Source organism: Patagioenas fasciata, chromosome 4 (assembly GCF_037038585.1).
Source record: "Patagioenas fasciata isolate bPatFas1 chromosome 4, bPatFas1.hap1, whole genome shotgun sequence".
NCBI lineage: Eukaryota > Metazoa > Chordata > Aves > Columbiformes > Columbidae > Patagioenas > Patagioenas fasciata.
Window position 1 is genome coordinate 70,253,038 of NC_092523.1, and position 288,358 is coordinate 70,541,395.

The 288,358-nt window shown below is 38.6% G+C and overlaps 5 protein-coding genes, 2 long non-coding RNA genes and 1 other non-coding gene across 14 annotated transcripts in view; 2 read left to right on the forward strand and 6 right to left on the reverse strand.

Annotated features, from left to right (window-relative positions):
- SYNPO2 (synaptopodin 2) overlaps window positions 1–3,145 on the reverse strand; it is a 92,196-nt gene extending 89,051 nt beyond the window's left edge. For 3 of the 4 annotated variants that reach the window (XR_010651340.2, XM_065837607.2, XM_071808105.1), the window contains exon 1: window positions 2,913–3,145. Coding sequence is in view for 2 of the 4 variants with exons in the window: in XM_065837607.2 (XP_065693679.2) it covers window positions 2,913–3,041 (129 nt within the window). In the remaining 2 variants the exon portion in view is untranslated. The remainder of the gene's footprint in view (window positions 1–2,912) is intronic. The other variant, XM_071808104.1, reaches the window with a different exon arrangement.
- Window positions 3,146–3,156: 11 nt separating this feature from the next.
- SEC24D (SEC24 homolog D, COPII coat complex component) lies at window positions 3,157–71,387 on the forward strand. Of its 2 annotated transcripts, XM_065836591.2 has the most exons (24): window positions 3,157–3,260; window positions 14,078–14,254; window positions 18,664–18,858; window positions 20,796–20,922; window positions 23,003–23,151; window positions 25,066–25,323; window positions 26,126–26,247; window positions 29,788–29,899; window positions 31,233–31,360; window positions 51,057–51,195; window positions 52,923–53,038; window positions 55,863–55,987; window positions 59,884–60,075; window positions 60,290–60,383; window positions 62,037–62,153; window positions 62,628–62,798; window positions 63,443–63,539; window positions 64,184–64,329; window positions 65,498–65,636; window positions 66,103–66,221; window positions 67,800–67,979; window positions 68,510–68,701; window positions 69,206–69,295; window positions 69,691–71,387. In XM_065836591.2, exons 3-24 carry the CDS (start codon window positions 18,708–18,710, stop codon window positions 69,829–69,831), a joined length of 3,105 nt encoding a protein of 1,034 aa, XP_065692663.2. In that variant the 5' UTR covers window positions 3,157–3,260; window positions 14,078–14,254; window positions 18,664–18,707; the 3' UTR covers window positions 69,832–71,387. The 2 variants fall into 2 exon arrangements, with proteins under 2 accessions (XP_065692663.2, XP_065692662.2); XM_065836590.2 differs by lacking the exons at window positions 3,157–3,260; window positions 14,078–14,254 and adding an exon at window positions 15,768–15,956.
- Window positions 53,032–63,593, reverse strand: LOC139827843 (uncharacterized). The gene is made up of 3 exons (XR_011738907.1): window positions 60,135–63,593; window positions 57,146–57,207; window positions 53,032–54,245 (listed from the first exon to the last, which is right to left on the reverse strand). It is a non-coding gene; the product is annotated as an uncharacterized lncRNA (long non-coding RNA).
- Window positions 71,388–73,818: 2,431 nt separating the features above from the next.
- On the reverse strand, window positions 73,819–97,002 carry METTL14 (methyltransferase 14, N6-adenosine-methyltransferase non-catalytic subunit). Its single transcript, XM_065837696.2, has 11 exons — window positions 96,852–97,002; window positions 96,263–96,351; window positions 95,449–95,536; window positions 90,683–90,763; window positions 90,201–90,288; window positions 87,475–87,565; window positions 85,838–85,979; window positions 83,164–83,256; window positions 81,704–81,820; window positions 78,840–79,050; window positions 73,819–75,381 (listed from the first exon to the last, which is right to left on the reverse strand). Exons 1-11 carry the CDS (start codon window positions 96,915–96,917, stop codon window positions 75,068–75,070), a joined length of 1,380 nt encoding a protein of 459 aa, XP_065693768.1. The 5' UTR covers window positions 96,918–97,002; the 3' UTR covers window positions 73,819–75,067.
- A 13,096-nt stretch (window positions 97,003–110,098) lies between these two features.
- On the forward strand, window positions 110,099–155,745 carry PRSS12 (serine protease 12). 2 transcript variants are annotated; one of them, XM_065836841.2, is made up of 13 exons: window positions 110,099–110,665; window positions 119,242–119,380; window positions 121,912–122,099; window positions 124,162–124,312; window positions 128,321–128,499; window positions 129,156–129,297; window positions 130,273–130,469; window positions 133,557–133,698; window positions 139,809–140,014; window positions 140,680–140,758; window positions 142,548–142,670; window positions 150,575–150,855; window positions 152,800–155,745. In XM_065836841.2, exons 1-13 carry the CDS (start codon window positions 110,299–110,301, stop codon window positions 153,105–153,107), a joined length of 2,502 nt encoding a protein of 833 aa, XP_065692913.2. In that variant the 5' UTR covers window positions 110,099–110,298; the 3' UTR covers window positions 153,108–155,745. The 2 variants fall into 2 exon arrangements, with proteins under 2 accessions (XP_065692913.2, XP_065692914.2); XM_065836842.2 differs by having other exon boundaries at window positions 121,912–122,090.
- Window positions 155,746–160,570: 4,825 nt separating this feature from the next.
- On the reverse strand, window positions 160,571–162,262 carry LOC139827842 (uncharacterized). The gene is made up of 2 exons (XR_011738906.1): window positions 162,127–162,262; window positions 160,571–161,709 (listed from the first exon to the last, which is right to left on the reverse strand). It is a non-coding gene; the product is annotated as an uncharacterized lncRNA (long non-coding RNA).
- Window positions 161,848–161,978, reverse strand: LOC136101672 (small nucleolar RNA SNORA24). Its single transcript, XR_010651365.1, has one exon. It is a non-coding gene; the product is annotated as a small nucleolar RNA SNORA24 (small nucleolar RNA).
- A 3,028-nt stretch (window positions 162,263–165,290) lies between the features above and the next one.
- Window positions 165,291–242,265, reverse strand: LOC136101100 (bifunctional heparan sulfate N-deacetylase/N-sulfotransferase 3). 2 transcript variants are annotated; one of them, XR_011738908.1, is made up of 15 exons: window positions 242,051–242,265; window positions 232,848–233,965; window positions 209,048–209,135; window positions 205,178–205,332; window positions 201,481–201,666; window positions 198,787–198,915; window positions 185,292–185,474; window positions 183,168–183,264; window positions 182,207–182,330; window positions 179,048–179,222; window positions 177,855–178,025; window positions 173,112–173,221; window positions 171,001–171,103; window positions 169,047–169,464; window positions 165,291–166,124 (listed from the first exon to the last, which is right to left on the reverse strand). XR_011738908.1 is itself a non-coding variant. In XM_071808108.1 (14 exons), the coding sequence occupies exons 2-14, from the start codon at window positions 233,826–233,828 to the stop codon at window positions 169,345–169,347; spliced, it is 2,622 nt and encodes an 873-aa protein (XP_071664209.1). In that variant the 5' UTR covers window positions 233,829–233,965; window positions 242,051–242,265; the 3' UTR covers window positions 165,291–169,344. The 2 variants fall into 2 exon arrangements, 1 of the variants encoding a protein (XP_071664209.1); XM_071808108.1 differs by having other exon boundaries at window positions 165,291–169,464.
- Window positions 242,266–288,358: the final 46,093 nt, after the last annotated feature.

Genomic DNA, 288,358 nt, shown 5'->3' on the forward strand with positions numbered 1-288,358 from the left:
AGATACTGAGATATTTTTGGGGAAGGCAAAAGGTTTATTTCTGTTTCTCTGTTAACACGTTGCATGATAATGGAAGACAATACTTTATACTACAGGCAAAACTCTTACTGATTTTAGTGGGAATGCTACTTGCATATGTGCTTTAAGAGGCAGGTAACAGACAGTGGAGGGGGGTGTTATGTATATTGATTTATTTATATTTATAAATGTAATAATATTTTAAAAGACATAAACCAAACTAGTAAAAGTTACTTTGGGCAGTGAACTGCAGTAACTTCTTTCATTGGCTTTAAAAACAGTATGTTTCCTTTATCGAAAGGGTAGATAAGTGTGAATTGGGAATTTTGATATCCTGTTTTCATATATTATCTCATTTCCCTCCATTTCGCATCCCTCTCCCCTTTAGATCAGTACCACAACCACTGCCCTGCTCGTGCCCGGGACCGCGCTGTGCTCGAGCTGTGTTTGCAGCCAGACCAGCAGACCCTCCGCAGCTTTCCCAGCTCCTGCGAGCTGAGGCACCACCAGCACAAATACACACTTGTGATAAAGTCTCGGTTAGTGTAAATTGGCAATGACCCACTGGTTCCACGGAGCTACACTAATATGCACCAGTGGAGAAGCTAAAACAATTTTTTATTGTGTTTAAGGAAACACAACCTTTGGATTTTGGAGCCAGTAGGAAAATTACGCTGCACGAGTTGGGTAATTCTTTATTCATTTGCGTGTTCCTAGTTTTCGTTTTCAAGGATAACAGAATAAAAGCTGAAAAAATCACCTCTCCCCAGAAAGGGTCCCAGACGGTGGAGCTGCAGACCCCCTTACCTCGCTGAGCCTCAATCTGGTGGTGGTGCCTGAGCTGGAGCCCCACGGCCGTGCACCTCCCAGAGAGCCCAGGCTTCCCAGGGGGACAGCGGAGCCTGCACATGGTGAGTCCCAAAGGAACCCGTGGCCTGTCAACCCTGAATTTCAGCTTTTCAGCCAGGTACGAGTGTCAATTTTCAAATCTCACTGATCCTGACTAACTCATAAGCGTGGAGAAATGAATGATCTGGAACTCATAAAGCACCCAATTCACCACCACGTATATAACACATATATATGCTGATAGGCATGTACTCTTACAAAGGGTATTCTGAAGTATTGTATTACGTGGCCTTTTGGTTGGGTTCACTTGCAAGAAAACAAACTCATGCTCCTTGTTTTCTTTTTTTCTAAATATATATATGACTATTTTCTAAATTTATATATGCTTTAATGGTGGCTTTCCCATTAGAAGTGAGGCACAACTATTACTGCGTCTCTACATCTCAAAGCCCAAATTTTAGTGATAGAACAGAGCCTAAACTTAGGTGCCACTGTCTAGGATGTGAATATGGAGGGAAAAAAAAGAAGGTATAGCTCGTTTTTATCCAAAAAACCCTAAAGTTTAGTCAGAATCCTGTGTTCAAACTACCGTGCTTTGTACTTTTGGTTTTACATAAGCAAGGCTACTTGCCTTTTACCGTTACTTATAATTTTGTAAGTTCTAGCTACAAGTTTTCACTAGATGGCAGGATTCCACTGTCATCTATTATCAGAGGCTTTACTTGCAAAGCAACAGTTGCCTATCGGTAGGAAAAAACCATGTTCAAGTTTTGCAAAATATAAAAACAAACAAAAAACTTAACAGTAATGAGAAAAAATACACACATACTCAATAAATCATAGTTCTGTTACTGAATATTATTAATATTATGGGCTCAAAATCATTGAAAAGAATAGTGAAAGATGTTCTTTTCTTGACAGAGGAACTAAAAGAACCTTCTTTTGTAAAATGAGGTAGGCTCACTGTTTCTGCTTTTTGTGAAAAAGTTAACTGATCCAGTAAATTAAATTTAACTAATTAATAAATATATCAACAGCTTAAGAGAGAGCTTAAATAGCTAAACTACTCAGCTAAAATACTATCTCAAAGTACAAAAAAGTCAATACTCAATGTACTGGATTACCAAAATACTAAAGGTTGATAAGACATGTTTTAATCTCTCTCCCTGAATTTAGCAAGGCGGAATTCATTGTATGATGATCAGTTCCAGTATCATTTCAGCCAGTGGTATTTTGCTGAACTTGGAGCCCTGGACAAAGTTTGTCCCTTTGGTCTGGGAGAACAGAACGCAGCCCCATACAGTTACATAAGCCTTAATAACCATGACAAATCTTCATTGTTGCAATGGAGTGAACACTGATTTTTAACAAAACTACTTTAAAAACTATTATTTTTGCAACCTGGGGTTACCAGTTCTTGAGAGGCTTATTTTTTATTTATTCTGAATTTCTGCTGTTTCACTCTCATTTTATACATTCAGATATTTTATGAAGTGTTCTGTAATTTTCAGTGTTGCTCATGAAATATAAAGGGGAATGTCTGGCATCTATTAAAGCTGCTTCTAAGACTGGATAACTTTCCAAAACCAGAGATAACTCAGTGTAATGCTTTCCAGGATTCCCAAAATAGTAGGAACATTTTCTCATGATACGGCTGTATTTATTCTATGCCTAAAGTAGAAAAGGTATCATAAATAGACAACTGAAACAGTGTTCATAATATGAGACTCAACTTTGCCACATGGCGAGTGCATTCAAAAACATGCAGTGAATCAAACAGGAGCTGAAAGGCGCACATAATTTCACAGTTTCAACTCTTTAACATTCAAGAAAATGTTTGCAATATTTGTAAGCTACCAAAAAAGTAATCATTCCTTTGTATTCAAACAAACATAAGCAGCACCTGTAGAATCCCTGCAAAACATATTAGCAAATTCAAACAAGCATGACTGTAAGATCCACACCAAGCATTTCACTGGAAGCAGTATATATTTAAGCAAACTATTCTCTTCAACACCGATAACATCTTTCTCTCGTGATCCTACCTTGGCGATTTGCAAAGGCTGCTTTTGCTCCTTGCCACCTTGCAATCTAAAGCCCCAAGGCGCCCCTCCACTCATAGCAATGCAGAGATAATCCCCTGTGCCCATTTTCCTGGTGCAGTTAGGCAGCATTCACTGACAGAAGAACATGAAAAATTTGTCTTGCAGATGTTCGGAGAGGTTGAGATTTGTCTGCCAGGCAGAGCTGGAGACGCAGAGCACCACACTGTTGCCGCTGCTGTGTACTGCACTAGCGAATGTAGTCATTCAGAAGAATGTAAGCTCCCTCGGATCAAGGGCACAGCCCACTCTTTCGTCAGATTCCTACGCTCAGCCCACCTTCAAAGTAAAGTAAGTAACGTTGAGGAAATGCACACAAAGAGACTCAGCCATGAGGCAGAAAAGGTTGTATTTAAACATGACTCTCGTGACAGCTAAATCAAAACAACAGCAAAAAGAAGTGTACAATTCCCAGTGATAATTCAGGACGTAAGTTTACTTTAGTAAATGGTGCCAGACGTTTTAAACCCTAATTTACCCATTTCTTGCATTCATACTTCAAACAAAGAAGAAAGCAGAATCTCAAGTGAAAGATCGTGTACATCCTCCAAATAACTGATAACACTTAGATTGAAAGCTGAGTTTACAATGTTCTTGTCTACCCCCACATGCACTTTCTGCAGCTCTGTAGGTTTAAAAAAAAAAAAAAAAAAAAAAGTTTTATAATTTGCCTGCCTTGGAATTGCTTCTTTTGCTGGTGCTTTCTAGCCTTAATACAGTTTAGTGTGCAGTGTTATTTAGTAATGACCTGAACCGTTATTGGATCCTAATAATACCTGTTCTTATGCAGCCTGTTGCCTTTCCCACCAGAAAGGAATAAAGCATCAGATCTCTGTAGTGATGCTATCAACAGATGATTAGCACTATGTTAATAAAGGGGAACCTCACTATCAGCATCAGTGTCAGTGAGAAGTTAATTAGCCTTACAAGACCTGAATTCTATTCTGTTCCCCATTGCTGACTTGGGGTAATGCAGACTGTAAACAGCTGAGCTCCTGCAGGTGTAGTTGAAGTGTTTTAAAAGGCGACTGTTCTTCAGCAAGGTATGAATATTCCCCACGCTGAGTGTTAACAATTGACAGTGTAAATGCTTCTACTCGCCTCAGCAGAAAGTCAGTTAGTTTGGCTTAAATCATGTTGCATTCTGAACTAAGCTGGTTCTAAGGAAGTGTTGAGCAAGTGGGCAGAAACCTCTTTAATGGCTAGACCAGCTTCTGAAACACTTCTTGCTTTGAGACCCAGGTTGCTGGGGGTTCATGCCAGATTTCTACAGCCTAAATTCCAGCAAGGTCCCTGTACGAAGTGTTTTCAGTTTTTCAGAGATGTCAGGGCAACAGGAAGCGCTCAGCATTTGTGTTACATGACTTTGCATCTAAGTAGCTGGGAACTGTTGAGGCTTTGAACTTTTAAGCCTGTGTGTCTGTCAGTTCAGTATCCCTGGCATGATGCTTCCTTACACTACAGCAATGTTCTTTAAAGACAGGCAAAGTATCAAGATAGAGACAAGATCTTCTGTTAAATATTATGGCTGGAAAAAGTAGTCAAGCTTTTATGATTTTGGTATAAAGTTATAATCAAATCTGATCCCTGTTTCTGAACTTCATATGCTTATTGTGGAAAGAATGAAAATAGGGAAAAACACCTCTGCATTTGGATGGTCATTTATTTGATGAGAATTTGTACTAGATGTAGATGTTTTTAACTCCTTTGACCATATAACAGAACTGTGTAATATGATAAAACAGAACAATCTTGATTAATCCTTGCTCAGCTGAAAAGATAACCAGTCAGAAGACCAGGATCTGTTTGCTTTTGTTGTATGAAATTGATGAAACGTCTTCATACAACTGCTGAAGTATCAGTAGTTGGTGTTCCTTGAAGTTAATGCTCCACTATCTATTTGACATCCTAAAGAAAAAAAAAAAAAGCAGAGAAAAGCACTTTAAATTTGATCATGTCATAGCAAAAGACAGCAAAATCATGCCAATAGTTTGGGCTAAAATCACCGTGTAAAACATTAGAGAAATATATCTTAAATGCAAAATTAATAGTTGTCTACAACATTGTGAGCTAGTTTTTTGGATCCTTAAATTTGAATGCTTTAGTGTTTGCTTAATATTCTACTGGCTTCTAATCTGTGAAATCTACATGGTGCTCTAGAAGTTAAATCATCTTGTGGAGGTAATGGCAACAACAGAGAACATCATTGGTGCTGTAACATCTCTGCTCTCCAAGGAAAAATGCTCTTTATTCCTCTGAGTTTGTGTATATATTGTGTAGTACTAATTACTCCAGAACAAGTTGTGAAAATAATGTAATATTAAAAAAATACCCAAAACTTCAACTAACACTAACCCAGTATAATGAAAAAGCTTTGAGGACATTTAAACCTGATGCATTCAGGACTCTGCTTGAACTGGCAGGAATTGTGGTCCTGACAGGAGAACAAAGACAGGAAAGATAACCTTTTTCTAGTCAGTATGTTGAAGGGCTTCTATAACAACAATTCCAGACAAATTGCTGGGTTTTTTTCTTCTGAGAGAGAATTTGTTGCTTGCCCCTCAGTAAGAAAAACATTTGAAGTCTGTAACTAAACTATTCCCATCATGGAGAGATCCAAAGCTTCCTATGTTCTAATCTTTAACTAATAATGCTCCATAGGCATTAACAACTCCCATTTGCCATATGTGACTTAAATGCTTATGCCTCAGCATATCTTGCTTTTTAATGCTAGTCTTATCTTGTACATTCTCTGCATCCTTTGGGATTTCTAAATGCTGGTCAGAATCTGGACATCAAGATAAAAGTGGAGTCATTCATGGAGTTTATGACATTTTGGTCTCTAAATGGTCTCTATAGCATTAATAAATTGCAGTAATTCTGAGGTAATTTTTCAAGACCACTGAAAAATTTAAAGCTAATGGCAACCACAGCCACTTAACCACTGCCACCATCTCCTTCATTTCACTAAAACCTACAGATCCAATTCTAGGCAACAACTGATAAAATATTTGTGTCACAAAAAATAACTTTGTAAACTCAGCAAACGACAAATGCCAGAACTTACCCAACATCCATCTGTGCCCAAATACGGGTAAAGCTTTGGCTTGAAGCTGATCTTCTGTGATGAGATCTGTATGAAAAAAAAAATCCAGGTCAAACTCCCACCTCCTCCTCTGCTTTCAAGAACTGCCAGTCAAAAACTCTAGCACATTAGCCTTGATGAGCTGTGATAAACTAAGAATTGCCATACTCAAACCAAAATGAGGCCATCTACCTTAAAATGTTGTGTTCGATAGAGAGTGAAAAATGGTTGCTTAGGAAAAAGATGTCCACTACTTTCCTCAGGTGGCCTCCAGTGACTTCCACTCCAGTATTCCTCAGCTGGATGCAGTTCCTGTATACTTTGTTGTGAATTTCTCTTCCATTAATTTTCCCATGTGGTTTCCTCTTGAGCCCACAGAGTTTTCAGTGTCTATATCTTATTGTAGGAAGGCATCCCTAACTACATTGTGACACAAAGAACCACCTTTTCTTCTGGATCCTACCATTTCATTTGCTGTTTCCTGCTTTTTGCATCAGAGGAAACTGTGAACAAGCAATTCCCAGCCACACTTTCCATGTACTTATTTTATAGACCTCTTATATATCCATCTTAGTCATCTATTTTCAAGGAAAGAAGAACAGAATAATTAGTCATTCTTTATATGTCAGCTGTCTCATAGCTTTCATTATCCTTGTTGCCTTTCTCTACAGCCTCTATAGTTCTATATGCTTTTTGAGATGGGGGCCTGGAACGCCACAGTCTTCCAACTAAAAAGGTGGGATTTATATGATAATATTATAATATCATCTATTTTGTTCTATAGTTGCTAACCCAAACATTGCTAACACCTGATTTTCATTTTCAGATGCTGCTGAGTTTGTTTTCTTAGAACTATATTTCAAAATCTTAAAATCTTCTCTGATGATATTCAGTTCAAAGCTCATTTTTTGATATGTGAATTAATGTGTTGGGTTTTTTTTTCCCTGTGTATATCACCTTATACTTCTAAGCCACATTATGGTATGGCTGCTTAGTTTTCTTAAAAGCCTTTGGTGAAAGAATTTGTTGAAAGCCTTTTGTAAATCCAAGATCAATCAGAACACCCTTATCCACATGTTTTTTGATCCCCTCAAAGGACTATCTTATGTTTGTGAAGCAGGGCTTCCTTTTATGAAAACCTTTTTAAGTCTTCCCAGATAAATCATATTTATCCAGATGTCCACTGTTCCATATTATAGCTTCCACCTATTTATTTTGTATAGATATTGGGCTGACAGGCTTGTTGTTTTCTGAATCTCTGTTGGAACACTTCTGTTAAAAAATGACCCTCTCTAATCTCAGGTAACGGTTTTATGTAAGAGTCAGCTATTTCAGCCTTGAATTCCTTTAAAGGTCTTGGTCTTGGTGACTACTTTTTAATTTTGTTTGCCTCTTCTACTGTCATTTGTCCATGTATTTTCATTTCTCATTGTAACAACCATAAGGATTCTGAACAGTTTTACTATAAGTGGATTTATATAAAATCAAATTTAAATCAAGTTGTTCAGTAGCTGAGTTCAGAAGACATTCCACAAACGTGAGAATAAATAAGACATATGTTCTTATTTCATTCAACAATAAAAGAAAAGCTGTCATTTCACCTAAAGTTTCCTACAATCGTATTCTGTATCTGTGGATTTTTTTAATAATGAAAACCTTTCCACCCATCCGTTGGTAATGAGGAAAAGAGAGAAGGAAAGGAGATGTCATGATCTCTAAGTTATGAGCAGCATTTTACTGCTGTAAATACCCAGATGGTCTGATTTCCTCCTTTTTAGGCATTTCATTTTTTTTCCTATCCATTTTTTTTCACATGAAATTAACATAAGCTAGTTCCCCAAAAATGCCTGTTTAACAGCTTTCTAGTAGATTCTAACTATATAATCTGTGTCAACAATTTTATAAGCTACCCAATTTATTGTAGAATGTGATTTTAGCCAAATGGGAGAATCAGCAGGGAGAGAAAAAAGAAAGACACAAAAAAAAAAAAACACCAGACAGTGGTTTTTTTGTTTGTTTCTTTGTTAATTACTTGGAAGAAAACACCACACTTGTAAATGTATGGCTAGTTTAATGGAACAAAAGGTATAATAAGAGCCATGCCACTTAAGAAGACATAACATACAGTCTCTTCCAAATGAAGTGAAAATGGCTTCTTTGAATATATTCCTTCAAATTAGGTGTTTTTTACAAAGTAGCTTCTGCAAACTGGGTAATGTGAGGCAACGTAGGATATGTTATTATTGCAAATCATTGCCTAATAACATTCCTTGTGTCATAGTACTACAACTCAGTAATTGCAAAGCTAAACATCATTTTCCCCAAACCTTACAGAAGCAGAAAAATACATATATGCTTAATTCCTACCCCTGCTTTTTGTTCTCCTGACTTCAGAAGCAACAAGAAACAGCCACATGGAAAGGATTGAATTTACAAAAAAGGTATAAAATGACAGACAAAGCAAGTGAAATATATCAATGGAAGGTTCAAGTGCATGGCTTCAGCCAACATTCATTAAACCTGATTGTTCTTCATTTTTTTCCCATCTAATTTCTCTCGTCCTACAACAGAAATTAATATAATCCAGATGTTTTGATTGCATGAGGAACTCTGCATTGTGCTGCAATCTAAAGAGGGTTTTGCTGACTGAAAGCACAAACATGGAGTGGTAAAGGTACTATGAAACAGTAATACCAAGTTCTTAGTGAAAAGAAATGAAAAAACAAGTCATCTATAATTATTAGCTACCTCCAAGGGCAGACAGGAAAGCTCTGCCCACACTTGTAAGAGGCATGAGCAGTTCCTCACCAGTAAAGGTAAAGGCTTCAAAATCTAATCCCTAATGTGGATTCTTAGGCTAGATACTGCGTGATGGGTTGGAATTTTAGAACTAGTCACACTTTATTATTTTTTCCCAACTTCAAGAATGGCAAATAAAGCACAGTGTAACCTTGAGAAATCTGCTTGAAGTTCTGAAAATCTTGGTTTGTAGTTTGATAGTTGGAATGCACCCATGGTACCCTGTTCTTCCCTCTTTTCCTCTGTACCACAAAATAAGCTATAAATTTTGTAAAGCAGTTTCTACCATTCACTTTACAAATATAGTGAAGTGACTTCCCCAGTGAGTCTGATGTTAGTGGTTTGAACTACATCATTTAGCAAAAGGACCGCGCATAGAGCTGCTACGGCATCAAGTTACATCTGTCTAAGTCTAACAGCATTGCTGGCTCTTCACATCTGGATGGTTCTGTTTAGATTTTTACCAGAGAAACAGTAACAACAAAGATGATACAGCAAGGACCTCCCTGCATGAAATCTCACCTCCCATGCAAACAACTGCAATAAATTACAAAGCAACCCAAACGTCTGTTTCCTTGGCTATAGGAACAAGAATTCCAGCTCTGCTTCCATAGCTAATTGCTTTCCAAATGGAGCAGATTATAGTAGAAAAATCTGCCCTCCAAAAACACCTTGATGTTTAACCCCTGCTGATCCTACATCCTTTCCTGTTGTGCTGCATATTCCTGCCAGGAACGCGGTTCCAGGCTTCTTAGCTCCTCTGGCTTTGGTACAGGCCGGCTTCTGCCCTTGGTGATCATCTGCTGCCTAGCTGGTGTTGGCACGGATCCGCCAGTGTCTGCAAATCCCGAACAAGAGGGTTTTGTGCCTCCACAAAGCAAACCTAGAACACGTCCTTTGACATCAAGTGTAATATAGAATTTTGCTCCTATCCTTTGTGGTTTTTCTTCACGCCAGCTGCATCTCCTACCCCTTTGTTGCAGTAATGTGACATTAAGAAAAAAAAAACTGATTTTCTTTGATTTAAATCTGATGCTTGTTTTTGTTGATGGTGGAGAAGGCATCGAACAGTTGATACTAAAGGTATCCAAATAGTGCAAAAGCAGTATTTTGAAAAATAGCTTGTCATCAATACTGATATTTTTACAAATGACAGAAATGCTTTACTGGTATGTAGTACCTCTGTGATTTTTCCACACTCAGGTAGATTTTTTTCTCCCACATTATTGGTGGTGTATGCAGAAGCACAGTGAATGTGAGTGTGAATAAACATAAAAGTATTTGCATCTTACGTAATTTCTTAGAGGTTTTGAAGAGCTGGTTTTCTTATGTAACAGATTCATTCAATAGTTACGAGTATTTGTCAAGACTAACAAATAGAAAAGTTATTCTGCTTGCAATATCAACTGATCAAAGAAAGGAAATAATATCACATGAGTTGCAGTACACAACCTATTATATGGAACAAATATGACTTACTAACAGTAGGACTCAGAGTGTTGAATGGTCAGTAGAACAGGCTGAAATGCAACTGCGTTATTAACTGCATGAAAGGAAAAAAACAGACTGTAAATCCATCGTATGTTTTCCAAAACGGAGTAAGTCAGTCAAATAGCTAGTTTGCTGTTAAGGGTTTCCTACTTCTTACTCAACATTACTTTTTTTTTAATGAATAGTAAGCTTATTTGAGTACTTATCTATAGCAAGACTCCACAACACATCAGAAATTTTATACATGAACAGGAAATGTAAAACAGAAGACAATGAGAGTAAAGCTACTTCAGATGCTTTTGAATGGAAAAGTGAAATATATCTAAGTTTGAGAAATTCCATACATTCAGCAAGCAAGCATGGAAAGGATCACATAACTTTCTGCTGTCCTTTCTTAGTCTGGTGGCTTAATGTTTATTCACAATGCTTTGTATATTGTACATTATTCATCAGATTATAATGAGAAGTTCTCATCTTTGTTTTTATGCTACGTTTTGTTTTGTAGCAATTATGACAGGCTAATCAAGTCCTGGGTATTTCAAGAACTGGTAGTGCAATCTTCCCCTCTCATGCATCTTAAAGACAGTACTAAATTAATTAAAAAAAGATAATGAAATTCCCCAACTGAAACATCACAGCGGTTTTCTCAGAACACTGTATCTATCTCCTGTAAATGCTCCAGATCAAGTTGCCAGAATGTTGATTTCATTAGAAAGCCAAAATAGCAACAACCAGTGAGAGCAGGCAGAGGAGCCGCACAGTTTGCAGATACTGAAAAATCCAGAGGCTTGAACTACCCAGAAAGCCTTTTTTAAAGAAAGCAGCTACAGTTTTCTAAAGCAACTTTGCTTCTGTAATGTGTGACTTGCATAGAACTTATCACATGTGGAACACAGAGCATTTTATAATAATTTCTGTTTTACTGAGTTTCAGCAAAAGAAGTTATTTTAGCAAATAGGGACCAATCTAACAAGAAATCAGGAGCTTGGCTTTAAGGGAAGTGGCCTTTTCACAAAACCAAGTATCTCCTAGGCAAATAATAAGATGAAATACTATTTCACTTGCATACAATTTTTCTTTTGTAAATATAAATTTTTGTTTTGCAAATATGCCAGTAAACTTTACCAACACTCTCCAAGGTCGGCAATGAAAGTCCTCTTGTGGTGCTCTGTTTGGGGGAGTTAGGCAGGATGAAGACAAAAGGTTCTGTCATTGGGGACTTACTGGTTGCCAGTGATGTTCAAAGGGATTGGGGCAGGGAGGGAGGGATGCCCTCCTGGTCCTTCCTCTCCTCTGCAGAATACAACAAAATGCAACCCTTTCTAGGGTGGAAAAATGCAGCTGTTCAAAAGCTGCCAGCAACTGTACAAGTGCAACAAAATCACTCAGTTTACAGCAGGCAATGGAGAGTAATATTGGATCTAAATTAATTTGCAGATGAATTCAGACTGTAAGTTTATTAGTTGGATTTGGATTTACCCTCCTGCTCACCTAAAAATATTTTGGAAACTTTAATGCATGGATCTCTTTTAATGTCAGGATCTCTTTGTGTATGGTGTGACGGAAGCAGCCTGAGAGGTAGAACAGCCTTTACCAGCACTGTGGAGTGGGAGGTCAGTACTTGGCAGGAGGGAAAGAGAATCACCTGCAGGATCCATGTGCTCCACAATCCCTAAATGTGTCCCAGTGGTCCCCCTGGATGGCCAGACCTGATTTTGGTTCTGGGTGCTCTGACTCCCTACCTGCTTAATTAGTGTCTGCTCTTGAAAAATAAAAATTAAAAAAATGTATAAAAGTAAGGAATTAAATCTTCTATTGTGTCCCTGTGCTTGAGCTGAAACATGACTTGGTGACAGAGGATGGTCACTATAGCAATTTTCTATTATCACCAGTTACAGGATTTTAACATTACTGTATTATTAATATTTTCCCTGAATAACAGCATCTACATCAGTCTTATCTTCTGAGAAATCTTTGCTCTCTGTGTTTTCATTTTATATAGGGCAGTGTTTGAAGGGTGAACTCCAATATTTTCTAATTGCCATCAAAATTGCTTAATCAAAATGCCAGTATTCACTTCTGTTGTACCCCTATTTATGTTTCTATTGTGCTTAGTTTTTATATTAGAAGTGTGAGTCACAACACTGATGTGTTTCTTCTTACCGTAATGTTCTGTTTCTTGAAATATTACATCTCTCCTTTTTCTTCACGTAGCATTTTTAAATCTGACCTCACAGTCACACTATTTTTTTCAGGAAAAGCATAATTCATTCAAAATTTGATTGCTTCTTTTTTACTAAGGCATTTGCTTTCATTTTCAACTTTTATAAATATTAATCTGCATTTTGCTGGTAAAGCTTTTTACACTGAACTGTAAACTGTGTTCCATAGATCTTAACTAGACAGTAGACAAAACATTGAAGAATACTTTAGTGATTATATGTCAGCAAAAGAGGAAAAGAAAGTAATCTTTTTATGCAAACAGCTTTAAGGACCCTTCTATGTTGTGTGAAAGCAAACCTGTGGCTTTGTCTGCAGGACACGCACATCAAATAGAGAAAAAAGTGTCCGCAAAAAAAAAAGTCTTTTAAAATGTAGAATCTTTGGAGTTTTCTGAACTATTCCTTGTGATGAAATAGTCTTTTATTTAATGAATGTACCGAATATTGTCTGTGTCTTCCCCCAGAAAATGGTTTAGAATACATATATAGATTTTTTGAAAAATCCACACATCACTGAAGTGCTGATATTTGTCTTGTCACAGGTTTGTGTTAACACAATCAACATTAACTGTTACAAAAGCCTTACTAGACCTATCATAGTGAGAAAGACACGTCCGTATCTCAAATGCATCATTATGGTGTTCTGACTCTTCCTGGGAGCTTGTGCTGAGGCTTTATTTTAAAGACATCCTCTAAATGAAAAGGTTAGGTTAGGGTTTAGGTTTCCTTGAAGCACACATTGTCTTAATGCAATGTGCTATGAGACACAGACAAGAATTCTGCACAGTTTGTCCATGAAGGGCTTCTACAGGCCTCCAGCAGTAACTTCAGGGAACAGATCAATCCCAAATGATAAAAATAATGATTTTTTTAAAATGAGTATTTGCCTCTGAAAGATTTGAATTAGCCTTTTATAAAGCCTGTATTGGTTCCATAACCAATAACCACCCAAGCTGATGGAGGACTATTTGTTTTGTTTCAGAACTAATAGAAAAAAAATCTAATGAGAACTTGAAAAGCGAGATTTTAGAGGCAGGGGATTTGCTATTTTTTTAATATAGATGAAAAAAAGCATATAGACAAATTATTCAATTTACTTCACCAGTGCTAACTCCAGATTAAGTCTGAAATATATGAAATCACATTAGTTTTCAGCAGCACTGCATAGGTACAACTTCAGGATAAACTGATTGTTAAGAAAGGTAATTTAACCTACAAGATCTTCATTATTGATGATGATAGAGAAGAAGCCAGCCTGATGGTCAGATTTTTATTAATTAAAATTATATAATTAAAATGAGAACACCTTAGCAATCCTGCAGTCTCATTTTTATGAAATTCCTTTCCAGACCAGGAATGCACTTAAATCTTTAATGATGTTTCCACATTTCTGAAATGGAGAACCTTAAATTACTTTTAATGTTATAGGCAGAAACTGTAGATAAATACTACTTGTAGCTTCAAAACATCCTGGAGCATGACATGCTGTGTGCCTTTCCTCTGTGTTCCAGGGTAATTGACAATGGAAGCAAAGCTGCATCCTCAAAAAAAGAGGCATCCTGATCCATTTCCAGAGTGTTTCTGAAACAGGGGAAAAGCTGACACCCTCACAGCTTCTCCGTGCTATCTTCTGCTGATCTCATCTCTTGGTTTCACTAGAGCTGATTTCAGGGAGAAGAAATCTGATAGTAAGTATTCAGTGGCCAAGTAAGTGCACGGTTCCTCAGTGCTGAATTATCCACAGCTGCTTACTGTTAATAGCTACCAGCCAGACACAACAGGACTGGTGGGACAGTGACCTGCCTGTCTCCACAACAAAATAGGGAATGTCCAAACTTCAAGCCATTATTTTCTTCAGTGGCAAGGTATTTCAAAATAATTGTGCATAACTGAAGGTAATTGTATGTGTATTTTGCTCTGACATATCCAACAGCATCGGTTCCAATAAGATGTAGAAAAGCAGCTTATATTACTTGGTATTGAATCCAGCCCTGGACAGAAAACGTGAAGACAGGTCAAGACTTGTTCTTGCCCACTTTGATTTGCTTGCTTGAGCCTTCTTCCAAGTCTTCCATGTAAAGGACACCCCTGTGTACCTTCAACTTCACATCTGTTTCAAAGGCACTGGGATTTTTTTCAGAATTATTTTGTGTGGTAATGAATGCTTTTGACAATCTTGTCTGAGGCAACAGATACTGAGATTTAGCACCATTTAAAACTGTTTACTACTTTCAAAAGCTTTTTTAAGGTTGTAGAACACTCGAGGGATAAGAAAGCTTGTGAAGCCTGAATTCCAGATGCATATAAGTTATGATGCAGTCTTTAACTGAATAACTTTTTTCCCCCACTAATCCTCTGCCACTTTTTTTTTAATTATTATTTTTTACTTTAATATCACAGGAAATAGGGTCGGTTTTTTTGACTGGGAAGAACAGTCACTTTACCAATACATCTTTCTCACGTTACTCCTGTGTTTCTACTTTGTTAATTAGAAAAACATTGACTCTATCCAGTAACCAAGGCAGAATTTTTAAATGTACTTGAACAGTAACTAAACCCAGAGTATGCAAACAGGTTGTACCTGTATTGTATTTCACTCTAGACATTCACGTGGCATAATTTTACATACATATATAGCCACAGATAAAAAGGTGTTTTAAGGTACATATGAGAAAAGTATCATATTTTTAGGGCACTTCTATGTTTACAGAGGAATTTCATGCCCAACACAGAAGGGAAAATGAATTGATAATAACATCTATAAACGGTAGGTACCGTGCGTGTGGGTTTCTAGCCGATCTAATCGAGTTACTCGGTGTGTTTCTAGTTGGGAAGCCACGTCAGTCCTGCAGTCCGTGCCCCGAGCTGTTTTCTGAGCCGTTTCCCGTTCTGAACCCGCTCCCGGGGGCGCTCAGCGGGCACCGCCGCCAGCGCGGCTCTTCTCTTTGGCTGCAATGAGCCGGCTCTGCACCCGCTTGGCGGTGGTGCCCAAAACCAAAACGGCTCGGGAAGAATCAGGCTTTCCAACAACAACGCGGGCCCGGGAGCCGCCACCTCCCTGCCCGGCCGGCGGAGGGTCCAGGCACCGTCCCCGCTCCCCTCCCCCGCGGCTGCTGGTGCGGGCACGGCGTCACTGCGCGCACTGCGCATGCGCTGCCACGGGGCTGAGCGCGCTCCCGGCCCGGGGTGGGGGAGCGAGAGGCGGTGGCGCGCGGGCAGGCTTAGACGTGGCAGTTGGGCGAGCGCGTGTTCCCGAGCGGCGGCGCGCGCGAGCGGTTGGGGGGCTGCGCGCGGCCCCAGGTAACGGTCCCAACGGCACAGCCAGACCGGCGCCACAGCCCGCGGGGCGACTCCGGCCGCTGCCCTGCAGGTGCGGCGGGCACTGCCCAGGTGAGCAGCCCCGGGAGCGGCGGGGTCGCGACTGTGCCCCTCGCGGGGAGCGGTCCAGGGCGGGCGGGAGAGCGCCGGCAGAGGCAGCCCGAGGGGCGGTGGGAGAGGGCAGAGGCTTTGGGCGCACTGCGGCAGCCGGGGCAGTGTGCATCCTACCTGTGTGCATCCCACGTGCGTGCATCCCACCCGCGCAACTTGCGGCCCACCTGTTGCCCCTCGGCCGGCGCGGGGGGCAGCGCACAGGTACCCGCCCGCCGCTCTGCTGTGCCCGGGGGCTGGCACACGCGTTCTGCGCCCAGCAGGGCCATAGGGCCGACCGGATGGGGAGACCTGTTACACTGGTATAGGTATTTAAGATCGTTAGTTAACGGGGGTGAGCTGGGTGCAGATTTTTCACTGCATTGGAGTAAATTTAAGCTTATGCTTTCATAGCTTATTTCAAAATGTGTTTTTTTTAAAAAAAATGCATCTAGCTATATTCCATTCTGTGTATATATTGTGTGCAGATGAACACACACACACACACCCTGAAGAGGATTTTCCAAGTTGAGGTTGCAGCATGCCTTGGGAAGGGATAGCGCCTTTCCCTAGATGATGTGTTACCAAACACAGTGTATCTGAAGAAATGTAAAGTTAATAATTTTTCAGTTAACTGAGAATGTGGTGCTCAATTTTTTATTCTATTATCCTACTTCTGTATGCACATAGTGGAATTTTACCTCTTCCTAGAGATACCATTGCTGTAGAGCATTGCACAGATTCATCAATACTCTGAAAAAAAAATGACTACTTGTTCTGTAATAGTGGTAAATTAAATCATGGAGAAGTGTTTGTGTTAATGTTGTTCTTCAGGCTATGGGGTGTAAGGTAAACTAGTGTTGAGACAGGGAGAAGAATTTTTCACGTCCTTCTGTGTGGTGACACTTGTAGTAAACAAAACCAGGGCAAGATCTGGGTTTAGCAGATCCTCTGATCTTTCTCATGCGATTTCCACCATGAATCTATATGTCTCTTGTCAGAACCTGGTTGCTGAAACCACCTTAGGTGATCGATTTCTATTGATATTTTGGGTGTTGCCTCCAAACTAGGTTCATTGTGTGTTGGTATGTGTATATGAAGGGATTGAATATGCTCAATGTTAATTAGAATCTAGAACTGTGTTTATTAAATCTACACTATTTTGCCTGTGGTTCCTGTCCCTCTTCAGCACAACCTCTGTGTGTTTATACTGTCTGTGGGAAGTTTGACGTGGCAAGATTTTTTTTGTGTGAGGAAGTTGTGGAGGAAGTCATTTCCCCTGGATGCTGTCACAGCTAAAGGTATTGGCTGTTGCAGCTGCCTCAAAGTGGAAATTTCTTCCTTTATGTAGATATAAAAGGTATATGTGTTTATGCTAGTATGTAGGTAATTTAGTGCTGATTTACTGTCTTTTGGAGCAACTAAAGCTCGTACTGCCACGTCTTTTCCGATGGGAGCAGGGGAAGGAGGAAAGTATGAGTGGCAGCAAGAAGCCTCTCTTGTTTAAACTTTTTTTCTTCTTCCCACGTTTACCTTATTAACTAAGAAATAGAAGACAACTCTCTAAGTTTATCTGTCTGAAGCAGTTTAATGCTGCGACTGAGGAATTTTATGTGCGGCTTACAGGATTGTACGACTAATGCGTGAGGAGGGCTAGGCCCAGCTCAAAGTGATTTCATGTCTGACATGGAAGATAAGTAAAACTGTTGCTTGCTTTTTTTTTTTTTTCCCAGAAGTGTATGCTTAATTTGAGAAGTCTAGAGATATATTTTCTGATAGGGATAGCTTTTCTCTGCTGACATGTGCTAGTGCAGCATTAATTTGCCTGTTGTGATCTTGGCGCTGCGTGTAATTTTGAGATGCCTTTGTGCGTGCTTCTGCAGCACAACTCCCGATTTGCTTTAATCCAGTTTGCATACTCAAAGCTGAGTCCATGGCTCAGTCCTAAGAAGATGAAGTATAGATGGTTGGGAAACCTATTTCAAAGGAACACTTAACATCTAAAATCCTAGTTTATATCATGTGTCTTTAGTTCTTTGAGGATGCCTGACCTGTGTTCTTGGGACTCCAGAGATGTAGTAAGTACTTGTTCTATCTCTCTTGTACTTTATATACTGTTTTACCAGTATCATACACAGGGAATCTTCCCTCGTTTGCTTGTAATGGAGCTGATGAAGAAGGTTTGATTAAAAGCTGGTGCCATGTTCCATACTGCTCTAAAAACAGGCATACTAGCACAGGAGAAGGATTTCCTTAGAGGAGTTTCATATTCTAATCACTCAGCCTTTCCTGATTTTTCAGTATGTTCATTGAGATGTCTGTTATTTGGGTAGCAGGACTCACAGTGTCTTTTTCAAGTCTAGGTTTTCCCAGTAAAGGGAACAGTTTGAGACTTTCCTTTGAGTTTTTCTCTACCTACATATCTATCACTTACAGTTTCTCTCTCTGTGGGCCTGGGACAGGTGAATCCCATTTGGATTAATTCAGTGATTTGTTTAAATTCATGCAGTATGCAGTAGTACTGGGGAAACTAACCAAGGAAGCAAACAAAACCACTATTTTTGCCAGACTTCCAGGTGCTTTTTTTGCCATCAGTTGTGACTTTTGTCTTTTTAGGAACACAGTTCATAGCCTCTTATAATGCACAGAGAGTGAAGAGTAGTAGCATGTGTCACTTTCTCTTTTGCAGATTCTTAAAAAGGACCCAATTCTTGGAATGAGAATATTGCCGTCATGAGTCAACAAGGTTATGTTGCAGCTCCTCCATATTCCCAATCCCAGCCAGGGATAGGAGGCTTTTCCGCAGGTTTTGGACCACCTAGTCCTTCACTTCATTATGGGCATTACGGGGACCCTAACTCATCATACTCAGCACCTCAACCAGGTATGAAGTTGGCTTAACATGTGTTTTCAGAGTCTACTTTTCTACAAAGACATTTTGGATCTCCTCCTTACTTGTGTCAGTACAAAATGCTCGATTTTACACTGCTACTGCAACAGGACTATTGTTGGTGCATAGATGATGATGTAAGATGCCTGGTAGTGGGTATCTGAACTTCATATGTAATTTCCGTTATTCAGAAAGCTATAAGTACCAGTGCTTAATGCTGTATTATAAGTAATACCTAATACAGACAAATACAAAAGGAGCGATTTCTGGGAGTAGAGAAAGGTTTGTCAATTTATATGTGTTAATGGCAAGCAAGCTTTCTGAAAGGAGTTATGTTCTTCACAATAGGACCTCAGTCCTACTGAATTCTTGAGTTCAGACTTGCCTATGAGTATGAAGTTGGTGTTCTCCTACTTAATCTTGCTTACTGGGTGATGTATTTGGATAATGGATGATAAGTAGAGCCAATCTACGTTCTAACCACTCAGGCAACAATTACTTTCTATGAGGAAGTGCACCTTGGATATAAACAAATTACAAGCAAATGGGATATTTGCTCCAGATGATGTAGTTGATATCCAACAGAAAGCATGGCTGTCATTGTCTCTTCATTGATTTTCATTAATTTTAATTTCCTGTTGCGTGGCTTTAGATCTTTCAAGAAGAATAATGTTAGTATATGGTGGCTGAATCTTAAAAAAAAAAAAAAAAAAAGTAAAAATGAGAGCATGGAATTGAAGCCTGTTTTGTTGTAAGTCATGCTGGTCTAATTTTAGTAAAACCAAAGTGGACATGCTGGACTAGTGGATTGGGCCGCAGAAAATATCCAGAGAGTAAGATTTCTTTTTCCCTCTGTAAGTCTACTAATAGACATAGCCAAGACAGGGAGGCAGGAAGAGGGACCATCTCAATATTTTACCTGATGTCACAGAGGAAAATTAATTAAAACAGTGAAGATGTCTGAATTATTCTCTAAGGTGTCAAAAAAATGTATTTGTTAAATTTTTAAGTAACATTCAGCTCATGATAAGTTACATTAAATTTAGTATTTGAGATAGTGGAGGAGGATAATGACAGAACTAAGTATCTGAATATTTGAGTTTTGAAAAATCTTCTGTATGTCTTTGATTTTTTGAGGCATGTGAAAATAGGAAAAGAAGGTTTACCCAGTTTCTCTAAAACTTATAGACAGCAGGAGTTGTGTTACCATAATCCAATGCTGAACATAGGCAGAAGATAGAATTACTTTTGGTGATTGGCTTATTAGAATACTAGGGGAAAATACCGGTTTTAGTATCAAACATTTGATGTTAGAGTAATTTAAAGGAAAATAATTCAAGAAGTTGAGGTTGAAAAGTTGTTTATTCAGCACTGCTGTTTACATAAGTTATAGTCTTTTCACAGTCACTGTTCCAGTTCAGAATTAAGAACCGTTTTTACCACAGGTTTACAGATATGGAGACTTTTATTTTTTTTTTTTAAAGGGTTGTTTTTCCAAATTTTCTTTCTGATCATGGTCTCCAAAATCAAAGGGACCTCTTGCTTCTCCCTGTAAAGATAACCGGTTGACAGGGAATTTGCAGTATACCAAATTGAATTGCAGGGTCTGTTTGTCCATTCTTGCTTCTTTCTCACTATACCTCTTGGGTTCTTTTGTTGGAAAGTTACCAACTACTATTTGTTTCCTTTTTACTATCTGTTCTCTTTCATATCTGCTTCTATAGCTGACAAGAAATCTGTCCTTTCTTATGGAATCACAGAATGACTGAGATTGGAAGGGACATCTGGAGTTCATCTAGTCCAACCCGCCTGCTCAAGCAGGGCCACCTGCAGCCGGTATTCTTATTGCTAGAGCTGGGCCATACACTAGGATTGCTTGGTGTTCTTGTGCTTTCTTACAGGGTTCTTACATGAAAGTACTTCTTTTGCAGGTATTCCGAAATCAACTGCACCTTTAGGATCTTCGGCTCCTGTTGGGCCTCCACCACCTGGTACGCACCAGTTCAACCAGACCAACTTCCACAATGGGCCCAGTGTGCCAGGGCAACAGCCACATAGGTGACTTTCAAGAATTAATACATGAGACCTAAGCTGTTTGACCTCTGTTTCCTCTCTTTGGCTGCTTCACTGTCATTTAAGTATGGCATCCCTTTTATCTTCAGCAGTTCTGACTTATTCCAGTTCTGAACTGGATCTTTTAGTTTGGTTCCCTGTGATGTTAAACTGCCGGATGATACACTGTGATCTGTAATCCCATTAAGTTCCATTTTACAGCAAGTCAGGTCTTTACCACGGGCTGTTTGTTTTATTTTTAGTTATTCTTTCTGCTTGATCTTAGACCTATTGCTTCAAAGCAGCAGTGAAGTGTTGTAAGTGCTGTTTGATATTGAAGTCACATTATTTTTTTTGATCACTTTATGATATCTTAACTCTCCTTTGCTATGAGGTACCAAGTAGGTGTTATTTAAAAAATAATAGTTGCCAGTGAGTTTTGACTAGAAGCTGGTGCGTGCCTCTATATCTGTAGTTACTCCCCTCCCTCCATTGTTAGGATGTCTTTGCTTCATTGTTGTGGGATCACAGCCAAAGCTCCATAGGGTTCCTTAAAGCCATTTTTTACTGCAGGTTTGTTATACTCTCTCAGGTGGATGACTGCTACTCTTTTGCTTAGATCTGACATAAACTAATCATAGTCGATTTAAAGTGCTGCGGTCTTGCCTCCCAAGCTTACAGGAAGAAATGGAGGAGAGAGGATTGGGGAAGGGAGAAAATCGAGATGGGGGAAACTGTAAAAAGAAACATTGGAAAAATTATGGTACAAGGGAACAGACAAGCTTTATTATACAGTGGTTGTATTGCAGATAGTTTTAGGTGGGTAAATATGCTTAGCTCTTTTATTTAATTCTGTTAAATGTTAATTATTTTGCTCACCTACCAGATGTGACAGAGTTAGAATTTGGGTACTGATAGCCATTTTAGTTTTAGTGAACTTGATGCTGTCTAACAACATTCTCATTTTAGTTGGTTGAAATCTTAACCTGATTCTGTGCTTTTTAGTTGTTGTATAGTTGTGTTCAAATAAAGCCATGTATATGTTTTATTAGGCATCAAAATAGGGAAGCTAGTTTGTTGTCATTGTGTTATCACTGTGTAAAGACCCAAAGAGACTGGTGATCGATTCTAGAGGACAATGCAGAGGGAGAAGTGCTTGTCGTCCTGAAGATATAAAAACAAGCAAAGAAAAAACAAGGTGAACAGAGTCAAGCTGATGTGACCAACCCAGCAAAATACCGATTCTCTTTCTTAACTTCGAGTCATTGCCCTGACAGCTGTACATCTCCTGTTTTTTACCTGATTTATTTTATTCCCAAATTGCTGAGAACCTCTATATCTACATCAAAATTTCAAGGAAATGAATTCTACTTCTCTTGATATAACTAGTACCCTCCTCAGTGTTAGAAGTGGTTATGGGAAAATCAGTGTAGATCTTCTTTGGGAGGTAGCCTGAGATCTTATTTTTCTGGAGTAAAACAATCTGGTAGAAAATATCTTTATAAGCCACGTGTATGTTACCTCTTTGTTTTCTTTAGTTCTTTATCTTGCATGAATAGTTTTCCAGATCAGATAACCATAAAGCAGTTTTTCCCCACCTGCACCTTTTTTTCCACAACTACAGGGGACTCCTTAAGAGTTTCTCACTTCATTTTCCTCTCTTCACAGATTTTTCTCCTAATCTTATTCACTCATTCACGGTAGGGAATCTTCCTTTATAAGCATGAGAAGAGGATGAAGGGATGCAATATATTCAGAAACTTGTGTTCCTTGATCTTCAGACTTTCATATAGTTATTACCGCTCTCTCTCTTTGTCATGGCATGCTCTCTCTTCTTTGTTTCTAACTATGCAAACAAACATTTATTGTCTTTTTTTTTTTAACATTGTCATTGTACATTCTCTCTGTGCTTAGTGACTTTTAGTACAAGCATATGTTCTCTGAGCAGAACATGAGCAAACTCTCTTAAGAGTTTGACTATACTAATGAATTTTTTCCACACCACCCTTTAGAAGGTGTGAGACCTTCGAGAATTATGATTGGTTGATGTAATTTTTTGCATAACTGCACTAATTTTTCACTTTAGGTTTCAAGGCCCTCCACCTCCAAGCAATACTGGACCTTCCTATCCTCCCTACAGTCCTCAGTCACAACCAGCCTACTCAAATTCTGCATCCACGTCATCTACAACACAACTTGCTAACCAGCTCAACAGTATGCAGCTAAATAGCTATGGTAATCACTTCTATCTGATTGACTTTTTCTCAGTTAAAACTATTGAGACTATGGTAATTAGAAACTTAGTGAATTTCTATTGAAGCAGAAAATGAAATCTTTGATCACTATTACTTGCTGAAGTTTTTAGATTTTTAATCTCATCCTAAATCAATATTCTTAGGTTAATTCTGAAGCCATGTTTGATGAACCTTCCATAAAGGTCAGCTACCTTATCAGTCACTTCTCAAATTATTTGGTGATCCTGTCAGTCACAACCAAAGCATGAACAAAAACATGCAGACAGGGTTTCATTTTTTCTTCAACTTTTTAGAGTTTCTCTCTGTTTTGACACTATTTTATAATTTTTTTTATCCAAATCCTATAGTTTAGTTTTTCATCTAAATTTATGTGCATGAGGTAAAGCCGTGAGGTAAAATTCTTTCCATCACTTATTTTCTCTTTGATTATATCTGCTTTTCTTGAGTATTTCCTGGTGAAATTTACCATTTCATTGAAAATGAATGGAATTTACTTACCATCTTGTTCTGCTGAGGCCAGTGTGTTTAGGAAGATTAATTTTTTAAATGAAGATCACTTTGGTGGTGGATATCCTGGTAAGATATGTGTAAAGGTGAATTTTTCAGTTCAGACCGCACTGATGATATCACTCTTCCTACCCTGACTTTTCAAGTTGCTGATTTGTCTTGAATTAAACCTACATACCTACCATGGGGCTGACCCTCTGTTTGTACAACTGGTTGTGAAAACTTACACATTCTTCACCTGAGAAAAATTTATTTAGACTCTAATTCAACCCTGAGGTACTGAACTGCAAGTCTAGAATTAACTCAGGCCTTTTTATACAGGATAAAGTGTGGCTCAGCACTTCTACAGCACTTAATTTAGAGCAGCTTGTATTATTTAGAGCCTTTTTTTTTTCTGTTTCTGCCTTCATTATATGGCCTTCATCAATAATTATTTAAAATATAATCTTGCTTATCATGTTATATGCTAGAAGGCTGAGATACTCTTCACACCACCGAGGACATGGTTTCTTTACAACTCTACCTCTGTGTTGTTTTTTTTTCTTTCTGATTTTTCCTCAGCTGTAAGTCTGAGCTCATATAACCTGACAGAGTGCTGAAATTCCCAGCTACTTGTAAAGCTACTGGAGTGCTGTTTGCTTGTATCAGCTGAGAACCTGAGCTTGTGTTTTGCATGTGAATTTTTTTTTCAGTTAGCATGTCTGGCAGAGATCCATTTTCATATTTGTGTATTAGCACATTGGTCCTTTTACTCCAGACCTGACTTCGGTTATTTTTTTTAACTTAGTTGAAAATTATTTTCCTGAAATAATAGAAATTGGACAAAAAAAATGTAGGTTTTGTAAAGTAAAGTATTTACAGATTGTAAGTCTCAAAGCCCCCCTCCTATTTACAGAGTCCTCTTAATTCTAATTGGAATCCGTATCTTATAAACAAGCAGCTATTTCTCACCAGTGTATACCAAGTAATTCCCACATGCAAACTAATAAAAACATGCCACATAGGAGAAATTGATTTTTAAGCAAAAATAATGTTGTTTCACATTATGAAATGAAATATTATTTCAAAAGCAAATAGCAATTTATGTGTATTCTAAACAAGAATTGTCAAAGGCCAGCCTCCCTCTGTCTTTCCCCATCCACCCCAGCTGCACAGTTTCATTGAAAATAGAGCCAAAATAGAAAAAATTGGATGTCTGAGTCAGTTCAGACTTAAAACTATGAGGTCAGATTTGTTATGTGAACAGGCATTCAGAATCCCTGTGATGCAGTATTGCCAGTATGAGATACAATATGTTGTGAAAGTATTGATCAAAAATAGAACTCCTACGGCACGGAGTTAGTAGGTTATCATTTTTGACTCAACTGACATAGAGTTTCTTGCTCAGGTCCTGGCACTGCTCCGAGCTCTTGCATGTCTTCTGGGCATCCGACATCTTTTCAGGGTCCACAGTTACCACCACCGACCCAGCAGCAAATTGCTTTACCACCTGGATCGCAGGTTCCTCCACTAGCAAATAATGTTAATGGACTTGGTGCTCCACCATCATTGCCTCCTATGGCCAGACAGGATGGGATCACTGGATCACTCCCCCCAAATCCTAACTTAGGACAGTCTCCAGGGCCTGGATATCATCCTCAGCAAGGTAGGGAAAAATGTTTGTTATGTACTTGAAAACAAAATATGCATTGAGAATAACTGGCGGAACTGTGATTGTTCATAGCTGATGTTCTGCTCACTTGGCAAAATGAAAATTTAATCCTCTTTATGTAGACTGGAAAGATTCACATTGTCAGTCAGTGCATTTAAGGCAGGCTACGTTTTTGCTCATAAGTTCAGCACTCTGTTGAGAATGTAACCAAAGAAAAAAAAAAGGAGATTAATCTAGGTCAGGAACAGTATTATTCGGTTAGCAGTAGGTTAAAGTGCAACATGCTCCAGAAGGGAGTTTTTCTTACACTGTGTAAAGGTATAGGTTGCTCTCTATCTTACACTGTCTTTCATAAGCACCTTTCAAAAGTGCTTTACTATAGCAATAAAGAAATGTAATAGCGTGCAAAACACATACTTTATTTCACTTGACATAGTTGAGTCAAACAGTTATTTTGGCAACTAGAAAGCCAGCTAACCAGACCAGTTTACATTGACTGATGTTACAGGAGAGATTCTCAGTAATGTAATAGCCTGGTTTGAGAAGCTGTGGTAAACTCTGCTGACCCTCCTACTTGGCACATACCTGAAACCAGAGTTGTCACACCTCGTTTATGCTTACCTTTACAACACAGACTGCATGAGCCAAAATAATCAATTTCTTTTACTTGCTGAAAACAGAAGGGAAGGAGAAGTTGCATTTAGCTGTGCAAGAATGAACTGTATGGTAAAAGTTGATGTTAAATTGATAACACAACTTAAATACTTCAAATTAATTATCACTTGTAACTCTGCAGCAAACTATGGTACTCAGATGGCAGGATCTCAGCTGTCTTATCCTGGTGCTTTTCCTGGGGGTCCAGCACAGCTTTCGGGTCCACCACAGAAAAAACTTGATCCTGACTCTATTCCAAGCCCAGTAAGTAATATGGCAATGATATTTTTGTTTTAATGACAGAAAATTTCTGCTGCATTTAAGATACAGGAATGGCAATGCTAATATTGTATTTATTGTAGTAGTTGTTTGTGTTTGTTTTTGGTTATTGTTTGTGTTGCGGAGGAGAGCTGGAGGTTGTGACATTTGTAATCTGTGCTGTCAGTTTTGGAGAAATGAGTAGTGTGTGATCTTAGTTTTAGAACTGAAGAGGCTTTGTAACTTTAGCTAATGTGGGACATACCCATGACTTTGCATACTTTAATAGGAGTTCTTAACAGGGTTAGTATGACAGTAAGCAGTATTGAAGGATTACTTGCATTCACTCCAGCTAATCACTTTCCTTTTCACTCCAGAAAGTTTGTAGGCTTAAACTTAGTAACAGATAGACACCTGAAGTAGGATTTGTGCCGAATATAGGTATGTGACCTTTAAAACTGCAATCTGGGAAATGCTGAGAAGTCCCATGCTCAGAAGGCACCTCACTGTTTGATCACAGGAGTTTCTCAGGCAACTGGAATTATTTCCCTGAGCATCCCTCCCATTGCTGCAGCCTTGTAAGGATTTCAGTAGCTTGGAATATGCTTAATGTATAAGGTTCCTACAGGTTCTAGAGGCGCAGCTGTTGAAGCACGCCTGAACATGCACCAGTGGGACAGTGTCTGTTCTTCTCAGAATGGTTTTAGAGAAATGGAAAACAAGGTTATGGTTGTGTTCATCTTTCTTAAATAAAGTTATTGTTACCCAAAGGAATAGCTAGTCAGATGCAGGTTGCATTTAACTTCTTTTTTTATTGAAAACAACTGATTGAAATAGGGGGAGAAAACATGCTGAACTCATGGGGAAAACACATTCTGATGTACACACTTATACTGGTTCTGGCAATAGGCCAGACAGGTCAAAAGGTCCTTGAAGAGTCAGGATTCTTGAAGCAGGTGGTGTCCTGCAGATTTAACCTGGAAATTTCTACTTAGAAAAATGAATTAACCACCACACTGTAAGCTAATCTGGGTGAAAGAATCATCCACGGCTCTGCTGAAGACTGCCCAGGAAAGAGTTTCTGTTCCACTGAAATGAGGGAAAAGCATTTGTGTAAAAGCCTGTCACTGTCTACTAGGGGACAGCCCTGCCTCCTTAAATTGGGATATTACTTTATCCTTCTAGAAGAGATTATTTGTTTTATCCAGTAATGATTTTGACATAAAACCCCCAAAATTTTGGAAAAAATGTTTGTTGATAATCACTTAGAGATTAATGTAACAACTGTAATTGCTTCTGTTAAAGGCAATTTTTAAGTTAAATGTAATTGAAACCCATTGTGTAAAAAAAATGAAGTGTCTGAATAATTAGCAAGTGCCTTTATTAGATCAGTCATTTATAGTGTTTCAGTATGGTGCTTTTTACGTAAGAAGGATAAAGTGGTATTGTCTGATTAAAAAAAAAGGCGGGGGGAAGGGACGGAGAAGGAGGTCTGGCGTGAAAGCGTGGACTGATGTCTTGTTTCAATTACACACGTAGAATAAACAACTTTGACTATGACAGCGATGTTAAAATAGGTTAAAAGGTTTGTTTAAGCAGCACAAAGGGGATCAAAATGACATGTTTAAAAGAAACATGATCTGGGTCAATGTCTGTAAAGGGCAAAAAGCTAATTCAAAATGAGGAATAAGTATGACCATGTGTATTTTTCTTGTTATATTTACATTATATAGTTACAGTAGTGTTGCCAGATAAATTTACTTCTTATCTGTAGCCATTGTTGATTTATATTTTCTTACATGTGTTAGAGGTTGATACATGCTCTGACAACATCTATGAAAAATAGCATCTGGGCTTTGTCAACAATTATTTCCAAGAACAATGATATATTTAGGTCAGCTAGCTGCAGAATACCATGGTACATTGATCCTTTGCAGAGCTAAGTCTGAAAGTGGTTTGCTTTCTTCAGCCAGTGGACCTTTTAAGAGCAAACCCTTTTTCTTTCTAATGCAAGAGTTAGCAATAAGTATACAAGCCAAGGAGGCAGGGAAAAGTAATCAGGCAAAGATATAACAAGCTCTCTGAGGAATGTATTGTATATTTAAATTGCAATACAAAGACTTTATAGAGAATAAAAAAGTTACAGGCCCCAGATTACTTCCAGTGTGTTAGGAAATACCTCTTGGACAATGATCAGTAGAATCTCCGCAACTAATTTTGTTTTCCTTCTCTGTTTGCTTTCCAGCAGAGGCTTCTGAACTTCCCTAGCTATTATTAGAAATTCGTGTGCAGTGTAAAGATATAATTCCATGGGATACCAGCAGCAGTGGCAAAGCCAGTTTCAGAAATTTCCTGTCTCATTCCTCTTGCCTCTCATAACTGTTCAGCTACACTCCGAACCAGATTATGAAAAAGATAGCTTCTTGGAGGGAAAAGAAGGAGTAATGGTATCAACTTGGTCATCCAGTTTATGGTGTGGAACAAAATACAGCTTTGTGTAGCTTCAGTTATATCCTGAAAAGTAACAGACTTAAACAGGAACAAGGGACTGTGCAGAAGTGACAGGGGAAGTAGTATATGGGAAAGGAATGTGTTACATAGTAAAGCCAGCTTCCTGGGTGTTTCATGACATTACATTGTAAATTGCTATAAACAAGGCTTCAACTAGAGTAAATCTCCAATGTTGAGGAATCCACCACTTCCCTGGGGAGATTAGAACTGTCTCACATTAATAAAAGTTTTCTATGATTGCTCTCTTTTACTTGCTTTTTAGGAGGAAGCTCACAACATGGTAGTCTGACCTAGCGAATGAAAACCTTGAGCTCCAGTATTGAAAATACTACCTCATGGCCAGCAAGGCTTTTCTCAGGAGTTTAAATTTCTGCTTTCTAAATGGCAGTGCTGAAGTATAGCTCAGCTAGGAAGGTGATATACTATGTAGATTCTTGTTTATTTCTTAACCACCCTGTGCATGGAGCCTAGTCAGGAGGAATAAGGGCTAAACCCTCCCACCATTGCAGTCTGATCACCTGTGCATTCATTTATGAAGAACAGCAGCTGGCACAACTATGGTCATACAAAAGATAACCTGGTAGATACGACATCTTGGTAAGGTCATGCAGCCTTGCACTTCAGTTTGATCTGGGAGAATGTAAGGCCAGATTCAGTAGCAAGGACTTTTTCACACCACTACTCTCTTTGATTTGCTGGCTAGCCTCTCTTGAGAAGCTCTGTCCTTCTAGCAGTTAATATACTTACTGTAAACAACTCATTTGTTCACTGTATATAGGTCTTATCCACCCCAATGTGTAGTGTTAACCCTGATTTCCAACAGGCAACTGCAGTTGTAAATGAGTTATACTGCTCAGCTGTGTATATAGTTTTCTAGTTGTGTCCCTGAAGCCTGTATTGTGATTGATTTATAGCACCTGTGTATAAGGCAATGTCAATAGTGCTACTTGGTGTAGATGTTAGCAGAGCTGTTTATGATTGTAACTGAATGCATGGCTTACCGTTCTTACGCTGTTCTTGCTTCTAATTCATCAGATTCAAGTAATTGAAAATGATAAGGCTTCTAGGGGCGGACAGATCTATGCTACAAACATAAGAGGACAGGTTCCTCCTCTTGTCACCACAGACTGCATGATCCAAGACCAAGGTAACTGTCCTTGTTACTGCTTTGGGAGTCTTTCTAGGTGAAATCAAATATAATTATATAAAAAAAGAAAGACTAAATTCTCAAATTTCTCATCTGAAAATGATGCTGCTTATGTTAAAATCGACATAAAATAGGGAACTACCTTGAAAGAAGAAAAAGAAAGGGTGAGGTCAAGGGGAAGAAGTGGGAGTTGAATTCTTATACCTTGGGTTAATTCCAGTGAATGCTTTGAGACCACTGTGCCCTCACCTCTTCTGCCATTCCTGACCTTTAAAATAATATTAATAGTTGAGACAACTTTTCTTTTTAACTTAAAAATTTTCAAGGCTTTAAATTTCAAGTTAAATAATTTTTGTATTCTTTTGAGATTTTAAAAGCTGGATACTAGAAGACACAGTGAGAGTAGCAGAGGCAGAATACAAGCTGTCTAGTTGACTTAATTTTTTCCTTTGGCCAGTATATCTGCCTTTGCCTCTTCCCAGAGCTTGGAATTACCATATTCCGTGTGCTGCTCTTGACAGCAGACTTGATATTTTAATACAGCTTAAACCGATGGTATCATTCAGTCCAGCACATATTTATCTGTGTTTGGATAAACCGTAAAAAATGTACAAACACATCAAGATTTTTTGGCATTATCTGAGAATGGGGTCTTGCATTTCTGATGAACAAAGAAATTCCTTTCAAGAAAATGAGCAGAGCTGCAGCTTGATGGTTAAAAAAGGAGTATAAAGAAGCCAGTTTCTGAACTTATGTTGCCTTTCAGTGCTCTGGTCTGCAGTGCATGACAGTTTCTCATTGAGGGAACTGAGCTAAGTGTATTACAAGAAGTGGCGTAGTAATTTCAGCATGCTGTTTTGCAAGATAAATGAGCATGGTGATGTTAACACAGGTATTCTATTTTTTGAATCAGAGCTCGCTTGTTAGAGCAGTCTTGACAGTAGGTATCAGTCTGCAGCATTTCATTATATACAATTTCCGCTGGGGATTTCATTCATGTTATTTCCTTTTAAGATCTATGATATGTTTCAAACTAATCTCTATTGAGATTTGTGTTGCAAATAATTGTGGGTTTTTTTCTCAACATGTTTAAATCTTTGCTTTAAACTCAAACTGTAAGAAAATATTTACCCATAGGGACAGGGAATGGGCCGATATATAAAGAGGACAGATGGGCAGAAACTTGCATGGGAGGGGAAAAAAAAGCATGTATTTAACTTAGCATAACCACTTGTAGCTTTATGTTGTTGTTTTGATTTTTCTGGTTTGTATTTGGGACAGGCGGGTTCCTTTTAACAGCCTTTCATTCTGCATATTATGTTGGGTGTTTCAGGCCATGCCAGCCCTCGTTATATCCGATGTACTACCTACTGCTTCCCATCATCTTCAGATATGGCCAAACAGGCTCGCATTCCACTGGCAGCTGTCATCCAGCCTTTTGCTATTGTTCCAACAAATGAGGTAAGGGCTAACTGAATATGTAGTTTTGTCTCCTAAATATTACTGACTTGTTCTTCTCTGATTGGGTTGGTGGTGAAGGTGTTTTACCTCTGACTGTGAAGGAGTAAGAGAGTAGAGATGTGGCAGAAGACTATGAGATGCACTTGGGTCATGGTGCAGCTTTAAGGGCTAAAAATCTCTGTTTGGAAAAGGTACAAGAGTGACGACTGTGTAATCTGAACAACTGGGTTCCTGTTGTTCCCCCAGCTGCCTGTAGTTTACACCAGCTTTGTCAGTTGCTTGCTCTGCTGGAACTACTTAGGTATAGGCAAAGACGTTGAAAGAGGATGACCACAAAGTACATCAAGTTAGTTTTAAGACATGTACAGTTACATTCAAAGAATGGCATTTTTCCATTTAGTTCTTTACAAAATAATTTAATTTCACAACAGACCGAGAGGATGATGGTATTTTCTACTTGGATGAGCTGTCATAGAAGACAAATGTAACCACCCCTGTTTGGCACTTCTTCAGAGGCACTGACCTAATCAATTGCTTTTCTCACATTACTGTCTCTAATAGTCCTTCATATTCCAAACGTATCCCTAGTTTATCTGCAAAGTATTTCTGCAGACTGGCAGTATCCTATGGTCTTTGGATAGTTATCCATATTTCCTGGCATCCTCAAAGGATGGTATCAGTAGCAGGGAAAAAAAAGCAGTTTTCAAGTGCAGCATTTAACTGCATCATCTGTAGGATCATCTTTCTTGTTCTTCAACTCTGGCCTCCTCCATTGCACATCGTCTAAATTCTGCAACAAAGGTCTGCAGTATGCATTTCCTTTTAATGTGCTGTACTAACTTTCAGAGCACTCTTTGCTAGAAAAAAGACAGGGATTTCATGGAAATCGTGGTATGTGATTGTGTCTTCAAAAACTCATAAAATGCATGCACAGAAAAGCCTAATTAAAATTGCAAAGACTTTCAGGGCTTGGATTTGCAGTCTTTGATTTTTCTTTAACACTTTTTTATTACTTGTAAATTCTTAGGGTTTTTTAAAAAATATATTGGAAAAAACCAGATGTTGTTCTTCATCAAGCTGGATAACTTCCAATCCAACAGACCTCTGTAGTTTGAATTTAGAGTATTATTTTAGCCGGGTAGTGTGTAGTTATCTATTTTGTGGTCCCCAGGGAAACAGGATGTATTACTTACAGTTCTGCAGATACTGAGTCTCACCATTTGTCTGCTAGGCAGCAATTTTGGGTTTCATTCCAGTTATTTTGGGGAATGTGCAAACTTGGCTTGTTGCCCCCCCCACCCCGCCCCGCATATTCTCCTAGATGAAACTCCTGCTGTTACTGCTCCACCCCTTCACTTTATCAGCCAGCCTTTACTACCTTTTATCCCAGTTTCTTTGGCCAGATGGCGCTTACTGATCCTGCTTTAATGCTGGCTCTTCATTTGTGCGTCTTTCAGTCTGCACCTAGTCGTTTACATCCCCCATGCATGGCTTCCCTGTCTCCTGCATAGTGTTTAGATAGGGTGATCTAAATATCTTCTGTGCACATAAATTAGCAGTATGTACAAACACTTGCACTTGGCCAAGTTCAGGAGGGTTTTCCCAGTGTTGGCAAAAAGATGTACTCGGTGACCCACCAGTTCCGAAGTGCTAGTGCTCTCAGGCTGTTGGAAAGGTCAGTGGAATTCATTAATCTGTAAAGAGCAGCGTATTTTTCCCCAGCCTCTTACTTGGAAGAGCCTAAAAAAACTCTGCAAGATGTTTCAAAATTGGCACAAGTCCAGTGTGGAAAATTTTAGTCTGAACAATTATAGCTTGGTAAAGTTATGTGAACTGAGGAGATGGTGTTACAGTAGGACATGCTGGGCAATCTTAGCTGAGGCCGTTTTTCCGAGGCTTGTCTGTGCCCTTTGTTTTCACTGTTACTGCCAAAGTAAGATCTTACTCTTAACATCTTTTAATAAAAATGGTCTTCATATTGGATTTATAATGACTTGAATTCTAAAAAGTCACTTAATTTGAAAGAACTGGACTTTTAATAGAGGTAAAATACACTTAGGGGCTAATTTGTATTTCTGAATTTCCTAGTATGGTGCATTCTGCCTGGAACTAGTGACTACAAGGCACAGAATATTCTTTTCAGAATATCTAGGCTATTGTATAAATGCCTTTTAAGTGCCTTTTGACGATGCCCGCAGGTGATGCTCATTACATGTTACAGGGCTCAGTGCAAAGTGGGAATCTGTCTTATCTCTATCTTTTGATAAACAGCGTGTTGTACATAGTAACTGTTTAAAATAATGTTTTTCTAACCTTTTAATGAACAATTTGCCTTCATTCATCTTTGCTGCAGCTTCAGCTGCAGATACGTCACAGTTTCTAAAATACTCAGTGTTAGAACTGAAATTCTCTGGGTGCTGTTTCTTCTCAATGGAGGAGGAAGAAGAGTGATGGCTACAAGGGTTTAGTGTACCATGGATGTGAAATTGCCACAAATGGTTTGTGCAACTGGTAATGTGTTTAGGAACAGCTGAGAAACTGACCTATCTCACCTGAAGTGTAGGGAATTTAGCAACTCTACACAGTATACATAATCCATTATGATGAGTTTTGCAAAGACCATGCCTTTCTGTGTTAGGAAAGCTGTATTTAAACAGTTTTGGGCTATCAGGGTCATTCAAGTAACTAATGAACTTATGAGTGTTCCATAAATATAATTCTTAATTAATTAGTATTTTGCTTTGATCATCACTTATAGTCAAGAATTAATTTAAAATAGTATATAAAATATATTTCCATTTTCAGTGGTCTTTTGCCATAGAATTAATGTCCACCTTTTTTATTTTTTTCTGTGCTATTACTGTACTAAGACAGAAAAAAAGCAAAAACCTTACATTGCTCTCATTTCCAAATAATATGAGGGTTCAGTGCAGTCTTCAGATGGCTTGTTCTTCCTCTCTGGAAGCCAATCCGGAACATAGATTTTGATTCATTGAGAGGATTGTTTTTTGGATTGATGAACCATTATGTTCTGTCCAGGTAATCTAGATGATATCAAGAGACCTGCAGATATTTTATCATATCCATGCTTTGTTTGGCACTGTACAATCTAAACTGCAGCAAAAATTTGATAAAAGAGCAATGAAATAGTGAAGTATACTGACAATGGTAGAATTATAGATGTGTTTGAGAGAGAGAGCACAATTGTACAGACCTTGTTTTCTTTCTTAACATATTCATCGTTTTGGTGAATGACTTGTAAATGATGGTACCAGTTGGAGGGCTGTGCACTCTAATTACTGTGTCTTGCTAAGTTTACACTTTGACTAACAGAGCAAAGTGTGGCACTGTTCTTGGGTGTGCAGGCAGGAAGGAGTACCTGAGATATCCTTCATCTAAAGCAATTGGATAGGAGGGAGTAGGAAGAGGTAATTGGGGTCCTGGAGTTGGCCGAGGCATATGTGTAATGGAGATTATAGGCTTTGCTGTCAGATCTGTTTTGTTCCTGTCACTCATTGACAAGGAGTTCCTGTGAGAAAGTCTGTTTGGAGTTTACTGTAGCTTCTGCAGGTTAACAGCATTTTGTTCTGCCGATTAGGTATTTTTCACTTACGTCTCATTCAGATTTTACTTCAAAGAAACAATAGTGCCCCAGCTGACAGAGCCTGGAACACTCCCTGAAGTTTTGGAATTGATGTCTGTCATGAATTAAACCAAACCAAAACAACCTGTCAATTGCATTCATAGAAATAACAGTCAACTGGCAATTGAGCTTTGAGGGTTTGTTTCCTTTGACTACAAACACAGGATGATGGAGATAAAAGGTCCTGGGAGCTTTCAAATAAGAAGTTTAGGTTAATTGACTGAACAGTATTTTTCTCAGAAATACTCTTCCAGTTTGGAGGTCCAACCTAGAAAAAGAGAATTCAGAATTTCAGCACATCTGAAAGGCAGATACAAGTTCATTAGTCAGTAGAATGTTTACACACAGGGGCTGGCGTACCATCTCCAGAAGTGAAGTGGGAATGTTAGCATAGAAAGTGAGTTTATACCTATATTCCTTTCCCTTTTCCTTTCCTTTCCTTCTTCTTTCTTTCAACTAAGGTCCATGAAAAACCTGTCAGGAGCTGAGAAATATACCAACTTGATCAGGAGCATCTTTTGGATATGTGTACAACAGATATCTGTGTTTCCAGTAAAGAATGCAATGCAAATTATCCCTGTGGTAGAAAATAAAAACAAAAAGAAAAATCATGGTGCTAGATAGGACGTTAAATGAAAAGATGTCATGCATGTCTTTTGAATAAGCGTAATGTGTTTTGGATGGGGCGAGCCTGAAACAATCAGGGTTTTGCCCTGCACTGGGAAGGAACAAATTCAAAATCACAGAAATGCAGTGGAATGAAAAGATGAAGATGCTGTTGTCTTGTACCCTGCTAGAAACTGTCAATGCAGTTTAGACCTGATGGAGTAGTACTGTGTCTGAGAAGTTCCACAGCATCTCGACGTCTGGTAGGAATTCTAATTTGTGAGGACACAAGGCCAACATAAGTGAATACAAAGCAAGGCATAAAAAATATACCAGTAAACTGTAATATCAGTCTTCACATGAAGAGAGGAAAGTTCACCTCGGCATCAATTTATATTTGAAAGAGTAAGAAAGATCTAATGCAACTGAGATGCAGGATTTCAGGTGTTCACATGTAACCTGGTAAAACTACATGATGAAAACATTCTAGAGAAGCCGTTATTGAAATTCAAATGGTAAACCTGGCCACACTGAAGATTAGTGCACAAAGGAGGCTTTACTTCAGTAATGTTAAATCACAAGTGAGAGCTAATTTAAGACATAAATAAACTGTTCAGTAAAGGTGGCTGTAGGGTTGTGTTTGATGTCGCAAGAACAGTAAGTCAGCAACACTTGGCACATTAAGCACTGAGTTTCAGAACAGCCAAGCAAGTGAAATGGGTTTATTCATAAAAGCCCTCAAGTTGAAAGCTAGAGAGTCAGAATTCACGGAGGGCACGCAGTCTCTCGAAGCTGGCTACAAAAAACCTGTTAGACCCAGTCTAGAAAATTCTAAACTGGTGAATGTTACATGAGTGCTGTATATCATTTGAAACAAAGGTTGTTAAAACATTCATGCCTTCCACTCCTCCCCTACCCTGTGTCTTAACAGCTCTAGGCATTTCTGAATCTTATCTTTACCAAGTCCTTATTTATTATTTCTCAAAATTAACAGTTCATTTTCATTCTCCTGATTTGGATGATCTATGGAAAGTATTTGTTTGTTATAGATTGAGAATACAGTATCATTGTTTGACAGAACTTATTTTTAGTCCACCAGTGCTTTAGCAACGGTCTATAAAAATAAACTAGCTCTCACACTTATCATCGTAGTCCAAGCCCTACATGAATTTGTTTTGGAGATGTATGAATGTTTCCAGAGCCTGAATAAACCATGTGATCTTGATTTAACATTTAATACTAATTGCTAACAAAAGGTAGTTAAAAGAGTATTTCATATTTTAAAAGCAAATATAAACAACTGCAAATAATTATCTATAGCTTTTAATATCTAAATTACTTTGTCCATTGTTCCTTAGTAGATTTGTGTCATCATTCTCTACCATATTCTTTCCCATTTAGTTGACTTGGTTTTGGTAGAAATATTCATTGGTAGGATTTTAATATTTCACTTTTCATTTTCTCCACAGTTATTGAACTAGTTAAAAGATAAAATCGGCATGGAATTACTTCTCAGAAATGGTGATGTTCTTGAGTTATAAGACATTTAACCTTTTCAGAATAGCAAACTTCGAATATGACCAGTGCAGCCGAGCGGTTTGGAAAGGCATGGTTTTTAAAGGGATGATAGTTCAATATCCTAGGTAGAGCTGTAAGGTTAGCAGCAGCTAAAATTGAGTAAGGTGAATAACTAGCACATGATGCAATATTATAAATACTTTTTTGTTTCAAGAACAAAGCAAAGTACTAAAGTGCAAATTTTCTTTTAGACCCCAAGTCTGCTCCTTCTGGTTTTAAATACATCATTTAAATGTTAAATCTTGAGAATTAGGGAAAGCCCCGCACTCTTGTAGTGCACCCTGGGCTCAATGGGGACTCAGGTTCTGCTGTCCTTATTCTGCAGATAGTAAGAAGGGTGAGCGGGCTGTAGCTTTGATTTAAAATGTATTTTTATATAGACACATGCATTTATTAGTGGTTATGTGCTCATGCAGAACTCTGCTTTGAGGAAAGTGAGGAATGCTTACTTTGCAGGCAATACGAAATGATTCATACTGAACATTTTACTGATTGCTCCTTTCTGTTAGGGTTTTGTTAGATACCATAGACTGCAGAATAGTTCCTTGAGGTGCTTGTTGATAACATCTACCCACTTTTATTTTACCCTTTGGTTTCTGTCTTGTTACTTTTTCACAGGAGGTCCTTCCCCCATATTGCAGAGAGCCTAGCTAATTTAATACTTTTTGTTGAGGGATTCTACGGAAAGACTTTTTTCAGAAAGAATATGTTAAATCAGCTAGGTCATGCTTACCTGCATGGTGGCTGAGTCTTGGCAGAACTCATTAGATCTGTATGTCATGACATCCCTCCTCAAGAGCTGCATCAGATCTTCTTCTGTATATCCTGTTGTTCCATGTGTCTTTTTATGTTCTCCCCTGTAGTAGCTACCAGTTTGCTCTCTGTGGAAGTAAGACTTGCTAGTCTGTAGCTCTGGGATCATCCAGAAGTTCTTCGTAAAGTTTCTCTTTGTATTGCTGCCTTCTTCCTTTTGGGGGGTTAAGCCTATGTAAGCAATTAATTTTGTGTACAGTTCAATAATTTCGCACTGTGAGTCTTTTTAGACAGGAATTATGTGGTTAGACAGTAAGATTGTCCATACTACTAGTAAGCTACTTTTGAACTATCAAAATATTATTATTATTACTGTTCCTTTCTGAAGGAGAAGTTCTGAAAGAGAGATTGTCAACAGCCTTGCCCTGCTCTGTGTTCTGAAATGTCTCAGCATTCTCAGTGTTGGCTTGTAACGTTGTAATCCCCGTATGTACTGGGGACTTGATGTGAGATTCCTCTTCGTGGTCACAACTACTGGAAATGAAATGTCAGCACTTATTGAATGTTCAATGATCTTTTTCCTTTGTGTAGACTTCATATGGCACTTTATATCTAGGTTATTCAACATTGTTTCATGTCGGTTGATAAAACTGGACTTTACTCCAGTGTAGGTAACTCCGTAGAAAAGTCAGTAAGTGTTGACCAGTGAGGAGATAATATTTGCTATCTCTGAATCGTAAGTGGGACAGACTGCTTTGCGTGCTCAGCATTTCTGTTCTCTGGATTGTCCAAGATCCAGCAGAGAATTATTTTTGTCAATATCTTTGGGCTGCCCTGCCATAGTAATCTATGTTAGTTGTCATGTTTTTCTAAAACATAGTGGGAGTAAAAGCCCTACGCATGTGATATAACTTAACAGTTAGGACACTTAGTCTGACCGTGTTGATACCCTTGTTCACCCTCCAGGAAAGGGGGGCTGACCACCAAGCCATTTACCAGTTTATACGGAAGAGTTCATTGCCTCTGTTTAGACTTCCAGAGATGGAAGTCAGTGGACCAGAAAGAAAGCACGTGTACCAGTACCACACTGTAGATTACAACTGGACCAGTTAGCTTGGAGATAGGGCCATGCTACCAGATGTTGTTACTTGTTCTTAGGACTGCCTCAGTATTTTTACAACCAAACCATTGTCGAGCTATTTGGAGCAATCAATCCACGTGGAGATTGTCCAGGTAGAGTAAACTTGTATCCTGAACTGACTGCTGTATACCATACTGTTAAATGTGAGCCTAAGCACTGCTATTTCTTCAGTTTTCCAGATATTAAAATAGAACAAGTTCCAAAGCAGCCTTGTTGATGCCTTCATTTGGGAGAGCACTGTGAGACTGCAGTCTCAGTTCTGCGTCTGCCTGGACTATGGAGCAGGATGGGTGTTGGACAGTATTTGTTGCTCTGTCAATGCTTTTTAAAATTTTTTTCCTACTAACTAGGAGCAGGTTGGTGCCTGGGGTTTTTGCAGAGCTCTGGAGTGCCTGACTCTCCTGTGCATGGTATAGCGAGCCCAGAACTCTCAAGCATGTCCAGGTGCCTCACCCCAAAATTTTTGTATTGCTCCAGAGGTCAGTGCCTGTAAGCTAGGTTTGCAATGCCTAATTTAGAGGTGCATAAATCCTCTATTACATGAGGCGTTCTTTATGGAGTATGCCCTGTGCTAGTCTGCATTTGGTAGTAAAGTGTTTGGAATTGGATTGCTTCCCAAGACTTCATGTAGGAGAACGTTTTTGTTAGCCTGTTGGGCTGTAACTACACCCTGTAACTAGAATGGACTTTCAGAGCCAAATTTAGCAAAGGCTTTGGCATCAGAGCTTTCCCTGATTCAAGTAAATTGCCTGATTTAGTTTTTTATGCCTTCTTTTTTTTTTTTAGTGTACATTTTTAAATACTCTTTAAGTGTACTCTTTAAAATACTTCTGCAGTATATTATTCCATTCACCATCTTTATGGTAAGGAGGTGATTCCGAAAATGAAAGATACGATAACTTGAAAGTTTGACATTTATATAAACATTACTTATATTATAATATCAGAATTCCTGATTAGTTTTTTACAAATTCGATATTTAGACTGAAAAAATACCTTTCTGAAGATGTTGTAATTAGTTTTTGATAAGTTGGAGACTGTGTCTGTTCCTCAGAATGATGATGACAAAAGAAAAAACCTGACTAGCAACAGTAAATATAGAAGCAAAACAAAAAGTAACATTCATATCTACTTAATTAGCCAGCCAACGATATTGATAATTTGCTTTGCCAACAAAAATTACACTCAAGTAAAAATTACTTGCTAGATACCTCTAACTCTAAATAGCTGCTTGAATGACATCTGCCATTCTACATGTGTATTTTCCTCTATGGACTGCATGTTGCTGTCCTGACATGGTGTTTCTCTTCTCTTACGCACTGGCCAAAGTGGATCGTAGCCACAGCAGTAAATTAAACATAAGACACTGCAAGCTCTAACTTTAAGCCATCGAGGATGTTACTTAGTTACCTTGGAAACTTCACAGAGTCAGAACATGCTGGTATTTAGTAAGATCCAGAGGAAGAGTTTGTATTTTGCTTTTTAAACTGAAGTTGTTATTGCATTTTCAGTTTATATGTATTTTTTACTTATCTGTGTATATTAGTGCAGTATTGTATTTTGAATGCAACCATGTAAAGTGTGTAATTACGTAGAAAAATGTGTTTTAAAGTTTAATAAGAAGCTGATGTTGGGGGTCTGTGTTTGTGGTTGAGTGATTTGTTATTTGGTATCAAAAAAACACTGTACCAGGTTATATCTAGGGCCTAATCACAGCAGGCTATTAATGCCACCCTGTAGAAAAACAGGAGAGACCGAGTGTTCTTTCACAAAATGTCCCTTCATTGATTCTCTGGGGAGGGAAACTCCTTGTAGGACGGGGAATAGATGGAGGGGGCTGCCTTTTCATATGGTGTTTAACAGAATTAGGTAATCCGTGCTTGCTAAGCAGAGGCATAGATTACCCCTCAGCCCCAGAGTGAAGGAGCAATAGAACAGGTCTCTGCCTTTCCCAGGACTGCGTAGCTCATAACTCAGTTCTGCACAGCCCCCTGCTTGTGACATTCAGCCAAGGCTCAACATTGATAGAAGAGAAGGAGGTAGTTGCATACAAACACTATTAATGTTTGGAGGTTCTGGAGTCTGCTTGTAGCATCCTAGCTATTGTAGTAGCAGAAGTGTTTGGGGGAGAGAGACTCAGAGTATGAACATTCCTACCTGATGCAGTATTTTTAAAGTAACAGCTAGTTTTGCAACTGACCTTCAAAACTAACATTGTAGAAAAGACTTGACTTTTAAAAAGGATGTTAAACTCATCCCAAATATCCTTGCTTCAGAGATGAAGATATTCAGTACTGCCTTTTGTTCACGTGACAAAAATTCTCCTTATACTTTCTAAGTACTCCTGTGGCAATTGGCTAGCTATAGTTGGCCTTTGAATGCAGCATGACACTTAAAGTACTCCCAGTTCTTTCTGATTTCAATGTAAATAAATTAATTAGCCTTAGAGGTATGTTTACTTATAAACATTTTTTAAGAAGGCCTTCAAGTAAGCAGAACATTATCCCCCTCCAGTTAATACACTCTTAAACTTGTATATGCTTTTTTCTAATGAAAGTTTCTTTCTTTAATATGTTTGACGGCAGAGAAATAGGAGCAAGAGAATTCCTATTGTAGAAAGTTCTCAGCAATGCAAACATTAATAGCCAGTTGATTTAAAAAGTCACAGTAATGATGTTTAACATGTCCTGGTGCCCTGGTGACAGAAGATACAGAGAAGGCAGAGTTACTGAATGCCTTCTTTGTCTCTGTCTGCTCTGCCGGAGGCTGTCCTGAGGAGCCCCGTACCGCTGAGGCCCCAGAGCAAGGCAGGACAATGGAGGAATTTGCCTTGGTTGATGAAGACTGGGTTAGGGAGCAGTTAGGCAATCTGGACATCCATAAATCCATGGGTCCGGATGGGATGCACCCACGGGTGCTGAGGGAGCTGGCTGAGGTCATTGCTGGACCACTCTCCATCATCTTTGCCAAATCTTGGGAAACGGGAGAGGTGGTTGAGGACTGGAGGAAAAGCAAATGTCACTCCAGTCTTCAAAAAGGGCAAGAAGGAGGACCTGGGTAACTATAGACCGGTCAGCCTCACCTCCATCCCTGGCAAAGTGATGGAACAATTTATCCTTGGGGCCATCTCTAGGCATATCAGGGATAAGAGGGTCGTTAGGGGCAGTCAGCATGGCTTCACCAAGGGGAAGTCATGCTTGAGCAACCTCATTGACTTTTATGAGGACATAACAAGATGGATGGATGATGGCAGAGCAGTGGATGTGGTCTACTTTGACTTGAGTAAGGCACTTAACACAGTCTCCCACAGCATCGTCACAGCTAAACTGAGGGAGTGCGGTCTGGATGATTGGGTAGTGAGGTGGACTGCGAACTGGCTGAAGGGAAGAAGCCAGGGAGTTGTGGTCAATGGGGCAGAGTCTAATTGGAGGCCAGTATCTAGTGGAGTACCTCAGGGGTCAGTACTGGGGCCTATATTATTCAATATATTCATCAATGATTTGGATGACGGAATAGAGTGTACTGTCAGCACGTTTGCTGATGACACCAAGCTGGGAAGAGTGGCTGACACGTCAGAAGGCTGTGCTGCCATCCAGAGACCTCGACAGGCTGGAGAGTTGGGCAGGGAAAAATTTAATGAAATATAACAAGGGCAAGTGTAGAGTCTTGCATCTGGGCAGGAACAACCCCAGGTTCCAGTATAAGTTGGGGAATAACCTATTAGAGAGCAGCATAGGGGAAAGGGACCTGGGGGTCCTGGTGGACAGCAGGATGACCATGAGCCAGCACTGTGCCCTTGTGGCCAGGAAGGCCAATGGCATCCTGGGGTGTATTAGAAGGGGGGTGGTTAGTAGGTTGAGAGAGGTTCTCCTTCCTCTCTACTCTGCCCTGGTGAGACCACATCTGGAAAATTGTGTCCAGTTCTGGGCCTCTCAGTTCCAGAAGGACAGGGAACTGCTGGAGAGAGTCCAGTCCAGGGCAACAAAGATGATGAAGGGAGCGGAGCATCTCCCTTATGAGGAAAGGCTGAGGGAGCTGGATCTCTTTAGCTTGGAGAAGAGGAGACCAAGGGGTGACCTCATTAATGTTTACAAATATGTAAAGGGTGAGTGTCATGAGGATGGAGCCAGGCTCTTCTCGGTGACAACCAATGATAGGACAAGGGATAATGGGTTCGAACTGGAACACAAGAGATTCCACTTAAATTTGAGAAGAAACTTCTTCTCAGTGAGGGTGACAGACACTGGAACAGGCTGCCCAGGAAGGTTGTAGAGTCTCCTCCTCTGCAGACATTCAAACCCACCTGGACACCTTCCTGTGTAACCTCAGCTGGGTGTTCCTGCTCTGGCAGGGGGATTGGACTGGATGATCTTTGAAGGTCCCTTCCAACCTCTGACATTCTGTGATTCTGTGAAACAAAGAACAAATCCAAGTTCTGTAGGAGAAAATAAGCTCTCCGTTCTTCAGACTTTCATGTATGATTTTAAGTCAGTAGTTGCATTTCTCTCAAGTGCTAAAAAATGGTTTTTATATACGTATATGTAACTACATATATACACACATCTATCTATCCACCTGTGCTTATGTATATATAAAAAGAAAAAAAATCCCATGTGTTTTCTCTCTAAAATTCATGATAGCCTAGGAGACCAGAACGGTCCTGAAATCCAAAGTTAGGTTTTGGTTTGGTTTGTGCTACAAAGGGATGAAAAACATTAATAAAGTCCTTCTGCTGCAGAATTTAGTCTAGGAGAAGTGTGATCTCTAAAGTAACTATGTTACATTTGGATTTATTTACAAACTTCAATATTTGTTCCCGAAACCTAGAGCTTCGTGTTTCGTTAGTACTCTTTGGAGTGGTGCTTGATTGGCTGTCTTAAGGATATTTGAGTGCATGGTCACAGCTGTGTTTGTATTAAATGGTTTTGACAGAACTGATATGTCCATTTACCTGTTATCTTTGTATGTTACAGGCTGTGCATGTATTTTAAACTGTGGTGTTAGATTTGTCATCTGTTTAGCAGAAATGAAAAACTTTGTTTTAGAGTAAATTAACAATAATGGGACTATACAGCAGATGTAAGAGACCGGGCCTGTCAAGGAGAAGACAGTACTAATAGTATGTGAAGCCCAAATTCTGTCTGCTATTTTGAAGATCATCTAGAGCTCTCCTGTAGTGGTCTGCAAAAATAATGCCTTTAAGAGTTGTATTTACTTCTGTAAAATATATTTCTAAATATCTTTTGTTCAGTGCTGAATGAATTTCAAGACAGAGAATAAATCACTTAAAATCAAACTTCTGATTTTATTGTGGAACGCTTGTGATCAATAAACCTACACTACCTCCTTGTAATTATTACTTACTGTTTCTGTAGAGAAGCTTCCTAAAACTTGCCTGTCTTATTTTTTAGTGGTTTTACTGCTAGTGTGACAATCATACCTACTAATCTCAGGGAAGGACTGCAGTGGTGTACCATCTATGGTACTGATGTGTGGGAAGCAGAGCTGTGGATTAGCACAGGCATGAATCCAAGTTCTCTCATGATGTAACGTGTGTATGTCATCCTCAGGAGTGCTAACAGGAACCGGGGATGGGGGTGGGGGATGGAGAGAGGGACTGACACTGTCCTAGAGTAGTTTTGTCTGTCTCTTACACCTTTCTTTGCCCTCTCCTCGTATATGTGCCTCTGCACCAGCTCCCACTCTTGCTAGGATGAGTACAGACTGGGCTGAGGCAGGTTGAGACATGATTGTTTTGAAGTGCAAACATTTTAAAAGTCTGTTGTTCAGCACAGTTTCTTGATTATCCAATTTCACGCTCCTGCTTATATCATCAGTTAATCCTGGCTGCTGACCTTCACTTGAGATACAGCATGTCCGTACATCCAAATAACAGTCAGCACTTCACAGCTGAGAAGTGCTGGAGAGGGCTGACTTGTTAATGCGTGGGATTCCTGGCCCAGCATCGTCCCTGGGAGAACTGCTGGTGCCTCTCTTAAGCATGGGTAGTAAACTTTTTTGTTGTTGTTTGTTTTTCTTTCTGTCACCTGTATGATAAGGAAGTTCTAATGAGAAGCTAACTGATTTTGGTGTTTACATCAAAATTTTATCATTATTACATGAATTTTCCCCCCATCCTCATATTTTAAAAATCTCTTATTCTGCCGATTAGAATAGCCTGTATTTACACTCTTCAAGCTGCCAACTATTCAGTTAGTTGCAATACTCCCCTTAAAAGGTGAATGCTGAGTAAAAATTTCAAGGATAGCCTGAGGTATGATGCACTGAAATCAAGATCTAGCTTTCTGTTTGTAGTACACGCTGGATCATATCCCACGTGCAGTGTCAACTTGAAACTCACCTACTGTGCCACAGTATTTTTTGCACTGCCGTGTATGCAGGTGAATGTTCAGCCTCGATCTGCAGGGTTTCTGAGCAAGAAAGTTTGAACATGCTTTTTGCGTTTTTACGTGACCTGTAAAACTGAGGTTAAAGCCAAGAGACGATCACATGGTTGATGCTTTAGCTGTGCTGCAGTTATGCAAACAAGCAAGGAAATAGATGAAAAAGCACTGTTACGGAAAGTACTTTAACCTGCTCTGGGCCTTGCAGAGGAGATAGTCCAAATTGGCTTGAGTTGTCAACTGAGGATACTGATAGTGTTGAACGTGTACAAACCTAGAACAGGCAAAATCATTTCTGTCTTCAGAGGGAATGGCTTCTGATAAAAGACAGTAGGAACATCACAAAGGGAAATGCTTTCTTGACATTTTAATGTGAATCAGTAAAGCAACTCAAAACCAAGGGATTATTTTTAGACTGGTTAATCTTTCTCAAAAGCAATCTATGATGGTATAATAAAAGCAAACAAAACCCCTTCAACAGTCCTAGGAAACAGAGCCAGTTAGGTTCATGACCTAGTTTTTTGTTGTTGAGTGGTTTTTTTGTGTTGATTTCCCCCCCCCCCCCCCCCCCCAAGAACATCAGTGTTACATTTCAAAATTATCTTTGATTTACCATAATTGGCCAAAATCCCTCTTCTCTGTTCATTAGAAAGTTGCATTGTATAGTGTGTTTTAAAATTCTCATATGAACATTTTAATAATTAGATGTGCATCAATGTCAGTGTAAAAAGTAACTCTAGAAACACTGCCTTTATGAATTTGTTGTGCTGGCAAACTTCACAGTTTATATGTTTACTGAACTGGTTGAATTGAATAGCTGGCAGTTTTATGTCTGTTTTGTTAATCAGCCATGCAAATACAGTGTTTAATGTTCACTGTACATCAGAAATAGAAAATATTTTTTCTGCTGTAGTACTGCTGATCATATTGGGATGTCATCAGTAGTTGTGTATCTGTGCAGCTCTCTAAACCTGTGAGATGCTTTTCCGTTTTAAACAAATAGCCCTCATCTGGGCCATGCTTTCAGAATCATTTGCCCCTGAGATAATTTGTGGTTGAAAAGACAACTTGTCATGAGTAGTGTGCGATGTTAGATGGTGTAGAGTGACACTCTATGTTTGCCCAGTGGTAATGTTCTTCAAAAGTGTATAAAAAAACTGGTGGTAAATTCCACTTATTTTGGGGATGAATAAGCATGTGATAGAGGTACTGGTCTAATAGAAAACTACACTCATGGAAGGAGTTTTTGTGCTCTTCTTGGATGTAGGCAAACTGTTCAGTTGCGTGGGTCTCTTTTTGATAAGACATTGTTCCTGTTGTCTCACTGCTGGTGTGTTAAATGCACCCAACTGATGGCAGAGGCAAACTAAGGGCAAAACCACAACTCCTCATGCAGACTTGTCACTGTACTGATAGAGCATGTGTCAAGGAATGGATAGGAGTCCGCCGTGGCAGGTAGGAAAAGGCAAAGACAAGGTGTGTTGTCCATTGCATGTGAAGATTTGCCTTGCAGCACAGCTACAAAATGGTTTTGTACAGCCTAGTCTATAATGCAAGCCTGGCAATGAAAACAGCTGCTGTACATGTTTTATTTTGTTGTGTGATAAATGGCTAGCTTTCTTCAGTGTTTGCGGATGCCTCTTTTGTTCTCCAGAGACTCTCTCCTGGTTTTTCTCTTTAGGATGTCTTACCGAGATATGCCATGATGATCTTGAGTTTCATCACAGTTCTTACTCCTACGCTTATAATTTCCAGCTGTGGCTCAGATCCTGCAATATGGATATGGTGATACTTTGCAGGCATCACAGGAAACCCTCATGAGTGGGTCAGGACTTCATTTTTAAAGCAAGCAATAGTAATTCAGCTTTCTCAGCCTTTAAAGTGCAGGTTACAGTCCCTTTGGAAATTCTTATGGATGTATTTCATCTTGGAGCTGTGCCACCAATGTCTATCTATTGCTTTGTGGTGTTGTTCTGACTCCTGAGAGATGTTCTTGCTGAAATATTTCCAAAATAAAGCTTGCTATCCCAGCTATATTTGGTCTAATAGTGGGATAAGTTATGGTTTATCAGATCGGCTTTCACAACTCGTGCTCCAGTGGGGCCCTGAGGTTCCAGACAAGGGAAAGTTTCTGCAGGTCTGTTAGAGCATTTCCCATTTCTTTTGCCCAGTCTTCCTTTGTTTTAACCTAAAACTGTCATGTTCTGCCTCACAGTGCAACTGGTTCTTTCTGCCTCTTTACTCTTCTGGCTTACATAAAAGGCATATCTTTTATGTGTCCTCTTCTGATTTAGGCTGCCAAGTATTAGTTTAGTCCTGGGCTTTAATAAATATTTATATTTTGATAGCACTGCTACACCAACAACTAATAGCTAAGTGTTCCTTTTTGCGAGGCCCATCTCTGTTCTTGATTAGATAGGCAAGTTGAGCAAAGGTTTGTTGAAGAAATGAGAGGGAAGAGAGGCGTGAGGCCATAACAACTCCACAAGTATAGCAAATGTCCGAATAGTTATGGTAGGTATCTAACTTGATGCACTTATTATTGATAGGGAATTAAGGGAGGAGAGAAAGGAAATCTTTAGAGGTGGAAAGGCAAAAAAACAACAACCCCAACTATTTTTTAAAAGTTTATTTTATTTTATTCTCCTGCTTCTATGAGAGTTTGCCACTGACTTCCATGGGACCGAAAACAGATCTCTGCTTTATCTTCTGGTACACAGTGACATCTACAGAGAGTGGAGCACATCAAACAATACTTTCCTATTTCGTACCATGTATTTTTGTGACTCTTTTTCTTTTCAATATTCAGTAGTTTAAACTTATTACTGTGTTATGCTTTTTAATGCATGTACAGTATTATTTGTCTTTGTAAATTCCCAGAAGATCTAAGTTTGTTTTTTTTTTAAGTTACTTCGCCCTGGCAGAGGTTATTTTGACATTTGGAAATGCGATAGCAGTTTATGCAGCCAATCAGCAATTAATTTCTCTTGATGGGTAGAATGTCTCGTCTCATGGTGCAATGCCCTGGAAGTTTTCAGCTTTTTTGAGGGAAAGTTGTGTTGCTCCCATCAAGAAGTGGGTTTTTGATGCTTTTGGTCTGAGTGCTTATTCTGAAATTATCATACAAATATCTTTATTATCAGATAAGTTCGTTATTGAAGTAAAGTTTTAAATTATTTTAAGAAAGTACTAAAATGTAAATTCCGTTTAATTTTTTTAAAAATCCAAATGAATAAATCAGTAAAGGTACACATAGTGCTTTTTTATCAGGATTTGTTCTTTGTTAGACAAAATCCCGAGTTCTATTGCAGGCGTATTTTTTGCTTGGTTTTTCTTCATTGATTTTCCTTTTCTCCTTAATTTTTTATTTAAGTTTCTGCAATCTTATTAGGAAGAAAAAATAGCTAGGCTCTGCAGTATGATTTTATAGGTATTCGTCCTTTATTGCTCTGGGTAAGACAAACCAGAATCCAGCCTAGTGTACATTTACAGAGTATTGCCTGTGGATACTGTTTTCTGCAGACCTGGGCACATTCTAACCTCATGCACTGCACGTAGTCGCAGTAACTTCAAGACGACCATTTAATGCAGAAAGTTAAACGTGCGTGTAGATCTTTGCAAACATAGGCTACTGGGGCTCTAACTCCACTCTTTAAAAATGACTTTGTAATAGGTGATTTCTTTAAAGAAGCTTAAAGAGGGGAAAAAACTAAAATTTCCACTCAAAATATGAAAAGACAAGAAAAGAAATTCTTTCTGCTTCTGCTGTCTTTAAAAAGCTTATTTATTAAGTATGTGTAAGAACATAGACACTTAGGCTCTGAACTTCATGGCATTTATTTTTGTTTTGTTTTGCTTGTTCATGCTTTATATGTAAAGGTCTTAATTTTGGTAAGGTATTTGATCATTTGGGGGTATTTTTTCTTTGCTCTTGGATAACTAAATGTATCAAAATAAGGTTTAAAATGACTACATCAATATGCATACATGCATCAGGAGTTGTTTTAGTCTTTTTTTCCCCCTTACTAGGTCAGGTACTATAATAATATTAACTGCAAACCAGATCCAGGCCTTATTAAACTAATACAGCAGAATGATAATCAGCAAATTGCCAAGTCCTAAACAAAACCCAGAAGTTTTAAAACTTATTAAGCGATTGTGGCTGATGAGCAGGTTTGATAGCCAAGGCTTTCATATCTGAAAAATTACCCCGATAGTTTGCCAGATGACATTATAGTATAGTTTGTGGTAAGCTCAATTTTTGTAGAAGAAAGAGCACAAAGTGTAATAATATCCCAGGGGAGTAGGAGGGAGCACTGAAAACCCATGTAGTGAAAATCTCCTGTGTATAAAGTCCTTGGTAAAAAACATTAAACCCTTTGGAGAAATAAATGGGTAAAATACTCTGTAAAATATAAACAAGCAATAAAATATATGTAAGCAGTGAATGCTAGAAGGATATGTATGATTTTCTAGGTATTTAAAGACTATTATGCTACAATAAAAGATAAAATTTATAATAGATACAGTATGTCCATTCCATAAGAAGAAACCGAATAATTAAAAGCAAAAAAAGAAGTGAATATACTAGTAGAAATGTTTTAGCGTTCAAAGGCCATCAGCGTTTTTCCTCTTTTAGCGATCTGTTATGTGTCCAAACTCTGGATTTCCTTTCTTATTCTTACGGTCAGAGATTTTTAACTGGGATTGAAGGGAGTAAGAAAGAAAGAAAAATACAGAACATGTTTATGCTCCGTATAGTTGTACAAATAATGGAGCAAACTTCCATTTGTATAGTGGTTTCAAGTATGACTTTTCTAACATGAAGTATAATCACAGGAATCTTTCAGTTGCTGCACAGTTATTACTGCAGGAGCCATCTGGAAAATGTTTTCCATTATCTGTGGGTTTTGGCAGAGGCTATAAGCAAGCATGGTCAGTGTAATTAAACTGACAAGTGCTTGAGATACTGTATTTGTTTGCTCCATGTACTTTCCTTCAATAAATATTAGTATTTCTTCCAAATCTTCTACTTTAGCTGGTCACCCTGACAATATTTAAATGTTAGTACAGCATGTAACACAGCAGTGTTGGGGGGCAGCATTTATGATAAATTATTAGCAGCTTTCTAGTAAATACCTGTTTGAGAGACCATTTGCAATAGGTGAGAGCAACAGATTTCTTTAGGAAAAGCTCAGACTGACGGAAGGTGAAATACCTGACTCCAGCAGATTGCTCTTCATGAACTGTAAAAACTCTGTGCTGGAGAAAATCAGCCTGGAGGCCTAAACTTCCAATGCTTTCAAAACTTTGTAGGCTGTTGGTGTGAATCCTTACCTTCTTTCTGATAAATGTAGGAATATGGCCTGTGGACTTCTAAATTTAGCCCTTCAGGGGACCTATGGGTTGAGCTGCCTGTACTGCAGATTTTGGGTGAAATCTGAACAATTAATGATCTTTTAATCAGGTGATCTCTACCAGGAGTCAAGTCTGAGCAGTAGCTTTCTAGCTCATTTTATTTGGTTTCAAGTTTGCATTGCTTTTTATAACTTCATGTATCGCTTCATCTAGGCACCTCTTTATGTGGTAAACCATGGTGAGACTGGACCAATCCGATGCAACAGGTGCAAAGCTTATATGTGTCCCTTCATGCAGTTTATTGAAGGTGGAAGAAGATACCAATGTGGATTTTGCAATTGTATAAATGATGGTAAGTGGTGTTTCTCTGATCTGTGATGCATACAAATTCTGTAAAACTAAAAAGAAACCATATCCCTAAAATTATTTTCTTGACTTGCTGACTTGATGAAAAAATAGTTTAGTGAGATGCAATAACTAGGCCAATTTTACAATTAAAAAAAATACTACCCAAGAAAAATACTTAGAATTTGTTCAGTACAATTAAAAAAAAAAGTATGAAAAATAATGCTGACTCACAAACTCCAGTCTGATATGATCAAAACTTTATTTAAAAATATTATGTCATGATAGGATACAAAGCTGCTTGTACTGCTAAACTAAAAGCAACTTTTGTGTGGAGAATTAATATTTTCTTTAAGAAATCTAAATGTCCAGCAAGAACCAAATATTTAGAATCGTGTTAGCCTAGTCCTGTCCAGGACTGTGGATGCAACGGTTAAATAACCTATTAATCTTACTGTGACAAGTGTTGGTTTTCACAGAAGATACCATGCCATATTTGTTCAAGTGTGCTGCATGTGACTCATAACTGTTCTTGTGCTCTTGGCTAAATCCCAAAGCTTTGCCAGAACTAGCCTTTCTAGACATTTGTATCATGTTGGATTTCCTCAGCTGGATCACAGCAGTATGTGCTTTCCCTAATACAGTCATCTTTTCAAGTCTGAAATGTGAACCTTGACAGGCTCATTCCAGCTTCTTTTCTGCTTAACGCTCAAATGTTTGTGCAAGCATAGCAGATAACTCATTTCATGGTTTGTTCGCAATTTAAACTCTCATAAAGAGAAATTTAAATGCACAGTGAACATACCAAGAAAGACATTGAAGTTGCAGTGTCATTTTAAATCATGCTTTGTATTACTACAGTGTCTTCTATGCAAGTCAGAAGGCACTTAACCAAACCAAAACAAAACCACAAAACAGAACTTTAACAAGGACTAAAAATGGCCAACAAACTAGGTAGATATTCCTTCCCCTTCCCCAGCCCTCCCCCTCCTCCCCCTCCACACTTTTTACAAGCAAAAATGTGAAAAATAAGCATTCTAAATATATATTGATTAAGGAAAGAGGAACTAAAATCCAGAGGTGATTCCTCCTCAGTGTGACTCCAACCATGAGACTAGCTGCATATCAATTAATGGAGGAAAACCCACTTGATTTCTTAATGCTTTGAAGTTCTTCAGCTTTTATGTGTAGCTGCAGAAGGTTCCCAAATACAATGAGCACAGTGCTCTTTGCCGTACAGTGGGCCAGGGTTGTGAACCTGGTAGATCATTCCAGTGAAATGGTGGTTTTGGATAAAATGGTACAGGTTCTAGGAAGAGTGCTGGTTTTAGCCCTGTCCCCCTGCAAAACTCTGGTGATCTGAATTAACAGCCACTGTGAAGTCTGGATCCCGAGGGTGGCAGACTCCTGCCTGGCTCAGTTTTACCTACTCAAGTCTGGCAGTGGATGGGTGAGAGAAGAGGGTCATGTATAGGGGAATATACCCTATCCTCCAAATACAAAAGGAGCTGGCATTACTAGAATTTTGTGGGATTTTGTTTCGTTTGCTTTTTTAAACCAATGTGGGAAAAAAAACCCAAAACAGTGCAACCTGGCTAAGTCTTTAAACTCTTCCATTGATCTAGTAACAGAAGAGCCTACATTAGTACATTGTATCTGTTGAAATACCTTGTTGGCTTGTTCCCCTCCTCCCAAAAATATAAACAATTTTTTCTCCTCTGTGTTGGCTTTTAGTCCCTCCATTCTTCTTTCAACATCTGGACCACATTGGCCGACGGGTAGATCACTATGAAAGGCCTGAGCTGTCTCTGGGATCTTATGAATATGTTGCTACTTTGGATTATTGCCGAGTAAGTATTTCCAGGATGTAAACTAATTTACAATTTTATATCTTCAGTGGAGGAAATGCACGTGTAAGCTGAACATTGGAGTCCAGGAACATTCTAGAAAATATAGGTGGATTTGGAGAATTTAAGCTTGCAATATTATGTTTTGATCTTTTGTGCTGCATGATATGAGACTAGCAAGTAAGAATAACAAATAGTGCAGTAAAGTTGGGGATCACCAGTCTTTAACTGGGCCATTCGCTTGGCCCTAGCTAGCACATTGCACTGGTTAGAGGATATGGCTGAAACTCTGATGCAGTGTTGTATTTTAGCTGAATGTCTTTTATTAATTTTGAAAACACGCAGACGCCTAAATCGCCTTCTGAATGTTGAAAACCTTAGCAAGGGAATTTGACCTTGTAATCTTTTCCTGGCAAGATTAGTTTTAGTTTTCAGATCAGGAATAAGGTACAATGGAATGGGTTCTCTCTTATAACATTAGTTCACTGAAGAACTTAATCCAAAACCCACTCAAGTCACTGGAAATATTTGTAGGTGCTTTTATTAGAGAACTGTTATTGGATATTTCTAAAAGCATAAATTACTTAAACTGGCTAATTTTACAAAACTGCAAGTGTGATTTCATCTGTCCACAGCATGGACGTATTTTTCTGTTCTTGCTGAAATCAGGCATAATTTTCTTCCTGTCAGAGGAACTGAGGTCATGATAAGGTTAGGGAAGGCAATTGGATCCTATAAAGTCTCAAAGTAGATAGCAGTCACTTCCTCAGACAGTCAAATTATTACTGGTATATAGAAAATAAACAGGTTTAATTCTGTTTTCTCACTAGAGTGCTGTTCCACAATCCAGTGAAATCCCTGAGACCACCTTTATAGATTTTATTGAGATCTGGGTTAAACCTCAGAACAGGAGAGAACTGTAGTGAGGCATTACAGAAATACAGTGTGGGATCCTTAGTGTACATCCAGTGTAGCTTCAGCAAATTCAGTTAAGCTTTACTGATTTCTGGCACCTAGACCTTTGGAAGCTTATGTGTGGCTTTGTGCCATTTTCACAGTTCTTTTTCTCTACTCCAGAGTGTAACCCTGTGTGATGCAGCTTTCAGTGCAGTGGCTCTTGCCATAGAGCTTACTTAAATCAGAGAGTTTCCTTGACCAAGCCATCCAGTGTGGTCTGTCTTCTTGTTGCAAAGACCTTCCCATAGACTTCCTGGAATATTAGAAAAAAGAAAACTCTTACAAAATTAACATGCTGGAAATGCTAAGTCATTAAATTTTAGAGATGTTACTGTTATAATTCGTTTTTCATTTTGCTCCAAGTTACAAAAGTTTAATTCCTTTATAAATCCAGTTTAAGACCAGAACTGAAAAGTCATTTCCTTTTGTGCTTATCAAATGACAAGGATGAACAGCTACAAAAAATGTTAACAAATAACAGCTGTTTTGCATTATTGCGCTCCTGCTATAGCGGATGTGGCAAGAGCACAAGTCCTCAATTCTGCCATATATTTGTCAGAAATTATGCAGGGATTCTTTATAAATGATGATGCGATACGAGAGTTTAGAAGTAGTGTTTGATGTAATTTTTGAAACTAGAATCCAAATACAGTAAACAGAGCAGCTTTTAAAAATACTGCCTGGTTTTAGTTGACAGTGGTTAATCCTGATTTACATGATTCAAATGAAGTGAGATCAAAGGCTGTAATGTTTAGTTTCAAGCGTACCAGGGACTATGGATAAGTCATAGTTCGAGGCTTAGATGATTTTTTTTCTTAAATGGAGTTTTCTGAGGTTTAGTTAAAGAATAATTTGGTAGGTGGTCAGAACTCTATATATGAAGGCTATGAAACAGTATAATGGAAAATCTGTCCTGAATTTGACAAAAATTAATGGCCACTACTCATCTTAATGAGAATTCGGAAAGCTTTGCTTAGGGAGTACGATGATTACTGTTGCTGCGTTCACTTTAGATGATCTCCTTCCTGGGTACATCTCAAAGCATTACATTGCTTTATTTGAAAACAAAAGATCTTCATCATACTTTTTCTTCCTTAGAAAAACTTGTGTCAGTAGTCTATGTCACTATTGTGTGCCATTTACATTATGAATAATGACTATGCTAAGAAGTCATGCCCAAAGGAATCCATACCAGCCCAAGTCACTGCTGTTTATGCAGCAGTTACATACATTAAATGTTCCCCTCTCATGCTCTGATTATCTTACAGAAAGTCAGCTTATTCCTGAAAGTACAGGTCAGCTGTCCAGAATGCACTGCAGCATGAGACAGCAAGACAGAGAGGATGCAGATGATCAGCACTTAGTACTGCTAAGAACTGAGATACTTGAATTCTGGTTCAGTACCTAAGTTGTATTTTCTGTTTCCAGATGGGTTAGAAGTCACTTAACAGTTGGTAGAGGCAAATGCTAATAAAAACTGAATTTAAGCATTTCTGTTAAGAAGATGGCATTATATATTGATACAGGGAATGCAAAACCAGTATGGGTACAGAAAAAAGGCAAAAGGCAAATTTGTTTAAACACTTAAATTCCAGGAGAAAATGTTTGTGTTTGATTCTATCTAATAAACTTTTACCCTTTCCATATTTTATTCCATTATGATGCTGCTTTCTAGTAATAATGTTTTATTGCAGGGGTAGACTTTAGCCAATATGTGTCAGCTTTCTGCAATAATTTATGTTTCTGGTCCATAACAGTTTTCAAACAATTGAACACTGTATTTAGATGGCCTTATGGTACCACCTGTCAATTTTTTAAATGTAACAGTACACCGTCTAATTTTCCCTGTGAATGGTCATTTTTCCTGTAGAACAACAAGCCTCCAAATCCACCAGCTTATATCTTCATGATTGACGTATCACACAGAAACATAAACAGTGGCTTAGTCAAACTTATATGTGATGAACTGAAGACTCTGCTAGATAAGCTTCCAAGGTAAAGAAACATAAGTGTGCTTTGCTTAACTGACTGCGCTGCAGTTTTCATGCAGCTTTGCATGTTGGGAGGTTAAAAGAAGGTACAGAATATGTCAAAATTTACCATATAGGCATTTTTGGGGTGACAGTGACCATACGTTGATTTTAACTCTGCTGGCAGTTCTTAGACTTTGATATCTGGGCTTAGTACACAGATGGAAAGACACTGTCATACCAATGGCACATGCACCACGCCGCCTTTTCCTTTCTTGTAGTGAACCCTAGTGGTATTATCAGCTATGTCCAAGCTTGTAGTTTTCACTTTACTTGCTCTAATTCTGTTTATTGCAATGCTGTATTAAATTAAGCAGGGAAATAATCAAAACTAGAATTACTAAGAATGGCAAGTCTCTCTAAAGCCCTAGTGCTGGTGACTTGTGTCCTTTATTGATAATTAGCAAAACTTTTAAAGCTTCTTGCTGTGCTGTGAGACTTTTCTGTCCTGGTTTGTATCTGGAAGGAGAACAAATCTTGTAGGCAGCAAATATTTTATGAAATATAGCACATTTGTTTTGTGAGCCTGAAACATACAGTACTAGCATTACTGCTGATCAATATTAATAGCAATATATTATTTTAGTGTAGTTTTGAGTCTAGTACGTTAGTATACTTTTCATTAAGACATTTCTCAGCTAACGTGTGTAAAAGCATTGAAGCACATAAAGAAAGAAAATGCATTCCAAGAAACAATACTTGCAGAGGGAGGACAGACTTAAGAAACAGAGGGAGCAAAGTGAGGAAGGGTGGGAGACGAGATCCTTGAGATCATCTGGGATATGTTAAATATCTTTAATCATATGTCATTCTGGGATCTCTGTGCATGAAGGAAATTCCAGTCCAGGGTGGGGGGAATAGTTTGTCAGATGCCCATGTAAGGTGCCTCTCAAGTACTTTATCATTGAAGATTACACTGGAGACACAAGTGTTTGATATTATCCTGAACATATCTCAGAGCTTTCCATCAGGATTGGTCATGACTCTGAAGATATTATAATAAAAGGCATGAGTGTAGTAACAAAAAGCAGTTGGCAGTTCAGGAACACCTAGGCTTGGAAGTTGAGGAAGAATGAAAGCAAGTATATCTATATCACGAAAAAGATATATTAATTCTCCTCACCAGCACTCTGCAGAGATCTGCTGTTATATCATTTGTTTGCAGGGCCAAATTCTTCATGTCCACTGAAAAAAAAACAATAAAAAATGTAAAGACACTTCAGTTTACTCAGAGACTTGTCTGTTGTCTTTAAATGATATTAATTTAAAAAAAAAAAAAGGCATTCCAACAAAATTTGTGGTGAAACTTTTATTTTGGTGCTGAGACACAAAGGTTACTGTGTGTTCATTTTCTGTTGCTTGGAGAAAGACACCTGCAAAAATATTCTGCCGTTCTCATGTGAGATAAAAGCCCTGTGCTGGGAATTCACCCTGTGTTCAGATCCTGAAGAGGAAAGGCTTGGGATAGCAAAGCAATATTTGTGTAACAAAAAGGCCGTTGGTGTACAGGCCTGGGCCAGATAAGGCTGTGAAAGTGGCTGCAAAATTAGAAGTTAGAGGCAGCAAAGGAAGAATGAAGGTCGGTGGCTCAGGACCTGGTGTTTTGGTAGCACAGCAAACACAGTATTTAATTGCTTGAAATTTTAGAGCAGACATTTTCAGATTCAGGTGTTCCAAACCAGAAACCCCTTACTCTGTACTTAGAGAAATACAGATTAATGTGTTTAGAGAAATTGTGCTTATGAGCTTGGAAAATCAGGCTAACTAGTTCTGCAAGTATGATTTTTAGGTGCCTAATTTAAAAAATAAATCTTTTGAATGCATTTCTGTACACATGATCCAGACATCTCATTCCGAGATGTTAAAAAGAACTAAATAGCATGTGAGCTACGTAGGCAGTTGGCTGTGACATGTACAGCTAATCTTTAAAACTCTGATAGCAGCAATTGGATGAAGCGTGGCAGCACAGACTGCCACAGGGAAGAGCAGCATCTGAAAAAGTTGTCCCAAGTACCTGCTGTGTAACAACTTTGGGACTCGATGATGTGGGTGTTTCTCTTTCAGGTAGGAAAGTGCTGTATGTGCAGAAAGTTAATAATACGTTGTCTTTATCAAACTCCTGAATCACTACTAAGAGCGTAGTAGTGTCTGAGTGCTGGGAGTTATTAGACATTTACATCCAGAAATGCTTCTGTTTGAATGTCTTGGAGGAATTATTTAAAGTGCTTCTTCATTGAGTGTGTTCAATATAGAATATAGAATATAGAATATTATTTTAGAACAAAGTAGCCCCCTTCTCATCTAGCTGTGTTCCCATAAAGCAGAAATTGTGACATGAGAGACTGACATGAGAGTTAAAGATTGTAGACAAGAAAAATTATTTGCCTCCAAAGCTCAAGATTTTAGATGAAGCTTATGAAACTGCCAATGACAACTCCCTCCCTCTCCCCCCAGAGGACAAACAGATTTGATAGGAAAAACACTGACAGTTTTTTCTATTTACTGTAAGAAAAATATAAACAAGAATTGCAGAAGTGTTGCTGTGTTGTTCCTCCTCTTTAGTTTGACTTTTGATTTTGTTAGCATTTGTGAACTCATGAAATGCAAACTCTTGATTTCAGTGGAACGGAATGGAGGCCTTGCCATTGATTTTGATGGGGTCAAGGCTTTATGCTGCTTAGGAGGACATTTTCAGAGCCTGGCTGCTGTACTGTGCTGAAGGCTCAGGATGACTGTTAACACTCCCTGGATAAATAATAGTTTGTTGGGGGGGTTTTGCCATGAATACCTAGTAACTGGAAATACTATATGCCACAGCTCTCTTATTAAATTCCTTTGGTGTGATAGTAGCACTGAATATGAAACTCTTTGCTCTCAAACATGCAAAAGCATTAGACTACAGACTCAGTATTTGCTGGTTTTGTGACACCTCACTGTAAGTTATGTAGGCTTCTTAAATGTTTAATGTACATTGAATGTACAGAGCATATGGGCTGATGTGTACTAACTGCAGGTACCACAGACTTCTTGTCTGGCATTTTTCATACTAAAGGCTTGCTTTGTCATTTGTGAAAGGAACTCCTTCCTGCTATGAGAAGGTGCCGTTTTATTAGTAATTAAGACTGATTTTTTGAGTAGGATTGCCTTTTACAGAAAAAAAACCACTGAACTTGGAATGCAAGCCTGGTAAGGGTCTGACTAATACTATTAATAGTACTGCTACTCATGGCACAGTGGGCTGCTGCTTAGAGGAGTCACCAGGAGTGAGCCTGGCTTGAGCTGAGAACTTAGTGGCCATCATGAGCCATTTCTACAGTGTTTTCTGGGTGATACACAGCTATGGAGATCTAAGAGCTTGCGCTGATTAAAAGCAACCATGTGGAACCAGAAGATTGACCCACCAAAGTCAATAGACATAATTCAAACCTAGCTAGTGTTCTTACTAGGCATCAATCATCAGTGTAACTGAATTACAGTGTATTCTAAATAAAGATGATTTTCTGATTGTATCTTGTAAATAACTGTCCTGTTCTCTCTTTTCCGTGTTTTGAGGACAACATGGTTTATTCTTTATCTTAGGGACTTTGGACTTTCTTGGACGGGATGCACAACCTATAGGATTAACGTAAATATTTTCTTTTTCAAAAAATAAATAATAGAGCAGGTTTTTTTATCAGGGTGTTTTAATTTGACCTAAGGCAAAGATTGGGGTCATTACATCTGCCTGGTGGTTGGTTGCTTTGCTTTGTTGCTCCCAGTACCGATAATGATCTGAAAGCAGCCTTGCATTTCAAAGGAATGCTTGTATTGCAAGGGCAGAATTTCAGAATTCTAACCAGTTGGGTTTTGTTTTTCTTACAGAGAAGAGCAAGAAGAAACCTCAGCAATTCGAGTTGGGTTTGTCACTTATAACAAGGTCCTTCACTTCTTTAATGTAAAAAGCAGCTTAGCTCAACCTCAGATGATGGTGGTTTCAGATGTTGGAGAAGTTTTTGTTCCTTTGCTGGATGGCTTCCTTGTTAACTTTCAGGAATCACGATCTGTTATTATCAAGTAAAGTATAATTATTCCATATGTAAATAAGATCTGAATGCTTATGATATACATTATACCTTTTAGTCAATTGTGTTGGGTTTTAGAGGGTGCATGTATTTATTGAAATATTTCAGAAGCCAGCAGATGCTTCAGAGTGCTATATATACACCTCTGATGCAAAGAAAAAGTGGTATCAACAAGCCCCAGGCACTGATCCTTTTGTCTTTCATAGCTTGTTGGACCAGATTCCAGAGATGTTTGCAGACACCAACGAAAGTGAGACGATCTTTGCTCCTGTTATCCAGGCTGGCATGGAGGCGCTCAAGGTTAGAATGTTCCTCTCTGTAAGAGAAACAGCACTTTAATGAGAATAAGACTTGATAAGCTGCAGAAAGTTCCCTTTGCTAAAAGCCAGTACCAAGTGCTCCTACAAATCACAATGGGAAATGAGAAAAAATGTTGCTGATTGTTTCCAGGACTAATGTTCTGTTATTCTAACACTATGTTTCAACTGCTTTAGTCCGGATGAGAACACTGACAAGCATAACATCTGTTTCCAGATTCTACTTATTGAGAGAAACCAGTCTCTAGTGTCTATTCCACATAAAATCGATGTTTGGGAGAAGATGAGGAGCAGGAGTCAGTTTCTTGTTCAGCATTTGAAAGAAATAAAAGTGTTTAGTTACTGCAACAGAACTAAGAGATGCTCTGGATGTTTCCACAAACATCCAGTCCTTGCACATGCGATGGGCAGGAAGAGTGTCAGTATAAGATGCAGTTTTACCCTGTCTATTGTCCCACTTCTGACTTCCTATGCAAAACAATATATTTATGACTAAATTTGGTGGACAGTGGGTTCACCACAAGATTCGTAGGGGCAGAAAGCAGCCAGTGGTGGTTTAAAATAGTTGATTTATCTGTGAGCCGTGCATAAGTAAAGCATGAACGTTGAGGAGATAAATTTCTTGAATCAAAAATACACAATATTTGTCAAATCTGTTTCTTTAATATTTAATTATTACCTGTTTTGTTGTTACTTATTTATACTGCCAGAAGGTATGTGTGCAAAACATACGTTTGGTTACAACTTCTATCAGAATGCACGTCCCTAATACCTGACTTCTACAGAACAAACTTAAGGACCATAATTGTACGTTTCCTTCAGTGCTGACCTTAAAAGAAAGCAGCTCTTAATTAAGCTTTTTAGTTAGCTCAGTATTTTGCAGTTATAAATCGTAAGGATTTTCACTGTGAATTATTGTGCATATATGTGTGCTCAAGAAAACAATTATTGTCTAAAAATAATAAAATGGATTGGGTTCTTGAGATGAATTTTAATATATTCCTAGAAATAATATATATATTTTAGCAAATTTGTCAAAAGCACTGTTAGTAATTCCTGATGTGTACCATGACAAATAGATATTAAGTCTTTCAGACTTCAGCAGAATGCTTCTTAACAGAAATTCAAGAATTGGGCATTCATGATTAAAGGTAACTATGCTTGAAATAGTAGAGGTGAAATTTCAGCTCTGTTACAAGTAAGATACCTTCTTCAATTGCATTTCTGCCACAGCAAAGAGTTTTCCCAGAAAAGTGCCGTAGCTTATTCTAAAATGTGGAATGTTTATTTTGTGAAATCTTAAGATTTGAAGAGACAGTACCCAAGCTGATTGGTGTCTGTAGTTTTGGGTATTGCAGTTTTAACCTGCATGTGCGGTTAAGTTTGGAGCAGAAAAAGGACAAATGTCTCTTTCCTCCTTCCTTCACTTCACCCAACTTCTTCAATACTTGAAGACGTCAGAATTGCTTACCAGTTTTCATTTCCCTTTGCTGTAACTTCTGGTCAGCCCTGAAGTGCTCAGGCAGTTGGGCTAGATGAGCCTATACATTGTTCTTTGTGATACCACAATGTATGAAAAGTAGGCTTTTTTAATCTTAGCATTAATAAAAATGCCAATATGGTGTCTTTGCAACAGGCTGCAGAATGTGCTGGAAAACTGTATATCTTCCATTCCTCATTGCCAACTGCAGAAGCACCAGGGAAGCTGAGAAACAGAGATGACAAAAAACTACTCAATACAGATAAAGAAAAGGTATTTTCTACTCTGAGTTAACAAGGACTGCTGTTACATTGAGTTTCTCTAACAGAGCCTTGATATTTTTTAATGTATTTTCTTTTACAAAGATGTGTTAATTATATAATATTCCCATTCTCACTGTGCCCTGATTCCATAGGTCTATTGGTTTGGGCTCTACAGGAACACCAAAGTCAAAGTAGGGTAGAGCTGCCATTCCCATCCATAAAGGAAATCCGCCAGCTGCAAATAATTCCACCCGTCTAGAGCCTTTGCTGCCCACCTGTTTAGGTCTCCAAAACTGTACTGAGTTGGTTGCCTGCATACAAGTATCACTGGACTGTGTGGGCAGGGGCAACGTGCTTTTAATCCAATCCGTGCCTCACTTAAAACTTTCACTTCATGTTTTTTTCTTCACGTGGGCATTTGGATTGTGGTTGGCTGCCAACAGCATCTAATGTTATGCCACTTGTATTTTTCAATTCTGTGCAGACACTCTTCCAGCCCCAGGTAAACTCGTATGAGGCCTTAGCCCGGGATTGTGTTGTGAATGGCTGCTGCGTGAATCTGTTCCTCTTCCCAAATCAATATGTGGATGTAGCTTCCATGGGTCTTGTCACAATGTACACTGGAGGAACCTTGTACAAGTACAACAATTTCCAGGTAAGTGATGCAGGTTTCCAGCCTTTCAGATGGTAACACCTGGGGATTTGTTGTTTTTCCTTTCATTTCAAAGTGTGCTTCAACAAAAGAGAGTAACTCTAGAAAACTTAGTTATGAACTCCGGGGGATAAAGTTCAAACTTAAAAGTGACAGATCAGGCTCAAATATGTCCTGAAACAGTAATAAACTGGTCGGTGTCTTAAAATGAAATCCACTTAATTAAATATGCTGGCATCTGAGCAGGGAAGTCAGTTACTCCTGTGTATACCGATAAAAATGCTTATGATAAAGACCCCCAAAAAAGCAGTAACAACACCTGTTCATGTAAAATTTCATGGCAATCTCTATGGGGCGATAAAAGCCCAGCCAAGGCCGCAAGGTTAAGGGCAAGAACGGATGTTACTGGAGATAATTTGATCAAATAGAAATTCTGGATGTTCAAACCTAGTGATGAATTGGTGAATATTTGCATATATATGGTTCTGTTAAAAAAAAACAGTCAACATTTTTAATCTCTTTTTAACTGAAAAGAGAGATATTAAATGTTAACAGATCTATGTTGGGGTGGGAAGGAGGTGGGTTTCTGCTGTCTTGCTGCCACCCCGTGGTGAACTGCAGCTTTCGCTTTTGCTTTGCATTTCTAGCTCGGTTCTGACAGCCCACAGTTCTTAAGTGACCTCAGGAGGGACATAGTAAAAAAGACCGGATTTGATGCAATAATGAGAGTTCGGACAAGTACAGGTAATAGTACCCATTGGGAATAAAAATAAACGTGAATACATATGACAATATATCAATATATAATTTTAAATGATATATAGTGCTGTACAGATCACTTGTAACACCCAAGCTAACTGTTTTAAGTACTTGTTCAAAAGTAATTGGATAGACTGATAAAACGCTTGAATATATCCTTCCTGTATACGCCTCCTAATTTTCAAATATGAGTAAGGCCTCTGATCATTATAGATGCAGCTTGGATTGCAAGTTGTATAAAAAAAGTGTTGCAGCTGCCTTACATGTTCTTTCATTTTCTAAATACTTCAAATGAAATTACCGTGTCTACTTTTCCAGCATTCATTCTTAGCTCAAATGCAGGTAATTGAGAAACATACAAGTTCAACAAGCCAAGTGAACAGTGCAAAAGGTTCTGGGGGGTGTGTCCTGGAGCCACTGCGCAGCTTCGTGGCCCATCAGCTTTTTGCTCCCACTCAACTGTAAAAAAATGCCATTGGCAAGGACAGCCGGTGGGGCCCCCTGATGCTGCAAATCCCTCCTGTTTCAATAAGCAAAACTGACCATAAAAAGAAAGTCACAAAATAATGTCAAATGTATTTGCAGTTTTTACATAAAAGGATGTTTGTTTTGTTTTAATCTGGCCGTAGGTTTCAGGGCTACAGACTTCTTTGGTGCTGTTTACATGAACAATACCACAGATGTAGAGATGGCAGCAGTTGACTGTGACAAGGCAGTGACAGTGGAGTTCAAACATGATGACAAACTGAATGAAGACACTGGAGCCTTAATTCAGGTAAAAAGAAAAACTTAATTATATGTCATTTCATGACACTGTGAGAAGGAACTTCTGCAGCCATAACAGAAAACATTTATAGTGTAGGACTGATGGGAGCACGGCACAGACTCTCATGTCATAATGCCACTAATAAAATAAGGTTCTAATTAACCAGCCAAAGACTGCATCTTACCTCAAAAGCACAATCTTCTGGTTGGGAGTTAAGCATGAATACAGGAATGCCCCTTGTGACAATTAGTGTGTTCAACTACCTCTATATTGCATGTTCTCTATTTAGAGACCTTGTCGACTATTTTGCCATTTTACTAAACAAGTTTTGTTTTGAGTGCAAGATTCATTACTTCTTGTATGGAAACTGTTACTGCTGTGGCATTCCTTGTGACATAGTTAAGTCAAAAGCAGTTCTCACTAAACATCACAGCCAACCCTGTGGACTGTGCAAAACCCACCAGCACTGGTACCTGTGCAACGAAAGTTCTCGCTTGCAAACCAGCCGGCTGCCCTGCTCATTCAGGCTCTCAGCAGGTCGGCGCTAGAAGCCCCATGGCAGTAACTGGGAGTGTTTGCCCTGCAGGCTTTGGATCACACCTGAGATTGAAGTAGAATTGGAGTCATAAGCAAATTCTTGAATGACCCCCTCAATTTTTAATACCTAACCTCATGGTAGATGCAGGATATGGGGGTTAGCAGGACCTCTTGTGTCACTTCATAAGCATCTTATTCCTGTAAAAAGAAACCTCTCATTTTTCAAGATTAGAAAGTTTTTCTGTGTTGTTCTTTGCCAAGAGCAAAGGTGATCGGCACAGTACTTCCCAGCAAGCTTCCCTTCTCCTGTATGGCATCTTTTCAGATACATTTGTTTGAGCTGTTCAAACACTACACAATTACGAAGTGTGATTTACCAATTTATAATCAGCATGTAGCAAATGAGAGTAATAAGCCTTTCAATCAGTCATATTGTTTTTTGTAAGTTTAAGTTTAGTAACTTTGATAAAATGTTTAATACGCTTCCATTAAAAATACAGGTACGTCTGGCCTATAGATCACAACACTTAGGCTTTCTTCAGAAGTAAAGATATGCCTTTTATGCACAAAGTAGGTGGCTCTTGCATGCTGAGAGCTTTTTGTTTTAAAATAAAAATGGTAATTTGCTCTTCTGTTGCAGTGTGCTGTCCTCTACACATCAATAAGTGGGCAAAGACGACTTCGCATACACAATATAGGTTTAAATTGTAGCTCGCAGTTAGCTGATGTCTACAAGACTTGTGAGACTGATGCACTTATCAACTTCTTTGCTAAGTCAGGTAAGTTAGAACAGACTGATTTTGTTTCTTTTATTTCTTTGGAGTATAAGAAGGGGAAGGAAATGGAGTCGAAGTGATTACCCTAGTGGGAACTCATGTTTTGTAACTGGCTGCTCCAAGCCTGAGCAATTCCTGAAGTATAACAAGACAAATAGATAACATAATTTCGACGTCCTGCCATACAAGTAATACTTGGGAAGGCAGCTAGAAACAAGTAATGCACAAAACTGCATAGACACAGTAGTGGAAATGCACATACTATTGCGGTGGGGTTTTTTTGTTGTTTTGTTGGTGGGGTTTGTTAGTTTTGTTTTCAAAGAATGAATAGTCTCAAAGATGCAGTAAAAGAGACTAAAAAAGACTAAATAGAATGGAGTTCAGAAAAAAAAATAAAAGCTAGCAGCACATAGATGCTGTGTAAGTGTCCATCTTTAGCATGTTTTTTTTTGTTCTTCTGTGTTTGTAGCTTTTAAGGCCATTCTAAGCCAACCCCTGAAGACAGTCAGAGAGATCCTGGTGAATCAGACAGCTCACATGCTGGCGTGTTACAGGAAGAACTGTGCCAGCCCATCGGCAGTGAGCCAGGTAAAACACACCCAGCCTCACACCACCTTCAGCCAAACCTTGAAGCACATGAACCACCACCCCTGCAATATCAGCAGTGCCAGAAATTTGAAGACAAACTTTTCCTTTTCTTTCAATATGATTAATGACAGGTGGGATTCACAGGTAGCAGTTGCAAGACACAGAGGCTGTAGCTCTGGAACAAGTGGCAATACCATTAAAGGAGACTGATGACCACATTCACATGAAGGAGCTTAGACAGGCTTTTTCTTCCTGATGGAATTATATACTGATTCACAAAGCTTTCATTTTTTTATTCTTATGCTGTTAAAGATTTTAAGATCCTAATTTTTGAGAAATAAGACTGCTATTGTCAAAAAATGAAACTAACATTGTATCTTAGTAAACAATCTAAATTTGCACATAGGTCTCTAAAGTGTGCTGGAATGATACATACCTGATGTCTAGATGGGGTGAAACTCCTTGGGGGAAAAAAAATCCATGGTGATTAAGATAAGTCTACTAACTCTTTTATTTACCAAAGAAAGAAGCTCAAGGAACCTGATTACTTATATTCCACAGTACTTGAAAATTCTCTTAAGACAACTCTATTATTTTTCAGCCTATTCTTTTATATATTCAGGAGGTCTAACTGAACTAACAGGAAAGTGTTTTCAAGTCCTTTCAGCAATTATTGCTGACAAAAGTCTTTTTCCATTTCAAACAAACACCTGAAGACTAAATTCAAATCCTGCAAGCATTTGAATTTAACTTTTATTTTTCTTGCAACTCTCAAAATATTTCCCTATCAGATTTTAGGGCACTTCTAAGGATAGCAGGAATGGTTGGCTGAGACTTTTTTTGAATTACAATTAGCAATTTTGTACATGAATGCTGAAGTTAAAAGGCTAAAGGACTCTGAAAATGTTGGACACATTTGATTTAGATTAGTTCTTTTGATCTCCTTTAAACTATATTTTCCAATTATTTCTTCCTTCTTCTTGAATGTGAGGTTTATGATTATTAAATAGCACATCCTAATTATCTGACTTAAATTTAAATGCTCCAGTAAAATCAACAGTTGTTTCCTTTTGAATCATTCACCCTTATGTCCTGGCAATTCAACCCAGTGCAAGACCAAGGCCTTTTACATACCATGCAATGCTTCCACTAATCAAAAGCTTGGACAATCAATTGCTTAATGGTAGAGAGGACCAAATATGTAAGAACAGTACCAGAGAAACAATTACTGTGGACCTTCATTTCCCTCCTAAACTGTTCAGAGAGGAAACACCCACTTTTCCTATGTGACTCCTCTTTATTTTAGTACCTGAAAATGAGCTTGAGTTACAGGGAGATGAGAGCATCCAAGATGATTACCACAGTCCAGAGAGCAAATGCTTTCTGTTGGAGTGCTATTAAATATATTAACCACTCAGACCTGTCACATCTCATTTCAAACATTGTTTTTCTAGTTACTATTTTTTTCCTGTAATCAAAGAAGACAAGCAGCTGTCTATTTAAATGTTGGAAAGTCCAGCTCTCGTTCCCCCATCCATCATGGGCTATATTAAATAACAATCTTTCTCTGGCTCTCAGCTCATCCTCCCGGATGCGATGAAGGTGCTGCCTGTGTACCTGAACTCTCTGCTGAAGAGCTGCACACTAGTTGGCAGACCAGAAATTCCAACTGACGAGAGAACCTACCACCGACAGCTGGTCATGGCTATGGGGGTGGCCGACACACAACTCTATTTTTATCCCCATCTTCTGCCAATTGTAAGTATGTTGCTTGCACATCTTTTGATCTTCACTAACACTGTGTTTTCAGTATGCGGTGATTTTATAGTTGTGCAGATGCAGAAAAGATTGTGTCTGCTGGGCAAGTGTTGTACTACCAAGCTGGATTACATTTTTACTGTGTTGTAGTTGGTAGCTGAACTAAATTGAGGGAGGGTAGAACCACTAGTTAATGGAAAATGGGGAAGTAACATTATCAGTCATTGACATCAGCATCCTCTAAGAATCTCACTGTCCTTTTAACAAGGTTTTTGACCAGGCTAATGAAAGGCATCAGCTTTACTACAGATCAACACTGGTACGCAAGTGTCTTTCTGCTTGCAGCAGGTATTCCTTTGCACTCAGTGCACTAACTGGAAGAGATTTTTAATTTCAAATTACCTCTAATCTGGAAAGGAAGCACTAAGATGCACTAAACCTTTCTATTAGTTATTTTTCAGTGTCTAATTAAAGCTTTAGTCACTTTGTAGCTGCCAAGTCTGCAACTCTTGTGTATTTTTGCCCCACAGCACAGCCTGGATCTGAAGAGTGACACTGTCCCAGCTGCAGTCCGCTGCTCAGAGGAACGTCTCTCCGAAGGAGGGGCCTTTGTTCTGGCCAACGGGCTGAGTATGTTTCTATGGCTGGGAGTCAGCGCACCCCCAGAGCTCATCCAAGGGCTTTTCAACGTGCCGTCCTTCGCACACATCAGCACGGAGGCTGTGAGTACATGGAGACCAGTCACGTTTTCAGAATTTGTGATTTAGTATGAGCAGACCGCTAAGAGAAACAAGTGAGATGGATTTGCATCATTCAACTAAGAGCAGAAACCGATGACCAGGAGGTGTTAAGACATTAGAAGTAACACCTAAAACTTCAATGTAGTGAAAGTTTAAGAAGGTTTAAAAATGTTGTGAGAGCTTCTGTCCTGTAAGTGTCCAGAGTGTAAAAGTTTATTGAAATTCTATTTAATGCGTATTGCTAAAATGGGAACAAAACACTTTGCAATAGTTAAACTTCCTCATGATGATGAATTTTCATGTAGTGATTATGTTGAAGTGAAAAATGGCTTAGACAAATGCATGTATTTGTGATGGAGATGGCATTTCCCAGTTTAGAATGAAATCCACAATAACTCACATCATAAAGAGCAGCAGCTAGTCTTGTATGAATTCATATGTGATGTGACAGGACTAGAACAACCTGCCGTACTTTCATTCTAACAGCCAATACTGCCTGACCTGGACAACCCAGTTTCTAAGAAACTGAAGTCAATACTGGAGCGTATCCAGAGCCACAAGCCCTACACTATGAAGGTAAGACTTCTCTCTGCCTCAACTCGTTCCTCATGCCTGTTCAAAACACCACCACAGACTTTGACAAAACTCACTCTAGCTGTAAAAGGTTTTTTAAATATCAGGAATTTTTGTGTACAACAGCAAGTTCCAGCATGCATTGTAGGCACAAGCATCTCAAATGTGCTTAGTTCTCAGTCAGAGTGCTTAAATCTAAATGTTATCATTTTATTCTGCAAACCTTATTTCACACTAGTCTTTCTCTCCCGTGGTCATAAATACAGTAACTGAAAGGTGGAGATTGATTATGTTGTTGGTTCCCACCCCCCCCAACAGTATACAGTGACAGATACAGGAAAACAGTACTGCCGTTTGCTATGATTGTAGGCTAAAAACTATTTATCTCCTCTTTTCAGCTGATGATAGTGAAACAGCGGGAGCAGCCAGAGATGCTTTTCCGACAGTTCCTAGTAGAAGACAAGAGTATTTATGGAGGAGCTTCTTACGTGGATTTCTTATGCTGTGTTCACAAAGAGATCTGCCAGCTGCTCAGTTAAGACAAATTGAGTAAAAATTTGTCAGTTGCTTTTTGATTTTGCAAGAGGGAGAGTCATTGGTGCCTGAAGGCTGGCCCACAGCTCTACCATACCCAGGCATTCTCCTGTGCTTTAGTGAACCTTTTCTGTGCTCTTCTTGTACAGTTTCATTTCACACAATCTCACTATTTAGTTTACTTACCAAGCTGTAGACTAGGATATTCTGCACTCGGGTATTAATCTTCTGGGAGTCTCGAGTCTTTAAGCTGAATTGCCAGATTTCAAACTGTCAACGTTTAAGAGCATATGGTATACATTTTCAAATATCAAAATATAATTTAGAGAACTCTTTAATTATTCCTTGTGCTCGTCATAAGTTGTATGAGTGCCAGGAAAGATCTCACAATCTATACAGAAGAGGAAAAGAATATAAAACACAGCTTTTTCTAAGTGAGGGCACACAGCTGAATCACATTGGCAGTAATCATGTAGTTCAATCTGAGTACTTAAAAATCCTTAATGTAAAGCTAATCTCTAAAAGATAATTCCCTTTTTTCCTGGAAGGGACTTTCTACAGAAACAGAGCTCTGAGTAACCTTCTACACTGGGGGTTATCCAGGACACAGAAATGCCTCACTTTATAACTGGACTTAAGTTTAATGACAATGGACCACAGGAAGAGCAGTACTCAAACAGTCCTTATCCTAAGTTAGGCAGGTAGTGCCACACTAGTGCTGTACAAGTCACTGGTCTTAAGGCAGCAATTAATTTAGCATACTATTTAATTACATCTCCAAAACTGAACATGTTAGGTTTTATTTAGTATGCTTGCTAACTGGAATATTCCCAATACAACTTAGAGAAACATCTGTCCATCAAATTTTCAGTGGCAGGTCAACCATAAGACAGTTGACACATTAAGCAAATGTTATTTGTGGTGCTACAAAAAGAAAGCCTTTTGTTTAACACCAGTGCTATCTATTACATGACTGATTTATTCAACAGTCACTACTTTGAAAAACAAACCTCTGCTATTATCAATATTTAATGTAGAATTTAGAAGGGCGGAATCTTCAGAAGAGCTGTTTACCTCAGATACTTCATCAGTCTGTTTGTATCTTTAGGACCAACACCTCTGCAAAAGAGGTCTGAACTTCTCCAAACTTGAAAAGCTGTTGTTACAAAAATCAGTGTTTCAAGGAAAACAAAAACCCTCAAATGTAAGAATAAGACTTGGGCCTCATGGGAAGAAAAATAAAAAGTGCCTTTAAACATCAGTGTTGCTAATTAGTGCTAATCATTTTTATATCCAAGGTAAGCGGTCCAAATGCGTATCTTTTTTGGTTTGACTGCTTACCAAAACAATTGTATCCTTTTGCATTGACTGAGAACTCTTAAACTAAGTGGATATATTATAAAAGGATCATCAGACTAAATTCAGCTGCCAAGACAAGCACTTTTTAGTTGATGTTACCTTGTAAAAAGTACGTGTTGCCATTCCAAATCAGTGTACTTTGTAAAATGACACCAGCAACTATTTGTAAAGACATAACCAATTATTAAATATAATAATTATGTGTGTGTTTATTCTTTCATATACTAAGTTCTCTCAGTTTTTTATGCTGTTGGTCCCTGTTGAAAGCTGTCCAACACTTCATAAGCAGCTCATAACAGCAGGACAGTAGCTAGGCCTGGTTTTTATCCTTTTTAATTGCTGCAATAATTCTAGTCAAAATTACTTGTTTCACTACAAAACTTACCTGGTGTTTGCTTTTTTGCCCATGGGAATGGCTCTCTAATGGAAAGGATCAGTAAGCTTTCCTCCATGTTATTAAGTAAGTTGACCTTCATCACATCACACAGGCAAGATTTCTACTACAGCAGTTAAGCTGCCACCAACTATACCAATTTTGGAAGGAAAAATAATTTTTCAACTACATACAGAAACAAGAGGGCTCACTACCTCACCCTGTCAGTTAATGCATCCTTTAAAAGCCATATTCAAGAAACAAAGAGTTACAGTTTTTAATTTAATGGGCTTTACGTGTGTGTTTTTTTTTTTTTCTATAGTGTGTTCTGGTTATTTCTATCCCCTGCAAAGGATTTAAGAACATCTGAGTATTCTAAAATTAATCCCTTGACTTAATGCCATTTAACTTCCACTGTCAGATTAAAATTGTTCCTTAGTTTTTGCAGCCTAAATCCCATGCCGCAGAACAAAGCATTCAGTATCTATGACCGTGCACAGTGAGCCTGTGCTCATGATACTGTGTTAAGGAACAACATCAAAACCCCTGAGATCATTGCCCACTGACCTGCATGGCACACCCAGCATTTCCACCAACTTCTTATAGCCAGCAATATCAGAACGTGGGAAGAACTGTCAAGCCAAAGGCTGGATTTATACATGGTGGTTTACAGTTGACTGATGGTTTAAAATCCCTTTGGAGCTAAATGCTAATGCATCCCGAGTATCTCGTCAGTGTAATTGTCAAATCCTTCACTTGATTTATATGGGATGTAAGATACTCAAAGTACTATAAGCCTCTTCCAGAATGGAACGACAAGACCTAGACAGGCATCCCAAATCAGACTGGTGGCATTATGCATTTGATAAAATTGGAAAGAAAAACAACTTGTTAGGCTTTTTATCTTCAAGGACAACATGCTTCAGTTAAAAGTCACTTGTAGCAGATGAAATATTAATCAGTTCAGTGGTGATGAGTTTTACCCTTCTCCTTTTGTTAAAGTGTTATGTAATGAAATTAAAAGCTTTTCATCTCTAAACATCACTTTAGATATAGACCAGATCAAAAGTGTTTAAAATTAAAAAAAAAAAAAAAAAAGACCAGATGTTTTTACTGTATTGGGGGGGGGGAGGGGCAGGAATGCTGTCTCACTAGGGTATTTTCTAAGTATGATCTCCACAGCCACATGACACGAAGCCTTTGGGGACACGCACCCTGCGCTACTGCCTTACCTTTACAGCCCGTCTGTCACCGCTGAAACAGCACCTTCCGAGTATGACCAGCAGGTATCTTTCTTCACAGAGGACATGTAGAATGTTCTATTTCCTTCTCCATTAACCTCAATTTAAAGAGGTAGGTTGCTTGTTAATAACATCTGCATTACACTTCCCTGGTAAAGATGGCCCAGCCATATAGATCAAACACTCTGTGGAGCAGTGTTCTTTTTTTTCTTTAGACTACTTTTTAGCTACTTCAGCTTCTTTAAGGGAAAAACTGAGAAACCGAACTCTGAGTGCTCAGGAGGGATGAATTTGGTAGGTGGTTTTTTTTGTTGTTTTTTACAAGACCAGGTACAGTTAATTTCCCACGTCACTGAAGTCTTGAGCAGCATCCTGACTTCTGCAAACTGATACAGATCCACATCTTAAACAGTTATTTTTGACCACCTTCTTCAGTGTAGCCTAATATTCTATATTAAGAGAAGCCTAAGCATTGAACTATCAGCTATGAACATATAACTGAAAGAAGAAAATGGGAGTTAATATTTTCTACAAACTGAGAAAAAAAGGAATAAGACTTGTTGCTGGCACAAAACCAGCATTCCTAAGGTTGTCTCTGGTATTTACTTTTTGTGTAAGAACATGATTAGCACAAAAATCAAGGAGAAACGTCGTCTTAATGCAGCATGTAACTACCAGATGCTGTTCTAAGTAGTCTTTTGCAGTCAATGCATGCTACCCTGAGAACACCCTCTCCCCCAAACCCCATCACTCCTCAGATGTGCTAATATAACACCAAAAGAATCAAACTGTAAACAGGTGAGTTTCACCTACACCTCCACAGTCCCTTACCAACCACAACAGCAAGGCCCTGAAGTTGACGAGAACCTATAAAAAATTTCTGCGCTATTTCATGCACCAGAAGAACAGTTACTGCCTGCTCTTTTACAAACAGTAAGGAGGAAACCACAGTAAAACTTAGTCACCCCAAAACCTCAAGGAAAACAAACCCACAAAATATTAAGAAAAATATTTCAAAATTAGCTTTGATAAACAAGTTTAATAATCCACTAATTTACAGGACAGTCATTTAAAAGCCAGGCTTCAACAGAGAAACTTCATGAGACTTATAAGCCAATTTTCCCAAATCCACAACCAAGTATCTGGGACTTCACCAGCCAAGTTTGTTGAGTCTACCAAGTATTGACTGAAAAGTTGAGAGTTGTGGTTTTGCTAAAAACAAATATTGTAGGTACCAAAGTGAATTCCTTCCTGTTCACTCGATACTCCAGAGCTGATCACCAACAATCTATTTCCAATGCACATAACGGCCATGGGCAAAGCAAAACACTCAGTTCACCCTCATTCTCCAGGTGGTTATTTTCAGGAAGCTGTCACTCTTACAGCATTGCCTCACATTTTCAATATGACCTCCAGCGAGGCCTTTCTACTACTTATACTGCAACTACTCTGCAATAAAACTGTTTTCCCCACCAAAGAACAAAGCTATTTATGAACAGACACTGGGTGAAAATCCCAAAGCAATCCAGACCTATGTGGAAGTTCTGGACTGCGTATACACCCACAACTTCTTGCTTACCATGAAGCACAACACGCAACCGCACAGAATTAACACTCTCCCCACTACAAACATGAAAAGTGACGGCTTATACACCACAAATAAAAAAAGAACTTGTTCCCTATTCCCAGGAATAATTTGGGAAATTTAAACCAAATAAGAAAAAATAGAATTCTATTTATTCAATTTGCTCCTTGGTTTAAAGAAGTTAAAATAGGTGTCAATATAGACACAGCACTTTTTCTTCCATAAATACAAGAGTAAGTCTGCTATGGCCATGCAATTAAGAACTGCCCATTCCAACATATTATTCCAAGTCAGTCCAAACCTGGACCTACAAAGAAGGAAGAGGAATCTATGTTTTGGAGAAAATGACAGTTGTAAAAAAGCCTACAAGTTGCAAGTTTTGTAAGGGAAAAGCAAGTATCTTCACTTCAATCCTGTCCATGGTTTGAAGAGATGATGCTCTCTGCTTTGACAAACAGAAGCTGTCAGGAGGCTGAGTTTAGTGCTGTCAGGTCCAGGGTCCTGCCTGCCAGGTGAGGTGATGGTCACTGGAAGGCACACTACCTGTAACTGCTTGCACCAAAACCAATTTTAAAATTTATCTAGCTTGAGTCCCCAGGTAATTCACTTTATCAAAACAAGACTGAGAAAAAGATTCAGAGATGAGGCATGGGAACAGGGTAGGAAACAATACCTAACAGTCATCAGCGGGTGGGGAAGCCTCCTCTGTGGGTACCTCCACGTCCCCCTCTGAAGCCACCCCTCTCACCCCGAAAGTTAGTTCTGTTCCTCTCTCTGCCCCTTTCTCCTCGGCCAGCTGAAGTCCCGCCTCTTCCTCCTCCCCTTGGGGCACCACCTCCCCGGTCAGACTTGGACTTGGGTGGTGGTGACTTGGGCCGCAGTCTCTCAATCTCCTCGGTACAGCCGGTCAGGTGGGAATTTGGAGCCGTGAAGTATGAAGAATACGTTTCTGCATTGAAATTGCTGTTTGTGAGGGTGGGTCCTACAGTCAGCCAACCTAAGGAACAAAACCAGAGTCAACAAAAGCAGTAACAAGCTTCATGGCCATTATTGCCTTTCCCTAGCAAACAAACGCTCGGTTGATGGGGACAGACTCTTACATACCTATCACCCGTATTGAACTGAATGAAAAGGTCACCTCTAGGAAAGCCACAGTTTGACACTTTTAAGGTCGTCTTCTTTTCTGCCCCTCTTTTTAAAAAAAAAATATTACATCTGGCTATGGGAACATTGAACCTGTGGTTTCACAAGACCCTTTCCCGCTCCTTCCTACTTGCTCTTACACTACAACGTTTTCCAGTCCCTCTGTGGCCACATTGTAAACCAGATCAGTAAATTAATCTAGTTTAAAAGTAATATATCATCCTCCTCTTCCCTTTTTAGAAAGGCATTTAAACATGAATTAAGTAATTTTGTCTCCAGAAACCAGTTGTGACAGTGCATCCAAGAGCACAACATACTGAAAGCACACATCTGAAAACAATCAAATGGCAATGCTGTTGTCAAAGCCCACAAGATAAGAAAATAGAGCTTAAAGAGTTAAACTAACCTGTTTATGCACAAACATAACATACAGTGGACTCTTCAGCTTCACCAAATGAAGCATAGCAGGCACACATTTAAAACAAATATGTTCCTATTTCTCCATATTATGACCTAAGGTAGAATTTTGATCTAAAATAGGGCTCAGACCACTAAAAATGTCAATGGAAATTTAATTTTCAGTTGTATCATATATTAACAAAGAAAAATGTAGTTCAGTAGTCTCAACAACATGCTTATAAGGAAAACAAGAATAATAAAAAAATAACAAAACCAACAAGACCAGTTCTTTAACACTGTTTGCTTTACCCTGGGAGTTTACATAACATTTGCCTTGTTTACTGCACATTTAAAAAGAAAGAAAGAAAAAAAAGAGAGGGGGAGAAGGAAGGAGAGGGGGAGAAGGAAGGAGAGGGGGAGAAGGAAGGAGAGGGGGAGAAGGAAGGAGAGGGGGAGAAGGAAGGAGAGGGGGAGAAGGAAGGAGAGGGGGAGAAGGAAGGAGAGGGGGAGAAGGAAGGAGAGGGGGAGAAGGAAGGAGAGGGGGAGAAGGAAGGAGAGGGGGAGAAGGAAGGAGAGGGGGAGAAGGAAGGAGAGGGGGAGAAGGAAGGAGAGGGGGAGAAGGAAGGAGAGGGGGAGAAGGAAGGAGAGGGGGAGAAGGAAGGAGAGGGGGAGAAGGAAGGAGAGGGGGAGAAGGAAGGAGAGGGGGAGAAGGAAGGAGAGGGGGAGAAGGAAGGAGAGGGGGAGAAGGAAGGAGAGGGGGAGAAGGAAGGAGAGGGGGAGAAGGAAGGAGAGGGGGAGAAGGAAGGAGAGGGGGAGAAGGAAGGAGAGGGGGAGAAGGAAGGAGAGGGGGAGAAGGAAGGAGAGGGGGAGAAGGAAGGAGAGGGGGAGAAGGAAGGAGAGGGGGAGAAGGAAGGAGAGGGGGAGAAGGAAGGAGAGGGGGAGAAGGAAGGAGAGGGGGAGAAGGAAGGAGAGGGGGAGAAGGAAGGAGAGGGGGAGAAGGAAGGAGAGGGGGAGAAGGAAGGAGAGGGGGAGAAGGAAGGAGAGGGGGAGAAGGAAGGAGAGGGGGAGAAGGAAGGAGAGGGGGAGAAGGAAGGAGAGGGGGAGAAGGAAGGAGAGGGGGAGAAGGAAGGAGAGGGGGAGAAGGAAGGAGAGGGGGAGAAGGAAGGAGAGGGGGAGAAGGAAGGAGAGGGGGAGAAGGAAGGAGAGGGGGAGAAGGAAGGAGAGGGGGAGAAGGAAGGAGAGGGGGAGAAGGAAGGAGAGGGGGAGAAGGAAGGAGAGGGGGAGAAGGAAGGAGAGGGGGAGAAGGAAGGAGAGGGGGAGAAGGAAGGAGAGGGGGAGAAGGAAGGAGAGGGGGAGAAGGAAGGAGAGGGGGAGAAGGAAGGAGAGGGGGAGAAGGAAGGAGAGGGGGAGAAGGAAGGAGAGGGGGAGAAGGAAGGAGAGGGGGAGAAGGAAGGAGAGGGGGAGAAGGAAGGAGAGGGGGAGAAGGAAGGAGAGGGGGAGAAGGAAGGAGAGGGGGAGAAGGAAGGAGAGGGGGAGAAGGAAGGAGAGGGGGAGAAGGAAGGAGAGGGGGAGAAGGAAGGAGAGGGGGAGAAGGAAGGAGAGGGGGAGAAGGAAGGAGAGGGGGAGAAGGAAGGAGAGGGGGAGAAGGAAGGAGAGGGGGAGAAGGAAGGAGAGGGGGAGAAGGAAGGAGAGGGAGCTCATAGTGATTTAAAATCAGTTTAGAGAAAGAAATGGTGCTTCCAAGAAGTGTAAACACACCACACACAGGAAAAAAATAAAACTCAGTTTTGTTATACTGACACATGAACAGACAAAAATATTGGTTAACAAAAAAATTCTTCTGAAAAAAGTAATAGTTGTCTCAGATTTTCCAAACAATGCTGCTTTGTGACTGACACACAAACAAAAAACGGACCCCCTTGAAGTCTTTTTTCTGACCCATGACATCTCTCTAGAAACCTCTTCAGGACACTGATGGGAATTTTACAAGCAGAGAATTCTGCTACTCTTACACACAATATAGATATTTTAATTTTTAGAGCTAGTATAGAGTTTACTTCACTATTAAGTCCAAAAATAAAAGTTTCATAGAAAAGAAATATCCAGAATATTACCCTAAAAAGACAGAAATCATACATTTCAGTATTCCAGTAGAATACTGAATAATTTCAGCATTTATTTTCAATTAGAGAAAACAAAAGCCTGAATGTTTTCTTGTTTGAGCAAATATTTACTTCTAAAAATGAATACTTACAAACCAAAACTTAACAGTAAGCAGTGTTAAACTGGATTTGTGACTCGCTCTTGCTCCCAAACATAATAGTAAGAGCAGAAATTATAACCTAACTGTAATATCACTTAATAGGGTTCTATATGAGGTCCCTGCAACACAGGCCAAGGATTTATCCTAAACAGACATTCCTGCTAGGAAAATACACGTGTGAGAACCTCAGTTCTAGCAAAAGTTTCTTCTATTTCATCACGAGGGTCACAACATGAAGTAGAGCAAAAGCCACTTTGATACTGTCACGGTGTTGAACTCTGAAGTGATGCCACAATCCCTCTCTGCTGCTGAACATTAGGCTGTTTAGTTCTCTGAAGGGGAGGGCTGGAAACATGGGCAATATCTCCATTCAGTAGATTGTCTCACTCCTGACTAGATTTCCACGATGGAGAAGCCACCAAGAAAGTTCATCTGGCTTTCTGTTGTAGTGTAATCCCATAGTGGGAGAAATGGGGATAGATGCAGAAATACATAGTCATTCAGCTGGTGCAAGCGCTGGCAGAAGTATCATACATTTGGATTAACCGTTATTGGTTCAGTTTCCATCAGAACCCACCAAGTGGCCTCAGATGATGGAAGATGGTTATTAAAGTAAATTAACATTCGACAAAAATAAGCGTAAGAGCTACCTGGTCGAATTGTACTGTCCCTTCCAAAAAGATGAAGACGTCGTCGTCCAAGGCAGAAATGCTCAATGATGTGAAAGATCTCTACAGGTTTTTCTATGTTGCCAATTTCAGGCTCTTCTGTGATGATGAGGTCAATGTCAACATTAGCGTGGATGAAGTCACCATCTGTACTGCGACGCACAGTTCCTTTAATGCCCATGAGGCAGTGCTCCTATGTACAAGGAACACAGAAGAGGACCTGTCACATGCCACACATGCTACTACAGCATAGACATCTGTGGTTTGACCAAAATGGAAAGAAAAGGAAATTCTAGGCAGAGTAGATCCTACTCTTATACAGAAAAATATGTGAAGCATGAACTAGAACAAGCTGGAGCTACTAAAAAAACCCTTGGAAAACAAAGCAGAGAGTAGGGTGAGCTATATGGCTTGAAGAACTACACTACAAAGTGATAATACTCAGGGGCTGAAGTAAGATACTTGGACTTCTTCAATTACAGCAAAGGTAGAGCTTTAAGTTGGAAAGGCCGAGAAATCACCACAAGGAGAGTAGAAGTTGAAGGCAAGACTAAGGGAGTAGGTATTAATTAATACTTGTATTAGCATTCTGATCCTAACTTTATTTATACATATAACTTTCAAAGTTTCCAGTCATGAAACAGTCTGTCAGTGGAAATAAGATGTATTTTTTTCACATTGTACCTCTGCTACAAAAGTAGCCTTCAGCCTCAGATTCCCTACTAGAAGATAACACTGCATCCGAAAAGTAAAACCACTAGCAAACCGTGAATGCACTCTCAGTCAACTCCATCAGCATTCCAAATGTTCTTTAACGGTAACATGCATTGCTTTCCTTTCCTCTGAAACATTATAGATGAATGGAAATGACTAGCATGTACAATCTATGAATGAGGAATCACCATCATTGGTACAGCAGGAAATGAGGGGTTTACTTATTTATTTCAGAGTTCTGTTTCTGGGAATATTCAACTCAGATGAGCGATCTTCCCCTGTATCCTAAAACACTGATTCACTAACCACCACCAGATGGCTCTAAAAAAAGTTGCAGACAAGAGTATGTAATCCTTCCCAGATTTCTGGCAAGGGTTTTAAGAGTTAGTGAATAAATATGAAAAGTAGAATAGGTGACCTATCAAATCTTTGCAGTTGATCAACTGCACCTAACCTACAGGGTTTTCGGATCTTAAATTTAACTAAATAATAAGGCAGAACGCTGCTAAGCAAATTGGCCATCAAGTAAAGCCTCACAAATCTAGTCTTTAGAAGAACTACACAAACCATGTTCTTTAAAAAAATATACAGAATCTTAAGAGAATCTTAGTACCTTAGATTCTGTAAGAGGTGGCACAGCACAAAGCATCCATCAAGAGAGATGTCTAAACTAAATATAACAGGGTAGCACTTGCTGTTGTAATCATTGGTAAATACTTCTTGTACAACAGACTACTTTTTAGTCAGAATAAGCTAGCTCAATTTTCAATGTTTCTTATAAAGAGCGACCTCAACCCAACCCTTGTTCAATAAACAGAGAAATTCTCCGATACCAGAAATTATTCTTCTTTGCCAAACAAAGTCACCCCCAAATCGTCTTGTGTTAGTGTTAACCTCTCCCTCACAAGTGAGCTACACATACTTGCCATACTATATGCAATAAACATACAATATTTATACTTATAAATATTTATACCTACTACAACACACTTGCAAACAAACTTCAGATTAATCTAAACGCAAGTCGAAGAAAGACTCCAGATATCTTAAAGGGAACTTTATATTCCTAAAAAATGGCAAATATAAGACAGTTGAGGATGCTTAATACTAACAAATGCTTAATGAATGTGGGATGAGTCCTGAGATCAACGACACTTTAAATTATCAAATTGTCAGCCAATATTCTGTATTCAGTAGAACTGCCAGTTACACCCACACATACCCTAAACAGTTACTTATTAATCCTGTCTACATTTTTCTAAATTTTTGAATAACATACATTTAAGCCTCTTAAATCATCTTTTCTCTGCATCTTCTTCAATACACGTCCTCTACACCACATCCCTAAGAAACAGTTTAATTTAAACCAATTCTGTCACTTGTGCATTAGTCACCTTCAGGAAGTCAGGAGATTCTGGCTGAGCTCTGGTCCCTAACAGCCCTTTATCTGGTTCAAGCTCTGGGCACACACCTGTACGTGGGTATTTAGCCAGTCTTCCAGAGTTATTTTTTCTGACTACATCCATTTATAATCTACAGTTGTAAAGACTTCTTTCAGCATTAAATTTAGTCAAATTCTACAGCTTAGTTTAGTTCCATTCAAAAGCTGTTCCTCCACCTGCAAGTTTTCTCCTCTAATATGGAAGAGTTTGCATGTCATACAGTAGGTATTGCAAAAAGACTAACTGCTTATTTACCACTCACCCATAACTGAAACAATCCAGAAGTCAAAAACATTGCAATGTACAATAACATTTTCTATCCAGCTTCCATTTTTCCTCTCAGGATTTCATTCTTGTTGCATCCATCTATGAACCCTCAGCTACACGCATTTCAACAAGCCTTAAATGAGTATCACATTTAGAAGACTATAATAGAAATGTACCAAGCAGCGTTAAATGTTGATGAAACTTCTATACCTCACACTGACTACAGTCAAGAAGGGGACAGAAGTTCATCATTTGTCCTATGAATATGTTTATTTCTATATAATGTAATTTGCAGAAGAGAACTCTGAAGTCCTAGCATCTGCTTTCCTGAAAGCACGTCAACAACTGCTGTGGAACACCAGGTGTTTCATTAGCATGAAGAGACAGAATGGAAACAGAGGAGAAACTGAGCCAAAACTTTACCTTGGTTCTTTGGAAAACAGCCTTAGGGTCTAGAGTCTTGGTCTTTCCAGGATTGTTCTTATTCGTTTTAATCCAACAAATGTCCTCACATCTTCTGTAACCCCATTTACGTAGACACTAAATATTATAGACAGATAAAGCAGTTCACATTACACCAAAAGCTAAAGGAATCTAAACTGAACGCTCATAAAGGTTCTTGACTTTTCGTAAAGCATAGATGGATAAGGAATTTGTCATAGAGTAATAAAATACCTTGTTTACTGGCATGACTGTACTGTGTTTTGTCAAGCTGTCAATTTTTTTTAAAAAAAGAGGTTTATGTGCACATCAATTTGTCCACGTATCACTCTTATTTAAAAAAAAAATTATAAAATCTAACCACTGCACAGATCTCCTATGCAACTGTGCACTCATTTTCACCTACTGACATTTAATCAAAACCAGTCTTAACAACATAGTGATCAGCTGCCTTGTCCTTATCTCCACTAAGACCTGCACTCTAATAGTGCTTCATATCAACGCAAAGTTCTATAAACGAGAAGATAAACAACCAAATGCCTTCGCTACCACTTTGTGTTTTTTTTCCAATCCTTAACGCCTACAAGTGTAGTCTTGAGAAGGGAAGAAATTGGTCATTAAGGACTCAAGCTCATTTGGCTATTGCTGTATTCAAGAACTGTCCAGCTGCTATGAATATGTCTGTGACCAAAATCTATCTATCAAAAATAGCTACTTTAACTAACCTCAGAATGAAATGCAGATGATAAAGCAAACAGATTAGTAACCACATGTTGTCTGTTAACAAATGCCATCTTGTTTTAACAGAAAGGACTGCTCAAACTAAGGAAAGAATGTTTCAACATAGCAGAAGCCAACTGGAAATTCTGACCCCACCACCCCCACCACAAGCAGTGCTACTTCGGCAAGCAGAAAGATTACTCTGAAACTGAAAGATCTTATAGGGAAGTAAAACTTAGTAGAGCTCACTAAGAGTAAACCTATTTAAACTCCAGGTGTTTTCTGAAAACAAGCAGTGCTATGCATGCAATTTTATCTCACTTTATGCAACACTAGGACCTTTCTACTGGCATGAATATTTTTGGCATAAAACTATTAAGACACCTGTTAAAAAACAGTGATGTAAATGCACTCAACACGGTAACCTGCTCCTATGGCAACATGCATACATCAAGAACGAGACAGCAGTACAGCTTTCTAGTCACTTCAGAATTACACTTCCTCGCATAGTCACAGTGACTCATCTGGAATATAACAGTATCTAAACAGTTAAGGCCAGATACACTTAAATATATTTAATCTACTTTAAATTATATATCCTCTACCACAGTAACAAAACATCTCTCGGCATTTATAGTTGAGAATTCTATACAGAAAAAGTCAAGGATAAAAATAAACTCTTAAGCCCATCCCCGATGAATTAAATTAAAACATCATCTTACCACGCGGCCAAGGTCCAGACCCTCGCCTGAACCACACCACAGAAACACAAATGACCTTGGGGCTGCAATTTCTTCAATTTCCAATTTCATGATCTAATAATAACAAAAGTGTTTCTGAATTAAATATAAATTACCAATTATATCAGGAAGAATACTAAGTAAGGGTTGAAACCTTATCACAGATACCATCAGGAGCCACTTTTATTAAAGATGTTAGTCTGTATACCATTCACAGCCATCCTCTTAAACTTGTTTCCCAGACAATATGTTGTAAAAGTTACCATATCAGTACCAAGCGCATGTTTCCAACATAGCTGATGATCAGCTTAATTATTCAACAGAAGTTGTATCTGTATAGAAAATTCTAGACTTAAAAGACTAATACAACCCATATGATTATTTTTTCCCCCTAAACCTCTGCTTCGGTTCATTATTCCATTGGTAGTAAAAAGATTTAAAACAGAGCAATAGTGTTCTGTTTCTCTTCAGCCCTGGAACTACGTATGTGAAGCTTGTGAAGACACATTATGAAGAAAAAACAGCTTAATTCCTATTATCATATAGGAAAGACATCCTCTCCATTTCCACTCTCAGGAAAATTTTTAAAAAAGCAAGAATTTATCAGGACAGTGGTTCAACAATAACAGATGAGTAACATTCAGGATGAAATAACTTCAGATGCAAAGCATCTGTTACTCATTACAAGTTGAAAAGATTCATCTGTAACTTGCTAACACATCAAATCAAGCTTCATTCAGTGCCATTGTGGAGAAAAATAATGCAGCAGAAGCCATTCTAAGAGGATATAAATCCCAACTAAGAGGATGACTCCTGACTCCAACACTTCCAGTTTTTTTGTTAGGACAGAATGATTTTTACCCCGGTAACCCTGCCAGGCACCATTTTTGCCTGATTTAACAGAGTGGTGAACACAGACGCTACCTCTTCCTGGACATGCACATTACCCCGTGTCTTAATGGAGGCATGAATGCCTTTGTTTTCAAATTAATTCCTTACAGGTAGACTGAACTTTGATTTGTTCTCATGATCCTTTAGTTTGATTGATTCACTTCTGAAGTTACGCATGTGCAGCCCAGGGACACACTAAATCTACTTTAAGGTAGCACCACCACCTTGTTCCCCAGAAATGCATAGAATACAGTTAAAAAAAAATCTCAGCAACAACTGTTCCAATCTACTGATTCACTCATATTATGACAAATTTGCTGAAAATACAGACAGAGTCCTGCATACCTTTCAAACAGTGTTTCTAAATAACAGGTATTTATTAGTTGCATATTCCCACCTATGTGCCTGAACTTAAGAATTCCTAACGTGGTTAAGCAAACAGGTTCTTTTTTTTAATCAGCTATTGCTCTATATTACAGGTTGGCCACTTTGTTGTGAGGGTGGGTTTGTTCTTTGGTTTTGGTGGTTGGGTTTTTTAGGGAGGCTGATGGGGGCTTTTAGTGGTGGTGGCGGTATTTTTTGTGGTTTTTTTTTTGTTGTTCATTTGTGTTAGTTTGTTCTGTTGATTTTTTTTTTTAGTGAGTTGCATTGTTTGGGGGTTTTTTGTTGTTGTTTCTCTGTGGTTTTGCTATTTTGTTGTTGTTTTTTTATAAGTGTAGATCCATAGAGCAGACAGAGCCAATTCATTGCTATAAGCATTACAAGTTTTTTGTCGAATGTGAAGGAATACTCAGGTTCAATCTTGAAGAACAGGACAACTTGGAAGGAGGTTTTGTGTCATCAAATTGTTATGCTTGATGACACCCAGCACTTCAGAGCCTCCAGCCTTCACCTTGCTTTTCTAGAGCTGACTTTATTGAAAAGGAGTTACAGCATGGAGTCACCAATACATCTTCCATGTTTCCTTCTTTACAAGTATCTACATGTATTACTACAGAAAGAACTTAAAAATCTTTTCTTGTAAGTCAATCCTCTAAATGTTTACTAGAGCACAATAAAACAAAAGCACCAACAGTGATCTGGAAAAGGACCACATCTTGCACATTAAGACTGCTCTTTGTTCCCAAAAACGGGTCAGAAATCAAAACTGATTCAAAAATCTTCGATGTGACTAAACAGTAAAGGAACACATAAATACAAGAAAAAAATTCCACGAGTAAGGTTTATCCATTTTGTTAGGCTTCTCAGGATTACAATTGGTTTGACTCTTAACATTTCCTACCTAATCAATACTTGGGAGAAAGGAGGCATGCGAGTGAATCAAACACATCTATTCTTTCGACTAGAAGACTAGAGCATTAAAAAGCACACCTTAGAAGTTTCTTCAAGAATTTTGAGAAACAAGGGAATATTTAAATGGATATTCTGAATTTCAACAGCAAAAACCAAACAGAAAACTCATGGAATTTCGGGGTAGGGAGAAAATGCACTATTATTACATTTACGTTTTCAACCAGGCTCAGAGAGACCAAAAAGGTATATTTAATTCAATAAACTCCTCAAAAAAAGTCCTTTAACACAAATAATGCAGGCACGCATACAATAAGAAACAGGTTTTTTAAGAATCTAGACTTTTCTTACAAAAAAAAAAAGTTCCTTTTTCCTTAAAATATATCTCTCAAACATTTTGATACCAAGTTAAATCCTCAAAGTATTTGCTTATGTGCATGTATGAAATCTTTTTCATGTCAAGAAAAATACTTACGTCATCCCAGGTCCAGCATTTTTCATTGGCAGTGATGCCAGTCTCTCGGTAGTATTCTTCCAGTGGTGGTTCCAGGAGAATCACATCAAATTTGGATTTCAGTTCTCTAATATCAAAAGCTTCCAAGTCTGCTTGTAGGTACCTATTTAAACAAAGTTACCACAGTGGTTTGTAAACTACTCCATACAGCACTTCTGTGTAGCCAGTACAAGAAGGGTCTCCTGTGTAGCTCACATAGCTCAAATGCACAAATTTCAGATAAGATGCATAATGCATTCCCAGTTAACCTAGACTGGATGCTGTTGCATTAAGATTTGCTTTTTTAAAGTTGTCTTTCAATAAACAGTTTTTAGGATTCTACTGTGGCAAGCTGGAAACTACTACAGAATCACCAAGATTTCTGTATAGGACAACGCATCAACATTTAAGAAGCAAACACTCGCTGACTGGCTAACACACTTCTCTTTTCCCCTCACCTGGGGAAAGTGACATATTTTAGGAATTTCCATTTATTATAAGTTATGTTCAGGAGATTCTGAATACCAGAAGTGTGATTACTTTTCATACAGTAGAAAAGTATTTCTCTATCCCAATAACAAAAGTCATAATTCTCCCAACATTGATTTTCTTAAATACGTGCTCAAATACATCCCTATCTGCCCAGTCACTGTTGTATCACTATAAAAAATTATACGCCCCTCAATACATTTAACCTTGAAAAAGCTGATTATCAGACACACAGCCCGCTTCCTAAGAAAGTGTCTGGAAGGGATTATTGTACCATAAGCGTACTTGGTGTTATCAGAAGGCAGCTTTTGATTAGAATTTTTTCCCTTTTGTGCTTTCAGGCTAACAATGCCAAGACACATCTAACTTCAAAACAGCAAGTTGTAGTTTGCAGTTTGTATCTCAGTTGTTCAGACAACTATTTCAGAGCTTTTCATGTGACTACCATGAAATAATGCTATTTTACTGGATACAGATTAGGACTCCAGTATATTAAAAGCATTAGGGTCACAGTCAGATTGGTTCAAATTCCTGGGAGTAACGTGCTCCGCACTTACACTGTGTCAAAAGTTCAGCAAAAACTCAGAGGTAATCTGAAATTAATAGGACAAATCACTGCCAACCAGCCTGAACATTTTTTGGTCTTAAACTACAAAGTAACATCTGATTAATGGATACCAGATAATAACTGAATATTATTTAAAAAAAAAAAAACTGTTACAAGAACAACTAAGGTTATATTAAGAGGCACATTTTTTAAGTTTTTCTTGTTATTGTAAACTGCATCATATAATGAGATTCATGATCATATGACATTCCTTTAGTTCCCACACTAAAACTGGCAGCCCAATCAGCTGACAGTTGGGTCTTAAAAACCAAAGCTTTAGATACTATAAATAATCACACTCTGGAAAGGAAACCTAGTTTATACACTATATTAAACAGCTAGATTAAACTAACAAAACCAAACTGATTTTATTCTTCTGAAGTTTCAATTGATTAATTCGAATATACAAACAGAAACAGCAAATGTAAATTTTGAACAGGTGCTAAAGATAGAGATTTGCAAAGCAGACAGCTAACTTCAAACAGCTCTGGAGAAGAAAGGCATTTTCCACAAGAACACTTACATGGGAGGAGTGTTAGATTTAGATATCAGCTCATCCTTCAATCTGATGAGCTCTCTAAGTTTTGGATATTCTTCAAACCTATCTGCTAAGCCTAAGAAGAAGAAAACATGAAGTTAACAACTACTTAAAGAGTAAAACTGTGTCAATTAAGCATTGTCCAGTATTCTGAATAGGTCCAAATATTAATACTCAGCCTCATTTTAATTTTTGTTAGAACAAACTAAACCCTTTAAAGCAGTTTTTTAGTTCACTACTTGACCAAAGCCTCCTGCCTTCACCCAATTAATTATGGCTGTTACTGAACACAGTGTCTACGAACTGATCTTCTCCAGACCACTACAATGATTGGAAATTCACAGCTTCTTTTATCATCAGGAACCAATCTTTAATTTCAAGAGCCAGAATGATGAAAGTTATTTTGTTACTACCCCCATCCATAAGTTTATACTAAGATCTAATTAACACTCATTTACAGAATACTCTTATTTAACCTTTGAAGACTATTTCTAAGATGGCAGTTGGGTTGTTGCTGGTTCCCTAAAACAACCCTTTTGTTGAGATGTCGTACTTTAGCATCAGTCACAAAGATCTGAATTACATGTATATTTATTTATTGGGTTCCTAGACTTAGCTTTACATTCATTTTCAAACCTTTCATATATACAGAATACAAAAGGGAGAACCCTAATTAGGTTTGCTGCAGCAAACTTTTTTTTTTAAAAAAAAGAGAAAAACAAACAAACTTTTCAGTATGTTACATTCCCCCTTCAAAAAAGTAAGTAGAAACAGTGCGTTTTTGCTATGGCTAGCAATAGTCTCAGCACAAACCAAAAAGGTACCATTCCTGCCTCCCAGTTCAACTTCAGTAGGAGTTACAAAGCTTCATGTTCATTTAAATTTACAACATTAAATGGTCCTAATCCATGGAGTAAAAACAACCAACCAACCAACCAACGAACACAACCCAACAAAAAAACCCCACAAAACAACCAAAAAAGCCCCTCACAACAAAAAACAAACCCAAATCCACAAACCATGCAACCTTTCATCCCTCTCCTTATTTTAATGCAAACTTCTGAATTTCCAACCCTAGCATCACACCGGTAAATGCAAAGTTCTTAATATGTAACCTTATTATCTATTATTACATGTGCATAAAAACCCCAGAAGTTATTTTCATTCTTTTCCTTAAATATGTAACATCTTAAAAACACCATCATGTTCTTCTGATTTCCACTGCTGTGTTGCTTCCAGCCAGCACAAGTCAAATACTCCTGGACCGGCAGAAATGGAAGCCAGTTAGCAGCTAAGCAACAGATGTAAGAGAATTTTCAATCAAGATGACTTGTTTAAAACCAAAACAAAACCCCAAACCAATCAACCAAAAAACCCACAACAAACCACCAAGAAAACTAAAACCAAAATGAACCCACACAAACACACACAAAAACCCACAGGTCTCTCCTCCTCTTCCAACAGCAACATCAAAAAGGTATAACTGGGTACTCTGGAACTAATACTCCCCTACAGCGTTTTGTAGGGTCATGTCCAACTACAAAGTAGCACCTAAGCAGAAGTCTGATTGTCATGTAGAAAGTCTTTGCTAACCAACTTGACATACGTCATTTCTAATATAGGGTCTAGACTAACTGCTGCTGATACGTTCATTCCCATACTACCACTCGTATAACAATTTGTCCTGTTCATTCCCAATTCTTTATGCAGCACAGAGGTCAAGAGTCAATAACACAGGCTGCTATTTCTTCATTCTCATCTTATTTCAAAAAACAGTGTTGAACTACTTCAAGTACAAAATTGTTGAGGCACAGATGCTGTTCAGATAGAAACATAACTGAGTCAGGACAGGTTTTCATACTGAACATCCAGATGTCTTTCATAGAAGCATTCACAAAATACAGAGAGAAATAAATGGCCTCAGTGGACAAACAAAACCTCTTTGGGCTGGCAACTATAAACACAACACACTTAGCCTGACAATCTTAAACTTGATAAAATACAGGGAACTGTTGCAGAAAACTGCAGAGGGAGATGTCCTGCTTTTTGTTTTTCAATCAAATAACCACCAGGCACCCCTTCTAGGAAACAAGACCAAACAGTACCTTAGCTTTAGAAGGATTAAATTCATGCCTAATAAAGTAAGATTTCTATAACAAGTTCAGTGATGGCTGGATGAACATAAACCTAAAAAAAATAACATCCTCTAAGCTCAATAATATTTTGGGCCTTCTAGTGAGTTGCCAGCAGTTACATAATTGAGCTGGTAAATACTATCCATATTGCCTACTGCCATAAATCTAAGTATTTGCCATACTTTAAATGCTATATGCATTATTGGAGGCAGCACAATCCAGGAAAGAGCTGAACTGTAAGTCAGTTATTCAAATTTCCAAAAGTTTCAATATCTACTCACTAGACTCACCTACTCCCTGCAACAACAGCAGCTTAGTTAAAAAAAAAAAATTCCTGATTAAGTAGTTTCAAATAAAACCAAGAGTAAGACCAGCCTTGGTAATAATCATCTCCTAACTGATTAAAATAAAATAATTCATATAAATTTATATATTGAAATATGTGCACTCAGAGGGACAAAACTATGAAGTATATGTGTATCTACACTTCCCAGTAACTGTAAGGAATTAAAAAGGGGAAGAAAAAGAAGTGCTGTCAAATCAGTTATCTTCAAACAGTTACTGACAATGACATACCAACATCTCTGATGAAGTTCTGCGGTCTGTGTCCGGTATCCACGAAGTGTTGGCAGTAATCGTTGTGTGGATTTAAGCTCTGAGTACCCTGGAAATCAAAAGGGACTTCAGTAACAGAAATCAGGAGATAAATGAACGTACACACACACACACACACTACACGTATTAGTCTGATAAAAGAGAAACTAACAGATTTCTTTTTTGTAACATGCCTTTATAAGCTACAGTATTCAAGACTGTTGTGTTTTCAGTTCCAAATCAGCCCCACTGTTGCTCCAGCCTATTGTAGGTTGACCCAGGTGTTTAGTCAGATCAATGTAAGCACTACTTAGTCATATCTTTCACAGAAAACTTCCATACTTGCCAATTCCAGTCAATTACTTCAGCCTTTAAAGCTGTATTTCAAATACCATCAATTGCAGAAATAGTTTAACAAAACTATGTCAGCTTTGACTAGACTCCTAACTGCAAAAGCAGCTCACCTTAAGAAAAGTACTGGAATCTTTGTAAATCTCTTCTTCATAGGGCAGGTTCTCTTCATCTTGCTGCAGTTCTACTTCATCCTTTGGAAAGAAAGCAGATATTACAAATTTGCAAGATCATGATGTTTCTCTCCTCATTATGATTCTGCTTCTTAAGGAAAGCAGTGGGTTGTCTACAAACATAAGTGTCCTGAAACAGCAGATCATGAATGATTCCAAATTCAGTTTTGGACAGGGAAAAAAATACCTATTCCCCAAAAAGTCTACTTCTCATTCATGAGAAGAGTCTCTGGGAAAGACCTCTGAAAGAATAAAATAAGAAACCTTTCATTTCTAGACTCGGAGAGCGTAGGCAGTGCTTTACAACCTTGGACTAAAGCAAGTGATATCTTTTATTGATGTTTTTCTGTAGTAGAACCTTTGAACGTTTATATCCATGCAATCATCTCTTATGCTCCAGCCTTAGCAGCAGAAACCGTCTTTATATAATCTGTTCAAGTCCACACTTTGCAGAAACAGCACATGGTACAAACCTGTATTTCAATTTGGACTGTTCTTAAAAGCAACTTGAAAATTGCCATTTTGTAGTCTCAAAATTTACAGGAGACAGGAATCTTATTGCAATTTTTTCCCAGTTGTGTATCACCAACTGTTCACTCATCAGATTTCTGAGATTCAGAAATCTGTCACACTGACATACTCTGAACATCCAACATAGAACTCAGAGAGAAGAGAAACAAAAGGTAGACTTGCTTCTTCACGTCACTTTCTGTTTTCCCATTGATCCTGAAACAACCCAGTACATAAATGATACATAAATAAAACTGAAGAACCAATTAATAATATGATTTCCCATATTTTAGTAGGATGTATGTACTTTTCCATACATTACTCATAACAACAGAAATCTTAATCAGTTAGCACAGTGCTTCTCATGAGGAGGAAAGCTGTCTCAAGGCTGAGATATTTAAGAAAAAAAAAAAAAAGACATTTTAACACATGGAAGTAAAATGAAAGATGGAGAACAAGATTCCTCATAGAAAGGAACCAAACTTCTCTCTCATAAAACACATCTTCAGTCAAAAATGCAGGGAAGAGGCTATTATTAACTGCTGCATTTACCCTATGCTATATATGCTGTCCGAATGCAGAATGTTCTATCGAAATTGGAGCTTTGAACCAACTTCTGAAATGCCTGCTGTGACTGACAGGTCACAAATTCACCCTCTCCCCACTATTCAGGTAGAGAACTTGCAGAGATATAGTCTTTTGTTCATTTAACCAGATCAAAAAGAGAAAGATCACTCAATCAGAAACAGCAACAGTGTTTACAAGGAAAAGGAATGAACAGCAGATAAAGAGCAGCAAGTGTTATTCAGGCAAAAAGAGCTGAAAGCTTGAGTTTTACTAAAAACTGCTTATGTCATCATAAGCTTACACCTGTTTCCCCTCTCCCATCTTCCTCTAAATCTCAGCCTTCTGATGATAAACACTTGTTAGACACCTACTTCTGAGTCATCCCAGTTCTCTTTACGCCTTCGTAAGTGATTTAAAAAAAAAAAAAAAAAAAAAAGAAGTCTTGTGGTCGCAAACAAAAAAGCCAAACCATCAACTTTCAATGGGAAAAGGACACAGTCAAAGCAGTGGCACAATGAAATTAACCATAATACAAGATACCGGACTCTTGTACATTCATCACCCTTATTTCCCAAATCTGGTATATTGTTGCTGAGCTAGGGAAACAGAAACTAACCACAATATTCAAATTACAAAAGACACATTAAGCAAATATGATGATTCAACCCAGGAAGATTTTTTTCAGCCCCCAGTACAATGACATGGAAGCGTTACGAGCTTGCAGGCCGCTGCTTGCAGAAACAAAGTTAAAAACGGCTGTATCAAATTAGGCTGCCAGACAGCAAATTTGAATCACAGGGATTTTTGTACTTCATACAAACTTAAAACTCTGGAACGATTTCCCACAATACACTGTTGATACCAGATATTTATACAGGTTCAAACAATTGAGTAAATTCACACGGGGAAGAGGAGATGTGGAACAACAACCCCAGCTCTCAGGAGGCTATGAAGAGCCTGGGAGCCGCAGTAGATGGTCTGATCCCTTTACCTGACACTTCCAAATACAGAGCAGGAAGCTCAACTAACCCTAGCACAACCGTTACAGTTCCACAAGAACAAGAGTACTGCAGAAGTTCTTTAGAACTACAATTCAACTTTCTGCCCTTACAATATCCATTACTCATTCTTGCCAATAATGCTTCTCTCTTCCATCTCTCCCATCTCTGTGGTTTGCAATGCAGAGTCAAGCAGGAAGCTTAACAAGGACCCTTGTGATCCTTTATTTTCCTGTCAGCCTGATGCTTTTTAAGAACCATCACTGTAAGTTTACACTTATTCTACCAAAAAAACCCAAGTCCACAAAAGCAAAAAATACCAACTTTTTTTTAATCAGATAACACATTTCATCTTTCATTTGAAAAACAGCTCTCACACTTCTCCCATATAATAAAAAAGTCAATGTCACCGCTCAGTCTTCTCTCAAAACATCAAGTGTAAGGCACTAAGGTGTCATCAGCTCACTTCACTTTCCATCTGGAACACCAGAAACTGATAGAAATCCTCTAAAACACCCACCTGCATTTGTTAAAGGTTTCATGCCCACATCCACACACAGTGCCCCTGCAGACCTCCTGCCATCACCCTGCACCACAGTAATGTCACATCTTCCCAGTAACCCTCCTCCACTAGCAATTACAGCTCACTTCTCAGGTTCCAGCTAGAGCAGTTGAGGTTTGAGGACACATTCATTTCCACCAAATCTGAAGTCAGGGCACTTAAGAAGACTGTGAAACCACTTCAGAAGGATTAACTGATACCACCACATAGAACCCAACAAGATGGGTTTTAAAGACGCAAATCACTTAACATCAAAAATACCTCTGATTTTCCTAACAGAACTGACAAACTTGCAATATTTGTAACACTAGTAGTTAAGTGTTACTTTTGTCTAAAGAGTATTAAACACAACTCAATAGGGCTTGATATCACAAGAATCTAGATTCTTATATCAGTTCATATTACAAGGCTAAATTTGAACAGGCTTAGAGTACTAATGAAAAAGTTACATAAATATAGATGGGATCTTACTATGTTTTTATCTCTTTGCCAATAGGGAATTAGCGATGTCTGTAGAAAACAGCTGATGGCGCCACTACAGATGTTCTACTTGGGGGTTTCAAGTTTCTCAAATGTGTTCACTCGCTGACTGAAGTTGGTCAGAGGTAGTAGTATTAAAATATTCTTCAATTTCAACTATATAGTAAGAGCCTGGCCACTTGCAAGTGGTTACAGCCCGAATCAGGGTAAATCTTCTCCATGCTAATGGAGAAAATTATAAGATTCATATGCTTCACCAACTGAAGTGACTTATCCACTTATATTTCACAGGAAGAACAACTAGCTGTTTAAACACACACTTGGTGAAGGAGTAAAACTGATGTTAACCCATCACTAATGTGAGCACAAAAAGCCCACTTCACCAATAGTACATGTACTCCGTAAATCCTTTGAGGTGGTGACTTAATTGGTTTGCTAAACAAGATGCACAGACTAACACTTGCATGTGAAGAAAAAAGTCTGTCCATTTACAGATAGGGTGCAAAAACTAGTCATCAAGGAATGTTCTGTCATAAATCAACGTTTTGTTTTAGTAAGACAGGCATTATTACAGAAAGATTTATAAACCTGAACACAAATGTAACACTACCAAGCACTCACATCTCAAAAATTACTATTTTTAGGCATCCAAGAGAACAGCAGACACTGCATTATTTCATAAATGCACTGACCTTGATTCTACATAGCCACAGAAGCAAGGTTATGAGGACAGAGAAAAAGGGGGAGGGGAGGATATATGCTACAACAAAATCACAAAGCAAATCAGAAAGACAGCTGTATCATAACCATGCATTTGTTTAATGTCCTTTCTCTACGACTCAGCCAAAACATCACATTACATATCAAAGAAGAAAGCTATCAAATAGCTCCTGGATAAGCACTTGAAAAATGAAGGGCATACGAGTTTGACAACCACTAATCGTTCAGTGGCAATGCATGCGTTTTTCTTTGTTTTTTAAACTGACCTTTTCCTGGATATTTTGGATACTTAAAGCATACCCCAAACCAGGCATCTTGCTTCCATTCCCTTAGAATCCCTTATTTCTTCCATTCATCCAGAACCAAATTCCTTTGCAATTAACAGGCAGGTTTGGAAGATACCCTCAGTCTCCCCATATTTCATCCAATGGCCTGTGCTGTTTGCTAAAATGCAAGCTTTTCTTCTCAAAGAAATTCTGGTCAAGACTTCTTTTTTTGTGTGTACCCAAGCACACACACATTTTACCACTTCTTCCCGCAGAAGACAACGAGCCCTAGCACAGTGCTGTTTCCTGTGGGCACTATCACCTAAGCCTACCTCCTCCTAGGAGCAGTGCTAAATTAAGCCTCCAAATATTGGGTTCTGGTGAGTGCAGAGTTCAATGCACCTAAGCCACATCTGAAGAAAACCACTAAGCGTCCGTGCCCCCTCTCTTATATCATCAAGGGAGATGCCACTTACGGACACCTACTTTAAAGTATCTACACACATCACGTTTGTTTTTATTTATACACACATGTATTTTATATGTCCCCCCAGAGACACAGGAACACCGAATAAAAAAGACACTTCTTCCTTTTTTTCTTACCTTATATTCTTCAATCTCTTCCTCATCAGCTTCTCCCTCATCTGGATATTTGCGTTTTGCATTTGGGGCAGAAGTATCATAAGCAGCCCTATAAACATACAAAAAAATCATCATACAGAACAGTTTCTCTCTGGAGAGAGAACACTTCAGAAATCTCTGATCATCTGCCTTGACTACATATTTCTGTTAAAGTCTGAAATTATTTTGAAACTTTGCATATGAAAAGTTGTTCCTCTCTCAGTACATTTGAGACCGGCACAACTTCGTAAGGACAAGACTCCTGACAACAGGTACTTCATGGAATAATTTTCCTGCTCTAGAAGGTACAGCTTATTTTAACCAAAGCAGCACATAAACAAATTCAAGCCTGCACACACAAGGAAATTATTATTACACATGAGAATTAATAAGCACTAGCTATACTGTCCTAGACACGTCTTTTGTTCCATAAGAACTTTTGAACTAAGTTGCCCTGTAATTACTCTTAGCAGAAGCATAAAGGCTGGAGGGCAATGCAGGTGGCATACTCTCAATTCACACCTGTTTTGCTCCACAGCAACTTTTTAACATACAAAGCAAAAGTTAGCCTTGATTTCCAAACTGTTACTAGAAGTTAACAGGAAAAACCTACTCGCCTTATTTAAAGTTCAGATTTGAGTACATAAAGCATTTTTTTTTTCACTAAATTGTAGGTTTTAAAGTAAACTGTGGGATTTTATCTTGCTTTTTGGAAACCAATCTCATTGTATTTCAAAAACTTGTATTACTATTAAAAGAAACTAATTTCTAGCAGATACCATGCAACAATACTGACCGACATGTTTCTCTTGTTTCAGCGATTTCCCGCTGGTCATCTTTACTGTTCAGCACAGCACCAATGCTGTCTGCGTTTTCAGCTCCTAACTGAACAAGGGGCAACACAAATTCAAGCAAAAGTTACCTCTGATTGAAAAAGAAAAAAAACAAAAACGAACCCAAAACACTAACAATCACGAACTCAAAGGGCCGCTCTTTCAACCCGACACTCTCTCCCACGAGCCAGGCCCGGCTGGAGCCCCCGTCAGCGACCGCCTCTTCCTCACCGGGCCTGCGGGGCCGAACCGCGCGGCTCCCCGGGGGTCGCCGTTTCCCCTGCCCACCCACTGGACAGCCGGGGGCAGCGGCACGACCGATCTGTGGCGACTGGGACACACAGCCGCCCCGAGGGGGACCAAAGGCCAAACGGGCCCCGCGTTGCCATTAGGAAAACCGTTACACCTGAGGTGGCGCGCGCCCGCTTCCCCCTCCCGGCGGGGAAAGGGCGGGGCCTACGAGCTCGAGCGCCCGTCGGCGGGCCCTGCTAGGGGAACGGTCTCGCTGCCCGTTCAGCGCGGCGGCCGGCCCGGCCGGCCCCTGCCCGCTACCTGCTGCGCCAAGAGCTGCCGGCGGAGCTTCTGCCGCTCCCGGATCTCCTGCAGGCGGCTGTTCATCGCCGTTCGGCGGGCGTCCGCCACCGCGCTCCGCCAGGCTCCTGCCGGTACGTCACTTCCGTCCCCTCTGCCAATGGGTGCGGCGGGGCGGCCGCGTGACGCTGTGGCCGTAGGGGTTGCGGCAGAGGAGGCTGCGCCGCGCGGCGAGCGGGGCCGCCAATCGGCCCCCGGCGCCACCCGGCTGGAAAACGGGCGGCCCCAGCACTGAGACGGCGTCCGAGAGGCAGCTCTGTCCTTCGCAGCAGCGGGCTGCCGTGCTTGGGGAGCCGGCGTGGTCAAGCTAAAAGCGCCCGGAAACCCTTGAAGAAACTTGGGGTGATAAACCTGCTTCAGGGCCGCACCGCGCTCGGGAGCGGCCCGAGCGCAGAGGAGCCACCGCCTCGGCTGGGTCTGTCCCCTCCCGTTACACACCGGGAGTCTCGCCGGGGGCGTGGGGTAAATCTGAGCTGTGAACTCCTGCACAATGCCCGGCATGGCAGGGGCAGACTGGATACCGCTGTCGTACAGATAAACCGGGTCTGAAGTGTGACACGTTAGCCTCTAGATTGATGGAAATCCCATTTCCAGACTCTGCCGGAGTCACTGAGCACACCACTTACCTGGTTTAATGTAGTTTATGTGTTATTCAAATACAGATGTTAAATTCATTTTTACTCAACCATTGCAATAGAAGTTTCACCACTTCCTCCAGGCAACCAGCTGTGCAAAATCTTTGGAGAGGTTTTCTTCAGCGAGCTCTGTTCTTTGGGGTGTTTAACAGCTGTGACAGCTTACTGCAATTTGTTGCTTTTTGAGGGTCCAAATCTTAGTTTTACGTGCCGCGGTTTTTCTTTGTTCTCTCTTAAGGCCAGAACACTACTTCTTTCCTAACACCTCTCTCACCCTAGTACATCCTTTATATTCAATTTCAATATCCAATATAGTTATTTGTAGGTTAACCTTTACATTTTGCTTCCATCTTTCAGATTGTTTAAAAGGTTACAGTTTGAGGGAGTTTTGCAAAATCTTTAAAGCATTTTTCATCTAATTTTTGGTCTTTTTCCCCTCTCATATTTTATTCTCTGTATATAATTCATATTACATGCTGATTTTCATTGTGACAGCTATTCATATTACAAGAAGAATGAAGATTGAAATAAAGGCCCACAGTCTGAATTCAGAAGTTGTGTAATAAATAAACTTCAGTTTGTAGCATCTCACAAAAGGAAACTTAACAAAAGAATAATCATCACAAATTATCTCAGCAGTTACAATTCATGCTAATGTTTGGTGTCCTGAAATAGACCATTTTTTCCTGTAATTGCCAGACCCAAAAGAAGTGCTGAAAAGTGACATTCGGTGCTCTGTTGCATGGTGTTCCTCTCCTGTTAACTTACTGACAGATACCACCACAGGTTTGTGATACAAGCTGTTACTCTCTTTTTTTAATCTGGTATATATGGTATACATGTCAATAACATTATGCAGGTCAAACTTAAAGATACATGAAGAGATGGAAATGAGAGCAGTGCAGACTAATGCAGAAAGAAACAGTAATTCCAACTATTCACTTTTCTCAGTGATAGAACATCCTAGAAGAATGATGGAGTTTTACAGATTAAAAACCTAAAATACCAAGAGGTGGGGTTTTTAATCTCCTTAGGAGATACATTACTGTCCAATCTAAGGAGATGTTATGGAGAAAGAAATGCTATCTCGCACTACTGGACACTTCCTTGATGTTGTTGGCTGTAATGAATACAGTGGAAGTCCCTGCACAGTAACACAATCCCTTCCTCCTGGATATGGTATGATGAACTTTGTGCGAGCCTGCACTCTGTTTGTAGAACTGGTTGCTAAGATGAGCTAATCTTTACAAACACTAATGGCTGTGAAAGATGTTACACTATATACATGCACTGTTTCAAAATTAAAAGTCTGTATTTTTGCAGACTGCTCCTTGCCTTTCTTCTCTGTGTACAGTGTGGTTTTGGCTCTCTGAGCCTCGTATACAGTCTTACGTTTAGATTTTTTTTCCTAATCTCCAGTCTAAATATTTGTTGCTGGAATTTTTAATCTCTACTCCACATGGACAGCAACAGAAATGTGTTTTGTACTGTTTGCCATGAGTAGGCAGAAGTTTATTTGCGTTCCTGACAAACAGCCCTTACTCCCTAGGAATACTGCTGTTGCATTGCTTCTCACCTTGCCGTTACGTATTTCTGATCCTTCTGCATCCTGGACATTTACCTAATTAAGTGAACCCCTATTCCCCAAACTAAGCATTCAGTTCAGATGAAGCCTTGACCAATGCTGTATGAAATACAAACATGATGTACTATGTGCTGTAAGCTACCAACCTGTTCTGGGTTCTCTGTGCTGTTTTCCTGTTTTGCAACCGACTCCATTGAACTGCATTAAATCCTGATCCATTATCCAGATTTTTTCCTTCAGATTTATGAAGCCAATTGTTTTCCCATCCTGTTTTTATATAACGGATTATTTCTGAGTATATTACCTTCTCTTTAATGACCTGCATTAACTCTTTTAAAAATATTTCTATTGTTGCAATAATTTTGAATTAAACTCCTGTCCTCAGCATACTTGTATCTACTTCCAACCTCAAGTAGTCATCTCTGAATGTAATAAGCAGACATTCTATGACACTTTGTTTAACCATTTTTAGCATTGTAAAATTTTTATAAAACAAAACCAAATAATGGTATAATTTCACACCTACTTGGGAGCTGTGTTATACTGACATATATTCTAGTCTAGTCTACTTCATTTAGCAAAATGTGCGAGCTAATTTTGTGTCAACAGAAATGATCGTAGAAGTTACAGAGAATTAGGCTCATGCTGCTTAATTTATTGTTCTCTCACCTTAGTTGTTCTTCACATCACAAACCTCAAACTAAATTATGCCCAATAAATTAATAAATTAAAAGCACCAGATTGACCAAATAGATGAAATAAAAGAGAACTTCATCTCAACTCAAAATAGATGAATAGAAAGCAGCATAGACTACCATCACGCTCTTCTTACTGCATGTTTCTTTTCCCCATGCTTTTAGTCAAGTACCTAGATCTACCCCTTTAAAATATCTTTAAAAGTTGCTAATCTCAACTTTGGGGACGATTTTGAATAAGCGATGGTATCCCCAACACCCAGTGGTTGTGGCTGCATGTGTTTTTCTACCTCTGCCTTAGGCTGTATCCCTGTAAGATGGCAAGTCTGGCTTAATGAGCATATTGCAAAAACACTAAAACCATGAATCTGTATCAACTCACTGTAGCAGTTCAAATTTTGTTTAAAAATCTCATAGAAGTAACTTAGTACCAGCAGAGTTTTTATTAGGCCAGTACTGCTTGTCCTTAGCAAGCCAAAATACAGCCAAAAAAGAGCCTTCGTAAACACACCACCATATGCTCTGGGTCATTTGACAGACATGTTGCAATTTCACACTTCATCTAGATCAAATGTCACTGCCATTTGATCCAGTATTGTCCATGTCCTTTGTAACAGACATGAAGCCTTGATGTTGCATGTTGCTCACAGCATGAAAACCGCTGCCTCTGGCCCAGACTATTGAAAGGGATTTTGAAAGAGATTATGTAATTGCTTTGCTTTTGCATGGAATCGTGTTGCATTCTACTTTGTCAGCAAGAACAGATAACTTGCACACACATGTTTAAAAAATTATAAAAAATCTTTCTAATTCTCCTACATGGAGTAAACTCTCCTAGTTTCTTAAATGTTCTGAGCAAAACATTGTTCTGGTTTCTTAAGCAGAGTCCAACATTGCCCGAAGAAGAGCAATATTGGAGTGGTGCTACAGAACCTTGTTGAACTGAGCTATGTTTTGCTGAAAAACGTGGATGGGTCAAGAGAGCATATTAAGAATGTGCATTAAATTTGTTAAATTACTGGGAATTAAAATTATTCCCACTTAAAAAAAATATCAAATCAATAGGTTTTGTTCTAGAAATGTCACAGACCTCCTTTTGCAGTTACCTATTGCAGAAACTTACTTGCCACTTGCCTATATACTCCAAGGTAAACTATATGTAGCAATGGACCTCAGAACTGAGAATTTGCCCCATGATTCCCAGACAATCTGAGCATTCTAACTCCCCTGAGGACACAGACAGTTGTACTGCACCATCTCAGCTCACCTGAGTTCACATGAGCTCACATGTCCCAGATCACCCATCATTAAGAGTTCCACTGAAGTCACTGGGACTATTCACACAGGACAGACAACGCAATCCTATTAAATGTGAATAAGGTGGGCACAATATGAACCTACCTCATCTTCACCACTGCAGGATATTGTGTATTTTTTTCTGGAGCTATAATGACTTGTATTTTGATACCTCTCACTTTGAAGATTCAGATGATCAGCATATGTGATTTCAGAGATGCTACCTTGCATGCTACAGTCATCCATATAGCTTGCCAACAGTTACAGCCATATTGTAACAACTAGATCCACAGTCTTTCTTTTGAAAATTCAGTCAGGCGTGGCAATGAATTCACAGTCCTTCTAAAATAATAAAAAATGTAGTCAAAACAGTCCCCTGAGCCCCCAAGTCTCACTTTACTTAGAGATGAAGCATTACTGACTTCCCACCAGGTTCAGAGAGTGTGTTAAAATACAACTGGGTTTTTAACTGAAATGGCTATGTACATGCCTCAAAAACTGGAATGTGAAGAGGGGATGGAGCACAGCTTTATCTAGCCCTGCATTTACTCCTTTGCATTTTAACACTGCCCACAAATTGGCCCCTTTCTCATTTTAACACTGTGGCCTTAGTGTGGCAGGAGCAAGTCTCTAGTGACTATATGAACTTCAATGATATGATTTGTTCTAAGCTGAGCTGAATTTGATCCACTGCCCTCAAGGGCAGTACAAATCTAATTACATTACATCTGCTGGCTTTACTATTATTCTAATTCAAAGTGTTAAGTGTGAATTTGTTTTGCTTTGAAGAACAAAGAAACATACTTTCATACACCTCAGTGTTCATTGACTTATAGACTTAACTCTATAAGCACGGAAAAAATATTATGTATCACTTTCCTGCTTTCCCTCTGTTTCTCACAGAAGATATTACACTTATACTGCCAGATCATTTTACAGGCAGAAACTGCATCCTATTGTGCTTGCAAAACAACCTAGTACATGTTTATGGTTAAATACAGTACTTGTGCATATTTTATATTATTATAGTACCCTTACTTTGTCTCAGAGTTGGTTTGTTTGTACCAAACAGTGATAAAGGTGACTAGATAATGATACTATACAGAATACCACAGTATATGGTAGCTTTGTATACTGGAAACCTCATCTGTCTAAAGTCCTTGTATTCCAGAAAGCTCATCTATTACCTTATATTATCTGTACTTTTCAACTTTAAATTTGTTTTCAATATTATTTAATGTTTTCCTGGATACCTCCATAGCTGATTAGATGGAATATTTTGCATCAGCATGTTATTTGCACAGAACATTAAAAACATATCCTCAAATTTATTGTTTACCTTCTCTTCCTAGTCTCCCATTTACTTCCGTGTTTTCAAGAGCATTTACAGTGTTACCAGTTAACTGTGGCTTCTATGAATACTCCGTTTCTTGATATCTACATTTTCATGCTTTCTTGTGTAAGTTTATAGCATATTAAGTTAAACAACTCCTATATCTGCCACTTATTTCTACATTCACGCCAGTTCCCTAAAACTAAAACTAATAGATGTAAAACAAACTTTGGAAATATGTGACATTATTTACATTGTCAATTATTTCAGCACTTTGAGGTGGACAAAGACTTGAAACTAAATAACAGTCAGTTATAGGGGAATTATATTTTATTCTTCTGTGCCTCTCTACGAAAATATGTATTGAAACATATTAATATGTATTTGTAAAAAAATATAGCAGTATTTTTTATGTTAATAGCACATTTTACAGTCTTAAAAGTCATATTAGGTTATATTTTAAGAGTGCACTGCAGAAGCATATCAAGAAAATATAGATGTACTAAACATATATTTTCTTTAAAAGGGGTTTCCTCCAAAGTATTTTTAAGTCTATAAAACATATGGGCCATATTATAACTGTGTATATATTTATAGGAGGGGAAGGATGGAAAAAGGAACATGTTTTGCTTTGCATTTCAATTTGGAGACCAAATGCCCTGATGGTAAGTTTTGAGCTTGTCTGAAGCAGAAATTCAAAGTCTATAATGTGTTAAATATGGCTTCATGGACAAAACTATTCCTGCTCCAAGAAGTATTTATCTTAATTTCTCCCTTTTTAGGTTTATTTTACATATTTTAATAAGTTATATTTAAATAATAACTTATATTTAAATAATGGTGTAGTATGTGCTTACATTATGCATAATTGTAAAACCATAAAAATACAGCTGTAACTCGCTTTATCCTTTCTCATTCCCAGTAACAGGATCTTATGTTAATGAAGTTAAGTGAAGGGTCACTGCATGTATCTAAACTCTTAGCTCAGCACTAAAGTCATTCCGGCATCACTCGGAAACTCTGGAGAAAAAAAGACTTATTTCCACATTGTATGTATGCTGCTGGTGGATTTTGAGAAGGACACTGAGAAATATTAGAAATGACTCATTCCATTGCTGCTAATGGGAAGGTGACACTTGGGTTAGATGGACGATGAAAACACAAATCAACCCTGCTTGACTTTTCTTTCCATGGTGTGCACTTAAATTTCACAACAGGGAATTGCAATATTCTGAAATAGATGTTATTTAGCAATGTTTTCAGAAGATTAACTGTGAACAAAGAGAAAACACCTGCTACCACTCCAGACATAAAAATTAATAATTGGAAGAGAACTACTTGGATTATTTGTGAGAGAATTTATTTAAACAACTGCATTTATAAAGCATTGTTTACCCCAGGGAACATTCTATGCCACGAATGTCAGAGGAAATTGTAGAAGGTCATATATCTCAGCTTTATGAACCAGTTGTCCTCATTGACAGTGGATGTTTTGAATAAATAGGCTTCGTCCTGCTCTGTGGCAGGCTTACCTAATGTTGAGTGATTTGCAAAGAGTCCAGAATATATGTTTTATGTTTTATGATGAAGACTTTAATATTTTTTTCACCTTTTCTCTTAGATCTAAACCAAAATGTTAAACATTTCCGCCGATGTTAGCTATTTTTACAACATGTAGCCTACCCATTGATTTCTTTTTAGTAGATTGTCTCTTCAGCATGAGCACAGAATTAATCACATATGCAGAGCTTCCCTTAAAGGACAGACTCAGTGAATCAAATACCAAAAAATCACATATGCCCAGGGCAGTCAGATTAGGAACTGAAGTTCAATTTCTTAGCAAATCTGTGTTAAGACTGTTGGTTATGAAAACAATTTTCCATTTAATTTCTTCAAAGAATCCTTTTTGACATATACTTGCCTCTTTAAAGATGCTCATTTATAGACTAGCTACACAAACTCACCTTTCACCTACTTAACAGACTGCAACATACGTGTTACTGTATTTACTTCCTATTCTAAGCAACAGGAGCTAAACGGCACTTCTGCTGTATTTGCATGGCTGTGCTGGGGCACTCCTCTCTCACACCTGAGTCTGCCTCCCCGTTCGAGCACGGCGTCTGCACACGGCGTTGCACATTAGGGATCTGCTCAATGGTCCTTCTGGGAGAGGAATGTCAAGGAGCGCTTAGAGGTTGCTCATGGAAACAACATCAACCACAGCTCCAAACACCATCACATTGGAACTGCATGAACAAGACTGTACGTTGTACTAGTTGTACGTTCCCAGGTGTTGCTGAAATAGCAGCAACACTGTAAACAAATCGTGTCTCCTGTCATCCCAAGTTTGACACACAGTACTCATGTAACCTACTTTACACATAGAGACGTCACAGTTTGCAGATGTGTGCATACTATGAATGAACATACATATATGCAGAATTAGAGTCTTGACCGAATGCAGGGCTTTTTTTTGCTTTTAAAAAATATTTTTCAAACAAATAGCACCACACATTGTTATTCAAAAATCCTCTTTTTCCGTGCAAAACTGTGATGCTTTTAAAATGATGTATAGTTAATTTGGATGTGTCAAAACTATCACAGTTGAAATAGCATTTTTTCCATTTACTATATTAAAAAACAGTGTTCACCAGTTTTGCGTGATTCAGCTTACCTTTCAGTTTTAAATGCAATTATTTCATCATGCCTGCATAACTCAGTGTTAAGCACATATGCACCTGTGTATTGAATTGTTCCAGGAAATCAAGTTTCTTATTGCCTTGTTCCAGGAAATCAGGTTTCGTATTGCCTTATAATATGAACTCAGCTTGTTGTACAAGAAAGTACTTTACACTTCAAAAAAGGTTTTTCTATGATCTCATTACTGTGCGCACTGTGTTATGTGGTAATGGAAACCTCATCAATTACAGTCTGTTGAGTTACATCCTGTCTAATGCAGGGTCACCCTATGGAGCTTATACATAGTTACAGACAAAAGGCCTATTCTCTTCCATATAAGCACAAATTAATTTTGAGTCAGACTTGGCAGGATTTCAGATTTCTGCTGCTTGTGTTTGTTAAAAAGAATAAGATTAATGAATAAAATTATTTTATAAGAGCGCTGACTTATATCCTAAAAATGTCGACTCATTCTGACACCCATTCCATGGCTCATTTTGCACATGGAGATCTCCTTTGTGTGAAGCCTTGCTTCCTCTTCTTCTAATCCTGATTTCAGCCCCTCTCTGCTGTTGTTTATCTCACTCATTGCCTACTAGGTCATGTGCGTAAGTTTCTCCATTGATTCCAGCAGTTGACCTATTCGCCCCAGCATACTTGATTATATGAAGGAATAATACTAAGAAATTATTAGATGGATAGTCTGCAAATCATTTCAGTACAACGTGTTGTGCCTGGCTGTTTGGCTACATTCTTTCTGCTTTTACTTGTACTTTTTTCCTGGGGGAATTTCTCATATATTGCATTGCCTGAAGTCAACCCCTGCTCTGATCTTTCACATCTACATTGCTATTTGACTCTAACCTGGTCAGGAGGGAAAGCAGGAGAAAATAACCTGGTTTAGGGCTATCAATGGCAATAAAATGGGACTGACTCAGGTCTTCACTTGTCAATAGTATTTTAACTGAATTCCACCAGCAGCTGGAAGTGCTCAGATTTTCTGAAATCTGTGCTGAGAGGATACTGTGTGAGCTGCTTGAAAATAAAGGTAAAAGCAGCTTTACTGAACACAGGAAGAGGCTATTCAGTGCATTTCGGTAATGGAAGCAGAATTAGACTGATTCTTCAGCTCAATTTCAGATGCTTAGTATTAAATGTTTTCAAAATGCAGGACTACTGTTTTTGCATGTATAACCCCCACATCAGATACCTTCACCTATTCACAAGAACCACTTATTGAAAACTACTCCTCTGATAACTTGTAACCTCACACACTTCATGCAAAACCACAGTCAGCAACAGGGAAGAACTATCAAGTGCTTATAGAAAGCTCTTAGGATAAAGGAAGCTCTTGTGTAAGTTTCCTTTTAAGCCTTGCGTATATGAATAACCCATGCTGCTGCTGTATTACGCAAATATTTCTAATATTTCCATTTCTTGGGTAACCTGAGGAATCAGTGCACAGGAATACAGCGCAGGACAGGGACATTTGGAGTGGTCAGATCTGTTCATACCTATGAATTATTTATTATTCTTTGTTTTATCAACAGTTTAGTGTTGAGGCTGTACAATATCAGGAGAGAAAAAAGCAGCCAACCCAGTGGAATTGTACACAAATTAGGACCGGTTCTAGCAGATTATTTCCTACAACTGCTTTCATGGGAGTTGTCAGTTATCCAGCACAGATTTGGTAATTGTGGTCATGAGAGTTGTTCCATGGACTTCAACGGGACTGATGTCAATAGGTTCTGCTGCTGTGCATAAGAGGTACAAACTAAATACTGAGATCAAGTACTGAAAATGTTTTGCAAAAGGGAGGATTGCTATGTAGTTCAGATAGAGCCAGTACATCCACTGTGATTTCATCTTAATGGATTATTTTCTCCACCAATCTAGAAAGACCAAAACAAGCCTTTCTTTTCATGTAAAAAATGCAGGCCTTGTTAAACACAGATTACTAACTTTAGATCCTGCAGGGCTGCTGCAAGAGTATAACTAGTACAGTTTCCAAAGCTGTATTATTTCCTCAGCATTTTGTAACTATTTTTTTTTCTGAAAAGTTGGATACTCTAATTTCAGAACATAAATTATACATAATGCCCAGATCCATTGAAGCCTTTTGAGGTTTCCAAAGATCTACTTGCTTATTTTCCTAACTGAGCAAACATAATTTTTCCTTTCCATTTCTAATTCAATTTGTGAATGAGTTTTCATCAGTTTTGTACAGCAGAGACAAAACTTATTAAGGCAACCAAATGCACTAAGGACATCTCATATTTGGCATATTTTTGAAGGTATATCAGCTATATCAGAATAATAAGCCTTTGTTTCTTCTTTATAAACACATGAAGGTAAAACCTACCCTTAAAGCATAGGGCAGTTTCATTTTAGTCACATGTGTAGTCTTAGCGCTGTTTAAGTGTAATGTCTAAAAGAACCACAGTTCTCAAAATTGTGCTGTCTGTACATGTAACTATTGTTTTGTCTTTGCTCTTCCCAATAACTTTAGACCGATTGTGAGTGATGTGAGAGAGGTAGAAGTCACACAGATAATGAGCTTCCTATAAGTGTAATAAAAGTAGCCAAGCAGATGAGAGTGATTTTATGCACAGGACCTGTAAGTGTCACAGCCAAAGGAAAAAACTGCACCACGAGCTCATGCAGTTCGAACACAAGAGAAACACTATGGGGGAGACACTTGGAAATGGTCTGGCCAAGACAGAAGCTGCAACTGAAGTGCAAAGCATACATCCTATGAAAAAAAGCAAACCAACTGCACCAGTTCCAGTTGTTCTTAGAAAAAGGCCCCTCTTATTTACAGCAAAACTATTATCTATGTCTTGAATGGAAGCCAGATTAAGTCCCTAATTTCTAAATTCTAACAAAAGCATTATTTCCTATAGCATTAACAGGCCTCACATCATACTGAAAGCTAATTTAAAGCTATTAAAACAAATTAAGGCTTCTTCTCCTTACATGATTACATCAAAAATAACAATCATGATAAAAACTGAAATGTTCAAGTTTGAATCTGCACATGTGGCTCGTTTGATTAAATCTGAACCCTGTCTTGGGAAGGGAATCATGACAATTCTTCTTGATGCTTCTTATATAATGCTAGCTACTTCCAAACTTTTTTTCCTATATAGACTCCCTCTTTCCCCCCCACCTCCTGCATAGTGTCATTTTGCAGCCTCAAGCACAAACACCTCTACCCTACACAGGGAATGAAAGTTCACTGCATGTAAGATGCCTGCAGGCCCACACACCTAGAGCAGATAAATGAAGTCAGAACACATGAATATATACCAGACTCAAAGCCTTGCCTGAAACGTTTTGCAGGATTCATCATACTCATCTGTACTCCTCTTCCTGTGCTGATCAGCAGAACCCTTCCTCTTCCAGGCTAGAGGGAAAAAAAAAAAGAGCTTACATCAGGGAAAATGAAATATTGCTGTTGTTGTGATGCCAAAAAGCATTTACTAGGCAATGAAGGTAGACCTAACCAGCTAGGCTTAGCATGCTTTTAAACAGTCCTTATAAAGGATAAAAGCAACCAACTTGTCATGACAGCAACAAATTTTCAGATAATTTTTAAATGGCCATGATGAGTTGCTTTGAGGCTAATGTCTTGTATATATTTGCATATTTTGAAAACAAACTCTTGCCTGTCCTGACAGCATCTAAACTAATAAATATACATATTCCCAGGAGAAAACTCAGAAAGAAGGAACAACACGTGTGCTTATATCCTCAAAGAAGTGCAACAGATACATGTGATAGCACAATTATGTTGCAGTAGAAACACCAGCAGAGTAGTCTTGAACTTTGTGAGTGATTAAAATACTAACTGTAATGTTGCAATAATAAATTAATCACACATGAACAGAACTAAAATGAATACAGGTAATACAAAACACTGCAGGACCTGCTTTACTTAACACTGGAGATCTTCTGTTCTTACAAACAAAACCTTGAATTGGTAAAGTTGCATTTTGCACCTCTTGAGCACTTTGGAGGCTGCTAAAGGAAGGCCACAGTTTACTGGATATACATGGGATCCTGCATGGGAAGCAGAAAGCACCCTTTCTCCTTCTCTTTTAGACCCTAATCAAAATGCAAGGTTGTGGAAATACTGATGTACTCACACAGAAACCAGACTAACACTTCTCAGACAAAATATTAGAATGGAGAGGTGAATCTGTACAGACTCGCACTACAAATTGCCAAATAAAGGGTGCATGCTCTATCAGGCACAGTTGGACTTTACAAAATCTGAACATTACAGACTAAAACCAAAGGTAAATTAAAAAAAATAATAACTAACCCAAACTAATGAATGAACAGCGTGAGACAAAGAGGCAAAACTAACTGACAGCCATCCTGGTAGAAAAAGGAAATCAGAGCTGATCAGGTCGTGCAAAACTCCCCAGCAGTTGGTAATAAGCAGATTACTATTCAGAGCACATGGAGCTGGGATAAAGCTAAACCCTCGAAGACATTTCACGGCATTTGTTTGCAGCCTCTTTTGTTTCCCGCAGACACGTCTGAGGCTCTCCCCAGCCCTCTGCCTCTCCAGCCGCTGTGTGGGTCCTTTTTATCCCTCTCTACCCGAAGCTGCGCGCCCTCGCCCCGGGCCATGCTTTGCCCGGGTGCCTTCTGCTCTTTGTGAGGGTGTCGTAGGGGTCGGAACTCCTATAGCCGCGGGGCCGAGAGCAGAGGAGGTGGCTGGTAGAAGAACCCCAAGTGCGAGAGAGAAGCGGGGTGCAGGGCTGTAGCAGCACAGGGAGCGGCGATGAACCCCGCGGGGCGGCGGGGAAGGCGCAGGGAGGTAAGGGGGCGGCGGCGCCCGGGGCTGGCGGGGGAGCCGGAGGGAGCTCCCGAGGTTTGGCTCCTCCAATCCCCGCCGGGGCTGCCGGAGCGGCTGCTGCATGGGGCAGACACACCGCCCCCGCTCTCGGGAGGGCTGCGGCAGGTATCCGAAACACCGCTGCCGGCCGCACCGCGGGGCTGCGCGCCTCTCCGCGCCCCACTCGCCCTGCCCCCGCAGGCAGAGGATCCGGGGGAAGGGCGGCAAGGGTGTACTGCGTGGGGGATTAGTGGGACGCTGCGGCCCCGCCTTCCCTCTTCGCATCCCAGGCGCGATGAGAGGGGGAGATGGACCCGAGCCGGCGGGACTGGCACCATGACATTCGCCGGCTTCGTGGTGGCGCTGGTGATTGGGACGATCCCCGGAGCCCGCGGGCTGGGGCAGGTCTCCGTCAGCCTGCCGGCCGCCCGCCACCCGCAGCCGCACGCCCTGGCCCCGCCGCCGTCCCCCGCCGGCTGCCCCGCCGCGCTGTCCGGGGGCGGCTTCGCTACAGCCGAGCGCCCTTGGCCACCGGCGGCGCCCGCCCTCCCGCGGCGCGGACCGGCGCGCCGGGTGCCGCGGGGCCGCCGCAGCTCTTGTGCCCTGCCCGGCGCCGGTAGGCGGCCCGGCTGCGACCCCGGCAGCGGCCGGGGCCGGGCGGAGCGGGGCCGGGCGGAGCGGGGCCGCACTGACTGCGAGCGAGGTGAGCGAGGCGGGGGCGCTCGGCCGCCTCGGGAGCGGGGTGGCGGCGAAGCGCGCGGCGGGAGGATGCGCGGGTGGCGCTCAGGACAGAAAGACTTAGTGGGGCGGCGGCGGCTTCCCATCCCGTCCCCGCTTCCCCGGCGGCCGTCGCTGAAGGAAACGGGGACGGGCACCTTTCGCCAAAGTGAAAGCAAAGGGTTTTCTGAGAGGAGATTTTAAACTTTTGCATCAGCAGCTGCACGGGAAAGTCAAAGGTTCCACCTTGTTTTATTCCGACTCTATTTTAATACTAGGTAAATCGCGTTAAGCAGCTATGCCGTAAGCACTCAGTAGGCTCAGTTAGCCGATATTGGCATTCCCCTTTTTGTAATCGGGCGCACTTCTCTGGCACTTGCTCTATAGCAGTGAGTGGCACAAGTAAAGCAAAAGGATGCCTTGCTTTAAACGCGAACTGCTCATATAGCATTTCTTCCTTTTTTTCCTCCCATCTTGGGATAATGACGTTTCTAAGTTAGTGTCTGTGCTTGGGGACATCTGTGAGCACAGCCGAGAGACCTGTGCTTTCCCCCACACACTCCTGGCTAAACCCGAGTTGACTTCAGTGGAAGTTTTCACTGTGTAAAGACTGAACAGTAATTTCAGCATTTAGCCCTTGAGCAGCTGATCAGCTTTACATTTCATCAGTGCTGGCACCCCTCCACAGGGTTAAATATATGTATGTACAGTCTCGTTTTGAATGACTTCATATTTTCTTTGGCATTGCTCTGGTATTATCTCCTACCTAAATAAGAATTATGTCCTATCTATATCTATACTAAAAATGATCAATGATAATTGTTGCAACAAAAATAAAAATTCCCTTCCTTTTTGCCCTCCTTTTACTTATTTTATAATATCACAAGGTCAGCAAGGAAATTGATCATTAATATTAATTATTTTGTTCTTGTGGAAGTTGGTTTTGGGTAGGTTTTCTTTAATTTACTTTCAGATCTCTGAAGAGAATGGTTATCTTTCTCTTCCAACAATAGCCCTAGAAGATGTGTCAGATACGGAACTGAAAAAAACATGATAATTTGAACAATGAGATAATTACACACATTGGTATAAAATACCACATGAAGAGCCTATGGAACGCTCCAATGTCCACATTGATCTTTTATGCATTAAAAAAGGCAGCTTCCAAAGCTGTGTTCAAATGTTGTACTCCTTCAAGAAGATAAGATGATGCTATGCATTACAGATATTTCCCTGGAAAGAAAACCAGGCAGCTGATGCCATTAAGGAGAAAACAGATAACTAGACACAGATTTCAAAGAATCCAGAAGACTTCATGCCCTTTAACTGGTCTTGGTTTGGGAAAGGGTCCCACAGTTGCTTCCTTAATTTAGCCCATCATATTTAAAGCTATTTTCAGAATTCTTCAGTCTGGTTCCCAAAATACTTTGGGAGGATCTTGGACTAATATGTTACAGTGAATAAGAATGTGGCATTTTATTGCTAAAAATCCAGTCATGCACTTAATAAAGTAAATTCCAGAATCCCCTGTAAGTTCAGCATGAACTTCATTTAAGTAAAAAAAACCTCAAAACTCAAAATACTCCATGATTTGGGTTTAGCTGTGTTTCTCCAATCTCTTCAGAATGCTGCTTTTTTACCCCAGAAAAAGGAAATCCAGGTTAGCCCCCCTAAAGAGGGAGACCACAGCTACTAAGCAATAGCCAGTACTTTCTAATTGAAGGGTCATCTGCCTCTGTTGGACTCTGTGGTAAACTGTCAGTAACATGAACAGGCCAAATGTCTGTCCAGAAAGTTTTGTGGAGGTAATACAAAAGAATTAGAGTGTGTGTGAGATGGCTTAAGGTGGAACATGGAAATAAATTGAGCCATTTTCCCAGAAATAAACATTATTTGAACACTCATCCTAAAGAATACTTTCTTACAAGAAGCAAAGGGATGCAAGTGAGGCAACGTTATGATGCAGTTTATAGCTAGAGAAGGACAGACTATTCAGAGAGAAACTCAATGCAACTGTTGCGTTAGTACGTGTGCTAAGGAAGCCCGTGCTCAATTGTTACGCACCTGCAGTAACTAAATACAATACCATGTTCAAAGCCTAAACTGTAAATCTCCTGGCTTTTCTAGCTTAAATATTAAGAGTTAGCTGCAACATTAATTGGCTAAACTTGTGCATGTGTATATATTAAACTGGTTTATATTTAAACATTAACACTGAAAAATAATAATAAAAAAGCACCTTTGCAATTATACTATGTGGTACCCATCTAAATTCAGTTTTATAGTTTAGAATAATAGATTTTGGTGTTTCATTTCCCTCCTTCTAAAATGAGAGACCTCTGGGTAATATTATCTATACATGCCTTGAAAGCAAGGTTAACCAAGGAAATAGAAGCAAATAAATGAGTACAAGAGTATCCTATATCCTAAGTCCAGCAGAATTTAGTATTTTAGTTACTGGTAATAGCAACTTAACCTGTAATGTACTCATGCTTCAAAAGAGAGGCCTACTTCAGTGCCTAGAAGCAACTGTTGCCACGCAATGTTTACATGGCATGTAGTTACAGTATTCTGTATGATGTGTTGCTCATGCTGTGTTGCTACATATCTAATTTAAAGCTCTTTGAGTAACTGAGTTAGCTGTCTTTCTTTCTTTTACAAAGGGGAAACAAAACAAGAGAGGGTGTCTATGCCTGAAGTCACACTACCAGTCAGTGGCAGAACAGGAAATTAAATACACATCTCCAGAATCACCAGAGTGTAGAGTTTTTCCATTTAAATTGCTTTTATCATGGGGTATTTCCACTAATGCAAATCAAATAATTCTTCGCTAAACTTTTGTGAGAGAAGAATCAAGCCTCAGGCTCATAGTCCAAACACTAGATTATTGTCCCTCCCTGTTATACTATAGTCCAGGCAGTTGTTACAAAGTCTTTTGAGGTTTTGTTTTTAATAGCATAAAGAAAAAAATGTGATGAAAAATCAAACAGGAATGTCTATATTTTCCTTCTAAGAAGCAGCTCTTCTGAAACCATTCCTATTACATGAGACACCTCATTTTCTACAGCTCTGTACCACATAGGACAATTGCAGTCTTTTAGAGTCCATTACATTCCTAACACTTCAGTGTATTTTTTCAGAGCCTTAAACCGTTGATCATGGACATGATGAATCTCACTGCTGCAGAGGAACCAATTAAGGACATTACACACTCAATACATACAATATTTATGAAACCTCTAATATAAGGATCCTTGAGTATGCAATAGTGCTGTTTGCTGAAGTTCTTATGATAGTTCTTGAAAAGTAGTTCTGATGGATGCACCTTTTTTTTTCCAAGGTTAAAATACCAGGGGAAAATAGTTATAATTTTAGACTAACAGCAGTGCTGAGGAAAGTGATGGACAACAGCATTCACTGACCGCAGTGAGTGTCATCTATAGTTTTGCTGTGACTCAACAGGATGCATTTCTTTGATTTTAGCCAGGCCTGATCCTGGAAGAAAAGTTCATGTTGATTTGAATTAGTGTTAGATTGGTCCTATACTACAGGTAGATTTTTTACAAGTACCTCATGCAAATCGATGAATTAGTTTAATTCTGAAGCTGGGGTAGACTCTTTTATATGTATTGTGAAATATCCCCTAGTGTTCTGAAATACTGCGAGCTCATGTGGCTACATGAGATATACAGCATGTATCAAAGGGAGACCCCCACATTTTATGTTAATTTGGACTTAACTAATTGATTCCAAGGCAAGAGAGATTAATTATCAGTGCAGGGACTTCCTGTAGTGCTACCTCATGTTGGAACATGTTTTAAACAAAAACAGAAATAAAAATATCTGCTGTTTTTACATATTTCCACAATTCAAAATACTTTTGCTTTGCTTTAAACCTGTAATTTCAGAGCACCCACACCAGGGTGAAAGGCACAGGCAACTTCTATTTCTGATCCGTCATTACCAAATCAGTATTTAGAGCCAAATTACAAACCTTTGATGTTTATGAAGAAACTACTGGCACACCTTTAGCCAACACCATAAACCCCACTGCTGCAGCACTTACATGTATAGCAAAAGGGGAAGTGATTCCTATTCTATTTGCACACAGTAACAACAATAATTGTTCTCAGTGAAATGTAGAAAATAAAATAGCGTTTGAAGTTACCCAGCAATTCTGGACATGAGAATGGTATAGGAAAAGAGGCCAAGTGCACCACTCATCCTGTTGACAGCACAATTCCTTTGAAGCTCTTCTGCTTTTTGGAGTTAATTAAAAGTTGGCTGAGAGGTTTTCCTCTCCCTTTTTTCCTGTGTGTCTCATCTTGAGCCTATATGGCAGGTGTTGTGGAGCAAGTCCCAGCAGCACCCACTGGCTACCCTTACTTCATTGCATTTGCAAGTATAACTTAATCTCTTTTAAACAGTGATAGCAGATAGGAAAGACTCTGACTTGGGCAGATACCGAGGAAACTAAAATTACCAGACTGTATGTAAACAACATAAATTGACCGTCAGTAACCTTGGCTAGAACATAATTAGAAGAAATGCATACATTTTTTTTGAGTGTATATCAATGAAGGAGTTTCTGTCAAGGCAGTAGATTTGTATTCTTCAGTACAGGGCTGAATTAAGTCTGTCGTAAGACCACAGTATGTGTCCTAGAGCTGCTTAGTAGACCTGCCTTGTGCTCCTGTGCCCTTGTTTCTAATTCTTGTGGGGTCAATTCACCCGTTCTCATCCTGACCAGTGCTGAGGAGGGCATTGAGAGCTGTGGGCAGGATCCCTGAACTCATGTTCCCTGCTTTTGAGCTTAGTGTTGAGGCAGTGAAGGTTTGATAAGCACCTTAAGCAGGGGCTTCGCACCTTATTTATTTGGTGGAGTGGGGAAAGTGTGTTTCTTAGAGCATTCCATAAAAGCCAGAGCAGGTATTACTGCATTAGCTCTACTCCCAACATCTTTAGTTTTCTTCTGCAACTAAAAGAGCTGGAAACACATAGTTTCAAAAAGTTGAGATGCTACTATATCTACAAATCCAGAATCCTAGAGCCTCTAATACATATGCTTAAGCCTGATCTGTTTCCTAAAAAATAATCAGATGCTCTTCTCCAGAGCTTCTTGTGCCTTAGGGAGAGCACAGAAGGCACTTGGGCACACATGTTGAGATGCAGTATGGGCTAGGGGTGTTAAAAGTAGCAGTAGAAAACTTGACCAGTGAAATTAAGAATTAACCAGTATCCTTTTAATCATGCTAAATATTAGTTTTCTTGCTGTGAAGTGTTTCCTGGTCAATTGAACAACACAAATGCTGATTATCTTGCAATTAAGACAATAACACGTTCTAAAGAACAAGGTTGAATCATGAGTAATAAAGAGATACTTGGTAACACAGTATAAACATAAGTATAAACATACCTGATGGCAGATAATGTTGGTCATCTTGCAATTCGCTATGATCAACTTACACGACACACAGATCTGTGTTTCATTATGAAGTAAAATTATCTATTGGAAAGAAAAAATAAGCTGTTGAAGTGGAAGTCTATATTTTAAAGTTCTCTTTTATTATATGAGGTATCTGTTTTACTGTATCTCTTGATCCGGCAAAATAACTAGAAGGGGTCTGAATATCATAACATTTTGAGTAAACTATAGAGCAATAAAGTTCTCGTTAGTTTGCTCTTTGATTTTTTTGCCACATAATTATGACTCGTCATGTGATATAGGTTGACACATACTTCCAAGTGCATATGAAACATTTTACTCTTGTTGGATACAGTGCTGAAATACTGAGCTAGAAACACTGAGAATGGACTTAGAAAAATATAGTAGAGATAGCAACCTTTCAGAGGGTTTTGAATTCTGACTTTTCTTTTAAAAAATCATTTTACTTGTTGTTTTGTTTGAGGAGAGAATACTGGATTTTGCCCTGAATGCTTTAGATTAATCATAGCTGTAGAAATCCATATTGTCCTATGAGGAGAGTGGTGAGTCAATGCAAGCAGCATGTTAGAATAATTCAGTTACCTGTATTAAACAGCAGGCATAATAAAAGGTTTAATATCAGTTACATGTATCAACAGGCTTTATTTTTATTTCTTTCTAGATTAAATTGTCAGGTGAAAATCAGAAATATTTTAAATTTGTTAAAAATTACCTTTAACAATCATCCTCTGTGTTTTCTATCTGATAGAAGCTGGTTCTTCATCATATTTTCTTGTAAGATGAACAGAGGTCTGTTTTCAATGGTACTGTCTTTCATAAAACACTGGTGTTCCTATAAGCAGCTGTAAATCTACAGGAAAAAGGCAAACCAAAATATTTTGTTGTGACATTAGATGAATTTTTAAAAAATCCTTCATTTTTAGTTTTTATCTATGTCTTTTCCCACAGGCGCAACAACTTAAGGCACTGTCCTTTCCAGTCATTTTTCCCTTCCTTACTGACTGATACCAGTAGTGTCTTTTTCCACTTGAACAGGGACCACGTGTCACCCAGGGTTCTTTAGGCGAGTGAGTGGTCAGGGAAAGGCTGTTCTCCTTGCCTAACGGTACATATCCACAGTGAGAACTCTGTGCTTTCCAAACTCCTTTCCTGAGGCTTCTACTGGAGAGGCAAAGGACTTCAAATTTATTTCATTCTTAACTGTTGGTAAAAGAGTGTCTGATGTGCAAAAGTTATCTATCTCTTGTGCTATCTTCTGCTCTGTGTACATAAATTCTTCCACTGTTGTCATTGGGAATTCTGCAAATACAGAAAATGAGCCAAATTCTGCCATGGAAACCTTAGAGGAGAATCTTATTCTTCAAGTACTCCCTTATTCAAATAGTTGAATAGAAATATTGTGTAATGTGTACTCAGGAAACACTGTATTGATTTCAGTAGGTGTCATGCAAGACTGTAAGCAATCATGTACAAGAATAAACTTATTTTTGGAGATGACATCTTCAAATAGCTTTCTGCTATGTCAGGAATCATTTTGCTATGACTGCAGTTGGTGTTTCCAGTGAAAATAATAGTCTATACAAAAGTCTGGTGAATACCAGAAATAAACAAAATTCTAGACTGTCTGTATGTGACAGAAAAACACAAAGAGAAAAATTACAAAGACAGATAAACAATGTGCAACATGTCTACAGTATTGTTATAATTAACTCATTAATAATCCTCTGTTCTGGATGATAGTTCACTCTCTAACATGAGATGAATAAATTTTGTTTGTAATTTACTGCACAATAAGCTACTGCTGAGAAAGTAAACAGGAGGCAAAAAGGAACACAGAAAGTTTGAGGTTAATTAATTCCTCGAGTTATTTGGCAGTTGTTTGGCTTGGTGGTTTTATAAAATACACTGAACTAAATTAAAACCAGGACATAATCTGAGAAAAAGCTGAGAAGAAAAATGGATCTACTTATATTGTTATTATTATTTACAAATACACGAACACATATACAGTGAAGTACAGGCACAAACACTTGTTTTCTCCCATTGCAAAAAACTCTGGAAGCTGGATGATGGTATAGCTTCTAATTTTAAGTAGATCACCGAGCAGAGACAGATGGATTAACTGAGATTTCAGGCAATACTAAAGCATACAATTAGGCTGTGTTTGATAATTTAACATAAATGCATTCTTTCTTGTTGAATTACTACTCTGTTATGACTCCTTTTTCTGCTTCTGTAGCGTTATACCTATGACCAGCTTTTTCCCACCTTTAGCAGTGGCACTTGGCTGCCTTCAACAGCAGATGTGTCTGGCACCTCAAGTAAAACTACTGTAATACAAAAATGCAAAATCTATTATAAATTTATTGCATGTATGTGTTCTGTAGTTCTCAAGAAGCAGACTCTCTCCTACACACTCTTCTAGGTGATTTCTCAGGTTTTTAGCTTGTTTTGTCTGAGAATTTGGTAAAGACCACTCATTAATTAATAGAACTACATCCAATGTTTTTCTGTCTGAGAACAAGTATCAACAAATGCATTCCTTTGGCTAAAATAATCTGCTGAAATCTGTGACATGCATAATGTTACATGGGTCAGAGCAAAAGCTATGCAATCTGTGTGGTTGTTTTCTGCTTCCTTTAAATCAAATGGAATCATGTGGAAGATAAAAGTATAGCACTCATATCTATATATAGATATATATATATGTATGTATATATATATACACACACACTTTTTCCTCATTTAGGTAGAGGTAACCACATTTAAATAATTATGTGTAGTCTGTACATACTTTCTTTTGGGTTAGATCTTTAACTAAGTTGCAGCATCAGAAGGATCAGAAATGTGATATTATTTCAGTACAAAAAGCAAAATGTTTTCCTCTGGGAAAAATGAGGTTGTTGGCTTGTATGTCACTGTATCAGAATGTTAGGTGTGCCAGAGTGCTGCTTAGAAGCAGCTCACCCAAAGAGCACAAAGTAAAATGGTAATACATGAAATGGGAATTCTCTCTGCAGATGGGAAATCAGGTTCAGAGTCTTTTGTGTAGCATACATTACCTGAGCAATACAATATCTTGGAGGCTTAATTTTTTTATTTTTCTTTTTGAGCAGGGTCAGTGAGACTCCAGGGTGGCAAGAATGAGTTTGAAGGTATAGTGGAGGTTTATTTGAATGGAATCTGGGGAACAATCTGTGGGAGCCATTGGGACAATAATGATGCAACAGTCATATGTCGACAGCTTGCACTTGGGTAAGTTTCAGTCTGACTAAAAAGTCAACTTTTAAAAATGATGTTTCAGCATAAAGGACAGTATATTTTGCAAATCCCGAGGGCTTTTTGTGTTTTCTGATTGTTTTTTTGTTTGAAAGTTACTGAATGATGAAGTTGTTCTTCCCAGAATCCTTCCCTTGCCTCAGTTGTGTTATACTTCAAAGAGGCTGCTGTGAGAATTAGTAATTCATCTGGAGAAGAGCAGGCCCAGGGTAGATGCTACACTTTCAAAGTGAAAACTATGAACAGGTTAGAAAGGATTAGGACAAACAAAAAATGCTTTACTAGACCATCTGGGAGATGTCCATGAGGGCAGAAATATGAGGTCTGATCCTGATCTCACTTACGTAGTGTCAATTAAGAACAGCTCCAGTAAGGTTACTGGATCTATGTAAATGTAAATGTGGCCAGAACTGGGGTCCTAATCATAAGAAAATTCCCGGTTCTCAGGAGCATAATGTTAGTCTGATATTCATCTATTCCATCCAGACAAAAACATCTGGGACTCATCCTAGGTTTTTGGACAATGTGGTATTTTTGTTGTGTACATCTTCACATAACTAGATAATCTGTATGGTTTACTTGCAGAGCTGCACATGAGTAACAAAATCCAAAACCAGACAAGTTTTGCAGCTTTACATTTTCATGGAAACATTTTACAGAGTTATAGTAATATAGTAATGTTGAACAGCTTGAAAGTCATTGCATTGTACTAACAGGTCACTGTCCACATTGACCACTAATTCACACTGTTATCAGAATGGAGATAAGCATCAGGAGACCTTAACATAATTTGGTCATTCAACTCTAGATGAATGCCTACAGTGATACTGCAGTTGCAATAGTAAGATGAAACTGAGGTAAGGAAGAAAATGTTCATACCAAAAGAGAGTTTTAAAAATAAAATACAATTTCAGCTTCTAGAAAATCAATGCTGTTCAAGTTAGGCAACCAAATTACATTAACACCCTCCCTTAGTACTCTGTTCTGCTTGCACTTTCTCAATAAACCAGTATGGCTGACTTTATTGCCTTTCTAACACTGCTTTGAGGTACATATCAAAGTAGGGATTTTGTTTGCTACAACTAGTAGGGGACTTTTATAGCATATTTGCACTGTGACATTCCTAATGATTATTCCACTTTTTAAGACTGCTAGCCAGACCTAAATCTAAGCCGTTTTATAATGTTCAATACTAATCTGGACACACTGTGCCAATTTATAAAAATATGAGGATTAGATGAGATCAAACTTGAGCCATCTGGAGGCTGTGATTTTGCTTATGACTTCAGCTGTCTATGTGCAATGTCTCCTTTCCTCATTTTCATAGAATCATAGAATAGTTTGGGTTGGAAGGGAACTTCAAAGGTCACCTAATCCAACCCCTCTTCAACTAGATCAGGTTCCTCAGAGCCCCATCCAGCCTGACCTTGAATGCTTCCAGGGATGGGGCATCTACAGCCTCTCTGGGAACCCCATTCCAGTGTTTTACCACCCTTATAAGTAAAAAAAATTTCCCCTCTTATATCTAGTCTGAATCTACTTACTTTTATTTTAAGACTATTACCTCTTGCCCTATCCTAACAGGCCCTACCAAAAAGTCTGTCTGCAACAGACTTTACATTCTTTTTGCCTTCCATACCCTAAACATTTCAGTTGAACAGGAGACTTCTATTAGCAAAAGTAGTTCAGTGATATGGGTGAATGTTTTTGTCTTTTCAACAGAAATGGCTTAAATCTGAATTCAGGCCAACCCACCCTCCCCCAGGCAAACAGTCTTGGTTATCATGAGTGTTTGGCAGATATTTGTATCTATATATAATACCACAGGTGAATTTACTAGGTATTATTGGTGCTTTTTGGGTGTTTCCATCTACCTGTTCCTTTGATTTTACAATATTCCGACTTTGGTCTTAGTTTAATTTTGTTGGACATTATATGGAAGAAAAGATGGCTCAATAATTCTCTCTGTAGATTCAGTACAGGAAAGAAAGGAAGTTGTTTATAAATATTCTGGATGGATGGGAATGGCTGAAAAAATAATATTGGACACAGGTCTCGATCTAATGGAGTATGAGGTGGTTTCACTGCCCCATGGTCACAACTATATCATATGATATGTGTATGGGCAGAGCATCGATATGTTTTAATGAAGGAAAAGATAAGGGTGAAAGGCATCGCCTCTCCTGGAAGTATAACTGCAGTGGGATGATACTGTGGATTCACCTATGGATTGTGCTGATTTTTGTAATTAAGAACCATGAGAACAGGAATGTGGCTGGCCCGCAGTAATACATTGTACTAAAATATCCCACAACAAAGTGGTGAGAACTGGGTCACATCTGTTACTTTTCTTTGTGCAGAGGATAATGCTGAATTGTATGAAAATGTGATGGATTTATACTGTTGAAGAAAGCCCTTTCTTTTCTAGTCCAAGATTTATACATGAGAAAATGCTCCACTTCCCTTCTTCCCACTCTAATTTCCTTTCCTGATTATTCTTCTTACAGTGAAAAAGGTACAGCAAAATACATACCATTTTCTGCACTGGGACTTACTCCTGTTTACTGGAGTGAAGTGCGTTGTCGTGGTGACGAAGAAACTATACTGTTATGTGAAAAAGACGTCTGGCAGGATGGAACATGTCCACAAAAAATGGCAGCTGCTGTCACATGTAGCTCTTCCCTGGGTAAAAAAAGTACATATGGTTTGATTAACTCCTTACCTCATTTAAAGAGAAATAGTTATAATTACTCATTATTAAATCAGAAAAAAATATTAAGATTTCTTGGAACAGGAAATTAAACAGATTGAATCACTGCATCATTAACTGTTTCAAATCCCTTTATGCTGTGCAAGTAGCAACTAGCTGAACCACCTTTTATCTTTCCATAATCAACAAGCAAATTGTTACTTTGAGATGTAGGTTTTGAGAAAGGGAGAAGCAGCAAGAATCTCCAGCTGTAAAAGTAGGATTGTTCCCCCCACATTTTAAAAACATTTGTTTATTTACTCAATACTCAGAGGTTGTCTTTGGTAGCTATATATGCTAGATATCAAATTGTTAGCTTTTCTTGAACAATAGGAAAGAGCAGCAATTTCACAACCAGGCTATGCCTTCTCCTTTTGTACACAAGTTTTGGGATGACATTCTATACTGTAAATGTGGATGACATCCCACAAGGAACTGCAGAGTTTTTGTCCTGTTCTGCGTACATTTAAAACAGGTCCAGGGTCTTCCTAGCTGAAGATTTCTCCCTCAAACATCTCTCACACAAGTTAAAATGATATTTTAGAAAAAAAAATACTATTAACGCTTTTAAGATATTTCAGATTATTTTAATCAACATGATGAACAACAACTAAATGGGCAATTATGCCATCAGATTTAAGATATTGCTACCTGAAGGCAGGCCAGGCTGGCAGCACTGCTGAGCTGGCAATGGCAATCTCTTCAGCTGTAACCAAACCAGGTATGGCTGCAGCCAGCCCTGTGCTGCCTGCCCTTCCCCTCCTACTTACATTCCTATCCAAAGGCATATGCATTTTTGTCCTAAAGCTCCACTATGTATGAGGAATATTTTGATAAATTATTTTTAAAGAGTCATTTTGGTCTTAATTTAGAAAACAATAATATAGAGGGAAGGGAGATTCTTTTTAAGCTAGGAGTCAAGTTGAAGGACCAAAGCAAGAGAAATAGTCTTGCTTCTATCAGTAATTTAAAGTCCAGGATATCTGAAATCAATTAAGTTGATCCCAAGATTCATCAGACTAGATGAAGTGTTCAAATTTTACAGTTTCTACTGCAACTAGCCTTTTAAAATAATTACAAAAAAAAGATTCCATACCAGTGAAACAGTAAGCTGAACCTGGAAAAATACACTCTTTTGTTGTTGTTGTTGCTGTTTTTCTGTTTGTGTTTTTTTGTTGTTGTTTTTGATTTTTTTGTTGGTGGTGGTTTTTTTTTTTTTTTGTAAGCCAAGAAATAGACAAAATAGTAGCATTAATTGGTTGGAAGGTCTACACAAAAATTAATCACATCTTAAATCATTCAGATGTCAGATATGGTAAAACTTTAAAATAACCTTTTAAATATAGGAGTGATTATTTTTAATATGGTTTTAAGATCTTTCCATTATTATAGCTTTATGCAGAAATGATGCTTTAAAGACTATTGCTTGCTGGACCAGAAAATTACTAATTATTGGAAAAGACCAAAAATCAAACTGTATCTCAGAAATGGGAAGACAACAATATTTGCACAATAAAAGTGAGACTCTATAGTCTACTCTATTTCACTACTCTGACTAGAATTACCCAAGGAAATGAGAAAACACGAGGATGTATTTCTGCTTGTGTGGCAATGAAAGAATTTTTGCCTCTTATTTCGGATTTTACCCTCTGGGAACAAGTCTATACAGAGACAATTTTGCTTGTACTGGTAGAAATGCAACTCTACTGCCTGAGTGTAGTATTTGGCCTTACGGCCTTAAGTATCTGTGAACACTGTGACATTTAAGTAACTCAAGATCAGTGTGGTTACTTGTCTGTATAATATTCTTCAGATACTGAGAGCAGAGCTTAGGGGAACTGATTTCTAACAAGTTTAATTTCAGGTTTTACATCTGACTAGAAAAAAATCAAGTGTGGTTCTTGAGCAGTGTCAGAGAAACCATTAAGACATCTCTTTTTTTCCTTACTATCAGGATAACATTTTGGGAAAAAAATTATCTTTTCTTATATTCTGTGTTTGATCACAGCTTCTGTCTTTACTCCGATCCGTCTGGCTGGTGGGAACAACGCTTATGAAGGAAGAGTAGAAGTCTACCACGCTGGCCAGTGGGGAACTGTCTGCGATGATCAGTGGGATGACGCAGATGCTGAAGTTGTCTGTCGGCAGCTTGGCCTTGGGTTTGTTTTTCTACATATTTTCTACTCCAGTAACAAAGCAGAAGAGTTAGTCAGATACATAGCTTGGAGTTGTCAAAAGATGCTCCTTTAAAATCACACTACTACTTTGAAGCAGCAACTAAGTTTATTTATAGAAGCTTCAGGTACAGCGCCAATACTTTCAAGTTCCTGGAACTTTGATTTATAGGATCCAGTTTTCAGTGTCATATGATAAGGCCGATTTTGTCTGTAGGACAGACAAAGGATCTGTCACAGAATAAATTTTTGCCTTCTAGTGAAAACTCATTACAATGTCAGTGAAGTTTCAATCAAAAACCCTACATGAAGAAAGGGAAGTTGCTTTGACTGTTAAAATCCTTATATCCATTTTACTAAGGAGTCCAACAGCCTCCTTGCTTTGGGGTAAGAGCACAGCTTTGTCAGAAAGGGTATGTTTTTTGGCATGCCTGTGAGGATCTCTCAAGATTGAAGTCACAAATCTCTGTAGGTAGTCAGTTTGCATGTACTGAGTAGAGACCTGTTTGAAGTTTTGACAGTTAAGGTTGTCAGTGATTCTTTCTGAATTAAGCATGGTCCATAATATAGTCAAAGCAGCAGAACAGGATTTTCTTGCTCCTCTTCTGACCAGCCATGGGTGATCTTGATACCACACACAAGATAAGTATTCAATATTTGAGGAGAGATTCTGCAGAAGTGGGAGGCAAAGAGCAGAACTGCTGGATCAGAAAGGAAGGAGATGGTAACAACTGGAATGGAAGGCGGTGGGTTGGAGAGGGAAAGAACTAAGAGGATGATTCAGAGAAGATACTAAGATGTAAACTCAAGGAGGAGAAGGGGATTATGTCTGAGACAGACTGGATGAGAACTAAGCAGGTCAGTGCAGAGGAGACTGGAACAGAACTCGCCTGTTCAACCTTGCTGGGATTACAATGAATTAAAAGAAGTGGCATTGAAGGTAGCAAGCTCTGTGGCGTTAATGGGTGGCCGCCAGAATGTACTTATTTGGAAACTGAAACTGAGGGTTTGGACTCCCGGTTCCTTCCAGGTTAGCTCAAAAGGCTGAGAACTATGGAGTACTTACAAAACTTGTAGATCTCCTGGTGAGCCATATGAGAATCAACATGCTCCTGACATCAGATTTTCATTTTTTCCCAGTTTATTTTATGCTATATAAGTATTTCTATATTCCTGTACATAGTCTATTGGGAATGCCTAGTAGAAAGTCTTGTCTTCTTGTAGGATTGTTCAGCTTTTGAATTGGGCCACAATTAATAAGTTTGGGGAGTTACTAAGATATGCTTTACATTTCTCTATACTAATGACAAATATCATCCTCTTAACATGCTTACAGTAAAACATTTGATTACTCATATTTAATGTTCGGAAACTGCAGTTCTGAGATGCTTCTAATTTGATTTGTTTTTCTGAGTAAATAAATTATATTAAGATGGTGCTAAGTCTTTTTGAAATATGCCTAGAGATTTACAGAATTTCTCAAGTAATCAAGAAGTCTTGACAAATGTGCTCATTGCTATGAAGTGAAATGTTACCAACAGTGGCAGTAAAGCAATTATGAAGCAATAATCTAAACTTGCATACTGTTAATCAATCTAGAAATGTGCCACAAATTGTAAAAGTAAAGCATCTTAATAAGTAGCTTCCCACACCCTTTCAGCTTTTCTGTAGCACTCCTGTAACATTTCAGAATATTTATCTACCATTAATAGATGAAAAATAATGATAATTTATTTTATTATTTAGTTTCATGAATACTTTTTGCTTGATACAAATCGCCCTTGTTATAGTGATGAGATGTGTGGCCTCTGCTTTATTAGAACTCCAGAGAATATTACTAATTATGGTATAATTTGTTTTCAACATTCAGAGTAGTCAAGTATTATCTCTTTGATTTCTGCCAGCTTCTGAATGAATAAGGATTTTTTTCTAACACTTTCTGTACATTCGTACCAGTGTCAGTATTAAAAAAAATATATAAGAAATGGAGGGCTTGGGCTCTTTTTCTCATTACAAACATTGCAAAATACAAGTGTTCAGTGAATTAATGCTACATATAAAAATGCATGGTTACTTAAACTAAATGAAAGAACAGTAATGGCAATCAGGAAATGCTTGCAAAGCTCAGGGAAAAATATAATTTCCAGTCTATTGAAATTCTTCTCGGCACTGCTAAAGGAAAAAAATTAGAGCAAGATATCTGTTAATATGTTATTTGGAATTAGGTAGGTCCTTCAGAAGAAAAGATATTATCTAATTAAAAATCTTTCTTAAAAATAAGGTACTATCTTCAGACTGAAGCGTTTTGCTAAAATGTTGCTTGCTGAGTGAGGATATTTTTGGTTTGCTTACCTGCTTCTCTGAAGCAATCACAGATTATAACTCTTCCCCCTGCTGAGTAAATACGACATTCTTTTTGATACTTTCCATGTTCTCCACCACTTGAATGAGGCATCTGGTCATCAAAGAAACAGTCTGAAAATTAACAGTTTTTTCAAGATTAATGAAGCACATAAGGTTGAAAATATTTAAAAAAAATATGTTAAAATGAAAATGCAAACCAGGTTATTTAATTTTGCTTTCTTGTGTGTGCTTTTATTTCCTGAGCACTATCATCTACACAGGGTCCACTATTAATTTCCACATCCTTCCTTTTTATAGAACTTGATACTGATCCTAATTTAATTTTTATAAGCCTCTTATTGGTGTTATTTTTCCCATATGCCTTTGCTGTTTATCAAGAATTTATATGGTTACTAACTAAATTTAGTATTATTTTCCTTTTAAAAAAAGAGAGAACAGAGGTGGTTACATATTTATACAAAGCATTAGAGGAGAAATCCCCATCTATGTAAATCCATACATGGATTAATGACTCAGTGCCTTAAAAATACGAACAACTGCAATTTACATTAAAAAAAAAAATCACAGCAAAGTACTTCTAACAAACAGTTGCAAAAGCCAGTTAAGAGTTCTAATGGTTACATACTGAAACAAAATAGTCAAGACCTGTCTTGTTTTCAGTATAAACGGAAGGTACTGTTCCTGTTCTCTCTTTAAAGCAAATTCATAATTAGTATAGAGCCCCACACCCAAACTGTATGTTAATTAACTAATAGGTAATTCATTATAGTAAAAAAAAAAAAGAGATAGACATTTCAATTTTACGAGCTGGAAAAGATGACAGATATTGACAATAATCAATAAAAACTAGATGATATATGACAGAAAACTGTTCAGTGGAAACCAAGCCATGAAAAACATTTACATAGGAAAGACATGGTACCTTAAATAGAATAGGAAAAATTCTGATAGAACATCAAGTGATAAGCACTGCATAATTTCGTAACGCTGAAACAAGACTCTGGCATAAGAGTATAAAACACACAAGGCTAGTCATTGATCTGCTTTCTGTTCTTATTTCTACCACTGATTGGTGGGCTGATGTTGTCAAGTCACTTAAGGTTTCTTTGCCATGTATTTTCCATGTCTAAATGGGGAACAATGACTTTTATCTGCCTCATTTGGATATTTGAGATTTGATTAATGTGCTTTGAGGACAACAGATGAAAGTCTCTGTAGAAATATATAGGATTATTTTTTCTACATATAAACATTAGAATCCTTATACCCAACCTGTACATTTATAATCTCTTAGAGGGAAGTTATGTTTAAAAATCAAATGGGCCAGAAAAGGAGCATCTCATAGATACAAAACAATAGAAATTTTATAAGTATATTCCAACCATGCAAGTGTGGAAACAGTACATATAAGCTGCTCTGCAGCCTCAGCTGAGACTGAAGTTGACTGCAGAACCACATCATCTTACATGATGCGATGTGGGCTGCATTGTCAGTACCAGTGCAGTGGCTATTTAGACCGTCCCGCCTGCTATTTTAGAAACTGAATATGCAACATTTCAGGTCTTCCCCCTGAGTCAGAGACTCTTCAGCTTGCTTGTGCTTGACTGGCTGTTTGTTGCGTTTCCACAGGGGTGTTGCCAAGGCATGGGGCCAGGCTCACTTTGGAGAAGGCTCGGGCCCCGTGCTGCTGGATGAAGTGCGGTGCACGGGAAATGAACTCTCTATAGAACAGTGTCCTAAAAGCTCCTGGCGAGAACACAACTGTGGCCACAAAGAAGATGCTGGCGTTTCCTGTACACCTCTCACAGGTAGTTCACTTACCAATAATCACATGGGAAAACAGTGACAAATGTAGAGTTCACAGCTCTGGAAAGATAATTTTTAAAGTTCACAGATGCACAAAACCCACAGTAATAAAGTGTGCTGGCAGTGTTAAAAAGAACCAGCTGTTAGCTATGGAAATTTTACGGGTACAGAAGATCTCATTATTCCATACAAAGCCTTGATTCCCCAGTAACATGGTAACTGCCACTTACTATGTGGGGCATGTCTTTCTTAACTGTGTATCACATCTATCAATAACAGCATTTCACCATAAAAGCAATGGGGAATAATGGAATATACAAATAAAAAGATAAGGTGCATATACAGTGAAATCATGTCATTAGAGCCCACTCCTGTGACCCTGGCACGTAATAAGGGCTTGGGGGATCAGTATCTTGTGCTCTTTTTCTTGCACTTAAGCAATTGCATTATGCAACACTTAACGGCTGACCGGGGGCATTATGGCATTTCTTTTACCTTCCCATTAAATGACACCTCGTGATCAGCACTAGATTAAGTAGTCTAATATTCTGATCAGATGCGATATATGCAATGTTATTAATTTTGTTCTAGAACAATGATTGGACTTAAAAAACCCTGATTCTTGTTTTTTGTTTTTCCTTACTTGTTAATGACACAGATGGTGCATTAAGACTAACAAGTGGGAAAGGCAGTCATGAGGGACGCCTGGAAGTCTATTATACTGGGCAGTGGGGCACAGTCTGCGATGATGGGTGGACAGAGCTGAATACACAGGTGGTTTGCCGGCAGCTGGGATTTAAGTAAGATTACTTGATATTAGATATCTGACTCTCTGGTTTGACAATGATGACAAATATTTACATGAACCCTATGTTATTCAATATTCTGGTTTTTTAATATTAGCTGAATGCTTCATGGGAACTACTGAGTTAAAATCCATTAAAGCCCACTTCCCTCAGTCTCTAAGAGATATTTATGGCCTCACTTGAGGTAGAATAAAAAACCTTCAACTGAGGCTGTGATTCAGCAGTAGTTGTTCACTGAGTTCCTTCCAGTCATCTTTTTGGCTAACTGATATCAATGCATATACTATAGAGAAAAAAATGATTTGTTGTATTCTATTTTGCCTATAAAAGTTGGATTCTTCAAAATCTTTGCTTGTCAAATGGTCATTAAAAATCACAGACATTTTCAAGGTATATGTCTTTCTGCACCTATCTCAGAAGAAAGCACAGACTGGCCCTGGAACACTGTTTGTATTGAATAATATTTTAGAAAAAAATCCCATTAGAGTTTCATGCATTCACTCTTCACTACTTTTCCTGCTGACTGTGGTTACAAAGATATACTCTTACTAGGTGATTGTTGTCTTGCCTTCACATGATAACAGCTCACATTAAAAAGAAGTCATTTTTCCCCAGACTGTGACATTCTAATGTATATATAATACTAAGAACATGCTTTAAGTCTCAAAGTCAGTGAGAAGCTGTACACTTGCTTGAAGGGAGGCCTTAATCAAAGGTATTGCACTCTCAAGTTTGTATTAATTTAACATAAATTCCTTAAAATAACATTATCAAAGTAGCAGCATATAGTGCTGTCATTGAATTTGATGCTAACTGAACCTACTGTATCATGATTAACATTGTTTACTGTTATTGCTTGTGAAACCTTTATTTCTTCAGACATATTTTATTTCCTTTCTACTGCTTAACTATCACATGCCCTCTCATCACTGTGGACCAAAACATTACATATACGTGTTCGTTATGCAGGTATGGAAAAAGTGCACCTGAGAGCTTCTCAGAAGGAAGCTCTGGGCCCATTTGGTTGGATGATGTCAGCTGCTCAGGGAAGGAGACAAACCTTCTGCAGTGCTCAAGGAGAGAGTGGGGAAAGCACGACTGTAACCATCAGGAGGATGTCAGACTCATTTGCCACCCAGATAATGACAGCCATAAACTCTCACTTGGTAAGGTATTACTTTGGTAAAGTCACAGTATGAGTATTGCGGGGGGTGCAGATCTGAGCAAAGTACAGTATACTTAAGGATGCTCAAAATCTCAGTATTTGCCAGATACGTCTGAAGAAGGAACAGGAAGGGAAAAAAGCTCACTTTTCTCCTCAAGATCATAGGAAGTAATCGGGCTTTCCTTAAAGAAACATAGAGAGTCACAGAATCACAGAATGTCAGAACATTAAAGATCAGCAAAAATTTGTAAAGTAGTAAAGTCAGATTCCAGATATCCTGTTCTCTCAATCTTCACCAGATTTTTGACCTATTCAGCATTTCCTAATGGTATAGCGCATTTGACTCAGCACTCTAAGTTCTAATTGTCTCATGCTATCGGAAGTTGGAGACATACCCAGGCACTGAGAAATATAAATCAGTAGTATATTCTCCTATGGCCTTACATACAGACAACCTGAAAAAAGAGAGACATTGAGAAAGAGGAGAAGTTCAGAGATAGCAAGAAGAAGGGTGAGAAGCAGGCAATTATTTCTGTATTACTATCGAGTATCATTCATATTGTACCTGGGTAAATGGGTCCCACTTGCTGATCAGGACAGAATGATACCACAAACACAGATCAAAGAGCCAGTTCCAATATCAAAAAGCCTGCAGACTTGTATGAGAAAAGAACAAAAAGGCAGATAAGAAAAAAAATTAGAGAGAAATACCAATTGCATAGCATAGTGGTATTGTAGAACGAAATATATACAAATTAATTTCAAAGATTCCTAAATCTACATGTAGATAATTAAGAATTCTGGCTATCAGATATGCACAGTAAAAACTGCAGGTGAACAATGGGTTGCTCAGCAATTCTGAAAACCAGTTTCATTTTTTAGATCTGCTAAATACAAATTTTGTAGCTTGTCAATATGTAGCATTTTATGAAATTGTTGCTGATAATCTTTAGTTTACCCAAGTACATTTTAGTTGATTTTGACATCAGAATTAAAACTAGTGGAGGTAGATTCCCAGCTTCTACTGAAATCTAATGGATTTGTATGCTTGGGTGCCTGAAGTTCTCTGGAAATTACAGAGCGAAGATCTATTCTGCAAGCTAAGACATACATTTAGTGCCCAACATTGCTACCTGGTACATCAACGGTCCATACTTCCACATGTACTCTTCTAGTCTCTCCCTCTTTATAGTTTTTTCTTTGTAACCTTTTGACCTCTCACAATCCAATGAATGGGTTTTGTTGCAGTACAGTTCCATTATGTGTAGATGATGTCAAATCACATTTAGAAGAAATAATTTTCCCAGACCAAAAATAACAGGAATTCAAATAATGACTGCTGTCTTTACAGATGCAAACCATCTGTGCTGCTTTGCTCAAATTCCTATAAAATATAATCTTAGCTGAAGGAGGTCTGGCTCACTTAAATGCATCCATATGGTAACATTCTCACATCCCCTATTACCGGAAGGTTCTATTAATTTTGTGCTCAATAAAAAAAAAATTATATATATCTATATGTACATATATACATATATGTATATATATATTTTCTAAACCACAAGAAGATGAGGTAACCATAAAATAGATATACTGTATCCCATGTCTCTAGCTGGGTGAAAACACATCATTTCAACAAAAAAATGAAGACAGATTATCTGACATTTCCTACAAGATTTCTGATTGGAAAGCAGACAAAGACTCTATTGTTACTATTTACCTCACGGCATTTGAAAAAGCCTTTTTTCTCCCTGTAAGCATGAATTCAGTGGAAAAAATGGTAGATGGTATGAATTGAGGAAATACAGACACTAACGAACACTAAAAACGAGATACAATACACTACAATAACTACAAAAATATTTGTTTATTATGTAAGATCATGACAATGTAGCTAAATTGTGAAGCTAATTCATGTCACTGTCCAGACAGTATGAACTCCAGTATAAAAAAATGTGCCTTAAATGATATTTGAAGCAAACAGACTATAGTTTTGGTTTCAGATGTTTTAATGAATTACGCCAGATTTAACTAGCTCTGATCCAGAGTAAGGTTTGGTATATAAAAGTTATTCAGACCCTATTTAATCTAAATTAAATTTCAAATGCAAATGTCTCAAGATATTGCTTTATTTAAGAGCATAATTAATTTATTTCTCATCCTTACAGGGTTAGAAGATATTAGGAACAGGTTAGAAGTATAAGAAACAGTCTTTCTAGTTATTCTAAAAAGAACATCTAGTTAGTGTATTAAGGATTATAAAGTATGACAATTTAGACAATTTAGAAGGTGATTGTCACTTCAACACTATAAAGAGGCCTCAGAGGAATTCATAACTGTTTTAAGGCTACTTGCATTGCTAGTATGCTATAAGGGAGTTCTAAGTAAGAATCAAATACATTCTTTGCTTAATTATTCAAAATTTAACTACAGGGCAAGCACTGAATAAGCCAAGATTAATTAAGGCAAACTAATCCACATGAGTGAGATTCTGTACTATAAACATATCTGAATAAGAAATCAATTTAAATTCCTAGAAAAATAATCCCACATCAGTCTAGAATAACAACCCGTAGAACATGATGCTATCACAGAAAATCCTCTACAGACCAGCATGCATGATGAGCAAGTAATAACTGAAGTTCAGCACAATGTTGCACTTTTTGCAGTTTGAGAATGGATTTATGAACCGAGATATAATTAAATTAATACATAAAATTTCTGCAAAGAAAACCCATCAGCTTGTATGTGTATCATATCAAAGGTATTTTGGATGTTTTCTGCCATCATGGGGAGAATTGTTCTGTGCCCACTACGGTCAAATTCTGAGCTGTGCCACCTATTTGTATAAAACGAAGGAATGAACTCTGGAGTTCAAAATACAGTACTATTTCATGTCATGCAATTTGTACAAATTGCTTCCTTTTGCCAGCCAGGAAAAATATTACTACTTTAACAGCTGACATGAGGTTTGTTGAACATAAACATCAGTTGACCCTATATACTGAACCTGATGAAAATGACTTAAAGTACTAGTTCTTGCATTTGCTTCTGTTGTTGTGAGTTGACAGCAGTAATTTATTACCAGGCCCTCCCATCAGGCTGATGGATGGTGAGAATAAGAAGGAAGGACGTGTAGAGATTTTTATCAATGGCCAGTGGGGCACAATTTGTGATGATGGATGGTCTGATAAGGATGCCGCTGTAGTCTGTCGACAGCTTGGCTACAAGTAAGAAAACTCATTAAGCTGTTTCTTAAGTTATCTGTTTGTTCTATCTAAAAATGTTAAGTTTTTGCATCTGAATATCAATAACTTATGTCTTTTGAAACTCGTCTGTTTGGCATTCTTTTAGAAAAGTGCACCTATATTATTTGTATAGGTAGTAGTAGGCTCTGTCTTCAAACGGAGTATTCATTCACTAGCATAAATGGGAAAAGGAATTTTAATATTACAGTCATATGACCATCTGGCTGCCAACTGAAACGCAAGCTAATGCTAGTCATTAAATATTTTTTTAAGAAGTTAAATATTCTGAATTATTAACCTATTGACTAAATACTATATTTTATCACTTATGGTGCTGTATGTCTATATGATAGAAACATAATATGCCAATTTTTTTTTTATGCTTAGTTGCACTAATGTAACTGAGAAGATAATTTGATTTAGTGTATCTGCTCTGTGCTCTTCACCACTCAAACTGTTCTTCATTTACTTCTTTCACCTTTGGTTTTCAGATTTCTAAACATTTAAAAAAACGAGTGAAATTTCTAGTTTGGAAAAAATGAGGGAAACTAATATTAACACCTAGAATAGCACAGATGATTGCATATTCTGTGAACTATGTAGATTCTCTGTTTTGTTTCTGATTTTGTGTCAGAGCTCTGTTTCCCCATACTTAAGTGACAATTTTCATTCATATAACAATTTTGATATTGAGTTGTCCTAGTTAACACAGAAAAACTTAAGGTACGTAAATACTAGTGCTTTTGTGATTTGATGTAACAGTATAGATTAAAAAATGGGGAATTTAAAATGCCTTTTTCATTACATTAACAAATAAAATACAAATATTCAGAATCTAGACTTGGTTTACCAGTTTACTGAAATTGTCTGGAATTTTGCTAAAATTTCAGGGGTAATGGTTGTATTGTTTTAAAGAGCTCTTGATCTGTTTTCATCGAAAGGTATAATTTTGCATATTGTTAATATTTATCTTTTGTGAAGCTTAATGATGACTTTGAAATCCTTATAGGTTCTAACATAACTATTAATATTTGTAATGAAATATATTAATAGCAACAGGTCAGTGTCCACTGTCACAAGGTGCGGATATGATTTCTGCAGATTCAGACGTAGGCACACCAGCTGCTGAATACCTTGTTTCATGGGTTTTTTGGTTCGTTTACTGATCTGGCTTGACTCAATGTAGCTGGGAGATTTGATAAAACTTATACAAATGATTATGGCTTCAGCCTACATGAGAGTAATTTGAATTAGATTAATTTAATATAGGAATAGACCTGACAGGACAAAAATACCTTCTAATTAAAACCACTGCAATGTATTTGTATGACTTTTGAACCACGTTGCTTAATCAGGCTTACATCACTCACATGCACTTTTTCTTTTTTTTGGATACTTAAGAGCAGTAAAGATACAACACCTGTAAGACACACATATAAGTAGCAGAACTACTATGAGCTGAAAAATATTCAGAACATTAGTGAAACACATCAGGAAGCTGGTGAAATGTCTTCTCTGAGTGTATCTCTAAAGAAATTTGAGCTCAAGAAATACAAATCATGTTATCTCTGTGTCGTATCTAACAATGTAAAGTTTGTGCAAACAAAAATCATCAGATTATATCTGAACACATAATAATGCTTTTTAAAAAACTTCCTGGTATTCTTATAGTAAAACATATTAATAAGTAGCAGTAGACTATGGCTTCAAAACTACAAAACCTGACTTGTATTATTTCCCACTGAATCATTCACCCTTAGCCTCTCTGGCCTTTTATGTGTCTCAGATGATCAAACTCAACCACTTAATCCCACCTTCTGTTTTTAAATCTCCGCAAGGACAGATAGTTGGCTGGATTCTCAATTTGTGTCATGTCGGAACAGGGGGGTTAAGATTATAGGATACATTACAACACACGTTTCCTGAAGGACTAAAGACAGACACTTTTTAGAAATCTAAAATTAGGTTCCAGAAATTGGGATAGCTTGTCGGAAACACTAGATCTTGGTGACCCTATGTCTAGACAGTTGCATTCCACAAACCTGAGTGTGCCATTATGTGCACTGATGAGCTGGAATTGCTTCTGGGCCTAGAAGTTCATGCACAGATCTTTTTGCTGAAGTTCATAGTACATTCAGTAGTGACTTGGCTGTTCCAAAGCAAGGCTGGGGCTCCTGGGTTCATGCACCTGAGCTTGAGGGTTAATGAATGTTGTTTCTTTAGAAATAAACACATTATGAACTTTTCCTGGGAGGAACTCAAAAAGCACCTAATACTGAAGTTGACATCAGTTTTCATGAAGACTGTTTAATTCCCAAGTCTTTCCTACTGTTTTTTTAATACACTTGGATCCACATTACATTCCTCAGGAAAACCAAACCAACCAACCAACCAAACCAAAACCAAAACCACCACCCTCCCCTCAAACCCCAAAACACAAACCCACATGTTTATTAGTTCAAATGGGAGAAAAGACTGCCTTCTTAAAAATGAAGACGTGTGTAAGCAAAGGACAAACACTGAGAAAACAGACTGATTTTTTCGTGTATATATTATTCACAGTGTCAATGCTTGTCAGTACTTTTTTTTTTTTTACAAAATCCTGTTTTGGAACATTCTCAGCCATTTACTATGGTTCATTTCTGAGATGAGAACAAGAGAATCCGTGAACTGGCAAAATGACTAGGTGCAAGGAAACACTAATTTTAAAGATTAAGCCAGTTTGTCAAATCCATGATTAATGTTAGTAAAACATAATACAAAGAATATTAGAAAACAACGTGATTTATTGACTAAAACCAGTCAGGAAAACATAAAAATAACTAACAGCACCCTAATCAAAGTATATTTGTAGTAAGATAAGCACTAAGAGAACACATACCTTTTCTGAAGAACTATCTACTATGTGATTTGGTTTAACATACAAAAGTATTTTGATAGAATGAGTAAAGAGCAAAAGAGGGCTTTAGAATCTCTTGCATTTTAGTGAACCAAGTGGCCCAGTAACACTGGACGCCTTTCATTTAGGACAGGCTTATAAGAACACACATACAAGCACACACATATGTACACAACAAATGAACAAATATCTTGTCATTAGTGCTCAAAAAAATTATCTGCTACAGGAAAAAGAAATAGACCTAGGGTAGCTGGCCATCCACACTAATCAACTGGATTTCCTGATTAATCATACTATGTCTAGCAGTAATACTGCATCTGAAGAGCTCAGCAAGTTATCATGTATGGCCTTGTGTCTGAGAAAAGACCTGAATCCACCCTTCTCCCTAGGGACAGATCTGAGCAAGCAAAAATGTTTCTCTGATGGTCATCTGTGCTTAAATAGCTGTCTTGGAAAGCAGCAATTAAGGACACATACACCTTTGTTAATGCTGCACTAAAACCAGTTATAAGAGCACATTCCAGCACATAACACACACATAAGACTTAACGCTTCTGCGTGTAGAGATTTCCCAATTATATGAATTTTATTTTTTTTTTCCATTAAGCTGCACTCCTTGCTCAAGAACATGATGATTTTTACATTTGTTTCCTGATAGATATTCTATTTAAACAGTGGGGTTTTTTTTGTTAAGAGTGGGTATGGGCAGATGTTTCATAGCAGGTGCAAGCAAACTGAGAAATTCCTGATGCACAGGACAAGTCAGCTAGTTTTCATCTAAAGGTGTGGAGAGTCACTGCAACACGAGTCCCACAGTTCAGTTCATGCCAGTGCATCATTGCAATCCATCCTCAGTAAGTTCCCTCCATCTTTGTCGCTCTATATCTCTTTCACCTAAAATATTTACATATGTGACCTCATAGATGTCAGAATATTCTTGAGATTTATCTGGTAAGCCAGTGGAGGCAGTGCCCCTATTAAGTAGCTGATAAGAGTCTGCAGAGACAATTATATACTAAACTGTAATAAATACTTCTCTGGGAAAGCTTATTGTGGCAATTCACAACAAAGTAGTTTTCAATATCCTGAGGAACTTCAGACCAATGCCCTAAAGCAGAAACTGTGTTTTTTTGACATAGAGATACCAAAATGAGGTAAGATTTTGCAACTAGTGTCTGTACTGTCTCACTGTTTTGTAATACCATACATGGACACAACAGCTACCCACAGGTTTTGGAGAGTCTGGCATTTTTTTGTAGTTATCTTTAATCAGAGTACAATCTACAAAAGAAAAATATTTGGATCAAGATGAGACGTGTTGCTTGTGACTGACAAGTTAAATAATACTAAACTCATTAGGCAAACATTGTCCTATACTGGTTCCAAAGTCAGATAGGTTTTGGATTATCTGGTAAATACATGCCAGCCATGGAAATTAAAAACGTGTAAGGACAGTTGACCTTGTTGTATCATCTCTGTCAGATGTTTTACATGCTTCCCTTTCCTGGCTTTTTACAATTCATGCATTCAAACCAACATTCCCTACTTAGAAAACCTGCCCACCTACCCGTCAATATGTGGTAAAAAAATCCAAACAGGCAAGGCTTTCTATGTGCAAATCTGAAAAAGGAGGAAGCTTGTATTACTTTCATGCTTGAATTATATGGATATAGGCAGTGGAGGGCTGGATTCTTTGAGTTTGATCCAGCCACGCTTCTAGTATGACAAAGCTTTGAAAATGATAGGACAAATCAAAATTCCTCTCCTAGGTGATGAAGAGACAAACTCTTTATGCCATTGTCACCTATCTTCCCCAACACTGCAGTTATAAAGAGAGAGAAAAAAAAAGAGGTGTAAAGGGAGAGAAATACCATCTTGCCTAACACATCTTCATTGTTAAACTCTTTCTCTGCTCCAGCATTTAATTGCACATGCAGTTACGCTTTCATATACATAGAAGTACTGTCCATTAGAATATACATATCCTTTAAAACAGAAATATGTGATATAGTGCAACATTTTAGTTACCTAGAATTCAATGTATTCTTATCACAATAAAATAACAGGAAATTGCTCTTAACCAATACATAACCTTGTAGTTCAGACACACCTAGAGGCGGCTGTGGCTTCCCACCCCACTTCTTTGTACAGCCAGTTGGGTGCTCTCCTGTTCATGATTCTTTCTGACTTGTAAACTGTATAGAACAAAACATCTATTTATATATTAAGAAGCATTATCCTAAGTAGTGAAAAGAAAAATCTATCACAAAATTTATCAAATGAGATGCTTACATGCAAAATTCACGTGGGTTTTTTGGGTGTGTGTTGTTGTTTTGTTTGTTTGTTTGTTCATTCACTCCCTCATTTGGGAAAAACGTTTATCATTCAAACAAGTTTATTCAGACCACTGACACTATAATCATTGCTGAAGCTTTATGGCACTACATACAAGCTATAAAATGTCCTAAGTCTGACTTTCAAATACTTAGGTTTGATATTCATCCTTATAGAATAATAGGAGTATCATACTGACCTTTTGTAAAATGCCTTGAGGCCTGTGTATGAAAATGCTACACATACACTGAGTACTGTGCTCCTGCCAGGAAAAGGGGAGTGCTAAGACTGAACTGGGTTCAGCCTCTCCAATTATGTTGCAGTTTTAGAACTCAGCTGTTGGGTGCACTTTAAAAATGGATGATAACAAAATATGTTAGTAACTATCAATATTCTAATAGATCTGTAAATCATAGCTCCTCCTACACCACAAGCATACTGTATTTGACGGGTCCATCTTTCTGAGGGAATCAAACCAGAACAAATTATTTTTAGCATTCACAGATGCTGATTTTATATGAGGATTAAAGAGATTATGAAAAAGCAGCTTTCACGTATTTTTATAGATATTTGTAATGCCATTACAATGTAAAATACTCTGCATAGAACCTTCTAAATAAAAACATAAAAGTACATTTTAAACATTAATGAACTGTAGCAATTCTGTTACACTTTTTTTTTTTTTTTTTCTGCTTACCTGAGTAACAGAAGCGAGGAGAAAAGTTTTCATCAAGTGAAATGGTGACAGGACTTGGAATAAAATCTCAATGTCTTCATTTTACAGTTCACTCTCTGAAACATTTCAGCTGAGTAAAATGTAGAATAATGTTTAATCAAAAAATATATGCTCTGTTTCCAGAGGTCCAGCTAGAGCAAGGACAATGGCATATTTTGGGGAGGGCAAAGGCCCGATCCATGTGGATAACGTGAAGTGCACAGGAAATGAGAGATCCTTGGCAGACTGCATTAAACAAGACATTGGAATGCACAACTGCCGGCACAGCGAGGACGCGGGGGTGATCTGTGACCACCTCAGCAAGATGGCCCCCGCAAACAGCAATAAAGGTGAAGCCCTGTTGTGAGTAGCAGACCAAAGGGTTTGGGTGAGGAACTGTCATGGTAGGAACAAACGGATGTAAACAATCCCACCTGGCAGAGGAAACAGCTATACCAAAAGAATTACGGAAACAAAAATGGTGGGAATCCTCTCTGCTTACGCTCAGTGATCTTCTTGCTGGGCCAGCTGTGCGACGGAATCATAATAGACTACTCAAATGATACAGGCTATTGGTCTGGCATAGTTTACAGTAGCCATGTTTCTTAAATTCTACCAGAGACATGACAATGTAAATCCCTAGACAGCTACTTTCAGCTTTTCAAGGTATAGCTTATCTTCAGCTGAGGACGGAAACCTATGGAGCATGCCAAGTTCTGCTGTCATTTACATGAAGTAAGGAAGAAGTGTATTAAAAAACCTACACTTGAAGAGCAGAGCACAAATGTGTACATTGCGCTGTTGTGATCACAGTCAAAAAAATCTCTGATAATTTCTAGGTCTGACAGAATTCAGTGTATTTTTACCAGTCAAAATTTGGTTATTAAAAAGCACCATGAAACAGAATAACCACAGTCTTAGTTGTTTTTTGTTTTTCTTTTAGTTAACTCTCATTGTAGGTTGCCTAATTTTCATTTTGAGTTTAATGCTGTCTACATCTTCCTTTCTGGTTCAGATTCTCTTGCTTCTGTTTGTGGATTGAGGTTACTACATCGTCGACAAAAGCGAATAATTGGTGGGAAAAATTCTTTACGGTAAATATTTGGTAAAGACAATATAAAGACATTTATTTGCCTAATTCATGTTTTTATTGTAGCTTTGTTTTGTTTGGTGTTCTTTTGGTGGGGTAGGGTGTTGTGGTTTTTTTTGTTTGGTTGGTTTGTTTGGTTTGTTTGTGGTTTTGTTCATTTGTTTCTTTCTTTCTGGTCTTGTAATGAGGTAGAAATAGAAATACACTCAAAGCAAATTTGGTAGGAAATTAAAACATATTCATTGATAAATACTTGCAGCATTAGTTGAAAATCTGTAATGCTTGTAGGTTTAGTCCTTGCTTAGGTTAAATTTCTTACTTTTAAAATAGCCATTTTACTTTTTTCCAAATTTATCTTATATTGGGATGTTAGCTATATGAAGAGAGCTATGAGTATAGTACAAAGTTTTAAATGCTACCTACACTGAAAGAAAGGCTTAGAGGTCATTCACTGCTCAAGATCTCATTTTCCTCCACAATATACACCTCTCCAATGATGAGACAGCTGTACAACCAGGCTTTTTGTTAACACTTTGTTCTTAGCTTTTAATGACATATTTACACTCACCTAATATAGATAGATTAACTAAATACTACTACTATTACTAGATGCTATGATAGGAAGTCCAGGCTTTATTTTCTTAACTTGTGAGTAACCACAAATATTTATTTGTTCACTGAATCTTATTAAAGGAATCGTAAAAAATGCATTTATAGTATTATTACATGTCGTTGTGCAACCTGTGTCAAAGTACTTGCATAGCATAAATCAATCCACTTCAAAAAAAGACACTAAGTGTCAAAAGAAGACCTCATAGTTCAAAGAATTCATTAAGACAAAGAACTTGACAAAGTTTGAGAAGGAACAAGATACTTACGTACCAGGAAATCCAAAGCTGTCCAAATTACCCTATTTTGGAAAGACATTAAATCCCATATTCTGAATTGTTTTATACTTTATGGGAAGTAAATTCCTTCACCTTACTTTAAAACATCAGGCATTGGGAACTCTGAGATAGGATACTGGACTAGATTATCCTGGGCAGCTCTTGTACCTATTCAAGTTGACAGTACTCAGAAAATACCTAAGCCTACCGGTTCTTTGTTCCTGGATGTTGCTGTTGCTTACAGGTGCATCTCTCTCATTTCTCTGATTCCATATTTTGCTAATCTGTTATTAATAGATTGGTGAAAAATAATCCATCCTGTCTTGATAGTCCTGCAAATATGTATCTCAGATCTACTATACAAAACAGATGATCACAGGATGAAAAATGATGCTAATCTATTACTTGTGGATTTTACACTTGCTTTAGACCTCTTGATCTGCCAGCTTCCTTTTTCAAACAGTTCAGAACCAACAAAAATATTAACACAGACAGGAAAGGACACTTGTTCAAGCTTTTGAAGAAATTCCTTTCTTTCCCATATCCAGTTAACAGGAAATTTCTGGTTTGTTGACTTGGATGGTATTTGGCAAGGAACCCATAGAATGTGTCTTTGGCACAATTAATGAAATCCGAGACGGGAAAATAAAAATAATTGACAGTGGAAGGAAGCACTCAGAGTGCTGGATGCACAAGCAATTTGTAAAGTAATCCTGACCATTGTTAAATCGAATTCAGAATGCTGCAGGAATATAAAGGTATTCTCAACTGTTACTCAATAAATAACATGGTTTGTAAGCTAAGTCAGCCAAAGAAACTAAATAGGATTTACACTCAAGGTAACCGACAAGCTACCTTATTTTTCCATTGTTGTACCCTGAACACAATGTCTTATGCTCTCTGTAGGGGCGGCTGGCCATGGCAGGTTGCACTCCGACTGAAATCTTCTCATGGTGATGGAAGACTCTTGTGTGGTGCTACTCTCATCAGCAGCTGCTGGGTCCTCACTGCTGCACACTGCTTTAAAAGGTAGGTCTCTCTTCAACAGTGAAATGTCTTTTCAAACTATCTTCTTGTTCTGCATATAGGCAAAAACATGCCCATTCAAGCCCACTGAAAACTGTTTGAAGAGTTGATCTTTGGTTTTAAAAAAGCCAACCAAACAAACTTCTTTCCCCTCAAATAAAAACAAACAAAAAACCTAACACATTGAAATTATTCTGGTTATCATTCACAAGATTTATATTCACAATTTGAGTGTTTCCATAACAAAATATAGACAATACTTCTGACATTTGAACACAACTTTCTGTTGCAGCAAAACTGTAGTTTATGACTTTCAGATTATAGTGAAGACAACTGAGGAAACAAACACAGGAACTGTAGTATTTCAAGTTACTGATAATGATAGATATTGGCAGTGATAGATATTTTTATTGTAACACGGCAGTGAATAGATGAACTAGTCTCCAAAACCCATTTTAGGGTAAAGCATTAATATGTATTTTGCTGAATTTAATGGGAAAGTAAATCTGTACACTGGATGCAAGTGAGACCGAGCCGTTTTGCTTATTCTTCACAAATAGGTTTGAGAAACTGCCTTACTCTATTATCCTACAATACAAAAAGAATTGTGCTTTGCAGCCACTTAAATAAAGGTCCCATCCCCTTCAACAAAGAAATATTGGCCTAAGTGGTTATACTGGTATAATCCTCTGACACTGGCATCTAATACAACTATGCCAAAGTCAACTCCTTTCCATATGTTTAACAACTGGTTTGAAACTTAGACTCACTTGTAAATCACAGTTGATCTAATTGTTCTAACAACTACTGCAATTCTCAGTGTTAAACTAGTATCTAGCTTTTCTAAATGTCTTTTCCAATTTTTGCAGAAACAGATAATCTGTTACTGATAATTCTCCTATTCAGTTTTTATTATATCCCCTCTACAGTACTTTTGACATCAGGAATTCACTGCTGATGAAATTACTGTAGTATAAAAGCATGAACTTACACAGTAAGGAAGCTGGTCTAATATTATAAGCTTTTGAGAGCAATTATTTCACTGGAATCCTTATGAAACATTGCAGTATGGGCTGGAATAAAAGTGTAGAAGAATGGCATTGGAGTTTTGATGATATTTACTAGAATTTGTTTAAGTGGGCTGCAAATGTTTCAACTTCAGACTTTATACCTTTCCATTTGCTCACTAATAACTAGAGTCAGGTATACTTTTACCTTTGCCTAGCACCAGATGCACATATTTTCATGTTTCATAAAAATAACTAAGGACTTTTCTTGGTAATATTTCAAGCTGAAATGCTCAAACAAAATTTCTGCCTACTTCTGCTCATGTCCCAGTTGTTTCTGAGAATTATGAAAACCCTTTAGTTGCTATCATTAAATTTTATCAAAAATGGTTTCCTATTTCCCTGTTCATCATGTCTACAGTGACTGCTAAGGATGCAACTTAAACTCTTAAGAAAGCCTTTGATTAAAGGATTGAAAGCAAGTCAGTTTTTTGTTATTTTATGTCAAGGGAAGAAAAGGGGAAGTCACAGGAAATCAGTTAAGTTTACTAAGTGCAAATCAAGATCTTAGTTACCCAGCTCTTCTAGAACACTTACAAAGAGTTCAGTGAAACATCGGTAGTCACTGTCCTGCTGCAGCTGCAGTGCATTCTTACAGTAAGCACTCCTCGCAATCCATTATCTATTCTTCCCAATGGCTTGCTTACAGAACTGTGGCTCCAACTCATTACTGAACGTGCTGCCAATTTGGCAGCTTTGCTGAACACCCCGGTGATGAGGGAGGGGTGTGGATGAGCAGCAGCATGGCTGGGGCACTGGACACTGTGATACTTCCAGACTGGTGCAGCCACTCAAGGATCTCTCCAGGCTATCCTAAAACTATTGCATGTGGTCTCAGGGACCCAAGTATTGTTTCACCACAGATGTTGCACTTAAAACTGTGCAACCTAGATCTAAGCATGCAACTCTGGCAGCCTGTGGACCCACTACTGTTTACTGTAAAGGAGAGAAGGCACCTTTAGCTCAGAGTTGACATTAGACAGACTGCACTGAACTTCCTAATGATCTCAGAGTGATTTTTAAGGTGCTAGGTTTCCAAGAGCTATCTATAGATCAAGCGCCTTCTTCAAATATTTTCCACAGACGGACAAGAGAAAGGCCAGTATACCATTTCTCATATCCTGGAAATTGGAACACCATTTAAATAACAAAAATGAGCTCATTTGCACTATGGATAAAAATTCAATACAATTTTATGCATAACAATAGAAATAGTTTTCCAGGAGTATAGCAGCATTACTGGTTTCTATAATTTCATAGACACATAATTTAAGATCAAAAATTGTTTGAAGCTATTTTTCCTTTTATAACCCACCCATCTTATTAGCAAGTTTTGTCCTGAGTGATTCTGACAGCTATAGGGAATTTGCAGGTCTATACATTAAAATGAAACAACCCACTCCCCCACAACAAATAAACACCACCACCAAAACCGACCAACTAACAAAAAAAAAAAAAGGGTAAAACAAAACACACACACAACCACACCAAACCAACCAAACAAAAAACCCACAAACTGGATAATAAGAAATGAGGCATAGAAAGAAGGAAATCATAACTACCATTATGTCATTTTAGAAATACTGTGTTACTTGAACATTGTGCTCTTCTAATAATGTAACTCTTAGTTGCTTCTTTAGGCATTTCTGAATGCCCATCTATACTTCAACATGGTCCTGGTAATTTTGTTTTGACAACTAGGGACCATGAAGCACAGTGGAACCAAATACCTAGTAAGACAACAGAAACCAAAGCAGAACCCAGAATTAAAATCCAGTTTTCTCAAAGGTGAAGTGAATTCAGATGTGCCCTGTATGTCAGTAGTTCACTTGACTGGCAGCAGGATGATAATAGCACGGTGGCTGATTACTAATCCAGCCTCCACTTGGCTGAGAAATGAACCTGCTAGGAGGTGCTAAGGTCAACACTGGCAGGCTGCACTAGAGCTTAAAGGCAAGCCCAGTTCAGCCATGCAACAGGGGGGTAATGCCCTGGAAGTAACATCATTTTGCACCCCTGAAGCACTCCCAGACTCCACTCTTCAAAAGTGATGTGTGTGACTCTGCCATTTCATAGGTGACTATCAGGTGAGGAACACTGGACACCCCCGAGCTAGACAACTTTGCCTTTTGGGTACTGATACTCTGTTACAGTATTTCCACATTTGGCAATTACCAGCTACTAGAGGGGAAGAAATACAATTGTCTACAGATGAAAAAAAATTAGTTAGGAAAGACTTATTTATGTGAATGTGCACAGAAATATGGTAAATATGTCCAAATGCTGTTCATTAAGCCTCTCTCTAGAAGCTTTGTACCTATTAAAGTTTCATACATTTGCATGAGAAGCAGCACTTCTCATTCTATTAAATGTTTAAAATCAGTACTTCTAATTAAGATAAACCTTCCTGGAACTCATTTCTTCAATATTCTGCTATAAATGACTATCATACATAACACAGAGAAACAGCAGGAACCTATAAAAGGGAAAACAGCTCCTTTTGTCAAAATCAAGGACATAACATTAAATAGAAGTAGCAAGTTTTCTACTACACTATCTGATATATGGTTTACAGGAGAGCAAAATGCCATCTAAAATTACCTTTTTCTATTTGAGAGCCAGATTTCCATTGGACTACTGATTATACACATCTGCAAAATACTGTGATTGTGTTTGTTCATATGTACAAAAACAATGTCAATGTACACAATGCTTAACTTAGATGGACAAATATTTACTGAAGGTAAAGAAGCACTCATAATGCAGAAACTAGCAGCAGAGCACTAAGATGTGATTTGCTGCAGAGGCCCAAACCATATGTATAAATTATGAGAGAGTATTGTCAGTGACCTTTTGGAAATATTTTTGGCAGATTAGGTCAGGCAAAATACATATTTAATGCTAATGACCTTGTAAATTTGTATTCCAATGACACTCAGATGTGTACCAAAACCTGTTAAAATTCTACTTTCAAACATTCAAAGATCATACCTAGCAACACAGAATCCAGTACAGATTGGATACAGAATCCAATTTATGATAGCTTTTAAAGGCAATGACATCAGCAGTTATAAACAATGACTGTAGCAAAAATTATTAAACTATTTAGTACCACTTACTGGCAAAGAAAACTGCATCATTGTACTTATTGGGCTCAGCTGCTCTATCACAGGTTCTTAAGTGGTATGTCATCATGCAGTTATGAAATTTGAGCAGAAAAACATATCTGAGATGTCTGTAACAAGAACAATTCTTCCATTTACTTTAGTGGGAGTTTTACATATAAATTTGAGTAATTCAAATGAAAATAATAATTCCATTTTACTCCAATAGGAAGTTAAGTACTTTCTGTATCAGCTTCTGTTTCTGAGGAAAATAAATCCTACTGAGTTGGCTAATGCATCAGCCAAGATTGTTTGTAATCTTGCCCAGACAAGAGGTGACACCAGAGAAGTACTTAATTGGCTGTAAAATCTTAGTGTTACTAAACCCTTTACGTTCTGAGCATTCTGTCTGTTCTGTAAATAGATTTTGTAAAAGTGAAAAACTGTTTGATACTGTACACCCTGACCATTCAGTCTCTACACTCACCTTGTTGACTTTGGAGAAGGCACAGAAGTTGTGCTGTCAGTATGTAAAACAATCTACAGCTGCATGTTTTATTCATCTGTTTTTCAAATTGCACAGAGGACCAATGTATTGATTAGCTTACACAATAAAATGAGCTGCCAGGGTCTGTCAGTTTGGTTTTCATAGCATATTCAAACTGCCTTATATATAATACTACAGTAGCGTGCTTTCTGCTGAACAACCAACATTACGGGTACTTCCATGAAAAAGGTAGTCAAAGTGGTCATTACACTTGCCCTTGATTTGGTAGTTTCTCTTCCTGCAAACAATTCAGAAATCTTTAAGCTGCAATTTTAGGAAATACACTACCTATGAGGTTATATAGTCTCCATGTGAAGAGACAAATTACCATTTCATATATATAGATATTGAACTGCTGATATAACTTTCTGCAGAACACAAGATTAAACTAAGGAATCAGATTAATTTCCTGAATATTTCCCATAACTAAAGGAATAAAAAATACTTTTCCCCTAATTTGTATATTTACATAAAAATATATTTCTAACTTTGAATGCTATGGTTTTGCCAAAGCATTACTGGAAATTTTTGCACACAGGCCAGGAAAATTTGCTTTCAAGTCTATCTATGTGTAAACGTGCTAAACTGAACTCTGAATTATAGTTTCTAAAAATTCCCAGAAGCAATAACAAACAAATATATAAAACCAATTCAGTACAAACTGGCACAGAAATGTACCAAGCATTTTATTGCAAAGATGCACAACTTATTAATAAAAAAGTCACTTTCACAGAAATAAAACTAGAAGAAAACTGTGTTAAGAAATGCCTGTACTATATATTATATTAACACATTGATGATGTGTGTAGCTTTACTCCTTGCTCTATTAAGGAAAGCCAAATAGATGGCAGAAGAACAAACAAAAAAGAAACTCGCCCAAGGCCACAGATCAGATCACATCACTGCTGTAAAAAATTCCTGTTTTACTGCCAGTGCCAGATTATATTTTTACTGGCTCCCACATCATAGCTCAGAGTAATAACAATAGTAGTTTGGACTGACAATTGTATACTAAGTGTCTTGACAAAGTATGGTAAGATCAGCCCTTTTCTGATGTAAGCTGTGTGGCAACAGTGACCCAGGAAGGATTCATCACTGTCAGACCAGAAATTCCTGGCAGGCAGCAGATAGCAAGGATTTGACAGACAACCTATAGGGGTGCAGAATTCAGGGTTTCACTGATATCGTACTTCAGATGGCCAAATACAGATAGATGTATATAACTCCAGAAACTACTGAAGACTGAACAGCATTTCTTACCCTGAAGAACCTCCTTATAAGCAAGAAAAATAAAAGCAATATATCAGGTGCCAATCCTACTTCCATAGAATTTTGCCATTTATTTTATCAGGAAGAGAATCAGCTGTGAAGTCTCAGTGAGCTTTGTTTTTTAAAACATCGGATTTGTTTGGTGTTTTTTTTTTTGTTTTTTTTTGTTTTTTTTTTTTTTTTAAAAAAGCATACAAATAAATACCTTCATTCTAGAAACTTCAAAGGACTAGAGTCAAAACACCTGGAGACCCAGGATTCATTTTCTGCCTTCTCTGATGTTTTGTTCCTATGCATGCTCTCATTTCTTAATCGGAAATTCCTAATGAACATCCATTCAGCAATAACTTACGGAATACCAGCACTTTTGTGGTCAAAACAGAAAGACTAGTAATGTGACACATTCAAAGAGGTTTTTTTCTTAATCTTTGAGATAAACTTACTGATCCACAAATTTAAAAAAACTCTTGAGCTATTTTTTTTTTCCCCCAGGAGGAAATAATGTATTTGGTAGAAAACAAAATATTTTTTCTCAGTTCTCCCTCCAATACTAAAATCAGTATGAATACTTTTTTAAACACCTCTGTAAACTTCAAAAAGTCTCCGTCAGTTGCATCTCTTCACTTCAAGCTGCTATAGAATTTCGATTTCCAGCCACAAGAAACCTACAGTACCTGGAGAGTATTTCACAAATTACTATGGAGGAAGACCTGAAAAAGCTTCTTGGTAGACAAGCGAATTCATTTCTCCTATATAGGAGGTCATCTTCAGATTCCTAGATGTTGGGTCATAGCCTACAACCACCTCTTCTTACAAGCATAGCAGTGAAATTTTACTCACGGAATACTTGAAGAAATGCAGAATTTGACAAAGAAAGCCTTGCAGAAAACCAGGAATACAACCCACCATTAGAAGACATATTCAGTGGTACAGTTATATATTGTTCAGAAGTAAACTGTAATATTCCTGCTTTGCCTACTGCTCCCAAAGCAACCTTTAGTGAGCTATGGAGATCAGCACATTACTGGGAAGTATTAAAAAAAACAAGTTAGAAGGTGATAGAACACTGTAGCTTGTTTTCTGCACACATACTACAAATTTCCTGTTGAAGGCTATGAGGGAAAGGGAGCAAAGGAAAAATATTTGGGTTAGTTTAGTCAGGTTTTGAAATAAATAAACACACCCAACAATATTCCCTTGTTTGCATTTTTCTGAGCAGTGCTGTGTTTCGTGTAATCCAAAATCTCCAAAGGCATGCACAGAAAATCCTTTTTTACAGCCACACTAATCATCTCTAAGGTATTTACCATTTAGACAATGACGTTAAAGAAGTTCGGGTCATATAGATGCAAAGCAAGTTTGAGATTTACAGGCCTTCTGTCACTGACAATAGGTGGTTGTAATGCACTTATGCTTTGTTTTCTTTATTATTACTTCAGTTATTATAAGAGGCTTTTATAAAGTTATCTAAGCCTCAAAAATTTCTCAGCCAAACTACAGAGTAAGCTTGAATACTGTTTTCATTTCTGTAATTATCTGTAGTATCATAATCATGTTAGTACTCAGATTTTCGTTCTAATTACTGGCAATTTCTGCTGCCCTTACTAAACACATTTATGGTGCACACCTTGCTTGTACCTTTGAAATAAATGCCAGTAACAGCAGATGGCTGTAAGAAACCTTGCCTGTCAAAATACACAAAAGGAACATAGCTCAGTCTGAAACTTCATGAAAAGTTTCCTTTATATTCTTTGGGATACACTTGACTGTCAATCTAAACATCTGAAAAAGCACTTTTACTCTTTACAAAAACCTTTTGGTATCATTATTTATATCAGCAATAAAGACACTGATCAAATCTGCATGCTTAGGACCTGACTTTGCATGAGTCAGCCCTATTTGTTTTCACCTCAATCTTAGGTATGGCAACAACACACGGAACTATGCTGTGCGAGTTGGAGACTATCACACGCTGGTACCAGAAGAGTATGAGGAAGAAATTGGAGTCCAGCAGATTGTGATGCATAAAGAGTACAAGCCCAACAGCAGTGACTATGACATTGCATTGGTGAGGCTACAGGGGCCAGAGGAACAGTGTGCCAGATTCAGTACCCACGTCTTACCTGCTTGTTTGCCATTAAGGAGAGAGAGACCACAGAAAACTGCTCCGAACTGTTATATCACTGGATGGGGTGACACAGGTAAAAATGTTTAGATGATTTCCACCCACCGCTCTCATTACTTGAGGCTGCTTATTTATTAAAAAAAAAATAATCTAATTCTTAAAATAAGAAATGCTCAAAATAGAGCAATCTTACTCTTTTCATATAGGTGAGTATTTTCTCTCCTGATCTTTACACAGGAACCACAGCACTTTGTTTACTGAATTTATTTTGTGTTTGAGAAGTGGCGATTAACCGTGTCACTGTAAATCACAGAACCAGTCACTAAAATGGCCTCATTAACACAGACAAGCATGAATGAAAAGCTTATTTGTTGCCAGGCACACCCTGTGCAGCAGTTTATCATCCCTTGCCTCAGAATAACTAACAGCTCTAATATATTTAAGTTTTTTAAGGTAGGTACAATTAGTATTTTAGAAAGGTTATTTAAATTACACTACTTCTATAGAAACATGGATAGAAAATATACACACAATAGAATTCAAAGTTACATTTTTAGTCTCTTGTTACCACTGACATTTTCAATCAGCAATCAGATTTAAATAAGAGAATATCTTGCCAAAATTTGCAAGAATCACAATGTAATCTGCCATCCAGACTTCTGGAACAAGCTATCTTGTCACTTTCCAGGTCAGTACAAGATTCTTCTCTTTAAATGTCATCATCCTTTACATGTTTTACAAATTAACAACCATGTTTTACTTTCATGTTTTCATGGTGTTGAATACAGTGCAAGAGAGCAACCACACTTGAGCCTTTGTTCCACTGACTCATTCAAACTGGCAAGGAGGCAAGGCCAAATAACAGTTCTTCCTCTTCACATGCATTTAATCTGTGTACACAGATGTCTGGGTCACTGTACTACAATAAAGGAGATAGACTTGTAGGGTGTTTTTTTTTGCTAAAAACAATTGCTAATTCATTGCCTAGCTCTGTCTTTTTTATACAGTTCAGTGAAAGTTATGCAGTATTGTTTACTTATGACATCTATGCAAATTTGCATTAGCCAAGGTAATAATTTACTTCAGTTACAGTAAGAAATAATATCACTGCAGTACTTTGGTTGAAATTTCACACTTACTGTATGAATCATACTTACTTTGTAAGTATTCAGATTTTACTTAAACAAACAAACAAAAAAACCTAAACAAACAAAAACACCAAAAATCCCCAAACCATTTGCCTTAATTTCGCATGTTTGCAACTGAAAAGGAGGTGCAAGCTATAGAAAAAAGCCAAATTATTTAAATCTTGACATTTCTTAAGCAGATCAGTGCTTATACAATGCAGGATTCACTAAAAATAAAGAAAACTGAAGGACAGGTTCTGGTCACTCCTGCAAAATTAGGATTCCTTTTGGTCAGGAGTCTCTTTAGTACCCTGGTACATAGAAATTACCATGACTGTAAGATTCAAACAATTCTGCCGATCTCTACTAGAGCATACTTGGGCTCGGTAACATTGGCTCCTCAGTTGAGGTGACAAGCAAGCTTGTGTGTACTTACTTGTAACCCAGTAGAGGATAAAGCACCTGTCAGGCTGAGCTAGACTAGATATGAACTGGTGACTTAGAAATGAAGTGTTTCTACAGCTTTAGTCTCAAGATTCCCCAAATAGCTTCCCTATTCAAGTATTAGGGTATATAGTCTTCTAAAATAAACAAAGTGTGTTTGGAACAAAACAAACCCAGGCACTGTAAAGATCCAGTGAACTGAGGAATAAAGCTACATTTAAAGGTGTTGGTTTTGTTTTTAAAAAAAAGCCTCTATATTCCATATTTCAAATATCTACCTAGTATTATAGTGTTATATTTAATGCATAGCATATTTTTTCAACAGTCTTATTTTGAGTCATTTAATGACAAAACAGTGTGAATGACTGACAGCAAAGATTAGATTAACTCATATTTATGTTTCCATTTTATGTTTCATAATGATACAACAATTTGTGTTGTCTTTTCAGGAAGGGCTTATTCAAGAACATTACAACAAGCTGCCATCCCCTTACTTCCCAAGAGGGTATGTGAAGAGCGTTACAAAAGAAGATTCACAGGAAGAATGCTCTGTGCTGGAAATGTCCAGGAACAGAAACGTGTTGATAGCTGCCAAGGAGACAGTGGCGGACCACTGATGTGTGAACGCCCAGGGGAAAGTTGGGTTGTGTATGGCGTGACCTCCTGGGGCTATGGCTGTGGAGTGAAAGATTCTCCAGGTGTCTACACAAAAGTATCATCTTTTGTACCCTGGATAAAAAGTGTGACCAAATTATGAACATCCGTAATGAAAAACAAACTTTGTTAACAAAGTTTGAGGCAGGACAACTTGAACAGCATAGACAGTGCACAGCTGGGGCCCACAGTGGGTGGAAATGGACACATTCATGTCTCTTCATTAAATCCAAGCTGTATACACACAACCTTTCCAGTTACGGGTTACTATCCAAACAAAATCCCTCTGTGTTGAGGAAGTTTATATTGCATGAACAAGTTACCATGTATTTAAAAGAAGGGGAAAAATGATAGCCAGTTTAGAGTAACATTGGAGCAGGACAGCTGGAGAGTTCACTATGAGATTCACTGCCCACAGGAAGACTCTAGTAACTCCAAGCTATTTATGTTCTGAACTTCTCTAGAATTACTTGCTCATCTCAGAATTAATCTTCTGTCTAGTTTGTTTAATCACTTCTTGACTGATATCTTATTATTCCTATGATCTTATACTCAGCCCGCTAATTTTGACTCATGTTTCATTAGATAATGAGACAGGTTGACTCCTGGTGATTAATTCTGCATATGCATTAACCATTAGAAGGAAAATAACGGTAAATAATCAGATCCACAGCTATTCTGATAAATGTTCTCACAGCTTATTGTGCATAAAATACATTCCCAAGTAAAACAGGTAGTACACTGCAAGTTAGTTTCCCTGCAAACATCCTGCACAGTTGCAAGAGCTAGATCAAAAACAAATGACCTCTTATTTTCCTTTCTTCTAGAAAAATACAATTTGTCTTCTTTCTGAAATTCCTAATTTTTAGTACATACAGCAGTTCAGAGAGAATTTACTTTTCATATTTACCACTAGCTGTCAGTACAATATCAGACTAACAAATATCCAATGCTCTCATTGCTGGCTTGGAGGGGCTTTACTCAAGTAACACAAAGAAGCTTTGCCAATCCTACAAGAGAAAGTTGGAAGTATGTACAATACAAACATTGGAGGTGTTGAGACAATACTTGTCTGAAAAGGTCTGTAAAGTCTTGAACTACTATTTTCTACAAGATAATGCTTAGACAACTCTCTCCTGCTTAGTTGCAACACTGGTTCAGACTGATCTTACAGGAAAGATGAGATTATTTGAAACCAGCAATTGCAGAACACTTGTGTATCTTTTATCTAATAGCTACTTAGATTTCTCACAGTGATTTATGACACTAGATTAAAAATTCAGTCATATGGTCCTTAATACCATTTCCTATTCTAAATATCATTTAGAAATACCTATGAGTTAGATACTTTTCGGTGACTGCTATAGAATTGACATCTTAATTCCATTTAACTCCTTTTACAAATAGTGTTACCAACTTTATAGAAACATTAATGGATTATTATAGAAATTAACTGATTAAAAGTTACTCTTGATGAACAAGATAAATATAAAACAATTTACTGTCCTTTTAGAAAGGGCCACTGCATTGAACTTATCACACAGAACAGAGGAAATAATTATTATCTTAGTGCAACATTAATGAGTATCAGTCTTAAAAATATCTGAGACTAGAGTCAAGAGTGAAACAGGAGAGTTCAGTGGTACCTCTGCGACCCCGTCAAAGACCATTCTGTGTGCTCTACATATTATCTTAACAAACAAGCTTCTTAAAAAGCTGAAACGAAAGCTCTGTGTGCCATGAAGCACTCCAGTGTGACAAGTGTTGCAGATGTGTCTCACCACATAGTGACTGTACAAACTGTGACTACAAGTGACTGTTTTTTTGTGTTTCCTATCCCCATACACTCCGGCTATGACGATGTGTGGCCTTTTGTGAACAAAGTGGGATGCTCGTATTCATGTTGTAAGTGGGCAGTCATTCATTTCTGTATGGTTCTATGTCTCTCTGGTGTTGTAACAAATATCTAAGACAACTCAATTTACATACAAAATGACAATGACTTGTGGAAGCCCATGTTATGAAAGACTTTGCTCTTAATTTCTCTCAGACCTCAAACTTAGTTTTCAAGTGTCATGACTAGTTTAAATATCTTGTTGGAACTGGTGCTAAACTGGTACGTGAGGTGCTTTAATATATTTTAGTTTTCTGTAATTACACACTATTTGAAATAGTGTGAAATATTTTGCTTAAAAACTTAATAAAATCATAGTACTGTGACCATCTACTGTTATACCTATGTGAAACACTCTGCTAGTCAACTTTAAAACCATTTATTTTTACTTATACCTATCCCTTTTAATTAAAGGAGAAGAAAATATGTCAAAAGGTATCAATTTGTACCATCAAAGCTTTGCTCTAGAAGACCCATTATTTTGAAACTTGTGGTGAAGTAGGCTATATAGTGCAATATGTGTTGTGTACAGGGGAAATCATAATTTTCTTTTAGAAGTTCCACCAACAAATACAATACAGGGGAGGGGAGGAACAAACAAAAACAACTCTGCATACTAAATGTAGTAAATATTTAGACTTAGTACAGTAGTTCATTAGTTTTGTTCTTTTAATAGGATGCTTTATTGTACTTTAAAATGTTGCACTACCGTTTTCATGCAGAGAGCATGTCTTTTTAGTTTCTAATATAAAATAAAATCATCTTTGTTATGCCATTCTAATTTTTGTTCAATGAGCCTGATGATGTAAATGTATACAATAAAAACTGGCACACTGACTAACTTTTATACATTAATCCTGTGGATAATGTACAAGCAGATGCTGCAGGAACATTAGCTGAGTAAACTTCATGTGAGCTTCCGTAAGTGAAAAATGGTGCTCTTGAAAATATTTTCTTCAATGCATATAGGCTTTGGGCCATTTGCTGAGGGATAGAACTTTGTTCTATACAATGCAATTCCTACTGCTTTGTGTGCTTTAACTTAGACTGATTAGGTGGTCATAAATAAGTTAATCCTATACTCTTAAAACTGCTTAAGATTCTTTGACCCTTGCTGCTTTCCCCTTTTCTAACATTTTTAATACATACAACGTTGCAGAAAAAAATGGTTTTCAGCCTACACTAATGGGTTCTTGTATTAAGGAGGTCTCAGTGTTCACAGTGGCAGGAACTAAGACAACACTCAGCACTTCTATTTCCAGATTAGATGATCATTTTAGACACTGATGTGTAATCCAGCCAACTTCCCCAACACTGTGAAGATTTATAGTTAGATGCAGTACCTCTGAACTTCCTAACTTTTTTCTCCATTTTCCAGAGACTATACAGATGTCAGAAACAAATAACAGAATCATTACTGCAACTAACACACAAAGCCTATTTAACATGAATTTATCTCAGCCCTGAACAATTTCTCAGAGGGCACGTTACATACAGGCACTAGACCACAGAGAAACCCATTTTATGATAATTATACGCAGAATATCTATAACCTCAGCTGTCTTATTTCCAGAAAAAAGTCACAGCACTATAGTAGCTTATATTTTAAAATGTTAGTCCTGAGTCAATGTTCTCCATTCTTTTCAGTGTGAGTGCAAGTATTTTGTGCTTTCAAGTGCTAGAATATTTATACTCAAGATTTTAATGCTGTTATAATTTCAGAGTGTCCATCACTGAACACAACTTACAAGAAGACTAAAACAATTAGGCTCAAGTAGTAGACAGCAGAACAAGAAATAACCCAGAAAACAGGTAGTCTCTGGTATCTGGAAAGAATAATTTTTTTGTTTGTGCTCCAAGCTGCTAGGTAACAGCAAACACAGTTAATTGAGGCAGTAGAGACAAGACCTACCTTAGACCTACACATTAGATACCTGCTCACATGCAGCAGTGCCTATTCCATTTCTTTCTGTGAAACACAGAAACTGATCATGTAACTTCCTGCAAATGCAACACCAAGCAACCACAAACTGGAAAGATGACTTTAAAATGTGGAATATTTACCTTTATAGCAATGTAAAGGAAAAAAAAGAAAAGACTGGGTTGTGTGAAAGTTGGTGAGGTGTGAGGCACTGGACATAACCGCAGATGGAACCAGGTACAGAAAAAAAAGGAACATTTATAAATGTAAGAGCCAATATGCAAAAGGAATAGATTGGGAATTAAGTTTACAGAGAAATTATGATAAACAAGTTGTCTTAAGCCACGTGGAAATGAAAAAGCCACATCTTGTAACAACCACCCTATTGTAGCCAAGTACTAAGAGAAAGCAGATTTTACTACCCTCTGTGCATGTGACTGGATGTTCATGGAAAGCTTCACAGTAAAGGTGATGACTCACTAAGAGCACTCAAAACTTTTAAGATGCCCACAGCAAACATTACAGTTCTTACTTTTGTACTTGACTATAATCTTGAAATAGTTTCTCCTTCTCTTGATTTAAACCCACTGTTTCATCTTCTCGAGTTCTAAATATTTTATGAACAGCTCAAAACTGAATGTTCACAAATCTAATCTGCAGGCCAACTCAAGGCACCAGGCCAATTTATCCAGCCTGTGACCTGCTTGCCACCACCTGTTCCCAAGAACCTTAAAGCTACTCCCTGACAGATCATGGGACTCATGACCATTCAAGTGGAAATACCACTTACCTCATCATTTGGCTCACACAGTGGACTATTAGAACTGCTACGTGATCCTCCTCTAAATTATAGTTTCACACAAAAGAATCCTCCATGATAGGAGGTAGAGAGATAGCACAGTCAATTTTCAAAGGCAACTTGCTAAAAAAAAAAAAAAAACAAAACACCAATTCAGTTATTACGCACTGAAACTGTTAAAACAGATTAAAAAGGCAGCTGTTGTCTGACAAAAGCAAAGGTTAAAATTCAAGGGGTTTGGGACAACACATCAGAGAACCACATCAGTACAATGCCATATAGCAGATAAAAGCCAACACCAAAAAGCCTGAACTTTCCGGTCTTTCACTGATGACAAAAGAAAAATGCTTCTCTCCAGACCTTCATGCCACATTCTTGACTTTTGTACTTTGTGTTAATATTGCTTTAGTGCATTCTAAATCCCTTAAGAAGCTGATCCCCAACCCTATTCCTGCTTCTTCCTATTTGTATCTGCCAACACCTGGTTTTCTTCATGGGATCAAAGGCAGACACAAAAAAAACCTGACCTAAAAAACTAAGGAAGCCACTTCACAAGAAGAGGACCTGCCAGGAGAGCAATCACACCTGCAGACAGCGCTAGCACTTTCTCACCCACACCTTGTCCACAGGATAGCAACAGTTGTCCTGGCCACCATCTGCCCAGCATTTGCTTGTGCAAGAAAATAACTGCCCTTGTAGAACAGATGCCCTTTTTTTTTTTTTTTTTTTCTAAAAGCACCTAGATTACTACTCAAGTCCATGCTTCTATAAGAACAGAAAATTCACAGTACATTCTTATGACTGTTGGCTACACTTGGCAGGCAAAACTTCAAATCCTAAGCAGTAAAGATGTCATATGATAGTGTTGTATGCAGAGCCATTAAAGAGTAATCACACACCACCAAATGAACAGGTGTAGTCCCCTTATTATAGCTCTACATAGAATATACCTTCAGCTATACTTTGTCAGTGGCAGAAGCACGTGGTTTTAAAAAAAAAAAAAGAAAAAGGAAAAAAGTTTCCTATGACAGCTCCCTAATCTCCCTACCAGCCTGTTCCATCATGAATAACATGACCATCGGAAGTTATTTCCTCGGATCTAATCCATGCTGTAATTGAAGTCCACACTTCCCCTCCCCCATATACTTCAAATTAGAATGACCCCTCAGTTGCCAAGTTCTCAGCAGACATTGCACTGCATGCTTGATCTGTTCTAGCTTCACATGTTGTTTCCCAGGCCTTTCAAACACTATCTTGCAAATAATTTGCAAAAAAAATCCTTTAAGTGGAAGATATTCCACAAGACATTGCGCCAGCAGAGATGGATGTTATCTACACCAGTTTTACTTGTAAGTAGAACACCTATCTTGTCCAATTCTGCAACAATTCACCACCTACTAGAGCTCCATATACTACTTTATTGAATATGGCCTGAAAGATTCGTCAGCAACCAGAATTGAAAAAGCAGCTACATTCAACATCACTATTTCTCACTTGTAGCAGTAACCTCCAACTAAAGTTATATGACTTCCAGACAACTAGAGAAAACTGCCCAGAGTCACTGCTTTGGCCTGAAACCACAGTCACAAACATTAGGCCCAGCTACCAAAAGCTGCATCCCCAGGAGCAGTTTGTCATGTATCACTAGTCCAAAGAACACAAGGTTCTAGTCTTGGTTATCAGTAGTCTTGTACAGAAGCAGCAATTACGTGCAGTGAAATTTTATGTATCTTTATTGACTTAGTAATACATTTGAAGGCTTTACATTGGCATATGTACCAAAATCATGACTGCAGATTTCACATTGATTTTCTAGACCTCATCAACTTACCTTCATCTTATGCAGTAGACTTATAGTCCTTGCAACAGCCTTTCTAACAGTAGAAGAGCCACCACTTAAGGTGCATGTCATCAAATTCAATAATACTGCAGTACAGTCAGCCACATGAAGTACAGCATAGCCACCAAACTACCGAAAGAATTGCTTTAGACTTGGTGGCAGCCCAAAGATAGGAACAACAGAAGATCCCTAAGAGGCACAAAATTATCTAGTCACTTCAACAGTATTGGTACAGAAGTAGACAAAGCTAATTTCAGGCACAAGATACATTCCAACCCCTCTTTGCAAAGATGAGAGATGGACTACAGAATCTCATTTAGGCTCCAAGTCTGAACTTAATTTAAAAAAGCTTCTTCCTGTTACATCTAAAGCAACATAAAGGCCTAGCCTAAAATTAGCTTTTGCTAGCTCTGTTTGATAATCAGAGATTATATTGCTCACAAAAGGCATCAATTCCATATAAGGCAGATTCACCTTTACCCTAAATAAAAATAAAAATCTAAAATTCTAGTCACAGCTACTCTTAGAATTCATGTGGAATTTAGCCCCCGTCTTCTTCTGCCATCACAACTGGAAAGTGTTTTTCACCTGTAAAAACAAGTTTGAGGCAGTTTAATATGGCTAATGGAAACACATACAGGACAGCAAACATCATTGAATAGTATTGTTGTTGCTCAAGCGCGTGTCCGTTCCTGGTGTGCAAAGCCAATCTCACACGGAGACAAGATACTGATTTTATTACAGAGTTCAGCAAGTCTGGATGCTAGATCAACCTATTCTAATATAGCTGAAAGGGGATCAGCTTCGATGATTGCTCTCAAGTGGTTGCTTCCAACTTCCACTGGTCAGCCTCTATGCTCCTCATCTTCAAGGCTCTCCTCTCCTTTGCAAAACTTCTTGACCCATCACTGCACTGCATGTTTGTTAGCAGTTCCTGGGCCAAATGTTTGTTGATGTTGTGAGTTGTATCTGCTGCTTTATGACCCATTTTCAACTCAAATAAGAAAATAACTCAAATTTGTTTTTTAACATCTTTTCCATAGTCTAAAATAAATATAAAATAAACAGCAAGTAGTAAGTCAGAAGTAAAAAAAAGAAGTGAGAAAACCGCATTAAAATGATGTATAATGTAGCCACATTTATTTAAGAACGTATTCCAATATCAAACAGTAAGTTTCAACCGTACAAAAACTGCAATTCCTTTTGCACCAATAGCATACTAGCAATACAAAGTTACAGTTGTTACATACAAAATCTTATCACAACATACACACCCTCAGGGCAGTCCTGAAGGGCTGCCTGGTTACACATTTGCATATTGGTTACATAAGCATTGCACTACTGCAAATGTTCCTTGCAGAGGGGTCTTGGGTTGGGCCTGGGTCTTCCCTCCTGGGGTTGTGATTTTTAGTATTATAATGAGCTTATAATGAACAAAGTTGATGTGAAGGACACTTTATCTGTCTCAAGATATATTGTTAAGCAAACTAAACTAATTGCATAGGTTCCAGGATGTCCAAACTGCCAGTACAGAAGCTCCTGATAAGGAGTTCATCTTATCACTCTTCTCTTTGTTTTACTCTTCTCAATAGTAACTCCCTTGCTCAATCTATCACTCTTCCACAGCTTCAAGGAGGGTCAGCCTGACCTACATTCTGTATACATTGTTGCTCATTGCTAAAAATTAGGGCCAAGTTTAGGCAACAATATGATGCCCTCCTAGGAGTTGCAAACTGCTCTAAAACAAAGCTGTTAGTATCAACTTGTCATATGCCTCTGCTCTTGCATTTGCAGATTGCTCTCGGCGCTCATTTCACTAAATCAGAAACGTGATTATTGAAAAAGACATGCTCCTTGCACAGGCATCCCCGAGAAAACTGTGGATCCAGATGCTTTTAGTTGGCAGTTTATTAGGCAAAAATACTAACAACATGTTTTACCATAATCCACTATTACTAGCATATCTAATACATCTACACCCAGGCCAAACTCTTGCCAGTCACACTAACTGATGCACTTGGTTATATTTCTCTGCGACTGAAACACGAACGATGCATACCCTAAAAACAAAGCACAAAGCCTATACCTGGAGTTCAACAGACAAGTCTCAGAAATGCTTAAGTCGGTGCTACTCCCGCCCAAAACCCGACTTCTAAGAGCTTATTATGTAACACACACGCAGTCACGTACTTTTTTTGAGGTAAGGATCTTCAACGGCAGATACACCTCCGCACTTGCATCATCTGCGCTCCTGAGACAAAAAAAAAAAAAAAAAAAAAAAAAGACAACTCGTTTAAGAACGCTTATTAAAGAAAAAAAGGAGAAAACGAAAAAACAATAACACCTGCAAAGGTGGGAGACTGCCAACCCCAGGGCCTCTGCCGACTCGGCTTGTTACTTGCTACAGTCAACGACTAATACCCACAAGACGGTAAAAGTTTTGCCAATTAGCAAGGAACTGCTCTTCCATGCCTAGGAAGGGGGACAGCCACGGGCGGCAGCCCCCATGGAGTCATGGATCAAACTCCCCCCACCCCGTCGCTCCCACCACGTGGCGGCCGCCATTTTCCCAACCGGCGGCCGCTCCCTCCCTCACCCCTGCCCTGGTCCCGCCACCACCGCCACTGTCTAACGACTCCCATCCCCTCCGCCTCGCCACAAGGCCTACCTGCCGTTCGCTGCGCTGCTCTGCGCTGCCGGCTCCGACCGGGCCCAACCGCGACTGCGGCAGAGCACGCGCCGCGTAACGGCTCCGCGCGCGCCCGGTCAGTGAACACCCCCGCGTGCCCAGCCGCGTGCCCAGCCGCGTGCCCAGCCGCGTGCCCAGCCGCGTGCCCAGCCGCGTGCCCAGCCGCGTGCCCAGCCGCGTGCCCAGCCGCGTGCCCAGCCGCGTGCCCAGCCGCGTGCCCAGCCGCGTGCCCAGCCGCGTGCCCAGCCGCGTGCCCAGCTCCCCGCCAACCGCCCCACATCGCCTCCCCGCCAACCGCCGCCCCCCGTGCCCGCCAACGGCCACCAGCAGCCCCGAGACCAACAGCGCACAGACCCGCGCGGCCACCGCCTCGCGCTGCGCCGCGAACTGGGCGTGGCCAGAGCGGCGACCCCTCCCACGCGGCGCGCGGGGCCGCAGGGGCGGGGCGAGGGGCGGGGCTGAGCCTGCGCGGCACAGACCGGCGGTACCGCGGCACGGGAGGGCGTTGTGTTTGCTGCGGGAGCGCGGGGTGGGGGTTAGCCGCATTAAACCATTTATTTCGGTTTCTGGTGCTTTCTGAAGCTCCTGAGTAGCATCCCCACAAGAAACCGAATTAACGGAGCTGTGGCAAAGGGTCTGCAAGTTACTCCCCAAACCGGGGCAGTTCTCTTTAGCTGGCCTAGACATTCATGCTGCTTTGTATATGGAGACAGAGATACATGTGTGCGCGCATGTGTATGTATGTTGGGTCAAGTCATAAGATGACTGGAACAGGCTGCCCAGGGAGGTTGTGGAGTCTCCTTCTCTGGAGACATTCAAAACCCGCCTGGACACCTTCCTGTGTAACCTCAGCTGCGTGTTCCTGCTCCAGCGGGGGGATTGGACTAGGTCATCTCTTGAGGTCCCTTCCAATCCCTAACATTCTGTGATTCTATGAGCCTTAAATACTAAAGCACTATTATCTGTTACTTGGTAACCATAGATTAAGAAGAAAGGTCCTGAAAGATAAATGAAGTAATCCCTTTATGTGAATACAGGTAATTTTCCTTCTCCAGTCCATATAAGTAAGTGGATCTGCTTAATGCTGATCAAATCCCCACACTCTCATTTTTAATTGCTATACCTTTTATGCCACAGCATCTTAATTTAAGTATTTTGCAGTAATTCTGAGCAGAGGGCAGGGCAGGCACAGGCTGCAAAAGTTGCTCCCAGCAACAGCTGCACTTCAAAGGTGAGTTCAGGTTCTGCATGGGGCTACACTGGAAAGGTGCTGGCGCAACATGGGCTTCTGTGGACCAGATGCTGCTGAATGACACAGCCCAGGGACTGAAAATCTGGCTCAATCAGCTATAGCAGGATGACTTTGTATTTGAATTGTTAGGGAGGTCTGGAAGAAGAGGCTATAGAATAGGCAAATATTTTACTGCAGAAACCTGCCTTTTGGCTCATATTTTAGTATCCACGTTTTTTATCTATTTTCTGCAGAAAATATAGGACATTATTTAAAGCATATCTTATCACATTATATACCAGTGCCGTAAGCTTGAGCCTCAGCTGTTCTGACCTTGTACCATTTGTGTTCAGAAATTTTATTTCCACTCTGTCATACGCATTAAAAAGTTGGCCCCTGCCTTTAGCTCATAATGTTTTCATTCAAGACAGAGTTCTATAACTAAAATGTATGTACTGCGTTTGTATAAAAAGTTATGCAGAAAACATTTTCCTATTTTGTGATTTAAAAATTTTTTACAGGAGTAAATCGGTTCAGAATTTAGCTGAAGAAAGGAGCTTTACTGGGGGACTTAATAGGAGAGATATTCTTGATGAGATAATTGAGAAGACAATAAGATTTGTTTTGAGGAAAGAGAGTCCATTTCTCTGATCTCCTGAATAACACAGGCTATATGATTTCAACTAGTAATTCTGAACCAAACACCTTTATCACAGTTGAACTAGGCCACTTCTGTTTAATACCTTTTGGAAGGAGTGATCTTGTGCTCCTAGATTGACAGCTCTCCTAAGCAGACAAACATCTGAGCAATTAAAAGTACATGAGCCTTATTTCCCATCTGAATTTATCAAGAGAAAGAGAGGATCAGAACAGAAAAAGGGAAGAAAGAAAATATTGTATTAAAAAAGATGGAAGTAAACTGACAGAAAGCAGAGTGCTGAAGAATCCAGCTCACTGTATGCTTCTAAAGTCTATCAACCTTAATTTGCCTAAATTCCTCCTCCTTTCAGGTTTCCCCAGCCCTTGGTTTCAGCTGTTAATTACTTTCCTGTTCCTGTGATTTGTCCTTTGATGCCAGCTATTGTGCCTTCTTGATCCATGTGGTCCAGAGAGACAAAAAAGTTTCTTTGCCTTTGAGCTCTTAAGAGTTTTGTGATTGGAAGAACTGAAAAGAAACATTAAATGAAATCAGATAAATTGGAGACAGGTCAGGCAGGTGTTGTTTGTAGCAAGAATCTTTTCGCTTTGCTTAGTACCATTCTGTTATTACTTTACTGTTCCACTTTTGTTATGCTTAGACATTATAGAGCTAAGTATTTTAAAATAAGCTTAGACTTCTAAATGTAGAGGTTGCATCATTTCTCTCTAATTAACAGAATATTTTTTAAACACAGGTTTCCTATTTTCTACATCTCTGTGAAGATATTAAGCAGCTTTTGCCCAGCTAGATAGTACACTGTTCTATTCTGTTCTGAATTTGTTGGTGACAGTGAATTTTCCTTTGGATGCTCATACTGTCTTTAGAGGTTTCTCCTAAGAAAGGTTTTCATACATCTGTGGAGGCTGATGCATTGGCACAACTATTGAATCCCCAAGGCAAATAATTTTGACAAAGTCTGCTTGTTATCTTAACAAAAGCAAGCTCTGGCAATGTTTCTACAGCACATTAGCAATTTCTGGCACAAGAAATAAAAAGTGAGCAGGAAGCAAAAGCAGTAAAACGAGCAGCTGCATAAACCAGTAATATTCACTCACTGGGAGAGTAAGCAATATTTTTCACTTCTGAAAACATTTCATGCTGCTCCCCTGCTCCTGGATTGTGCTGTAGCTCAGTGTCAAACAGCAATAGCTGCTAACAAACCTGGAAAAGGACAACTTTTGTGAACATAAAAATCACTTCCACACAACACTATATTTTCTTATCAGAGTTTATTGTTGCACTTCAGATACCATGCCACTATGAGAATAATATATATTTTTTTTATTTTAAAAAACTTTGAGAAAAATGTTTCCAGCAATTTTCATTCAATGTGAATGACAAGAGTATTACATCTATAAACATTGAAATATCTATTTAATTTCTTCCTGAGGAAGTTTCACATTTTTAAGCAATGAAAAAGGATATCCTGTACAAGATAGTCTGCAAATCATGGAAACAAATTCTTTCTGCACAAGTAGAACTGGGAAAATATCACAGTATTTTCAGGAATGTTTGCTCAAATAATTAAATGAATTCATATCAGGCTCTGTGTTTACACCCCCCGAACAGTCACTTTCTGCTCACACATTGATTTTTAATGGCACAGATGTCTGCAGAAAGCAAATTTCAGAATTATGTTTATGAAAATAAATGTGAAGCTCACATCATCAAGCATTTGTTAAATAAATTGCTTGTGCAGTTATCTACCAGGGGAACAGAAACCATGGCTATGTTACCAACCACTATACGACATCTGACTTTGACTAGGAAATATAAATTAGTTGTAATGGGTCAGTATTTTTTAACAGTATTAATGTTGATAGCCTATTTGTGGAAATCAAATACCGATTGTAGCTAAGCTGTGAACAGAGGTTAAACTTTTGTCAGATAATCCATGTTGTATGACTTGCTTACTCAGTTGTACTGATGTGCATCCTATTGTTTGGGGAATAACACATCTAGATGTTGTCTGCATGCTTTGCTCAGACTCCATTCTTCACCAACTTGATTCCACATTAAAAGTCACACTGTTTTTTTTTTAGTCTCCTGTTAAATGTAAGAACATATTTAAATAGAAGAGTTCGGGAGGGAAGGTGGATTCATACCAGCCTTGTATAAACAAGTAATAAACAACCATCAGAAATTCAGAACTGCAAAGAGGACCAGCAGTTTGCCTTTACTTCCCCAGTGCTCCTGTGTCAAGAGGAGCCTGCCCTGTGTGCATGAAGCTAATCTGGCAGCACCTTTTCTAAAAATGCTAATGTTTAACAGCTGCATCCCAACAGGAGCTTTGACCTATGCAGATTCAAGATCACACCCTTTCAGATGCACAGTTCCAGGGCCAAAAGGTCAAGCTACTTTGTTCACAGTATTGACTGAGGTAAAATTACCACAGGAAGCCACTGAAGATTTCCCTAGAAACGCATTCATTCTGTTCCCAGTTCCCTCCTTTAGAAAAAGCACTAGACAGTACAAGGGCTCCACCCTGCTGTTCCTCTTCAGGACTTGAGAGTCACCATGACACTCCTTCCTGGAGGATGAGCTTTGTGTTCAGCTGCCAAACCAAGCCTAGTGCATCCCAGCCCAAGGCTGTGCATGTGAGGGGCATATCCTCCCAGGGCTACGTGGTGACTGCACTTGGGCTCTGCTACCAGATCACCAACAATGGCAGGGAGCTCCTCGCTGTAGCTCAGAGAGGACTTCACAGAAGTAGTCCACAGATCTGAGATGTGTCACCTTGGCTGTTGTAAAATTTCTGGAGGGACAATGAGGCCAACGTGCATGTTCCCATCACTGCTCTGTCCCTGAGTGCCCACTCATTATCTTTTTGTAGTGGCCTTAATTTCCCAGAGAAAGAATGCAGTTATTGAAAATGAAGAATGAGCTATGAAGGTGGCTGAAGCCTGTTCCTCCTGCATGCAGGAGTCACTCAATTTGTGCAGAGGGTCCTCTCACCAGGAAAACTTTGGGCACTCCAGAGTGCTTAAAGTTTCTCCTGTTTTCTTCTATTTTACAGTTGCTGCTCTGAAGAGCATGGGGTAACTGAGGCAGCAGTGTACGTAACAGGAGCTTCATGTAATCCCTGCAGATTTTAAAAAAATGTTTGAGTGATGTTACATCAGGTTATGTCAAGGGTAAAATCAATCATGCCAGGATGAAAACCCCAGGCATTTTCTCCAGTTATTCAAATTAGTTGTAACAAATCCATATATGTGCTGGCAGGACACATGAGCTGTCCACAGCATGCTGAGAATTTGCTTTTACAGATGCTCAAAATCCAGAGTGTTTCTTTTATTAAATAAGTACTATTTTAAGACAAGTCAGCTTTTGGGCCAAATCCATATGACAGTGAAAATTTAAAGTGAAATGAAGTGAAAATTTTCTCTAATAAATAATAAAGATGTTCATCTTAAGAAAGTCTGCTCTAGTAGGTCCTCATCGTTAATCATGCATATTCCCTTAGCAAAAATGTGCTGCGTAAAGAATATTGTTATATACAGCAAATTTGTCTAGATTTTTTCTTTACAGGCCTATCAAAACCAGGTGTTACATAGACAAAAATCAATAAATAAAGACTACCAGTTAGGGGCATAGTAAGGATCTCAACATCTTTTTTCTATGTAGGGAATAACTGACTGATTTCTATTCCATTACCTTAAAAGTCAAATTATATGATTATATAAATGCCATAAAAGAGTACTGAGACATATTAAGTTTTCCCACCATTTGACACGTTTTTAACTATTGATTCTAAACCAAATTATGACAATATTACCGAGCTACTGTAAAAAGCATTGCTCTTTTGTTTTCACTACATCTTCATGCCTTCAGAAATACTCAGAGCCGAAGTTCAGAGAAGCAGCATCATGGCCATACTCAGCTGAAGTTTTCAATGATCTTCTTTCTCAACTTTTAAATACTATTAATTAGACTTTATCTCGCATCTAAACTGATGTATTGTGAGATGTATCACTGAAATGTATCACATAAATGTAAGGCTGGATATTTGTTTTTTCCATGATTTGAGTGTGAATTTCTACCGTAATTACACACTGTGTTTAATGTTTGTTTTTTGGTTTTATTTTTCCTAAAGCTTATTCCTAATATTTAAAATGGACATGTTTAAAATGTCTGGAACCAGGACCAACATACGCATCTGGAAATCTGATAGATTTTTTGCAGCTGGTGTAAATTGAAGGTTACTGAAGGCTGCTACAATTTTGATCAGGTTGAGGGATCTTGGAATACACAAAGCATAGACTGAAGGCAAATAAATTAAGGAAAAATTAGGGGTAAGAATTATGGCAGTCTAAAGATGGATCTGTTTCTGCTCTTCAGCAATGTTTCGTTCAGTTTGGTGGAGTCACTCCTGCCTCACAGCAATGTAATATTCAGATCTGGCTGCTCACAGAAGCCAGGAGTGACAGACTGCTCATTGCAGGGCTTGTTTGGTTCCCAACTGTACAAGTGTAATACCGCTCATAGGGATTATACTGCGACTTTTGTGCTTCACATGTCCAATTAAATTTCGGCTCGGAAAACAGCTACATTCTGTATTTTGCCATTTCAGTCAGTACAAAATCAGACATAGTAATTATGGACAAAGGTCCTTACTGCCTTGTAAGGGTTTGTTGTTACAGGTTATAGTCATGTTTTCTGTTTGATTTTTACTACATGACTTTTGCCTCTGGCTTCCAGATTTTGTTCCATGTGTTTTGTTGCTAAGCACAGCTAGATCATAATATAGTAACTGTACTTCTCACCCTTGTAAATATATACTTTGAGTATTAGCAAGCCGATTCCAAAGGCAGAAGCACACTTGGCATTTTGTGCTATATAAAGTTTTCTTTTTTTATGCGAAACAATAATCAAATAGTAAGAAAAACTGTCAGTGGTCTAACAATGGGCTACAAAACCTACAGAAGACACAATACTTTTAAACTGATATATAAAAATGTAAATATTTACCATGAAATTGGACCGGTCATGTATCTCTGAAGCTTATACCAGTTGCAAATAATTTCACATATGTGCACAGCAGTACACAAGTCCACAGGCCCAGAAATGTTTATGAGAAAGATTTGGCCCACCAGAGCTCTAAGAAACACATGTATTTCCACAATCCACATGCCAGCATATGGAAATAATTTCTATCTTTTACTCTTTTTTGAAGACATATATCTTACAAAAACTTCTTGGTAGATACTGGAGACAGGTATGATGACTGAAGCATGGGAGAGAGATTTCCAAAAGCCTTGTTTCAATGCTATCTTACTTTCTGTAGCTCCTGTCTCAGCCACGATGGCAGGGGTTGTCCCAATTTGTGTAGGAGTTTTGACAGTTCCACATTGTGATCTCTGTAGTAGCTTGACAGAAAAGCCCTGCACTGATGGATACAAAAGGAGATATTTTTATTTAATAAAATTCTGTATTGCAGTTGCTGTGAATTCTAGGTTTCCAAGTTTGTTCTACCTGTGTCAAAACTTTACTTTCTCTTATGTAGTTTATGTTGTTTTGTGCTACCTACTGCATGCAAGTTTAAGCTCTTCAGTTAGGAGCTTAACAGTAAAAGATAATTTAAAGAGAAACTAAGGTTGTTCAAAATGAACAGTGAAGTCAAAGCAAAGGATCTGATTCTACTCTGAAATAGTCATGTAAAGTAAGACTCACACTGAAGCCAATGCAGTTACTTTGCATTTACTGAAGTGTGATTGAAACCAAAGCTTCTAAAATATCTTTGTATGTAGGCATGTATCAATTGGTAACTGCATTTTCAGAAGCATTTAGAGTTGAAAAATAGAACAATCAACAAACAGTCTTGTCTTATCTCTGGTCAAAAGCCTTTCACCAAGTTATTTTATATCAGCGTAATTCTCTTGATGTAAAGTTACTTACAATCTAAGTACTGTGAGAAAAAAAAAAAAAATCCCGGCTTACTTGCCAAATTAATACTGCTGTTCAAACTGTAAGTTTTTATTTGCATTTTAGTCAGGCTAAATAAAATGGGAATACAGGACAGAATAAACACAAAAGTTACAGCTAGAGGAGGAGATTAAACTGCCCTTAGGTAAAGGCTGCAGCTAACAGAAGACCTTATCGCTGTCTACAACTACCTGAAAGGAGGTTGTAGCATGGACGGGGTTGGTCTCTTCTCCCAAGTAACAAGTGATAGGATGAGAGGAAATGGCCTCAAGTTGCACCACGGGACATTTAGATTGGATATTAGGAAAAATTTCTTAATGGAAGTGGTTGTCAGGCACTGGAACAGGCTGCCCAGGGCAGTGGTGGAGTCACCATCCCTGGAGGGGTTTAAAAGATGCGTAGATGCCGTTCTTAGGGACATGGCTTAGAGGTGGACTTGGCAATATTAGGTTAATGGGTGGACTCAAGGATCTTAAAAGATCTGTTCCAACCAAAACGATTCTATGATTCTATTTGATCTGATGTCTTCATTTGAGCATTTGTCCAGGAAGGTATTTATAAAATTAATAGAATCAGAAGCTAACAACTGTTAAAACTGGATTTTATGAGAGTCTGCATTATTTGTCATGCTCCAACTAAAAGACAAGGGGTCAGACACAAAAACACGTACCTGATCGTGACTGAGAAAACACATGCACTGTGGAGCCTCTGCTGCTTAAGTCACTTAGGTAAAAGGGACAGGTTTCCAAGTGAATTTCAGGGCTGCCAAGTTTTAAAAGTTGTTTTCTCTAATGGCTTCAATTCCTCATATTTGAAATAAAGAACTGGAAAAGCTGATATGCTCTACAGCTATCTTAAATGTTTCATTTGTAGGGAAAGGTAGTCAAATAGCGAACAACTACTATTTTTGTCTTCTTTCCCATCTTATAATCTTGCCTGTGTGGTGTCCCATGTGTGGCAACTGAATATCTGTATAATGCAAATGAGTGTAGTGGTTTACCTCAGAATCCATAGGAGGGTATTTTCTACCTTTGCTCTTTCCAAGACACTTTGTTTTTCCCTCTTCCAGGAGCTGACACCAGAAACCTTTATGTGAGTCAAACCTGAAAAAAAAAATTTTGTACACTTCAACACAGAAACACAATAAAGTAAGTTCCTTATTTTTTCCTCTGTTAAATCACCATTTCAGGAGAAAAGATGGTAAGCAAAGTGGGGAAATGGAGAAGCTGAGGAGAGTTAACAGGAGCAAGGTAGTAAGAGCTGGGTACAGATACAAAGTATGAACCAGAAGTAAATAGAAAAAACAAAGGAGAGAAGCAGAAGGCAATACTAATCCTGGAAAGACTGAATCTTACACAGTAAAGGCTGCGAGATGCTGCAAGGAAGATGCATCTCCCAAGTTTAGACTGAAGTGGGTACCTGCTAATGATACAATTAGGATCCAGGTGATCATGAAGATTACTGTTGGCACAGAAAGACTTAGTATGGGCAAAGATACTGGTATGTGGTGTTTGTCTTCATTGGATTAATTCAAATACAATAATGATAATAAAAATACCTAGTAAAGTCTCTGCATTCTGTAGGTGTCACATATTTTAGAGCACATTTTAAGGATTACATCATGCCTTCGCAGAATACATATCTAGTCAAGGGAAAGTAAGCATGCAGAATAAAGACTGGGCTTTTGCTTGCAATACAGACACAGGTAACATCTGTCTTCATTGTGAAAGACTTATAGGTGAGAAGTACCAACAGGAAGTAACTTATTAGTGAACAGCTACATTGGTTGGAGCAATTAGTTTATCTCCCAGAGAACTTTTGCAAGCTAAGATAGAAAGCACTTCTTCCAGCTGGGCTTACTTTGTTTTCATCAGTACATTGCAACCATGCACAAATTTTTCTTATTAGCTATCTTTGTCCACTCTATAGAACATGAACCTTAAGATACCTAACCTACAGTTCATTTTCCAGTCTTTCACTCTTGTCTTGTAAACCTGGTATATTGGTATACCAATATATACATAATATCTAATATTGGGATGCCAATATAATGGCCTTGCAGCCATCAAAGAATTAGAAGCTACAAACCAATTTTAATTCTTTGGAGAAAGGATACACAAATACAAGTGTGTTTTGTTTCACATTGCTGTATTGCAATTTTGTAATTACAAGCAAAAATAAATTCTGTTTTATGTATCTTTTGTAAAAGACATGCCAGAATGAATTAATTTAAAGACAAATTCATTACTGGTGTAAATAAGCTGACATCAGCTGAGGGAACAAAGGGAGACATGAAGGAAAATGTATGCTGTAGAACTAGATGCAGGTGGGACTGACAGTATCCAGGCCAAAGGATACTTCAGTATCAGACCTTCAGTAGAAAACAAACATGTTTTCAATATACTTAAAGACCCAAACAATCCTTGAAGTTATGTCTTTAAAATGCACTTAATTCTACTTCATGGAAGATGAAGGTTTGTTTTGCTACCTGTGCCATAAAAAGGCATAGAGTAAAACTAGATGGAACAGAGAAATGTCTAGGAAAGAAAACCATTATTTTCTGAAAGCCTCCCATAAAGACAGATAACAGACTCATATTCAAAAGAGTAAACCTAAGGTTACCAGTTTTATTTTAAGGGCAACTCAATCTCAATGTTAGAATCCAAAGGATTTGTGTATATGTCCACTTATGACACACTGAGTGGATGTTACATTCCTGACTGATACTGTTGAGTCTTTCTATCAAAAAAAAGACAGACTAATTCTCTTGCTGTTTATGTATGTGTCCATTCCGTCTTCTGTTTATTTACGAAAATAAAATTCCTTTCTCTTCACCCAAAATCCATATGCAATTCTCACAAAGCAATACTTTGTTAATTTGTCAGAGGTGTATGTCTGTAAGTTAAGCTCCACACTGAGTGGCTCAGCCTATGATTCACAGAAAATCTAACCCTGAATTATGTTCTTTGCAGACAATGGAGAACATATCCTATTGATAGCTCACATGAAACGCAGAAGTATGAGAGACTATTTTGCGGCAAGCTCACTTAGATACTAACTGGTATTTTAGGGGTGTAGGCAGAGGTGAAAATCATGCTTAAATTAACTCACGTTAGAGCTTCAGAGTAATTATAATGAGGAGAGACGCCCAGAAATTTCTGCACTTCATCCATTATGGTAGATGGGTCAGTTCTCAGCTGCTGTCCATCAATAATTAGGAGCTACAACAAATAAAATAAATGAAAGCTTAATTGACAATTCATTATTTCAAGCTTCAAACTGAAACTTCCACCTCTGTCAAACTCATTCATTATGCAGAGAGAAATGCCCCAGAGAATGATAATTGGTCCAGTTTTGTCATCATCATTAATGACTTGGGAACAGGGTAAATGGCATGTTAATTAAATCTGAAATGATATTAAATTTGAAGCTGTTGTGTCAATAGAGATATAGCAGTGAAGGATCTAGAAAGATAAAAAATATTGGCAGGAAAAGGAATGAGATTTGTCCAGCCAAGAAAAAAAAGGTAATAATGTCTAGAGAAATAACATATAATTCTCATAGATAAAAAAGTATGCATACATATGTCCCAGTTATTGTTGAAAAGCTTGTCATTGGAAACAACCAAAAAGACAGAAAGACGGAGGTAGATGTTGCATGAAATGCCTTACTTCTAAACCCATACGACGACACATAATTGTATGAAAAAGCTTTTTTTGAGAATCTGAATAAAGACAGGTGTTATGAGGACCTTAAGGCAGGAATGCAGATAGACAGAGAACATGCAATGCAGCTCCAAGAAAGCCAAGTACTGGTAGGTAATCTCTACTTTTTCTTTTCAAGTGCTTGACAATATACACGCAGTAGGCTCCTTCAGACATGGCCACCCTTTTACCTGGAGGTGAATCTTCAAGGAAACAGACACCACCTGAGAATTTTAACAAATGTGGTATCAAGCCAAAATGACCCACTGATGGTGCAGCAAGTTTGGGCCTTCTTGATTGTTGGGAGAGAAACAGGGTCTCAAATAGATTAGTTGAGCATTCATTTCCTGTCATGGTAACACTTCTGCTTTTTCCATCACGCCTTAATAATGAAAAGGAGCGGGGAAATAGATTTGCAGGTGGTTCAACAATCTCCTTCTGCAAGAAGTACTGAAGTTTGTTTTTATGTTTCCATGCAAGCAGAGATACTAAAATCATATTAACTGCTTCCAGGATTGGATGAAACTTAGAGATTTGCAAGACTACGAGGTTTCAGAACATAATCAAATTGGAAGAAATGTGTTTTCTTCTGAAAGCTCAGTCTTTGGAATTACCCATAAATAGCATGTGGATTTAGAGATGTGGATTGTTGGAAGTGTCAGGCTGTCCAGAAGGCAGTAGCTCTTCCCAGAAATCTTTGCAATCAGATGCATGATGACTGCCTGAGCCCAAAATGAACCACTGCTTTCCTAAGATGGCCTGCTTTGAGAACAGACCGTGAGTGGTTCATAGCACAGAGGTCAAAACACATCCCAAATGGGCGATACTTCTGTCTGAAAGAAAATAGGTGAGGTTTTTCTCTTCACTATTGAAAAAACACATAAATATCTGTGCCACTCTCACTTCCACCACCCCAAAAAGGACATGTAAGAAAAAATTTTACTAGTGGAAATTAATTCAAATTCCTGACATTCCCAGTAACAAAAGAAGCTCCCCTTCATGGGGGTTGTCAGGAACTGAGGCAAAATTTTTCCTTACTTGTACTGATTTATTCATATTGATCTCAGGAACATGTAATTTCATGTATTTCCTCAAAATCTAAGGCATTTATTGTATTGGTGAGGTAGAAAAAGTAAATAGTGTCATTTTTACAAAGTAGATAGTTTCGTGTATAATGAAAATACTACAGATGAAGCATGAGAGTCACTTTACAGCTTACTGATCCTTTTACTGTAGTATTGCTGACAGCTGAAGAGATTGTTTAAGTCCCTGCTCTTCCACTACGTGAGTTACTTCGTGTCTAAAAGTCACCATGGTGGGAAAGGAGCAAGAGAGACAGTTTGGAGAAGAGAACAGCTTAGAAACAGCCTGAGTTCTTCAGCTTCAGACAGGCCATTTAATGATGGCCGTGGCCAAAAAAAAAACCCAACAGCTTTATTTCCTATAGAGTCAGGGAATGAGCATATCTTTTGGTTCATGAGGGAGTTCATTGTGATAGGTCCTCTTTTCTTCTGTAGGACTGCATGGCAGCAATGAGTTGTAGGCAGGAAATTAACTTAGAGACATGAGCTTCCTGAACTTTTAGAAATCTGTCTTGGTGGTCAGACAAGATAGGTCTTTTAGTGTGACTTATGAGATAATAAATTAAGTAAATCAAAATTCTACACATCTGAACCCCAAATCTTTCAAAGTACTCTGAGATTTACAAATTCTTACCATGTAAGACAAGTATGGTGTTAGTACTTTTCTAAGGGGAAAATTTACCTGTCCTTGTTGCTATTTCTAACACAGACTGTATGCCTGCTGACTTCATAACAAAAATAAATACTTCAGTTTAGTCACATATGTAGAGACCCCACAGTTTATACAGCATTAAAAATTATAGATAGCCCTAGATACTGGGAGATAGAGCTCATTTGGAGTGATAAGGCTCTCATTCTTTTAGATAAGGCTATACTTCTAAGCTGAGCTGATTTTAGATCTGCCTTATGTAACTGTTTTATGCTTCAGCAGTTCCTTGAACTTGCTAATAACTTTAGATATGCCCTACTGTATACTGTTGCTTTTGTAATGCAAGTGAATCCCTAGTACTTTTGCAGAAAAAAAACACAAGGCCACCAGGGCTGGTTCTTCGCTCTCACTAAGGGACACAGAATCTGGCAAAAATCTGTATGATAATACATATTGAATATTCATGGATCACTTTTGCAGAAGAGCTAATGGAAATATAATGTAGAGAATTTCCTATGCATATAATGATATTACAATATTGTGTATTTCAAGAAGCCTGCGAGGCTGGCCCAAAAGAGAATATTTGGAGAGAAACACCTACTAGATGCATCAGAGCTTCCCTGGCACACTCTGGGAAAACAGAAGGTGCAGACTCCAGCCAACTTGTCTCAGCTAAACGAATCCGGGATAAACAGAAGGTTCAGATTGCAGCCAACCTCCCTCAACTAAAGTAATCTTTAAACATGGGGTTGGGAATAGTGCCAGACAGGCTGCTAATGTCAGAAAAATCCATTCCAGAAATAAATCTACCAAGGAGATACTGATCATGTGATATTGTCTGCCTGGGTTGTGTATACAAGATGATGTTCAACGCTTAGGATTTTAAGCTTTTGAGGCCTGATCTTAAACAAGGCCAGAAGGATGCTAATGATTTGAATGTTATATGCCAACAGAAGTTTGCAGGGAGATCCAGTTTTCAGGTTGCTTGTGTGCCACCTGTACTGCAACTGTGGGTCCATAAACACACACTGTTTGAGGCTCAAAGACACACAAAGAAACTGGTCTTAACACGAAGAATACCTTGATGATTCAGGATGATAGATACCAAATGTAGACGGTTAGGAACACCAACATACCAAACTCTTTCAGTGCATGAATGAGTCCCAGTAGAGGCTCCAATACATGGATGCACTGTTATTGGCAACAATGTGTGACAAAATTCCAAAAACACGGTATGCGAAAGAAACCTAGTGCTTTGACAGTTACAGAAAAGTCATGTTAGGCAAATCATGAATTCACCTGATAACCTGGTGATGCCTGAGATAGAAAACACATCAATGTACACAAAGGCTTATCGGTATTGGTAACTAAACCAAATCAGATATAGCTCTCCAGTCTTGAAGCCAAAAAGCACAGCATGACTTGGATTTATGTTGCTAAATTCTCTCACCCACAAAAAGAAATTGATTGTGTCCACACTCCCCAATGGTAATGGTTCTTGTTATCTTTCTAACTGTGCTCTGGAACTGCTTGGCAAGAAGCTTTTTGCTATGGGTCCAAACTGTGCCAGGAATGTGTTAAAAATTAAGCAGTGTGCACAGAAGCGGGCCAGTGTGTGAGCTCTTGCACTCATGCAGGTGTATTTACTACTACAATCATAGTGCAAGGAGGTTGGCACAGTGGGGGATTACTGCATGAAAGAATCAAGAATTGGGTGAAGACACTGATCTGCTTAAATATTAAGGTGTTATAAAACCGCTAGATCACATCCATTTCCATGTGGTAACCCCCATTTGAAGGAAAAAGGTTTTTTTACACCTCAAAGTGTTCAGACACCAAACTTCTTTTCAAGCCATGCAGGAAGGGCAACATCCCAGCTGACATCCCCTGGTGCTAGCTGTTATTTGCTGTCACTCCGAACAGACACAAATACTACTGAGCAGCTTCCAAATGTTTTCCTTCAATTTTTCTTTTAGGAACCCTGATGGACCACCTGATACTAAATGACCACAAAACACTCCATGCCTGGTTCTCTTTTCCTCAGCTGACAAAAAGCCAGACACAGAGTGATGAAAGCATGAACAAATGAAAAACAACTGTAAGTTAAAGACAGTTCAGGGTACAAGAGAGTTCAAGGAGCAGCAGAGATGCTGCTCTTGAGTTTCCAGATTATTCTTCTGATTCGTTTTGCGGAAGAAGCTCCCAGGTGTAAGGTGCTAAGATATGACACCCCTAGCAATGTCAACCAACTGCTTAGAATATGGCTGTGAATAATCACAATCAATGTCTTAAAACATGTTCTGATATTTCTAGGATACACCTGAGGATCAATATTCAGGAGTTAAGACTTTTACAAAGGTAATCTTTTAGGATATTATATATATCAAAGATTAGGATGTCAAGATACAGTCTTATTCACCTGATATGGTGGGAAGTAAGTTAGCCATCTTTCAATATGGGTAGCATACCATCCAGGTGCGAGGCATCTCTTTTGGAGAGCTCTGAGCTCAGATGGGGCTCGGGGCCCAGCTGTGATCACCTGATAGAAGCTGAATTTTAGAGCTGCAGGATCTTCATGTGATCGCTGATGCTGTAAAAGAAGTGACATTGCTGGAACTTGACAGACCACAAAAGTTGGGAAAATAAAACAAAACTGGTGGGTGCTATTGACCTGGCCTTACTGACCTTGCTATGAGTGATTATTTACAGTATAAGTTACTTGAAGTTAAGAAGTCCTCATCTGTATTAATTTATTGAAAATGCTGGAATAAACATTGCATGTATCAATAAATATTCTTTGTATCAAAATAAACCAGAAGGTACACTGATAACTAGCAATAATGGAATGTATAAATGCTTATTTTCAATAAACTGACTGGCAGGTTTGGTACAAATGAACCCGGCACAATAAACAAAAATACTAAGAAGCTCTGTTTCTAGTAGTTTCATATTTCCATTTTCCAAATTACACAAGGTGAATTTGCAGAAAGGCAAATTTGAACACTGGTATTTATGAGGATCATTGGAAAATTCAGGTCAGAAGGGATCTCAGCAATCTCAGCAAGCAGGTTTTTAGTCAAGCCTCTTGTCCAAAGCAGTGTAAACTATGGGATCAGATTCAGGGCTGTGATCACTTCTCATCATAAAATGACACAAAATATGTCACAGAAGTTCTAAGAACATTTCTCTCTTTGGAATTTTATTTTTCTTAAAATATCTTTATTTTGTCAAATTCCCATTGACATCTGTGGACCAGGAGAACAAAAATTTCTTAATCTACCTTGTATCTTGAGCATGAAGTAGATAACTGTGTCTATAAACTAATCTTTGTATGTGCTGATTACATAAATTAATCAACTAAGCAAGCACATTTACATGCTTATATTGCAGGCAGACTTTTGCAAATGTGGTTTCTGATATTTAACCTTTGAAAGATTTTCAGGTTTACACTGACAGATACCTCATCCCACGGGTGATCATTTATGGTGCACTGACTGTCCAATGAAAGCTTGTATTATCCAAACCCTTTATATACATATATAGTGAAAGGATATACAGAGAAGATTCAAGGTGGAAACCTTCCTTTGTGCCTGTTTACTTCAAACTGCATACCTGGTACCAGGAATATGCCCGATCGGATGGGTCGATGAGGATGGTGATGATCTTGGCCTTGGGGATGAGAGAAGCGGCTCGTTTAGGGGCTTCCTCAGAATGGAAATAGTTGGCACTTTTCTCAAAGAGGAAGTCAGTGGTGACGTTGGAAGGAGTGGGGAAGAAATCCATGTACCTAGGAAAGCAACGTCATCCTCAGTTACTTAAAAGTCACAGAGAGGTTGACAAATCTGTTAAGTATATTTTATTCTAGAATAATAAATTAAAATGATAGCCTAATTGCCAAATGAAAGCAAACAGAAGTTTACATTACACTTTTGATCACATTTTACTTGGCACTCGCTTTCTTCTTCACACTACATGCAACTAGGCATTGCAGCTATTTTTTGGTAGCTGGATGAAAATGTTATGATATTCGTGTATCTTCTTAAAATTAGTGAATTCTCCCTTTTCAGTCAGAACAAACTCCTGTCAGAGTCAAAAGCAGAAAATGAGTTTTCCAAATTTGGCCTTTGGCTGACATAAATTACAGTGCAATACTGTAGAAAAGATATATATTCAATATCAGAATTGCTTTTACAGAAAAGAGAGCTTGTTTATGCAGGGAAGATGCACTGAATTCATTCGAGGTCTTAAGAGTAGCAGCTGGTAGATTACCTTGCACGAGGGAGATCTAAATGACGCCGTGTGAAGGGCTGACAGATGGGCAGGTCCCTGCATCATGTGCTCAAAGTTGCATTCAAAAATTCTGCTACAACAGCGCACAGCTATCGCTGCTGTCACATGCAGACTGCATGTAAAAAAGCTGACCTATGAGGACAACCACATGGAACACAATGAAAGGCTGTCACTGCCTTGCTAGTTTATTAAGTGTTTGTATCTGCCCGGTGCTAATGCAAATATCTCAGAATATGATACTGTTTCATTGAACAAACAATGGACTCTATTTTCAAAAAATACTAGGGCTGATTTGATGAAAATGATGAAGCTATAGCGATTTCTGCTCCCAAATAAAACTATTGGAAACTAGTGACCCAGCCTGACTGTGTGACCTCAGAATGTTTTACCAGAACATCAATGGCAAAGTCCGGCTCTGAAAGAAGCAATAGGCACTAAAGGGAGATCTGCTCTGGGTCATGTATGGTGTCATTAGGCTGTTATACTCAAGTCCTGGTAGTAGACTGAGTAAAATACAAGGCAATAGGGACTACATATGGTCTTATAAGGAAACAACATTAAATATGGTACTACAGTGAATTTTGGGAAAGAAGTTAATCGATGCTTTAGATAACACGGCAAATTTGGATAAAGTAGAAGCTGATGTGATGTCAGTGAAAAATGGTATAGAAGTCAGATCAGGTGGGTGAAGAGATCAGACCAGGTGGGATATCAAAAGGTTATAAAGCTTACACTCATCATAATTTTTGCCGAACACAGACTATAGAACTGTTGCTCAGTACCTAATTCAAGAGACAATTATTAAACTCCCACCACAGACATCTATACCTCATTCAAGGTGGCAATATTGAAGTTAGTGAGGTCCTAACACCTGCAAGAACCCTTTCCTGCCTTCGTAGTCAGCCTTGGTCTAACTGTAAGCTTCCACAAAGACTAAGTCAGAATCAGCTCTGGGAAAAAGCTATATCTCTATCACCACAAAGGAAATTGAACTCTAGCCTTGAAAGAATCCTAGCCAATTAAGTGACTAATGAGCAGAGACTTTGTATCTAATTAACACTGGGTAAGCTTGTTACCTGCCAGCATTAAAATATCCTCTCAGACTGAGGAGATTTGTCTGGCAGACAGAATGCAAATCTAGGAGTTAAACAACTACACCAAGGGACAGTTCTGAGTATCCAAGACCTGGCAGGGGCAAGTGGGGCATGTAGCACAGAGGTACAAATAGCCGAATGGGGACTGTGGAGTGAGAACCTGACAAAAGGATGTGCCTGGTCTATACAGGTTGACCACTGACAGCCTCATGCAGCAGTGCTGTGTTAAGATGAAGGTAATTTAGCACGTCTAGCAGACAAATTTTATTTACCTGCTAGGGAAGTGGATAGGGCAGAAGGAGTGAGAAGCAGCAAAGTGGTCTTCTAGCAACATGAAAATATTGATTTTGTGGAAGAACTGGCTCCCTGTACTTAAGCTGCCTTTGTCGATGTGGCTCCGGTATGAGTCGCTTGCATGTCATCTTCTCTGACTTCAGAAGTCGCAACAGCAGCATGTCAGCTTTCTAATTTCCAGTCGTTCAGCCAGCATCTCTCTATTGGTAATAACTGACTGACTCACCACTCTTTGTAATAAGAATCTGCTGCAACAATTATAACTCTGTAAAAACTAAGTGACTTGAAAAGAAATTGGATCTGACATATCTGCACTAAGGCCTTATAACAGTGTTCGCTCTGTTAATTTTATGGATGAATACAAAGTCAAAGGCAATAAAGCTGTTTTCCCTTAAACGCGGGGAAAAAAAAAGAGAAAAGACAAAATATCAATAATCTTTTACTGGTGCTCCCCAGCCACTACAGCCTGTTACTGCTTTTCATCTTGTAGTGTTTTATACTGCAGGACTTTCTGAAAGCAAGGGAGATCAAGAGTGCTCTTCTGGGTGCAGATATGTCTGGTGATTCCCCAGCAGCCATAGTGGATGCAGCAACAGGGACACATACGCTTTTTTAGTACCACTTACCCTACAGAGACACTAATGTTCTCCTAATTGCTTGATCTTTGAAAAACATTTTGAGAGGCTTTCTCTGTCCCACATTTACCTGAATCCTATTTAAAAGAAAAAATGCCTCTCTCTGATATTACCTTCTCTTTAGAAATAAGTTTTCCAACAAGAACATAATTTTTGCCTCCTTATATCCAACTAACAACCATTACTGTCTCAACTTCAAAAACATGTGTAATGAGAAATACATATTTTGCTACTCTTTTTGCACATATTAATATATGGATTTTAGAATAGAGCCTCACAAAAGTTAGTGCACTTATGACGTTCTGTAGATAAGACTGTTATTCACTTGCATAGGAGGACACCACAGGTTATTTTTTTATCTCACTCTCTATATAAACAGTTAATGCTACCAACAATAATGTAATTTTTATATTGTTCACAATATATAAACTTAGATTTATACTAATAACCCATCTTACCAATCAATCCCCCTGTGGTAGTTATTTCTATTAAAGAACTGTACCTCCTCAAAGGTTTTTGGGCTGGGGGAGTTACTAATGATGGAAGGATGCATGATCAGGAACAAATATAAGGCTGTGGTACCTGTAAACAGGAAAAAAATTCAAGATTTAAAAAAAAATGCACACACACACATTTTTTTGGTCATACCCACAGATGGACTAAACCAGCTTTATTCCACCTCATTTCAGTGAGCAGATGCTGATTTATGTCACCTAAGAATCTGTACAGTCTGCGCTATTAAATTGATGACATTTACAGAACTGTAAACAGTTAACACAGAAACTGGAGTGCCAATGCTGTAATCTGGTTTTCACACTTTTAAAAACTGTGTTTTAAAAATAACGATTGTTTTTTTGTGAGATTGTCACAAAAAATAATTTACAAGACTTGTACTCAGCAGCTGTTTGGGATTGGTGAAGATGAAAGGAAGCACAAATGCACAATGCAGTGAAGAAAATTAACCATTAAGTTAATTTGTAAACTAGTGAAACCTTGCAATTCAAACTGTCCATATGGAACTTCTCGATTTGAAGTAAATGCTATGAAATAACAGATTTCTATAAACGAGACACTTGCAAGACAGATGAGAACCTACACCATTTGAAAAATGGCTGCCTTTTCCTCCAGCTTTGAAAAGATCTTGTCCATCTTGTCGATCTGTTTATCAGTGTTACTCATTTTGATCTAAAGCAAAAAAAGAAAGGTCCAACACACACCTGAACCCTGCATTTTCAAAATGTGAACTGTCTGCTGCTGTAACTGACATTATTAAACTACCTTTGGGTGATGTCTGAAAAGAAAAAAATGCTATTAGATGATCAAGATGTCTACAGAGCACTCTGAGTAAAACATAATTAATCAGTATTATTACTTGAGCTTACACATAGCCTATTTTGTCAAAATACAATAAACTCTCACCAGTTTTCTGGGGTCCCACAACCAAGAATTTTGGTAATCGATCACAGGTTTTTTCTTTAGACCAGATATCTCTGTGCCGTTTATCATCACAGGGATTCTAAAATAGAGAGCAACCTGATAAGGTTCTTAAACTATGTTTACACAAATTACAAATTTACACAAATTTACACAAATTTTTCACCAATGTACAACTATTCTTACCAGAAAATACTATATTCCCTTATACACAAAACCACATAATGTATTAAAGAAGTGTTTCAGTGATTCAGAAAGGTATTTGCAATGTAACCAGACAACAAACTGTATCTGTTAAGTGTTTTTGTTGTTGTTGTTTGTGTGGTTCTGTTGGTTTGTTTTTGAGAATAGTCACTTTCAGACAAGTATGTTGTTGAAATGTGGTTTTCATTCTAACTCATTCCTACGTATACAGTTGCCCCAGCTACTCAACAGACCCTGGGACAAGATAATTTCTCCTATGAAATGTCAGTATGTTCAGCAGAATTACGCCAGAGACAAATGTGATCCTACATACTTGAGACGTGGGGATCACTCAAAATCAATTGATCAGTTACACACAAATTCAGAAGATTCAAAATTGCTAATGAGTTTTCGAAGTACTGACTTTTTCTTTTATGTTACTGTAACAGCTACTATCCTATACATGCTGTAGTTATTAAACTAAAATAGTAAATTAATTATAATAAGGATTTCCATTCACAAATACATATTCTGATCTTCTGATTCAAATCAGTACATAATACTAAATCCTAGGGTTTTTTATGTGCAGATTTACAACTGCAGCAGTTTAAATTTTTTTTAGAAATACTACTTGGAAACAATTTTGATGCTGCTCTTTGGTGGTACTGCACTGAAATGAAGGGAATTATCTATCTTCTAGGCTAAAAAAAAGGTACCTGTATTCCGATCAATGGAAATTATAAACAAAAGACAGCACGTTAGCGTCTGTTACTTACAAATTTCCTTGCTAAGTAATTCTTATTTTTCAAGTAATTTGGCTACAGGGTAATTTCCATTTTTAATATTCACGCTCTCTTAAAATTATGGAAATTTCTTGACATTTTTCCCCCTAGTTCAATGTTTTATTCAGTAACAGCATGAATTTTAAGCTGTATATTTAAGTCCAAATTTGCAATCTCATGCTCAGATTCTAAGTTGGCAATTCACTATCATATGCTAGAAAACATTTGAGTAGCCAAGCTTAAGTACATTTTTACGTTTGATTTAGTAAAGATTGCTCCTTAGAATATTTCTACCAAGTCAGCTCGGAAGGATGATATTTGCAATACATATTATCGGTGTAGTGACACATGTATCTACCCCACTGAACTGGGTGACCTGGCTCTGAGTGTGTGCAAACCCCCATGCCAGCATCTGCCATAGCGTCTCTGTAGTGCCCGTGCTCTTCCTGCTGAGTGATGGGCTGAATACGTGTCCGCTGTGAGGTCAGCACAGGCTGCAGCCTTAGCAGCTCTTCACATCCCTGAGATTTTCACTTTGACAGAAGGATAATCAAGCAACGGAGTTGATAACATGAATGTATTAAATGCAGGTAAACTTCTTGCTTGGGCAGTTCTCAGCCTTTTGTGAGTAACTTTCTAATCTATCTAATCTATTTCTACTTGGCCAGTCAGTTTTAGTGGTAAGGTAGTTGTGGTCTTAATACCCTTTTTGGATGCCCTCCTTTCCTTACACACTTGGAAATCAGTTTATTTCTTTAATGGCCAATTGCTAAAATATGCATGTAGATCTCTATGTCAAATGTTTTGTTCTTGTCAGTTCCAAAACAAGAAGAGAATTAATACAACATGCCTTTCCTATATTTCCCACATTTCTAAAAGTAAGTAAGGTAACAGAGAAAATGCATTAATAGTAATTTTAGTTACATTTATTATTACACATTAATTTAATGATCTTTCTATGGAGCTTTAAGCGATAGAGAAAACAATCACTTACGCTGAAGCTTCCGTAAGATGTCTTGTGGAACCAACCATTACATCTAAAAATATTACTGGTTTTCGCTACAAGAAACTGAAATACAAACCTCAGCAAAAACACCATCAAGACAATTATTTTTCTGATCTCTTCATGAGCAAAGCTGCCTACCTGCCACAGAGGGTCCTTTTGCTCAGGGAATAGTTCAAAATACTTGTGAGCCAGCTGAACCGGAGGAAGAGTTTGCAGTTTCAGGTTTGTCCAGGTATGAACAAAGTTGGCCAGATTCACAAAGGTGTATAACCCCAGGCGGTCGTTTCCATAATTAGACAAATGTGTCATGAAGATGCTGATCTTTAGAAAACAAAATGAAGCAAGCAGACGTTGACTCTTCATGTCACTAGATGGCAGTATAACCACAGATAACATAAATTTAATCTGCATTTTGCTGTTCTTTCGAGCTGCAAGACTTCGATCGCATCCACACAGATCTAACTATCCTTGCTCTTTGTTGAATTACATCCTTCTTCTCAAGTCAGCTCAACACAATCAATGCAGAAAATTGTGAAACAGGTACTATGAGCTCTGGGTGAACTAGGATATGCAATCCTGCCCTGGGGTTGTACAATATTTGTACAATATTTATGTAAATTCACTTAATGGAGAATACAGGAAAAACAATAAATGTGATATTAAAAATGTGAATTCTGTTTTCATGGAAGAGTAAAGAAGTCAGAGACCAGAAAGACAGCCGACCTCTACTGCTGTGATTTAAATCTTATTGCTCCTACTGTTAGGTTTATAGGACAAGTAACTCTACAAAACTATTCTTCAAGTACCGGGCAGCTAATGAAATCATATGTAGAAACAAACAAAAAAATCTGAAACCTGATTGAGTACTTTCAAATAGTTGTGTATAAAATACTCCAAAATAATAATTTTAAAAGCTCAATATTCCAGTAGTTTTAAGGCTATTTGTATTTTGCTCTTCTAACACCTTACTGTGAAAATGCTACTTGGATAAACCCTTCCTGCTACATCCCTTTGTCCAAATGCCCTCCCACAGCCCCAGTGGAAGCCACACTTGCCGTGGAGGTTTCTTACAGGAACGCGTATTTGGATGCACATAAACCACACTGGTGAGGGGAGCAGGAACACACAGACTGCAGGGATGGGCTCCCAGGGACTGAGCAAGGGCTGAAGACTGAAACCTCTGCTTTGCAAAATGATCCATTTTCAAAGTAGTTTTTCACTGATGAAACAGTCTGTTCTTACGCTAAAATCTCCAAACCTTTGCCTCTCTAACAGTGATTTTTTAAAAGTTTGTTCTTCTTGTTGTGTTTGTTTGTTAGTTTTTTAATAGAACTCTCTCAAGATAAAATCTCCAGGCTAATTTCCATGAAAATATTAGAAGCGTGACTCTTTTTATAAAGAAATCCACTAATGCCATGAATTGGCAATTTCTAGTTCAAGTAAAATTTGATGTAAGCCACTTTAAACAGAAAAAATAACTTAACATGACCATAACTCTGAAGTTTTGTAGAGGAATTCCAGCCTTCTATTTAAAAAAGGAAAAAGACAAGAATGAAACATTGGAATCTACAGCTGTATCCTTGTGTTTCAGGGTATTTAAAGTACTGGCATCCTTTGATATAAAACATTCAAAGCTATTGAACTTCTGTCTTTGAACATCTAACTGTAACGCTACAGAGTAGTTGCAGTGAATGAACACAGTACATTGCAGAACCTGTTTTACTAATACTGTCATTTGGCAACACCTCTCGGCTTATATATGAAAAGCTGACGGCTTCAATTTGGCTCAAGTAGAATTAGAAGATATACACTGATAAATCATTAGGATATAATATTTTTTTTGTTAATCTCATTCCTATTTGAAAAGAAAGCCAACCACACAACTCTCTTTTAGGCAACAATAATAAGCACTTTACCTAATGTATAACCTTTTCAAGTTTCCTTTTTCATTTCAGTTCTCAAAGCAGAAACAGACCAGCCATAGGACTACCTGGTTCTCAACAAAGATACAATCAGAGTGTTTCCATAAAAAAGGTTAAGTTGTTTTCTTGACAGGCTCTTTCTTTCCTACATGTGGGTTGACCTCTGACATTCATAATGTCAGTTTGCCTCCTGGCAGCTCCGTACCTGCCAACAACTACAGCACTACACTGGAAGAAAAAGTAAGAGAACTTGAAAAGATTGCTAGTTGGGGAAAAACACGTATTATTCTTTCCCTGGAGGGAATATCACTGTAATTTTAAGAATGTTAGAGTGGAGGCTGGAAAATTGATTGGACATATCATAATAAATAATATCCAGCATAGGAAACTGTGTCAATGAAGGGGAAATTGATACAGAGACCTTAGATCCTGCCTTACAGTTATTTTTTTTTTAATTTCAAATACTTTATGGTTAATTATTTACAACAAAAAGGAAGATGATCAAATGCTGGTTTAAAACATAAATAACTGAATCTTCTAAAGAAGTCTCTACTTAGTGTAACCAAATACAGGATCTAATATACAACTTTACATTGTAGATAAGGTCTCCTTTACTCCTATATGGCATCAAAATTATTACAGCCTAGCTGAGACTACCTTCCAGGAAAATCTGAACAGAAGTTTTTCCCTTCTTGTAGATACTGTACAAACAAATTCATAGTAAAATCCCTACTGCTACCTGTGTAAAATCAGCAAATTACAAATCTGTGCTTCACAGAACAATGAAGTATTGCTGATCCAGGGCCTTCACTTGATCTGACCTGAGAACTACTTTTGCTTTCAGCTGCAAAAGGTCTTTCCAGGCTAAGGCAGCGGCCTGTGTAACTAACAGGATGCTGCAATGGCTGTATTTACACTTCTCTGAGTGAACTTGGACCATGCTGCACCCGATGAGAGGTGACTCATAGTCTGCGATGCCAACCTGCCAGGCACTCTGTCCTACTCTGGGGGTGCTCACAGGGGTCTGTCAACAGCAGCCATGCAGCTGCAGCTCTGGAAGAGAAGTGTAAGCTACTCCTTCCGTTTCCCCAGCCAAAAGGAGAGAACTATATCCAAGTGCCATTTTGAGGGTTTTCCCCTTGGCGCTAGCCCACCTTCAGGAGATGGTGGCTCCCTTTCTGTGCTCCCACCAAACTGTGCACAAGACGGAAACTCCTGTCGTTCCGCTTCCATTTGTAGGTGCACAGTCTCACACCAAGACAAAGCATAATTATTACTTTTTGCCTTGTGTATTGAGTTTTGATGCTTTGTTTTGTTCTGTCATCCCACATTCTGCTTCATTCAAACAAGTTCTGACTAATGAGAATGATTACTCTTTCTGTGCCAGCTATGCTGTGCTATTCGAGATTTATTCTCTTAAAACCACAGATTGGGACTTATAAAAGGAATCCTTTGTGGGCATCTCAGAAGACTAGGTCTAGTAAATAACACTATTTGTTCAATAATCTTGCACCTCTGGGAAATGCTGTAAAATATAAATAGAGCTTCATGTATTTCTTTATTCCTTCTTCAAAAAGGAAGCAGCTGTGAAAGGAGTTATATTTATTCTAACAAGCATTTTAGCCTCCCTTTAGTTAAAAAGAGCTGATTGATTTTATTATTTCCAGCCCTCTTATAAAATCTTTTAATGCATCTCAGCATTTTGTTCATCTCACTGCAAGAAGGATCACCCTTTTTAGCTGTTCCTCATAAACAAACTATCATCTTCATTGCACTTCAGTGCACACTCTCCACAGGATTTAATATCTTTCACAAGGGGACTGAAATGGAATGCAGACGATTTTTAAAATGATGGTTTGGGACTAAATCTTGCCTCTAGACAGCAGCTCCTTTCTTGCTCCCACCCATCTTTGGATCAAAGCAGCAAAGGTGCTTTACTCTGCCTTCTCACAGAGCCTTGTAGGCAGCTGCATAACCCACTCCTTTCAGCTTCTTCTCAGCATTTCTGTACTCCTCCTCCAGAATAAAAGGGCAAAGGGCTATTTCTGATTTGCTCTCACTGATTACATTTGGGATTCTGACTACTACTGCAGAGATGTAGGGAAATGAGGACAAGCACTCAGAAGAGATAGCTTTTACTTTGTTGAATGCTCGTTCTGTGCTGCATATTTCCTTACTACAACAACATTTCCCAATTAGAGGCAATAGCTTCTAGGTCAACAAATTAGAGTTGAGACCAAGATTGAGTTGCTGCTATTAAATCACATGTATCAGGAAAAGATGAACCAGCATGATCTAATTTATGTACCAAGAACAGAGAAAACAGAAGATATTTGACAAACAATTTACACAAAATGAAAAAAATGCATCAAGTTACCCAGTTTCTAGAGATGGATGTTATTTTAGCAGGCTGAATATTTTAAAAAATATTGATCATTACAAAATCAACATTATTAGGATGCTGCACCTATTAAAATCATGCAATAAGGACACTACCAACTAAGCTTCTGCAGTCTTGATAACAGTTGTTTTACTGACAAAAACAAGGCGTCTGCCCCCTCAAAGGAAAGACATTACCCTTTAATTCCCAGGTGTGAGAAGCACCTCTTATTGCTGCTGGTTTGTGCTATGTTTGTGTTCCTGGCTTCTTCACCCTGGAGTCAAGGGGTCTGTATTTTTGGTAATACAGGTATAAGAGGAACCATTCGAGCATTCAAGAATAGTGAGAAATATTCTTTTAGGTGTTTTTTGTTGTTGCTTCTTACCAAGGTCCCTGTGAAGGTCTTGAAGGGGGAATTACAAAGCTTCTCTGATTTGGGACAGAACTGATTTATTAATGAGCAAGACCAGCTTCTCTGATGGAAAGCAGCAGAGGGCATCTCTTTGTGCTGGGCAATCTACAAATATTCTGACTCCTTTCCATGTATCCTGGTAAGCAAAATGTACTTTGCTTCATATTCAAACTCCATTTTACACAAACATTTTGCAGATGAAAAGGCTGCGCTTACACCTCACTATTATTCTTCATACTCTTTTCTGTTTACACCTCCCTCATGGTGTACCACATCAGGAGGACTTTTCAATTTGGTTTCAATTACAGTAATCAGGAAAGAAAAGCAGCAATGTCCACAGTAAAGTAAAACAAATTAGGCATAAAAGCCTCTTAGAAGAGTAAAATGCCTGTAGAACAGCAGCCCACTAAGCCACTGGTCTCTGAACTTCTTGATTGCACACACCTATCAGTAAAAATTTTTTGACCATGCATCCCCAATGCCTCTATATTTATGTATAAACTATATACTTCTAATACTGAAGTTCCAATATTTTCTTCCCACACCCAAATCCATCATCTTGCACACCCTGTGGGGTGCACATACCTCACATTGGAGACCCCTGTATTAAGCTGTCAGGATCTGACTATGACCCAAGAGAAGCTTCCCTTGGCAGAGGTCAGCTGTACGCTCTTTGGCAACCATCAGAGAAACAGAGAGAGGACTGAGACTTGCAGTGATGCCGGTGTTGTTAAACAGATTCATTATTATTTTGGCATTTTAAATCTGGTGCTAGAAGAGCTGGTACAAGAAAAAATTGGTAATAACCATTTCTTATGGACTGGCCACATCTCTATTATTTTTACCATCCAACTTGAATAAATCCCTACTATTAAACCAGTCATAAAGGTACTTTTGTCATGGGCACTATGCCACTCTCCAATATGTGCAACAATATTAAAAGGCAGCACTGAGGCCTCCCAACTCAATGAAGTTAAACACAACACTTTAAAATGAAATTAAATTATGATTGACAATTAATTAAGTGATCTCTACTAGGCACTAGAAGTAGATGCGTTACCAATTTAGTATATTGCTGATATTTTAGCTACTGAACAAATATTTACAGGCCACAAGAGTATGTCTAACCCTCAGAACGCCCATATTCCAATTAATTTGGCATTGTGCACACTCTGTTTGCAGTTCTGTGTTACTCAGAAGAGTTTTGTTTCAGGTATTCATAGACTCAGTAACAGCTGGCTTTGCTCCATTAGACTAACAAAGTGATAGAATTATGAATTAAATTGCAGTCTATGCTTGAATATATATTTGTAGTAGTTGAAAGATACTCCTTTTAGACCTGTATGCTGCCAGAAAAGTTGTGTTCAATTCCACCCAATGGAGATTCCAGCTTGCAACTCCCTTTTTTGTTCCAAGGCTGTCCTGCTGGTTTCAGAGCTGCCATGGATCCGTCCACTTGCACAGACAGCAAGCCAACTACTTGAATTTAATTTACATAGGAGTGTCTCCACTATAAATATAATGATGCCAGAGAATATTAATAAGATCAAACAAAACTATAGAGTTAGTGTACTTCTGAATTCTTAATCTGATTGTCAGGAAACCTGAGTTTATTTTCAGCTGTTGCGGAAACTTTTTTCACCGTTCTCTGTAAATTGCTCATTACTCTTGTGACTCAAATTCCCAATTGACAGTACTGTCCAACAGACTTGTTTCACTAACAGCTGTAAACCACTTGTACAGGGCTTCCCATTCAAGAATTTTGAAGGCAAAAGTTTTCTTATTGCTCACAATTGAAATGCATTTGTTGCACACAGTTACAAGGAATCACCTCTAATTAGGTAGCTAATCCTGTCTGTTCCACAGGCTTTCCATGTTGCCTATTCATTCATAATCTTTTATATTTTGTCTATCCCATCCACGAAGTACCAGGCACTGTCTGGCTTTTTCGGGTGGGCTTTGAAGAACAGATAGGAAGGCAAGGAATGTTTTGCAGTCAACCAAAACGTCAGGCAAAACTGACTTCCATCCCACCTCAGCTCACGGCAACACCCCAGACTATTGCTGGAGTTCCAAAAAGTTCCCAAAACGGCCACGAGAGGATAGGGAAGATATGAAACTGTTGCCTGTCTCACTGATGCACAAAGCGGGTCAAGCCTTCCAGACTGAACCAGCTTCCCAGAGAGGCCAGGAGATGCTACCAAAGCGCTGCTGTGAGATGCCTGCAATGAACCCCACACATAAGAGCTCAGGGAGGTAGCTGCACATCAGTGCGCTTCTCAACACATTTGTTGTCTTTCCTGCCTCTCACACTCAGTATGATTAAATACGAGGTTGTGCAAAGCAGGGCAGGCAGAAAGGGAAGATTTGAGCCTGAATGTCTTTGGTTTTGTATTTTTCTCTGTAGTCCCGAAGCCTGAGTAGTCATCTTGTTCAGGGTCACATTAAGATACAGTAGGTTCTGCTGCTGCTTGTATAAATCCTCTTATTTTCAGTGCTAAAGGAGATAATTTCTCCCTTGCTGCAAGCCAATTAGCTTAATAACAGCTCTACTCACTGTAACTTGGGAGAGGTAAAAATTAGAGGAAAATAATACTTAGAACTGAATGCACATAAGGATTACAATTATTTTAAGATCAATCAGACAAAGGGCCTAAACCATTAACAGTCTCTCCTTTTGATCAGTACTGCTGGAACCACATGGAGAACACACAGCTGGCTACACATCAGTTTCATTGCTGGGCTGTCAACCATCTCAAGGCTTTCACCAAATTCCTCTCCACACAACATTTTCCTTTTTCTTTAGGTCTGTAGACACATAGTACTTTGTAGGAGAAATGCAGGTAAGTGTGTGTAATGGAATTAGTGTATTATGTTCTGCTTGTTTTACTTGGGGGCAGAAAAGGTGTAGAAGATTTCTATGAACCATTGTTTTCCCTTAAACATCTTGTAGGATAGCAAAGCTCTGAATGCGTATCTTCCATAGTTCAAATGATATTTTAGGACTGGGTTATGCATGCCTTCAACAAGTCAAACAAGAGACACCTTAACTTTCACTGATGTCAACAGAAAAGGAGAAGCATACAATATTGTTTTAGACTATGACTCTCATCAAAGTTGCAGTCTGGATTTACTAGACTGCTTGGATTTTAGAATCAAAACATACCTTCCACATGATCATCTGAAAACAAATAGATTAACAAATTGGAATATAATCTATTAATAAAATCTTACAAACTTTTAAAAAGCAGATGAGATATACCCCCATTAATATTGTCAGTCTGCTTCACAAATTTTGTTTCTATTGTTGAAACTTTGTGCTTGGAAAAAAGAGTAATCTTTTCCATATTAAAACCAACCAACCAACCAACCAACCAACCAACCAAGAAACAATAGAACTAGTAGGCCTGCCGTGTGTTTGCCCTGTTTATCCAGTGCAATATGATGTCTACAGAAGCAGATGGTATCAGATATGTATGAGGAGAAGTACAGGATACTTTACAGCTGGGAGATGTGTGAAAAGCAATCTTCCCTTCTTTTAAGAGTTACATAAAGCATGGAAGTTTATATGGAATCCATGTCCTACCAACTACTACAGATGTGAATGTCCAGCCAAATTTAATTCTGTATTTAAAATCTTGGCAAGTTCTTGATGACAAAAACACCACATTGGAGCAAAATTCTGATACAATTCTCATTAAAATGCTCATCCTCATTTAAGTGGCTATCCTCTGGTTTTCTGTTTCAAGACAAACAACGGGCGTTAATGTGTAGATTCTTCATGCAATTTCATAGTTGCTTCTGGTTTTCATCTAAATTCAAATATAATCAATCTTGATCATTTTGATTTTACTTCAAAGTGGAGGTTTTCTCAGTCCTCCATAGTCATGTTCAGTCACCAACTTCCACCTCTACCAATACGATCAAGTCTGAAGTGTGTTCTGGATGAACCCCTAACCATGGATTTCCACAATTCGCTATACAACACCATGATTTTCCACCCCATTTCTTCCACAGCATGTCAATGCCTTAAAGAATAAGGAACATGGATATACCTATGTATTATCCCACCAAGAGGAATGACAAGAGGGAGGAAATGGGAAAAATCCCACTGACTTCACTGTGCAAAATGTGCGGAATCACATGTTCAGATTGATGATTTATCTATGTTCCACGGAATCCAAATATACCAGCTCACATATAGGAACCTTTCTCTTTTGTTCCTGGGTTATAACACACTGTTCACAATGATATCTTTTTAAATGAGCTTAACTATAAGCAAGTTATATCACAGAACAGGGAACTCATGTTCCTGTTGTCTGTGCAGCCTCAAGGAGAACAAGCACCAGTTGGTGTGTTTGCCTCCTAGTCCGTAGCCTCCATCTGCCCCGTGGGACAGGTGAGTGAATTTCAATTGTTCATTGGACAAAAGCTGCTCTAATAGCACATCTCTAATAGCTGCTCTCCTGGGACAACACGCACATCATTAGAGAAAATGCTGCAATATGCAGTGCTGTCCTTAGCAGAATCCTCTTCCAGTCACAATTTTGGAAAGATAAAGGGTGTATAGCCTTTACATTCATATATTACCATAACATGTACAGCTACTCAGCAAGACATTACTCAGATTTATTATGTTCCTGTTAATGGTTCCACAGTGCTGTTATATACCAAATAAGTAATTTTGTAATTGATAGTCTTAGTTACTTTAAAAATTATGTTCTCAGTTAATCAAGTTTTGGTACTTAAATCCATTGCAACACATGTGCGAACTAAAAGCAGGTATTTCTAAGTTGGGTCTCTGAATATTGTATCAGTGCTCTTTGAACTCTTCTGGTCGCGGTTCTTACATAGCTTATTTTATTGTACGTGTCCCACATCAACTGCCTAGAGACACAACAGCTATGGCACAGACGGGTAACTAACCTGTACAGACATATTTTCATAAAGAAGCAATATCTATGTATGTTTCTAGTTGCAGATGAGGAAAATATACTGCAGCAGATAGAAATAAATATTCAAATAGTTTTTGCAGAGGCATGTTCAGTTCAGCTATGTTTAGTTTTTCCTGGGTCTTCAGTCTAATTATTTTCACAGTGGTTCTGAAGTGTTGATAGAGTCTTGTCAGTATGGATAGAGATTTATTAGCAAACCTGACAAGAAATGCTACAGTTGATGGTCATGTGTATACCTACCTCATCACTATATATAGCTCAAAATCTAATTGCTCACTTCATCATTTATAAGGCATATTTAGAAGACTGGTACGATTTCATGCAAAGAGATGTTTAACAGGAATATTGCAGACAGAGACAGTTGAATCTGGAGTCACTGAAGATTCTTACAAGTTTATCAGGAAAAATCAAAATACTTGCTAAAATGTTTTCAAGTCAGTAGATTCTTCATTTAAATATGCTGATTTAAATATTAAAAGAATGGGATTTATCTTGAGATGCTTCTGGTGAAATTAATGCTAAATAAATTGATAAAGAAATAATATTTTCTTTATAAAGGGATGCCATATTAAATAAATAAAGCTTTCTTACTTTAGCAGAGCCAGATCCTTAAACATTGGTTGTTTAAACATTTATAAAGGAAGTTAAAAGGCAAATATGCTTAATTCGGTCTCCTTTTAATTGCTAGGATCATCTCTTACTGTGATTCTCTTAATGTAGTATTGATACTACTTAGTAGCAGGTTATACCTCTTTGTTGCCAGCTGTTTCCATTGACATTCTCATTCCTTTCTATAAGGAAGAGTTTACTAAGCAGTGGGAACAAGAAGAAAGACACCCTTGTGCTCTTATGTGGAACCATTGCTACTCAAAACATAAAAACGGAGAAGACAAAGAAGTAATGACAGGAAAAAAAAGTAACAACGTGAAATAATAAGACAGAGAGCTGTCTGGTTGGATAAGACACCACTGAAGACTTCTACAATCTATGTTTTCTTTGTGCCTTTGCTACAGAATTCCCTGGCTAAATTAGGGCAAGTCACACAACCTCACTCTAAGTCAATTATCCAACCAATAACGTGGGGAAAATAATACCAGTATGCTAATAATATTGGGCTGTTGAAAGCTTTTTTTTCTTTTTTTTTTTGTGCAAGATCTTGATATAATACCCCTTGCCTAAGGGCCACTGAAGTCAGCAAGATGTTTAACAGAAGATAGGCATAGAAAATACTATTGGGAAAATAGATAACATGTTATATTACTACTTGGGCTATTTTTCAGCTTGGTGGCACTTCAGCATTCTAGATACTTTATGAACACTATGTGCAGAACCGTCAAGATCACTTTCCAGCCACCATCAGATTGCGATCAAACCAGCAGAGAGGGGATATAAATGCACACCAAACAAATATGGCTTGCCAACCACAAAATCAGCTACTCCAGCAAACCACCTCCTAGTTCCCATATAAAACAACCAGCAGAGACGGTTTGCCCAGCAGGATTTCCTGTGAGGACTGACACTTTGGTTACCTGCAGGACCTCTGCCCGTGAGGTGCTCTGGGAACAGGGTGATAAAGCCGGTTCTCATGTCAAAAGCTCACAGATGCACATATGATCCTGTGGGGTTTTTTTGTGGTTTATTCTGCAGATTGTGGTTGATCTAGCGTACTATAATGAAGCAGAGCCTCTCTTGTGAATAGCTACCATTACTCAGCCTAATTGCAAAGAAATTTGGGGCATTATTCTTAAGGGCATTTATTTCAGCGCAGGATACTCAGTTTCTAAACTCTCAGCCTTACACCACAGAAACTATAGCCACTTAAAATCAGTGATCCAAATTAAAGCAGCAAATGTAATTAGGGCCTTTGTTAAGATTTACATTTAGTCTATACCCACATTTTCCATTTTTGGAAACTAAATATTGTTGAGAATATTGTTTAGCTGACATTGTAATGATTCCTAGGTTTCTTCTTCATAGGTTTGCATCAGTGAAAATGTTTAGAAAATGACTCATAATGGAATTTTTGCATCCTCTGAAAAGCTGGGTGTTTGATGTCAAGGAATCCCAGCAATTTGAATGTGAACACAGGAAAGCTTATGAAATCCAAAATGCCATTTCATAATTAGACCAATTTCTAAAGCTACTTAGTTTTCATTTTAATGCCTGATCTTTGCCCAGCTCTGACTTGCAAATTATAGTATAAATACATGTAATACTTAAAAACCACAAAGACGCATACCATAATCTTTAAATTGATTACATGACAGGCTAATGCTTACAACTTTAGAAACTGCTTATAAGCAGATATTTAAAACCAGACCCATTGCCTTTTCAAAGTCACTCTGTAAAAGGATCGCAACAATTTGTCTTGCGGAAATTTTGGCCTGATATTCATTTACAGTTGTATTAAGAAAACAGTGCATTCAATTTCTATTATTTTAGCCTGTATTATATTTGGGATATCATGTTTCTCAGAACTAGGTGATCACACAGTCCACAATGCAACGCATAAATCAAAGATCTCAGTAATATATAAGGATGTTAGGCAGGCATGATTAAACTTCCAAGATTAATACCAATAATAATGATTGTTTCACTGTTTATCTTGTCTTCCTCTCTATTCTCTTCATTCTTTTAATATAAAGGGTTTATGCCTCGAGCAACCACACTAAATTTTTCTGTTTCCCCACTGTAGTAAGATGGTATAATGTGTTTTGGCTAAGTCGTGGCTGTGTTTCGATACGGAATACAGTTTGTGCTGTCTCAAAATGTTGTTACGTCTTCCTCCAAGTCTTGTTTGTTAAGCTAGTAGCCTGTACTTAAAATCCACATATTGCCAGAGCATTGCTATAGTACCAATACCTTCCAACCAAGGAATTTTCCATGCCTCTCCTCTGTTAACATGTGCCTGACATGATATATATCATCAAAATTAGGATTGAGACTACTGCCATCCTCTAGCAGGGAGACCACATGTGTGCTCAGGAAGTGAAGTTTTTATTTCCTATTCCTAGTGTGAACATGAAAAAGGAGAACAAAACACTGTAAGAAGAATCAAAACTATAGCCTGAAAGAATTCAAGGCTTGAAAACCACACCTGCTTATAAATTTCTAAAGTCACTGACAGAAGACTTTTTTCCTTTGGACTTACATTAAATTATGGAAGATTAAAAAAGGGCACAAAAATATTTAGGCTATTATTCCAAAGAATTAGAGTTGTTCCCTTTGGTGTTCTGAAAAAAATGAGTCCTAGTGATTACATTTGTACAAAATGGGTAAATTTTATTTATGTGTTTCATTTGGACTTTGGCTGAAAAACTCACCTAAAAGCTTGTCTAAAAGGTCAGTTTTAATGCAACGGACCTAATCCCATGCTACTTTGAAGTACTATACCGTTCTGCCAGTATTCTGTAGTTTCATAACCTCCTTTGTTTTTTATTCTTCCATTAAATATAAATGAAAGGTTAAGCAGACGTATTAATTACGTGCTTCATTTACTTTGAAGCTATTATGATTCGGCAACCGAAAATGCTTAAAACGGGTTTAAGTGCAAGCACCTTTTGCTTGTAACTTTCTCAAATCAATGAGTGTTCCCAACATGAATTTGGCAAAGTAGGAAAATGGACTTTGCCTGAGGTACTCATCTCATAGTAATACCCATTTTTAATGCTTGAATTATTTTAAAAATTAAAGCTTGGTGTCCCTATTTCGTACAAAAGTAAAGAAGAACTAGAACGGTTGCTACTACAGCATTACTAATAAATCAGTTGACAAAAAAAGCAGATATTATCTTTGTACAACTAACAAAACTCACACAATATTAGATCTTACATTAATGAACTGAAAAAGTAGAAGAGCTCACAGTGACCAATCATCACTATTTGGGAGACCCAGCTGATGAGCCTTGAAGCAATTAGTAACTTTTCCTTAACTAATTACAAAAAAATAATTACATTGTACTTACTGGATTGAGAACCACTGTGAAGAACAACTCTCCTCCTTGGATACTTTTGTCTAGTTCCTTTGGGCCTCCAGGATACTCTTTATAGAAAATGGTGTGGGTAAATAAGCCACAAGTTTGCCTAGGAAGCACCTAAATTTACGTAAAGAAAATTAAAATCAAGAGAAATTCACAGAACAAAAATGTTTATACTTTTCATGACATAATAGGTGTCAGATAAGTAAAATAAAACTGATAATGTTTCTTGGTGATAATTGCTGGGTAGATCTGGCATCACAACTTTGCCAGAAGTCAATAATGATCTGGTTGGATTAATACACTGGCAGATCAATAAATAGTGCTTACTGAAAGAAACAACATTATTATTGTTATCAGTGAAATCATAACATCCAAAAATTCATCACATTTTGTTTAAAACTGGAGATTGATCTTAATTGATAAGTTACAATTCAGGAACCTCCTCAAACTAATTTTGTCTGTAACACTTGATAATAACAATATGCATTTGAAGTCTGGTCAGCAAAGATTCCTGAGATTTCAAAATAATTTGAAACATAACCTGAAATATTATCAGTCTATATTGTATTACTCAGTTCCACTTTTCATTTGAGATATGACTTGTATTATAATATTTGCTTCTCACTCAACCGTGCTAGTTTTATTACACAGATTGCAATAGAAAGTAGCAAAAAGAAAAGCATGGATTTTTAAAAAGCAGCAAAGAACTAGTCTTTTGAATAGGAATAACTAACGAATGCAGTTAGGTTTTCCAGCAGAACTTCAAAATGTTTTCTATCAACTTCAGAAAATAATTCACTGGACAGTAGTTAAATTATGTCTGTTTTTAATGGAAAGACAACAGAGTATTGATGTTCACATACAGTTCTTAAACTGGCATTGTTCTCGAACTTCTTGGTCCAATTTATGATATTATATAATAGCTTAAACTTTTGAAATATACAAATCCCTTACTTGACATAGACTGTGGTTTTGTAGATCCTTTTTATTTCTTGTAGTTTCATTTCTCAACATCTTTTTTGTAATATACAGGATATTGTGACCACAGATCATAAATTCAGCATTGTCAGAAAATGTGTGGAATTTGTGTATTTGCGATAAACTTGCATATACTTTTTAAAAAACTCCAGACTTCACGTACAAAATATGAGAGCAATTCTTCACAGAGGGAGGCATTAAAGCTGTACTGGATGGGAAATGCTCTGGCAAATATTACACAATGATTTTCCTTCCGCATGTATTCATCAGTATAAGCCTGCAGATGTAAAATATTAATGCATTTGCCCTGAAGAACTGGCAGCTTGAAATTCCCCAAACAGGTGGTTTTACACAACTGTTGTTGGAAATAGATTTTTGGCCCTAGTGACCTTGCGTTAAATCTCATTATGCATCTTCAAATGAAATGTTTTTACAAAAATTTATGAAAGATTTTTGGAGATTCTGAGAGTCAATCAATCTTCCTGGAATGCTTCATGCCCCATGAGCATATCCACAAACCCATTATTTTACATGCAGCTATTGCTTTGAGGCAAACAAATGTAGCTCAAATCTGTGTGGTGTCAATTCTTTTTCCTGGGTGTCTGGAGATCACTTTAGTTTGCTTCATCCAAAAATAGATCTAAACTTTTAAATATCAGTATTTGGCTTAGAAAAGTGGTATCTATGGTAACTCACGGACTTTTTATTATGTTATAAGCTAAGTGGCAGCTCTTGTGCTAAGGGACTTGACCCTCCAAAACTGCTTGTTGCAACCACAAGTATAACACAGCACACACACACATTGATCTTTCCCATTCACTGCTCTGCTACATGCTCCAAAAGAAAGTCACTCAAGAACATATCATCAAGTATTTTAGAAAGTTGTTTTGAAACACTTCTGAGATAATAATGACATTATGTGAATCAGAAATAGCCTACACCTCAGTGACCAGATGGTGTTAGCATAACGCTTTTCGTGTCAGTTGTGTATAAACCCTTTTGGCAAATACTGCTGTCAGCAAACAACGCTGTGAATTATGTAATACAGAAAAATTGTGTGATTTGGCTTGTGGCTGTTCCATAGCCTAGAGGTAGAGGGTGGGCAAGGGTGGGTGTGCCCTCCTTCCCTTCAACCTTCTTGGGAATGTCTGCCCTGTGTCCAGACTGCTGGCCTGGGCTCAGTGCAGGTTAAGCCACAGCTCAAAGCACAGTTCACATTTCTGCATGGCAAGAAGCAAAAGGAGGGCAACTGTGCACCGCTCAAATAGAATTAAAAAATATTTATGCACCAAGACCCAGATTCTCAGATGGCAGAAACTGGCAAAACTCTTTTGCAGTTAATCATATTATGCAAATTTAAAACCTGCTAAAAATCTAACCCATAATATTCTGTTAAAAGATGCAAAATTGACTTTTTCCTTGAGATCTCTGCACCAGAATTAACAGTAGGACTAGAACAGTTAACAGTCTGGCAACTGTTAACAGTGGGGTGCCTGGAGGCCACCTTCATCAGAAGTAACATCATCAGCAACAGACCGATTTTAATTAACAAGATACTGTCAAATATATCTTGCTACTTATGCACAGCAATATGTGCTTCTCACAACGTGAACTTTCAGGATACCATGCTTTTCCACTTAGAAATAAATTGTTCATCAACGGTAGAGTGGTTGTAATATGAACATCATAAATACAACTCACCATGATATTTTTGTGGATGAAGCCTCGTCTGTATCTTGCAGGCTTCAGATGTGGGTATTCTTCTGTGCTAGTAACTCTGATATTCCAGACCTTTTTCCAGGCATCATAAAGTTGGACGTGTACTGGATAGACCCCAGAATGGTGTGGAGCCACCGCATAGCCTAAATCAGTTGGAATGCCATGTTCCTAAAATAGAACAGAACAATTACTGCTTTCAAAAATGTAAGAAATTTGATGTTTCAGCATTTCTCAAATCCTTTGTGAGAGATCAAAACCAGGTCTGAAATGTGAATAATGGTGATATCAAAATATGCTAATAAGTAAGGGAGATGGAAGGCAGCGTGGTGAAAATGAAATGAAGGATTTTAATACAAAAGCCTTTTCAATAAATATTTTTATGACTATCTAGGGAAGAGTGATATAGACGTATATTACACTGATCAATCAATACATTAAACAGAAAGCTGCACTCTTTCTAGTTCTTCTAAGGAATTTGCTCACAAACTAAGAATTCAGAGATAAAATTACTGGCACATGTTCAACATAACAGGTAGCATTTGGCAGTTACAATAACAAAAGTGTGATTTCCACTACATGTACCTACACAATTACTTGGATTGTTAGCTGAATTTCACAGAAAGTCACTGCATTTCCCTTCTAGTCAATCAAAGTATGAAGCCATATTGAAAAACCAGCTTAATCTATTTAGTGTCATTTTAAAAAAGGAGAAAAGACAATAACTTGTAAAATTCTAAGGATAATAGGTAGACGTTCTAGACTAACCTCTTTTGTAGCACGTCTTTCATTTTTGCAGACTCCTGTCACTTATCTTGTTTACATACATGAGCTTGCAGATATTACCTTCTCTTGACATTCAATATATTTTCTTTCCAGTTGGTAGTTTCCAACACACTCTAATGAAATTTGACACCTTTTATCTTTTCTTACAGGTTACTTTTCAAGGCAACACTATACAGCAGGTATTTCTGTAATGGTCTGATTAGCAGAATACACTGTCCACAAGATGTTGCTGCGTTGCAATGATTTAGGAAAACTGCCTTTGAATGACCTTTGAATTCTGTTCAAGAGTTTTTTACATTGTTTGTATTTTTATTGTCATATTCATCATATTTTTTAATCACACTTTGTGTGCAGAGGTAAGAATAGGCTGATACTTGGTCCCTTCCTTTGAATAAACTAGTTACTAAGGAATATGGAAAACTCTCTTATCTCAAAGACAAACAGGTGCATGAAACAGGTCATCTTAATATTTTCCGGTGGAGCAGTGGACTACTGCAGGAATGCTAAGATACTGGACTTAGAAGCTTAAATATTCAGGATTCAATATTAGACTATAATTCAAATCTGACAGCTTTACTAATAGCTCAAAACAAAGTGTACTCACAAAAAGCAGAATTTGCTTCTGGTCTCGAAAAAAATGAGAAATTAGACTTTAAAGCTGTGAAGGCTGCAAGGGAAGAAAGCTATTTTTTCCTTAATAAAGGGTACTTTGGACTTAGCGTAATGTCATGTGTAACAGACAGGTATGATTTAATCACACTTGAGAACCATAATTTTTCAATATTTAAAATACTGGTGAAACTATTATTTCCCTTTAGCACTTTATGGCACACACACTGGAATTCTTGTAAGGCCGTCCCGCTCCTAGGTAAGACCCAAACACCCCATCAGCTGCAGCAGGGAGTACATCATCTGCCAGTTTACACCGGGGGTGCACTACGGGTAATCTGCCAAAATGAGAACGATTAAGATCTGGCCTATTGGGTTTACTGCATGAGGAGATAAAGAATGGATATGCCATCAGTTATATGGCTTCACACTACTTAATTCCATTACAGATATTCCAATTCTCATCGTTCTATCTTTTCTACTTCACTTAAGCATGCATGAACATCAGAAAGAAAAATCTTCGCAGAACATCTAAGAAATTGCATTCTCTAATGTCCCATTTAATCTCCTTCATTCAGCTATAAACAAACATCTGAATTTTAAGGGTTTTTCCCTCATGTTTAACAATATGTAAAGATGTAATTAAAATATTTCATTCTAATTATGAGCCTATCATCTTCAATGTATTAATATCTGTTATTTCTTAGCGACTGTAATTCCCAAGTTGAGCATTTCACACACGATACACACATTCAGTTTGATAATGCATGAAACATCAACAATTTCAGCCTCTTTCAAAAAAGCAGGATACTTTGTTATTAATCTAAATGCTTTAAGCAAATTTAATGAGTAACTTCATGTCTGAAGCTATATATATGTGTAATATAAGGTATCTGTAAGTATTAAGGGTGTATAAAGTAGGCAAGAAAACAGAAATTCAGATGAAATTATCAAAACCGGGGTTGAATATGAATTATTCTAATAACATACTTCAATGGTTGCATACTGTGGACTAATCCCAGAGGATTTCTTAAGTCTTTTTGCATCACACCAGAAATACAAGAACTAATTTAATTTCCAGTGGAACTTGCAAAGTACACAGAATCACAGAAAAAAAGGAAGTTTGGACATGGGATTTTAAAATTTTCATGGTTTCAACATTCACTGAAATGTTTTCTTTAAACAAAGAATAAAACTGAGCTGGCCTGTACTCAGTACTACAGTTTACAGTAAACCTAGTACAGCCTTTGGTAGAAAGAAAGAGTATACTTAAGAGCAAAGTTTTCAGTTACAAATTGTAATTGCTTGATATTCTAGGTCTCTGCCTTCCTCCTGCACTCACTGACAGATGACCACAAGCACATCCTTGTTTTTGTTCTGATATTTCAAGGAACAAAGTCATTACTTGCCAGCTAAAGAGCAACCACTATATTTTGAAAAGAGAGAAGTAAAGTTAGGCTGTTGGAAGAGCAGGTGTATTTCAGCAAACAAGTTTGCTGAAGTATTCTGATCTAGCACTTTATGTCTTCACATTGGACCATTTCTTCAGACAAACAATACGTACTACATATGGCAGTTTGGTGTTATTGTATGAAAGTAACTGTAGAGAAAAGGTAAGTCTGTTTCTCTGGTATACTCAGACCCAAAGATCTGGTTTTACTTTTTCTTATGTTCTCACTGAAACTTTTTTCAGAGCTTTGCTGTGAACAAAAAATTAGTAAAGGCAATGCTTTTCAAAAAAAAAGTTTTCATTAAGCTGATCCAGAGGGAATATTTAAGATATTAACGGCTACCACCACAGAAAAGAATCTTTGAAAATGTGGCACATTTAATTAATTCTAACATGAAGTGTTTTCACAGTCATTTGACATGTTTTGATGGAGTGTTTCTTCTTTCAGAAAACTGGATTTTTTCTCTAATCTAAACAATGGGGTATTTAGAAAAAATTTTATTTTGGAAAATATTGAAGTTGAAGAATTTTTATCTATATTGAATTTCTAAGATGGGAATGTATTAATTCCACATTCCGAAAGAATTTTTCCATTCAAAATCTTTCATAAACTAATGCAGAAAACAAATTTAATTGAGAAGAAAATCCAAACTGTAGAGAAAAGGAATTTTCATAGCACAAAATACAGTGACTACAAAAATCACTCCATCAAAACTTTTTTTTTTTGCAATTACTTGACATGAAAACAAATTCTACAAGAACTGATTCTCCAACAAAATAGGAATAATGGTTTCTGAATACCTAAATTCAACGTAAAGTGCAAAAAATACAACTCACTAAGGCGAATTTTTTGTTGAGGATCATCTGCTCCACCAGTGATGACTCATTGTGGAAGAGATGAGGCTGCATGTGACTCCACATATGGGGAAACCACCAAAACTCATCTACAGACCTCAACAACAGGTCATCGCCTTCATCTTCCTCCTCAGTGCCTGCAGAAAGAAAAAAGAGTATCCCCCAAATAAAGTCTCTACTTTTATTATATTCTTGCAAATGTCTGAAAAATATAAGAAAGAAATTAACACAGTAAAATGTGATCATTTAAAGTACTGGGGATTTAAAATGTTTCCAAATACAAACCCCTTTTCCTAAAGTATTTCTAGCCAAGTAAAAGACTGAGAGCCCCATTTTCACAGCATCTTGAATGCATGGCACAGCACAGTTCCCACACACGTGCTATGTGTGTAACATTAACAGCTAAAGGACAGAGTTGGAGAAATTGTATACGAGATCATTTACTAAAGAACATAAATGAAAAAGTTGATGATTCTTTTTTTTGTGTTTGTTGCCCAAATTAAATTCACTCCTTGATCCAACTTCTTTGCCTTTCATTAACTATGATATCTTGAAGTATTTTTTCCAGCAGCCTTTTCAAAATATAACGCATAATACAATTATTTTTGCTTCCCTGCTAATTCTTATTTTTCCGATTATGGCGTATATCAGAAACCTGCATCTTTGAAGAGACAAAAGGTGGCTGGAGCTCACCAAGTTATTTCTCAGGTCCCCGGCCTGTCTTCCAGCTGCTGTCCTGCCCGTTCCTGAGGATGTGGTGCCAGAACAGGCCCTGCCGCCGTTTCTGGCTGCTGTGTTGGTGAAGGGGAATCGCTCGTGCAGCAGCGCATGGCCCCGCTGCTCCCCCACACCTCTCCTGCTGCAGCTGCCGCAGTCAATAACCCAGCAGCAGGGCTGTCCTCTCACCCTGAGCTGCCTGGTTGCTTTGAGGCTCGTAAATCCTCCCAAGCCTGCAAGAGAGGCAGCTGCACCCCAGCTACCCACCGGGGTGTCCTCGGGTGCACAGGGCACTATGTGGAGAGTGAGGGCTGGCAGGACCCTGAGCACTTCAGAGGACATTCGTGTGATCTGACAGGAACAACAACCCACCCTCCGTTTGTGTAATCTGACGATAACAGCAACCCACCCTCGGTGCTCAGGCCTGTGCTTTAGCTCTGGATAACCTACTCGCAGAGACTCAGCCTGAGTATCTGACAGCAGCCAGGGGATGGGAAGTGTCAGAGTGTCTAATCAGCTGGCAGATCAGGACACCCTGCACACCCCTAAGCCCAGGTATCTATCCTCATCTCAGTGACTGGCTAGTCCTGTCAAAAGCAGCCAAATTTCAATAGCCCCTTAACAGTCTGCCTTGTAAGGACTTGATGAGCTAAACTTTGGCAACATATATCTTAACACTTCTTCAACGTGTGCCTGTTTCCTGCTTATCTGATTGTTCCCACCCCCTTCAACAATGAACACAACTTCACAAATCCTTTCTTTCAGCATTTTGCAACATCCATTCTCCTTTTTCAGCCTTTCAGATGAACATTCAGCTCTGATGCTTTTCACATCCATGCGGCCATACTCTCACTAGCATTATATGCCTTTTGCTTTCTTCTCTTTCCTTCAATAAACCTTGTCTGACATACCTCCACTGTTGTGATTTTATTCTCCATTATCTCTGAGGGAACTAAAGCACTGAATGAAAAATGTGGGCAGACATATGTAATGATGTATCAAGATTTGTAGAATCATTAAATTTTAAGACTCCATGTCAGTCCATGGGGCCCTGTGTGATGTTCACACAGTATCAAAGAAATTGAGAGCACTACCTAAAGGTCATACGATAGCCAGATCATGGAGAAGAAAGCATATCATGAAAGGAAGAAAGCCACAGCAAGGGACGAGTTGTAAGAGAGAGCAGCTCAACTCATTCAATTTACATGCACTAACTGGGCCAGTTTGTACTACAAATACACAATACCTTTGCCAAATCCCACTCAACCAAGAGCAGGAAGCCCATGAGCATGCTCCCTCCAAAGCATCTAACTGTCAACTGAGGCACAAGAAGTGGTCTGGAATGTACCTCTGCCTGCTGAGACACTGGTGACAAACTTGGCAGTCAGGACTGGGCAATTCTAGGCAAGACAAAGGGGGAGGAAGGGATGGGAATGGATGGAAAAGTGACATCCTGCATGTGAATATATGAAGGCATCTCTAGTCTCTCTGCACTGTGCAGGTGACACCTGGACTGCAGAGCTGAAACCTGGACATTTACTGAGTTTACCTGAAGTCTTCTGAGGCCTAGAAAGACCCGTGGAGAGACTGTGCAGCCCCAGCTGCTCTCCTCTCCACCTGTTCAGCTCTGAATAACAAACTTCTTTGCCTGCCTCTTCTTAACATGGCAAATAATACTGACCAAGGTACACAACTGAGCACAGGAAGAGGAATGCTCACTCCTCTGCTATGTAACATGCGCAGCAGTCGAGCATATTCAAGCTCTGTATATTTATCTTTGGTTTTGAATAAATCTATTTTTGGTTCCTAGTCTCACCTGACATGTCACTTCACTTCCCTCTTTTTCTGCTAATATCCTTCAACTATAATGTTATCTCGCGTTGTCTTTTGTCTCTCTCTTCCAGACTCTGATGTTGTCTTATTTCACTTGTGTGTCTTTTTCTTTCTTTTTGTCCATAAAGAGCACCTTCTTTCTTCTATATCACATGCTATTCAATACCTTATCTTTTATTTCTCCCTATTTCTACAGTGGTTTAAATATGAAGCTATTATAATGGGTAATATCTACTGCTATGATATCTCTACATAGAGATTAAACTGTCCTAAAGGATGAACTGTGGTAGCTCAGCAGATCTCTCAGTTAAGTCAATAGGAAATTTTATTTGATCAGTGGAATTTATCACTCAACAGGTTGAAAGGAGCTGATTTTTAATAAAAGATGAGGAAGAATCCAAGTTGTTTCATACTGGCACCTAATGCAGGCACTGCAGCTTATTATTAGAATTATAGGTACCTCATCCTGACATGTTCCAGCCCACCTAAAACTATCACATAAGTGCAGTCAGGGAACAGATGCAGAGAAAAATCCAGTTCACCAATTCTACAAGCCTCCCCCTCTCCATTTCCTGGGGCAGGCTCTGCAGCAAGCATCTGCGCTACCTCAAATTTCCTGTCCCGCTCTCTGAATGAAATTATAAAGAAACAATAAGAGATGTGTTTATTCCACCCTCCAGATTGATTTTGCTGTTATCCAATGACACGTATGTAATACATAGAAACCTATAGAAAGCTGTCACCCCATGCTTGGACTGGCTCTTGCAAGTTCTGCTCCTGGCCCTGTGGTTCTGCCATGTCTGTATGTCCCAGCTTGCAGGAGGAGGAACTTTCCTCTTATTCAGGAAACTTAACAGTCTGAAAGGACACTTTTCTGAGAGGCTTAGTCTTTCTCTTAGAAACTACAGCCTGGTTTTCCTACTTCCACATCATTGCTCTACTTACTGGACTATTATGCAAAGAATGACCACCTTTTTGTTTGTTTGTTTAAGAAAAAAAAGGAAATTAAAAAAATAAATAAACGTGGCTGCAAAGAGGCATTTACAGACTCTACGTACATGGTTATTTCCAGAGAGACTACAGCTCAGACAAAAAGTTAATCCAGAATAATAACTTTAGGAGAAATATTCAAATCAGTAAACCACACAAAGCAGCCTGGAAGAAAGAACAATTTGATTTTTTAGTGATTCTGTTATGAAGGAAGCTCTTCTCTCTACTCTGACCCTTAGTCCCTATCCCTGTTTCCCTCCTACTAGAAAGAACACCATCAAAATGAAAGTGATTTTATTATTAAATTCTTACCTGTGTGATAAAATTTCCCTGAAAATCCCAGGTTGAAAGTAAAATTTGTAATCTGAGCTCTCAAAAGGTTCTGAGTGTCAAGCAGGGCCTGAAAGAAAAATACCATATAAACATACCTGTAGAAAACTACACCTGGCACAGAAGTTTAATTTCACAATACAAGTATTTTTACAGGCATATATATTTTCAATTGGTTTTGCTATTTAAAAACAGTTCTTTATATATGAAAAAGAAGTAATAGATAGTTTCATTACAAGATTCAAGACAGCATGCAAACTCCATTGTTTTCCTCATTTAGATGGCCAGCTATTAAATACTTTTTTACTCCCTGGATCATGAGCCAGGAAAACAAAGGCACAGGCCAGAGAAAAGACCTTCAAATGATTCTTCAGTAAATCTGAGACACAGCCAAGAATGAAATTCAGATCTCATATCCCCGGCTGCTGCTCTGTTCACTAAGGTGAACAGCATCTATAAGAACCGTGTTTTCTAGAATCAGAGAACGATTTGAGTTGGAAGGGACCTTTAAAAGTCAACCTGTCCAACCCCCCTGCAATGAGCAGGTGCATCTTCAACTAGATCAGGTTGCTCAGAGCCCCATCCAGCCTGGCCTTGAATATCTCCAGAGATCGGGCATCTACAGCCTCTCTGGGCAACCTGTTTCTCTAGATCATATGCAGCATTTTAGTTATGTTTCAAAATTACTGGCAATGAAAGCAAAACAAAACAACAGAAAGAGGCAAGATGAAAACTATTCCACATCAAATAATGTAATCCTAAATTCCCCCAAATTCTGACAGATTTCTCAGACTGTTAGCATACTGGCTTTCAGCATACATGTACTTGCAACTAAATTAGTACAAACAAAAAAACAGCAAGGGGAGAGCTATTATTTGTCAGATACAGCTTCACTCTCTGATTTCAATATGCTCTTCTTGATTTGTCATTCGCAAGATTTACATATTGCTTTCAGGAGTTATCTGCCAAATTCTTGTGCTCTGCTGTTGTCCACCATTTCAGCTTTCCAGGTGTCACAAAGAAACCTAGCCTTCTAATTCAAAATAAAACTTTGCAAAGCAAGAACAAAACGTAAGAACGCAAAACTTCCTCTAAAATGAGACTTGGAGTGTAAGTTTCTCCAAATAGCCTGTTTTCAACTGAGCACTTGATAGTTGCTAATTTATGAACACATTGGATTCTTTGGAGATTTGTGACACCGTACACAGCACATCAGAAGACTATGGCCAGCTACAGCACACACAAACCCTTGGACACAGGCGCTCATGCAGTACCTTTGAAAGAAAAGGAAATATTTATAAGTCAAAGTCCAGCAAAGAGTTTTCAAAGTCAATGTACATTATAGCACAACAATTTTAATAAAGTGATTAAAAGGAATACTCTTGTAAGAAATTAGTAACTCTAAGCGTGTTATGAAAGGGGAATGTATTTAAAAAGTCACAAGACTAAAATCACTGGAGGTTTTCAAAGGTTTAAAGGTTCAGTAGGCTCCCCACTCTTGAAATTCAATGACAATTTAATGCCCTGAAAAAATATGTGCCAGGAATTTTAACTATAGCTACTTTCAACGTTTTTGAGTAATTTATCTACAATTATTTTTTTAACTGGAATCCCAACAACAATAAAATGTTAGCGTGGAAGTCAAGTTCAGCTTTATGTATATATGCATAACATAGTCAAGTTACAGATCCTTAAAATATGATTCATTTTACAGATGGAGGTGATATCCACCTTATCAGAGAGGTAAACAAGCTCTTCTTTAGGTCTTTTCCAGGGCTCATCTAATGAAAGTACAATCTCCATCTGCAAACTCTGTCAAGCCTGTTTCCTCAAACTATCGTACCTACAGCATTACAGTGACAAAATCAGGCAAACAGTGACAATAGCAGGGGCTCCCCTGCGCACCAACCTCAAGAGGCAGCAGGCCCAGTGGAGCTCCCCATCCCCAGTAAGAGGTGGCCACACACCACAGCTGGTGCATCTGTCCCCACTCTGTGCTTGCCTTTGCCAACACACCCTTTCCAGAGCTGAGTGTTTTCACCTGGTCCCATTGAGAGACTGCAGCACAGCTCAAAGTGGGGACCCAGCCGCTCTCCAGTCCTCTCTTGTCCTGCATCTGATGCCCCAGTGAATGCACTAAGCTTGTAGCTGTGTTTGGCTCAGGGAAGCTGGTGCTCGAGGGAGCTGATCTGCAGCAATAGGAGACACAGTAATTTGTCCCTGTCCTGGGGGGGGCTGCAAAATTGAATTTTGCTGACACGGCTGAGGAAACATGAGTGGCTTCAATTCTGAGTCATCAGTACTATTTGCCTCATTCACCATTTCAGCAGACCAAAACATTATGCCTAAGCACATTCATTAAATATACACTAAACATAAAGCTAGATATGTGGAAGAATTGCCATTTTATTTTGCCTTCAATTTCTTCAGGTCCTCTCAGATCTGGGAGTAATCTGTCTCTCCCACTGTCTTCTTCAGCAGTATAGCTCCAGCGACAAGAGCATAGGAGGTTTCAAAGAACAGTACTAGTAAGCTAAAGTCCATCTTGTTTCACTGGAACGCCTGAAAAATGCCCTGTGAACATGGGACATTCTAAAGGAAGGAGTAAAATGAAGCACAGAATGGATATAATTGAAAACAAGCTTGAGACTTCTGAAGTGGAATATTAAGAGAAAAATCTTGCCACAGTGTAACAAGGGCTTTTGCACTGGCTGACAGAGGAGAGAGCAAAGATCACTGAGGAGGCTTCTTATTCAAATGAAAGGTTGCAAATCTGGAGAGGATTTATTATGAAAACCATCCTTGAACTGCTGGGAACTCATTCAGTGAAATAATTTTATCTTTGCACAGTTAAAAGTGTAGGACACAAATGATACAGTTATACATTTCTTATGTTAACAGTATGTATTGTTGAATGAAAGAGATCCTGAATGCAGCTTGACAGCAAAGTCGCATGAATGGGCTGCACAGTACTTTCCCTCCAGATTAAGAACTGTGAGCATCTTTTGAGCTGAAGGTCTTATCCTGCACCTTTCTGACAACTTCTCAGCTTGCCAGCTTCAGTCTAGTCTCAGCACGATGGGAAAACAATAGGAAAAATCAAGAGCAGCTGGAAATGCCAGAGAAACACAACCTGGAAGGAGTTCTGTGCTGTAAGCACCAAAAAACCCATGATGTTTCTATGATAATGCAACACAGAGTTGACTTATTCACCGGGAACTAATTTTGTTGGTGTAGTTATCACCTTCGCACCTCAATTATTACCTAGTGTTCGCATTTTATTTGGCCAGCAGTCATGATAAGACATTCCAAATAATACTCAAATAACATGGAACTCTAAGGGAAAGCTGAAGTTCACCTTCTACAGAACAAACTTCGAAAGCGATGCCACTGTTTGGTCTCTTTTTTTTCTGGCCACGTTACCCTCATTAACAACAGGAGATCTGCTAAAGTCTTGCGGTGGTTGTTGAAAACGTATCAGCTAATACCAAGGGTGTAGCTGCCTACCTGCTCCAGCTGCTCTGTCTGCAAAGGGGGAGGGCACAGACCTGCTGTGAACCACTTTTTGTACAGACAAGCTGAAATAACATTTGAGTTGTCATGCCTATGATTATTTTCTGGGTGACTTGACATTTTACTCATCTTTCAGGTTCTAAAAACAAAATGTTAAAACTCATGAAAAATATATTGTAGCAGATGGCAGGGCCTATTACTGTGAGTTTCTATCAGAGAGACAGAAAGAGAGAGAAGTAGGGGGAGGAAATGCCTGAAATTTCATTTTTAAATGCTATTTCATATGCTGAAGGTAAGCTGGTGATATTTTCTGTATATTTTATGATTGGTTTATGAAAAGCCCTTCTGGGTATCTGTATGACATGTTATATAAATGCACTAGTACTGAAGATTATTTTTAAAAAACTGTTGAGTAAAACTTTCATATGTTTATAAATAATTATTTAGTACATATGTTGTATTTCCACTGGTAATATAAGGAAAACAAATTGCTGGCTGCATAATCTTTCATGTACATAGATACAATGGAGCACTTTCTTTGCAAACTTTCCTAAGCTCACATACTATGTTTAGGAAATTCCTGGTCTCAGGAATCAAATGTGAGAATTCAATATATGTTGAAGATGCCCTTCTTCACCAACAGTCCAAAAGAATCTCAGAAAAAGGCCCTGTTATAATCCCAGAAATAGATGAAAGTTATCCCAACAGCAAAACAACAGCAAAACACAATTCTTGCAATCCCTGCATCTGCCAGGTTTATAGCATGATGAATTAATATCATAAATAAAGCCAGATTCTGAGATGCTTAATCAGCATCACCCCATTTAAGTTATTGCTATTTCATTTCTGATGAAATATCTCAGCAAATGTAAGGTGCTGTAACTGCCACTGGGATCTTAACTGAGAGAGAATTTAGGAGAAAATGGGCTCTAAGGTCACAAATGGAATGGAAGGAACTAAGAGTATTTTTCTTTATTGAAATATTCACGCAATGAAAACGTATGAAAATTCCTTCCTTTGTATAGATGGCCTCCTTCTTTCTTGACAACCATAATGTTTAGCTATTTTTGTCACTTTTCAATCAGAAATACCAACTTTGTTTACAAAGGAAACAGTTTCATTTGCTTTTTCTCGTCTTATGGACAGAACAGAGGCATAGACAGATGACATGGGATGACAAAAGCTCTTGCTCAAGTAAAACAGCAGTAAACCCAAGGATAAAATTCCTGCTGCTGAACTTGCTTCCCATTTCCATAGTCAGGAAACCATCCTGCCTCCTGTCCTCAAATATCTCTTTACATGTTTTCACTTCATAGTCTGTCACAGAGAAGTCACAAGTATTGACTTGTCTTTGGTAAACAGACTGTAGTAATTTCTTCAGCATCATGACAAATATTCAGAACCAAATATCTTGGTTGATCAAATAAATAAATGAAAACACTTTGCTAAACTATGCTTCACCAAAAAGGAACTATGATTTGTTTCTGTAGTCAGATCAACATTTTAATGACTATTTTCCTACTCAAAAGCTGCTAAAGAACTTAAGACACTTGAAAAACATGTACATAGCCTAAAATGCTGTTAATTTTACTTGCAACCACATGGATTTTAACTAAATTGGCAAGCAGACAGACATAGCCTCATAAGGCAGCAGCAGCAATATCCTAAACTTCAAATCAGCACACGCTTTCACGTTAGTAAAAAAATCATGGAAGGTCAGCTTCATAATTTTTGAGAAAGCCTATCTCCTCCACTTTTTTTTGGGAAGCAGATCTCATCTCTGAAACGCTTGCTTTACTATTTCACATCTAACAGTGCTATCAAAGGATTAATTACATTACAAATTACTTTGCTTTTGAGGAAAACTTCTAATGTGGTACTGGCTCTTTAATAAAGACAAGGACCTTCTGAAAGGGTGAAACAAATTAATAGAAAGTGTAATGTGAAAGCACACAAGTTAGGCGCACAAAGCCCCTTTATGGGAGCTCTTATGCAGAAGTAGCTTTAATTTTTTGTACCATATTTCCTCTTTGGTTTAATCCCTGCAAGAGAGGAAAGAAACAGAACTAAAGCCATTTTAACTTCTGACTGGAGTTCTTATTGAGCTGTAACTGATGTGATGTCCTTTGATTTTGAACTTTCAGTGACATCATTTTTCCTTTCCTGAGCACGCCTGTGTTCTGAGGAAAGTCCTCTGCAACTGAAGCTGCCTGTACAGCTATGTGCACACCACCTGCCTCCCTTGAAATTTCCCTTCTGCAAAACCTGACCTTCTCTAAAGTTTCTCCCCACATTGCAAATTCACTTGCTTTCAAGGAAAAACAAAAGAAAACAAAAAATTGAGGGTTGGGGAGGAAACAGAAAAGAGAATTGAGGAATGTAACATATATGTGGCTGAAGTTTGTGTTTATGATGCATACAAAAACGATTTTTAGAGTGTTGTGCTCCTCTTCAGAGTTCAGTTGCCAGTATTGGAAATTTCCCATGAAGTACTTGAGATCCACTCTATCATATTTTATATAGTAGTCCCTAAGCTTAGAGGCACTAGGAAAGTATCTGAATTAGAGGCGAGACGTAGCACAGAGCAGAGCCCAGGCTAACAAGCTGTGCCCCACAGTCACTCCCAGATTTGCCCTGGCACTGCTGAGGGAGGTGGCAGAGAAGGCAGGAGAGGGGACACCCTGCACGGGGAAGGGACAGATGAGGGGGAGGGAGCGGTGGGGAGCCACAAGAAATGCTGTAGCAGCGGTGTGGTGTGGGCGTGAAAGTGAGATGCGCCGAAACCGTGACAGCAGGCGTCCAAGAAGCTGTGGCAGCTATTGGGGGTGGAAAAGCAGTGGGCAAGAATTTGGGGCGTTTGGAAGCAGTGAGAGGCAGCATGGCAAGAAAAAACAGAAGGCGGCCTCAATGAAGGTCCATCCCAAAAGGCTGGGAATCATTATTTTATTAGACTATTTTGCTTCTGAGGAAAAATGTATCCCTCATGATAAATTATGTATTGTGGAACATCATTAAAATTCAATGTCTATTCTTTCTGGATTTCCAAAGATTAGCATTTTGACACCCATTACCATAAACATTTAATCTATGCAGGAGAAAGAATAATTGCTTTGGGTATACCGAGTATATCTGAAAAAATATTTTCAATATCCTTCAGACAAAAGGAGAAGAATGCTTAAATTTTGTTTGTGCACTCTCTTAGCAAAGCTGACACTGCAGAGAGGGCAAGACAAGAATTTGAAGAAAATCTTCAGCTTTTTTGGTAACACGTTTAGCTGGCAGAGACCATAAATTATAAATAGACCCTAAACTATATAAGTGGGGAAAGGACACTGCTCTACAGTTTGGTGGAAGCAAGATGTCCAAGAGGATATAATCCGGCAAAAATAGAAAGACTGATGAAACAGGGATAGAAAAGCTAAACTGCTGAGAGTGCAGATGTTCAAGTTAATAACATATCAGATTTTATGTGAGCTGAATATAACTATTTCTGCCACTTTGTACAACAGAATTAAAATGGGAAAAAAACAACCCTGTTTATTAAGATACAGTAGCTTCAAGAAACAAATTATTCTTTCAATTAAAAACATAGATTTTGATAAGTCTACCAAGTCCTTCGAAAGATATAACAGTTTAAAAGTGCCACATGCCAGCAGGACGCCTATTTACAAAAAGCCATGTAACCTGGCAGAATTTAAAACAAAAAATATGTGGGCAAAAAATCCTTGGAGATGAAACAAAGTACCTGGTGTCAGTTACTTAAAAATTCTTGTGGTTTACTGACAGCTATGTTCTACTTGCAGCAATTGTGGTTTTCAATTACCAAACAGGGATGCCTTGGGGCTCAACTCCAGTATGGCCAAAGCTCCCATTGATTGCCTGGCTTAATTTGGACTCTTTACCAGATCCATTCACCTGAGTATCTTACCTGACTTCCTATAATATTATGGTCCATACTCAGCAGTTAAAGAAGTCAGAGTCTTTTCAACAAGCAGTTAGCTGGGTAACCCAGCTTCTCTTCTAAGCATCAGTAAGATAAGGTATCAGGCTGGAGCCCAATTACATACATCTTGGTTTTTCAGTGTCCAAAGTAAGGCACACTGAACCCAATTTTCAAAATATTCAGGAGCCAAAACTTGATTTTAAGTGCATAGATGCTGTTAACTAGGTATCTGAATCTGAGGACCATTAAAAAATACAAAAAAAAAAAGTAAGTAGCTATTTTGGAAAATTTTATCTCAAATTATTTGAATCAAAAAAGGTTGGGTTTTTTCCATCCAACATACCATTTTAATGTTACTGGGTCTTCCTTTGCAGGTTTGGTGGTTTTGTTTTTTTTTTAACATCACATACAATAATGATCTTGACGACGGTCCAATTATACATTTTCAAGTAATTAGGCTCTTTCATCTAGGTAAATCATTTGTACAACCAAGAGATTTAAGAAATATTACTGAGTAATTTCTTTCACCAGCTTTTCGCTTCTTGGAGGCTGAAATAGCAGCTAATGAGAATAAGCTAATTATGGCAAGGTAAGTTGAAGGTTTTAAATACCTGGTGCCAATACTATTTAATAAAGTAATTAGCACACTGTTTTGAGGATTCTATATGAAATTCTGCATTATTAGCTCTTAATTAAGCTGTACTTTGACAAAAGAGGTTACTATTATGAAACAGCTAAATGATCTTGTTATTCCACAGTTAACTGAAGTAAAACCCTGCATTTCTTTTAATTAAAGGTCTAAAAAACCCCAGGCCAATTGAAGTAGAACTAGTAAACACCTTGCTTCTGGATATGGTATTTTTCCCTGGATTTGGTAAGTCAGGATTCAATAGAAAACTTGATAGTTCTTGCATTTTTGCCTAACTCTTCATCTGCATATGAAATAGCAAGTATGAATAGGTAAGTTCTCAGAGTATAACAGAACTCAAAGTGAAAAAAACAAACAAACTCTAAATGCATTTAAAATCTCTTCATATTTACCCAGTTAAGTTGTTGTGGTCTACTGATCGTTGATGAACCAGTACAGCAGGAAACGAGTTTGTTAGCCACAATACAAGCAGGCAGATAGCTGCACTGCAAAGTCACACACACACCTCCCACTCAGCTGCCTCAGCTCCAAGCATGACAGGCCACCTCTTAGGGTGACAGATCCCATTCCAGTTCACTTCTGGGCCACTTTGCTGTGCCTGCTTAGTCTGGCCTGTCTCCATTGCCACCGATCAGCAGTACATAAGTTGCAAGAGCTGTTCACTGATCCACATAGATGCTTGTCTGGGTACCAGCAGTAAGCATTAGGCCTTAACTCAAGTGCAAACAATGGCTTCAGACACAAAGCATCTATAACTCTGCACTCCCTCATTTAGACAACCCACATTTCTAGAGCTTCAGGTCTTGTTTGGTGGGATGCACAATATTTTGTCATAGAAGTCAAAACAACATCATGCCTATTCAGTCCAACGGTGCATATATTTTCACAGTATCACAGTATGTTTGGGATTGGAAGGGACCTCGAAAGATCATCCAGTCCAATCCCCCTGCTGGAGCAGGAACGCCTAGGTGAGGTCGCACAGGAATGTGTCCAGGCGGGCTTTGAATGTCTCCAGGGAAGGAGACTCCTCAACCTCCCTGGGCAGCCTGTTCCAGTGCTCTGTCACCCTCACTGAGAAGAAGTTCTTTCTCAAATTTAAGTGGAACCTCTTGTGTTCCAGCTTGATCCCATTACTCCTTGTCCTATCACTGTTTGCCACTGAGAAGAGCCTGGCTTCATTCTCATGGCACTCACCCTTTATATATTCATAAACATTAATAAGGTCACCCCTCAGTCTCCTCTTCTCCAAACTAAAGAGACCCAGCTCCCTCAGCCTTTCTTCATAAGGGAGGTGCTCCACTCCCTTAATCATCTTTGTTGCCCTACGCTGGACCCTCTCCAGCAGTTCCCTGTCCTTCTTGAACTGAGGGGCCCAGAACTGGACACAATATTCCAGATGGGGTCTCACCAGGGCGGAGTAGAGAGGAAGGAAGACCTCTCTCGATCTACTGACCACCCCCCTTGTAATACACCCGAGGATGCCATTGGCCTTCCTGGCCACAAGGGCACAGTGCTGGCTCATGGTCATCCTGTTGTCCACCAGGACCCTCAGGTCCCTTTCCCCTACACTGCTCTCTAATATGTAATTTCCCAACCTATACTGGAACCTGGGGTTGTTCCTGCCCAGATGCAGGACTCTACACTTTCCCTTGTTAAATTTCATCAGGTTATTTCCTGCCCAACTCTCCAGCCTGTCCACGTCCCGCTGGATGGCAGCACAGCCTTCTGGCGTGTCAGTCACTCCTTCCAGCTTAGTGTCATCAGCAAACTTGCTGATAGTACACTCAATTCCCTCGTCCAAATTGTTAATGAATATATTGAATAATATTGGCCCCAGTACTGAACCCTGAGGCACTCCACTAGATACTGGCCTCCAACTGGACTCCATACCATTGACCACCACTCTCTGGCTTCTCTCTTTAAGCCAGTTTGCAACCCACCTCACTACTCTATTGTCTAGACCACACCTCCTCAATTTAGCTGTGAGGATGCTGTGAGGGACTGTGTCAAAGGCTTTACTGAAGCCAAGGTAGACCACATCCACCGCTCTGCCATCATCCATCCACCTTGTTACATTCTCATAAAAGGCTATGAGGTTGGTCAAGCATGACTTCCCCTTGGTAAAGTCATGCTGACTGCCCCTAATGACCCTCTTATCCTTGATATGCCTTGAAATGACACCAAGGATAAGCTGTTCCATAACTTTCCCAGGGACAGAGGTGAGGTTGACCGGTCTATAATTACCTGGGTCCTCCTTCTTGCCCTTTTTGAAGACTGGAGTGACATTTGCTTTCCTCCAATCCTCGGGCACCTCTCCCGTTTCCCAAGACTTGGCAAAAATTATGGAGAGCGGTCCAGCAATGACTTCAGCCAGCTCCCTCAGCACCCGCGGATGCATCCCATCTGGACCCATGGATTTATGGATGTCCAGACTACTTAATTGCTCCCTAACCCAGTCCTCATCGACTACAACAAACTCCTCCATTGACCTGGCTTTATAGTTATCCAGCTCAGAAAGAACAAAGGTATTATCCAAGCTCCCAGTATGACACTCACTATCAACAGCACATTTGCTTCTTATTTAATGCTTCCTCGAACAGCAGCTCCAGCTTTAGCTTTCATTGCAGCCAACAGGCACAGCAAACAGAGTTTGGCTGGAGGCTCAGTGCTCGTCTCCTCTCCAAGCCACACAGTCCTGTTCTGCACGGGCTGGCCACCGGCTTCCTCTGCGGCAAAGCCTGTGCTCCCTTTTCCACTGCACACGGCCAGGCTCTGCTGCTTAGAGCCCTTCTACCCAGCTGCTCAGGCTCAGTGCAGCCACTGAATGCTGAAAATATCTAAAAGACTCAACACTGGAAGAAGTTCTAGGCCTAATCTCTTGGCAGCAGAGACCACAGTGGCACCACGGGAAGCCACAGAGATGGTCACAACACCTACTCTGTTCTGATGAGTCTGTCAGTGGCTACATTACTCTGTCCAAAATGCCCATATTTTTCGAGATGCAATTTAGATTTCAGGTCTACCTTTACATTCATGGTCTGCATATTAAAGATGACATTTATTCCATAAAACTTGGTTTCCTATAGATTTGTTTCCCGAATTGCTATTCCCACAGCCTGCACTTCCCATAGCCTGCACTCCCTTTCACACTGCTACCTAGGACCTACCCTCCCCGTTAGGTCTCCAAAGCATCTCCTTCCCTTCCTGCTTTGCCACACACTGTCTAGATGAAAAATGGACATAATATGCTATCACTCGCCCCAAGACACAGCACACGGAATAGCCAGGGGCAGGTCAAAGTGAAGGGATAAATGCAGAGGTCCATCTGGAATCTCTGCTGCAGTGCAAGCATTGCTTTGCTTGCATATCTTATCCCATACTGAACTCCAGGATGCCAGCAGGAATTTAACTGTCATCAAGAACTGTCCGTATCTGTCACATTGGACTGAAACTGGCCAACAGGTTCAAATGTCATTAGACTGATCATTGAACAGTTTGGGTTGGAAGGGACCTTAAAGATCATCTAGTTCCAAGCTCCTTCCATGGGCAGGGACACCTTCCACTAGACCAGGGTGCACAAAGCCCCATCCAGCCTGGCCTTGAACACTTCCAGAGATGGGACATTCACAGCTTTTCTGGGCAATTTGTTCCAGTCCCTCACTGCCCTCATCGTAAAAAATTTATGTCCAATCTAAATCTACCCTCTTTCAGTTTAATTGCTGGACTGACAAAGGCAAACAGGGACATTAAAACCGCCTGATTTCTTTAGGAAGTGGAAGTAAAAATGAAGTGTCAGTGTTGCATACATGGAGTTCCAACAGTCTGTGAATATGGCCTTCTGAAAAAAGTTCAGTTTTACTTTTTTCTTCAGTATCAGTATCATCTGTCCTTCAGTGCCTGAGCCTGGATAACCTCAGACTCACCTGTTCCCACAAGCCCCAAAGCCTGTGCTTCCTGTTCAGCAGTATTTTAAATAAACAAGATTTCAACATTTTGTCTACATCAAACAGATGGTCACAGCTCGATAGTGAGTGCCATTTATCTTTTTTTCTTTTTTTTCAGAACAGAAAATTCAAAACATTTAAATTTTTACAATATTTTTTCTGGCATTTAGAGAGTGATTACTGAGCATCAATGGCTACAATTAAAATATAAATCTGTTACATGATCACAGGAAAACTGAAGTCTACAGATCAAGGTATAACAAACTGCTATTTAGGTAGCTTGAAAGACATTCGGACACTACAAGCTATGTCTAGAATATTGATACCAATCAAAAAGACACACTTCAGTGTTTCTTTTTTCCTCCTAGTAAGACTAAAGCTTCTAGACAAAGCACAGTGTTTGTGTTAATGCTTAGCTTTACATACTAGAGAACAAATAAAGGGCAAATAAATGAAGACTCAAACCCTCTCGTTTATACAAAAACTACAACAGAGCTGGTTGTTCTTGTTTAGTAAAGCAGAGCAGAGTTACCACATCATTGGTATGTTAAATAAACTGACTACACCGTGGGCTGGGCAACACACCAATGACACAATCCATTCATTTTTTTTGTTTCTTATCCTCATGGAGCCAAAAAATGATTCCTGTACCTCTCTTAATACTTTCTCTCTATCTGTCTACCTTTGACCCTATGTTTGGGTGATCTGAGGCACACTGCAAGCTCTTTTTGCCTGTATGCTCCACTCTTATGGACAAAAAATTTTTGACCAAAGGGATTTTCATTTTCTCTTTCTGCCTGAAAGCTCCATATCAGCAACAGCTGGGAATTCAGTCTTCAGCTTGCTCACCACCTAGGGCTCACAAATAGTTTTGTCTTCTCTTTATGAGTAGTTCTAAAGTTCCTAAATGAAATTCCCCTGAATCCCCAGCATTGATATACAAGGAATGAAAAAAATGAGAAAACAAGGCAGGCAACTTTGCATAAAATAACTGACATAACTTTTCTCAAACTGTATTTATGATTATATGTAGCCAACACAGAAAAGACATTATTAGAACTTATTTCAAGTTAATAAAAACTTGGACAGCTTCATTGACTCCTACATAGAACTTAGTCTAAGGGATATAATTCAACAGGTAAACAAACAAACAGCACCAAAACCCAACAGCACCAAAACCCAACAGCACCAAAACCCAACAGCACTTCAGTGAAACACAGGACATTAATAAGAGGAACACAAGGGGATGAATTTGTTAGAAGTGCTAATACACACTTCTGCTCTTGCATGGGTGTTCACATTTCTAAAAGACAAGATTACAGAAACTAGATCTAAGCAGATAAATACCCCCGTTGGCCAAATTCTGTACTTCTGGACTTAAACCAACACACAGGAATCCAAACTGAGCTCTGTATTTATTATAATGTAAGATCTACATTACAAACCCCATGCCAATATTATATTCCTTCCAATAGCATATTTCATACTTTTTTGCCAATTCTAAGTTTTGAAGACTTACATAGTTCTTTTACTTCCTTTTGGATACTAGCTTCTATTCTGCCACTTTTATTGGCTATTCAGTTTACACTTAAATATCTCTGTGCCTTACATTAAATGTTTTATCCATCCTCACTGTTTATACCCTGTTGACATCTGCAGCCTATTGCTTTCTGCTTTGGTTGTCGTTACTTCCCACATCGTTTAGCCTGTATTTTTTTCATTATTTTGCTCAGAGATTTCCTGATTATTCTGGTGTCTCTAAGCATTCTCTAAATATGTCTGAATAAGCAGTGCAGAACAGAGCAAAATATTCTAGAAACCTCCTCAGTCAGTAAGATGAAGTACTTTCTTGATGCAAAATGATATTTTTCACTGTCAGCCTAAATTTCAATCCACCTTTCATTACAAACTCAGGTATAATTAAGTATTTGTTATGGTTTTTGGAATTTTCAGGATTATCATTTTCACCATTTCCATTACCTTTAAAGAAAGCAGTGAGAAAGGAGAAGGTATAAGAGAAATGTTTTGCATCATAAACCCCCTGCTTTTTATATAAATGCAAAATTATTTTTCAGCCTCTTTTCCTGTTCCATTACAGTTCAATCAAAGGCAACTCCGAGTTATCTTTAGTTCGATTTGCTTTAAAGATGTAGCAGAGACACCTGAATTATTTCCAAGAGTGTTACCACAGAAAGGGCAAGTGCATGGGAGCTTGGTGTAGAGCTGTGTGGCTTACTGGCTCCACAAAAGTGCAACTGGTGTTTCCAGACCTAACCCATTACCTCTGCATAGTGTGGCAGAGACTTTGTCATGTGAATTTATTGGGTAAAATGACTTGGGTTGGAACGAATACATGAAGCCTTACTCTGTACACTCACTGCACTTTTATTTGTCCTCTCCACTATTCATATTTTAAAATGTGTTGTAGTATAATTTTTGCAATATAAAATGGTATTTATGCTTTATTCCACATATGAAACTAGATTTTAAGGAGCAATACTAACACATCTTCAGGGCTGTAAAGTATCAGAAGAAATCCCTTAAAGAGTAAATATTTTAAAAGGTTGGTCATAAGGATTTTATGATCTGTCAAACAATTTTAAAATAAGGAGTTACGCTTCTACCTTGTAGAAATGTTCAAGTTTGCACAGAAAAACATCTCCTGGGGAATTGGAAATAGATAGTGCATTGTTATTCCATAAGGGATTAGACGTACACTGGCAACCAACTGATTTTCTTTTAGTTTGTTTTGTGAGCATAACCACCAAGAATCAGTCATGTGTTTGCATTGACTTCTTCCAGATGAACAGGGAAGAAAAAATGACACTTTCCATGCAGCTGTATTGTAAAAGAAATGAATGAAAGTGTCCCAGTTGCACCCTTATCTTCATCCTTTTGCCAGACTGTGTCTTCTTGATGTGACTGAAGATTGGCAAGAAGGTAGGCCCATTTTTTTTTTTTTTATCATATTTTGCAGTTAATTGCTTTGATTTCCACATCTATCTACAATGTGGTTTTATTTTTCAGTCCTGCTAGCAGCAGGAATTAGGCAGCAAACTTGTAATCTGAAAAAGCCTGGAATAAATCCTACAGCAGCCACTGGTACAGTGATGAATCTGTACAGCTCTGTGGCAAGCTGTAGTTGTATTGTTAGTATTATTGGTGTTATTAAAGTGCTTTTTGAACAACAAGAACAGAACAAAAAGAGCCTCTCACCAAGAGAACTTGCAATCTAAGGAAAGTGAAAGACTGACAGGAAAGCTGAGGGATACATTGCCAGGAGGCTGGAAAGTGGTTTCAGCACATAACTGTCCTTGAATTACGCTGCCAGGCGTGACACAGAGTTAGAACCCTGTCCCAGGTCAAGTGCATTAACTTGGTAACATCAACGCCCAGCAAGTGCCTCCTCTTGACTTCCTTTTTATCCACTGCTCTCTGAACATTGTTACTGAGCGAAAAACAAGTGACAGCTTTTAAAATACTATCATAATCTCGAAACTTTTAAAAAGCTTCTTCAATGGAGACAGATTATCCAGTAGATTTGAACACCTTACAGTGCACACTAAGGTTTCGATATGTCTTGACACACATTTAATTTCATAAATTCTGGAATGGCAGGTTGCTTTCATGGCCAGATGGACCAACCCAAACAGAACCGAGCTTAGATTATGTTGACAATACTCAAAGTAAAGTGTGCAGAATCACACGCATTTTCATCTTATCCATGAAAATATTCATGTATATTCTACAGTATAAGCTTTTGAGAAGAGAGAGAAAAACAGAACTTGCTAACTACATGGCTGCAAACCAAAAATGATCACTGAAGCTTGGCACACTAGGCAGACATAAGCATTTGCGTGGCTTTCTTTGGAAGGGAAGCCTTATGCTCAAACCTAAAGACATATTTGCATAATAAACTAAGTCAAGAGAAAAAGCAAAACCAGTGTAACCTACTTGATTTCAGGTGAGCTTAATTGCTTAAGTTTGAAATAAAATAGCTCTTACATCACACAATCCATTAAGAACAGGAATCAAAACACAACAAGCAGACACTATTGGTAAAAGAGTTCCTTCAGCCTAGGGATAGCAAAGTATGCATTGCTACAGAGAAATATGGGAAATTAAAAAAGGAAAGCAAACAAACAAATAAAAAACCCAAACAAAAAAACAAAAAAACCCCTGTGATTTTCTGAAAAGATGTAGACAACAACATTCATAATGTACATTTGCTTATTTGAGAAATCAACAGTGGATTAATTGAAGTCATGATTTCCTTACTCTGATTCTATCACAAAGACCAAGCAAGGACCAAGGACTGTGTAGCCAGTAGTCAAATCTGGTGCTAGAGTAGAAAAGCTTGAAGCAAATCATTCTCATCGCTCTCAAAGATGTCATGGGATTCACTCATGCCGAGCAGTTTCTACCTTCTCTTTCACAATAAAAAAGCTGCAACTGTGGTGGATTTCACTTCTCTTAGTTCCCTGCCACTGAATTCATAACAGAAGGAGATGGTGTTATCCCTGAAAAAAACCACACTGCTTCAGCATTTAGGTTTGCATGAAAATGTAGAGTGTCCCATGGAGACACTTCTGAAGTGCAGACTGTGCTCACTTGTCAAGGTGCAGAACTTCCACAGGATTCCTTTAGAATAGAAAATACTTGGCATCTTTTAGGCTCAGGTGCATAAACAGGTAGGAAAACAGATACGTAGAAGATTATCTTCCTTAACAATAAAACTGTTTTGCTAAAGGCCTCAAAGGCTGCAGCACATCCGTATTGAGTTGTGAAATTCTACATTTAGGACTCGGTGACTCTCCTAGGTAAAATGGAGCTAAGGACTACCACATTAACTGCTTTATTTTTCCAAAACTTAATTTTTCAGGAAAAAAGTCTGGAAAAATGCCAACAAAACAAAAAAACAAACAACAAGCCACATACTCCAGTAAACACAGAACTACAAAAAAACACTGAACTAACAGGAACGAAGAGGGAAATTTGGATTAACATAACAGACATGGCACAGAAATGATGAGCCTCCTCACGCTTTAAACTGCTAACAGGAACCAACTGCCCTAGAAAGAACATCCACTGGTCAATCACCGTTTCTTTCATATTTTCAATGTAGAACAAGACGGCTTCAATCCACAGCATCCCTTGTACAGCTGCTATGCCTGGGAAGTATTGTATAGATGAACAAAGTGGATAGTTGAGCCAACTAATAAGAACGGGTAAACGCAGTTACCAGTTTGGCATAAGTATGGCTTCCCCTGTAGGGACAGAGGAGCAGCCCAGCACTGCTATTTCATGTACGTTCTCTCCACAGTTTCCCTGCAGAGGGCCGTGCTCGCCCCACAGCCTCAGGGAGCCAGGCAGGGGTGTTTGGACAAACATTCCTCAACTTTGATCCTTCCCACTTGTAATACCTATATGCATAGCAACAAAAAGCACAGAAGGGGGCATCTGAACACATGAACAAGGCAGCTTCCTCTCCCTTTGCCTGGCAGCCCACAGAGATACAACATGGAACCCAGCTATTATTAGACACACAGTTACCATACAATGTTTATGAGTGCTGTGGATAAGCTGTATAATTAATCTTGATGTCAAGCTTATTCCACAGGGTTTGGCTGTATCGAGCTCTATGCAGTCCCAGAAGTGTTGCTCTCAGGGCAGAGCCAGGTTTCCTGCACCCCATCACCCCTCTGCAGCTGCCCGCCCTGTAGTTGAAGACTTCGATCCAGCTTTCTGTTTCAAACATTACTATACTTCTAAAAATGAAAGCTGGGCTGTATTGAGCAGCGGTTATATCAGTCTTACTATACTAGAATTCACAGAAGTTGGTACATAAAGTAATTGCTTTTAGAAGTTTAATGTTAAGATGACTGACTGGTAAAGCATTCTACACTCTGGTAGCAGCCTGCAAAAGATATAAAACAATTTTTATATCTTGTTTTAAAGTTATATTTTAGTTCTGAGGTCTAATTCTCTTCTGCCCCACAGTGTATAATATTCCACACTACTTTATCTCACACAATTCACTCAAGAAGTCAAATCAGTCTTCCTAGGGCATCAGACAGCTACAGAAGCACCACAGTTGATAATATTCCATTTGTTTGCCTCCTTTTAAGGACAGAAGGTATTTTTAACCTATTATTCCAGCAAAGTCAATATAAAATACCACAAGAACTTCAGGTCAAATTAAGAAAGAATATATGTACACACACAGTAACTGCATAGAACAAGGGCATAAAGCTAATCTGGCTAATGGATTTGGAATGTAAAATCAACAACAGTTCTTAAAAGTTAATTCAAGATGTCATTTAAACAGATGACTGAAAAGAAAAAGATTTACAACTCAGTGCAACCAAGTAGACATGTGCGTCTCTGGTGGTTCTGCAACTGACATGTTTGAGACACATCTATCATTTCTTCAGTGATAACCTTCTGCATGATCTTATAGATAAAGAAACAATTAACTCACAGAATTACAGTGTCTGCAGTGACACAGACCATTCCTGTGTATTGATAGTTCAGGCTTTCTGACACCCTTTAGCCATTCTGCCTCAATATGAAACATTTGTCTCAGAAGAGAAGCTTAGATATATTTAGGTTATTCCTATGCAAGAGTAACTGAAAAGGTACATCACTGTATTTTAAAAAATTATATCCAAGTGATATGCTTTACCATGGGAATTCCTGATTTCTTTCCATGTACGTTACACAGGGTGAAAAGACACTTAATAGGTTTTAAACATCTGTAGTAATTTAAGCTGTGCTGACTAATGTGGATGAATTGGTAACATAGGGAATAAACAATTAGCTCTTAGAGGATAAATCTGTTATTAAACAAAATTATATTATATTAAACAAAATATTAGACCATCAATGCACTAAGTAAATAACAAAAAAGTGACAGCACTGGCTTTGGAATATGGAAGAAGATTGATCTGACCAAAAGCCAATGTTTGTATTTGATCTTAGTCACTCTAGAAGCATTTTATAAACAGAAACAAACATACTTTTAAGGTGTAATTCACTTAACAAGCACCTGCCTAAAGATGAGCTATTTTTTCTACGTTGTCTACTACAGAAAGTCAAGAGGACTAGCTCTGTCGACATTATGAACTTCAAAATCTGGGCAAGATGACAGAACGTGCAAGTGACAGAGACTAAAATGCTATGAATTTCTGGCTAAATCCCCTGCATTTTCAGAATGCTGTTTGGCACATGTGATACACAAAGGAATCACTAAGAGGATAGCTCCTGTTGGCCAGTTCTTTGACAACTCTGATGTCGAATGACTGCAGATTCAAGCTTGTATTTCCCATGTCAGTGCACATATACTAACAAAAACACTGCCTAAGCACTCACAAAACAGGATGAGAAAAAAGATATACCACCCCCCTCTAAATACTGGATATGGTTAATATAAATCTTTTTCCTTGGCGATGACAAAATAATAATTACAGGTGTAGAAAAATATTAGGCTTACATGAAGAAAGTGAAGAAATCCCCATCCTGACTTCAATTCAAAATGCCTCTTTGGAAAAGCACACAAAGGACAAGACAATGAAGAGGAGATCACATAGCTACTTATTTGGAAAAAAAAATACAATATTCAAGTTTTTCATTTGGAAAATGTGATCAACTCTCAAGGAAATAAAGTGCACATGTTGGAGAAAGGAAGTAAAACATAAGCCCACATACTGCCTAAGACCACCAGCACTGTACAAACTGTCAATAGAAAAAAATGTGTTACATTTTGCCCTATTATCAGTTGCTTTTCCCTCGGAAAAATCTCGACGCTTTATAGTCATAAAAATTTCCCAAAGAGTACCTGTAACAAAAAAAGATACTAAATTAATAGACTGTCAGCTGGGACAATCATGATCTATTAAGATAAACTTATTCTGTGGATATCTAGATAGATTTTCTCTGTATGTCCACTGAAATGAATTATTTGCATGGTACACGCTCAGTCTTCTAAAAGACACAAGGAAAATAAAATATGATGTTGCCACTGCATAAGGGTCTCTCCCACCTGGCAGACATTAGGAGAGAAAAAAGTTACTGAAAAATGAAATGTTGAGGTGACATTACCAAGCTGATTTTCAAAGTGAGAGGCAATTAGACTATGAAAACGTTCTCTTCCATTACTTCCGTTATACCAGAAGAAGATAAAGTAAGTAAAATATGAAGATGAATGGTTATTGTTGATGCACAGTGACAGTTACTCAGTATGCTACATTGAAGAACTACGTTCTATCAGTCCAGATTTTATACAGTGACAGGCATATATACATTATACTGTAACAATCCAGCAGTCTAAAAATCTGACATCCAGTTTCAAGTTGTGGTGGAGCTAGGATAAGCTTCATCTGTTGTTTCATAGAACAGTCCATTTATTAGTTTTACAGGATTCATGTTGATACACTATGTCAAAAGACTTTTCAGAAGGGCTCTTTACACTTGTGTCCCTGACACTATAGACACTCAAGCTGAAGAACCATCACTTTTCTTCATTTTCAGAGGTGTAAAAGACACTCATTTTAGAGAGGTTGCTTTTGACTTGACCTCTTCTGAGGTCAATATATAATACTGATTAAAAAAAATCACCACTTAACTTTATGGTAGCAATTATCGTAAGTGCTCAACTGCAATTCATAAACTTTAAAGAAGAGGGTAGTTTAGCCAGTCATCCAAATATTAACTATTCTGGCCACTTATCAAATCTCATTTAGGTATCTGAAGAAGAAATTCCATTGAAAACCTGATCTTACACGCAATCAGAATCTCTCTTGATTGGAGCTATTCAAAAGGCACCTGGCCATGGCCTCCAGAGGTCCCTTCCAACTTCAACCATTCTGTCATCCTGTGAACTGCAATGGAACAACTACCCTGTACTGCTTCAAGCCTGCAGGATAGCTTTTGTTACGACAGCCCTCTATTTAAACTCTAACAAAGAAAGAACAGTACAGGTATAACTTCCATCTTGCTCACCTAACTTGTGCCTGAACTTTATGGGTTTAACAAAGCAGTCCTTCTAAAGTGAAGCTAGGTTCTCTATGTGCTCAACACAGAGAAGCCTTTGGCTCAGAAGACCTAAGGCAGACACGGTCTTCTTGAGATAGGTAGTGAATCATTAATGAGTGATTATTTTTGCTATCAGTTCCACATTTACCCTCCAGTTTCTAAGCCCCATCCAATCCAGAGAAGCAGGCAGAACGAATTCGTGAGGTTCTCTGGAGGCTGGGAGCTTTCTGAAGTGGTTTGGGTTACTTTGCATTAACAGAACATATGGAGAAACATCCACCTTGCTCTAAGCAAGCTCACAGTCTTACCAGATATATGTCCAGCAAATATCAAATACAAAAGAGGTCAAACAAAATGAAAACACAAAAAGCATTATACCAAATTCTATATTGCTAGCATTTAAAATATAAGCTCAGTAGAATTGACTTAATCTTGAGTACTGAAAGAATAAAAAGTCTCCATCTAGCAAGCTATTTTCACACTTGCAGCACACAATCCACTGTTACACTCAATGCAGCAGAACTCAGTAAAACACTCCTGTTTAACAGGATGTCATTTATACACAAATATACTTTACAGTAACGGATTTTCAACTACCACAAATTGATTTTAGTTCAGTCCTTCCATATGTCATTGTGCCGCAGAGGATAACTCCTTTGATATTAATAAGAATGAAAATGTATTGCACCTGACAGCCCGAACAACATGTTTAATAGAACATTTTAACTTTAAGTAGATGAATAATCAGAAGTGAACTCTTCTTCAGTTCCATGGTTTCAGAACACAGTTCTGTATACATTAAATTATCCTACGACTTAAAAGTTATTTCCACTTTGATATTACTTCTACTTAATTTGACAATTTTATTTTGGAAGACAACATTCTGATATACTGCAAATCATTCTCCCAAAATAATACAGTATATCCTTTTGTATCTGCTTTAATCAAATTTGTCTCAAATAGCCTCCTGTTTCTGGTAGTAATTCTGGCAACTATTCATTCTAACTTATCCTAAAATGACAATCCAAAGATGTCACTCAAAGAGAAACAACACAAAACCACAACTGCACAACATAGTAAGAGATTTATACAGGCTTTATTTTGTTAGCAGAAACTGCTGCTCCTGCAGAACAACAGGAGTTTTGGCAGTGATGTAGGTCAGACCTTATTTCTTTCCTGCAATTTGATTTTGCACTTAGGAGATTTTCAAAGCATGCTCATCCACATAACTCAAACTCTGCCATCATGTTCTACACAGAAACTCCATTTATTGAGTTTTGTCTTTATTCTAGCACTCTCCCATGCAATTTGTTTGAATAAAGAATAGACCTGCTTATCTAGGAGGTTTATCCTATTTATAATTGCATGTGCAGAGAACATTTTGGAAAATAGCATATGCTGTAATTTTAAAGTCTAACTACAAGTCCAAAATTTTTGTCTAATGAAGCAATGCACAGAAGGTTAGTGCAGCACTGTAAAAGCAAATATCTAGTTAAAAGTGAAACAAAAATGATCACCAACTGCATGCACTGCTATTGTTGCCTTTTCTTTTCCTGGTTCCTTTTTCCATTATGAAAGTTCTAACTAACATTTTCCCTTATTTTTAATACAAACAAGGGAACAATCAGCATCTCAAAGACTTTTAACTTCTAGACCGTGTACCAGTTTTGCAAGGTGATCTCTTAACTATCTGCTTTGTAACAACACTCCTCACAAAAAGAAAGCAAGGTATACAGAAATAACATTAAGGTGTTACTTCTACAGACCCACAGCTACCACCTCACTGGAACAGCACAATAGAGAGTGAAAAAGAACCTTCAGGAATGTACAACTTAAAATGGAAATTGTCAAGTTAATTAGCAATAGAACAAGCTTTTAAGACCAATATTAATGCAAACCTTGTTTGTAAACAAGAGCCATAGAACAGAGATAAGAAAGGTGAAATGCTACAACCCATTCCTGACACCTGGAACCTATTTCAGACAGCTAATAATCCAGTCTGTTCTTCAAAATTTACATTGACGTTTACTTTTGCCCACCACATTTACCTCCTGCTTTTAAGACCAGCAACAACCACATTACGTATGGATAGATTTTAGGTTCAGCCTTGAAGTCCTGTGTTGTTTTCAAATGCCACCAAAGTGTGTGCCAAGACAGAAGGGATTATTGGACTACAGACTAAACACTCTGCAATTATTTTGAGTGGGCTGTGGTGTGTGTGAAGATACTACCACTCTTACCTCCTTTTCTTTACCAGTTACTTAGCAACTAGTTGTCTAATTTCCTTTTGGATGACTATTTTCCAAATGTAGTAAGGGGAACGTAATTCATGGATGCCCATCAACCCGTTTATGGAACTAAGTTCAGCTGTAACTTGTGTGTCACTTAAGAGAAAACAAGTGACAGTAACCAGTGAGTTGTCTTATCTTACATTCTTCTCTAGTACAGGTAAAAGCCACGCTGCAGGGATTCTCCTGCAGCCTGGGGGTGGAAGGAACTGCTACATCTGGAATCAGTGACTGCTCAAAGATAGACTGGCTTCTTTCTCAGGGTCCAAACAGTTTGGGTTGCCACTTACTGATCTGCATCCTCCATGAGTTCCAACTATTATTAACCATTCACTTTAAAAATAAGAAAAAAAAAAAAAACACAAACCTGGTGCTTTGCTGTAATGACCATTAGTTTGTGCACATACTTTACCTGTACATCGTTGGTGTTCATTCTTGTTCCCTCCTTCCCAACGAAGATGTCATCTATGTCAACCAGAATGTACCTATCCAAGGACAGTCTGAGCTTCTTTCCAGACAGGAAAGAGATGGCATCTATGAAAATCAGCTTGTGCAGCCAAAAATTCAAGTTATTGCCGAAGAGGACTCGTTGAATCCCATCATGGAGCCCCAGGTCATGAATTACTGTGGCATGGAGAGCACTTTTAGCAGCAGGTGGTGAAAGGTTTTCTGGTGTCTTTACTTTTGCAAATATCACTGGTTGATAAGCTGTATGATTAATCTGGAAAACTGCCCAGTCATTTCCAAGCAAGGGACCTTTCTCAAGCTTAGAAGATTTAGTCACATGGAGCAGTGGGGAATGAGGGTTAATGCAACAGTCCTTAATACCCAGATTGCTGTGGACATGGAAAGGAAAGCCCTTCAACTGAAAGCTCTGTAAGCTGTTCTCATTGCCTTTGTGAAATCCAATAACGCCTACGCCATATTCTATACAGTACTTATCTAGAAGGCCTCTGTTCCAAGAGTCCATGTTCACATACTTTACAATATTTTCATACACTATGAGAGCATATTTGCCTCTATTTTTGTCTATAAGTACTGGGAGGTCACCTTTCCCAGGCGCAATTTCAATGTGAAACTGAAATCTGCTAGATTCTAAAATGGTTATTATATCTTGGCCTAATGTTGAGTACTGACTTTCCACAAACACCAGCACTACAAGATCTGTCCTCAGGGGATCAATGGGCTTCATGGTCTTCATCTCCATCAGCTTGTATGGCAACAGTTGAAGATCACCACATTCCACTTCTGAAGAGATTTCAGAAAGTTCATTTTCCTGTTTGTAGCCATTATACAAGTAGTACGCAGAAATAACTATGCTCACCATACAAAAAGTGGCCAGCAAAATAACTGTTCTTTGAAAATGTCTGTGAAGTTTCATGATAAAACTCATGTTGTTTACTTGCCTTAGATTGTTCTCAACAGATACAAACACAGATTCTCAACAACTTGTTCCAGTCCTCTGAAAGATTTATGTCACCATTGCAGCACAAACATCTATCTTCCACAAAGCTTTACAGAAGGGTTAATCTAGAAGAAAAGAAAATCAGAGACTTAATTGAGGCATCACAACTGTGAAATATCATCACACTTAAACTAATAGCAAGCAAAGAAATCTCTGTCAGACAGAGGTTTGGAAACAAACAGTTCAAAACTTCGATAGTTCCTTTTTGAACTTCTGCATTAGTAGCATGATTTGTTCCTACTCCCCTTTATTCTTCATGATTTTATAAAACACACAGTTGTCCCTCTGCATTTCATAACAGCACAATGCTAAAACTTCCCTGAAGCTCAATACATTTGCACAAGTTCAGAAGATGCAGTTGGAAGAAACTCTACTTTGATTGTAACAGAAACCAAGTCTAAGGTTTCAAGAGCTAGAAGCCTGAGGGATGAAGGCTCGCAGGGTTTGCTTAGCTGGCTCTGCCACAAATTCCACTTGTTGACATGTGCATTTGAATGTCTCTAACCCTCACAGGCTTCTTACCCCAGAGGATCCAGTAAAAGTGAGTACACATAGGAGGCACAGAAGCAAAGAACTTACTGTTTTTCTCATATTTTTTTTTTACCCAAAGATAAAAGATTCCAAATACACTGTTGCTGACAACCTAAACACAGAAGAAATCTCATGACGTTCCTCCTTTCACTGTCAAGCAGCTGGGGGGACACTAGTCTACATGATTAAATGCATTCTGTCTTAAAGAAAGAAGGAAGAAAAAAAAGTCCGTAACACAACTTGCACATTTAACTGTGTTGCACACATACATACTGGTATGCTCTGTAACAAAAAAAAAAGCACATACACTTTTCCTTGCAACATTGGAAGCAAATATATAGCATTTTACTGGACCTTGTACTGTTTTGCAAATCGTTGGAAACATTTCGTACTTCTACTTTGTACTTCTTTTTCTTAAAAAAAAATAAAAGAATTCAGCTCTTAAATTTGAGAGAAGAGAGTAATAAATCAAAAGCTAAACTAAGAGGCAGATCACCTAAGGATATACTTTATGCTTTAACTCATACCTAAAGGACAGCAGTCATTTTTCAAGCTAACATTACAATTACTGTCAGAAGTTTCTGGTAAAACAACTGAATGACACGACAAGTATAAAATAATTGTTTGAAGTTATAAAGGAAGGTTAACAGCAGATTTTTGAAAATACTAAGGGTATTAAAATCTAGAACATGCTATTGTAACTCCACGATGTAGTACAAATCTATTCCCATTTGTAAATGGGACCAAGATAAGCCATGTGTGTAACACTAACACGGTCATTTCCTGACTGAGTGCTTAATCCTTCCATGCTCAGCTTCTAAAAAAAATAAAGTAGGGATTAAAAAGTGAATCCAAGGAGCTTCAGAAGTAGAACCAATAGCAAATATCAACTTTTCTGTATAGAACGACAGAGACAATTGTATTTTCTTGAGAGATCATGGTAACAAATTATATCTACTCAAGTTCTAGCCCATGTTTTGTACTTTATAAGGTTTAGTGCTTTTTGTTATAAATTTTTATTCCTAGAACGGCTGAATTGAGGAGCAGATGATAGTAGATGAAATACAGTAGGCTTCTGATCCAAAAGAAACCAAAGAACATAAAAGATTAGTTACATATTTAAAAGGGGGGGGGGGAGGAAGAGAAGTTATAAAAATAAATAAGAAGAAACAAAACCAAACAACATGTAATGTACTTGGGCCACTTAACCACTTGACAAGAGCTCCTTATCCTACATTGTAAGGAAGATGGGCTTTCAATCCAGGTTTTCAAAAAAGTGAAAAAAATACGATGTACTTATGTAACTTCCATGACTTTTAATTAAATCCCAGAGACTAATACTCCCAATACCAGGTACATGATAAGCACAAAGTAAAAATAAATTAGTGGAAAAATGAGATAAGAATAAAGAGATAAGCTACATGGCATCCCATTTAAAAAAAAAAACAGCAAAATTAAGAACCAAGGACAAGTGTATGTAAGCGGCCTAATTTGTAATTAAGATTCCCTTTAAAGCCACACCTCATCAGGCAAGCCCGATTTCGGGTATATTCTATTCTCTTCACCTTCTACTCAAATATTAACCCTTTCTGTTCTGGGTGGACTTACATCCAGCCTTGAACCTTACCTGCAGCTGCTCAAAGACTTGTACATAACTTTTAGACAGGAGACTTGCCTTTCACTCAAGTATATAGGTTCATTGACCAGTGTTAGACTGATAATGTCATTTTTATAACATATGTTATATCATATGTTAATTTTATAACACAATCCGAGTTCCTCTATTTCTAGAGGCACATATCTGAAAAGGTAAAGAATACAGACCAAACAACATGACGGTACCTTTAGAAGAACTCAAAGAACGTTCTTAAGTACTGAGATGATCAAGCCTTATCACACTATCTTCAAGAATATCAGTTTAGATAGCAGAAAATAGATATGTAATATTGTAAGAAGTCAGGTGACAAAGATGGAGCTACACCTTGAATGACTAAAACCAAATTTAAGAGAGATGTTTCTGGACAGATGATTTTTCATTATACACACAAAGGATTCTCTTCAATTTGCATCTCCAGTTCAGCTACCTGAATGCCAAGAAACTAATCATTTCAGTGGCTAAAATTAATATTTATTGCATTCTGTAGAAAAGCTATACATATGCCTGCTTATCTTCAATAACCACATATTTGGTTACTTAACTTCACATGGAGCTATGGCCTGGTTTATGCATTAAAGAGAAGCGAGCCTACAAAGCAGAACTGACAAAAGTACCGTCAATCATTTCTTTGAGTGACACAGAGCCAAGCACCATACAACCAACAGCACAATGTCTGTCTACTTCTTTTAGCCCTAAGCTCCTATAATACAGCCCTAAAATACCCCTATTCTTATGACAGAAGCCACCCAAGCCTTATTGAGAGGAAGTTCTCACCAGCACAATTTAGAAGTTTCTTTCTCTACCAGCCTATATGTCTGACCAGACAGACACCTGAACCTGATAACCCTGCCTGCAGCAGGAAAAAATTACAGTGACCTAAGCTCATGGAAAGAAAGGGCCGATTATACAGAGTTGTTTGAATGAGATATCACATGTGGGCTGCAACTCAAGGGCTATTAGAGTAAGCAGCAGGAGCACCTGAAATATTTGTAGCAAGAGCACAGATCATAATGCCATTCCACAGAGCAGAAAATCTGAAGCTGGCCCAGAAACCAGTATTTGCTTCAAGAAAACCTCTGTCATTTTATCTTCAGCTTCTTATTGTCGGTAGCTCCTTGGGCTGTACAGTGCAGCTGTAAGGAGAAATGGGTTCAAATACCAAGACAGTTCCAAGGTTTGACTCTGAGGAACGAGGAATTCTCTGAGACCCAGGAGGACATGGCCAGACTTGGCATCCTCACCACTGAAAACAGGACGAAAGGGGAATGGAACAGGACAAGGCGCAAGTTTTACATGCACGTTCTCTTCAATCAGCTCGATGCTTACGTAATTTTTGCCTATTTAAGGTCTGTTTTGCATGGTGAGAGTTCAAAAGAACACAGAAAGAGAAAAAAAAAAACAACACACAAAGAGAACATGCATTTAATCATATCAAAACAGTTTCAAAAGCTTTGACAAGGTACAGTTGTTTTCCTAGGGGAACCGCAACATTTTACTCTGGGCAATAGTACTTGCTAAGTATTGTACTGATATCTTACAGTACCATATTAAAATAACTCATCATGCACCAAACTCGGTACAGAGATCTTTGGGGAGCATCACCCACAACACACTGTGGGATCTGTCAAGACCACTACAGAGAACTTTGTCTCGACTTTACATGTGACTTCAGGGAAAATGGTCCTTGACTGCTATCACTTCCAATAGTAAAACCAAAGGGTGTAATTCAGAACATTGACACTGGGTAAGCCTTTAGAAGCAGCATTGCAGAACAGGACAATGCTTATGGAATTTTACTTTCATGACAAAAGAATACAGTATTTTACAAAAGAACAAAGAATTCATGGTAGCCTGAACTACAATAAAAAAAAAAATCAAAGTAGAAGAAAAAGCCTTAAAGAAAAAAAAATTAAAATCAAAGAGTCTAAAACTCTCTTCACAAGAGTTCAAGCTTGTCAGCACTGTTTCAGTGAAAAAAACCCACAACAACTTGAAAAAGACTGTAGCTAACATAAGCAGTCTTAGCTCATTAATTTCAATGGAGTATGTTGAGTTCAATGAAATGAGGCTATGGTCCCACCTGTATCTCAGAGCACTTGAAAATGAGTGTCAGACTTTATACGAATCCCATGTTTCACAAAGATGACACTGAAATAAGTTTTACCTATAAAATAACTTGTACAGAGTTTTTTAGATCTAAAGCAATAAAAGCTGCATCATTGTTATTTATCTAGAACCTTACGATTTTAGAAGAATCTGCATTTCATGTCTTATAGAATTCAACATTTTCATACCACCATCTGAAAATTCAAGCCAGTACCTTTCAGCTCTGTTGTTCCAATCATGTGGTAACAAAATGTCTTCTTAATATGAAAATCAGTAATAAAAAAATTCTTTTACCATTTTTGAATATTTAGAATGTTGTCTTAACTTATGGATTCATTATGCAGGAGAAGATCTTGCTAAGAGAAATCTGAGTTATGGAAATAAGTTTTGCATTCTATTCTGAATACAACAAGGCTCAGTATCATTCTTATCTACTGTAGAAAGCGATTTCTGCAGTGCAGGACTAGTTCTCATGAAAACCTTGAGTGTACAGGAAACAAATATCTTACTAATTGAAAGGTTTACAATTCTAAGCAGCACTGCTGCGTACTCACAGTTACAGGTACTTTCAGACAGATGGAGTGAAACATGCATTAGAATAGAGACTGTTTGGTTATGTGTTGCGGGGTTTTTTTGGTGTGTGGTTTGTGGCATTATTATTATTATTATTATTATTAAATTCAATGACAATGTAGCACTGGCAAGAGAATAAATACCACCATGAACTCACAAGAACTGAACTGCACAAAAAGGTGTCCGCTGAGTTCCTACCATTTCCACCTTTCTTTAGTTTGTTGTTTCATTGATAAGCATAAATTACCAAATTCTTGGCTTCTATAAATCATTTCAGGACAATAACCCCAATAGAAATACTTAAATTAAACAACACTGGCTGGGGCCTTAGCCTGTTAATAAGATGCAGCGAGTGAAAATAAAGAACACGAAATCATAGGTCTTGATTTTTTTTATTTTCTGGCAGAAAAATGTACATGATAAATATCAAATCAGCTGTCCCAGAAGTCTTTGCAATCAGCCTGGAACCCAGCTCCTGGGCTCAGAATGTGTTCTGCTGCCGACAATCTCTGCTCTGTGAGTGTCATGGCAACCCTGCAAACATTGTGCCCTCCTTGGTATATTGTTGCACTTGGACTTTCATAGTATGCAAAGCCCTTCCATGGGCTTGATGTGACCGGCTTCTCCACAAAGTAGAAACATGCTATTTTCTTAGTAGATGAAAAGAAACATGGTTCTGACCATTCCATTTCATAACTGGAATTCATATATTCTGGAACTGAAAAAAAAGCAGCCCCAAATTATACCCATTCCAGATCCACATCTTCATGTTGTAATGAACAGATTCTCAAACAGGAAATCAAGTACCCACATAAAGATACATAAAACCACATAGAATTAAAAAAAAATCTGTTAAAATTGTATCACAAGTAACAAACTCAAAAATACAAGAAACATATTTCTTGACCTCAGTTATGTTAGAAACTATCAAAATTAAAACAACAGGCTGAGCTAAGATATACACAACCAAATGAGAAATTGCTCTCAAATCACATTTTTCAAATCCTAATTAAAAAAAAAAAAAAAAAAGGTTTATTTTTATCTCAGACCTGTGCAAGGGCAACTTTTTACTTTGACTCTTGATTAGGAACAACAAAGGTGTGTCATATAGAAACGCTTCTAAAAAATCATTAAAGGGTAACAAAAATCCTTTATCAACAACTGTCAAAAAACAGAGCAAGTTCTGGATTGATCATTCATCGATATTTTTCAGCCATGTTACATTTGTCTGGTTACATATACCTGGACATATTTTAAAATCTCTTTCTCCTCTTCAAATAAACCCCATCACCCTGTTCTTTACCAAACCGGCTGTCACCACAGCAATAGCAACAGAGCCCTGTTTTGTTAAATGAAGAACGAGTTTTCAATGAAGAATAAACCAGATGTATAGTTCAGCATGTTAATATGAGTATTTAAATATACACTGATTAGAGTGTCATTTAATTGCTTTGATTATAAAAGTCTGCTTTGACCAGCCACAATGAAATATGACCTTAAAGGAATTATTCTGAAGTTATTAGTGTTGTTACTTACATGGAAATCTTCAGATACATGAATGATGTGGTAGGAAGCAGTGTAGTGCATCTGAGAACAACCAACCCTAGAATGGGTTGTAGTGCTCAGATATTCAAATCAACTATGAAAATATGGAACTGGTCTCCAAATAACAAGTAGCCCTACTTACATTATTCTGCTGACTGAAGTATTCAAGCAGCGATAACTCAGACAAGCAAAGCCAGGCTGAGAATGAGATCTTACAACTGCATATTAAGAAAACATTTTCAACTTGAGAAGATGGTGATATGAGACACGAACTGTCAAGGGAAATCAATGAGACCCTTCAGTATCACATAACAAACCCTGTGATGGGTGAATATTGAAGAGCTTACATCCTCTTACATATCTCTAAAAAAAAGAGAAACGGCTTAGGCAGAACAAAAATTATGGTAGATAAATATGCTTTTTCAAGTCCTTGTGACAAGTAGTTTTCAGTTTCTATTGTGCCTATGTTATCCTTAGCTCCATACTGTACTGTTTCATGTGTTACTAGAGAACCTTATAGGATAAGAATTCACGCATCAAAATTTGTCATTGAAAGATGTTTATAAAAATGAAATATATAGTATTTTAAAATACTTCAAAATAAGGCTTGGAAGAATTTAATCAGGTGCAGAAGTTGGGTTTGGTCTTCAAATTACTACTTTATCTTCATATAACACTTCCTGTGAAAAAACCTTAAAACACATTACATCTCATACAATTTTTCTGAGACAAATCCTATCTTCTGCACTTGCAGAAGCTTCACTATCTAAAGACTAAATGATTTGCCCAAGGTTTCTAAGATAAATGTATGTCACATTCTCTTGCCCATGCTCATATCATTACTTCCCTCTCTCTTTTCTTCCACAGCTGCCAACCATGAGCCAGGTGTAAATGGTTAATAAGGCAGAGTTCATCACCGTTTGTTCTGAGAGAAACAAGTGGTGATGCTGACAGTGAGAGAAACCCCATTTTTTCCACTTTCCATTTTATTAAAAAGAAAAAAAAACCCCACCACACTAAAATCTAAAGCAGTTATCTAGCACATCAAGTAGTAAACCAAATAATAGGAAAGTTTTCTGCCGTTTCCCAAAGGTTGCATGTGACAGTTGAAATGAGCAGTAACACGCACCAATTTCTACATGGGATTTTGGGAATCCAAATATCTGTGAACACCTGAAGTTATTAATAATTACTGCACTATGATGACTAATTTCGCTCCCCAATTCAGCAACCAACCAATGTCTGCAAACACTAGAGGGCAACAGTGTCGCACAGAACAAGTCAGGGAGACGAGGAGAACAGAGGGGAAAAAAAAGAAAGCCAACCAGCTGAAGGGTTGATGTGGGTACCACACCAGGCGGGCAGATGCTAAGTGAGCTAACAAAGAAAAGAAAGAAAACAAAACCCAAAGAAACGCTACAAAACAAACCCGAAAACGCCCCTCGGCGCGGCGGGACGCCCCAGACCCACCCGTGTGCTAAGGGCTGGTGCCTCGGCAGCGCTGCGCCCACCCTCGTCCGGCCGCGATTCCCGGGCAGGGCCGGCCGGGCGGTGTTCGCGGGCGGCGCAGGAGCCTCCGGAGCGACTAGGGCACCGCCGTGCCGACCGCACACAACTTTGAGGGGAGCGGGGGACACCCGGGCGGAAGAAGGGGGGCAAGGGCGCACCGCCCGCGGAGTTGGGAGACTTCGCCACGCCGGGAGCACCGCGCGGAGCAGCCGCCCGCCCCGACCGTTACCTCCAGGCGCGCTCCGCCGACATGCCGCCGCCCCGGGGCCCGCCTGAGGGCGAGCACCCGCCGCAGCTCCCGCTCTCGTCCGCCGGCGGCGGGCGCAGGGAGCTGTGAAGTATCCTCTGGAGAGACGCGGCTGCACCCAGCCGGCGTGGAGAGTGCGGCGCGGCACCGCCCCAGCCGCGGCCCGGCCGCCCGCGGGGAGGTGCGGCAGGGCTGCCCGCCCGGGGGTGCGAGCGCCGCTCGCCTCGCCTCGCCCTCCCGGAGGAGGGGCACCGCGCCGCCGCTCCCGCGCTCACCGGCGAGGGGCGGGCGGGGGCTCCGCCGCGCCGCCTCCCCGCCATTGACCGGCAGCGGCGCTACCGCTCGCTGGTCGCCGCCGCCTTCTTTCTCTTCCTCGGGAGGCTCAGCTGAGCCGGGCCGGGCTGGGCTGAGCCCTCCGGCGCGGGAAGCCGAAGCTTTCCCCTGGCTCCCGCTACCCCAGACGAGCCGCGGTGCCGCACCCGCAGAAACACGGCACCTCCTTCACGGGGACCCAGGGCCGGGGCTCCTGCCCAAGGCAATTCCCTGCGACGTCCAGCAAATCGCAAACTCCCTCTATTGTTTTGGTTTGTTTTGTTTTTCTTCTCCATCCCATAGGCATAACTCAGCACTGACGGTAAAGCATACAGAAAAAGACAACCCAAAACCCAGTGTATGTCCTATGAGTACCTCACCGGTCACCTACCTATGCTGCAGACAAATGGCTTGACATTCTGGAGACATGCCTTTGGGCGCAATACAAATCCCTTAAATCCCCTCCCGCCTCCTTTTTATTTCCTTTTTTTTCCTTTTTTTTTTTTTTTTGTAACTATTTTTAAAGTGTGCCTTTGCCGAGTACTTCACTTGCATTCTCTACCGAGCCTCTTCTACAGCGGGACTAAGGGGAAGTTTAACTCAAATCCTCTTGTCAAACCCATCACTGTTCATGCAGGTTTAGGATATAACTGATTTCTGCATCGTATCAAGTGTAGCACACGATGGTGGAAATTCCATAAGGTCAATTGTATTTTCTCAAGACAATTTGGGGTTAAAATCTTGAAAGAATGCCGAGTAATGTGTTTGCAGCCTCACTGCTTTTCTTCATTGGATTTTCTAACCCCATCTGTATTTTTCACTGATACTCTGCATTCTTCACTCTGGAGATGCAGCTATTCCATTACTTCAGGTTAGGAAGTTACGATTCTCTGCCTGAACTGCTTTAGCTGACTTCTAGCCTTCACAAATGGGAAATAAAATTAATAAATTTTACAAGTGCCCTCTTGATCTAACTAATTTGCCTCACAATTGCACAGTGATTGCTGGCTCACCTAATGGCTGATAATTCAATACACCAAATTAACTCCATCACTGGCATTTATCTGTCCAAACCTTTCCTTCTATGACTCACTGAAGACAGAAACTTAAAGGAAAAACGCCAAAGTCATCTGAATGTTCCTTTTCCAAACATCAGCAGAATTTATAGCTCTTGATTCAGGAATGTTGTGATTTACTGCTTTCTCCCTTTTATTCCTATAATGTGGTCCGAAGGAACACCCCAAATTTTAATATCTTCCAAACTTTTGAAGTTGCCCAAGCCAGGGTTTCAATTAAAATTTCCGTTATAGTGAAAACACATTGTGGGGGGTGAGGGGGGAAGAAGATGATCTAATCCTTTATTGTTCTTGCTTTAAAAAGCAGTGCAAGGTCCCAGGCCCCACGAGCTGGACTTCCAGTAGGACAGAGGACTTGCTGACACAAGGGCTTACTCTGCATGAGATTATTAATCCATGGAGTAGAGAGTCCATTTGAAACCCTGTTGCTCTCTCAATATTCTACACAAAGGGATTTTCTCCCATATTAAGCTTCTTGACCATGTGGACATCCTGATGTGGTCTTGTTTCAGGGCTTTTTATGAAGAATTTTTTCTGCAATGTGCTATGAGGTATGGGGTGGCAGCCAGCCAAAAGTGACTAGAACTCCTGACTATGAGTTCAAACTCACAAATGTGCATGTTTTCCTCCTACAATTCTTTCTGAGTAGCTACCACTGTTTTTAAGTTATCACTGGCCAAAACGGACAGAAGAGTGTTACATATGGCTTGTCCTCATAAGCATTTGGATGCTCACAGAGATGTGCTAGACACCTCACAGCTGAGGGCTTCAACGCTGCAAATCAGCAGCTGTAGCACTGAGCAGTTTTGGCAAGAATATTAACAGCTCTGATCTTTCTTGGTTCTAATTTTCATTTTTTTGCTCTTGAGGTGTCATTGCAGCTTGAACTGGGCATGATGTCTTAGCCACTCTTTCAGCAACACATCTTTAAGGCATTGCTGAGAATGTTTCTGGCCAAAAATTCTGCCTGGCCTCCAGTACTTCACAAAACAAGCTGTAGTAATGGGGCATTGCATTATCACAGAGTACTAACACAAGTGATAAAATTGTGTCTGTTTACAACATCTGAGGTCACATCTAATGTATACCACTCCAGAGCTGAATAGGTAAATGAGTAGTTAGTCCAGGCAAGAAGTTAGTTATGGATGAAACTGGTGTGCTACTGAGCAGAGGCACATTCAAACAACTTCTAGTCTGTACCATGAACTAAGGCAACATTTATGCTGCAGTTGTTGCTATGCAAGGCAGGGTCTGAACTCTAGTTCCAAGATGTATGTACTGACTAGTGTCCATACAGTCAGTAAAGAATAGACACTGAAGCAAACTGTCCTATGTCCTATGCCTGGGAGTGTTTGCCAAGGAAACTACTTGACTCTTCTCAGAGTATAGCACGAAACCAACTATATTCCAGGTGCAGGATTCAAGACAGTAGGATGTAAGATCAACACAACAGATCACAGAATGGCTGTGGTTTGAAGGTACCTCTGTGGGTCATCTGGTCCAACACCCCTTGCTCAAGCAGGGTCACCACAGCAGGCTGCTCAGGACCAGACCGCCTACAGGGGGCTTTTGAACATCTCCAAGGAGGGACACTCCATGACCTCTCTGGGCAACCTCTACCAGTGCTCAGTCATCCTCACAGTGACAAGGTGTTTCCTGATGTTGAGAGGGAACTTCCTGTGTTTCATTTTGTGCCTGTTGTCTCTGGTCATGGCACTGGGCACCACTGAAAAGGCTCCATTCCATCTGTACCCTCCCTGCTGGTAATTGTACACATTGATGAGACCTCTCCTGAGCCTTCTCTTCCCTAGGCTGAACAGTCCCAGCTCTTTCAGCCTTTCCTCATACAAGAGATACTTCAGTTCCTTACTCATCTTAGCGGCCCTTCACTGGATCCCATAGCTCTATCTCTCTCTTGTACTGGGCAGCCCAGAACTGGACCCAATACTCCAGGTGTGGCCTCATTCGTGCAGAACAGAGGGGAAGGATCATCTCTCTCAACCTGCTGGCAACACTCCTAGTGCAGCCCAGGGAGCCGTTAGCCCTCCCTGCAAGGGCACATTGCTGACTCGTGCTTAACTGGATGTGTGTCCATTGGGACATTCAGGTACTTTTCTGTAAAGCTGCTTTCCAGACAGGTGTTCCCCAGCAGATACTGGTGCCTGGCGTTGTTCCTCCTCAGGTGCAGGACTTTGCACTTGCCCTTATTGAACCGCATGAGGTTCCTACGGACCCACTTCTCCAGCCTGTTGAGGTCCCTCTACAGACATACCACATGCGTTCAAACTTGAATCCCCTGATTTCCTATTAACAGATGCCTTCAATGTATACGGACACAGGTGAATTCAGTGTCAATTATCCAAATTCAGGGAAAGATAAAACACTCTGTACACACAAGCCTTCAGTCTCCTATTGAAACATGCAACTCAGGCACTGAAATGCCATTCAGTATCTGGCCTTAAATCCTTACTTTGAGTATCTGTCCCGTTTCTGATAAATTGGTTATTTTCAAGCTAATTACTTTGAAAATTATACCTTAATGAATTCAAATCTATATAAATTACATTGAGTTCTGACAGCACTGCTGACTACTTATGCCCTTATACCTAAGCATAGGTCGGTGTGCATATTTACACATCAGTTAGTAATTCCTGTTATGCTTTCTCTTGGAATACTGCAGTGAAAAAGGATGAAAAACTACGTATTTAATAACTTCCAGCAACAGGTCCATCTCAGTTCAGCTCGAATTTTTAGTCATCTCCTACCTAGAGCGTGTTTAAACATTTGCAACTAAGACAGGCTTAAAAAAGAGGTAGCCTACCTTCCCTGGTGACAGCCTCAGCTTTTTGCCTTTCATATTGCTGGCCTCTACACATGAATGATCTCTTTCTTATTCACATTTTTCTTCAAGTCTTCACACAGTGCTTTCTCCTTTTGCATAATCAGCAATCTTTTTATCTTTCTCAAATGAACTGAATCCTATCTTGTCTTGTGGTCTTCTCTCTTTCAGGTTATCACTGTGAGAAATGGTTCTCACTGTTGCATGGTTCTAAGTCTGCAAACAAACCCCTGGTCCTCCAAGCTGAAATCTGTGTAAAATTTAGGTATTTTTGTTATGGTGGTTTAACTAAAACCACCACAAACAAATTTGTATCTATTAGGTAAAACAGATTAATTACCTTGGGCATCATTCCATAAGCTTCCATTAGATTATTGGTTGGAGAGTTACATGTCATAGCAAAAGTTTTAAATTAATAAAGGAATACTTTATCTAGTCCCGCCATTTCAAATATTAGATACATATTTTAACCAAACACTAATTCTTATTTGTATTATTTTTGTTGACATTCTGTAGCAGGGAGCCATCACAGTGACCTAGGTATTTGAAAACAAAGAGCAGCTAGGCAATTACCTGTTAGTTATTTTTTTAAGCTACTATGAGGACTACTAATCAAAAGGAAAGTTACTCTAGATTCACCATGGTCTCTGGACTACTCAGAAACTAGATTTTAAAACAAATCTAATAAATACACAATATTAACAATGCTTAATATAGTTATCTTTTAAATACTCTGCAAATATTAACTGATGAGTCCTTAAAGGATACTTTTTTTGTGGGTATTGATATTAGTATTGCTCTCTACATACTTGACATGGAGTATTACTCCACGAAATTGCCGAAGATGAGGCAGTGACTCAGGTTACGATTAAAGTCAGAGGTTCATGACTCAGGGCTAAGTTCGGACTATGAGACCATATCGCAACGTACTAGAGCAGACATGGTCCAAAGCCAGCGAATAATATTCCATGTTAAAATCCAAAACCCTAATTTTTCCCCTTAGATAAAATAGAAAAACTTTTCTTTGTGAGTTTCATCCACATAATGGAAACAAAAATAGGGCTTAAGGTTTAAGAAACACAACTGGTCAACAAAATAATCAGCTAAGAGGCTATCTCAGAGAAGAAAAAAACCCAACATTGTTCAAGTTTATAATTGTACTACATTTTTTCCTCTGCTATTACCATATCCTCCATCTGTGAAGTGTTCAAAGATTATTCTGTAGAAAACAATATGGGAAACCAGCCACGCTTATGCATTTTCTCTAAAAAGTCGCTAGCTTTCACATGGAAAATACATTAATTGTTTCTTTTCAGTAGTTTCTATTTCATTTTCAATACCTTATCCTGAAAAATCCTACTATTTGCATACATTGTAGTAATATCTTTCAAACCAGTGGAAGGCAAGTTGCTAATTACATGCTGTGGGTGATGACGACTTGGCAGCAGAAAGGCATTTCTATGTCTGGGCTTAGAATACACTATTGTTATAAATATGTTTTGTTCCATTTTAATCAGGGTATTGAGACAATTGTCATCTTTGTAGAAGGATCAAATGGCTAGCTTTGGAATTCAAGAAGCTAAAAAATCATTAGGTATTTTTGTTCTAAGCTGCAAAACCATCATTTACTGCTCAAGTCACATGGCATATAAAGTGTAAGACAGATTCATTAATGCAGACGACTGAGTATTTTCTGTCACAATTTGCCAGGGAATTTGCTTATGAAAAGAAAGACTCTTCCTTCCCATTATATTAGGTTCATAGGTTTCAAGTTAATAAATATTCCAAAAAATAGCAGCAGAAATTCAGAATGTATTAATTTTAGTTAGCTGTTTTGAATGTATGTCAATTTGATTGAAAGCTCCTTAGTAATATTGAAATTGGTTACAGAAAAGTGCTAATGGGGATGGAAGAGAATTAAAACGAAACTAAGTTGCTATAAGCACCATCAACACGCTAAAGCATCTTTACCCTTTTAAAGAAAGTAATATGTAATTAAAACTTCAATTAAAAATTGATTTTAGAATGTTTAATAAAATAGGACACACTCTGGACTAAGAAGAACTTGCATTTTAACCCTGAAAATAACCTTTTTTTTTTTTTTTTTCCATCAATACTGAAAGAAAAGTCTTTAAAAATCTTTTAACTTGCAACGGGGAAAAAAAGCTTAAATTGCAGTACCCAGCTCTTCAATCCAAACACTTCCCAAAGCAGAATGTCATTTACAGATACCTGGAAAAATCACCGTAATTTATTCTTTCCTTTCCCTCAGCAAAGTGAGCTTGGAGAACAAGGCTAATTTAGCTAATATTTCTTTTTAAAGAAAAGAAGTATCCTTCAGCACTGCCTCCAAGTTCCTCAAGCCCTTCCCTTTTTTCTATGCAAATAAATTCCTTCTGCCTTCTCTGCTCCTTGAACGTGCAGCACCCAGAGCCCAGCCCAGCCTCCCTGCGCCCTTGGAGGCAGCAAAGAATGGGAAGTTATTCAGAATGCAAGGTAGCACACTGCAGGATCAATGACATGAATGTCTGCTATAAACTGGGAGCTCATCAGTTGGAAATCACTGAGGTGAGAAAGGACGTGGGTACCAGTCAAAGTCAGAGAATGTCTGTCAACTGTCAAAGTGATGTGTCTAGACAATAACGCAAATATTGCTTGCAGAGGAAAAGAAGAGGTGGAAATACTGAAAGTGTTGATGTTGTTGCATAAGGCTGCAATAGGTCCTCACCCAGCACATCGTTTGAAGTTCAGGGAAAGTAATTCAAAGTGGAAGAGGTGGAAAGAAGAGCTTTTACCCTGACCAGGGGAATATGCAGCCTGTCCTGTGACAGGCAAGGTGAAGGTTGAAAAGTGATGTAGTTGCTGCACATGAGGGGGAGACATAAATATCCAATGGTGGCCAACAGCTATTTAAGATGAAAGAGATCTTTGGCATAAAAATGAGTGAGTACAAACTGTGCACATAGTTAGGCTGGAAATTAGAAGAAGATTTTAAATAATTAGACTGAAGCAGGCTCATTCTGTGAACAGTGAGGGCAAAAAGTGTAGCTAACTTCAAGATGGAGCTTGAGTGACTACAGGTCATTATTCATCAAAGTGCCAGATTGGACTTGATGACTTAAGAAGATCTTATCGATCAGTGACCCCATATATTTTATTGTGCTGGAATCAACAACAACAAGGACGCTGACAATAAATCCTCATCTTTGATGTTTAGAGTTGCTGTCAGCTGATGCAGCTGCGCCATTTCATTTGTCACATTGATTGTTTCAGGCTGTCTGTAGGCACTAGTGAAGAAGAGCACCTGCATTCTGTTCACATGAATATGAACATCACTTTCCAAGTCATAATTTTTTAATGAAAGCCTGTATTCTGCAACACAAGATGTCAGCCTTCAGGGAAATATGTGAGGTTGTCATCTGTCCCAGAAACCAACAGGTAAAGAAAAAAAAAGGGATTTTTTTTTTTCTCTGGTAGAATTAATTTGAATATTTTTCTGCTTCAGTTCTCCCCAAATACGAAATGGATTAAGATATCAGATATGCTGGTAGAAGTCTTATTTTTGTCATATATTATTTTGATTTAATCATAATGAATTACACCTATAGGTTGCCCATATGTAATCATGCACCATGTGCAGAGGTCTTAATTACCCTTTTCATTAAGCAAGGATATTCATGATAGCACATATTATCCAGGGTATTATCCTATATTGTGATACGTGATGCCACATGAACACCATATGGGAGAGGGATTTAAAAAAGGTTACAGGCTAATAAGAGTATTTAATTCCACTCAGAAAACTCAAGAGAAACAGTTCTTTTCAAAGAACCAGAAGCTGTAATTACATGCAAAAAGTTAAGTCACCTTAAAGGTAAATGCTAACCCAGTAAGATTGAGGATTAAAATTAAAAGTTGGAATTTCCTATTGTTATTAGTGCTCCACTGCACTAGATATTGTGCAAATATATGAAAAAGGTGGTGCCTGTCACAAGGAGTTTAATTCTACCTTTCAGTTTATGTTGTTCTAGAGAAGAAATTGTAGTACATTTAAGCTAGCAGCTGGTGGTCATGTAATAGCAGTGAATTATAATGCTTTATAATGCCATGAATTTTGTATGTAATTTCCTGCAAAAATTACTAGAAGCTGTGTCTAGAAAATGATGCTTCAGAATAGCCCCAAATGCCAGACTTACGATTTTGCTTTATTTACCCAATATGTGCCACCCCCCTTGTGCATGATGCCTTGTCCTAGGTCATGAACTCCATGGCACAGGGCATGGAAGATGCTAGAGAACTAGGCTGACTTACACAAAACTCAGATAAGGCTCTCTGTCCATTATTTGCCCATGAAGTGTCATACTCATTTGAGATTACACAGACTTTTTAACAGCACGTAATGTTTCTATCATCCTTCAATTCAGCAGGGGGAGCACAACTGGCATCTCTGTTGCATGACAATACTGCTGTGATCCTGTAATACTATGCTGTATCTTCCAATATGATTTGTAATCACCAGGATTATATTTCAAGTTTTGATCTTGCAAACCAGTCAAGTACATACTTGACTATACACATAGGAGTAGTCTCTGTAGCAGTGAGGCCTGATAGTCTCCGTATGACTTCAGATTCAGAGGGCTGGACTCAGTTATCGCATCCCCCCGCCTTCCCTCCTCTCTTGCATCATCTCAGTCTTATGCTCCTGGGCAAGGAACTGACACACTTTGCAAGCCTGTGAAGAGGATACAAAGAATTCTAGGCCTGCACTAAGGGAATTAATTAGGGGTTGAGACAGAAGGAGAGTGTCTCTCCCCATGGCTCTAGCAAGCTGAAGTGTGTTCACAGTGACTGTGTGAGCTGGGCTTTGCTGATGTGCTGCTGTGAGGCTGGGCCGCTCCACATGACCCATCAACACAGGGGGGTGAGAGGGCTGTGACTACATGGGAGATATTCTGCCCCTTCTAGAAAACGAACAAATCATGATGGAATAGAGAAAAAAATCAAATAAACCAGCAAGCTACTCACAAACCTTGTATTTCCTAAAGTATTCTCCCAGCACAGCGAAAGCCCTGATGAATTCTGAGAGCCTCTTCTCTCCAAGAGGCACTTCAGAAGCGCTAGATTGCCACAGACAGGCCTGCACCGCTGCAGGGTGATCACAAGGGCACGTGGGTTTCTCTGTGCACTTGGCAGAGCCATTTGCTACTGATCTGAGTATGGCAGAGCTCAGATACGAACCACATGTGAGGCAGTCACCATGTTCTCTTACCAGTGAAGGGGACATCAGCAAAGGGGACATCCTCATCTCTCAGAATCTCTCAGCCTCTATGAGGAATCATCCCTTCTCCCCTTTATTCCTCTTCTACCAGCACACTTTCCCCATGGTTTAAAGCTCTTTCCATTTCCTGCCTTCCTTCTCACTTTTTCTCTCCCATTTTTTCCCCTCCCTCTTCTGCTCACTCTTCCCTTGCTTTACCCAGAGAAACCAGACATAAATAAAGGCTGCATATTTAAAACAAAACCGCACACATTATACAGAATTACAACAATATTGATCTCAGCAAGCCTATCATTAGATAAAGAAAAAACAAAAATTACCCTATAGTAGTGATGCTCTAAAAAACGCAGAGCATTGTCAACTTTTCTATGCCAATTTACACAAATGTAAATTTAGCATGTTAGTCTCTACTAAAATATCTAAGCCATCTGACTACCAATCCTTGGATTCAGAGGTTGTCAGTGACAATGTGCCAAGATACATTTCACCATAGTGAAGCTTGTTTCTGAGTGCAGACTGGTGGAGGTGCATGTTTTGCCTGTGGCACCGGAGCGTTCTCCTTCTTTCTTTATCTTAGCACTGCAATATTTCTTCTCTTTGATATAAACAGTGTCCAAAGTACTCCAGTCCCATCCACATACAGTACAAATAGAACAAACAAGGAATGATTTATGCACACTTGACTGTGCTCTATATCTTATTACATGAAGATGAATTACTGTGCTGGACAGGGACACATTCTTCTGAAAAATCCATCTTTGCAGATCTCTAGTGCTATTTCAGCATGCTATCGCTATGTTCTCCTTGGTGATATCTGCTGTGCCATCCACAGCGTATGTGGCTCTGAATGAGTGCTGAAGCAGGTTCCCTTGCTAGCAGATTGCCATAGCTGCAACACACAGCTCCTGTTATATCACTTACTCACAAATGATTCTGGCTCTTGTGTTCTATGACAGATGTCATTTCCCAATTTCTGCCAGATGCTGATGATGTTATTTAAACAAAGGAATTAATCCTCTCCCTCTTTCCTTCCATCATCACATTGTATACACTATACTCTCTGCCTTCATAGCCACTTCTGAGAGACAAGTCCATCAAGTCACATATAGAGTAAGAATTTAACTTTCTTGACATTGGACATAAAGCCTAGGGTTTGCATCTTGTGAGAAGTCATATGCACAGCTCTGGTATATAATTGCTGCTTTCTTCTAGAGCAAAGTCATATTTGAAAAAGCACATATTATTCATGTATTTTCATTTGGTATCAGAAAAGGACTGATACAGTTTGCACTGAAGTTGTTGGACAGGTACATTAGCTGTTGCTCTAACCAACAAAGCAGTGTGTTAACAATAGACAAGGTAATTTTGCCCTTTCATTTTCTTCAGCTTTCAATATGAAGTGAACAAACTCAAATATAATTTGTCTCCTCCCACAGTATCTTATTTTCTACTCATGTAAACACTGAAAAAAGCAGATTTTCAAGTTCCTTCTTCCAAAGGTAACATAGTGACAGCATTCCTGTGAGAAAAGCAGCATCACAGGTTTTAATAAATGAGTATTTACATAAGCATTTCTAGAAGTGGCAGAGTAATGAAGAATGTCGCCCACCTCTTAGTTCTCAGACCGGCATATTAAAATACTTTTCAATAGTTTTGAAATTTCTATTAATATTTTCTAATGAGAGCTGTAATAGTAACATTACTATTGTGTGAATATACATAGCCACATGGCAAATACTTACCCAGGTATTCTCTATATACCCACAAGACTTATATTTAAGAGTAAGAGTCAGGAACTGATGAGAAAAGCAGGTGATAGATTCAGGGTTGGTCCAGAAATAAAACTAAGAGAATGGAAAGCCAGAGGAGGAACACCTAGAAGCACTGCTTGCATTACAGAAAGACATCCTGGCTTGCAGTCCTTTGCATGTATTGTACTCCCCAAAATGGAGTAACCATCATGCTCAGATCAAAGGCAAGGAACCACCTTGGTCAAATCCAAGAAGTCAAAACCACCTACATCCACAGCAGCCATGTGTATAATAGAAATAGTGCCACAGGCAGATGGTGGATCAACAGTGTGACACAAAGCTCTATTAGAGAGGAGCATTAGGAAAGGGCAAAAGGACACACTGCAGCCTGACAAGGCAGGCAAAACTGGCTACCTGCCTGCAGTTCTGAAGTTTCTTTCAAAAAATAGCTGTTTGTGCCAAGCAGTGAAGAATATGGACAGTCTCCTAGCATTGCACTGTGTTAGTATCAATCATTATGAAAGACATTCAAAAGCCAGTGTTTGTACTGCTCAGCAGTCCAGTGGTGACCAGCTCTTTATGGCTGGTTTTGAGACTAACACGTTTGCCTACCTTTGAAATAGATTGGCTGAGGCTACTGAAGAATTTCTCTATACCAAATAAAAAAATTATAGCCTATGTTCTTATTTTACTCAGTCATCTATTTTTTTAAAACTTACACAATGCTTATGAAAGATAAGATTCTCAACAAATGAATCTTTTCTTATTTATCACTTCTAACTTGCTGGGATAATGGAGAGGTTATTTTCCCTGCCAAAGATATCCATTAGGAACTGAACTGAGAACTCTCACTTCACAAAAGCCACTGAACACCAATTAAGAGAGCTTTATTATTAATTCCTTCTGCCTACAAAACTATCACTGACTTAAGAGGATTTTTTTGTGTGCCAGGAAATGCAGCACCAGATCTCAGACGATAGTGAGTTCCAACTGGTGTGGACACAAGCCAACTTTAAATATCAGTTCTAGAAGAAAAGGTTCTGTGAGTGTAATGATGCCCTTGAGACACTCGGCTATATAGGTCTTTGTGTTAAAAATATTGAATCAAATCCTTTTCCCCATCCCTTTAAATCAAAATAATAATATTTTTTCATATAATCAAGAGACTGCACTCTCAACACAATTTAATGCGTGTGTTGACAACTCTTGTATTTTTCAAAGAAGTTATATGACTATTGCACAGGAAGTGTTCCCCTATTTTGCAGTAGACACTCCCTGGTGCATTGTTTTTTCTTTCAGCCTTAATTGAATTTTGAAGCATTTGCTTGTTCGTATTGTCTGTGTAAGCTCTTCATTTTCCTTTCTTTTTTTTTTTTTTTTGTTTTGTTTTGTTTGAATTAGATGCACCATTTACAGTACACCTTCTACCAGAATAGAAATCCAACTTTGTCTAACAGCTGGCAATACAAATTTTTATAACAAACCAAGAGTTAGTATAATGCAGCGCTAATTTTAGTATGGTAGATAGAACATGATATATTTTTTATATTCCTAGTCATTAACAAACAGAGCACATTAGTTTTATGTTTTGAAATCAGGTAGTTACCAAGAGGTTTGTCTCTAAAACTGTTTTATGAAACCAAGGACAGACAAATCCAGTACTAACTCAGAAGCTGGGAAATTGTCTCCATATTGAACACACAGTTACTTCTGCATTAAAGTGTCAGCTTATGCAGTATTCATATAGAAGTGGGAGAAGCTAAAAAACATTAACCCTACTGTCACCTCATGCTCAAATGCTTGTGGACAAAGTAGGTATTTCAATTATACTGCCTATTCAGTTTAACTCATTTCTTCAACTGTTGACCAAAAGCGGTAGCTTTTCAGAAGTGATCTCTCCTCTTCTGCTATTTGTATTGATACGCTTTCTGAACTGCCACTTCTACTTTTATTGTGCACAAGAAGGAGAAGAGCTCTGTTAGTTGAGGTCCCGGGTTTACTGAAACTTTGTGTGAGCTCTCCAGTCGGTGTCCAGTGATCATTCAATGCTCAGTGTCAATGCAGTAACTCAGCTGCACTCTGTGCCCTCTTCTAACTGACTGTGTGTAACAGCAACAGTCTCATACGTGTAGACGATGCACATGTAAAGTACAAGAAAAAAGACACAAACCAGAAAAGCCTCTGCATTTGCAATGATGAGTTTTTAAAATTATAGCATCTGATATTATTTCACAGAATCACAGAATGGTTGGAAAAAGAAAGGACCTCTGGACATCATCTAGCACAACTCACTTCTTTTTCAAACAAAAACTATTGGCAAGAGCATTTGAAAACTAACACTGAACTACGACCAAATTGCACATACAACCAACCTCATGGTAATCTACATGCATACTTTTATTGCTAACTTTCAGTTATGCGATGTTATTCAGAATTTATTTCACTGCCTGACTTTAACTCAAAGTCTTTTTTTATCCCAAAGATGACTGAAGTCTGTCACAATATTGATCTGCCTTTATTTCCTCACAAAAAATGTAATCTAATAAAATGGTAGAGCTCTCTACCATAAAAAGTGCACTGTATTTTCTGGAGAAATAGCCAGAGCATCCAAAGTATCAGACACAAATGAAGTGGAAATCTGAGTAGAAAGCTTCAATGTGAGCAGGTGCTGTTTATGCAAGAACACCTGTATGGTTTTCTAATGACACCTGCCAGAATCCTTCTGAAATAACCAGCATGAAAACGCGCTTGGTCTTGGCCAACTCCCCAAATGCTACTCTCCCTGTAGTGCAAAACATTTCCTTTGGACAAGTTAACTGTTTTGAAACTATCTCATTTCCCTTCTATAGCAGGTAACACATACTATTGTCTGTTTGGTCAGCGATTCCCGGCAAAACCGACCTACTCACCCACTCTTCGGGCTATCAGGAGAAGATGAGTATCCTAAGCATGTTGACTGTGGAGTAGCTGGACTTTTCTATTCTGTGAGACTGGTCTCATTTCCTGGAAAATGTCCTCAAATCCTTCCTCCACTATATCCACTCCATGACTTATCAATTAACGTGTCATGAATGAGATAGACTTCACCCCTTTTTCATCAAAAAACATACACTCTTTTCTTTGATACTATTACAGCACAAGGTGTCTATTAAAAAATGCCTCTTCTGTGTGCTTCATAATATGCATTTTTCCAACATTTATAATAGCTACTTGCACGCGGCTTAATGAAAGCCAATGAAAACATCAGGTGCTTCCATATTATCTTTTTCACAAAGTTATAGTTTTGCTGTCACCCACCGCTTCCAGGTGAAAAGTGAACTCCTTCCCTCGCCAAAAATTGCCCAAACCGTTCTCATTCTTTTTTAGCTTTTGTACAACATAGTGCACAATAAAAGGCTACCTGGTGTTTCAAGTGGCTGAAAAATATCTAGCAAGCCTTATTCAAATATTCATGCGTGAAGAAAACTTTCATGTACTCCAGTTGATCCATGAGACTGAGGTTCAGCCTTAAAGGTTCATTTTCAATATCTCCTCTAACAGGAGAAATCCAGGAATATATTTCCTTTCCTTTTTTTTTTTGAGAACAAGCAGAGCCTACATCCATGTTGATGCCAAATTTCATCTACCTCTACGAGCAAATACTGTTTTCATTTGTGGGATTTCCAACTAGTGGGATATATTACTACATTTTCTATTCCTCTTTTAAATGCAGACAATAAGACCAAAAGAAATGATGCTTGGACACAGATATAAAGAGTAACAAAGCGACAAGAGTAAGCCAAGTTCTGAGCAACAGAGTTCCAGTGATACTGAATCTGTTCAGTGAAACTGGACTGCAATGGTAGGCTAGTCTGGGTAATCTTAAAGTTATTAAACAGAGGAATCCATAATGGCCCTTGGGAGTTTCAAGAGCTAGAAGAAAAACACGCTGAATGGGCATGTTGCCACAGTTCTCTTGTAGTCTATCACATTTGGCTCACCAATAAGAGAACTTAAGCTTTACTGCCTATAACACATAAATTAACTGTTCTATAACACATAAATTAACTCATCTGAGACATACTTGTGTATGAATATAATTGAAGGGAATTTAAGGAAACAGTAAAGGACCAAACATGCATATCTTTGCATGTAAGTCATCGCCTCTACCAGATGGGTAGAAACCATGACCTGGCAAATATTGCAGCTCTGCACCACTCGTTACTGACAGGTCAAATCAGAGTTCACATACAAAGCAGTGAAAAAAAAAAGGAAAACCAGAATGCCCAAAGCAAACCTTAGCATCTCTCTGGAGCACCTCTCCTAAGGGGAAAGGCTGAGAGAGCTGGGACTGTGAAACCAAAGGATTTTACTCCACATTTGCTGCTGCTGTGGGGGCATTCTGTCACAAATGTCTTAAACTTAATTTTTCCAGGTTCTCAAAATTCACTGGTGAGAAAATGATTTTACTTGCTTGACTTCCTTGAGAACAAAGTAGTTCTCTTAATATATGCTTTACCTTTTCTTATATTATTATCTTGCTCCTGTAGACCTTATTCAATGAGGCAAAACCTTCACTGATTTTAATGAGAATATTGCTGTAATAATTACTGCAGGGTTGAGCACTAGAGAATCATCAAACTTTTCCCTTCTTTTTTCTAATTGTATTTTTAGAGGCAAATTACCCGTGGTGCTTCCTGCAGTTTATTTAGGCTTGAAACTGCAGCAATATACAACTTACAAGTCTTTTGCTGCAAAGCCTTTCACCCTGGTGATAGTTGATATGATTAAAACCCAAAACCTAGTGTTTCTAACTAATTCTTGAGTTTAGACTATGCGAGGAACCACACAGACTCTGCTCTCAGGTATGACAGGGCGGGCTTCTGTTGTGCCAGTTTGACAGCTCTAGCCAGCCTTGGCAGCTTCTGAGTTTTACAGGTTCCTTTGCTTTAAAAGCAGTTTGTGGTGCTGAGGCCTGAATAAGTACAAAATATGTTACCATCAGTTATACAAACAAATCCTCTGAGGCACTGAGGATTCTTACAAGAATGTTCTGCTCTGCTTGGTTCAGTTTTCTTGGTCTGCAACTTTCAGACTGTGGTGGATCTGAAAAAAACTCAAAAGCTAGGAAAAAAAAAATCTCATTTCAGAGAAGCTTGTAGTCATTTTCAAAGAAAACTCAATTAGTTTTCTATCCTTGTGGCCAAAAAGCATGTCTTTTTCTTTTGTCAGGCCTGAAAGAATTATGGAACTTAGGTACGAGTATATGTCGTGATGCTAGTGCTTTTCCTTAGCTTCAATTCACTGTATGCAGAAGCAATCAGGCTGAATTACATTCAGAAATAATAAAAAAATCAACCAAAACCCAATACCAATCAAAAATCCTATTTGCTCCCACCTTTGAAGAATTTAAGAAAAGAGTTCAGTGAATCTAATTGGTTTTGTTCCTGTCTTGACTATTTTTATTTCAATTCCCTGAAAAATGAAGAGACTTCTTTTTCTTCTCTTGACCTTCATTATTTACGTAACTTGAAGTTGATCACTCTTCTTTCTCACTCTTTTCTTCCTGGTTCATACTTGATCTATACTTGAGAAGCCTGAAGAAGAGTCCACTTCAAAGAATGAACTTGTATTATTACAAAGTTCCACGGTCTTATTATGGTGAATACTTGGGAGAGTCTGTGTTCTTGTTCATGGACATATATATGTCCTTAAAAATAATTTATCTCTCATGTCATTCTTTCTGGGGAGCATCTGTGGAAAGAATACACATGGGAACGCAACTGTGAAATAACACTTGCTTTCTCTAAGCAAGTTTAAGATAATTAACTGTTTTGAAGGTCAAAAATCTATTTAACTTGTTTTTATTGTTAATACAGCCACAGGAATGTGCACTCCATTTAAGATATGAACCGGATGACAGGTATAACTTTGATTCTTAGATATACTATTCAGAGTTAGGGTCAATACAGACAGCTTATGAAACACCAACTCTATTTTTGTTCAACATCCATGTGCTTTCATGCCACACACAGAATTTAAATCAGTTCTTCTATTCATTTGATAAGTACATACACCATGTTATTTCCTTTATTGCACAGTATAAAGTTCTACCTTTCCAAACTTGTTAGCATGTTAGGATGGGTTCCCTTTACGTATGAGTGGGGACAGTTTCTATATGGCTCTGGAGGTGTAAAGAGGGAAGGAGAGAGAAGAATAAAATCTGCAAACTTCATTAAGATAATAAACATGAAATTTTGGTGATTTATGCAAATGGTCAGGGTTGAGGGTTTTTTTACTCAAAGCTAGGAATTTCCTTCTACGGGCTGCAAGACCAAGGTACAGACTGAGGACATTGCAGAAGAGCAGAACGTGACCATTCAAATGAAGATGTGTGTGGATGACTTGATCATTTTGCCTTACCCCTATTGAACATGACAGCAAACCTTCTTTAAGTAACAAGTTGATGAAATATTTGTGTTTGAACTCATAACAAGGTTAAAGGTGACAAAAAAATCTTGGTGTAGAAATATCTGAACACTTTATCCTAATATTTATTGAAAAAATTATTTCCTGTAAGCCCCTGACATTGAACCCCTTCACTTTGTTAACTGCAGGACAAACACAGAACAAAAGCTACTGTGTCTGCGGAAGAATGCAAACATCAGGGAAGAGATGAATACAGACGCACCACAGATACACAGAGAAACCTGTCTGAAGCAATTTTAATGCTTCCAAGGAGTGTAGGCAAAATTAAGGACAAAACAACTGAAGGGGATGAAGCAGGAGGATCCAAAAGTTGGAGAACTCTGAGTTAAGGAAGCTACGGTAAAAATCAGTGGGGTCTTAAAGAGCAATGAGAAGCTGAAGAGAATGCATGAATATGGATGGGATCTCACTTTCTTTCCTCACTAAACCAGTTGGACTTTGAAGCAGCTCTGTTCCTGGGATTCTCTCCTGATTCCCATTCCCCCTCCATGCAGTGATCTGTAACAGAGCTTCCCCACCCCATCCACTCCTCCCAGCAACAGCTCAGTTCTTGCCTCTGTATTGCTTTGTTTGTGACTGTGATAAGTGGAGAGAGGAACTCCTGAAGGAAGCAGGATGGTGACATCTAACTGTGCAGAGGAAAAGCAGAGTCTGGTTGCTTAGGAAAGAGTTGCTGCTCAAACGGGTACAGCTTGTGTCTCCTCCAGCACGGGCAGAACGGCTCTTTGCTGCTGCCATCAGCCTGTTGCTCTGGGGCAACTGCCTATCTTGTCTACACCCAAAGATGGCCTCAAGTCACAATCACAACCACAGAAATTAAGATGTGTTACATTCATATTTCTAGTGGCTTGTAACAGTGTAGGATTCTACCAGCTACTATATAGGTACGCAGTGTACAAAGGAGAGGGAAAAAAGAATTTACACCTACAAGATCTGCTCTTGCAGTTGCCTGGTTTGAGTCACTTCTAGTATGTTCACCATCAGAAATAAGAAATGCCCTTTATGAAGCATCAGGATGAACAGGATATGTTATGTTTTAATTTACACTTTGTATTAAATGTACTGCATAGTACTTTGAATCACTTCCAGATATTCTGCAAATCAGAACGTTACTATTCTAAGAATGTCATTTGCAGGAGGCTGTACAACAGAAATATATTTGAATAAACAATCATTTACACCAGGTGAAAATATACAACTCAATGTAAGAAGCATTTTTTTAATCCATTAAAAAATAAGTCTGACATGTCCTGGCATTTATCTATGGTGTTTCCTTCAATTGTTCTCATTAAAATTGGACTAGAGTTACTTGTAGCCTGGCACTGTGTTAAAATGAAGAAGAAAAAAAAAGAGTACTTTGGGAGCAGTTAATTTGGAATTAAATTAGTTTCTTCACAGATCAGAAGATATGCACATAGCAGAATCCTACTGAATTATAACAGCATGCTTCACTATGTGAGAAAGAGCAAAGGACAGTGAGACTTATTTCTCACAGAACTGCAAAGCTATACCCCCAATCAAATCCAGTCAAGAAGAGAGAAAAAAAGAATATGAAAACAATTCTGTTCTCAAGGGTTGTTTCTCTCTCTTTTCTTTTATTTTCTTTCTAACCTAAAAGGTACTGCAGCCCACCTGGAGTAAGCCCACTGTGACTTGGTGATGATGCAGGGGCTCAGAGGATTGACTGGATGAGACAAAGACCGTCGTGTGAGGAGCAGTCATCTTGAGCCTTCTTGCTCCAGCTTGGGAGAATAGGAAAGTATTCCAATCAAAATATGGATACATATGTAGTTTAAAGGGGTTAATTTTCCAAACCAGAAGAAAATACGAGAGAAATAGAATGGGAAGAAAATTCATACAGAAAGATATGTAGAAAAATTATTTAAAATTAAAACCATACTGTAAAGATGGAAGAGAATTCCAGGGAACTTCTGGTTCAGTACATAAATAAGGCAAGAGTAAAAATAAAGCCTACTTCTAAATCTAGGGATAGAATAAATGAGGAATAGACACCTGTACAAATTACAAGGTAAAAAGTATAGAAATTTCATATAGGTTGCTGAAGACATGAAGACTCAAATCCATGATGATCAGAGGCAAATATCTACAGCTGTTACTAGAGACGCAGGGAAGCTGAAGTACTACATCAATATTTTTCTGAACTTTGAAAAAACAGCCTAGTGCACCTGTATCATGTGAAAACAGGTGCTTTCCAGTCTATTGGTAGCAAAGAGTTCGCTAAACCGTAACCATGAGGAATAAATGCTTTACAGTCAGGAAGCCTTGATTATTTGTATCCATAAGCCCAAAAATTTGTCTCAGCAATTTTTTACTGATATGATTTTTTTAATACAGTTTGGAATACCAGGGCATAGATAGAACATTAAGGTACCAAAATCTTGTGACAATATTTAAAAACCTCTGTATGATACACTCTGCGAATGTGGTGAATTCATAAGTAAAACATAGCTTGGTGAAAATCAAATCAGGTAAATTGCCTTCTGGAGAACAGGACTGCTGAGCTGTAGCTGCAAACCAAAAAAGGTTATGACATACAGTGTGTTTCAGATGAGCCATTAAATTGTCTCCCTCAAATCCATGCAGAATTGCAAGCGAAGAAGGACAGCAGACCCAGAGTTCAACTGAAGAGGAAGTCGCTAGATAGAGAAAAGTTGGAAGTAGCAATGTTCTAAACCAAAAACTGAGTGAGAGAAGGAGGAGGGGATTGGGAGCAAAGGAGGAGTCAAAAGAGGATATCAGAATCCATAGTTATCAAAAGCAAGTAATTAAAACTGATATGGAGAGACATGATTGGTTTCAGTTTTAATTTAATAAAAACTTAATGACTTTTTTTTTTTTCCTTCAAATCCAATTAAATCAAAACTGACTGTAGGACCAATGGTCTCTTTGGTTAAAAATGTGGAGACAGGCAAAAACGCATTTACTTATATTCCTCTGAACTAAGCTCCTGTGTTTTGAACTGCAAAGAAAATTAATAGTTTAATTTTAACCTTCATCCCTACTGGAGAAAAAGAAGCAAACAAAACGTTATTAGGTAAGGATTCAGCCGGTAGAAAAAGTAGACATGAGTCAGATCTGCATAAAACTCTCCCTATCCTCAAGCAGTCATGGTAGCAGAGATACTGCTGAGCTAGACCCAGATCAGCTAGAACGAGAATAAAGCAGCTGTTTAACAACAAGCACAGCACTTAGCACAGATTGAAGAGCAGCCTGACTAGGGGGACCAACAGCAGCACCACATTCATGAAACAAAATTAATCCGTGGCTGCTGGTTCACTGTACAGACAAAACCAAAGCAGAGCAAGAGATTCTGATTCAACATGGGAGAAAAGGAGGGAGGTAAATGTATGAATGTGGCCTGACATATGTTTTGGCTCAGCTCTGTGAAGGAAAAAGATAAGTCTTGTAAAGAAATGTCACAAAGAACAAGTGATAAATAATGAATAAAGATTCTGCATTGTTTGTTTATAGAATATCAAGAGCATCCTGCCAGATGCATTTTCAATTATCATTCATTCTGCAAAACCCTACTGTAATTGCTTTAACCTTGATTTTAAGATAGAAGTAATGGTAATGTGCAAGCATATTGGTACAGCCACAGCATCACGGAAAGAATGGTGAGGAGTGTATTTATAAAGCAGTAAAATCACATTAAAACTGCTATGTAATAAAAACTACATTGTAGGCAGCATCTGGGAAAAGGGTATTCACAAACCAATAATATCCTATTAAAACTAATGTGCAATAAAAGCATGCTGTAGTGGAATTTCTAACAGTTTTCAGACCAAGGTGCTGGAAATGGGTTTTTGACCTTTTCCAGTATTGCTGCCTTTAACTTGGCACTTCAGGTCTTGCTCAGGAAGCACCCAGAGTGCAGCTTGGTTTAAGAAATGACTTTTTTTCCTCCTTAATCAAACAAACTTGCAAATGTAGCCTGTTAACCACTTATGCAGCACGTAACCTAAAAAAAAAATGATACTCCTGAATCTAATTGAACACTCCTAGTGGAAAAAAAAAAAAAAGAAGAAGAAGAATAAGAATTAAAACATGTATCTGCTTCAAAACCTACAGTCTTCAAATAGCACATGGTCATATTCTCAAGTGTTATGCCCTTGTGCCCAAAACGCACTCAGAATTTAATTGAGAATAAAGAAGGGTTTGGGATATCTTTAGCAGCTGAACAAATAAACAAATAACCAAACTTGTGAATTTATGGAAAATGATTATTTTTTTTCCTTTCCTCGCCAAATTGAATCTAGTATTATACTTTCTTTTTTTTTTTTTTTTTTTTTTTTTACAGGGATAACAAATTTAACTTCACAATACAGTTCTGAAATGAAAAATGTTTTTCATGTTTTCGAAGCTTCAGAATGTTTCCATTTTTCATTTTTTGGACAATCTGCTGAGTTCAGTGCAAGTTTACAGAAGTTGTTTTGATCCATCCAAGAGCATGCTTTTAATGAATGACTGATTTGCTTACAAATGGAACCGCCTTTGTTGCATCTCTGATCCTTTCCTATAGAAGGCATAATCTAAAATCCATTGTAGTCGATTGGAATTACTGTGTCAGTGAGCAAATGTCAAACTTCCCACTGCTCATACTCTGTTATACTAAGGGAACTTGATACCGAAAAGTACAAAAAATGAAAAGTAAGCACTGGAAAGTAAAAATAATATTTGTTAGAGCTCTGGTGGCTTAAATTCTGAGGCTACACTGCAACTGTAAACAAATGTTTCTCAAGGTAAGCTGCAAAACAGCACACATAGAATGATCAGAGTGCAATGGAGCTCCAGAACTCTGAGCAGGATATAAAAAACAGCAAGAAAAAAAATAAAAGAAATGTGGTTTAAGCAAGATTCTGCAGTGACACTGAAATGCAGAGGAAGCTGTTGGGGAGACCAAGTGAGTACCAGGCAAATTATTTCATTAGGGACCACATTCTACTGTCATTTACCTCTCCCATGTCTGTCGGCAAGAGACAAGGGGCACTGATGAACACCCTCCACCCCTCCCAGGACAAAGCCCATGTGAATGATGTGGGGCTCTCAGAAACATCACTGCAAGGGGCTGATTGACAGCGGTGTAAGAAAGAGCAGGATTTGACCTTGTGTTATCACCCTAGAGGAGATCAGAGGACAGATTCTTCACATGCCTGGTAGATTTTGCATCTGATAGAAAGAAATCTAGGTTCGATGTTCTGCAGACCAAGTATAAGTCTTTCTGAAGATCTTCCTGAATCCCAGGTAACAAATAATTTTTCTCTGTATCTAAGCAGATTTTTGCCAGCTTTGTTAGGCTAGAACAAAACTCACCATCGCTATTGCATATGCATCATCCTTGTACTACTGGTCCGTTACTGTGGATTATTTACCCCAACGTAACATCCTAGCCCCAAACCAATCCCTGGCAACTCACACATATTCACTAAGCCGTTATAAGATCCTACATGTAGTTCTTTACCAGAAACTCATCTCCTGTATATGACATACATGAATGTGCTGGCCTTATCTTTTAAATATCTGCAAAAGCCAATTAAGCTTGCCTCTGATCCCACCTTTTCTCTCTTTTACATTAAAGCTTCTTTACAGTGGAAATCCCTATAAGGGATACATCTCCAACAAAAGTAACATAAAAACAAGAAGCTGAATTTATTCCTCTTGTATAACAACCTTACAGCGTGGCACTTACAAAGACTGTTCTTATGGAAAATAAGCAAGCGTGATCAAAAGAGCAAGAGCTGTATTTTACGTTCACTTATCAGTTGTGGCTCACATTTCTTCCATGAATAGTTTCATCTAATTAAAAAAATACTAAATGTCATGTTGTTCAGTCAAACTATATGGAAAGCTGCTGTTCTGCTTCTGAGAGTGACAGGCATCACAAGAAATGTGATGGGATGAGTGACACAAATGGCAGGGAAGCATGAATCCAAAATGGGACAGAGGCAATGGAAAAGTAGTCTTCCAAAGTGACTCCACTTATTTTGACAGAGATTTAGATCAACGTACTTGGGACCAAAATTTGGTTTGGCACCTCTTTTTTTTTTTTTTTTTTTTTTCCCCCAAGTGTGAAAGGAAAAAAAAGTGTAAACTAGAGATGCATGCAAGTTTTTTTTCATTGCAGGGTAAGAACTGATCACAAGTAAGAGAGAAGCAAATCCAGCCCTCAAAAGTCAGAGCACTGATCTTGAACTTTGACTAACATTTTTACAAAGATTGGTGGAATAGGTTCCTTAGTATAGTTTCAGCTATGACAGCCCCAGGTAAAGAGCCAAGCAAAAATTTAATGTTTACAATCTATTTTTTTCTGCACTTCATAAATTTAAGAAAATGTTAATCATGGACAGAATTTAAATTGATTTTTACTTTACCTGAGACTGCCAATGTCCAAGCATATTTTTGCTTGAGAAAAGGAAACACATTTTTGGCATTTGGAGGTGGTATATTTTTGTTTGAGCAGGTTGTTGATGTCTGCTTTTACCTGGATGCTTCTTGGGTCCTTCCCAGTGAAGCTACAGGTGGTCACTACATGAATGAGCTCTCAATACAGCAGGTTATCACCCCTATGTTCAAGACGCTTTGGTGCTCGATGTTTCACATTAAGCATGTGCTCAAGTACTCCTTTGAACTAATGCATTTCAACAGGCTTTGGCTCAGATGTATTTCCCAATTATAAGCAGGGTTGAAAATAATGTGCTGGGATGACATTTGAGTGTTTCTTTAACTCAATTTGTAATCTGATTTTTTTTTTTTTTTTTCTACTGGGTATCAGGGAGTTTATTGTTAAAAAGGGCATTTGTACATTCAGCTCTTTATACTGGATCAGGGCATGTCTGCCTTGGTCTTATCTGATGATACTGGTGACTGCAATTCATTACTACTGATTTCTAGATTATCATGCTAACATTTTTTTACTAAATATTTGTGAAGTGGGGAGGAAGGAGGAAGGTTTTCATCAGAATACAAAGAGAAATTATTACTCTTTTCCAGGACTAAAGTACCAAATAAACTAATTTAAAAAGCAACGTAGTGGTCCAGGCCCTTAGTTTTCTTAATTTTTTCTCTTCTCACAGAAGAAAATCACAATTATTCGATTGACAATAATGATTAGGAAAGTCACTGTGTTTCTCATAATGATAAATTAATCTCCATTTTCCTCAATCAGCAGGAGTGAAACTCATCTGTGCAGTAAACCAGAAATCCAATGTCAACTTGTTTCTGATGTTAGACATCTCTAATGCCTAAACTTTGTACTAGTTCTCCGACCAGGAAATGACAATCTTTGGGACATGATGTATCTTAAAATGACACAGTTGTTTATCCGTATCATACTGTTACCATTATCTAATTTGTTGACTAGATTTACCTCAGGGTCTCTTTAATTACTGCTATTACCTGATTTTCTCCTGCTCATTGAATGTGTGTGCTCAGGATTAATTTCCCCAGGAGACAGCTATCTGCAGTTTTTTCAGGTTGATTCTCATTTTGTCTTTCCAGTGCACATACTTTTCTCACGAGGAACTGCTTTGTTCTGTTGTGTCTTTATTCCTGTAGTGTCTATAGCACTGTTCACCTCAGTATCACCTACAAATTTTATTAATGTTATGCTCCCCTTTCTCCAAAATGCAGCATTTTTCAGTATTTCTGTATGATGAAGCATCCTCCACAGCAGAATGACAAATCTCTTAAGAAAATGACTTAAAGAAGTCATTTTGTTTAACTGGAAAAATATCTCATTTATCTCCTTCCCAGAGTACTTTAATCACGTCTGGTTCATAAATTTGAGAAGTTTACAACTGAAAAGTAGCAGTATAATTCAATACAGTGAAGACTGGAAAACATGGACTAGTCAACACTTGTACCTGGTGCATAAAATGTGCTGATCTCTCCCAGCAGGGATCAGGCACCCATGTCTTTATGGCAATGGGAAGCCTAAAGCAGATGTATTCTCTTGTTCTCTACATGTAAAACCAGAAATCGATGTTATTCATGTTCCTTCCTTTAATTTTGTCACTGTCTTTTGTTGATAGACGCCATTGAAACAGTTCACTATATTGAACCACACTTTCTGTGTTATAATCTCTGTTGGGGAGCTAAAGTGAAGGAAACCTCCTCTAGGGGATCATTTCTACACTTCTGAAAGGGCTTTTTTTTGTCTCTGAAAATCATTAAGAAGCTACCATCCAGAAGCTGGTTTTGCAGTGTTTTCCCTTGGCTGTCTAATGTGCTTTTTCTTGGCTGCTACCTTGGTCCTTGTACTGCAAGCACAGTGCTACCTCCTAGTCCATTCCTATGTTTAAGTCAGGCATACAAAGATTGCAGAAAACATATTTACAGTAAGATCAGAGAAAAAGGACCAGTCTGACTATGTTTCCTTAACCATGGATATTAAACAGGCCACATCATTATTATGTATTTTGTACCTTGCTGACCTTTGCTGCCCAACAACAAATTCCCAGTCTTCTTGACATTGCCTGACTCATATGAATGTTTTTCCATTATGAGATAATGACAAGCAATGTTTTTCCTACAGTCTTGCTGAAAATATTAATATCAAATTGTAGCGCAGAACAATCATTAAAATTTGTGCTAGGAAGATCCAGAGGCTTTATTTTTCTCCCGGTTGCAGAAGAAATTTCTAAAGTTTGGCATGCTGTTCTTTATGTAAATGCTTTCTTTTCTCATCACTACTACAACATCCTACTTACTTAAGGGTTTGCTAGTATGCCACAAAAAAAATCATAGTTTGGTTCCACTTCAGCAATTGGCAGGGATTATTTTTAAATGTATAAACAATGCAGTGGAGTGGCTGTGAAGTGGACACCCAGAAAAGAGGAAGGAAAAAATAAGGTCTTTAGAAAGGTACAGCTGGGGCTGTGTGGAGATGCTCTTCCAGGGGCTGAGGGCAGCTCAGCTGCTGAATGTGCTCTGTGCCCGTGTGCGTTCCTCTGCAGCCCTGCTGAGCAATGGGCACAACGTGGGGACGTGGGACAAGGTTGAGGGTCTGAATCTGACCTGCTGTCTGTAAAATCAAATGTTGTAGCATTTACACTGGCATGCCACGTCTACGGTTTGACATGAGCTGTAAGGATAGCGGCTACACTCAGTCCTCTTTCACCAAAAGGTGAAGGTAATTCTGAGCTCTTGACTACCTTGCACGACCACGGTTTACAACATCTCTGACACACACATTATCAATACCATCTATGTGAGGCATATATTGGTTGCCCAGTACTGGCTTTAGAAATCCTGGAGTGCTGACTACATGGTAGCTTCATATTTGTCAGAAAACACAAACAGATAAACAAAAATGCTATTTATAAACCTAGATTCATACAATATTGACCTCAGCACTTCTCAAATAGTAAGCTCCTTGATCAGTATAGTGGGAAAAACTTTTCCCTCCGGTACTTTCAAAATGGACCAAAATATCCAGAAGAATACATTTTCGATGTTCCAGCAGCAGCAGCAAATTGATTGCTACAGAAAGAACAGTGGAAACCTGAGAAATATGGATAGTACCTAAAAAAAGATAGCTTTTACAAAGGTGGCTTGGAAGGATGGCTTTGCAAGATAATATTGTTTCACTGTTACAGGTTTTTAAAATTAATAGGATAAGTTAAAGTCTACTTGACACTTGTTAGACAGACAACCCCCCACAGTAACCCATCACATCAGTTTATCCAAAGGAATAAGTGTGCCAATAGATGCTAGTCTAGAGCTGCATGAGGCAGAGAAACCCCAGTGGAAGCAAAATTAAAGCAGAATTACAATAATCAAGTTTTGTAGCCAAAAAGCGTTTATTACTTTCGTAAGGTCACTGCAGATAAATACAGAGAATAGCTTAGAAATATGGTGCAGCTGCAGAAAAAACATTTTTACGCTCTGTCAGATGTAGTTTTCTATAGAAATCGCACAGTCAGAAATTGCCAACTTCGTTTGGAAGGTGGCTAAGTACTTTCCAGTGAGCTTCCTGAATAAAAGAGGACAAATAAAACAACGAGACTTGCAGAACTAAATGCTCCTCTGCATCAAGATTCTGCCTGACGGGGTAGAGAATAAACCATTTTTAGGTCTTCAGAAAACATTATTAGTTAGGTCTAGTACCTGCTACTTGCAATCTCAGAAATTTTCAAAGGGGAAAACCTGTTCAGTTCTGTCGTGGTCTATGACAACCAAAAGGAGTTAACAGCCCCTCACTTCTGTGAACATGGTTATGAACTTGGCACATGCATGTGTCAGGCTGAAAACGTAATTTCCACCCTTCTTCTCTGACCCAACTTCTAACAAAGGCTGCACCAGTTGCAAAGAAAAAGTTGAAAACTCTTGTGTATGTTCAGCAAACACACCAGTGCTATAACAAAACAAAAAACAAAACAAAACAAATTGCACATATACCATAAGTATTAAGCTCAAGAGGTCATGGAAGTCAAGATGGGCTCCAACTGCCTTTGTACTGACTCTGCTCTCACAGCAGGGTCTCATTAATCTGTCTTCACATGATATGTGTGAAAATATGAAGTCAACCGCTAAACTTTTGATGCCATTCATATGTCGCTTTATTCTGGTTCACATGATACGGAGTTGTATGTGTCTATATATTGAATTACAAGTATGACTATAAAGGTTAGAAAGGGTGTTTCATAGTCTGAAACTTCTTTATTCCAGTAGATCTACAGTCATGACTTTATACTCACTATTATTCACTTCTCCTGTCCTATACAACTTTATTCTCTTGCAGTAACAAGGACTCTTAATCTTTCTATTGATGAATTCAAATGAGAAATCTCTTATCTAATGAAGGTAAGCAGGAACCCAATTATCTAGTACTTGCCTCTATGAGTGGGTAATAGGATAACACTAGAACTGCCCGAAATTTTCAGATAATGCTTTTATAGGAGTTTCCATACTCAAAGCATCTCTGTAAGGAAAGGAAATATCACTACTCCAACTTTACAAAAAGAAAAACTGAGGCTGAAAGCACAAACTTTTCCAAAAACAGATGCATAAAATTTAGGATTAAATTCAGAATTAGCTGCCCAACAGAGTGACCTAATTATCAAATTTCACCATTTTCTAAATCAGGCTGCTTGTTTAGGTCTCATTATCTGATGCTTCCAGTTTGTATTCGGCCATTTAATTTTGATGGTCTACATGGTCTTTTTCCATTACAACTGAATCACCTTCTTAAACAAATAGTCACATTTATAAATTCAAAATTGGTTTTCGGCAATTTAGACAAATGATAATATATTACGTTTGTCAATTATGTGCGCTTCAGGCTTAGTAAACTCATCCACTACACAGTTCGGACAACAGAAATAAAAGAATGCAGACATGGGAAGAGAGAATTTGTAACCCTGAAATAAGACATCTTTGTAGGGCTAATTTGTATTTACACCCAATATTGGACTTCAGATAATGTGTTCATATTAGTAATGTCTCACTTTAAACACCTATCTAAATTTATCTGTGTAAGTTTGCTAAAAAATATGAACATTTTCTGCCTCTTTGTGTATTTCTTTATTTCCCTGTTCTAGCCTCTCCCATGGTCAAATACTTCAAAAGGCTTATGCATCATAGCTCCAATAATTTCAGTAGTGCTGTGCAGTTTTGTTCCTCAGCTCCCAACCATAACAACAATATTTGTTTGAACCTTATGAAGTTTCCTCACTTTGTTAATTGTATTAGGCTTGGATTTAAACTATTGTTTTATATTTCAGAAACGAATTCATTTCAATTCAAACTTCAGAGACGAATTGGAACTAATCCTATTTTAAGAAAGGAAAAGCTTTAACACCTTTTCAAATCCAGAGTTAATTTGCTTTTGATATATTAAGCAGGTATCTTGTTCACATTTTAATGTGGCTTGTACCAACTTAATGGAATTGTATTAAATGCAACAAAGAAAATGCTCTTCTGGGTGTGAATTATTGTGATGGTATTTGTTTTTATTAGTTAAAAGAAAAAAAAAAAGACAGAAAAAAGAATCAGTCACAAAACACTACCTCTGTAAATTACAGATACCTAGACAATCCAATAGCTTGATAAAATCTCACAGAAATCAACAGAGCGGTTGATTGCAACTAGATGAAATAATGGACAGTCCTTCTACTACCAACACTAATTTCCCTCTGCTTTTCAGAACTTTCGTTTCTGCATTTGAATCCTGCCCCCACGCTCTAATTGTACCTCTACATTTCTGAGTGCTGAACTGAGTTTCTCATGAAAACTATCAGTTTAAAAGGAAAATGTAGTATCCCATGTTTTCTGGCAAATGGGGTCTCCAGTCCTCCTACTCTCCCTCCTTGCTCCAGGTCACAGTCCTTTGGACCATATTTTCCTCTTCCTACATATTCTGCACTGAAGCTGGTGATGCCATTCCCCGTTCACTGCCACGGAAACCTGAAATTATTCACTTTTCCAGCCTCCTTTATGACATGGTCCTAGATAAGACTAAGTGGTCTGCAGGATGCTAATCCCTTGGAATAGTCTTGCTCTTGATAATAGCTACCATGTTTCAAAAGAACAAATGAGATCCTTTACCCACTTTTAGGAATTGTGGCAGGATGCAAACCCCCTCTCTCCCCCCACCCTCCTTCAGTATGGAAGGAGTTGGTACATCTCCCTCTCTCTCTGCTACTTGAGGCTAACAGCTTGTTTTGTTTGACCCTGGCCAGGGCCATTAGGAGAAGGGAGTACCCAGGCGCCAGTGAGCCACTGGGTGCCTGCGGCCAGTGTGGGGGATGTTTGGAGGCTTCAGGGGCACCCCACAGCCAGTGTGGGGGTGCAGAGAAGCTTCTAGAATGCCTACAGTCAGGTCTGATCAGCCTATGAAAAACAGGACTCTCGTTGAGATTCCGCCCATTGTCGCGGGTTTCTTGGAGCACGAGCAAGATGTTGCCGCCGAGAACCTCCCTCCCCAGGATGGAGACTCCGCTTGCCTTGCCGCCACGTGTGTGAGTAAAACTTCTCGCAGGATTGCGAGTATATTTATACTTTCCGTGCACATTTGCACGTGTAACTTTCCGTGTTTAATATAAGCACGTGTAAAATTAATCCTCTCATAATCGCGAGTGTATTTATCCTTTCCGTGCACATATGCACGTGTAACTTTCCGTGTTTAATACAAGCACGAGTAACTTTCCGTGCACATATGCACGAGTACTTTAAATTATTTCCTCACACAATCGCGAGTGTATTTTCCTCCCGTGCTTCCATATAAGCACGTGTAGTATTCCGTGCACATTTGCATGTGTAAGTAAATTAACCCTCGCAGGATTGTGAGTGTATTATAAATTTACCCTCATGGAATTGCGAGCGTACACTTTCCATACTCACTACGAGTACCTGTATCTCTTTAAGAATAATCCTGCACTGTGTTCAGCAAGCGTGTACTCCTCCAGGACTCAGAGACGGTTCCGGCATTGTTTTAGGTGAAGCCACGTGCATGCACACTCTGGACCGCCTGTTGTATTAGTTGCTGCCCCTTAATAATGTTCCTCAACTGATATCCGAACCTATATTTAAGTCACTTTTGGAGTACTAAAACCCTGTTTCTCACCGGTTTAATAAAGGTTGTTTTGGACCCTGTTGTCCCTTAAACTAATCTCAGGGTGCCTCCATGACAGGAATATATTGTTGTCTGTGATGTCTACCCTGAAAAGAGATTCCAGTTAGGTCGTTGTCCTGAATTATGCCCATTTATTACTCTCGTTCTTCCTTTACCAGACAATAAAAATAAACAAAATTTTACTCATGACTTCTTGCTGCAGCATTCCAGACTACAGCAGAGCCCTGGTTCCCAGCCAGTGAGGTATGACTTTCTGGTGAGGCACATCAGCACCAGATGATGCAAGGCACAGTGTGGAACTCACACTAACGGGGTTTGCTGGGCCTTTTAGTTGGTGGTGGTAGCCAGTGACATGGGTCTGAGCTGGGGAAGATGCTCAGCTGAAGGTATTAGGAGAGAAAAAGTGGTGACCGTGAGGCTTCAAATGGCCCTACAGGGCAGCATGCACTTTAGGAACACTCATCCCTGGGCCATGGAAATGATGCCTCAGAACTAATATAGGAATACTGAACGTATTCGTTTGATATGTGGAGACTGACGGGACAAGGATATAATTCTCCATCTAGTTCAGACCAGGCAACCGGGTCAATGTCATTTTCTCCCATCTGTCTCTCCTTGCCTTACCTCCTGTAGTCCTTCTGCCAAATTTGCCCTCAGTTACCATCTGCTCAATCAACCCAGAAATCAAAATGGAGACTGCAGGCTGCAAATAATCCCAACAGGAGAGGACAGGATGAGGAAGACTGGATAAATGTCGTTGTGGAGTAGCAGCCACTACGCAGCATGGAGCTGGCAGAACGGTCCAAGAGCTGCTGGTTACACAGTCCATGTCTTGCCTTTGGACTAGGAGTTACTGTCTAGTAATTACCTAGCTGATTATCTGCTGTGTATTGCTTTTCCTTCACACTGGTGCAACAGAATGTTAGTTGAGACTGACAACAAGAATGCTAATGGAGGCTAATATTTTATGTGAACTGCAGAAAATCTGAATCTTGAGATAACATGTATTTCATCTGCCTCATCTCTTTGTGCCTGGCGCTTAGGAAGCAGCGGTCACCCACCTCTATGCTATTAAATGTCTTGTTCCAACGTCTTGGAGGTCTTTCAGGGAGAGTCAATCCCACTTAATATAACAGAATAATGTCTATGCCGAGTAACTGAAAAAATTACTTTTATCAATCAAAAATTGTAAAATTGCTTCTCCAAAATAATTAAAGCTATTAGAATTAGAACTTTTAGAACTGTCAGAGATAATAACTGAACTGAGCTCTGATGACTAATGTGGCAGAGATTGGGCTTTGCTTATGTATGGAGCACTTTAACAGCAATAATTACTAATGTCTTGTTGTTGTAACATAAAAGACCATGGATTTTAGAAAGACAGCAAAGCACAAGATGAAATGCACAGAAATAAAATAAATGGTCTATGCAAATCATTTGTTGTCTGCAAGTGAATGTTTGGCAGCAATTCAGTTTGCTTACAATCTTGACGAGCATCTCCCTCTTCGACAGAGCAACGAACGTGCCTCAGCAGTAGCCGCAGAATTAGCCCAGAGTGATTAAATCTCACTTTTTCTTTCAAGAAATTGCCTGTGATGTCTTGTCTCACAACTACATTATGTCTCATTATAAGTTCTGTCTCCTGTATAGATTGGACTTCAGTTTAAAAGTCCCACGGAGCATCTGCTGTTTAAGGTTTCCTATCAATATGCTGCAGATGACAGGACTATGTTATATATACATTATTGCAAATTTGAACATTTTTAATGATGTCTTCGGAACAGTTGCTCTGCAAGTGGAAACACCTTTGTTCCTATTTGCATATTTTCTTTACTAGAACCAGAGATAATGAGAGCTTCTTTTTGTCACTTTGCTCTTGAAGGTGGAGAAACTTTCTTAATTCAGCAGAGGTAAACTCCTACCTAAGACAGCCACCACACTAACTTGTAGAGGCTGAAGAAATCCTCATTATTTTAAATATGAAATTAAACTAAAGACTGTTTCATATTGAAAATGTTAAGTTAGTGTTCATCAAGTTGTCTAAGGACTGTTATGATACACAAGTGTCCATAACTCTTCAAAGAAAAAGGAACTTTTACCTGGGCTGAAACAGTGGAGTTGTCTCATTCTAAGAATATTTTAAAGAGAAAAAATATTTTCTTCAGTGAAGCACAATCAAAAATTCTAAAAGTGAATAAGCAGACAACTTTAAAGTAGAAACCACTTGGAAAGGTACTTTTAAACAATAGCCATTTAAATTGATTTTCATAATTTCTTATCACAAATAGCGAGTTACTGAGGAAGTGCAACATACACAGCAGTAGTATGTCCCAAGGCTTTTGCTCTGGTAATGTTTCTGCTGCTCTTAGAGAAGGAGCTTTCTTTTTTTAACAAAGCTTTTCTGCCCTTTTTTTCTTATTAAGCTTTTAATCACCAGCTGTCTAAGCTATCTTGTAGTGCTGGGCTGAAAAAGACATCCCACCTTTCAGAGAGCCTTCTAGACAGATTGAGAGTCTGATTCTGGACCAGGCTGCATGGGACAGGTCTTGTAGAGGAGTATGAATTCCTGTCAGATATGACCTCATATCTCACCATCTCCAATGGCCACAATACAGTACTGAAGTACAAAGGATGCTGCTGCTGTTTTTGATGGGATTTAGGAAGTCAATCTGTTCCTTAGAAACCCTGGCAAGACCACTTCTGCCTTGTGATGTGAGCAACTCATAAGAGGGAAAGCAGCTGCCTCCAGGGAACTAAAATCAGCCTTTATGCCATAGGCATGTTGTAAAGAAGCTGAAATAAAAGCCTTGAAATGAGCCTTACATATGGCAATGAAACATTTTCTGTTTAATAAATACGAATATGATGGAAAGGATTAGGGATTTGGGGTGTGACACTGATATGTTTTACACAGTTTGTTAGGATTTTTTAAAAATGAAATACTACTGCGAACAACAGGCATGACTGTGTTTCTCTCAACAGTTCCCATGACCAATTTCAAAAATAATTGTTCAAAATTCTATTATTACACCAGTGAAAGGCACAAACTGACATGCAAGGAATGGAGTTCTAACTCCCTCCATTACCACTGTGCATCCCTGAACGGCCACTGATACTCACTGTCCCCTCATGCCAGTTAAGCTGTACATGCTAGGTAGATCTGTAATGCTCTACTCCTAGAATGGAAATTGGTGCTATACAAATGAGTTTTAGAGCAGACTCCTATGTTAATAAGGGATTTCCACTTCAGATACTGAAATGTTTTAGTAATCAGATCTGTATTTCATTATTACAGTATATTATGATATGTAAGAATGATTTACTCTTTTCTAGCCTATATAGTACTTTGGACAGTAGAAAGAGGAAAAATACATAGCAAAGTCTTTTGCTCTAAGAAAGATTAAATCCTAAGGCTTAACCCTTCTCCCTAACAGAGCCATCTGTAGAAAACATCACAGAGCAGCGTGTTCTGCACACCCGTGACTGCAGCATACGTTTGCTTCAGCAACATATATTTATCCTTGATGAAATGCAGAGTTTATCCAAAATGACCATAACCACTCAGGTGAAATGTGCTACAGATGTTAATAGGAATGTACCCAACTGGATTTCACTTGTAAACAGAAAAGCCCTTTAGCAGTGTTATGATTCAATCATAATCCAAATGAAGCAATCAAAAGGAAAAAAATCAAAAGGAAGTCTAGAAACCTGGGAAGAGACTGTAGGTAGCATGGTGTGAAACCCATTTGTTCTCCTGTCCACATGCAGAGGGTGCATCATTAGTGTACCTGCCTGGCACATCCATTCACAAGTCTCTTTTGAACACTGATGGTATTAATTACAGTGGCTTCTACAGACCTCATGAAAACTTTATGTGAAGTCCTAGACATGCACAGGAGAAACAGTCCTGCCCCAGACGATTAATAAACTGGAGAGATGAATGACAAGGCAGATTACTGTGTCTTATCTGAGTGTGGCACAAGGCAAACAACAAAACTTCAGTTGAAACCTCCCATTCCCCAGTGTTACCAGAGTGCTGCACCCAGGAGCAATTTGTAGTGCACTCTATAGAATAATCAACATTTGTGACTGTATTAAACATTTCATCAGAAAAAACAAGCACCCTCCTAGTACTCCATCAAGAGTCCACACTACTCCTCATGCAAGCCAACTCTTGGGCATTTTTGGTCCCAGTTCTCCTCCTAGGTCCAGCCAGGCACAGGATTTCATCTTTCTTACACAAAGTAAAATGGAACAGACAAAAAGCAGAAAAAAAGGGTAGAGAGAAAGGAAATGAAATGATTTTTGGAATTTTTCAAAGCTAATACTTGTCCGTGAATTAAAAACAAAGAGTGGAAAAAACAGAGATTGGTGAAAGACCTGCGCAACATCTTTGCTGATCTCCATTTCAATGGGGTGGATTTACATTTTCATCTGAGTTCACAACTGTTATCTATGACATAGGCCAGCTGTCCTGCAAAGGGGGAAGTGGATGATGCTTTGGAACAGATATGCTGCAGGTGGACAGGAAAAACTATCCTCCAGGTTTGTTGTCAATAATACTTTCTTAAAGAGACACAAAAGAACAGTGTACATTATCAACAGAGGAGTATTTTAAATTTAATGACTGATATGAACAAAACCATGCTTACAGACCTGGTAATATTTTAGAAAGGGGAAATGTGGGGTTACATGAGCTATAGCTACTAGCTACAGTAACATACACACACAAAAATGCCCGTAGGATTTCTACCCCCCCCGCCCCCCCCCATCATTTGTCTCTCAGCTATTTTCTGTCAAAGCACGGAAATCAATAGTGGCACACTGATAGAAACCAGATTGGTTTCAAGATCCAGTACATGGTACCCAGTGTGATGGATTTAATTCATGCAGCACTTATTATTCCCTAGCTTTGCTTGTCAACAGGGAAAAAAAGTATAGATCTGAAAAGCAATCAGGCAGTTTTCAGAAAGACAAATCTTGAAATGGTTCCACTCTCCCTACTTCCCCCATTAGTTTAGATTTCTTTCATTCACTCTGATTTCTGTACTTTTCATACCTGTAACACTGCCATCATAAGAAGGTCAACTGTTGCCACATAAAGTCTATTACATTTTCTGGTAATTTCTTTAGTAGATGCACAGATTTTTAACTATAGCATGATCACACCGTTCTCTGACAGGCAGAGGCACGATGAATTGTGATTCCAATATGATGAAGCACATTAAAAATACTAAGGATCATAGACGTTAACATGTCGATGCCTATCGGAGAGTTGCAGACAGCTTCACTCTTCTGAACAGAAACTAGTATTTTACTTTGTATATTTACCATTAGTTAACAGCATAAGTCCTTTTGCATGAATAGTTCTGCATCTAAACAGAAACTTTCCCATATGAGCAGTACAGATATTGGGAATACTGAAGTTTAAATGGGACTCTAGGGGAAACTTGAGAAGTCTATGGAAACCTTTAAGTGTTACTAACCACACAGAAACCGCATCCATCTTAGCAAGTTGTGGGAGTGGCCATTAGGTGAAGGCTGGAACAAGTTTAAGAAATTGTCCTGTCTTTATTCTTCCCCAAGCATCTGCCTGTGTCCACTGGTGGAAAGGGGATACACCAAGATGTAATAGGACAATTCCTATGTTCTTCTAAGTAGTGGGCTGGTGTGACTTAGTCTGCTCACTTTTTACTGGTACCTGGCTTTCTGGAAGCTTATCTTCAATCACTAAAAAGGAATTACTTGTGTGCTGTCAAACGCTTAACTGTACAGGTTACACGGGAAGTTCACAGTCCTGTCATAAAGAGATTTATAGCATCAAACTGTATTGCAATACTTACAGTTCTAAGACCCAGTTAGGTGCTGTTAGAGAGCAGGAGCAGCTCATTATACAGCACTCACCTTGCTTTAGGTCAGGGCAAGCCACTGGCACATGGTGTTTGCCATTTGGCAAAGGAAGGACATGCAGGCCATAATGGCACTGCAGTATATTCTAGACAGTCTGACATGGTCTGAGATGTGATGAGGTGTGATCCTCTTGGATCACATGTAGTTGCTGAATTCAGGCAGGAGCAATGCTAGAACTGTCAAAGCTGTTTACTGTTAACCAGTTCAGTCTGACAGCCTTTCCTCAATCCGCATTCTCTCTTCCCCAGCTGAGCCCAGAGCCAGAATTATTCCCTCTCCTACTTATTTCTACTTTCTCTCTGAATACTGGTATCTCTTAGCTAGGCAAGGAAGTTCATGGACAGTCATAGTACAATAGCTACCCTGTATTTTATGCAATTTTTGGTTTGTTCTTGGTATTAGATAGTGCTTCACAGAATAAACTATTTCATATGTGCTGTGTCTGCCAGGACAGGCACCCTCAGGTGAGAAACTTTGTGCTGTAAACTAGCCCACATGCTTTACTACCCCTTATTATGACTATAAGGACAGGCCCAGCTAAAATTCTTAACATCGCAACTGAATAAATTAAAGTGGAACAGGAAACACATTTTGCAGAGCCTAAGTATCATCTAGGGCTTCCAGTGCTGCTCCAGTATGAATGACAGCCATTGGAAACAGCAGCTTTGTGACATCCCTGAAGAGGTGACTTGTTGATACAGTTTTCTACTTTAAGTCAATTATAGGAGTTATTTTCCCAACTTCTACTAATGTAAATGTAATGTAATTGCACAGTAAGTTTAAGATTGATCACATGTATCAGACATACACCTTCACTGACACTTCAGGGAAAGTCTCTAGTTTTCATATTGTTTCACCTATCAAGTTATTTATTTTAAAGTGTTGGATCAGGATGTTAATTCTTGTTTTTGACTGCTGCTAATAGCATGGTCATAAACTTAATCTTGGAAATATTAACCTATGTTCCTATGTCAACTTTATGTTTCTATCTGGTAATCGAATTTCCTCTTTCTACACTCCCACATGGCTGAAGGCGAAGATCACTACATTAACATATAGCTACACCTGCATTGCCATTTGTTGCACAGCAAAGCATTTCCAAGGTGACGGTAGCGGCGCACGAAGAGAAGAATAACGCTTTTTTACTGTAAATGAAGAATAGCATATCTGGTTTTATATAACCACCATCATTGTTTATCATACGTGCAGAGTCAAATAAATATACTTTAATTTACAGACAAGAAAAACAGAGGTTTCTGACTTCAAAACCTTAGAAGTTATGGTCTAAATCACTTAATCTTCTCTTTCTTTGTATATCTCGATTAGAAGGGCTAAAACCTCTCCCTTACAAGGCTGGTGCCCCAGCAGAATTTCACGTGGATTTCACTGGCATGAAACACAAGTAACATACAGAGATTGATTTTAATTTATGTGTAAAGAAATGAGAAGTCTCAGGCAAAAAAGCTCTGTTTTCTTCAGATTTGTAGTTTAATATATTTTATTTCAGAATAACTGTACTTGAATGGAAATGAAGTTAAGATATTACGCAGTGAGACATGGAAACAGTTTTTCTGAATGGGCAGTGATTAAAAAGCAAGACTATTTGTATGGCATTGGAGGATGAAGATTACTTTAGGTTTAGACTGCAAATAAAGTATTTGTAATAAAATAAACAGAATCAATCATTCAGTTATCCTGCTGAGCAGGATTTTTTTTTTTTCCTGAAAGTAATGTATCCCCTGCCATGTTTTGACACAGTACCAAACCTCTGGCAAACCCAGAATCTCTACCCTCTCCAAGATGTTTCAGAGATGCCAGGAAAAGGGCTGCTATATTTTTACATGCAAGATTTTAAATTACTATGGCGATTCATACTTTTATAAAATCTTAAAATAAAGTTTTCCCACTAAATTAGTGAAGGTTTCTGCGTTGTTATTAACCTGACTCCTAGGCTTGCTTAAGAGTGAAAGTTTCACGAATCAGGGTCATGAATAATTTGTGGTTCTAAATAAAAGCAGACAGGCCACTGCTGTAATTAAACCAGACTTCTATTCACCTATGTGGAATGGTGCATCTTTACAGAAATTCAGGCTAGAAGGGCTCCAGTGCTTCCCTCTACCCAAAGACAGAACAGTTACATTTATCATTTCTCTTTACCAATTATACCTGAGCCATGTACTTTTCTTGCTTCATGCTTTTTTTCTGATACTGACATATCAATTGCTATTTATTTTATATTTGTTTTAGACTATGGAAATGATGTTAAACAGAAAGTAAATTCAAGCTATTTTCTTATTCAAGTTCAAAATGGGTCATAAAGCAGCGGAGACTACTTGCAACATCAGAATGCATTTGACCAAGGAACAGCTAATGATCATACAGTGCAGTGGTGGTTCCATAAGTTTCGCAAAAGAAGAGCGTAATGGTGGCCATCGGAAGTTGACAATGACCAATGGAGAGCAATCATCAAAGCTGATCCTCTTACAAATACAAGAGAAGCTGCTGAAGAAGTCAGCATTGACCATTCTACAGTCGTTTGGCATTTGAAGCAAGTTGGAAAGATGAAAAAGCTCATTAAGTGAGTGTCTCGTGACCTGACAAAAAATAAAAAAAAACGGTTGTTTTGAAGTGTCATCTTCTCTTATTCTACACAACAAACAGCTTCTCAATTGGATTGTGATGTGCAATGAAGAGTGGAGTGTATATGACAACCAGTGATGAACAGCTCAATGGCTGGAGTGAGAAGAACCTCCAAAGCACTTCCCAGAGCCAAACTTGCCCCAAAAGAAGGTCACAGTCACTGTATGGTGACCTGCTGCCACTCTGATTCACTACAGCTTTCTGAATCCTGGCAAAACCAATCTTTCTGAGAAGTCTGCTCAGGAAATCAATGAGATGCACTGGAAACTGCAACACCTGCAGCTGGCACTGGTCAACAGAAAGGGCCCAATTCTTCTCCACTACAACACCTGAGTGCATGTCTCACGACCAATGCCGCAGAAGTTGAATGAATTTGGTGACTAAGTTTTACCTCATATGCCATATTCACCTGACCTCTCGCCAACTGACTGCCACTTCTTCAAGCATCTCGACAACTTTTTGCAGGGAAAATGCTTCCACAACCAGTGGGTTGCAGAAAATGCTTTCCCACATTTCATCAAATTCCGAAGCACAGATTGTTATGCTACAGGAATAGACAAATTTATTTCTCATTGGCAAAACTGTGTTGATTGTAATGGTTCCTATTTTGATGAACAAAGATGTGTTTGAGCCTAGTTATAGTGATTTAAAATTCACAGTCCAAAACCACAATTTCTTTTGCACCAACGTAATATTAACAACCCAGTTTTCAAGTCACTATACCCGTCATTAATTATGTGTCAATAATTCACGTGGAAACATGCTCAGAGGTTCTTAAAGGCAAGGCAGGATTATAGGAATGCAGATCAGAAATGGGTTTCGAAACCACAAACACTGATTTATCACATTCGCCACAGCCACAGTGAAACACACAGCGTGAAAATAAACTCTCAGACTAAAACCAGGATTCAAATTTGAAAATTTGCTAGCACTACAGTTTTATCTTCATTCTCCAGAACAAACTCAGTGACTAAATGGAGGTTACAGACACCCAGTCAATGACAGTATTATTTGATTCTTAAAAAGAAAAATCTGCTTTCTTTTTGCAACTATCACCTTCATTTCTGCAAAAGGCTGCACCCTCTGGGCCCTGCTGAGCTTGCAGCCAGACAGCCTGAAACAATAGCACCAAAGGAGGTGTGAACTTCCCACTCATTCATGATTTGCTCACTTTATAGCCTGGATGTGTTCATTTACATGCTAAAACTATTAAAAAGTAAGCAAAACACAAATGGATATTTTTTAAGGCAGCTGGGCTTTTTTGGGGTTTTGACAGAGAAGACACACAAGGCAGAACAAAACCCAGCACAGAAAACAAAACCAACCCAGATGTCCTGTGCCAGCTTAGAGGAATTAAGGGAGGAAAAAAAAGAGGAAGAGAAAAGAAAAAAGTGTTTTCTAAACTGTTTCTTCTGAGCTTTTATCTAGATTTAACGGATACATTAATTCAATTGATGTGCAGTTTAGCCAGCCGGCAACACATGAATACCTTCCACAAATGGTAGGATTTGCCTTTTTTTTCTCCTCCTGCAGAGACGTTACCACAGATGTGAGCTTTTTCCTTCTGCTCTTTTCCTTCCCCCCATCCCCCTCTGTCTAATATTTTAGCAAATAATGAAATGTACCACATGTCTCTGAACAACCATGCACAATAATTCTGAAAGAGAGCTGCTGCTGACTCTACATTGCTGTTTATTCTTTAACTGTGTCAGTCTTTTAATGCTATTTTATTCTTTGTTGGACAAATATTAATATGCTAATGGATTTCAAATGAGTATCCAAGAACACATTGTCTTACTTTTTAAAAAAACAGATTTCTTTACCTGGGATTGGCATGATGGCTGAGAATAGGCATAGAAAGAAGCAAAACTGGGCATTAGGAAAAAACGGATGTCTGTAAAGAAATTCTTATTAAAAGGGGAAAAAAAACAAAGAAAAGAATGGAAAGAATACAAAAATCAAGCAAAATAAAAGGAAAAAAACATTAGTATAAGGGAAATCTGACATTTAAACCCAGGCTTCTGGCTGGTGCCCATGGCAACTCCACTGACAAGTTGGTAAAACTATTCTCTCCTTTGACTGCTTTCAAGGATAATCCTTGCTTCTCCTTCCTGGGAACCATGACAGATTTTCTCTCTTCAGGGAGAGTGCAGGAGTTTCTTTTATAATGTCTCTAATAAATAATGGAGTGTTAATGTCCTTAAGGATGACTAGCTATGAAATTCGATATGTTTAGGACACATTTTCACACTTGAATACAAGTGAGGCATTATGTGGTGAGGAATACAGGTATCTTCAAATGCTTTACATCATATGTACTTTAAAAACTCTAAATGGAATCCAGCAATAAAGAAAAAGTCGTTTAAGAGAAACCGACTTGAATTGCTTCATTGAGCTCAGCATGTGGTATTCACGGTTTCTAAATTTAAATAAGTTTTCCATCTGCTCTTGTTATTCAAGAGTCTCAGGGAAAACTATTAGAGAGCAAGATGGGGAGAGGGCGGGCACACACAATTTATGCAAGGTTATGTTTTATTTGTGGGATACTTCTGAAGCAAACACAGGTCCCACAGTGTGCTTGCTTTCCATTTGGGACAGATGGCCACACACCTCCACTTTGAACGAGCAGTTGGGTCTAGACCTGGCAAGGCTGCAGTGCTGCACAGCTCCTCTGAGGCCTACCCAGTATGTCCTACTGCTCAGCGGGGCTGCCCCTTCCATTGTCAATGGCACAGAGACAGCACAAGGGGTCCATTCCTCTCCTAAGTGAGAAAAGATTCTTCAGCAAAAGTCATGCAACTAAGAAACCAGAGGAATAGCACTAGCAGAACATAAATATCTACCAGAGATACCTCTGAACCACAAATCAAGGATAACCTGGTTTTTGGTTCTTCCAAATGAAGACAGGACTGAGTTCCAGGGTTTAATTCCAAACTGTGCCAGCTACTGAGCTTGTTCATGAACAAAGTGGCACTTGCAGCACTCACTGAATATTCCAATTACATTCTTGGGGGGGGGGAAAAAAAAAATCAAGACAGTCCATAAAATTCTTTCAAATAGCTTCTTCACTTCTGTTTCTGAGGGAAAGCCTAGCATCCCAAGCCCTTTCCTAAACATGATACACTGTATCCTTAGCTACAAGTGGAACCAGGTTCTTTTGGAAGAAGAATGAAATAAGCTGCAGAAACAAAGGATCTCCTATAGGGGCCTATTGCTCTTATTTTATCACTGAAATAATAGACACAAATTTAGCATTTCCAGGAGCTTTCACCACATCAGGTAGAAAGAAAAAGAATCCTCAAAGCTATACAGTTGTACTAGAGACTCAAAGTCAGCATTATGACATACAAAATCCCAAGCAGCATGGACAAGATGTATAGCTTTGGCCCAGAAGAAGAAAAATACAATGGAAGTAAGTAGTAAATCATCTGTGATTAAAAGGAGTCATAAAGTTCTATATTGGCTCTAGACTGCAAGTCTTTAATATATTTAACAGCCATCTGGAAAACAGGCATGACACAAATGTGGTGCTATTACATGATGTAAAAAACAAACGTGTCTATGAGGCCACAGAGGACCTCAAGAAAGCTGGGCAAAGAGAAGCATGACAGCAGAAGGAATTAGTTGTTAGTATAAGCAAAGTAATATATAACCAGTAATCATAACTGAAACTATTTGCATTGTCTGTGCATTTAAATAAGTCAACAACCCAAGAAAGACAAGAGATGCCATTAGGGACAGCCTCATGAAAACCTCCTGTCTCTATGCCACAGCAGTTCTAAAAGCAAATTTCTCAGAGTAGGGTTGGCAGTAGCACACAGATGTCTTAAGACTCTAAAGCCTTTCCTTTCAAAACCCTCCAAGAACGTTAAGACATATGCTACGAAAATAGTTCTGCAGTTCTGTTATGTAAATCGGCAATTCATTATTTTTTTGCAAAAACATTTCTTGTCACTGGTAACAGACACACATGGAGTCTGGGGACAGGACAGGAGGCTCCAAGTTGATCGATTTAAATGATTAAAGGAATGTACACATTTCCATATGAAGGAAGATTAACAAATTATGGGGCTGGTCTCTACGTTCTGTTTGTGCAACGCTCACAATAACGTAACAAAAAGTGACAATACTAATGAGCAGCAGGAAGAGATCAGTACCATTCTGATTAAAAAGGACACATCTTAGGGAAGCTGTTCTACCAGGCTACAAAGTACTATGCAGATAAGACGTGCATTTTTATAGGCTGCCTTATAAGATCAAGGAGGATGTTTAAAAGCAAAAAATGTAAAACAATGCACTGCATAATGAACCCATCACCACTGTCACTGAAGGGAAAGGCTCAATGAAGTTTGAAAAGATGTATGTTTTCACAGCTATATAATCCATACTTCTTTCTAAAATCAATCATAAAAACTCTCCTAAGTACAATTATAAAATATTACAGACAGAATGAAGAAGGAGTACTTCATTCTTCAAGTGCTGACTCAAGAAGGTAGTCAAAGATTAGCCTCATTCTTGCAGATACTTCCATGTAGATCAAGAGGAATGATTGATGAGAGTGCAAGAGGCACTTCCAGTCTGGATAGTCCATCGCCCACAAAGTCACCACAGTAACACTAATTGCTAGCAAGATTTTCTTCCCTCAGAAGCCATAGCTGCTCCAGCAACAGAATATTTGACAAGATGGCACCTAGGTTATTTTTTTCTAAATGGTTTTAAAAAAATACTTTAGTGAAAGGTAACTGGTTTGAGAAAAAAATGCTGGCAGCTAAAGCAGAAAGCAAAGAGGTTAGACAAGGATGGAACAAATAGCCTGGAAAAAGCAGATGGTGTGGTGGTTGTGATGGACAATCAGAAATGCCTTACTGCAACTGGGGTGCAAACTAACTGTGTCTCAGCAGTCTTACCTCTTAAAAGAAGCACATCAAACTACAGTGCAAAAAATATACACCTGTTTCATCTTACAGGATTTTTTTCCTGCAGCTTAGCATTAACAAATGACCACACAGTCATAAGTTATTTGAGAAAGTTGAATAGTATTTAATTCAGTGATTATTAGTGAAAGCTGTTGAAAAATATAAAAAAGAACAAAAAAGAAAGAATGCAAACATTGTGCTCTTCAAAACCGACTGATAAAACAATCGATGAGTCCCATTTTCAGGCAATTTTCTGCAACCATGAGTGCTTGAAACTTTTGTTTCTAAAGGAAGTTGAGACTTGTTATTCAGCTGCTTGAGTACAGAAACTGACACTTGAACAAAAATGTCAAATACTGTAGCAATCACAAATTAAAAAAAAAAAAAAAAAGAGTTCTAATGACAGGAATTGGCATCACTGTAGTAGAGTGCTTGTATTGCAACCTGGTCTAGTGGTAAGAGCATTTGTCTGAGAATGATGAGACAACATCTATTTGTGGCTTTCAGCAGAGTTTTTTGGGGCAGTTACAAAAACCACCTCTAGAGATGCTTCCTGCTTTTATTTAGAGAAACAGCACTGAGTTTATGAATCCATACAACACTTTGTAAAATTGGTCCCCAATTTCAATTGGGGCTGTATGCGTAAAATCGCTACACGTAATAGTGAGCAAGATACTCCACTACCAGACTTTTAACTCCTTGGCAGAATAACAAGTCACAGGTAATCTCGACCAAGGTCCCGGCTACAGCAAAGAGAGTATGGGCTAAGAAATCTCAGCAACAGCTCTTCTTACTGGTGTGTATAGGCAACACATGTCAGTCCCAGTGTGCTCTTTCCCTTCCCCTCCTCTGCTCCTTGGACTTGAATGCAAATATAGATGCGTACATAAATACATACATCATGACTTAAAGCTTCAGGTTCACCAGCTCAGTCCAGGGCAGTCTACTCACATAAAAGACATACTGCAGCAGCATCAGGGCCTGTCCTTTTTCTAGATTCCCTATCTTACATTTCTTTAACATTTGGGAACCAAAACGAGCTCATTTAAACAGAAATACTGTCTAAAATTTAATTCCTAAAATACATTTTCAAAGACAGACTTAAGACCTTCTACTTTTGGCCAAGTTGTGTGGGAGGGCACAGCAGGACACTATCAAGGCTCATGGGAAAAGGTGGGAGATGAATTTCATATGCACATTTGGAACATGACATGGATAGGAAGGAGGAATGAAATTAAGCACAAATATTACCTCTTTTTACCCCAAAGCTTCATATTACAGATATTATTTATACTTTTTGTTCCATAAGGGAATCTGTGGAAAACAAAATTAAGAGCTTCCAACCTTTCAACAGATAACAGCTTGCTAAGTGGAAGGGGGGAAGTGCCAATAGCTTGCATGCATGTAACTTTAGCACATGATTCTTTAATGTATCACAGTATTTTCCGTGACATGCTAACATTATTCCTTTAGGTACTGCTTCCTGAAAACAGTATTTCTGTTATA

What these genes read in the sequence shown, in the direction of transcription:
- PRSS12 (XM_065836841.2), top strand. Translation starts at nt 110,299, where the DNA reads ATGACATTCGCCGGCTTCGTGGTGGCGCTGGTGATTGGGACGATCCCC. An exon ending in TGTCGACAGCTTGCACTTGG is followed by an intron (nt 119,381 to 121,911) that starts GTAAGTTTCAGT and finishes TTCTTCTTACAG; the next exon opens with TGAAAAAGGTACAGCAAAAT. An exon ending in CTCTTCCCTGGGTAAAAAAA is followed by an intron (nt 122,100 to 124,161) that starts GTACATATGGTT and finishes GTTTGATCACAG; the next exon opens with CTTCTGTCTTTACTCCGATC.
- SEC24D (XM_065836591.2), top strand. Translation starts at nt 18,708, where the DNA reads ATGAGTCAACAAGGTTATGTTGCAGCTCCTCCATATTCCCAATCCCAG. An exon ending in TATGCAGCTAAATAGCTATG is followed by an intron (nt 23,152 to 25,065) that starts GTAATCACTTCT and finishes TTTCTTGCTCAG; the next exon opens with GTCCTGGCACTGCTCCGAGC. An exon ending in TCACGATCTGTTATTATCAA is followed by an intron (nt 60,076 to 60,289) that starts GTAAAGTATAAT and finishes TGTCTTTCATAG; the next exon opens with CTTGTTGGACCAGATTCCAG.
- LOC136101100 (XM_071808108.1), bottom strand. Translation starts at nt 233,828, where the DNA reads ATGAGTTTTATCATGAAACTTCACAGACATTTTCAAAGAACAGTTATT. An exon ending in AAAAGGACCCTCTGTGGCAG is followed by an intron (nt 183,265 to 185,291) that starts GTAGGCAGCTTT and finishes TCTCTATTTTAG; the next exon opens with AATCCCTGTGATGATAAACG. An exon ending in AATTACTCTGAAGCTCTAAC is followed by an intron (nt 171,104 to 173,111) that starts GTGAGTTAATTT and finishes TTTTTTTTTCAG; the next exon opens with GTTTGACTCACATAAAGGTT.
- METTL14 (XM_065837696.2), bottom strand. Translation starts at nt 96,917, where the DNA reads ATGAACAGCCGCCTGCAGGAGATCCGGGAGCGGCAGAAGCTCCGCCGG. An exon ending in AAGAGATTGAAGAATATAAG is followed by an intron (nt 90,764 to 95,448) that starts GTAAGAAAAAAA and finishes TTCTTTCCAAAG; the next exon opens with GATGAAGTAGAACTGCAGCA. An exon ending in ATTCCAGTACTTTTCTTAAG is followed by an intron (nt 90,289 to 90,682) that starts GTGAGCTGCTTT and finishes TTTGATTTCCAG; the next exon opens with GGTACTCAGAGCTTAAATCC.